The sequence below is a fragment of the Plodia interpunctella genome, chromosome 21 (genome assembly GCF_027563975.2).
Source record: "Plodia interpunctella isolate USDA-ARS_2022_Savannah chromosome 21, ilPloInte3.2, whole genome shotgun sequence".
NCBI lineage: Eukaryota > Metazoa > Arthropoda > Insecta > Lepidoptera > Pyralidae > Plodia > Plodia interpunctella.
This window is the reverse complement of record NC_071314.1, coordinates 39,467-327,824: the sequence shown is the minus strand read 5'-3', so window position 1 is coordinate 327,824 and position 288,358 is coordinate 39,467. Positions and strand designations below refer to the sequence as shown.

The window sequence follows — 288,358 nt, the reverse complement described above, 5'->3', positions numbered from 1 at the left end:
CGGCAGTAGACTTAGTTTCAGTAATTTTTTTGACGTCAATAAGTGATGTATATTATCCTAAATTGAATAAAGAATTTTGAATTTGAATTTGAATTTGAAAGGGAGTTTTACTGAAAACTGGAGCATCGTCTCTGCCACGCTCGGATAAAACCATAATAAAATGTGCACTTAAACTTTCCACTGAAATCACACTACCTATTGGTGAAAACCGTATAAAAATCCGTCTGGTAGTTTTTCAGTTTATTGCGCTTGTATAGGCAGACGCGACAGGGATACGACTATTTAGTACAGTCAACGGCACATTTAGTTACCCTGCATGAACCTCTATGGTGCAGTAATAGCGGCGCGAGATTTTAGTAGGTTGATGTGCTGTTCACTGTAAATGCTATTAAAAATAATTTATATATTACCTCGCTTCATATTAACTCCTGAACAAAATCTCAAGGACAGCGGTGTCTGAAAATCAACGCAGATAACAGAAGTTGAGATATGCCTTTCTCATATTATTGTTCCAAATAGTTATATTTTGCACTAAAATATTTTGGCGAAAATATTTAATCAGTTAAGATTAAAACGTGATCAAAACAGTTGCTAATCTGTCTAGACATCACTTTTCAAGGTTAGTCTAGTTTTATTAATTTTTTACCAACCTGTTATGTAGTGAACAATCTTGAATACTTGCGCCGTCAAAGCTATTCATATGTGATAGATCATATCGGGTTGTTGGTGTCTACAGGATGTCAACCGAGCCGAGCTCGCTTGACCACTCCGCCCTAAAATACGACCACATCATATCCTCCCGTAAGGCACTAGACGAATAGGGACACCTAGCCTTATTAGCATTCCCAAGGAGGGTTGACGTCAGTCAGGCGACCGCTTATAAATTCATAGACAAACTTCAAAATTTTAAGTTTTTTTTTTATGTTGACTCCGGGCTTCCTGACGTCACAGGCCCGAAAGCAGCCGGAACACACACAAAGATGAGAAACAACTATAAAACAAATACTACCTAGGTACCTGTTTAGAAAAGTATTTCTAAATGTCTTTCTCTGTATTTTCTGCCAAGAAATAGCTACAAGAAACATCAAGGAACAAGTTGTTAATCCTGTAATTCGTGAAGTAACTTGTAATAGGAGTAATTTGGGAAGTTGCTCTGTAGAAACGTCCCGAAACTCTGTTTCGTTCTTAGACTTAATTGTTCCTAGATGCCGCGTGCTGTGCGAAAGAAGCGGCAGTACGGGCTCAACTCTTTTAAGAATTGTTGGACACGTAATTTGATTAAGTCTTGTTAGATTTCGCAATACATATACATGTATTTTATGTCATACAAGTGTTTAGTGTAAATTGAATGAGTTTACGTGTACCAATATCCATGTGAGAATTTAATAAATTAATTTATTATTATTATGCAAGTATGTATTTATTTCTTAGGATGGAGTCAAAAATCGCGAGAACAGAAGGCCATGTTTGGCATTAACAATATTATAATGACTATCCCTATTTTGGTGTACATAAAGAGCATCAGATATTTTTTTATTAAAACTTTATTGAATGAAATACGATTTGTAAAAATAACTCGACTTAATGCTAATAGCATTATCGAACAGTAAATTATTGCTGTATGTAACGGCTCTTCCACTCATATCGTCAAACTCAGACAAATGCCGACACTATTGACACTACGTACATTGCGTAGATTGATTGCATTGTGAGCTTTTTACCACAGTAAATAACTAACAATGTACATCGGAATCGACAGAGTTTGGCAAACCGTTTGCCGATATTTTTGTGCTGGTTAAAAAAATTACAAAAGTTCTGTCTTCTCCTTAGTGTATCGACCTGCAAAGCATATTGTTATATTATTATTATCAATAAAACTTCTGTGTTCTGCACAAAGGGATTGAAAGCGATACGGACATTTCTGTAACACCTGCATTGTCGTTACATGTAGGTGTTGTAGAAATTGTAGAACTGGCCGTATCGCTTTCTACCCAATTACAAATCTTTACGTGGTATCTAGTTAATTTATAAGTCTATAGCTTTGTATACCGATAGAATGTCAGAGTTGGCTGGAATTGTGTTGTCGAAATTATGCGTAGTAGCTCGGTAATAAGTAATGAATAATACAAACTTTTAACAAATATTGCGGCTTTCTGGCTTAATTGTACTGTATTCTATGTTCTGAGTTTGGTACTTTTGCGCGTATGTCTTTCGCGCAAGTGTCCTGATACGCTATGTTCTATAGCTAAAAATGCTTTTACGATGCCACGGACAGATATACAGATAAATTAAAGGTGGTGAAAGGTGCCTGTGAAGGTCTAATTTCTACATAAATGGGATACTAACAGAACGATGCTATATTTTATAACGAATACATATACATATAGCTATAGGTAAACAAACATCCAAGACTCGGGCCAATCAGAAAAAGATCATTTTCCATCATGACCCGACCGGGGATCGAATCCGGGATCTCTCTGTTCAGAGGCAAGCACTTTACTACTGCGTCACCGAGGTCGACAAATAGATGTAGTTGTGGGCGAGGATGACGGTGAAGTATCCTACCACTATAATTCTCTCTTGTCGATGCGGAGTGAATGAAATATATTTCGAATGAAATATAAATCTAATTTATATGAAATATATTTATAGTTATATATAACTCACGTTGCGATGCAAATTTTATTCCAACAAGCAGAAGAATACAGCACAAGCAGAATAGTTAACAGCGTAGCACAAGGATAGTAGTTCGTAAGAAGGTAAAGGAAGTTCAAGCAGAATGATAGTATATAGCCAGTAATGGCGTCGCGTCAGTTCGCGTAAGCGGGCAAGCGGTCCGCGTCTCAGGTGAATCTGTACTGGTCAGGTGAGGTGCGCGAGCGCAGGCTGTCCCCCCGTACATATCCCGAGATGACTAGTGCGTCGGAATTATCGATGCAAACTATCGATAAATGGTAAGTGTGGTTTACACTATACAATATTAAGTTAGTTACTTCCTTAAACTGTGTTTATAATTAAGTTATATAATATTATTTGTTTATATATTTATATTGTATGCACTTTAGTACGTAAGTACTTTATACAATGCTATTATTTATTTTTATATTAAATGTAAGTAAGTATATTTATATAACAAAATGTTTATTAATTACTAGGTATTTATGTTTCAGATTTAGCGGAGCACGCCACACAGTATAGATGACCACAACCCCAAACCCCAAATCGTCTGTACTGTGCCTTGTCTTGCTTTTAATAATCCTGTATTCAAATTTCTTTATTTGCAGTCAAATTAAAAAAAAAAATGTATTTTATGTACATACGAGTATCATACCATACAGACACGACACTTCCATATCCATACAGACAACGAGGGTACTACCTACTAATATTGTATTGTAAATGCGAACATTTGTTAGAATGTATGTGTGTGTCTATGTTTGTTACTCTTTCATGCGATATCTACTGAACGGAAAACTAATGAAATTAGGTAACGGAATAACACAGGATACTTTTCATCCCGAAATTCCCAAGTTAGCGAAGTCCCGGGGCGTAGCTTGTTTTAAATGAGTACTAGTACAATACAACGTTTGCATTTATTCAGACGTGAAAAGGTAACAGATAGACAGACGGGTAGTGAGGTGTGAAGTGATAAGGGCGCCGACTTCACGAGAATACAAGTTGTTTTGTATTGTCACGCTTGTTTAAACACACTAATCTCTGGCACGATCACCGTCTAATAGCAGCTACATCTCCTCCCACCTGAGTGATTTTTCGGTTTCACTCAGATTTTCCGGTTACTTACTCAGCTGCAAAACGTCGGAGCCCAAGGTCCGCTTTTTCTTCTCCACTCGTATCTTCGTTAACGTCAAAGTTACTGGTGCAACGCAACTCATCCTAACTGAACATCGGACTTCAACATTCCTGATAGAACCCCTTTTGACATGTAACGTCTTTGCGTATACAATTATTATTAGATTCCAGAAGCTGACTCACTCTCCCACTCGACCTCACTTGCCCTCGTCTCGTGTAACTTCTCTTTTTGCGACATGTTTCATGTGTTTTTATGACTTGTGGCAAATTCTCATATTTTGTTAGCCAGGGCTGGCGAAAACTAGTAATAATGAAGTAACTTATTTCATTCTCTATCTAGCGATGGGACTGGCTTCGTAAGGTCTTATAGGCTGTTTTGTTATGAACAAACGTTTAACTAAATAACAGTAAAAACTGCATTTTACGAACAGACGGACACGGTGGCAGGCGAAAAAGTTTGTGAAAAAGTGTTAGTTAGTTTTTGTGTACTCCGTAAACCAATTTATAGAACTAGCTGCGTCCCAGGGGTGCGCTCCTGTGGGATCACCGTAATAAAAATAGAGTATAATTTACGTGCCTTCCGTAGCACGGAGGAGCTCAAGACAATTTTGGTCACCCATCCAATGACCGACCAGAGAGTGTCTTATCCCCACTATCACAGGCCGAGCACGCTAACCACTGCGCATTTAAGCTCCTCACATTTGGTTATTTTTTCAAAATTCCTAACCGACAACCCTATATCCACTTCCAGAATAATACATAATTGAACACTCGTCTCGCCAAATGCATGCCGGAATGGGGTCGCTATTTATGATACTCTGGAGTACCAAGCACGCTGTTGTGTAGACCTTATAATAATCATTTTATTTTCTTACTAGCGCCCGTCCCGGCTTCGCTTGGTAAGCCATAATGTATTAAACCTAAACCTTCCTCAGAAATCCCATAATGTATTGGTGAAAACCACACAAAAATCCTTAGTTTTTGAGTTTATCGCGTTCGTACAGACAGACGCGACAAGAGGACTTCTTTTTATAATATACTAGATGTTGCCCGGAGCTTCGCTCCGTGGGAATTTTGAGATAAAATATAGCCTATATCGATCTTGGATAGTGTACCTTTCTAATTATGAAAGAATTTTTAAAATCGTTTCGGTAGTTTCGGAGATTACCCACCTTCAAACATACAAACTCACAAACGCTTACCTCTTTATAATAATGGTATAAATATCTTGAGCCATTTGTCGCCAACCATGCTGATACTTATTTAATCATCCCGCCATAATGTTCGTGGTCTACGTCGACATATTTTTACCAAAAACATATTTTTTTGTAAATATTTGCTTTTCTTTCAGGTGGGAGTCCTACCGATCGGAGGCGCGGTGCGGAGGACGAGGGCGCCACGCCTCGCGGACATACCCAGGTGAGTAAACTATATCTATAAAGCGTGTGGTTCCCGCCCTTGTATAGGACCACTCCATATCCATTTGTGGTTGTCCTCCTAAGGGGATACGTTAAGCAGTTCGGTCATAAAATTAAAGCGTAAAGTAATTGGGCGCGGGAACGACAGTTTGTATTATTTACTAGATGTTGCCCGGGGCTTCGCTCCCGTGGGAATTTTGAGATAAAATATAGCCTATAGCAATCTTGGATAATGTACACACAAACTCACAAAGTCACAAACTCACAAACGCTTACCTCTTTATAATAATAGTATAGATTTTATGTTATTTAATTTACAAAACCGCCACAGTGTGGATCGGATCAGTGTTGATAATGTAAATGTAACGAAAGATTGTTTGTATCCAATAATCAATATCCATGTAAAAAACAAGATTAAGGTGCGTTGCACCAGTCAATTTTGACGTTAACATTAACCTGCGAAGACATTTTTTGAAGGTTTTAAATTTACAATGGGAAAAGACGATCGATTGATACGGTGATTTGTTCATAAATCCAGAAAGTAAATCCAGAAACTGTGTTAAACATTTAATAAATAATTGAAGAAAATTGACGAAATGAATTTCGATTGCACGAAAATCGAGCCCCAGGTTAAAGTAAACAAAGTTGACTGGTGCACAAGGCATGTGAAATTTATTCAATTGTAACATACGAGTATATAGACTTTTTTCATTCCAAAAATGTTATTACAGTAATAAGAAGATCCATTAAGGAATAAAGACATTGGTATTGGGAATCACGCGATCAAACGGCACGATCAAAGAGAATATTGTCGATGGTTCATTCTCTGTCATGTCGGGAATCATTAGGCGGGAAAATTTACATTTTATTTTAAAATGGAGCTCTTCACAAAAAAATTCTTTGATGTAAAAATGTAAATTTTACGTTTTTGTATTTTATTCGTGTCCTCCGGCTCTATCAGATAAAGACGTGGTAATTGTATGGAATTAAAATAATACAATTTTAAATTGACAATACTCAAAAGCCCACACAAAGCTTGTATGTCCGATGGACACACACAGAAATGGCCACAACGCACACAGAACCGCAGACGAATATTTGTGACCGCATCTACAAATATTTGCCCGATCTGGGAATCGAACTCAGAACCTGCAAACCGGAACAATGGTGTTAACCATTGCGCTATCGAGAGTTCAATAATAGTAATTCATCTGTTAAGTTGTTTCAATTCAATCGTTCTGTTAGAATCTGTATTTTAAATGTTTTATGTTTGAGTGGGATGCAACTCATTGAAATGTAGCTACCAATTTTATGACATCGAAAACACGTGTGTACACGTGTATGCCTTTGGTGCTTCACTCACAATACGTTTCACCGTTCACTAAGTAAGTTCGAAGTAATTTTTTTTGAGTGAAATCATCCTTAGGGAAATTTAAGCGAAATACTCTGCCATACTTCGTCGGGTAAAGTTGACCCTATTTTTAGGAATCCGTCAAAAAAACGGAACCTTATAGCATAACTAGTCCGTCCATCTGGCACTGCCAATTTGCTATGAATCTACTGGACCGAATACGATGAAATTTGTTAAGATGGTGTACTCCTATTTCCCAGGAAATCCTTTGAACACGCAATTTCAAATAAGGGCAATTTTCGTCTGGCTGTCTGTTCGGGATGAGCTCAAAAACTACTGGCGCGACGGGGCGCTAATAGTAAAGAAGTATTTCTTATGAACTTAGTAATCTTAGTTCCATAATAATTCAGATTAAAATACCCTTAATACTTTTATTCTTATATAGTTGGTTTTAAGTGTTATCAATTTTTAATAAACTAGGTATTAAATTAAATACCCTTTGTAGTTTTCGAGGCGAGCATCTATACTATTATCATAGAGAGGTATGCATAATCTATACTATTATCATAGAGAGGTAAGCGTTTGTGAGTTTGTATGTTTGAGGTGGGTAATCTCCGAAACTACCGAACCGATTTCAAAAAGTCTTTTACCATTAGAAAGGTACACTATACAAGATTGCTATAGGATATATTTTATCTCAAAATTTCCACGGGAGCGAAGCCCCGGGCAACATCTAGTAAATTATATATGTGGAAATTGTATACACAATTTGTGTTTTCAGATATATCAATTTGATCAGATGCCTTCGTTCAAATATAACACAAAGAGCGGGTTAGAGACAAAGGTCAGCATTAGAGGTCGAGGTCAACTACTGTGACCTTCTGCTATTGATGTACATGTCCTTGATGCGGTGGACTACATTAATTATTAATTTCAAGCGTGTTGGGGTGCCGTACCTTGATAGGTTAAACGGAATTTACTTAAAATTTATCCGTTGTCAGTCTGTCAAGCAACCAATAGTATAATTACCTCTATAATCTAGTAAGAATAAAAAAGTTAAAAGTCGAAGCATTTTTTTTTTCAGAAATGAGACGTAGTTCAGACTTATTCGCGTCATATATTTACTAAAGCTAAAAAATTACTAGCATTTCGGAGCTACCACTGCTCTCAGACGAGAAGAAATACCGAAAGAAACTCATTTAAACAGTGTTGGTCTAGAAAGATGCCAGAAAGGCTTAGTATTATTATTGTATTTCAAAATAGGTATATATTAATGTTATGTCGGGGATAACGGACAAGTTAAATACACGGATGCTGAGAGTACACTAAACTTTATTGGCTTAAGTAAGGATCCAATATTGTGGACGCAGCCACACGCACACATACATACATTGATATACACAACAATTAATTTACCTTTAATCTTGGAGATAATAAAAACAATTGAACAACAATGGGATCGCGTCAGATCGACCCGCGCGAGAATTGATAGGTTAAGATTACGATTTTGATCGAGTGTTGATAAAAAAATATATTAAAATTAAAATTGAAACTTATGAGATCGAGCTGACCTTGGATTCCCTTGGAACAATATTCCTTTAGAATAAGACACCCAATGTAAACATAAAGTTGTGTGCTTAGTTCCAAAGTGGGCGATATCCATCATAATGTCGGCGCGTCTTGGAACTCATCCATCGGACTTGTACCAAGATGCTCTTCAATCTAGACTGTGACCTACTTCGACAGTAAACTTATAAAACAAATGCACTGTCTCAAAGTAGGAGAACTCAATTGCACAAATTGAATAGCAACCGAAGTTGCATTGAAATATATTTTAATAAAAGTTTCATAGGTATTTATATTATGTATATCTGTATTGTCTTGTATAAGTCGTAGGTTTGTTTTATCACTTTATTTATCACTTTTTGTATATTCTTTTAGTTGTATTATCCTTCATTCTAATAGGTATATTTTGTTGCTGTCGTCGTGTGTATATCTTGCTGTATTACACGTTTAGGGTAACAAACTTGTCCTTCTAGCTATATATTATTGTGTATTTATATGTGTTTGTTATCTGTTGTGTTTTCCTAAATAAAAAAAGAAGCTCCTGAGCTCCTAAGATGTATGGCGTTGGAAGTAATTGGAAAACGCGAGATGGATAATCATAGGAGATAATTTAACGGTCACTAGAATACAATAGTAGATTAGTAGCCAAGGGCTGTAAGGCATCAATTGCAGCCCGGGATATTTAGGCAGCGAGGCGCAGCGTGGGCGCCTTTAGTTCGAGGGTGCAATTGATGCTTACACCCGAGCTAACTTTACATCTCGATTGTGAGGTAAGTAGAAAAAACGTAATTATAAAAAAAAATCCAAAAACAAACAATATTTAAAGTAAAGGCTTTATATTCCCGCCTTTTTTAATTAAAAAGAACCAAATAAAGAACTTTAAATATTTTTTTAAAGAACGAAATTGAGCTTCGCCGTTCGATACCTATTTGAAATTGTTAACTATTATATTTATACGAAGACAAGGCTGAATAGCGAAGCCACCTCGTTGGTCATTGGCTGAATGCACGATGTCTATTGCCAGTATGATGGTTAGATGTACGCGAACTTTTTGAAAGAGTGAAGTCTTTTTTTTTTAAATTACTTACCGCCCTAGGGTTTTTCTAGCTACATTATTACCCTAGAGCGCTTATATTGGTCACCTACAAGCCCCATTTGGTGGTAATAAGGACCCACTTACAGAATATGGGAGATATAAATAGATTTTTAATACGAATGACTGTATGTTGTTCTAACAAAATAAAATGAGGTAAAATTACTCTCTCGTCTCGGTTCCTTCTTCGCCGAGAATTAGCCTTGAGAATTATTTAACGCTATTTTTTAAGAATTCAATTTTGTGGTCTCTAGGGAAAAGCATGGCACGTATGAATACACATATCAAATAGTGTGCACTTCTGCGATTACTACCACTAGGCGCGATAGGTAGTGGTAGAAGTCGTGTCAGATGCCTTAGGCGACTGGCTTTGAATAAAATATGACATCATTATTAGAAATTAACACACTCGAGAATAAAATAAAAGAATACACTTATCAGAAGTAAATTACAGTAGACATTAACAATTAGCGCCCTAGACTAGAAAATTACGCTACGGAGTTTTAAATTTCGTTTACTTACGTAAATTAAATTGGGCGTAAATCACCAAAAAAATATCGTCTTCAAAATATCCCTAGGAAAATTTTTGTCATTTAGATAAATCGAAAAAGATTAAAAATACTTTATGTTGTGGTAAAAATTATTACGATATCCTTATAAATACTCTGCTGCGTCTGTCTGTCTATCTGTTGGTGAAGTAGTTACTACACGAATTTTCATGCGGTTTTCACCAATATATAGTGGTTTAAAGTAGGTAGATTTAATGTTTTTTTTTTTACTTGAGTGAAGTCGGGACGTGTCGCGACATTATAAACACAAGTATATTTAGAGAAATTAAATTTCAATATGTATTATATCTGTCAAGGCGATTTTGAATATATGTGAAAGATAACAGCGAATCTTGTAAATAAATACATTCGTAATTCCTGAAAACATTACTTTAGTGGTGTGAAAACATGAAACGACAGTATGATTATATAGATCGTAGGCGGTTTCGGTTATCGATACGGTCCGTTTGTAAACGGGTTCATTAATCTGTGGCTAATGTTGGATGGTTCAAATTGAATTTATCGATAAATGTAAATTTAAAACAACTAAGCTCCCATGGGAATTTCGGCATAAAAAGTACCCTATGTGTTATTCCAGGTAGCCGTGTACCAAATTTCATAACAATCAATCCAGTAGATTTTGCGTGAAAGAGTAACAAATATACATACACACATACAACCTCACAAACTTTCGCATTTATAACATTAGTAGGATTTTTTTTTCATTTAATTCTGTCTATAGAAAATAATACTATTAAAACTTATGATCAGAATTCAAATTAACTGTAACTTCTAATAATAATAAAAACAATAATTAAAGTTAGTTCGAAAGAAAATTTCAAATTAGGATAATAAAAAAAAAATTGAATTAATTTAGAACAAAATAAAAGAATTGTCCCGACCATAGGTCCCGACTGACAAAGTAAATCAAGATTCTACAATGAATCAGTTTTATGAAAATCTTATAAAATGAAATACAAAATAACGATCAATTTTATTTAAATAAATCATTATCATTTTGCCGATTACATGGAAGAAAACTAAAAGTTTATCGATAAAAACTATCGACACTCCCCCAGCACAGCGTCTCACATCTGTGCATTCACATTAAGTCGCACATTGCAAAGGCATGTGTGATTTTATCAGGAGGTAGCATAAAACATATCGTAATTACTTCTTCTTCTTCAGTCGTAGTCTTCATTTGTGAAGGTCGTGCCCGTTCTGGAAAGCCTTGGTTGAGGAATTGACGAGCCGTCTCCACGCCTTCCTGTCGTCAGCTCGTCGGAGATCTTCGGTGACTAAGATCCCCATCACCTCTCGCACTTCCAAACCACCAAATTTTATATATTTACATGTGTTAAAAATGGTAATATTGTTTCTCATCACTACTTCCCACCTTCTGCTTCTTCGTTCAGGACCAGGCGGTAGCAAAAAAAAATATATTACTAGCGGCACACCCCGGCTTCGCACGGGCGTGCGAATTATTACCATATAAATATTTCTTTAGAATCACTCTATCTATTTAAAAAACCCGCATCAAAATCCGTTGCGCAGTTATAAAGATCTAGGGGTACATAGGGACAGACAGCGGGAAGCGACTTTGTTTTATACTATGTAGTGATGTAATATCAATCGATGAATGTTAATAGGATAGTTATATATATAAAGTAATGGTCCAGAAAAATACCTAATTTATATGAGAACGTTCCCATTTAGTTATTTATAGATAACCTTTTATTTGCACACTTTTGCGGACATTCGCCTGGGGAGGCTTACATTGTATTTCATTTAGGGAAATATTTTAATTATTTATTTTGTTATTTCCACAGAAGGAAAATTATGTGTGGTTCTAGTCTGAAGGTAGCGCCAATTACAGGAGAATTGGAAAGTAATAGCATTCGATGATATGGGCGTGTTATGAGTTGTGGATTTTAAATTAAATGGAAAAATATGTAGCGAAGGCCGAAGACGAGACTGATGGATGCGTTAGGTAGGACATTTTTATGTTATAGTGAATTTTATATTATAGTTGCCTGATGGTAAGCAAACACCGCGGCCCGTGGACACCAACCACCTGAGGGCTCAGTGCGGTTTCGCATTTCACTTCTAACTATCCAGTCGATTCGAAGTGAAAAGCGGCGAACCAATCACATATTGCGATGTGGTTGTCGTTGCGTCACAATGACACAATATGATTGGTTCCCTGCGTCTCACTACGAATCGACTCGATGGTGACATGTAAATAACAAAGGTACGGATCGCTGGTGTGTACCGACTTTTTGAGAAAGCGATAGATCTTTTCTTGGAATCCCCGATGTTGAAACTATTAGGGAACATTGCTGAGGTAAGTTTAGTTCTTATTTTAGTTCCATAGCTGTAATAACAAATCGATTACCATCAGACAGGGAGAAGTGGAGGATCCCACACACGAGTAAGTGGGATAAGGTAAGGGATGGTGACATTGATGCTTGTTTCAGTAACGGGTTTAATACTAACCAAACTCCCACATAAACCATTTAAAAGCATTTTTAAATGGTTTATGTGGGAGTAAACTGATTTTGCTTTATATATGTTGGAGCTGAAATAAGTTTCTTTTTTGTTTGCAATCCATACTCGGATATTCTGTGGAAAATATTGTTTTTGCCATATTAATTATGATATGCTTCAGCTTCCTCTTCTATTCATTCAACAAGTGCCGGCTTGATGTCCCAATCATCGTGGAGGATATTGTGTGCCATTGGCCGAAAACGTGCAAAGAGAATTCAAAGTATGAAAGGAGGGCTCTAGACTCCGACTCCGATGCATAACGGCTAAGGAAGTAAACGGAAAAGTGCTCAAATAAGGAAGAGAGTAAATATATGTATATAACTCAGGTTAATGTGTACATACATTAATATTCCCGTGGGCGTAATTAAAAAAAGTTTTAACGACAATTAAATATATCGCGAGATTACGTAATGATATAATCCTAGGATTATCTGTCAAAATAAATCTGTCTTATAGACATAATGCGGGATATATTATGCAAGCGTTGTGTTGTGTGTAGGTGGAAACCCACGCTTGTATAGAAAGACAACAAAACATTAATTGGGATTAGTAGAGACAATTATATAATGCAAGAATGAAAAGTATATTCTGCGGTTGGATTACTATTATAAGTACTGTATTTAACGGCCCCTGGGCTCCCACGCTCTATGGCTAAGGAAGGAATTTGATAGTAAAATAAGACAGAGGAATATAGAGCGATTCTTTTGTGATTTTCATGTCAATATTTATCGTAGGCTTGCCAATAAATTAGTGTTCCCTTTCATAAGGACCAAATACTCGCAAAATAATTGCTACTGTAGCTGCATAAAGTTTTTTAACAAGCTACCCGAAGATATAAAAAAACTAGATCTAAAATCGTTTAAGACTAGACTTTATACATTATTAAAGGAAAAATGCTTTTACAGTGTTCAGGAATTTTTAAATTGTAGATTGACATGAATGACAATGAATTTAAATGTAACAATAGATATTAATGTAATTTAATGAATTTTTGTATGCCTATATAGGCTGAATGCATGGAACTCATGACAACCACAACCCAACACAATTTGTACCCATTCAATGCAAATAAATACTTTCTTTCTTTCTTTCTTTCTTTCTTTCTTTCTTTCTTTCTTTCTTTCTTTCTTTCTTTCTTTGTAGAAAAAATAAATAACGTTAATTATAAAAATTCGAGAGGAAGACCAAAATAATCAGTAATAATACTAAGTATGATTGGACGTAGAATATAAAGAAGGATAATCGTTCAAATTCTATTATCCACATAATGCGTGAAAATACACAAAATTATGTGGAAACGATACAAAATATTGCAGAGTTTTTGTTGTCTTCTAGAAATAATTAGTATCAACATTGTAATTTCAGAAAGAAATGTTTCAGCTTAGTACCGTAAAAAGTTTACGTTTGACGTCTATTTCAAACAGGCTATCAGTTTTCTATTCTACAGACGAACCCGTCCTTTTGTGTCAGACTGTAAAGGGCAGCGCTGGCCCCGGGCTGAGGAGGCACAATTGTTTCTGTTGTGGCCTTCAGGCCCTTTCAGTCAGTATTGAGGCTATAAGTTAGGTAGTTCACAGGTAAATAAAGCTCACTTCTTCTTAGCGTGTCGAGTCGGCTAAATTTGCGAAGAGCAATACAACGTATGTGGCCCAGCTAGTGATTCTATCATACCGTATAATTACTTACTACTTAGTATAATAAAACCGCTTCCCACTGACTGTACTTACGTATGCTTAGAACTTTAAGACTACGCAAAAGATTTGATGTGAGTTATTTTAATAGTGTGATGTAGAAGGATTATGTGTAAAATTTATTATAACTTAGACACGAGCGAAGCCGGGATAAGGCGCTAGTAATAGATAAAAATATGGCTCACTACTTTTTATCTCAAAGATTGACCTGGTATAGATTGTCCATCTTTTTGTTATTTGGTAAATAAAGTTTGAAATAAATAAATAACCACTGTAATCCTTATTGTAAAAAGATGTCCTGCAGCGTCTGTTTGTCTGTATGAACGCGATAAACTCAAAAACTACCGGACAATGTCATTGATTCCTGAAGAACTTTTTTAGGTGTATATTTATAATTAGATTAGAGAGTTTTATTATATGGTTGTATTGTATAATATAATGACACATTATATTAATTAATGACTAAGATCTGCTCTGTAATAAATAAGTAAATAGAAACTATCAACTACAATGTCCTTCTGTGATGACATCATCGAATCAGACACAATTTAAGTTAATTCGCTGACAAGATGGCGCCTCGGCCAGATTATTTAATAGTTACTCTGCCGCCTAAATTGTTAGTGTGATGGCCAACTAGCAGCGTAGACTTGGATATAATTAATCTCTCTTTCTGTCTTTGCTTAGTTCTATCCTTTTTCATTTACACTTTGATCCACTTCTTAATATTTACTTTGATTTTTTACAACAGCTTGAGCTTTAGTCTTTCACCATCAACACCCCAGCTACAAGAAATCCACTGCTGGACATAGGCTTCCACAATAACAATTTGAAAGCGGGTTTCGTCCAGCGCCTTCCTTTATATTATGTCCTAGTTCTGGGCACAGGCCTCTCTCTCTTCCACGACACTTGGGTGCTCGGTCCAGAGCTATGTCGCGACGTAATCTACTGAACTCATTCAGTTCGTGGTCAATAAGCCTGTGCTGTGAGTTCGTCCCTCCAGCGCCTTTTGCTTTTTGCTGTCTATTTTCATCATTCTCTGTGTAACTATCTTAAAATGGCTCGTAAATTGTTTGATGGTGATTAATGTTGGATGTCTGTGGACACTTATTAAATAATTTTCGGTTATTGTGCTTCGTAATGAAGGGTCACTTACATACAGCAAAGGGTCTCTTATATAAGCATACTTTTGGTTACATCTCTTTTATAAGGCTTCAGATGTTTTTTTTTTAGAATTCAAAGTTAAATTAGTCTTCACTATAAACAATATTTCAAATCAAAATTTTATTTTAGAACATCATCCAATAGTAGACCGGAAAAAGTTTAGAGCATCTCATATTTATAGAATTAGCAGTTAAATAATCACTTTAGTATCGAAAGTTATTGACAAGAAATAATTTACATTTTTTGGGCGATTTTTGGACTTACCAAAACACCCTTGTGACGTCTTCGGCAAGAAAATCGACATTCCCATAAAATTTGATCGCTAATAAATGAACTCAGGGCTATAAATCCAAGGTCTGTGATATTCTTCAATACTAGCGGTCCGTCCCGGCTTCGCTCGGGTAAAACCATAATAAATTATATAAATCGTGTAGAAATCCGTCCGGTAGTTTTTGAGTTTATCGCAGATATACAGACGCGACAGAGCGTCTTCTTTTTGTAATATGTAAGGATTTTTTATAATTCTCATACTTGAGACCGGAGTCTCCATTGAAGGGGGAGTTGTACCATCTTGACGTTGACTTTAACCGGCGTGCCACTGGCGTATAGATGAAGTGGCGTATTTTCCATTATTCTGCGCACGTTAAAGTTGAACGGTGAAACCCACCAAGTGTTACGATGATTACATATTTCCAAAACTCCCAGAGAACATATCCCACAACATGTGTACAATGTTGCCGTTGAACTACCTACATTAACATCCCATACTGCACGTTGCACATGCTCCATCTGCATCCACTATATCCCAGATCCGAGCTGAGTCGAGCAAGTCGTGTATGATGCGATTAGGTACTATGCGGCAAATGCAATCATGAATATTCACTTGATGCCGGTAATACACTATCGGTGAACTAAGACAGAGAGTGACGAGATCAGTGGTTCTCAAACTTTGTTAAAGACGGAACCCTTTTAAAAAAATTGTTATGTATTCTGACGTAATAACTGTTATTATACTTTCAATAAAGTTCTGACATCATATTTTCAAAATTTTCAATATTTATTAGATCGTATAAACATCATTTAGAGATGTAATGATAGTAGACGGGCAGACTAACCAAGCCACCCAGAAAATAAATTACTTTTGTGGATTTTCCTTTGAACAAATTTATGTTAATGTACAAAGTAGATCGCCCTTTATGAGGTTGTGGTATTATTTTAGCATTCTTTTGTTTAAGGATAACCAAACTAACATGGTACGTAATAACATTAAGCTTTGCCGTGTCTCCGAAATGACGGGAAAGACACAGGAAAAACTGAGAGTAATTTTATTTACAAACCACAGATATCAAATCATTTCATGTATTGTTCTTATGTCTGTGTTACAAACATATTAAGTAGAATACAATATATTTTCGTAATGTTCTTATATAGATATAAGAACATTACGAAAATGTTGTATGTTAAAAACTAGAATACAATATATTTTATTGTGTTCGTAATAAAATAAATAAAAAATATAGTGAACACTGCCGCATTTCATCCTTTTAACATTAAAAAAAAACATTGTTTTAAGAAAAACAAGGTCAAATGCGACTTTGACTCACGCACTGAAGGTTCCGTACAAAAGGTAAACCCTACTCCGCTCTCCGTCCATGTGTCTGTCCGCCTATCACAATATACTATCTGTATCTCATCACCCGTGATAGTTAGACCATTGAAATTTTCACAAATGATGCATTTCTGTTGCCGCTATAACAACAAACACTAAAAACTGAATACAATATATATTTAAGGGGGTCCCATACAACAAACGTAATTTTTGTCGTTTTTATAGATAATGCTACGATAGATAAAGCTCGACTCGCATATTTTTTTATATATTTATATTATTTACAGATTTTTTTATTATATCGTACGTAATCTTTTACTTCATTCACTGGAAAGTATATATATTAATCGTATTTTTCTAGCTAAATGACACTGACATAAACAAACAGATGTAAATAGAAGATTGTACTTGAGCGTTTTTACCTTTTCAAGTACGGATCCCTAAAAATCTAATTAAATGTTTAACTGCAATCTCTTCTGACATGACTATTACAACGGGCGATGTAAACGTGGCAAGTAGTTGCTCGCATACAGACCAGTGAACTTAAACTGTCAACCAGTGCAGGTTTCCTCACGATGTTTTACTTCGGAAGCCAGTGGTGGTCTATGACACTACTATACGTGAGTGAGATTAAGTACTGCTTTGTATGCACTTTGTCTATGCAGAAATATGATTATATAACTTTTTTTTATATTTTTCCTAGCAAAACGGATATTCGCATTGTAATATTAGATATTCAGAAACTAGATTAATTTTAACCTCTACATTTTCTAGGCTATTAATTTAAACACGCGCATGAAAACTCCGTGGGATTAAAAAGAATAATTGGAGAAAAATCAATTTACGCGTCGTTTCGCGTGGGGTGAAAATTTTACACCAGTTTATACTGGAGTAAAATTTTCACCCTAATTTTCAAGATTTAGAAAAAATATATAAATTGTTTTATAACAATTTATATATTTTTTCTAAATCTTTCCGTAAACATTCAAAATCTTTATACGTAAATAGCAAGACCTCTTAATGTTTATCCCCGTGGATAACAAGTTATGTACACTCGAGTAAGCGAACCCGTGGCGTGTCACTAGCACGTATAAATAAGCGCCAACGCTTTGCGCGCGCACTTGCCTTGCTCAGAGCAACTGGTTTCTGGCATAGACTAACAAATCGGGCGTAGGTAGAGAATGCTAGGTGCAGACTCTATGAGGACATTGTGTCAATACAAGGATTCTCATTTGTTATGTCTATCCGCTGTCTAGGAGTACAGGCAATAGATTTGACTAAATATTTTGAATGTTTGAATGCTAAATTTTCGTTGTTTTAAGTTCGTATATGTTACGAAAAAATATTGTAATTTTGTCAAACAGAATTGATAAGTGGTAAAGTAATACGCCGAACGCATGTTTTTTTATTTTTTCATTTTATATTTTTAAGATGTTCCCGAGACTATAGTAATTCTACTGCTCATGGAAAACAATACCCAAAAAGTCACAGTTTTATCGAAGTAAGTAAATTTTGTTTTAATATGCCTATATTTTATTTATTTAACATTTATACATAAAATGAACGCTATAAGCACTAATAAGACACCATACACACAAGAAGACTTAAATCTATGAGCACCTTATGTTACCTTTGGGTTATATTTGTCAATGTTTTAAGAGTTGTGTCCAGTCTACAGCGGCCTTGATCTATGCCCGTCCTCGGCCTCCGTCCACGCGTCAAAACGAGCCAACACAAACGCATGGCGTCTTGAACGAAGCGGACGTTTTATTTTCTTTCAATTTCATTTCTTCCGAACTTTAGATTAGATCGTGAACACATCCAAACTTTCTCCCGAAAACATTTATTTTGTGCCAGTTCTATTTTTAAAAAGTTATGAGGTGCTCTCTTTGCCTTCTCGGTGTCAAATTGTGTGTTCTTTTTTTAAAGTGCTAGTGTAGTTAAACTTTTTCGAAATATGAATGGCGTGGAAACGGAACGAAGACAGGAAAAGGCGGGAATATGTGACAAGTGAGTTTTTTTTTTTAATGGCTACATTTTCTCGGCAAACTATGAATATTTCGACATCACGTTATAATGTTTGTAAACAATGTAATAAAATGCGTGATATATAGTTGTTCAAAGTCATTTAGTATAAAGCCTTCATATGATATTTTTAAAACTTTTAAGTTATGCTTAATTTAACATCAATAAATTGCATTTTTTAAATTAGCTATAACATGCATTTAAGTGTAAAAATTTAAAAATCGCAGTACCTACTTAATTGTCTTATTATTACATATATACGAATTTATGTTTCTTTAATTTAACTTATATTTATATAGCGAGAAGGATAAACCTGTGGGATTTATTTTTGTTTTCAACCATTAAGTTTTGAATATTTTGCTGTACTTTTACAACCGGCCGCCAGTCTCATTTCAACCCACTTTGGGAATGATATTGTTGCCGATCAGCTGTTAAGGCTAGTGTGTCTAGTCGTACGACATTCACGGGAGGATTTGGAGTGGTCCTATTCTAGGGCGGGAGCACACACCACTATTAACTATAATATATTTTTTACGACCTCGGTGGCGCAGTGGTAAAGTGCTTGCCTCTGAGCCGAGAGGTCCCGGGTTCGATACCCGGTCGGGTCATGATAGAAAATGATCTTTTTCTGATTGGCCCGGGTCTTGGATGTTTATCTATATATGTACTTGTTATAAAATATAGTATCGTTGAGTTAGTATCCCATAACACAAGACTTGAACTTACTTTGCGGCTAGCTCAATCTGTGTGATTTATCCTAATATATCTATATATTTATTTATATATATTTATTTCTTTCTCATCTGAGCGCTATCCCGCTATTGCTTTCGCCGCCGTAGAGCGACCAAGCCCAGGGTCCGCTCAATCTTAATCCAATTAATTTATTCCTTTATTAATAAGTTAAGATACTCATCTAGAAAGATTACACAAACTTGAATCTATTAATTTATTTCTTACATAAATATTCTGATACTAAATAACATAAAAAACCTATGGCTCTTTGCTAGACCAACTGCATGTCAAGTTATACATGTGATAGACCCTATACCGTGGTAATAACGGCTAATTTGCAATGATTCCGGGTATATTAACGTTATTAGAAGCCTGTAATTAGAGACTAATAGTTAAAAGCATATTGTGTAATTTTCTGTTATTACTGCATACGGAGCGACCTAATAACCTTTGTAATTAAATTTTTGACACAATCTTTTGTTGTTGTCATGTAGATTTTTATAACATTCAAATTAACATGAAATTTTGTACACGCGTTCAATTTGGAGGACAATACATTATTATGGTAAGCATGACCTAATGGTGCACTCGGGATCGACTTCCAACGAGGGAACATCTCCACGGTCAGTACGGACAAGGGTTTTTTGTCAGTCATTGAATGCCACAAGATCGCTCTGACGACTAAAAGCTTGTGGCAGAAATTGCATTTCTGTAAAATACTTGTTACTATAACAATGCAAAAGAGTTAAATATGTAAAAACATAAAAACTGACATAAGTTAACTCGTAGTATACAATTCGTTAGTTTTATTATTTAATTTAATTTAATAAAATTGTAATGAATGAGAGAGGCACAGGACAGATGAGGTTGGCATACGCGAAGAGAGAGTCCTATGCTCAAAGTGGGCTGAAATGAATGAACGAATGAAAAATACTTAATTAAAACAAAAAAGTTCTTGAAAATAGTTAAAATATTACTTCTACTTAAATACAGATTCTTTTGTCTGTTATTTAAAAAACCAACCTGTATTTGCGGACCCGAATTCTGTAAATTCCACAAGAGCGAAGTCGTGGGCACACAGCTATCCTATGTCAATATACTGGACTAGCGACCTGTCATGTTATTTACTTGTAAATCTTAATTGTTGAGTACTTTTAACGTCTTGAATCACTCTGCATTAAAATACCCGCATCAACATCCTTCGCATAGTTTTAAAGATCTGAGCATACAGATAGCCAACGGGAAGCGACTTTGATTTATACGTACTATGTAATGATGTTGTAATAGTAGAAAGCATGTTTATCGTTTTTCACATTTCCACCCTTTATCTACTCAATAAATCTTCTTGAAATTTTGTTCAGAATAATAAAATAAATAAATAAAATAAATATAAATATATTAGGACAAATCACACAGATTGAGCTAGCCCCAAAGTAAGTTCGAAACTTGTGTTATAGGATATTAACTCAGCGATACTATATTTTATAACAAATACATATATAAATAAACATCCAAGACCCGGGCCAATCAGAAAAAGATAATTTTCCATCATGACCCGACCGGGGATCGAACCCGGGACCTCTCGGTTCAGTGGCAAGAACCTTACCACTGCGCCACCGAGGTCGTCAAGAAAGACATAATATATATTTATTTATTTATTATAACACATAACAGATCACAACCATTTCAAAACAAAAAGTACAAAACAGGGATTTGTAATAGATTACAAATGCAACCTAGAGGTTGCATTTCACAAAAATGTGTGTACATTACGAGTATAACTAATAAGAATAGTTAATATTATGTCTAAAACAATGTGTAAAAACTAGAGTAACAAAAACAGAACATCATACCATAATATACCATTCATCATCGGAGAAATAAAATGTTCCCGTGGGAAATAGAAGCGCGTGAAGACGCGGGCAAGAGCTAGTGATTTAATAACGGAAAACTACACGTCCACTTGTCCATTAACGAAATGGAAAAATAATTGGAAGTTACAATCAATATAACTTGTTTTTGTACAAAATAAACATGTCGTAATCGATGTAGCAACAGCTATTAACAAGTGACACCAGTTTAAATTGGCTGACCTTCATTTAAACGGTATGTAGGATCTGTCAATAGAATATTTAAGTTATCAAAATCGGCTAAGTCATTTTCGAAATATTCACAATTTTGTAAAATCTCATCAAAATGTATTGTATTCGCGAGGTCTACGTTCGCGGCGAACAACTTGTTTTACTTGCTTCTTAATGGATTTCATATCACAAAATTTGACAAAATGTATTATAATAAACACAAGTATATACTAACTTTTATTGTATACAAAATACTTCTAACCCTTAAGCCAGGAGATTATAAAGACAATTAATAACAAGAAAAGCATCGCATTCCGGTCGGGCCGCGCGACGCGAGGCTGGTTTGAACACGGCGTGTAGTTTTAGTCATTTGTGTCGCACATTTTTTTTAAATAAAGAATCTTTTTTTTTATTAAACATTTATACAATTAACATTGTACCAATACTTTTTTACTTATTTATAAAATAGGATAATTAAATTGATTACTGTGTATGGTAAAATTTAATAAACACTAATGAGAGTCCGCGGCGGCGTTTAAAACGCTCGTGAAATTCACCCAAATAAGTTTTGGTACCAGGTTTTTATTGAAACTGGAGTGTATGTTGGATTCAGTTTATAAAATCTAAACAAAAGGTATGAACAGAAGTAATTTAGTAGAAAAGAAAACATTATGATATCTATAATGCTTAATTAAATATAAATGACGCATTTTCTTATTTTAATATTTGCGGTTAGGCTGTCGTCTGTTTAATATGACGAGCTCGGTGGCGCAGTGGTAAAGTGCTTGCCTCTGAACCGAGAGGTCCCGGGTTCGATCCCAGGTCGGGTTATGATGGAAAATGATCTTTTTCTGATTGGCCCGGGTCTTGGATGTTTATCTATATATGTATTTGTTATAAAATATAGTATCGTTGAGTTAGTATCCCATAACACAAGTCTCGAACTTACTTTGGAGCTAGCTCAATCCGTGTGATTAGTCCTAATATATTTATTTATTTATTTAGTATAGGCTGGGCCTGTATTCAAATTGTTCAGTTTGTTTCATAATTAATATATTTCTTTTAGAAACAAATAAGATCATTGCTCAGACGGTCAACGCCAAATTTGTATGGAAGAGGTTAATGAAAGTTAATAAAACTTTATTTGTATTGTTATGTATAAATATATATAAAATATGTATAAAAAATATAGGTTTTTTTCAAATTATAACTTTTTGACATCGTTGTAAAAAAATTAAGGTCATACAAATTCAAATAGATGCAAATAGTTTTAAATATATTTTTGCATTCAAAGTCCAAAAAATTACATAAACAATTTTATACAGTTTTGCATAAATAACAGCTAAGTTTTTTTGCTGGCTTTTTCATCTATTTTAGTGTCTGTCTGAAATTATTATTATGTTCCGTGTGCTCCGTAGTTTACCCGGTATGACACTGACATATCGTTGACTGACGTACGTCTAAACTTCATACAATTTCTGCTTTCTTCTACGTCGATCCATCAACGTGACGGAAGACGCCGCAGCGTAATGGGAACCCGCTCTAATATTTCTTCTAACCACAAACTCTCTCTCTATCATCCTCGCGTGCATCCACGGCTACGAGTTCTTTAAGTTTTTTACCCATTTCCGCCCCCTTATTTCACCCCCTCTGATGTGAAATTTACAAAGTTTCTTTCTTATCAGACATCTTTTTCTACATTTCATCTCCCATGTTCAAGTCGTTTTCGAGATTTCTTGATGTAAGTAAATATTAGTCGAATTTTTGAAGTGAAAATTTCTTTAGCGGCGTTGTGCACTTTTTGTGATGGGAAAAAAATTTTAAGTGGTCAGGATGTCATGATACGTATCGAAAATTCGTAAGATGTCAAAAATGCACAAAATCAACATTAATGTTCAAGTTTTCACTTCTGCCGGAATTCCCGGAGTGCAACCCGTTTTTTTTTTGCTTTTATAATGGAAAGTACATAGATTACACTAGAAGATAGATTCCTTAAAAATAAATAAACGTGGCTGCTCTTGCTTGTGGAATTGAAATATCAAAAATACTTTTAAACCAATAAACGTTATTAAAATTACACAAATTCCAAAGCCGAAACGCCTTGATGTTAAAATTCAAATTATTTATCTCTATCAGCGAGCTTTATATGAAGGGGACTTTTGGTACAATTGTAACCCCCAGAGAAGGGTTAACCTTTGTTCCATATGTCTTGTAGGGACAGTGCTTTGTGTTAACGCAAAACAATTAGGTTTTCAACGCTTTAATTATAGGATTAACTGTTTACTTGGCGGTGTTTTGCACGTGCTGAATTATTATTTTAAACAAAAATCTTTTATAAAAATACTAGCCGCCCGTCCCGACTTCGTTTGGGTTAGTGTATAATATACACTAAAACATCAAGAATTACATGTGAAAACCACATGAACATCAGCGCAGTCGTTTTTGAGTTTATTGCGAATAGACAGACAGAAGCGTTAGAGGACTTTGTTTTATAACAAGCGACGATAAGAATATTCTTTAATCGATTTTTTTTTATCAATTCGAATACCTACGCTGTTATTCCCGAATATAATCGAGAATGATGTTTTTTTCTGTTTAATTTTTTTCATCGTATTGCTTTCTTCTTAAGTTAAAGTCGAAAATAAGTTATTATTTTCGACTTTAACATAGTACAAAAATACTTCAAAATTAATTACATTAATGGAAATTCCTCAGCGAACATTATCGCATCCATCATCTTTTTCACCTGCGCTTTGGGAGTAGGCATTAGACTTTCTTTAAAGTAAATTTTTGACGTCAAAGATGTATATCATACTTACTGTGTTGAATAAAGAATTTTGTTTGTAATCTGTGACGTCTATTATTGGGTAAAAAAACTGTGTGTGAAGGTCTAATTTTAGGAATGCTTGGACTTTGAATCCTTCTAATTCACGTGTAAACAGAGCAATTTTTGTGTGAATATTGTTTCGGACGAGTAACCTACTATTTGCAACAGCTAGTCTGAATATACACGTGCAAATCTTTATCAGAACTCGGGAACCCAAAGCAAAAACAAACTCTCTAATTAAACTCCATCGCACCTGAAGTTCGCTAATAAAGTGTGGGGTTGTAGATGGCGCATGGCGCAGACAATGCTGCTGCGGGCTAGCTCGCGCGCTCCGCAGGTTTTAATTCAGATACTAAACTCTTGAATTTGCCAACCGAAATTGCGTGAGGGAAAATTTTAACAAAGGAAATTAATTTAAACTATAAAGTTTAGTATATTTGTAATTTTACACATGTTGAGTGACTTTTTATTACACCAGTCGATTATTCGCCGCAAGTTTCGATGAGAAAATGGAGCATTAAATTTTTGAATAAATTGTTTACTCTTCCATAAAAATTGTCCGACAAGTCGAACTCGAATATACATGGTGTTTTTTTTCTCATTAAATTATGTGGAATAAAAAAAATATATATTCTAATACTTTAATAATGAGAATGCATTTAAACTCTAATGGAACTAGGCTCATTGCTGTATGACCTATCCTCATCGAGCGATGGAGTTAGGATGCTGACAGACTGTAGCCTAGCCAGCAGACGGTCCAGAGAAGGCTAGTAACGCCAATAGAGACACTCGCAGAGGCAACCATTCAAATCGCTCGTTAATTAAAATATGTTCTGCTGTTCTGTTTATTTCTGTGTTTATTTTCATTCTACAAGTCGAATTTGGGGCAAAAATACATTTTTTGTATGTATGTTTGTAACGCCGATAACTTTCGAACCGTTAGTCTTATTTTGATGAAATTTAAAAGCTATGTAGGATCTGTCAATAGAATTTTTAAATTCGTAAGGCATCAAAATCGGTTAAGTCGTTTTTGAAATATTCACAATTTCATTAAATTCGTGTCTGTGAGGTCAAGTTCGCGGCGAACAAACTAGTTATTAATTGTAGGGGGTCTTAAACTTGTTCGAAAAAGGCTTCCTATGAGGTGAACGGTAAGAATTGAGGTAGTCTAGACGACCAATGTGTGGGTGGATCCGTGGGCGAAAACTAGTCACCGTTGTAATAAACACCGTATGGTTCCAACTTCGCACACAACCCATTTTCGTATAAATAATGGATGACCTTTAGATAAACCCGCAAAAACATGGTGCAGAGATGCGTTATAAAAGATTTCCATAGTATAAATATAAGTGGGTGTTAAAGACGGCGCCACTGTGCACGAAAAAGTTATTGTTCCAACCTTAGATATTTAGTTCGTTTCTCTGCCGCGGGACATCTTATGCTTGGCTCGGTTTCTACAGCTGCCTTCTCGTATCTGTGCAGTGATAGCCTCTGAACCGACATGACAATGTTATCTCAACTTGCGTTTATAAATACATAAGCAATTCGAATATGTAACGGTAAACATGAATAGAGATCATCAAACGGTTATGAAACATGGTGAAAGAATTTCTGCCAAATATCAATAAACAAAATAATTCAATTTAAAAAAAGAAAATGGTTTGGAATTGTTATTCTATTCTAAACAGCCAGTGTCACAAAAAAACGGGGTGAAATGACCTGTGCCATTTTACCTGTTTCTTTATCGACATACAAATTTTGGTTAAAAAAAAAATTGTCAACAAATAATTTACAAAAGCTACCATAAATTATTTAATTTACAAAAGCTACTATCGAATTGAAAAGTGGAATGTTTCGTCAATTTATCATAAATAAACCTCGTATGTGTGATATTTTTCTAACCTCGTCTAACAATCTACACTATTCTCTTTAATCTTTAATACACTTAAAAAAGTGTTGAAATCTTTAGAAAAGTCATGGAGAAAAACATTTTCTTTCACATGCCATGCCATAATTTTCATGACTTTGTCTTAACAAGGACACTGGTCCTTGGACAAACTGTCAGAACATCACTTGTACATCAACCCTGTAACTCTATACCAGCAAATAAATTTGCCCTTCGCCTATGCTCCGTGGCAACAAAGGCGAGTTTGAATTCGCGTCGTGCTGTTGGCTGTACAGGTGGAGTAACCGAGACAATAGTTAACAAACAATAGATCTCATCTAGGATCATGTCTCTGGGGATTACGAGGTAGTAACAATAATCTTGTTGTTGACTATAATGATGGTTTGGAAACGAATAAACAACAGACGTACCTATATTAAACTTCTTGTATGTGTACTTCAATTAAGTCCTGTGATCAGTCACATCAAGCTACCCTGCATGAACCTCTATATAGTGTGGTAATAGCGACGAGTTTGCAATAAATTTAGGTATATTTAAGTGCTGTTGACTGTACATATTGTTAAAAAACAAATTAAGTGTGACATCTGCTTCACGTGCGCAAATTTTAAAAACCAATCAAGAGTGCTGGAGACTCTTCTCATTCAGGCGATTGGCTAGCAGCTTAATGCATATCTGTTTTATTGTCGCACTGCTGGGCAAAGTTCTCCCCCATTGCCGTCCAAACCTCTCTATGAGAGCAACTCCCAATTATTTTCCGCGTAACGATTTAGACAAATTTTAGTGTGGCTGGCAACAATCGGCTCAAGGCCTTTACCCAGCAGTGGGACACAGGCTATAAAAGAAAACTTCACATATGAGTATTTTGTTACACTGCATAATTTTTACAAGTAGTTTAGTATGAGATATATGAAAGCACACAAAGAAACATACAGGTATGTCAAATGATGACTAGTGTCTTGTTCTTCGACAAATTATCACAGATTATAAAGATCAAATAACAAATAAACTTTATAGTCCTAGGGAGCCCTAGTGAAACCTTTTCTATCGAACATCAACCTGGAATCAATTTTTTTAGACGTAAACTTGTTAATAGAAGAGGGCCAGACGTGACTGACGGCGCCCTCTATAAATCCCTCCCGGGTATGTCAATCACTTCAAATTCCAATAAATCTAGCTCTGGATTTAGACCTTAGTACAAAGGTCATCTGCATAGGTAGGTACCTCACTCTCATATATTTTCGGTGGAAGTTTACATAGTAATTGAAGGGTTATGGATGAAAATAAAAAGTAGCCACAGGATGAACCGAGATTTATTTAGATTTTAATAGCGCACACAATAAATAGCGTAATGGCCGAAGCTAGAAGAGCGAGATATATCTATGACATAGACAACTGTCAAATTGTAGGTGCGTTTAATTACTTCAACAGTAATCATATATTTGTACATGTACATCATATATTTTTTTGTGTTTTATCATTCTCTCATTTTAAAAGTTACAGGGGTCTCACATTTTACCAGTTTAAAAGTGTCTCTCGGGCAAACCTGAATGGTTTGCCCGAGAGTTTAGAAAAAACCTCAATGTCATTTTTGAAGACCTCTCCATAGATAATTTTTTGAGTTTAAGATTTAAGTATGGGGACCAAAATTTTATTGCTTTTTTATTTTTGTGCATAATCTTAATGCGGTACACAGAATCAAATCAAATCAAATCATCTACTTACAAAGTTTCAACAGTACAGTTCTTATAGTTTCGGACAAAAGTGGCTGTGACACTGTCTGTTTTTGGCTACGGAACCCTAAAAACCATATTGCAGACGTTGACGGCTGTGATGACCACTTTTATCAAGTGGGCCACATTCCTGTTTGCTAGCATAAAAATTCAAGTTAAAAAAAATATTTTTGTCTTTTATCTCCGATATTTAAAGCTTAATACGTCATGAAATTAGCAGCAAGGTTACGCTCGTGACATGACAGGGCCGGACGAGGGATCAGAGCTACAGGAACGGAATTAGGGAATGCCACAAAAACAGCGGACAGACGGACACCCTGACGTGTTAGCAGGCAGTTACAGATAACACAGAATTAGATGGGGTGACATTCGCAGTTTTTGGTGGACAATATATAAGAGAGAAAGTTAAAAGGTAAAATATGGACCGCTTCTTATATATATATATATATATATATATATATATATATATATATTTTAAATCGGCTCCCAAAGAGTTAACTCCTCAACGGTTTACTGAACGGACAAGATTTTTATGCCATTAATTGTATTGTATCATTGTCTATTGATTGTAGCATTGATTGTAAGAAGATCATCTAAACGATGTTAAAAGTTTGTGTATAACGTAAAGTATTTTATTTATTACTAGCGGTCCGTACCGGCTGCTTCGCTCGGGTAAAATCATAATAAATTATACAATTAAACCTTACTCAGAAATCACACCATCTATTGGTGAAAACTGCATGAAAATCCGTGCATTGGTTTTTGAGTTTATCGTGAACAGACAGACGCGGCAGAGTAGTTTGTTTTATAATATGTAAAGAAAAGGATAAGGATTCACGAATGCAGCAAAGTCAAACTGGCATAAACTGCGTAATTACTTGAGCAAATACATAATATGAAGTAAATTACAAAGAGCAATAAAACGTAAAACATGTGTCATAAATATTTCCTTTGGCAAATTTAGCAATCGCTATTACTCAGTTCACAAAACTTGATAACGGAGGTCAAGCTTGTATGGACATTTTGTTATTGAACTATCGTGAACTGTATATCACAGCTATTTTATGTGTTTACCTACTTATTTACATATTTTTTCTAAGTACAGTCAACAGCACATCAAGTTACCCTACATGAAACTCTATGGCGCGATAATAGCGGCGAGTTTGCAATGAATTTGGGTAGGTTGATGTGCTGTTCACTGTACTTGTTTTTCGCCTGTGTTTGAATGCTCCAAAATATGTATTTAAATAAAAGTATATTGCAGTCTTGTGCATTTTAACGGAGCTTGTACGAGATGAAAAAAACACTTCTGTAAAAATAATATTAAATTGAAGGTGTCGTGGATATGACTACCTCTCCGGATGGTGCCTGGTTCAAAGGCTATCAATTGCTATCCAACGAGGAAACAGCAGCTAGCGTTATGGGTACTTTTGAACCGAGCACAATTCGGGGTGGCATTTTTGATTGACATTGCAATTATTTATGTTTTATTTTATTTTATTATTTGTATTTTTAATAATATAAATGATAAACCCAATTTAAATGATAACTGGTAAAAAAATATTAAAAACATATATAATAAGAATAATAATAAAACAAGCAATACAATGAGAAAGTTTGCATAGCAATACTACCTTTTTAGTTTGATGTTACGCTTTGAAAAAACGTGCTAATGTAGACCAGACTAGACCTGGCATCACGTATTTATCAGTTTATTTTATTTTTTAGCAAAATATAAAAAAAGATCTTGACAAATTATGGCACACTAGATAAAGGATTTAATTAAAAAGTACTATAATTTTCCATTACACAATATACCTAGTCACAGTAGAATAAATCGATAACAGTAAACACCAAAATCCCTTTTTCATAAATTTCTCTATGTTATAGAAAAAGTGCCTGTGAAGACCTAATCGATACACTATCCATAATAATATCATAAAGAGAAAAGATTTGTATTTTTGTTTTTTTTTTTTATTATTAGTATATGTAACTAGCTTTTGCCCGCTTCGACCGCGAATTTCTCTGCGAAAGCGGAACAGACACTATTTTCATACAAACTTTAACCCGCCATTATAGTAATTTAGCCAAATAGCTTTTGCGAGGTATTCTTTAACTTAAACGTGTGAACGCTTAAACGCATGTGAAAGCTTTTCCTTCTTATATCCCTCTGACGCCCCTTGTAGATCTCAACGGCGACTCCTATTGAAATTCCCTCTTCATAATTCTACCTCATTCTCTCATTACTTTTCTGTTGAAGCAGTCAGGTTATGGAATCTACTTCCAATTAGTATATATATATTAGGATGATATGTATATATTATTTGTATTTACTGTTATAGTTTATTTACTTATTTATTATATATTTTTTATATTTGTACTGTTGTGTACATAAATAAATAAATAAATACATGCATACCAGCTGGTTTTGATGAAATTCGCCACAGAGACAGACAAAACCTTCAGGTTACTTACTATTTTTTTTATTAAAGTTCTACCCGAGCAAAGCCGGGAGCCTGGTTTGTAATAAATGCTTGAACGTAGACATATCCATAAAGAGATACTAAAAGGAATAATATATTTTTGCAATTGAATGTAATGAACATTACATTTAAAGTACCAGTACCACGTGCGTACTTCCAGCTATGCAAACTTCGTTATAAATATGTTCCGATATAATTAATCAACATTATGCCTCAATAACATGTTCCAATAATATTGAAACAGTATTCACGTACATTGCAATAACGGTTTCTACATCGACATTTAATTATAAATTAAATTCTGGGATCTTATATAATATTTAAGAGAAACATTAACTCGCTAATAAAATACAGAGAATGGTTTTCAATCGACTAGAAAGTTTTTTTTTTTATACTCGGAGTACAGACACAGATAATAAATGTTATACAACCATTACCTTGCATATTCAAATTAAAAATTCTTTATTCAATTTAGGATGATATACATCATTTATTGACGTCAAAAAAATTACTTAAACTAAGTCTACTGCCGGCTTCCAAAGCGCAGGTGAAGAAGAAGCGGCGCAACAAACTTCACCGCAGCCTTTTCTCCAAGGACGTCAATTAACAAATATAGGTCTTATACATATATTAAAAATTAGGAGGACGAATTTACATCATTATTATTATTATTATACATACAGTATAGATGGCGCTAGTGGTTATACTAAGTACTAAGGCTACATATTATTTTGTTATTGTACATTTAACACTCGCCGATACAAAAAGAAAAATACGATTTTCTAGTCATAAATATTATATTACCTTAATGATTATTTCATTATGTTATTGATACCATAAAATGGGTAAAAAAGTAAATAGGTTATTCTTTTTTCTAGATATCTAACATATTCAAATTTATTGGCAGCTGAAAATCATTAATTGAAACTTCGTCGGAGTTAACCGTTTGTATCATCCGGTTATGTTTAAAAATATTTTTTTGTTATAACATAGATTTGTCGTGATTTAATTAGTGAGAAACGTTTTCTCATGAAACCGAAATTTTATCAAAACAATAACCCATCAATCAACTCATCGATGCTTGAACTCTCACGCTCTCCATCGCTCAATATTTCATAAAAATCGAACCGCTAGACTTTAGTCTTAACACAAAATTTGTACAGTAAGCATGCATCAAGATACCCTGAAATGGTCCATATGTGGCGGTAATAGAGGCGTGCGGATTTATTCGCAATTAATTTGATTGTGATTATGTTTATTTGCTTTTGACTGTACGTCACGTGTTCGTTATCAATGATTCTTTTACCAAGTGAATTTTTACACAGAAATATTAATTGTTAATTAGAAGGGACAATACAAATGAATGGACATGTTTGATGGGACTATGAAATTTGAATGGGACACATCTGTAGTATATAAAGAACTAGCTTAAGCCCGCGGCTTCGCCCGCGTCAATGTCTCATGGTGACATTTTATTTTTTCCGGGATATAAAGTATGTATGTCCTTCTCCGTATATATTCATAACTAAAGTATGCGAATTTTCAAGACGATTGATTGAGCAGATAAAGCGTGAAGAGGAAACAAACAAATTTACTTCAACTTTTATAATATTAGTTTGGATAAGAATATGCCTTTCAAGAAGATTGGATGATAAGTTAAAGCGTGGAAAAGTAACAAACAAATTCCCAAATATGGGTGTACGAAGAACATTGGTATTTCAAGGTATAAATAATAATATATAAATAAATAATAAATATGCATACGTACGTGTACACGTGCGTTACAATTCCAAACAATCGTGCTGCGTACGCATGTAGGCCTTTAAGATTTAGTCCTATCGTCTCAGCTTCAGCGTTCAATGTACACAACAAACAAAATCAACTGAAATGTCGCCCTAATGGATATTCAGATTAATTAGACTTCACATCGCAAGCCGAGAGTAAAGATTATAGCTAGTTATGTCGTAAGTCTATCAGACTTGAAGCTAGCTTACTTCATATTATTATTAAGCCTCATTTTCGACAGTCAACTTTGCATTAACTTATATAAATAACTAATAAATAAAATCTCATTTCTTCAGACAATTGTTCAGTTACTCATTAAATTTAAAGTAGTTGTTCGCCGCGAACTTAGACCTCACGAACACAAGAAATTTTTACAAAATTGTGAATATTTCTGATGAATAATGACTGAACCGATTTTTATGCCCCACGAACTTAAAAATTCTAATGTCATATCCTATATACCTTTTATATTTCATCAATATCGGACCAACGGTTCGAAAGTTAATGCGTTACATACTATATTAACTATGTATTTTTGCCCCAAGTAGAATTTTGACCAAAAAAATGGTAGACCAGTAGATTTTTTTATATCCATAGTTAAATGTAAAGTAAATAGTTGTCAAACAGATAGTTTTCAACTAAACACATTTACCACCGTTTCGCTAACAATGACCACATACATACACAGAGTAAACACACGCCAGAGGCCAAGGTCTATTGACAGAAGTGTAATAGACACAACAGTCGTGTGTGCTGTAGGTAGGTACTGTGTACCCAGGAAATAATTGACACCCTGTGATCGGGACTAGGGAAAAATACTTAATAATAATATTGTCTTTATCTGCGTCTCTTTATTTGCGTCTGTCTTTCTAAGCTTTCTTCCTTTAAACCACGCAGTGAATTTTGATGCTGTTTTAACTGTTATTTAGACAATTTATTCCCGAAGGTTTATAGAACGAACTCTTGTGCAAAACACTAATCAGACCATCTTGTATCGCGGGTCCGACGGACACACCCAGAACAGTAGACGAATATCTGTGAGCACAATTACAAATATGTGTCACTTCAGCTTAGTGTTTGAAACTAAATAATCGTATCCACTCCACACGCATTGAAAGGAGATGTTTTGACAACAACCGAGCAGGTCACTTGAACAAATGCGATTGTGTTCGTACAGTTTTTCAACATCCATAGTATTGACACGACATGTGGAAAGGGGTTTTAAAGTTATTGAAAACAGAATAGACTCAAGACGTTTTAAAAATATTGTTCTTCTTTACGAGTGCGTCATTTTACAGTATTATGGTCGGGTCTTGGATGTTATCTATATATGTATTATATGTTATAAAATATAGTGTCGTTGATCCCATATCCCATAACATAAGTCTAGAACTTACTTTGGGGCTAGCTCAATCTGTGTAATTTGTCCTAATATATTTATTTATTCATTCATTCATTCATTCATTCGCCGTCATCGTTTGGTTTTGGTTAGTTGGTCTCCGATGTTGCTGGCAGCATCTCATCTTCCCTTCCCAAACGTAACTGAGAACACTCGATTAAATTCTCTTTCCAATAAAAAAACTAGATTTTAATCGGTTCAGACGTTTAGCGGCTTCGATGTCACAGACATGCGGATACATAGACACGTTAAACTTATAAATATCCTTCTGTCGTCGTCTTTTGTCGAAGTGGAGACGAAAAACAATGAATAGGAACCCTGAACTCCTACGGTTAATGGCTGGGGAAGGAACCGAGCAATCGTTCAGATGAGAGAGAGAGAGGGGTGTTAATGCGATATGACATTTACTACAGTTAACCTTAAAACCAAACAGAAAGTCTCATTTTTTGTACGAAATGGGGTGTCCACAGTTCATTGAATCACTTTTCATCGAAAGCACGTTTCGCCGAAAAAATTTTTTGGTTTCTCAAAATCTAGTTAAGCTTGAATTAAAGTAATCGGTAAATTCATTTCTGCTCGACATAATTAGGTTAGGTAAGAACATGCTAATAAACTTTAAGTAATTTGAGATATAAAAAAAAATTCGGCGAAACGTGCTTTCGATGAAGAGTGATTCTATGGCACCCGTATGAAATTAATTGCTTGTAAAATAGTACTATTTTCGACTACAAAAATCGTCCAAATTTATCGCTGGGCTAATTCAGATTAATTAAATGATAACATTTAAAGAGAGCTCGCTCGCCCTGATGTTTTGTGGTCGGAGGTTTGCAATCTCTTTGTTGCCCTTTGGGACAAATAAAGGAATTATTTTGTTTGTTATACGAGTACAAATGGTCTAGTTAGAAGTTAAAGCATTTGTCCAGAAATTATACTTTCACGGGCACTTTTTCACGTGAAATCATTAATTATGTAGTATTTCTAAAAGCTACAAACTACTGGCACTTATTTACCTTTACTGACTCATACTTCCTGCGTGTTTATAACCCTTTAAAGGTCTTGCGCCTTCTGGCGCCAAGTTCCTTGCCTAGCTTCTTCAGGTCTTGTTGAAGACAACCTTTCCATCGGTCTTCATCGGTGTTTCGTTGCTATATTTTTTCCTCTTGCCGTGTCGACTTGAAGAATCAAATGACCAATAAGACGCCATCGATACAGCATTATCTGTGGCGCTATGATGCCTTCGAGGTCCTTCAGCGTGCGGATGGTAGGTGCTGTATTAAATCATGGAATCCGTATGAGTAGAGAAAAACACTAATATGAACTTAGAAAAAGTATGGAAGCACTCCGGTCGAACAGTAATATGATTGACAGTAGCCGAATTTTCATCAAAGTGATAAAGCCTTGCAACGCTGACCCAATTAAAAAATTCATGGGAGATGACAACTAAGTCAATAAGTTAAAATTTTGAAGATAGCGTGTTGCAATACAATAGTATTGCAACTCGGTAAGTTTTACATTCTGAATCAATGTGAAACATATCGAGTTGCAATAAAATAAACACGCTCAACATTCACAAAAATTAAAAGCACGCGTAGCTTCAGTCGCGCAAATTGATACAAACGCGCTGTACGCAGATAAATTCATTAGTATGCGACTGGCAGTGCACAATGCAACATGCACGGTTAGCTTTATTTCCGACCCAACGATACGGCACTGAACACCGCACGTACATACAATGTTTGTTTGTTTTTTGTTTATGTACTTTATTGCACGAAAATAATTATATCAATTAAAATTACAAGTTACATGTACAGAGTCGGACTTATACCATGTAGGGATCTATTGAAGAAATGTTTATTGTAAAAAAATTTGCCTTCCGAACCAAAGGTTTCTTTCACTAAAGTATGAATACACTCTTACTACAAAATGATGGCTAAAGTTCATATTCATAATTTTAATCGCCAACTAAGATTGTCACATGTCATTTTCTAGTTTAATTTGAATATAATTACATGATATACAAATTGATTACAATCACAATACGGCTTGAGTATAAATTACAGTGCTTGAATAGAAATCTCGCATGACTGCGCGTGTTCTTTCCTGAAAAAACTCAAAATTAGATTTTTTTATAATAAGTACTTTTTCCATCAATTAATACTGCCGCTGCAAAGGTGGCAGCTGAACTTAAAATGGCCAAGTATTCGGTTTTATCCAACCAGTACGAGTTTGTTCCAGTTGCCGTGGAAACGGCTGGCCCATGGTGTTCGGAGGCGAAGCGCTTTGTTGGTGAGATAGGACGGCGTTTAAGGTGTCGTGGATATGACTACCGCTCCGGATGGTACTTGGTTCAAAGGCTATCAATTGCTATCCAACGAGGAAACGCAGCTAGCGTTATGGGTACTTTTGAACCGGGTACAATTCGGGGTGGCATTTTTGATTGACTTTGTAATTGTTTATGTTTTATTTTGTTTTATTATTTGTATTTTTTTAATAAATTAGTCAACTTATATAAGTAATCAATACAAATTAAGGTAATAAAAATTAATACTTTTTCTATACCCGAGTTAGGTGCCTATATAGGTTGCATATTAGAAATTTGAAAAAAAAATGTTTAATCTGAAAGGGATAGGGCGTAATTCTAGTGTCTAAACACTAGATTTAACCCTAAAACTGTGTCATCGTGTGTCGTATGTCATAATACCAAAGTATTTCACATAACTTAGTAAACAAGTGGGTAATCATGTAAGCAATTACGATTAATAACAGAGTGTGTCGTAATATGGTTAATGCAGGTTCGAATGCTGTTGTTAGCGATGGAATATATTGCATTTGATACATCGTGGAAACTTACATAAATACTCATGTATTCTTATACAATCGTAAGGTATTTCGATATGTCATTCTCCGGCTTAAAAGACATTAATTAGTTCTAAACTTTGTGATATTTTTCTTGTTGTTTTTTGTGCGTAATCCTTGTTCTTTCCTCAGCCTAAAGGGCCTAAAGGGCTTGCTTTCCTATTTTTCGTCTCCACTTCGCACGGTGATCGGTATAGTTAGTTATTAGACCACGGCCACGCATATCATCCTTCACGACATCATGCCAACATTTCTGAGGAATTTTCTTGTTTTTAATATTTCTTCATTTTCCGGAAGTTATTTCTGTTCATCATTCTGTCGAAGGTTGTTTGGTGGATATTAAATTTTTTGGAATATATTATCTTTGAAACATAGCTAAGGTAGGTCAAGTAAACTATAAACTATAATTTTAATACATTTATCAGCTAGAAATGAGATGAAGCCTCGGACTAAAGCTAGTCCTTACATACTATAAAACAAAGTCAGTCTGCCGCGTCTGTCTGTCTATCTGTTCGCGGTAAGTTCAAAAACTACTACACGGCTTTTCATGCGGTTTTTACCAATGGTGTGATTCTGTGATGTTTCGGTGTACAATTTGTTATGTTTTTACCCGAGCGACGCAAGGGCGGTCCGCTAGTACAATACCATTATTCTGATTGGCCCGGGTCTTGGATGTTTATCTATATATGTATTTGTTATAAAATATAGTACCGTTGAGTTAGTATCCCATAACACAAGTCTGTAACTTACTTTGGGGCTAGCTCAATCTGTGTGATTTGTACTGATATATTTATTATTATATTTATTATACAAAATATCGTTATTGGTAGATTCCAAGAAAAATAAAGTGACATGTTTGTGAAATGAAATACGTTTGATCATTTATTCATTACGTGAATTCATTGGAAATATAAATACGTAATGGTATTTATGACAACATTATAACACAATTTTATCATCTGTGTTTTTGGTCTGCTTTTTCTTTTCGTTTCTTACGTATACATACATATACATACATATATCGACAAAAAAGGAAAATGGCGTGCTAGTAATAAAAAATAGAAATAAAATGTCTTTTTGTGTGTAATGGACACACACAAAAACTACTCGTCCGATTTTGATAAAATTTGGCAAAGATACAGATGAAACCGTTACGAGTAACATACTACTACTTTTTTATTATGGTTTTACCCGAGCGATGCCGGGACGGGACTCTAGTGGGGTACACAACTACTTGCTTAAAATTTTTTCGTACATTTTTATTATTATTAATTTAGTATGGCCTATTTTTTGATTGCCCTAACATTTTACCGCCATTCATTTACTTCCAATATTCGTAACTCTTCTAATATTCGTAATAGTTTAATTATGTTTCTCACTAAACAATTAAGTACAAAAGTATAACGCCTAATCTTTATTGTGCAATAATCTTTATTTACCTGCCATCATGCAGTAAGTATAGGCTCTTCCCAACCTAACCTAACTTTTGGGACACATATCCAAACCTAACCATCTTAACTTTTGTTGGCATAGTTTGAAGTTACGCTCGCTTCGCTCGCTCCGCTTGATGTGTTCACAATACTAACCTAACCTAACCGACGCAGCTACGTTTGTGATCTAAATGTTTTTTGACATGCACACGCACTCACACTATGTAGTGACTGACTGTACTGTGCTGTTTGTTATCTTCGCATGGTTCCCGGTTCGGAGTTGTGACAGTGTGTGTAAAAATACCCTTAAAATTTTAACGATTCGACTGATTTTATAATCGGCTAAAATTAAACGTAAACCTTCCTTAAGAACGCTATTGTTGCCTATCACATCCTGTCACATGCCTGGGCTATGTACAAAGAAATGAAAATAATTTGTTCTCAAACGATGTTTGTAGTTAGGTACTCATAAAATGTGTCCCTTTATCGCTCCGTACGTCCATGAGAGGATATAGAGTGCTCCTATTCTAGGGCGGAACCACACGCCATTACAATAAATATAAATAATGCTGAATAGTAGTAACAAAAACTTTCCACAACAATTAGTCATCGCTCGAATCGAAATAATCTGTGAATTGCAAGTTTTAACGCGGTGAAAAACCAATATTTACTTCGGCTGTTCATGACCGCACGATCAGTGATGATGACTGCTGACGTGCGGTTTACATAACGTTGGGTTAACACCTACTGATATAATAATACTCAATAAATATGCACAAATCGCACAGATTGAGTTATCTTCAAAGTGCTAAATCAACATCCGTGACCGGGCGTGGTGATTTAACCACGCCCGTCTTCGTGTTATATTAAAATTTCATGGTAGACTTTCTGGTTCAAATATTAATTCAAGGCAAAATTTTGGTTTGATACGTCTCTGCAGAATTACACAATTATCGAATTGTCAATGAAAGTACCACATCAATAGAGTTATTCAAAGTATTATTCAGCCGGATAGCTGCATCATACAGCTTAGCCTGTTCGTGACAGTTATTTATTCAGGTGCCAAAGTTTCAAAATTAAATTCTTTCGCTGTATTCCCACGTCAATCTCCTTCAAACGTTATTCATACATACATTCCTTTTGATATGCTAAAGAAACGGATTTGCACAATACAGCGGAAATGAAACCAGATTTGAACCCGGGACCTTTCGGAGTCTTCATTACATTTCGTCACGTGCCAGTGTTGAGGGTACGAAAATGAGGGTACACCTTTGAATACAAGGACGAAGGGCTTTTAAGAACCACATACATGCATGTCGTGTCCGCACCATTGTTGTACATTTCCCCTGGGTAAAAGAAAATATTACCATATTTTTTGTCACCTAATTCGCTAAATGCATTTTATGTATCAAATTCGTAATAAAATTACTAAAGATTAAGATCTCATTTTTATTAGCAAAACGAACTGGAATGAATTTATCATTTAATTAAAGAAAGCTCACGTCAACCAAGAGCACCCAAAATCGAGAAGGTATAGCGAAGAATAGTACTAGCATGGTCTTAGTGGTCAAGACGACCTCGGTGGCGCAGTGGTAAGGTTCTTGCCACTGAACCGAGAGGTCCCGGGTTCGATCCCCGGTCGGGTCATGATGGAAAATGATCTTTTTCTGATTGGCCCGGGTCTTGGATGTTTATTTATATATGTATCTATTTATAAAATATAGTATAGTTGAGTTAGTATCCCATAACACAAGTCTCGAACTTACTTTGGGGCTAGCTCGATCTGTGTGATTTGTCCTAATATATTTATATAAAAAAAATAAAAAAAAGAGCACGGTCCCGGATGCACAGGGGCGCGGGTTCAATACCCGCTCCATTCCAGAATTTTTTCAACTCATAATTATTTTCAAAATGAACCGATCCCATATGAAATGGGACAAAACTAGGCAGATTATAGTCTATAACTTTCATAAAGGGTCTAGATATTAATTTTGGCTTCTATTAGTCCTATAAATACTCCTCATAATTATTTTTCTGTGCTATGTATCAATGTTTTATTATATGTATAGACAGACATAGATAAATTACCGATAAAGCGCTGTCCATCAAAAGCATAAATCACATTGACGGAAAAAGTAATTTAGAGAAGACTTCGTGCTTTGTGTAAATAAATTTATTTCATTTCATTTCATTTCATTTCATTTCTCATTTTATTTCCCCCATCAGGTTTAACAGACCATCGTATTTCCATTCAATATTTCCAACTGACGACCATCGCTGGGTTATCTTCGCGCCGCAGTTTCTGCGATTTACCGTCGAAGATGCCTGAAAGAGGACTGTTTGAAAATCGTCTAGTTTCGGCCCTGACAGAAATCCTTCTTTTTAATACACATATTACTTAGTACATCAAACTAACAGACATGCGGCCCACCTGATGGAAAGTGGTCACCGCAGCGTATGGCAATACCAAGGGTGTAACACGCGCGTTGCCAGCCCTGAATTAATATTTTCACGAAAAACAAACACAATTTTCCTTGCCATTATAGATTTTAATTTCACACACTAGCTGATAAATCGGTATTTCCTTAAGATAATTTTCAAGAAGTCTCTCAATAGGTCGTAGGGTACTTTTTACCCTGAAATTCCCACGAGAGCGAAGCCAATCAACAACATTAGTGTAAAAAATTGTGATGATGAAATTCACAAGTGTTGGACAGGGCTAACTGGCAAATAATTTAAAGCAGAGTTATCTAGCAGTTTATCTGTCGGATAAGGCTGTGATATTATAAATCATGTGGACAAAAACTGGGCATTTTCACATTAGGTCGGCCCGGCGCCCGCGGCTGTCGTCATAGTATCGGCATTTCGTCACAGTTCGTCATTGAATGTTATCGAATCTCATAAACGAAATTGTATGCCAACATGCCATATTATGTATGCCAACTACTACTGTAAATCAACTTCACAATATAGTGTTTGAAATGAAGATTTAGATCTTATATGTCGTGTCGTCAATAATATTTCGTAAAATGTGTTGCTCTCAAAAATTAATCATGAAAGAAAGAATTGTTATTACCCCCATTTTTACCTTTATGGTTCAAATTGTCTTATGAAGCATATCTGACATTGTCTTGTCTTATAAGACATTATAAAAGCGAAAATAAGTTTGTTACCTCTCCACGCTCTATCTACTTAATAAATCCTCTTGAAATTTCGCACACATGTAGTTTGATGTATGGGGAATGATATAGGGTAGGTGATACCTTTAGTCCCGGAAAAGTGACTGTTCCCGTGGTAAACTTACGCGGACAAAGTCGCGGGCAAAAGCTAGTTAGTAATATAATGCAAATAAACAGGAAAACATACAAGTAGATTATAAAGGAAAAAGTGTTAACCTATACATAATGTTATACCAACTATGGCTACTCAACCCGTAAAATATGTTTTGTTGGAAAATATACCATTCGATTTACTTCATAATCTGTGTAAATGTCATACCAAAAAATAAAGAACAGTTCAAATTATAAAAGCTGCAAACTACTATCGTGAAAACTGCTGCGGCAAATTATTAATGCTTACTATACTTTGATTCTAAAATAAACAAAGATATATTAAAATATATAAATATATATTAGGTCAATGACACAGATTGAGCTGGCCCCAAAATAAGTTCGAGACTTGTGTTATGGGATACTAACTCAACGATACTATATCTTATAACAAATACATATATGGATAAACATCCAAGACTCAGGTCAATCAATAAAAGATTTCCATCATGACCCGACCGGGGATCAAACCCGGGACCTCTCAAGAACTTTACCTCTGCGCCACCGAGGCCGTCAACGAAGTAGACGAAAACATGTTTAATCGCCCTGTTTTGTACAAAGGCCTGCTTATATCCTAATAAATCAGAATAGCAAACTATGTACGAGATTGTATTTTAAATATTCAGTTACCAACGAGTTTAATTTTTCAGAGCGGTTAATCCGACAGAAGCCGAAATCTTGGCGAGCGAGTGTGCGCATATTATATCAACTTAAATGTTGTAGGCAAGGCCGTGGGTACAGTCTGCAGCACATTAACATTTTTTTATAGCCTGTAGTGTCCCACTGCTGGGCAAACGCCTCTACTTCGCCATCTATACATTAACACACGCTAATTTATTTTGAATTCAACCCTATTACCGCGATATACAGATCCATAAGTTGACTTACTCGAAATTCCTGACGCCCGATTCCCGCGCAATCGAAGTTCACTTTTCAATTTGCATTTACAAAAAATTCACCGTCAATAAATTTAAGCGAGCGCATCGATCGTTGAACGTTTTCGATTTTCGTTTGTAAATTTTCTTAAAACCATCGAAAAAAATTGTAGAAAATGGTTGACGTGAACTTCGATCGCATGAAAATGGGGCCCTTGATTAAGAAATAAACTAATTCTTCATTAATGTCAGGCAGTTTTTACAGCGGCCCTCAAATTTCTTGTAGAAGTCTTTCGCAACCTCGCGTGTTCCCGGGTGCATTCTTGGCTGCCTCACCCGAAATCCGGAGCCCGCGAAAATATTGACTTTGTATAAACTTTGTATAATTGTTAAGTATTAGTGTGGGTACCAGACAACTTTGACGTTAACTTTAACCTATGCAGAAAAACACAAATGTCGGTGGTGGCGGTGCGCAGGTTAAAGTCAACGTTAAAGCTGACTGGTGCGACTCAGTCTTCAAATGTCACTGCGTAAAGATTTCCTTAGATATTCTTAAGTAGGTATTATTAATTCAATCTTCTCGTCAACAATTACTACGATTAGAAAATGAAGGAGTATCATACAAAATGTATCATGACTATTGTGTACCAGTTCCGCCTCGGCAATATACTTAATGGATCCGCAGTATTCTTGATCGTGTTAAAACTTCGCTTGTGGCAGCTGGCGATTGTGTTATAACTCGGTTTAACTTTATATATTTTGTTCTAATATTCTGTACTGGTTGCATTTTCTCCATTCAATTCAAACCGTTTGTCATCCATATATACATCAGTTATTTGGGCAACTAGGTACACTATTTATAATTGGGTACAATATGAACCTTGTCTGGTATTTTCACATTGAACATAGAACGGTGGTCCTCACAAATGTAGCCCGTATGTGACACGAGAAGAAGATCAAAGGAAAATCCCTAAATCTCTGTGCACAATGTTTTCTCGTATCTAGTGATTCTGTGATTGATACACGACAAACAAACAGAATTCTCTGTAAAGTGGGGGCAATCTCTCAGCTGACTCCGTGCGAATCGGATCAAAGCTTATGCTCCGTCTTGACACAATTTTATAGGCCGCATTAGATTAGTTGATAAACAAATCTATCCCTTGTCATGTTCTCATTAAGCTTCATTAAAATTCTCATCCTCGTGTGTACCGGGTTACGTTGTATGTGTAGGATCCATTTAGTATTTATAGGGTCTTTATTATATGCATTGGTTTGAGTCACAGCATACCCATTGCGACGCAGTTTGTGTTCAGGCAATAAACTTTATTTCTTTCTCAAGCTGTGACGACCCAAAGCCCATGGTTCGCGTAAAAAATAATTACATTTTTAAGCTATGCTTGTTGCTTATACAACCCTCCTGTCACCCCTATTCGGAGATATTGTTGTCTAGGTATGTATCCTTACGTCGCCTCGTACATCTACAAGAGGAACCTTATTACCAATATGAAACAAAAATACAAATCTTTTCTTTTCTAAATATTTTATGTATCGATATGTACAGCTGGCAGTACAGTAATCTATACAAAATTTACCTACCTCTATGGGTGATCTACTGCAGACTGATAGAGGTCGGCCGACGTTGTTCTGTTTGCTCGAACCGCCTAAACCTGCCCAAGCCAATGAGTTATTGCCGGCGTGACATGGCGGAATGGGAGCTACATCAATTAACCAAACACTACACACCTGACATTGTTTGGCAGGTATGCCTGCGTGTACACTGGACCAAAATTGTAGACCTTTTGTACAAGATAGGAATACGTTCTCTGCATGTCGATTTTCTCCAACGATTTTAAATTCGGACGAAATTACTGCATAGAAACTCTAATTGCAATTTCTATTCAAATCTATAATAACAAAATACTAATTGGATTATCTATAGCGGCCCGTTCTAGCTTTGCTCGAGTATAGTAATACTATAATAAAACTATAATAAATACAATCACACTATCTACTTCATGAAAATGGTACAAAATTCCGTAATATACATGTCACTCGCTTATATAATTATGTATTAAGTTCAGGATATGAAGAAAATTTTACTTGTAATAGGTATGGAAAAGAATACCTTTTCTGATAATCAGATATTTTCCAAATAATAAATAATGTATCTCCTAAACTTCATAATCAAGATCACCTCTTTGACAAAAACTCAGTATCTCTGCAAAAAAATAAAACATTGAAATAAAAGTTGAGCAAACCGCCGACGGTGTAAACATAGCCTTGTACTCGTCTACTTTGTCCGAACACGTGTTAGTGTATGTCTTTCTGTCCAAACAAGCAATAATTCTCTTGTTAACATTGTCATTTTGTGTTAACAAAATTGCGGTTTAAATTATTTGTTATGGTTACGTTTGATTCGTAATGCTACAGTTTGGTGCTTAAGTGTGGATAATTCATTTAAGTTAGTTAGTACTGAGTATGAGAAAATTTGAAAAATATTGGTTGAGTAGACAGAGCGTAGAAGAGGTAACAAACTTACTTGCGCATTTATATTATTAGTTAGGAAGTTAATATAAGCATTAGATAGCCATAATACTTGTCTTGTTGTAAAACTTTTTTATTCTTATATTTTTCTTATTTTTTTTTATATCGAGATAAAAACCTTATGTCACTAAGGAATTATGTAGCTTCGTACTGATGAAATAATTTTGGAAATCGGTTGGCTAATTCCTAGATTATCTTTTAGGTGACTTGAATAAGTCAATGTGATTGTTGACACCAAGGTTTCTACTGTCTACTGTCTATTGTCTACTGTCTACAAAGTGTCTACTGTGACTGTGCAACATAATGTTCCGTCAAATTCTTTACCGATTTTTATGCACAAAATGTCTTGGTCGGGTGAGCTAGCAATAACAACCCATTCCACCAAGCTCAAGACAGACCGTTTGGTTACCAGACAGGCTCCGGGTCGTTGACCTCTTGAGTAGTGATCCCCGATACATATTTATTAGATGCGTAATGACTCATCGCCAATCTATTTGTGTATCATTGATCAGCAATAAACACATCGCCTATGATCGCGTACATTGTGGTGTGTGGTATAAATAATTTGCCTTTTACCACCATATTTTAAAATAAATAAAATGTTTAATTGTATATGTAAGTCTTCTAGTGGCCCGTTCCGACCTCACTAGCCAACCACTCTATCTTTTTTGAAAACCACATGAAAAACCGTGCAATAGTTTTTAAGTTTATCGCAAACAGACAGACGTGGCAGAGGATTTTGTTTTATAATATTGTAAGGATTACAAACAGCGATGTGGTCTCATTGTGAAGGGAAAATATATTTCAATTAACCATTTGGCTACACGCGTGATCTCTTCAGTGTGGTCATATATATATGAATAACTAAATTCTTTCAGCGCGCTGACTCTTTAAATATTCTGGGCCAAACTCGAAAACTTTAATACGTATTTTCGGCGAAACAGAATAAAAACGACACGATCCTTCTGAAATATGATCTGATCAGTATTCAGCCGGCTTCCAGTACGTTTGACACGTTCTGTTTCATGTCACATACAGGCAATGGCGTATCTGGTAACCATGGGATCTGGGACAAAAAAGTTTTGCTAGGGCACCCAGTTAATTAGCATGGGTCCCAATTAAGCTATAGAGTCGTATGAAAACTTCCAATTTTGAGTGTCACGTCTTTTTTATGCCATAAGGGGTAGCAGATCCAAAAGTTTCAAACTTGATGAGGTCACGGTTAGATGGCTGATTGTATGGCGGATTTGTGTGAGATTTGGATATCCATTAGGAGAAACAGCGAAATCTATGCGAAGCAATAAACTAACACACTGTAATATAGTTGCATTATCCATACTCCGTACTTATATTACAAATGCGAAACTCTGTCTGTCCCGCTTCCGACCGAATTTGTTGAAAATTTGGTAATGCACATAGTTAAAGACCTCCGTTCAAATATATAAGTCACTTTTTTCAGTAATCAACCCCTTGCCTTTAATAGGGGGTGAAAGTTTGTATCAAAATCAAGTCTGTTCCAATATCACACGAGCAAAGCCGCGAGCAAAATCTAGTACCTACTAGATTTAGATGTAGTATAATATTATTACATTTTAAAATATTATTAATTTATCAACATAATTAAGTAAATTATATATATATATATATATATATATATATATATATATATATATATATATATATATATATATATATATATGTTTCCTTGTTACAGGTAAGTTGCGGAGCCACAACCGCATCAGTCTTCAGTTACCATGTGTTATTACATCCCATGGAACTACCTACCACATCACTTCAATACAGCCGAATTCTCTGCTTTTACCGCTGGAAGGTGTAAGCGTTATCTGTAGTTGACTGTACATATAAATTATACGAGATGAGGTTGCAAATTGATGTCATAGTTGTTTATGGGTAATGATTGTATCACATTAACCCATGTGTTATTGCGTGATACAAGGCATATTTAGGAGCGAGACAGCCTTATTCAAGTTGTATGGAAAAATATAGGTATATAAATCATAACCACAAAAGTATAAATCGAAGTCGCTTCCCACTGTCTATATCTCTTTCTCTCTCTCTCTTTCTATCTTATGTGAGTTTCTTTCTCAACCGTTGTGCGTTGGGTTGCCCAGGATCCGCCTTTCTACTATTTCGTCTCCACTGCGCACGGTCTGTCCCTATGTATGCTTGGATATTCAAAACTACGCAACGGGTTTTGATGAGGTTTTTTGTAATAGATATAGTGATTCAAGAGGATGGTTTAAATTTATAGTTATTATACTTTTACCCGAGCAACGCCGAGACGGGCCGCTAGTTACGGATAAATGATCGTATACTAGGTAGTTTTATCTAAGCTTCCCAGTTTTATACGTAACGTACCTACTTCCATCACACAATAATATTATAATCTTTCTTTCGTATCGAGTGTGTTATTGCTAACACTGGTGTCACATTTTATTCAAGTCGCCTAGACTTTTACAACTATCTACCATCATCTAGGGTCACATACACACTAGGTGAACTAAAACTGTTAACCAGTAATCAAATATTTAAAATTCGAAAGTCTGTGACAAACAAATAGCACTCAACGAAATATTGAAGTTTCCAAAATACTTATGCTATAAGCTAACTTATATAAATGTGAACATGTCTAAATCTCTTACTTTACATAAATTTCCTAACTTTCATAATAAGTAAACCTCATTTAGTTTTAGTATTCTCTTGTATATGACTGAAACAGATGAAGAACAATCAACTGCATTTTCCCGCGTGGGCCCGTAGATGCTAATAAAGTCGATTTGGGTAGATTTTCTATTAACTGTAGTCTTGTAATCTCAACCGCTTCTCAAAGACTTCTATGTGGCGAAAACAGCGTTGAATTTCCAATGGTATTGTGTAGGTTGATGTGGGGTCGACTGTAAATTAGCTGAAGTGTAAGCACTCGCTCGAATGGCGCCCAGCCATCCGAGTGGCATCGCTTCACTGAGCCATTCGTTAAGAAATGGATGAAAATCGAATGATACTTCAATCAATTTTCGTGATTATGAAATTTAAATATTTTTATTATAAATGTGTTAAGTGTGTATCATTAATTATATGATTAGTAAGGCGCGACCTTCTTCGATATGCGTGAAACCTTGTGTACCCTCTGAAGGTATCTGAAAACCAGTGCCCTGCTCTCTTTGTCGAGCAGAATATGCTTATTCTATTCTGCTCTTATATGGTTGTATAGTCATGTAGAATGTTTCTTGTGTATTTGTCCCTTTATTTTCATGGCTTACTGTATCATAAATGTATATTGTGTGTCCTCGATATAAATAAACAGTTTATCTATCTATCTGAATTCGTGGGTGACCTCGGTGGCGCAGTGGTAAAGTTCTTGCCACTGAACCGACAGGTCCCAGGAAAATGATCTCTTTCTGATTGGCCCGGGTCTTGGATGTTTATCTATATATGTATTTGTTATAAAATATAGTATCGTTGAGTTCGTATCCCATAACACAAGTCTCGAACTTACTTTGGGGCTAGCTCAATCTGTGTAATTTGTCCTAATATATTTATTTATTTATTTAATTTTAAATCTCACCTTACTCTTGTCCTAGTGTTCGGTTGCCTATTTTATTAGCGCAGAAGATTTATTTTTGATATCCTTAAATAACTGCCAGTGTTCTTGGCACCCAAAAACGATCGTCAAAACAGTTATTTTGGTTTTAAATATGTGGTTTAAGTCTATGTGGTCAGTAATTTAATATTTTTTCACTGATACAAGATAAATAATTGTATTTATGTTTAATTATTATTTGAAACAATGATATAGAATAATGTGAAAATCAACTTATGAGAAAAGTATAATAAAAATAGTTTACATCATTGTTACATAGAACACCAATCAACTTTGACGTCAAATTAAACAGAGGAAAAACGCAAAATACACCATTTTGTCTAAACGTCAGCAGCACGTAGGTCTCAGTCAACGTCAAAGTTGACTGGCGCAACTCACCCCTAGTGGGGCATAAGACAGCGCTTGCAACGAATAACCTCGTTATAACTTTTATAAAGTCAAATAGATTTCATAATATACTTCCTACCGTCAGAATTACGGCGTTTTGTGAACTTTTGTGAAGCACAAAGATGTCTCACTTCTCCAAATTATCACAACTTGAAAATTGTTCGTCTTCATGTTCCACTTGGCTGTTTTAAAAGGATTTGATAATTAACGTTTTTGGCGTGTACTTTATTAGACCTAGAACACTTTATAACCTATGTATATCTGTCTGTCTGTTGCATCTAAGCCAAATCCGCGTAAATAATATATTTTTTATATTGTGCTCTGTCTTCGTCTATATGATGTCATTGTCATCCCTTTCAGGGAATATTTTTTGCCTATATTCTAGGTTCATTGCTCTCGACTGCGGACCCTAGGCACCGACGCTCAACGGCTGAAAAGAAGTCGGAAAACACTGAGATGAGAGCGAGGCTTGCTCTCGACTGTCGAGTATAACACAATCGAATAACGCAATCGGAACAACAATTTTAGGTCAAAACAAAGATAATAAAGTCTTTATTTGTCCATTTGTTTGTACAGGGTGCGTTTTGATTGAGTATACAGAACTCAGTCTTTGCTTTGCCAATTTATTGGGAAGGAAAACTAGACTAGTGAGTTGCATCGTTAAATCTGATGTTAACTTTAACATGCGAAGAAAAACTATGGATATATTTGTTGTTACATTCTCAGACACAAAGTTTATAGTACAGTCGACCGCAAAATTAAGTTACCCTGCATCCAACATATTACAAATTTATACCATGGTAAAGCGGCGAATTTACAATTAATTTAGGTAGCTTCGTTTGCAGTTGACTGTGTACATGACAATTTTAATATTACGAGATATCATACCATTTTTATAGGTCGTTTAAAAATAATTTTCTTTATAAATAAACGGCTCTGAAACGAATCCTATTAATAGCACAAAGGGCTCAATGGAAAGGAGTTCGCGTAATTATCTGAGATTTTGAGATTTTACGATATTACGCGATGCGGCAAAGGAATTTCCGAATTCCCGGAGAAAGATCACTTTTCGGGAAACAGGGCTTTACGAAAAATTTCTATTATTAAGGTGGTTTAAAGGATCAATTTGTGTTATTTCTTATTATTGTGTATATTAAATACACAACGCCTTCACTCAGGTTAAACCCATAATTTAAAAAGTATTTCTTGAATTGCGTTGTGAAGTATTTCTTGTGCCATATTTCTTGAAAATCGGTTTAGTGGTGTTTAAGTTTATTCATTACAATTGAAGAAACAAAAACACACAAATCTTTTCTCTTTATAATATAGATGGATTATGCCTGGCAGTCTGAAAATAAATAGACTCCGGGCTTGTGTGAGCAACATACATAGCCATCAAAATTATCAATCACAGTTTATAGATATTCTTTATTAATATAGCGCGAGTCTGTTCGTTTCTCTTCATACATTTCACCCCAGTCAAACCTCGCACAAGCTCGTAAATGAGACATTTGTTCTCGCGACTGTTTACATTGAGCCGCTTACAAAAGAAACTCCCAATTAATTGGTATTCATTCCAACCTTTGAGTTACCCTTGTGGAGTTAAAGTATATACTTCTGTCTCCAAATTGATTTTTGTTTGTATTACAAGATGAATCTTCTGATTCTCGCATGTTGCATTTACGGCTGTGATGCCCGATGCTCTACCCCTTCAAATTTAGAAGAATTCGAAATGATTATGACCCGCGCCTGCCTAAAAATCATTAAAGTAAGTCTAAGTAATTTTGTTCCACTTATCTGCATGATTTAAATTATTCACACAATCAATTTCAATTTGAAAAAAATAAATTTACCAAGAAAACATAGGAATTTCCCGCCGCCATTTTAAATATTTTTTTATTGTTAACGCTAAATGCGTAAGGTGATATTTAAAATTGATACAGATTGTGCCAAATCTATAATTACATGCTTTGATTTTTAATTTAATTCAATTACTTTTATTACATTTCGGACATTTTCATTGGGCCTCGTTACTGCTGGTTTTTTGACACAATTTCGTCCACGTGTTTTTTTTTTAATAAGATTAATTAGGTAACACATACTTTGTTACTAGTAGGGCTTCTACCATAAATGTTAGTAAGTTAAGTATCTCTCTTAAATCTGCAATGTTAGCAATTAATGAATTCTTTTTTATAAAGTCTCTAAAGTTTCAAATATGCAGCACCCAAATGATATTTTTACAGTGATTGGTTATCAATTGACGGAAATGCTTTTTATCGAAGCATAATTTAATCAATCTTACTCGCCACTAATACAATTAATAATTCAGCTTTTATTACATTCGAGTGTTTTCCGGGTGGAACCGGATCATATCCGGTGTAATCCGGTTATCCGGCTCCAGACTTTAACCTGTTTACCGGTTCATAATGTATATAATGTATAGTATATATGTATAGAGTTATAAACAACGTAATGAATATGATTGAAGAAATCTTTTAGGTCGCTTCTCCGCACACTAACGCCACCACATGTTTAATGTTTTAGCGGATATAAAAAATATCTTGACAAATTATGCCACATTATAGATTAAAAAAAAATAAAATGGTGGGTTGCTCCGTCAACTTTGACTTTAACTTTAACGTGCGTAGAAAAATGCAAAATACGTGAAGAAAAAAAGAAAAATGAAAAACATTTTGTCCTGAGCGTCAGCAGAGCGCGGCCAAAGGTCAAAATCATGGTCCAACTTGTCGGTGCAACTCACCCTAAGAAAGTATTAGAAACAGCCTGTGTGATTCTTCTTTTCGAATGTGTTATTGCTAACAAGATCAAATCAAATAGATTTTATTTATGTCACCTAAAGCCTGTGTGATTAATAAATGTATATCTTAATAAAAGTTTATCTTCCAGGTCAATCGCTATAATAACTGTATATAGAATATGCTTTGTGTTGTCTGATTTGCGCGATAAATTTAGCATAATATGAGGGGTGGAGTGTAAATATAGTTAGAATTAAAGGATGACGTGGGTGTGGGTGGCTACACTTTACCAGAATGTTATTTTCGCAAACTTGGCCGTCACGACGATTAGATGACCTCATTGCAATAGATACAAATTGAAGGATTTAGAGCCATGTTTTTAGAGCATTGCTCAGCGTCACTGTACGCCAGCGTTAAAACCTGCGAGAAACAACGGAACCACAAGGGAGCGCGAGCGAGCAATATAGGATGGCTCTTACGGGTACATATGGCGCAGTAGTCGCAAATGATTAAATAGATTATCTCGAAAAAACATTTTACAAAGCTTTTATTTAGTTTCGCGTGCATCCCGGTGTTCGTTTATTTATTTCTTTGTTTGAAATAGTCTTGTAAGTTAGATTTTGTTTACCCACTTCCGCTTGTCCTAGTTGAAATTTTCCACTTCGCTTCATTTTCCACGAGACCTAGGAACATCTAGGATCTACCAATGAGGAACTCCTCAATTCACTGCAGGAACATATGTTTTTTGTCACACAGTTAGTACAACAAGATCGCTCGGACGACAATAAAAGTTTGTGTGTAAAATTATATGGTTGCAAAATCGTGTTTTTCGCGCGCTGACAGCTCTGTGTGGGCACATACAGAATCCGGCATTTAAAACTTTGCATAAGGGATCTACCCAAGGGACAGTAACTTGCCACTTCATATGTAATGTTTTTATACCTGAGGTATATCGATATATTGTTACACCCTATACCTTGGAATGTACAATGTATGTAATGTCTTTTGTAGACTATGTCTTCCTTCCCAGACACAGTCGGATCTTATTTTCATCCAAGACAGTTCCGATGTAGGTATTGTAGTCTCACAAGTCGTAAATCTCAATGAGAGTACTTTCACATTACTACTGATATAGTGCAGGAATCGACGTCTTTTTCTAAGCAAAATGTACCTTGATGTAACGGCTTTTGAGTTCATTTTGCAATGGTTATTGTATTATTACTGATTCAGTGCAGAAGTAAAATGTACTTTAAATTGAAACTGTTTGAGTTAATTTTGCAATGGATTTGTAATATAGTGAAGAACTTGTGCGAATGAATTTCCACTGGGGATATACTTTGTAGTTTAATTTATTGGCCATTAGCTATTTCATGTGGTTCTATTTGCGTGAATTATACTCGCTAACCTTCCTCGTGAACATTGCACTTAATCTGTAATCTAAAGGTTCGTTTTATATGATTTATCACTATCACCTTTACATACGGAATCCAAATCACAGTATAGTTTTGTATCCTCACGTGTTCAGTTTAATTCCTTGTTGTACCATCCCAAAATTTAGTGATCGCGAAAAAATATATCATAAATAGTTCTGATTTTTACACGTATGCGAAATCAGGAGCCAAAGCTAGTTGCCTAAATGGTGAAATCCAAAGGAACGTTTGTAATAATAAGCGTGCACGCGATTCGGCATTAGAACAATTTCCGGTACGAACCGGAGAGCTGGGACTAGGGAAGGGAGCCGACGAAATATTCAATTTCTATTTATATTATGTATATACTATATATTGTTATTACACTATTACTTGTGAAAATTTATACACCAAAATAATTTTACCACTTAGCGTGCAATATATCAGTTGATGTGCGGTGGTATATATAAAACTGTGGTATATATATTTAAATGATAAAAAACCTTGGACCCTTCCTAAAACTTCCACCTCTCACACTTGATTTTAATTTTTTTTTTTTTTATTATTATTTATATATTTTCTTGACATGTTTATTACATATATTTTGACATTTATTGTAAAACATATACGTGATTTGTGATCTCCAAGTGTCTGAAAGTAACATAGGTATCTATTATGTTAGATTATGGAGATCGAATATGTCATGCACATTCAAATGGTCAAACCGGTAGCGGCATCGTGGATCGGGTCGGGAGGTTCCCTCTATTGTGGTTGAGCTTCGCGATGTCACTCTGTCACAATGTCACTCACGCGTCAACTCGTGAACGGGTGCTGCCGGGGGAACTGGTCAGCTCGATCTTTTATTAAAAGTTTTTTTTTTGTTTGGTTAATTATACATATATATATAAGTATATATATATTTTCCTTTCATCAGCACTTGATCACAATCATAATATGTTTCAGTATACCTTTTGACCATGTACTTTATTATGTACTTAATGTTATATTACTGATAAAAAATTATAACAAAAAAATTATACATAAATTTATATATAAAAAATGGTAAGCCCTTCTGGCATAATAGGGACCAACACTGTTTGAATGAGTTTCTTTCGGCATTTCTTTTCAGCAGTGGTCGTTCCGAAATGCTAGTAGTTTGTAGCTTAGTATCATTTAATTTAGATTATGACGTGAAAAAGTGCCTGTGAAGGCCTAATTTCTGAATAAATGATTTGATTTTGATTTTGATTTTATATATATATATATCCTCACGTGTACCTCCTTTATTATTATATTCTTTTGCACCCACACAACATGGTTGTGTGTTAGATAAATATTTTTGCATTAAGTCCATCTTTTGTAAAAAACTGACTTAAATATTTATTAGGCACACTCAAAAATGTTTGTGAATTTACGATGAGGTCCAAGACGTTTCGCGTTCCACCATTAGGAGCCAAACCACACGCCAGCTAATTACACAAATAGCTATTGCAACAGGTATTAGTGATAACCTGACTAGCCGGCAAGACATTAAAGAAAAATTCGATAAATGTGCGTTCTCTGTCAATTTGAATGATATCAAACATTTCGGCCAAAGACGCGGTCTTCATTTCATTTGGCAAAGTGGGAAACCGTCGCGGCCAAGTAATATTTCGAAAGAAGTACTTACGAGAAGCGGCGCAACGAGCATCGCCGCAGCCTGTTCTAATAATAACAATAATCGGAACACTGAACAACCCTAGTGGCCACAGCTGCGCTAATGTTTCAAACTCCTCCGTGTGAAAGGGTAATGGCAACCGTTTGACCCGAGTGCGCCCACATTCAAAAACTTTATGGAGATTTGCCAACGATAAAATGCAATTTTTCCAAAAGTACTGAGAGATCTGCTCTCCGGAAAAGAAAAACATGAAGACAACAACTCTCCCTCTTCTTCTCTTTGTCTAAACCCTCTTCCCAGTTCATCTGCAACTCTCTCTCCAGTTGCATTAAGGCAATTCTGACATAAGAGTGCATACACAATAGTGAACTAAATAGACAACCAGTGTGCAGGTCACACGATGTTTACTTAACGAAGCAAGTGACGGTAAAGCTGAAAGCTCTAGTATTTAAGTCGCAAAGCCGAGTTACGAATACAAGAAAACTGTTTGCCGACCTGAGACCGGGAAAGCTATTAATAATCTGTCGTCAGAAATCACTTTTCCCTTTTTCCTGATCTTTGAGAGAAATAGAAAATGTGACATTTTTTCTGTGGTTTTATTTTGTTTCTGTAATGAATTAAATATTTTTAAAGACTATGAAATTATAATATGCAGATTTTACGTTATTTTAGCGGAGTGTAAGTAACGTTTACGTATGTCTTTTTACAATATCTTAAAATAAATAAGTATATAATGAGTAATAATAAATTATCAAAATTATTTATTTAACTTAGTATATTTTAGGTACATCACTTATTGACCTAAAAAATTTACTTCAAACCTTAAAACTATTACTTCCAGAGCGCAGGTGAATAAGAAGCGCAACAAACTTCACCACAGCCTTTTCTATTAAGTTTAAATGCAATAAAATAAAGTTCGTTAAAATTTTAATTCTTATCTGTACCTACTAAGCAATGATATACAGTGAATTTAATATCCTCAATATCTTTCATGAACTTACATTCTTATTTGACGACCTCGGTGACGCAGTGGTAAAGTGCTTGCCTCTGAACCGAGAGGTCCAGGTTCGATCCCCGGTCGGGTCATGATGCAAAATGATCTTTTTCTGATTGGCCCGGGTCTTGGATGTTTATCTATATATGTATATGTTATAAAATATAGTATCGTTGAGTTAGCATCTCATAACACAAGTTTCGAACTTACTTTGGGGCTAGCTCAATCTGTGTGATTTGTCCTAATATATTTATTTATGTTGCTGTTTTTAACCAACCTTGGTTTTCATACACACATTTTATTTACGCCATAAAATTCCACCGCAAAACCTTTATCCCACAGATAAAATCTGCGTTTTATCCACTACTTCACGATATACTTTGCTTTTATCTGAGTGTGCTAAATATTATCATAATTTTTATGGCACATGTGCAATACTACATGTTACTTTCAGTATAAAACTTCTGTGTATATAAATAAATAATTTTATATTGTGGATTCTTATGTATTAATATATTATTATGTTAGGTATAATTTATTCATAATTTCATACTATAAACTTCATAAAACTTGGTCAATGTAAATTTGCTCATTAGTTTGCTATTAGAACATTATAGCCATGCTTATTTATTATATTTATTACATATACTTAAGTATATTAAGATTTAAAAAAATTGGAACTCTGAATATATATATCTGATACCTATTTTTCAAGGTCATGGTGTAAAACAATAGACAATTTTCTGGTTTATGGTTTACGCTAAAAATTTATTAATTATTTAATGGTTTACGCTAAAAAAGCTGGCAAGAGTTTCAATCATAAATAACTTAAGTAAATAGAGTGAGGTATATATATATTAAATTATATATTTTTTTAATATTTTTTTAATATAATTAATAATTATATTAAAAAGGGGAAGTTTCAAACACCACCTGATGTCTGAACGGAATGCAGAAATCTAGAAAGACAAACACTTAAACTGTTTAACAATAGAGCAGGAACGGAACGTAACAACCCAGTTTTACGATTCCCTCGTAAAACGGAACGTTTAAACTGTACAGCCGGCATCAACAAATTAAAGTTCATTGCAAATTTGCTTGTATTACTGATTACATTGAGATGTTAACAGTGTAACTGGTTTTATAGCTGACTGTACGAAGCAGTCGTAAAGACCTGCTATAAATTCATTCATACATATCAGATCTGGGTTTGCTATTCTTTCTTTCTCAGTCAGCTAAGCGCTTTCTTGGCAGCATCCTCAGCCAATAATGGTCGTAGTCCAGGGTCCACTTTTCTACTGTTTACACGATTTTACACGATCCAGTATCTAAAGTTTGTCGAGCATTGTGTATGTTGTAACATTCTGTCTTACAGGTTTCAAAACTCAGAAACGATGGCAATCCTAACGAAAGCTGATAATTATACGATGAATTTGGTCTGTTATTCAAGATTTCTGAATTGGGAACTTTCCCTTGTACATTGAGCTCCGTAACGCCGAATTGATTAATGTGTCCATTTGTCAAGTCACTTTTAAAGACAAATTTAATATTTGTTTCGACCTCGAGTCTCTCTTGATAACCGGTTAGAGGAGCTATCTGAATTTTCTAAGACCCAATGATGTCTCCCCTGGCTAGACGACACATCATAGAATTTTATAATAATGTCGAGCACTGGCGAATCCCAAGCCAAGTACCGTAAACATTACTATATCGTGTATGTGTGAGAAAATAGGATCTGAGATCAAAAAAAAATCTGGGCTCGTCTCTTGGACATTTTGAGATAACAGTATCAGATTATTCTACAGGTTTTGTTCTATCCGTATACCAAATTCTATCAAATATTTTGACATGACATTGTAAACACTGATGCATCGCGGAAAGGGATCATTTCTGAAAAGAACAATACTATATCTAACTATATCAGAAACTTGAAACGTTTCTCGTATAGTTTGAGTGCTGCAGCAACTAGTCTATGTTTTTTTCGCACTTAGTTCTTAAGTTCTTACTTTATTGTGTTATAATTTATTTGCACTTAAGTTTTCTTTAACGTATCCTATTTAATATGGTAGGAACTAAGTGCAAACAAATTATAGAGTAAGCAGCATCCTTTGTGTATTCAGAGCATTTAAGAGTACGCTCACGTAGCTTGGGCTTTAAGTAGGGATGTTGTCTTTAAGTTAGCTGACAAGTTACAACTTCGTTTTAGTTGAGAACTTGAGGTAAACAGATTGCTTAATTATAATGCTATATTGGAAAGTGGCGATTTGAAGACATACCTATATATTACTAAAAATACATTGAAGTGGATAGATAAGTTTTAAATATGCTTGCGGTCTTCGATTCCTCTAGAAAAAGACCAACCCATAACCTCCTTAAATTCTTACACAGTATAAAATGAATTCAACCTGTCGCGTCTAAAACTACCATACGGGATTTTTTCACCAATGGAGAAGGAAGGTACCTGAGCGAAGCCCGGACGGGCCGCTTATATAATATAATTTGTTATTTACATAATTTCTTACTTGCGAATCGTCACTTAGATATAATGAGAAAGATAGCGTAGATTTTTGTTATAGAAAAAACATAATATCAAATTCAAAATTCAAATCATTCAGAAATTAGGCCTTCACAGGTACGTTTTCACGGATCTTGTAATGAGTATTTTTATTTTACTTGCTTCTATGTGCCAATGTTTGGGTAACACTTGCATTCGCTACACCCACAATAAAAGCAATTTACTAGTAACCACGTTCAGACAGACATTCTGTAATGTCATGAATATACATGAACCTCCCTGTTTGTGCTGTGTGTTGATTCTGCGCAGAAAACCTCAAAATTTAAGTTATTTCACAGGAATAATTTCGAAATAATATTTCGCAAACGTATTCCGGTTATGGTTTTATAAAATTATATTAACTGAAAATTTCAAAATGAATTAAACAAATTGTCCTGAAGTTAAGTCTAAACGAATGTATTGTAAGTACATATAGGTTTCGCTGTGTATCCCAATATGTTTGTAATACAAACACATTACAAATTACAAAATTGAATAATAAATTATTGTATTCTTTTAGTTTTCTCAAATGCGGAAAGAAGGTTGTATAGAATTTTTCTGCATTCCATTAAACGAACCCTTTTCATAAGTTCAATTATAGGTACATCAAAATCATCATTTTCCAATATTTTTTTAAAGGGTCAAGCAGTCAACAATAAATTCAGCGTCACTGCCAGGGAATATAAAATAATTAAAATGTATATGAGATAGGCATAAATTCACCTATCATCCACATAACAAAAGAAGATATTCATAAGATACGAAGGGACTTCGTTACAATACAGAATAGGACAATATGCACTGTCCAGCTTGCTAATATCATGAATATGCATTCTGTTGTCCGTCTGTTGCTTGTGTCCGTTTCCTAGTTGCAAGTGAACACAATAAATAAATATATAGCGACCTCTCTGAGCGTATTGCGTCCACAAATGTTATTGGAAATAGGACAGCACTCACAAATGACACATATTAAGTTAGCCCCAAAGGAAGTTCGAGACTTGTGTGATATTTTATAACATATACATTATTGATAAACATCAAAGACCCATCAATCCCAAACATCCCAAACATCAAGAACCCAAGACCAAAGACGCTGGTAAATAGTGAATCCCTGGCGTAATTGTATTGGTTATGTATAAGTGTTTTTCTAAGCCTCAACGTGTTATGTTATTTTATAAATTAAAATTAAAATGTGCTTATGCAATCTCATGTGAGGATATCAGTCACGTCAAGCAAAATAAACACCATTTTCACATCAACACTAAACAAAGACGGTTTCGGCTAAACTGCTAAAGTTATTTTAGTGAAATTTTCATTTATAGCCACATTTTCGTTACGATCTCAAAATACGTAGTAACAGGTTACGTGTCGAAAAATGCTTGCGTTTTTCACGGCCCAAATAAAGTTTACAGCCCCAGATAAGGTTCTTGAAGCTTGTAAAGTTAGACGTTTGTACCTTTATGTCCGAGATAGCAGGCTGATAAAGGTCGATCTATACAGCCTCTAAGCACGTAATGTCACACTTTGTTTGGATTATGTTTAAAGTTCTCTTCAGGGGTCCGTACCGTAGTGCGAATTTTATTTCGGCCCATTACACCGGGGCAGACCGAATTTGTGCGCATACTGTATGAAATGTACAATTAGAATTCTGCAGCATAAAATGCTGCATACGTATTTCGTGTGCTCGGGACTTTACGGCCAAGCCTCTCGTGTAAATTGAGATAAATCTTATTTTGTGTTTAACTAACCTGATAAAGTGTTAAACACAAAACTTTTTGCCCAAAGTAAATATCTAACGATCGACGATTTTCAGTTTTCCAGCTGAACGGACTGATATTTGGCGTGAGACCGAATAGTAAAGGAAAAAAAATATTTTCTTAACTTGTTTTGACCCAACTTAGGAGCGTCACGAACTATCATCGCGTTTTTGCCTTTTCGTGATTTTTTACCGTTACATTTCAAGTCTAGACCGATATGACTATTTTAGTCGGGATTTTTTTCAGAACTAAAACTTTTTTCGTCTAGACAAGCAGCTATATATTTGCTTTGCTTTCATTCATTTTCTGTCTCCTCTTGCCATTACACCTCCCAACCATCGCACATCCATATAAGACAATACTCCAAATATAACTTTTTATAAGCCTTCTAATATACTCATCACTACACAGTATAAAAGCAAAGTCGCTTCCGGCTGTCTGTCTATCCCTATCTAAGATATTTAAAACTACGCAACATATTTTGATGAGGGTTTTTTTAAATAGATAAGTTGATCCAAGAGGAAGGTTTAAATGTATAATTATTTACCAGTTTCACCTGAATACTTTAATTGCACACTAGATTTGTTATCTCATTAGAACCAGCCCGACCGTATCGGACAACCTGTTTTGTTTTAATTGATTCGTATCGACATTCACATGTCTAATCCTATTAGCTTGCTTACTTTGACGTCATTACTATCAATAAATCAAACATAGCTTTGAAGAAAAAAAAATATTTTTCTTTATCAATGCCAAACAGCTACTGTTTTGCATTGATAAAGAAAAATAAAATTATATTTTTTATACTACCAATCAAGTAAACAGGCATGCGGCCACCTGATGAGAAGCGGTCACCGCAAAATATGGACGCCTGCAGAACCAACCTTCCTTTGGTTATGCAGGACCTGCTTTCCTACTTCTCTTTTCCCATCACACGGTTTTTGACCCCTATAAATAACATATCGAACAGAAATTTTTATTTCACTTGTGTCGGATAGGTTAACCGGCCATTCACATCAGGCAGATTTATATAACGGATAGTTTATCTGTTAGATTATAATATGATATTTTACCAGAATGAGGTGAAACGGGCCCTTAGCGTTAATAATATTTGTAGAATGATTTGCAAAACCCTTGATCGAAAACACCCAGTTAATATGTAAATAATAACGATTAGATTGAACCGTTTATCCAAGAGTTTAATATGAAAATTCAAGTATATATTTAGATTACATGCTATAAAGTATACAATCTATGGTACATAATTACAGGTATATAGCCATTTGCTATGCTAATATCCCATTATCGCACCACGGACCGGTGCGCTACAAATTGCTATATAATGACCTCGCGAGTCCAATGTAAACAATGCTCTAAAGATTCAGATTTTATTGCAAGTTAGATAGGTTTACATAGTAGCCTATCTTACACGTAAATTAAACAAATAATTTGTTTTATTATGTTAAGATAGAAACATTCTTCATAAATAACATTGTTGAATTTTTAACCAAGATTCGTTTCGAACTTTTGCATTCAAAATTAAAACATGTATTAACCACGAAAGTAATTCCAAAGACGTCTATTTTTAACCCCCGACGCAAAAAGAGGGGTGTTATAAGTTTGACCGCTAATTAAGCGTGTCTGTTTGTCTATCTGTCTCTCAGTGTACGTGTCACCGTAGCTCATCAACGGTTGAACCAATTTGGATGCGGTTTCCTTCATTTGATAGCTAATTTTTATGCGGTGGTTCTTAGATATGATTGATTAAAATCGGTTCAGCCGTTCAAATGTTGTAGCGAAATATTGAAAGTCGAGAGTGTTTTATTTATTTATTTTACTTATTTATTTATTTATGTACACAACATAACAGTGTAAATACAAAATTTACAAATAGGAAACTAAGTACAAAGGTACTACTTATTTCTATAGAAATTTCTTCCAGTAGACCCGCGAAAGAAGAATGGGAAAAAAGAGGCATTGGCGTGTACAAAACAGACAATTACAATAAACTTAAATATAATATAATTTTAAATTGTCTAACAAATAAACTTTTAATTTGTATTGTAAAATCATATAATGTCACGGTAAAATTATTTACGTAAGAAATTTACTATGTTGAAAATCATGCGATTGTAATAAATAAGCTATTATTTTTACAAGAAAGCTTATTTATGATTCTTATCAAAGTAAACTTTTTATGTATTATATACTTATAAAGAAAGAAAAAATATGTATTCGTCAAGACGCTTGTTATGTAAATTCTTGAAATGAATCTTACGAATACAGTACAAAAAATAAGCTGTCAGTCAAAAGGCGTCCTCAGCCTCAGCCTGGTGCTACGGCATCGAGCCAAAACGCTGCTTTTCATGTTGATTTGCACCCGTGAATTTGTAGCTAAAAAGTGGCAAAACTATTTATACAGATCCCTTGAGCCAACATCATTGAGAACAATTAACCGATTAAAAACATTTTACCTAATTTAAGTTAAAAAACATTTAAAATTGTTTATGAAAAACCCAACATATATAGTTAAAATATTACTATCAAACGACTAAACTGATTTTTATGAAACATCTAAAACGACCAAGACAAATCTAGCTATAATACCGCATCAAAATGTGTCCACTAATTTGAGGTAAGTGCTACATCAATGATACATCAAACTTGGCATCTTTTTGCAACGAGGGTCAAACATAACCTATAAATTGTTTACGCAGAAATAAAAATACGTGCACAAAATCCGCTAGGAAAAAACCCTTTATTATTTATCATCATCAGTTAAGTTCTGGTCCAAATTTAATCTAGAACTTGGCACGAAACTCTATACGAGCCGCGCAGTTAACATGCCGGTTAAAAATGAAAGTTTTTAGAGCCCATAAAACATTTTTGCCATTTATATTTTTTGGAATTAAAAGCGGTGATGCCTCGAGAAATAATTTTCTGAAACTCTGTAATGAGACAGCGGCACTTATCGAAAATGTGATACTTGAAATTATTGCAAAGGAGATTAACAATTTTGAAAGCTTTGTGAATACATTATTTTTGTCTGTCTCGAAGTCTATGGTGGAAATTGTTCAAAATTCTATTAACATAATTAAAAATATTCAAGCAAATATGTTAAAGTGGACAACACTCAACACTAATCTTGTAACACAAAAAACGTGCACGCCACACCCAGAATCGCAGACACATATTTAATGGCAATTTTTTTTACGCGCACTCTGGGCTTTGGGGCCTCACAGCTCCGAATACATCTGGGAACACCCGAAGATAAGAGAAAGGCTGCTAAGTATCGAACCCAGGAACTCCAGACAGCGGGCAGGCGTGACAATTACTGCGCCACGGAGATCGTCTATAATTTAGTACTACAATATTAATACCTCTCAGAGAAAGGGACATTTTATGTGTGTCATTAAACCCAACGTTAAGTCCTGTGTGTGTGTATGTTAACCCTGAAACCCTGAATATACAGATAATGTAATGTGCAAGTTCACGTGCGCTATCTCTGCTCGTCAAGAAGTTCAGCCGTGACAATATGGCGCCCGAAGCTTGCTTTAGGACCTTGAAGTTTTTATTATTATAGTGTCATTTATGGTGCGTTAGGGCTAGTCCAAAAATGTGAGATTTTATTTCTGTGATATCTTAGAAAGCATTGTCATTATCACAGTATTTTTCACTGGGTGTTACTAATAATATAAGGGCATTCGAATAGTCATCAAAATAAAAATAAAGTCATCTATCGTATTCCTAAGTATCATGAGATTGCTACAAACAAACAAACAACACCTCTGTATTCAATTTAGTAATCAGGGAATTAATAGTCCACTGCTGTGCATATAATATTAACCATAACCTTAAGGTCAAAAGTGCAGCTCATTGCTACGATAACGATGCAGCGTTATCGCTGCGGTTCTCAAGCCCGCTTGCTACACGGTTTTCATTATGCTTGACCTAGTTACAACGGTGGTTGGGCGTGTGGTTCCGCCCTGGAATAGGACCAGTCGTCATCTGTTCGAGGATACATCCTCGAACGAGGCAACTAAGGGACACATACCCTAGGCAGCTGATAATATTTGCATTCCAATCTTTAAAATTTCAAGGTTATTTATTACGCTGGGCCCGCGACGTCACAGCTTCGAATGAAACTGGGAACATTTGGAGATAAGACTGGAATTTTATACTTTTATTTAATTCTGATTGTTTGTTCCAGACACTCCGCCTTGGACGTGTCCTCATCAGCCAGGGACCACGACAACTGGCCAAATGCTGACAGTAATAGGTATGCTTTAAGATTAAGCTTATTACTTCTTTAAATTATAATGTCCTTACATCCTTACATCTTATAAAATAAAGTTCTCTGCCGCGTCTGTCTGTCTGTTCGCGATAAACTCAAAAGTGCAGTAGGCACGGATTTTCATGCGATTTTTACCAATAGGTCGTGATTCCTGAGGAAGGTTTAGGTGTATATTCAAGAAGAGGCTTCAAAAACGCCTCTTTATTGCACAAATAAAACTTATACAACGAAAGCAATAAAAAAGAGCGTGCAAAGGCGGACTTATCTCAAAGGTATATTCCAGTTAACGAAGTATTTGAAAGGAAACAATTTAAAGTAAAAAGTATATTAGCAGAAGGTAAACGAGCAATGTGAAGGAAAAATAAAAGTAGTTTTTGCCCGAAGTGTCGACAAAGCGAAAGTAATAACTAGTAAAGAGAAGTCAATACGTCAGCAGGTCGATGCCACACAACTCGCTCCGACGGCGTTTGAGGACCAAGGTTCTTTAAAATTGAAGACTTACTTGGGACAAATACTTGGATAACGCGTTCAGTGTTATTTTTACTTTGTCATTATGATGTTAGGGGTAAACAATGTGCGTAGGGAGCGTGCGTTTCTACCCTTCTATACTAATATATGCTTCTGCACTATCTTCATCTACATTCTACAATAATCTTCACTAATAACAGAAAGTTTATGAGTATAGGGAGTAATTTTCGGAACTAGTCAACCAATTCTCCCAAAATTATTTTACCAGTAGAAAGCTAAATAATTTTTGAGTAACTTATGGTACTTTGTTACCACAAGAGCTAAACCGTAGCAAGACATAAGACCTCGGAATGTAGTCTCGTAGTAATGTCAGCATTCCATCAAATAAGAATATTTACCCCCGTCGCGAAGAATGTAAATACGAACGCTCGTAAATGTGGTAATCGTTGGAATCACAGTCTATTTGTCGTGCGTGCGCTGGGATGAGATATTGCTGGAATGTGAACAAAATCAGGTTAATCTTGGCGGCAAGCCTGCAGAAAATGGAAAAGGCTGCCTTGAAGATTGTTGCGCAGCTTTTTCTTCCCCTGCGCTTTGTAAATCGGCTGTAGATTTCATTTTAAATGTTGACGTCAAGTAATGTATTATAATTCAGTTGAATAAATTATTTTGAATTTTGAATAGTGTATTTTATCCTCAATTCTATTAGAAGCTAAATTCTTCCATCTATTAAGTCATGCAAAATATCGCATGATGTTAAAGTTTGTCCAGTTATATAACTGCATCGGGCGAGGGTGGTCTGTGATAAGGTCACAGCCTGTCACTTATTGCTGCACCCCACAGCTGAAGGTCCAACCCTTATCTATAAATATCAGTAAAGTTTGAATACTGACATTTTTAAACGTTGTTCGTTTAAATTCAATGCAGTTCTTTGGTAACAACCAATCGAATTTTAACTTCTTTATTAGCAAATGTGTTACTGCTAACACTGGTGTCAGATTTGACTCCAAGCGTCTAAAGGCATTTGACATGATTTTTATGTATACCACTTTTTTGCTCTCTTCTCTAATAAACACAAGTAAACTTAACAACTTCATTATAAGTTCATTTGTCAATTGACGTCCTTGAAGAAAAGGCTGCGGTTAAGTATACGCCGCTTCTTCTTCACCTGCGCTTAAGTAAATTTTTGACTTCAATATGTGACGTTTATCATCCTAAGTTGAATGGGCTATAAATAGGAGTTTCTTCTCATAGGCTGTGTGTGTGTGCATATAATAAACCCACCGTACAGCTAAACGTGGCCTTTGAGTTTCAACTTTCGGCTCTGTCTACTCCGTAAGAAATAAAGACGTAGATACTGTACCTGTATTACCAATCAAATATACTCAGATACAAAAGAACAACGTGCTACGAAACGAAACGTCGTACAAACTATAAGTAGAACTGGAAGAATTATTGGCTTTTCCTCAAAATATCGAAATGTCAGCAGGTCAGGCGTCACATTTTATATCGTTAATAAATTTCCCCAAAAACGTGTAAAACAAAACGAAACTCGAGCTGCGAATCCCAGCGGACATCGCCCAATTATGATTGGAGTTAATAATATCCGAGTTAATTAACGCCACTGTCGCGACACGCCACTTGCCCATTAGTTTGCAAAAGTTGAAAGTTGCTCATTTCAATTTTTGTTTTTTACTGCTACAGACTGTTTTTGATACATCATATTATCTAGATTTTAGAATAGAATGGAATCAATTTTTCTGGTCATATATTGTGGAAGTTTCTTCCAAAAATCTCTAACTAATTAATACCTACTAAACGACGACCGAACATGATAATTTAAGGAAGTTGTTTTAACCTTGGTCGACTGGAAGAAATCCCTTTCTGGGATAAGTCCACCTGTACGCTTCTCTTATTTATTTTACTGCTTTCTCTGCATAAAGAGGTTGTTTGCACGAAGAAAATACGTAAAAATAAGCAAACATAATAAGCAAATAGTCTTCTATCTCATTTAAGTATTCGCTCGTGGTCTTTAGATTTGTCTTATTCGATACTAACAAATCTCCATTGTAGATTATCAACATACCAAGCCACTGGCGACCGGTCGACCCTCCTCCGGGCGCACGCGGCCAAGTCGGCGGAGTGCGGGCAGGGCTCCCCGCGGCCGCGGAGACTGCCGCGGGAGTCCCGGAGGGTGTCGCTTGCGCAGGCGTCAGGATATGTGCAGCTCAACCAGTATAGACTGCTGGAGCCTATTGGACAGGTAAGATATTGAACATGCTGATTGAGCTCGGACGGTTTACGGCTAGAGACGCAACAGAACAAAATGAAAAGTCTGATAAACAAATCTGCTGAAGTCTGTTGAACACATCTGATTAATGAAATTTAATCAGGAGATGGGACGTCCTGGAGCCATGCCGCATTAATTTGTTGCGTTCCGTCACATTTCCGTCGTCGGATCAACGCAGAACAACGTAGAAATTGTATGAAGTTTTGACGTAAGCACGAGCACGACTGAGCAATGGGGCGAGCCGGGAATATAATGATTAGGCTGATAAATAGATTCAGAACACGAACGAAGCATTTGTTCAGAAATTAGACCATCACAGGCACTTTTGCATTACAAGATAATTTCCACCCTGATATCTATCCATCCAGTATCAGAGTTTTCACACCTAGCTCACAAAATTCACCTTCACCTTTACAATTTTTGTATGCAAAAACCACTAATACTAAACTTGTTGCAGGGTTCTTATGGAATTGTTAAGCTAGCCTATAATGAAGAAGATGATACCCACTATGTAAGTATTCATTTTGTTATCTTGAATCTTGCATTATTTTACGACGACAAAGTAAGTAATATATAAGTAATTTTATTTTGTCTTCGCTGCGAGCTTTCTTCATTTTACCGTACCGGTGTAAATTCCATCATAATATTAGCAAAATTTGATTGGGTTCTTACGGAGTCAGAGAAAATGTTGGGGATTTTAATATTTCATAACATTTTCTTGTAAGCTTTTACGTTTTGAAAACATTCACAAATTATAAAGAACTGAAATAAGAAGATACAATAGTATTATATCACGAGCTACAGCACCGGTAACTTGTTGACTAAACTTGCGATTAACTTTTAACGAGTGCCTTCCCTTAGTTAATTCTCTAAGTTTTGATGACCCTCATTTCGTAGCCACGTATATTATTAAGTCACCCAATTTAAGTTTGACCCATATTTTGTGGACCCATCATCAGACTTAATTATGTCTACCTTATGATCAGGACGTAGTAGATTCGAAGAAAAACATTATTCCTAGAATGGTTAGGCTAGTTTTGCCTTTTCTGCAGATTTCCTCACGATGTTTTATCTATTTATTCGAAACTATATTGCACAAGATTACAAACAGTTATGTACAAATGGTGGACTTCGCCATATGGCATTCTCTGCCAGTCAACCATAAGATCAGAGCGAGATAGCATTGTGGTGCGATAAAGTGCATCTAATAAATAGAAAACTTACTCGCCTAATTTAAACTATGTTTTTTGATATTTTCTTTCACCGGAAGCAAATATTGGCATATGGAAAACTTATATATATCTGGCCGATTGGTATGCAGACTGTTGAGTATGAGTCTCTGTTGTAAAATGAAACATGTAAACATATTATAACCTAAACCTTTAAAGATAAGTACCTCAAAATTTTACATTCCAAAATCTGCTATACTTATACAGATTTCAGTGTGTTACTTACTAAAATCTATTTCTTTTATTCCATAATTATACATTTGAGGTTATTCCAAACACAGGAATAGCAGGCTCTAAGCCTGGGATCTTTTGATCACAGGCAGGCCTTAACCACTATACCACTACCGCATTAATTACAAATTACTCATTGCCGAAAGATGTTGTGTGTTTCATTTGACACAATGACCATAACCTAAAGAGGTCTATCCAACATAACTGTACCTAATCCTGAACACAAACACTTCTCGCGTGGTTATCAAGGTTAAATTTCACAAATTCGCCTCTATTCCAATTGTATTAAGGGCCGTACAGGGTGATGTGACCTGCAGCTGCTGACTGTACTTTAACGTGAGCAATAAAGTCTCAAGTATATGGTTTTATTCATGGACTCAAACATTAACTGGCTCATCCCCTGACTCCGGTTGTTTATGGCAACGTTACTTTTATGTACTCGGACATTAATAAAGTGTTTTACAATCTAGGGGAGAAAACTGAGGAAATTGATGGATTAATTCCAGTTTATTTACATTTAGAAATGCGAAAAAATCTTTTTAACAATAGACAAGGGACAATAAAGCTAGAGTTAAGGTTTATTGAACTAACAATCTTATAAAAGTTACATGTACAGTCTCAGGTCGGGAAACATATATCTCGGTCGTAGGTATGTATAGGCTGTGGAGAAACTCGTCGCGGAGCGCAACTTGTAATAAACCCTCCGATTACAGACGATCTACCAACGCATCAACTAATGTCAGCTTCATATAACCATTATTGTTCTCCGCAGGCAATGAAGATCCTGTCAAAACGCAAGCTGATGAGACGACTGGGTCTGTTCGGCCGCACCCCCCCGCGTAGGCCAGGCCCCGGCCCGCCCCCCGACCCCCTGCAAAGGGTCTATAGAGAGATCGCTGTGCTCAAGAAGTTAGACCATCCCAACGTGGTCAAACTGGTTGAGGTAAACTCTTCCCTAGTATTTTACGTGGCTCTCAGTTTGTCAGAGAAGGCAAGCTTAGTGATAATTTTTTTTATGCCACAGAATACATAATGCTTTTTAAGTCATTGAGATACAAGATTTTTTAATGTAAAACTTTAGCATTAATGACCAGACCTTAGACCGACAGACGTGGTCGATATGGTCGAGGTAAGTTCGATCAATACGAAAATTAATATCTATAATATAGCAAGGTTAGATCGTACTAATGTACGTACATCATCCGTCAACATGTCAACATCTTTTTGGTCCCAAAAACTTCCAAGACTACATTGTATCCAATATTTAAAACAGTAAAATTTAAATACGTTTATATATCTACAGTGTCGTTGAAAACTATTCCTACAAAACTTACCGTTATTAAAGACTTGAAACTTTCCAACCGTTCCACAGTTACGTGACGTATTTTATGTTCACCTAAAACTTCTCAACGAAATATCTCATAAACTTTCTTCGAATACGCTCTTTGATACTTTCATATCCGTGGTTCACGAATAGAACTTAAACTTTTTCCAAACTGTAAAGTTTTTCTCCTATAACACATTACATGACCTAAATGTGACGCTAGTAGTCATCGGATACTTTGTTAGTTATTTGTAAAGAGTTTGTTTAATGGTCTTTATGTCCTCTCCCTAATAATTCACTATCATGAGCTAGAAGTAGTCCAACTTTCAGAGATATTTTTCAAAGAATATATTTGCATCTCGATATTGTTTCAGCACTGCTACTTTCTTCTTTTTGTCTGCCATTCTTTTTAAACTAGCATTATGCACATATATATATTTACAAGTTGTTTGACGAGGCTTCGCCTTTACGAACTCTGAGTTAAAGAACACCCTAAATATTATTCCACATTATATTCTCCCCATGTATAAAATTAGCTAGATCAAGTACAGTGTGATCTTCAGGTCCTCCTTCACATCTATCGCATTTATTGTATTCATCTTCTTCAAAGTCAGGACGCTAAATGTGACATCATACAGGTCTTATAGCGATAAGGTCGCCTTTAGCACAATACATTTTGTACTTATGTATACTATGTAATTAATTTGTGCAATAAAGTATTGTATTATCTTTCAGTGTGCAGGTGATACGGAGGACAGTAAGTGTGTGCCATGCTTTGAGGAGAGGCACTATATTGGCAGTGTCAAAAGCTATCTAAGCTACCCTATCTGGACAAGTTTTCTTCGTTTCATCCAACTAGTTTTAGTTGCTAACGTTTATTATCAGTAGACTTGTTTTAAATTAAATCAAAGCCAGTCCCAGCCCCCTAGTTCAATTATAAATAAAGTTATCGTATTGTCGTCCAAGTCACAGCTCCCGCAATAACAAGCGATTCACTATTCACTCGATATTACTTGGGGAAGTTCGCGCCGACTTCGCAGACCAATGTCGCGCGCGCAGCGAACACTGATCAGCTGCTGGGGTCTGATTGCATGTCTCTATTCTGTTCTCACAACAATTGTTTACGATTTTGGCCTGAATTCATATATAACTTTTTTAACATGTTTGAAATAATATAGTGTCAAAATAGATGTCAAATTTCATATATAAATTACGCGAAGAAAGTAGCGATATTTAACACCATGAAAGCTTTTAGTTAACGATATGAAAATATATCAAAACGAAACTAGAACATCCACTAACAATATTGAGCTACAAAAATATATATTAACTACGTACAACATTGCAGAAATAGCATAGATATTGATAAAGTACTGTCGTCTGGTAGCAAAACTTTCCGCTTACTAAGCGCTGTTATGTTGCCCTGAGATTTCCTTTCGTTGTGTGCACTCCGGGCGATGACAATGTTTTCTCGAATCGAATTAATGAATGAATGTTTTGTCGAATATAAAATAAAGCAATTAGACCTTAATTGCGTTTTTATGTGAGTCGGATCATTCCGTTGATAATATATTTTTAAAACCAAACATATCAAAGTTTTTTGGTTGGCATATGTTTAACAAAAATTGTTATGTGAGTGTTATTTATTTTTTTAACCTTTTCCATTATATATCTGGTTGGTTGGTCAACGGAATATTGGACATGCGGAAGCTAGAAAGGTCTACGATGTGAAGTTAATTGCTGGCAACAACTGGATGACAGAGATAGTTTGCGTAGATCGAAGGAATATATGTATATAATAACACTCATACATACTTTCTACTTGCTTACAGCGACAAAGACCGCCATTTGCGCAATTTATTTAAGTAGTTACCATTATGTTATGCTTAGATAAATTTGAAATATGTAACTAATTTGTACAATAAAGTGCTATTGTACTGTATTATTCTCAGTGTAACTACCCAAACAAGTAGTAATTACTGAGAAGTTATCTTCTAAAGGATACTTAATAAAGAGCCGCTGACTTGTTAACTTTAAGGTCAGGAGTTCTGCATCAACTTCGATATAGTCTTTGAGAAGTGAAGTCGTTGGCAAATCAATTAAATAAGTTCACGAGTGGCACAAAGTTGGCTAATTTGCATAGTGAAATGTCAAGAATGGTTAGTCTCTCATCGTTAAATGCCACAAGATCTCTCGGACGACAATACAAGCTTGTGGCAAAAAAAATACATTTTTTGTAAAATAAACTTGTTAAAAACAAAATAAAGAACTATGAATTAGATTTAATGTAGTACCTATATGGATTCGTTCCAGGTGCTGGACGACCCAGCAGAAGACCAGCTGTACCTGGTGTTCCAGCTGCTGGAAGGCGGGCCTGTCATCGACATCCCCACAGACCGCCCTCACAGCGAAGCCCTCGCCAGAAGATACTTCAGAGACGCGTTGCTCGGAGTCCAGTACTGTAAGTTTCATAATAAATAGGATAGGTTAAGGACACATTTTAAAAGGGGAAGTCACGATGAATAATCATGTGTCTGGAGTCTTTGTTTTTAATGACGCGCGCATATTCCTCCACACAAATAAGTACTTTATACACGCTATTACTAAGACTGCTGTCCGTCCGTTGGTCTGTCCGTCTGTCCGTACGTCGCCAGACTGTATCTTATGAGCCATAGACAGTTGACATTTTCACAGACAATGTATTTCTGTTGCCGTTTTAACAACAAATGCTAAAAAGCAGTATTTAACACATTTATACACAACAGACTCGATTTCGATAATGATACGGAAGCCATGAAGAGTCAGTTTTCTTCAATTTTGCAATGGTTTAATCTCAGAAGGGTTTAATTAAAAACTTTCTATAAAAATTCTAGCGCTGAAAAGATAGAAAGATGTAAGTTGACAAAGCTTTCTACAAGATGTCCGAGCTTCCTCTAGCCTTCCTGAGTTAGAGCGCTTGTCAAGCTAGCTTTCGGCTTTAATACTTTGAAGCAAAGCAAATTGCTTCTTTACATTTTAGAAAAGCTTGTTCGCAGCTCGCGGCGTTGATTAATTTGTTTAATTTTACACGCTTTTTTTCTAATTAAAACTAAGTTTTTTTCTAGTAAAAAGTTAGGTAAATCAATTTATTATTGACTCGTGTACTATCAATACAACCAAACACATATATGTAAACTAAATATATAATTTGTCTTGTATTTCGACTCGAAAAGACGAAGAATTGAATAAATAAAGACTTTTTCTGTTATAAAATATAGTATCGTTGAGTTAGTATCCCATACACAGTCTCGGAACTTATTATCTCAATCTGTGTGATTTATGCATACATATTTATATATTTATTTGTTACCTCTACAAAAAACTTACAAACACGTCTTCTTTATAATATAACTATATAAATTAATGTAGATATTATTTGTTAGACAAATTAAAAACCCTCGACTATATTCAAATTTTGAACGGCTGAACCGATTTTCATAAAACGTGGCTAAAGAACACTCGGAACAAAATTATACTACGACACAAACTAAACTAAACGAAAATCGGTTCATCCGTTTGGGAGCTACGATGACACAGAAAGATAGACAGATACACAGAATAGACACACACATATACAGACTGACACGTAAACTTATAACACCCCTCTTTTTGCGTCGGGGGTCAAAAATGACTCTCATTGATCTGGTGAAAGAAATTTCATTATAAACAAGCAGCACCTTTGTACCTACTTATTTATTACTCAAATTTACTGTCTCTTTCTTGTGTTTCTATTTACATAAACTGTTAAATAGACATATGAATATTGTTCCGCAGTGCACTATCAACGAATAGCTCATCGCGACATCAAACCAGCCAACCTATTGCTGGGCGAGGGCCGAGTGCAAGTGGCAGACCTCGGAGCGTGCGGGGAGCTGGCAGAGGGGAGGGGGAGGCTGTCTGGGGCTGTCGGTACTCCTGCCTTTAGGGCTCCCGAGGCGGCTGCTGGGACGGACAAGTATGATGGCGAGGTGAGTGACCGATATAATGTTTTATGGGTTGACTATGGAAGGTTATCTGTGCAGAATAGACTGATTGTGAATGGTGATATGGATGTGCAAAGTTTCCCAGATGATAGGCTATCCATAGCGCAAGAAGTCAGACTAGTTAGAGAATACTGAGTTCACGACATCTCATCGAAAATCCTGTATTCACAGTACAATTTTTTTTTTTCTTTATAAAAATTTTCCAGCGGAGAATTTATGCTGCATCGGAATCAAATTGGTGGTCTATGAAAACTATTATACTATACTAGAGGTATAATGAGCTAGATTGATATTATAAACTCATGAAGCCCAACAAGGATTCAAATCTGGAACTTTTCAATCACTGGGTTCCTCTTGCTTCCACTACCACTGATCCATCACAATTTTCTGTGAGTAGAATAACTGAATGATCTTAATTGCGTTAAACATGGTCCATTACACGAGTTGGTTCTGCAAACACCCCAGGCAGCAGACATGTGGTCGCTGGGAGTGACGCTGTACGCCATGGTGACGGGCCGCGTGCCGTGGCTCGGCGCCACGGCCGCGGAGCTCCAGAAGCGCGTGCTCGCGGAGCCCCTGACGTTCCCCGCCAGGCCGCAGCTGTCGCGTCCGCTGCAGCACTTGCTGGCCAGGATGCTGGACAAGGAGCCCAGCACCAGAGCTACTATGCAGGAGATCAAGGTGCTCTATTACTTCCCTTCCTTAATTAATGGAAACTAACCCGCGTGAATTTCCCACGGAAGCAGTTAGTTTTCTGGAATTAAAGGTATCCCATATCCTTTTCTGTACTCTGTACATGTATGCAAAATTATAGTTCGCTCGTCCAAATGGCTGCTATGATTGGCGCAGATGCAAAAAATTTATTTCTGCGCAGGTACATCGGTGTAACTTATAAAAGTGGTAGTACTGTAATTGAGTAGAAAAAGCGTGAAGGGTTAACAAACATACTTACATATTTGTAATATTACATATTTATATTTATATATATATTTGTAATATTAGTATAGCACATAAAGTTAGGATAAGTTCAATGACTAGTCACATCCTCAGGATTGATTAACGCTTTTGATTGACAAGACTATAAAAAAGTAAATGGACAAGACTAAACGGCACATACTATAAGCACTAGGCATGTATCGTTGGACCGATGGACATAAAAACAGAAACGAGCACAACACACCCAAAGCCGTAGGCAAATATCTGTGATCACAAGTACAAATATTGAATAAGAATCGAACTCAGAACCTCCAGCTTCATAGTTGTGATGTTTTTTCTTCCTCTGACCTTTTGGCCGAATGAACAACCAATGCAGTTTGACGACCTCGGTGGCGAAGTTGTAAAGTGCTTGCCTCTGAACCGAGAGGTCCCGGGTTCGATCCCCGGTCGGGTCATGATGGAAAATGATCTTTTTCTGATTGGCCCGGGTCTTGGATGTTTATCTATATATGTATTTGTTATAAAATATAGTATCGTTGAGTTAGTATCCCATAACACAAGTCTCGAACTTGCTTTGGGGCTAGCTCAATCTGTGTGATTTGTCCTAATATTTAAAAAAAAATATTACCCAGGAACACGAGTGGGTGACGGACGGCGGGAAGGAGCCACTGCCGTCAGAACAGGAGAACTGTCGGCTGGTGGAGGTGACGGACGAGGATATGGCGAGAGTCGTCACCTCCATACCCAACCTCTCAACGCTCATACTCATCAAGACCATGCTCAAGAAACACAGCTTCCAGGTAACTTCATGCATAATAATGCATTTTCCTTCAAATGTATCGCGTCTACTAAATTACAGCGCAATCGGTTTTAGATATGATGTCAGCGCTTGCAGCCGCGCAATGTTTCTTCTCATGTAATCTAATACGTACATTTATTTCATGTATGAGCGAAACGGAAGATATAACGGGATCTACGAGGTCCCGGGTTCGATACCCGGTCTGGTCAACATGGAAAATGAACTTTTTCAGATTGACTTGGGTCTTGGATGTTTATCTATATATGTATATGTTATAAAATATAATAACGCTGAGTTAGTATCCCACAAGTCTCGAACTTACTTTGGGGCTAGCTCAATCTGTGTGATTAAAAAAATAATAAGTTAAAACTCTGTTAGGAAAAACAGAGTTATTACTTTCAACTGCCTTGCTCATGTATACATGTCTTCTCGACCTATCGCCGGTTGACTGTAAGAGATCCGTACATGGGATAAGTCTGTCATTGTATATACATATTTCTAATAATATTTATAATATGTTTACATATTTTCGTGCCATAAAGTAATTACAAACAAACCTCTTCTAGGGGTCACTTAAATCGGCACGCACATGTGCAGTCTTTGACACGGGTTTCGTTAAGTCTAGCTCCGTCTAACTGAATTTAGACCTTGCTCCCTTCCATTCCTCACGTAACACAAGGAAACATGTAACTGTTTAGCTGAATTTGGCCATTCGTGACGTAGACCAACGGCCGACGATCGTATAATGTTATTTGTTTGTAAGATGTGATGGGAAATTCTTCTGTTATCGAATGTCTGAAATAAGGAACGGTGAAACAAAAATAATATGTATTACTAGCTACAGCCCGGGGCTTCGCTCCCGTGGGGATGTCGGAATAAATGTTATGTGTTTATTCCAGGTTAAGTATATTCTTCCTGTGTACCAAATTTCATAACAATCGGTCCAGTAGATATTGCGTGAAAGAGTAACAAACAAACATACACACATCCTCACAAACTTTTGCTACGTGATTTAGGTTCAGACAATTTAAGTATTTTTAAAAAATATGTAAAGGAATTTGGCTTTTCGGGTGTTTACGACACAGAGGATCCAAATTTGGCTACTAAATATTTTCTAGAAAATTTCCAAATGTTGTATAATCTTTGTTTTCCGGTAAAAATAGTAACTGTAAGAAACATTAATAAAAATAAATGGGTCTCAAAAGGAATAAAAAAATGCTGTAAAAGCAAAAGAGCTCTTCTTTGGAAATATAGAAAAAATGCATCATATGAAAATAAAATTAACTTTAAAAATTACAGTAAAAAATTAAAGAAAATCGTAAACTTAACTCAAAAGGCGCAAAACTCACATTATATTCATCAAGCCGAAAATAAGTCCAAAGCAACATGGCAAATAATAAATAAAAGAGAATATACTAGAAACTATATTACAAGAGTTGAAAAAGATGGTAGTATTATTACGGACCCTAAAAAAATTGCAGATGCTTTTAACTCACACTTCATCAATAAAATTGAATATTTATCAAAAAATTTGAATAACAAAGTTGATATACAAACACAGTCACAATCCATGTTCCTACAACCCATATCACCTGAAGACGTCATACGTATTATTACGACTTTGAAAAATAAAAATAGTACTGGACTCGACGGTATATGTACTAAAGTAGTCAAGTTTGTAAAAGAAGAGATAGCTCAGCATCTGAGTCATATAATAAATATGTGCATTGATGCTGGTATCTTTCCTGAAACACTAAAAACAATAGTTATCAAGCCAGTGCATAAAAAAGAAAGCAAACTCAATATGTCCAATTTCAGACCCGTAGCATTGGGATCTATATTCACAAAAATATTTGAAAAATATCTTTATGATGCTCTTTATAAATATCTGACAAAATACAATTTACTATGTGACGAACAAATGGGATTTAGGAAAAGTAGAACTATCAACATGGCAATATATAAATTACTTGACATTGTAATGCATAATGTAGATAATAGAACCGCGGTATGTGCACTGTATACAGACATGACTCAGGCGTTTGATTTTGTTAACCATAAGCGATTAATAAATAAGCTGCACGCATATGGAATAAGAGGGAATGTACTGAATCTTATATCATCTTATTTAGATAGCCGTGGTCAGCACGTTGAGATAAACCGTATCTGCACTGTAACTAATCAAGAACAAACTTATTTATCGGACCATCGTATCAATAAATTTGGAGTTCCGCAGGGCAGTGTGTTAGGGCCACTGTTATTTTTAATATACATTAACGATCTGCCCAAACATGTTAGACAACACATGGTATTGTTCGCTGATGACAGTACAGCTGTAATAAAATGTAATGACCCAAAGGAATATGAAACCGATATAACTAATGTATTACGTGATATAGTAGAATGGCTTGAGATAAATAATTTGAAAATTAATATGAAAAAATCTAAATTGATGCAATTCGCTCAAAGAAAGACAGTACAAAACTTAACTATTCATTATAATGGAGAACAGGTTGATGAAGTCATGACAACCAAATTTCTAGGGCTAACAATTGACAACAAACTAACATGGAATGGTCATACCGATAATGTTTGCAACAAATTAAATAAATGTGCGTACGCTCTTTTTCAGCTTCAGAAAAAAATAAAATTAGAGGCGTGTGTTGTAGCTTATCACGGCTTAGTCATGCCGATATTGCGATATGGGATAATATTTTGGGGTAATTCAAGGGATAAAGACATCATTTTTAAAGCACAAAAAAGATGTGTGCGATCAATGTGCGCTTTAAAAACTCAAGATAGCTGTGTGCCATATTTCAAATCCCTTAAATTACTAACATTTCCTTGTATTTATATATTTGAAATATGTATATTTGTAAAATTAAATCCGCACTTATTTAAGAAAATAAGGGACACGAGAAAAAGAAAGGACCGTGTTAGGCCACAATATGTACACAAACTGGTAGTTGGTGGTCACAATACGGCGTTATTAAGAAACAGTGTATTTGGCATGGCCCCTGTTATATATAATAAATTGCCAGAGAGTTTTAAAGATCTTAATTTTTTGAAGTTTAAGAAAACATTGAAACTTTTTTTATTAGATAAATGCTATTATACAATAAATGAATTTTTAAATGACAATTTATGATATATACCTACCTAATATGACAAGTATAAATAATTATTTTAATTTTAATTACTTTCTTGTTATTTTGTTTTTATTTTGCATGGCGATTGACAAACTTACAGTACTTATAGTTTAATTTTATTTACAATTAAAAGGTTTTTTGACTCTAATAATTTAATAATGATGACTCGTGAAATATAATTAAACATATAATCTTGATGCATGCCACACAAGGAAATAATATTTTTATAATTAATTAATTATTGTACATCCGCTCTCGGATAAAACATAGTGATACTAAAAACATGTGACTTATATCTGTAACACCTACCTATGTTTTACAATAAAGTTTTTGAATTTGAATTTGAATTTGAATTTGCATTTAAAATACTAGCTGCGCACCGGGGCTTCGCTCCCGTGGGAACTTCAGGATAATAAATAATTATAAAAGACCGTCTTCATGGGACTAATAGAAGACGAAGCATATTTTAAAAGACATTTTGTCTGTCTGTATGTTCGCGTATTACCCAAAAACTACTGTATGGAATTTCACATTGTTTTCATCGTGATAAGTTGCTTAGAACCCAAGACATTGACATTAATAAATTATGAACAGACGCACGAAACAAATGCAGGCCAAGCCGCGAGCAAAGACTAGTATGTATTTCATAATTATGCAACGTAACATATTTAGACAGTTTCAGAAGAAATAAAAACTATGTCGTTCCATATGACTGCCTCATCATCGCGTGTGTGAAATATGGTGACCGGGTTAAATAGAACCTGAGGTAGCAAATTCATACATTTTTATCCCGAAATTTCCACGGGAACAAAGCTCTGGGCTCTGAGGCGCGCCTAGTGTTGTACACAAAAGTAAACAAAAAAAAACCATGAATCTTCTCAATCTCGAAACGTCCATAATCTCGTATCAGAATTGAAGTAAAAGTAGTTAAGTATTTAATATTTACTGTAATAAATTCAATAACAGTCACTTGTTATATATTTACGGCGCCGTTAAAATCAGTCGCCTGAAAGACTCAATTCTTTATTGTCATTGCAATAAAACAGACATTTTTATTTCTAGCAAATAGAGTACCTATTAAAACTAGTTTGTTAAAAGATATTATTTTACTAGAGCAAATGGAAAGATTCTGAGAGAGGGAATCATAAAATAGGATAAATTAAACAGAACATTTTTAGAAGAAAAATAAATTCCGTTTAGCAAACTCAAATTTTTAACGTGTTCAAGTAGACATAGCCAAGAAATACATTACTTGGGTACTTTTATTGATTTATTTTACTCATAAGTACAAATTATAAATCCTTACGAATTTTGCTTATTGAGAATGTAGCTCACTCAAAAATCTTTACATGCACTTATGTCTATATGTTTGGAGATATTACAGACAAATAATTATCAAGAAATAATATATTCAAATTGTAAAATTTAGTTTTTAAACTATCCCCGGGTTTCGCAGCTTCACAGCCCCGAATATGTAACCGGGAACTCGTGAGAATGAAAGAGTGAGATTCTTCTACGAGTAAGTATAAAGTTTTTATACAAAAAAAAGTTAGCGCATCTAAACTCAACGCAGAGAAAAAATGTCGAAAAATAATATTGTTATCGTTACATTTTAATTTATTATGTCAAAGTTTCTGAACACAATGTCAACAAACCCTGTTTCCTTCCACACAGACCCGTAAATTATGGCGGCAAAGGTCAAAAGGTGTTGTAACCTTAGGAAGTACATGAGACGAGGCTCAATGACTCAATAGTATCAGTTATTGGATTGGAATATCTACAATGCCACTGATTGATTATATCCAGAAATAATGACTATATCGATTAGATCAAGATAAGTTTTTTATAGTACAGTGGGCAAACGAGCTGATGGTAAGCCGTAACCTATACACATTGGCAACCCGATACGGGTCACCGGTGCGTTGCCGACATTTTGAGAAAGCGATAACTATTTTCTTGAAAGCCCCAATGTCGAAACTATTAGGAAACACCTCTGAGGGAGTTTTATTCCATAGTTTAGTACAGCGCAGAAGTTACATGACAATGAAGTTAAGAAGTTACGTGAAAAATGGACTGTACTTGAGCGCCAACCGTCAATATTATGGGGGTGAATTCACAATTGGAAACTATTTATTTTTACACAATGTTTTTGAGCGATGACACGTAGACGTGTAACATTTACCTATTCTACTTTAAAGCGATGAAATTATGGCGATTTGGAAGTGAAAATTAAAGTGATCATATTTTTGACTTCAACTTATTTTTGACAAGATATATATCTGTCACCTCACCACCACTTCACCGCTGCTTCAACCGCTTGTAGTGATTATAAGTGTGTTGTCCCCCAGAACCCGTTCCTCCGCAGCCGCGAAGGCAGCGCGGCGCGGCGGCAGTCGACCGCGCGGCCCGAGCCGGCGCCGACGGCGGCCGCGCGCCGCGCCGGCCTCGCCCGCGCCGGCCGCTCGCTGTCCGCGCCCGGGAGCTATCTTACTGATCGGTGAGACTACTGAGGCTTTATCTTTAATATAGAATAATATACATCACTTATTGACGTCGAAAAATTACTTAAACTAAGCCTACCGCAGACCAAAGCGCGGGTGAAGAAGCGGCGCAACAAACTTCACCGCAGCCCAAGGACGTCAATTAACAAATAGTCTTAGGTTGTCTGTAACGTCTGGTGATGCTCCATGCATAAGCGGTGACCACTTCCCATCAGACGGACCGCATGCCTGTTTTCATGCTCAGTAGTATAAACATGCATAGCGACGAATACACTACGAAACATGATGCATATCATATAATTCTTTCCTTTTAATACATCAGTAAGAGGAGAGTGGCGTGTAGTCCCGCCCTAGAATAAAACCACTCCAAATCCTCTCGTGGATGTCGTACGAAGCGACTAGGACACATGCCTTAACAGCTTATAAACAGTAATAGCATTCCTAAAGAGGGTTGACAACAGGCAGGCAGCCAGTTACAAAAGCTTAGCCAAATCTTCACAATTAAATTGTTGATTTTTTACGTGAACCTTGGGCTTCGGGGCGTCACAGCTCCGAATAAAACCGGGAATACGCGAGGACGAGCTAGAGAGCGCCAAAACCGTCTGTTCTGTTTTGGACTATGGTTCACTAGTTGGCAGCTCTCAATTCACCACAGCAGAACTTCACATCACAAAAATATCAAATATACATAAGGTATGTGCATTGTCTTCATATACCTATGACCTCATCAACAATTCTCCAACAGGCAACAGTCTTTCGACATCGGCCTGGAATCAGTCCAAGAATCCAACCCGAACGACGCCACATCACCTTCATCACAGGACTTGGTCCCTGCAACCTCACAACCTCAAGAAAACCGACCTTCAACACATAAAGCACCTTCAGCACCTCATGAAGCACAAAGCGTCTCTTCGACACGACAATTACCTGAATCAAAGGACCAAGTGTCCACGATGCAATCTCAAGAGACCGGCGATGTAAAAGCTACACGAACGCAAGGGACGGCTCAGGTTCAAAACGCACGGTGATACGGCAGGTCAGGCGGCCACAAGCCGTCTTGTCCAGGATTATGTCTAGCGTTCTTCTTCTGTAGACTTTGATTATCCCTTTCTATTAACAGATAATGACATAGTTCAGTTTTGATGATAAACGCCAGTGTTATAAGCGAGAAAAGCCCATGGAATTAGTAACGCAGCTTTAGGCTTTACGATGGAATTACTAATTACTAATTCCATGTTAAAGCCTAAAGCCAGGTTTGTTCCAAACGTGAGACAATTGTAATGTTACTGACCGAACTTACATTACAGATGTCACTTAAAGTCATATACATAGGGATACATATGGGGAAAATATCTAATTTTATGTTTGAAGCTGTCACCACTTTTCGTGGTAAAACACCAAAGAGAAACCAATTGAAGTAAAAGTACGCGTAGCCATAATTCATCTAAGAACTAAACAAACATGGCAGATTTATTAGGTGATTTTAATATAAAATATAAAACAATTCACAAATTTTCAACACATATCAAGCCATGAACGGTAGCTCCGTTATAAGAAACATTCTGGTCCAGCTGCACACGACAGGAATGTCTACTCGAAGCGAATCTTGAAAATTGTTTCGAATAATGCTTGAATTGCCTTTAAGAGATACTTCGGTCGATAGTGAATATTTTCTTGTTCACTATCTGTAAAAATGTAATTTCAAGTGTAAACGCATTGAAAAATATTTCGAAACTTGTATAAGTATCACAAAATTTTAAATACACGGATATTCATTGAAAAATATTAAGTGAAGACATAAATAACTTCTACAAATTTACTGATGGTGTAAGTTGGAAAAAACAATAAACTTCTTTTGAAGTTTCATTTCAGTTATTTCAAAGAAAATTTGTGTTACACTTGATTTTTTCTTATATTTCTTGTTGTTGGCAAACAAAAAGTTTAACAACTTCGGGGAAAATGATGAACGAAAACAAAAAGGCACTCTGTTTTCCCTTCACAGACGTAGAAGTGTTTCTCTAAATCATTTCTTGCGACATCGCTCTAACATTTTTCGTAACCATTCAAGATTTTTTTATGAATGTCTCGCATTTCGGATATAAATTTACTTATTAAGGATATCAACGTGTAATTGAACATACATTTATTAACTTTAAAGCATTACTAAAATGCTATAGGAACAACCAGTTTTTTTGAAAAGAAAAATTAAAAACTTAAATCGGTGTTTTAAAAAAAGTAAAACTAGACTTGCCAGAAGAAAAGTATAGTAGTATTTTGGTCGGCTAAGCCTACTAGTTGGTTGATATTTTAGTTTTTTTTTTTTCAAAAATGACGTAAAGTGAGGTCGATAGCAATTATAGAGTGGATAGAACTAGTCGGGGTTTTTCAAATGATATTTTTGTATCTAGCATTAATAATTGTACTATGTATGAAATGAAATTATAATTTCATATTCGATTTCATTCCTCGCCTCGTCGTTGAAACCTTAAACGAATTTTAAATGCCAGCTCATGTTTTATTTACTCATTGAATTCTTTGACAACGTACTCACGTTCTTTCCTGAAATTTACCTTCATCTTTTCAAGTACGTGCTAGCACTGGCGTCAGATTTTATTCGAGTCGCCTAAAGGCATCTGACATGACTTTTATGACCACCTACCGATGTAAAGGGTCAGTAGTCTCATACACACACTGGTGAACTTCAATTGTCAAGCAGTGTGCAAGCAGTGTGTGATATTTTCCTTCAACGAAAAACATCGTAAAAATTCACCTGAAAGTTATGAATTTACTTTTTTGAACGTTAACATGTTTGTCTAAAAGAATGTCATAGGCTTCGATGGGTTATTGTTTTAATATGACCTTGATGTTTCAGTAAAACTACGTTATTACTTGTGAATTACTCGCTTGATTTAAAATATAAAGAGTAAAAATTCAAAATTCGTTTAAGAGATATGTGTGTAAAGATAATTATATTCGCTTTAAAAACTTTTTAACGTCCTTTCGACTTAATAGATAATATATGCACTTAAATATTTTTTGAATAACTTTATTTTGTGGGGGTAATAGTCTAAACATGATTTTAAGTTCCTTTTTTGTTTAATATAATTAAAAGTAGAACTTGTAGATTATTATAATAGCATTGTCTACCTTTGTCCTTTACTGTATATACACAATTTAGAATTTAATTCGTATAAAATTGCTCAATTCTCGTCAAGTGTCCCACATGTAAATAGCTTTAGATTTTTAAAATACGAATGTTTTAATAAATTCTAGTCCTAATTAACGACTTCGGACCTATTTACTTGAGGACAATGTATTTCCAAATTTGTACTGCGATGCTTAAGGAAGAAATTACAACTAAATGCTGATCTTGTGTGAAGTCTGTTTATGTCTAAAGTTGAGTTAGAATCTCGCTCGACTTCTTTAAATATATAGAGAATATATTTTTCATAGTTATCTTTTATGCACAAAGTCAATAATGAATTTCTGTATCTAATTGCCCATACCTCATTGATGCATAAAAGTAGAATATAGATGAACTCTTGCATTTGCGAAAGATTCTTAAGTTAAAACAATATTTCTTTACGAGACTACAATTTGAATGGAGATGAAGTTACTGAATATTTTTGTTATAAATGAAGAAGTCAAACACTTTATTTTGCTATTCCATAGTGTTTTCAATAAATAATGTCTTAGTTTAGGGACGCATTCTCAGGAGCACTTTATCAATACAACAAAGACGGGTACAAAATACGTAAATCTATTTTCGAATCATCTCCATTCATTGCCAATGTTTTGTAAAGTTGTAATCCTCCCTAATGTTATTACAGGGACCGTCAATTTTCTTTATAATAAAATAGCTTTATGTACAAGCTAATTTATGTAAATTAAATAGCTATACTATACTGTACTCTGATTTTTCAACAAACATAGCATGTATGTATGTGTCAGGATTACAAGGGTAATGGTAAAATATATTTTGCACACACTTTCTTCTAATAAAAATGGTCACGTTTAAAATGCGTTGACGTTTCATGCATAACAGATTTTTTGTATAACGTGAGTTTAGTATGCACAGCTGACTAAGGCCGCCACGAAAAGAAAACTTTTCTCCTTAAAACGAAATATCTTAGTGGCTAAGTCATTTAAAAAAAAGTTGTTACCCATAAAATCATAAATTTAAGTTTAATTTCTTCTTTGTACATACATCTTGTAATTTTTCAATATGCATTTCATATTAAGCGTTATGACCAAAATTGGTCCAAGATTTGAGCATACCAACGAATGTAATTTAATTTAGCGTACAGGGTCCCCCATTTCGTGCCGTTATTGTCAAGCTTAGTGTAGGATGAGTCCTGATGGGTTCTTTGAGGACACGCATGCTCAGCGGCCATTCCATTCTATTATTATATACCTCCACTTCTTCGTGTTTGTGACTACTTCATCCTGGCTAAGGCGGGAAAACGAGTGACAATGACTACCTATGTATTCCGGTAGTTTACAGGCAAATTATATAGCCAAATAACAATTTCGTTCGAAAAAGACGAGAGTACATTTACCCATACCAGTGATACAGAGAAGGTTTTTTCATATTTTTGTTTTGCTCGAATCTGATTTAAAATCTATAGGTGACTGTAATCGGTTGCTTTATTGAAATCAATAATTTGGCTGATTTCGTGACACTCGTACGTGAGTTGATAAGATCCATTAATAAAAAACAGTTCAGTGGAGTACAGTAATCATAGAATTATGTGTGCGTGTACCAAAAACACACATATAATATTAATTTACGTCAAATTACAACGTCAATTCCGAATCGGGTTTTGTATATTTACCGTGGAGTATCTCATGTAAACTCTTTTTTTTTGACGTGACAACGTCTTAAATTAGGTTGCGGCTGGGAGTCACTTATGAAAAAGTGTAACGCCCGGTAACGTTACGATGAGTCACCGAACGAGAGAGAGGCCCGCCGAATGCCTTGCGTCTCTCTCCCACTCAACTATGATCGGTCTGCCGCGCGCGTAAAAAGACGTTGTCACGTAAAATCTTCGCCCGTAAAACCGACTTTACAGGCAACCATTTTTTTTACTTACAATGATTTGAAGTTGAAAAATACGCATCAAATCTGATTCGCACATAATCAATTTTAAGCCTAAGCATGCGTGTGACTTATCAAAAACCAGCTCCCTGCAAGCGGATGGTCCAAATATTAATTGCCTTTGAATGTTGTGATAGACGATTAGGGATCGAAGCTTTTATTATTATAATTATTAACTATTATGTATTAGTTATCTAAGGTTTTAAATCTCTATTCATAGTTTGAAATATGAATTTAAATTTTAAGGTCGTGTCACGTAAATAACATTGTTTCAAGAAGGTTGGTCGATTCAATTTGAGGAGCATTTATTTTTTGTGAATAGTGTCGATTAACTACTAACTTAATACTTTTTCAACATCCTTCAAACTTAAATCTACGTAATATGGTCTATGTCCACCGAAGCTATGACAACAGTGTTCTTTACGTGTATCCACTGTTAATTCTAAGTTAATTCGTAGGAAGCTAGTGAGATAGAATATATAAGCATCTCTTACTACAGAAATTGTCAAAACAATGATGCGAGAGTACTTTTACTAAGTAAATGTTTTATCGGATCTGATTTTCTAATACTTCAAACACTTTAATAGTACTTAGTTCAATATTATTAAACTCAAATCTATGAAATAGTCTGATATTTAGTAGAAATCAGAATAGTTTGCCGATAAGATCATCCTAACTAAGACATTTATAAAAACAAACAATCTTTAAAAATATAAACCTTTTTATATTCTTATCCTGTAATAGATAGCACAAAATGTTTTCAACTAAAAATAAATAATATATTACGATATTGTCAGTAATTTTCATTTCTTAAAAACACTCTTTATAATGAAGGGTTGAATATAAATACCAATTTAATTGAAAAATATTGTGAGTTTCAATATTAACTTTAATTAACCTCGGCCTTACCGACCAGTTTTATTATAAATATATTTTAAAAATTATTGTATAACATTATTCAAATGTTACAATATCTTTATCATCTGATTGTATCGTGTCTTCGATTTTTGAAAAAAGTTCTAAAGGTTTCTAGGTAAATCCACTAATTTAACTAAATTCAAAAGCAAACAAATTTAGACCTAATAAGAATGCCGAAACGAATATTCCGCAATGAGTTTTTGGAATATTTCGTAAACCAAAATAAATTGTTGTAACGAAGTTGGAGCTGACTACGCTGCAGACATTCCCAAAGGGAAATTCACAAATTCCACTAGCATAATTTTAACAAATTATTTCGTTGTTTACATACACTTTCTAATTCTTTATTGCAAATAAAAAACAATTTAGAAAAAAGAGACGCAACAAGATTGATCTTATCCTGGACTCCATCCAGGATAATAATAATAATAGTAAAAGATTGAAAACAAAATAATTTTGTTTGTTATTATAAAAACATCTAACATTTCAAACTGACATAAATCTGTCATATGACTACGTTCCAAAATACGTTTGATTTACAGAAAGACGTAAAATAAATAATATGTATCAAGAATATAAAGATTATAGTTAAATGAAAAAAAAATCCTGCTATTTTTCTTTTGAAAAATCTTTTTTCAAACAACAAGTACCTAATGAAATGTATATTTTTTATATAATTGAATGTTATTTGTAACTTAGCTTCTATCAAACAAAAGATCATTTTATTGAATAAATCACTGCAAGTGACACTATAAGTTACCAATATAATTGTTTTAATGGTTTATATAGTTGATTTTCTAAAGGTTCCATTGACTTAATAAAATTTTACCTTTTGAATCTTGTGTCGTTTCTTTTCCCATTCTGATTTATCGAATTACAGAGCAACCCTTCCAAGAATGGTCACATCCTTCGGAAAGTGATAGGAAATTCGCCGAAACTCCAACAAATGTAAATGAAAAAAGTATCGTATTTATAGGACAATAATAGGGTTCCTTATTATACGTAACAGATGCTTGTCATCGGCTCAAATCCCTGTGATTCATAAAAAAGGTTATGGAATACTGTAAGCTAAAGTATGTTATGTCATTGTCGCTCTTTACAAAATTAGGTATTGACAGATAGAGCTACATAGATTGCTTTAGCTAGTACGTTTTATCTTTGTCATTGAAAAACAGGGTTTATTGTTAATAATTTGTCGTGTTTGTAACATGCCAATCACCTTACTTATAAATGAATTAGTAAAATTATGTTTTATTTTTATTAAATAGATACTGCTTTAGTGATATTTTATATGTTCTTTTAGCTTTTAACACTATTGATGGTCCAAATTTAATTTAAAAAATTATAATTCAAAAGACGAGGCCTTTGTTCAATATTGGGACGCAAAGTAGGCCTATAAAAAAATCTAATTTAAAGAACAAAGTAAATTTAAATGAGACTATTGATCGGGTCCAAAGGGAAAGGTCTAGTATTGTTCGCTCAATATTAAGCTTCGGTATTGGTTCAATTCTCATTGTCCCGAAACTTTGGAGATCCTATTAGTTGTGAATAGTTGGCAACACTTTCCAACTTGAATATCGGCTCCGCCTTGTTGCGGACAATAAACTTGATATTGAGTTGGTACAGGCTAATATGTAATTAGATATCCAGGTCGAAATCTGCATAAATAAATTATTTTTTTAAATCATGATACAGTTTCAAGAATATTTGACGTTGTTAAGCGAAGAATATCATTCTACTTAAGTTGAATATAGACTTTTGAAGTTTTGAGTGCGTAAATCAACCGTGGGACATCACTAATACATCTGTTCTGTCTACTAATACATCCAAACTGTGGGGTTTCTTTGAAATCCGATTCGATGTGTGTAGGGCGCGTTCTATTGATCAACGCAACTTAGGTACATTACTACACTAGTGTCATTAATTTTATATTTTAACCCATACATTCATACTACACGGCTATCTCACAAATTGGGCGTCCAGTTACAAGTTCTCAGTGCATCAGATATTTCATCGACCACCGTGGAGACACACACACTATCTGGTGTCAGAGCGGCCGCCTGGGAAATCAAACACGGCCAAGAGCTTCCTATCTGTGGGCATGGTTACATAGCAAACCGCATTAATAATTAGACTATTACTTACTAGTACTTTCGTCCATGCCTTCGCTTCCCTTGGCGGAATATTAGTTTATCTGTAATGTGTTTTTTGCAAAAACACATGCTAAAATTCATTACACAACGAGAAATATACAATGGCGGAATTATCCGATAAGAGGATCTCTTCTAGTTAGTTGTCAGACCATTGGTACGCACAATTATGACATCAAGACATCAAATAAATATGCTGGGAACATTTAAACTAACTAAATTTATCGCTGTAAATGTAAAATTTTACTTAGTTACTTCTTCACTTTGATTCAGGTTTGAAACAAACGATTTCGTCAACAAAACACAGTACTTATACCTAATTTTGAAAGTATTTTCTCGATAGTAGATTAATAATATCTTACCCATAAAAACTGACCTAGAGGGCTGATTATTGTTAGCATATCGACAGCCCCCGGGGAGGTCGAGCAGTGAAGGGGTGTCAACAGCGACGAACTTAGAACATAAAGTGAAGAACTGCATTTATTTATTTTCAACAAAAAGTAACACAGTTGGCGTACCAGGTACCAGGAAATCATGAGGAAAGAGATACGAGGCGAGAGAAGTTTTCTCTGTTTACGCTTATCTTTTTACTGTCATTACGTAGTCAAAGAAATCAAATTAAGTTAGATTAAGTTTCAAATTCTTTTATTTTTAATTTACAATATTAGATATCATATAACTGCGTTTTTTTAATTAACAAACTTATACATATATATTCAGTTAACACAGGTTCAGTTAGTATAACTTTGTCATAAAGATTTATTGATACCTGTTGAACGATCGTCTTTATCATTCAAAGAAATCAAATTCACGATAGAGTAAGGATTTTCACTATTACCAACATTAGAAACGGGAACTAACTTGAAAACATTTTGGCCAACATTCACAAGATAATTTTGACCATTCACATCTTGAAACACTACATTATTAGGGATTCCATTAATTAAAATTGTATTAGGTTGATTAGCAGTAATAGAATTTGCAGCATTTGGCATTGGTTGGATAATATTATCGGTAATTATTTGTGTTTGTCCATTTATTCCATTATTAACTAACGCGTTATTTGTCCCTTGGTATGGCACTAACACTAGTTGTCCATTTTGCAAGGAAATACCATTTGTTTGACCATTTTGTACATTTTGCTGATCCACGTTAACTAACATGTGTTTTTGAGTGTTATCTCCCAACACATTATTGTTAGGTGTCATCATATTTCCTTGTGGATTTAAAACTACAGATTGACCCGCACTATTTTCATAATTATTCAATCGATTGCCGTTAGATATAACATAATATTGTTGGCCATTATTTTTCTGCATATTATTTGGCACAAATGTTTGTCCAACAACAAATTGTTGGCCAATATTATTTGGGGCTGGATTATAATTTCCTTGTGTTGCTATATTTCCTTGATTATGTGAAAATGGCGTTACTTCTGAAAGTACAGTTGGCCTTTGTTGGATTAAATTATTGTTTTGCGCAATATTTGCTGGTTGTAGAATTTGTTGCTGTCTATTGTAAACCGGTTGGTTATTTCCAATAGAATTTGGTGAAATTAACAACGCAGGTACACCTAAAGTATTTTGCTGATTTTGAACAGTTCCTAGATTTACAACTGAATTTCCAACGTTACTGGGCGGTATACTATTGACTATTCCAACATTTTGATTTCCATTCCATGAATTTACTGGCGAAATAGGAGTAGGACTTTGATAATAATTATTATTGTTATTGTTGCTATTCAAAGCTGGTTTAAAAGATTGGCCATTCTGAGGGAATGTATTTATAATATTCGTGTACAAAGATCCTTGTCCTGTGTTAGCTGTTGTATAAACAGCTGGTCTATTAGGAAATACATCATTTGTAACAGGTAATGTTTGATATACATAATTTTGAGGAGATTGACTACCTGAACTTGTAAATGGGTTTCCATTAGCATTTTGTATAGGATTTACAATCGGTGTAATAGTAGTTTGAGTGGGTACATTATGTCCAGGAAATACTATAATATCAGAATCATCTGAATTCTTAGTATAATTTCCTTCATTATTTTCGTTATTACTACTTGTCTTATTCAAATTTTCTTTTATTCCTTTATGTGCTGATTTAATCTCATCTATATTATCAGGAAATACTATTGAATCTCCTGTTTGAATACTGCCATCTGCTTTTAACTTTTCATGTAAAGTAGTACTATCATTGGATCTTACAATTTCTTTATCAATGGGGTTGGATGCTACAGTCTTATTTTCATTAGTCCTTAACATAGGTTCGCTAACGTCAAACAATTTTGGTAGTAAAGTATTATTTCTTCCTTTGGGTATTTCATTTTCTTTCTTCTCTCTCTGATCGTTCATATCTTTTTTTTGAACTGTGTTATTACTCTCGTCTGCTTTTGGTAGAAGTGTCACTTTTAATGGTGAAGATTCTGTCGTTAGTTTCTTATTGTCTATTGGTAATGGTCCATTTAGAGGATTTAAAGGACCGACCACACCTGGATTCCTGAAGTCGTGATGTCTGTAATGAAACGGGCCTAGATGCTCAAATATTCCAAGATGGTCTTTTGGCGGTAGTAGGTGTAGTGGATCGGACATACCTAAAAGACCTGGGTGCTCTGGTCCATGGTCATGAGTCTCGAGTTCAAGAGAAAGCAGCCGACCATTTGCCAGTGCCATAGACAAAAGAAACACCATCTGAAATGCGCAAACATGAAATCTACAAAAAATTTTATTCGTTTGGAAGAAAATATATTTAGTTATTTAGGTAATTTTTACTTTAATAATAAGTAGTAAACTTGAAACTAAATTGACAAGCAATTAATAATAATTACGTGCCTAAAAATCTACATTCCAGTCCTATATTTTCAAAATTAGACACAATAATAAATTTGATGTGAATGACAAAATTATTACACATATGAATGGTTAAGAATTCGTTGTTAACACGGATTTGAACTTCAATAACCCTTGACATTTCTTCAAATTACCATTTCGTCATTCTTAACTTTAGAAAAATATTCAATTTTTATTTTTAATTCCGACTTACCTGTGTTGTGTGATCCATATCTTATCGAAAAATGAGCACAGGTGGTCATAGTCACGTTGATTACTGTATATTGAGTAAAAGCGGGAAAACCCTCGCACTAACCACACAGAAACTAGTTCTGAATAGGTACCTTAATATTTTTTTTATGAATGTAGTCTTTTGTTGTTTTATAAAGCTTGTGGTAAGCAGCAATTGTGTTAAAAATCCTAATTTTTAGTTCTTCACAAGTTAGGTGACGCCTATTATTTATTTGCATGACTAAAAATCCATTCTCCGAATGTAATCCGGGCGGAATCCGGTCTATTCCTTTAAAATCCGTCTAGACCGGATTTATCCAGTTAAGTGGCAATCCCACTTTCGACCGTTATCGTATTTATAACATCATCAATATACATCTTGTCGATGGAGTATTTTCTATTCTACTCCTGTTCCCTGCCATAGATACGTATTTTATACAACTTACGTATTTGATTGCATTTTTATAATCACTTGCCACATTTTTGGGGCTATAAGTGAGCTGTGAGTACCTTACTAAATTAAATGACTGCATACTTCTATGCAACTACATAGAAACTGAGGCAAACATTGTTATACCTACTCCCTATCTAAAATCAAATGGAAGCTGATTTAACATTTAGGTAGTAAATTTTTTTGTTAGGTAATACAAGGGATACATTAAATTATGGTACAAAATAAAAGCACTATTTTGTGAAAGGCTTATTATTCAGTCTTATGAAACAGTATTACAACTAAATAATTACAATTATTTATAGAGGTATACAGCTACTTAAACTAATGACCCATTTGTTATTAATAATCTTAATCGTAATTTATGTAAATTATATTAAAATCGAAGTCCATATATCAGCGCCATTACAATTTGTTACTCAATATTTATAGACTAAAATCAAGTAAAAAAGTTTTTATTACAATAATAATAAACCCTTATGTCATAATTCTTTCGGCATTTCTTCTCAGCAGTGGTCGTTCCGAAATGTCAGTAGTTTGTAGCTTTATGAGAAATTACTATAATATAAAATAAACTAAAAAGGTTCAGTTTGCAAGCCGATATTCGAAAATATTTCATTTCCTTTATACTACTAGTTTCTGATAATTTTACCTGATCTGAGATCCATTTTCTTTAACTCGGCTCGATTCTTCAGCCTTTCATGGTCTACTAATAATTCCCTTGAGTCTGTGGTATCTACCTTCGTTGATGTTGACATTTTAACTTGAGTCTTCCATCCCAGTCTACCAGTCTACTGTTGCTGCTGCTGCACAGCATCGGTGAACCTGATCCTGCACTCTCGCACCGCCATGTTGGGGCGGAGGAAGTCGCTCAGGTTGTTAGCGGAGGCCCTCCTGAAATCGCGAGAGAATAAGAACAATAAGTCGTCTCCCTCTGTGTGTTATTTATGGTTCGATCTTTAAAACTACAGAACAGATTTTGATGCGGAAATTTTTAATTGATAGTGTGATTCCTGAGGAAGGTTAACGTGTATTACCCGCACGAAGCCGAGATGGGCGGCTAGTATTCAATATTAACGAAGCTTGTAGCTGATATTTGCCTTTTTATTTAGGAAGTTTGTTGCGTATTTTTTGGTAATAAACTATTCAATGATAAAAGAGGTTCTCACTAAATTCCATTATATAAACGAGTAGTTATGAGCTCAAAATGCGAAAGTTTAAAAAACAATTTTAGAAAGACCAGATGGAATAAAAGAAAATCTTGTAAAAGTATTAGACAAACCTGTCGAAGGGGAAGCCCATGGCGCGGCGGTCGGGGTACTTGCGGTCGCGAAGACCGCAGTACGAGGCTGCGTCGTTACAGGACCCCACTAGGTCTTGTTCGATCTAAGGAAACCGAGAATCAAAGAATAAGCTGACCAATCTATTAGACTCATGTATGTAATTTTAATATTTAGATAAAAACATCCAGAGAAAACCCTGCACTCAAACCTAAAACATGTCTAAGACACATATATTTTCTATTGACTTCTTCCGCATGTCGTGCGGAACCTTTAGACATTTCCTAGCAAAGTAAAATGTTCGCTCACCCTATCATCCTCCCAGTTGGACACCATCACATACAACACGACCGGGTACCCTTGCTGAGTGCCCTTGGGTATCAGCATGTGGTGCGGCCAGCCGCAGCCGCAGAAGTCGAACTCGGCCGCGTCGGCGGAGCCCGGGTCGCCGGGGCGCGCCGACTGCGCGCGGAACGTGCGCTCGAACGGGATTGTCACGGACGAGTCCGTGCTGCGTCGCCGGATCGTGTTGTTGCCCGGACGCACTGGAATTTTCATAGGAATTACAGGATTCTTATTATTTTTCCCCCAGTACGTAGCTACGCTTATGGCTGTATCGTTGGCCTCCAATATAGTGTGGCAAAAGACCCTAAGCCACAAAGTCGGAATAGTGCGTTTCAGGCGTCAATAGGCCGCGGTAACAACTACCCATCAGTTGAGCCTAATGTCTATTTGATTTATGACTCTCTCTCTCATTTTCTTCATCTTTTTCTCTCATAGGATTTCCCAATTCCATTAGAGGCCTGGAAGCCCGGTGTCAGCGTAAAAAATAAACCTAACAATTTTAAAAACTCTGCATGCTGCGACTATTTGCAATGAAATCTTGCAAGTTAAAGAAAACAAACGGATTGCCTGATGGCAAACCAAAACTGCAGTCTATGGACATAAAAGGAGATTGAAATAAAAATAATGGAAGATGGTTATAGTAAAATTTATATAGTACTTTTCCTGTATGTACCGCTCATGACGCAAATGTCGCTTTTAAAAAGAACTAAAGTAATGAGGTCGGAGTCCGGGCGCGCGCGACCTATCCTTCTTGGATAGGCGCCTCAACGCCAACATCCCAACAATTTTTTTAAGGCCAATTAAATCTATCTGGAAACACCGCTCTGTCATCACGCATGCTGTGAAATGAAACGGAAACTGTAAATATAGCTGTAAATTTTAAGATTTCTCTACTCACATCCTTCAGAGAACTTGTCCAGTTCGATCATGAGCCTCCTCTGGTCGTTGAAGCCGAGCGGAGAGCCACGCTCGTCCTGGGTGGGCGCCAGGAAGATGCGGAAAGTGCCCATGCGGGCCTGGCCGCTTGTGTTGTTCACCTCGATGCTGGGGAGGAAACATAAAACATCTTCACTTGCGCTTTAGTCTTTGAAGTCTGCTAAAGTCGGCAGTATATGTACTTAAGTAAATTGTTGACATGTTACCTATCAATCAAGTCAATCGGTCAATATGGTATCGTCATACATTGCTGGATTTTCATTGTTGCAAATAAAAGCTCTCATACAAACTACCCAATGTGTCGCATTCGCGTCGGTATCTCTCTGAGTTTGGCGACAGTATAGTCAGCATAAGACATCCACAGGGGGATGTGAGTCGTTTTATTCTACGCCACAGATAGCATTATAATAATCATCACATCTGTTGATTACACTTATCACATAAAGAGCAGATGTTCACGATGCTATAGAATAAAATTGTACCTACAATAACAGTAGCACTAACACTTACACGTAGTTGAAGTCGTCATGATGGAGATGCGTGAAGCGAGCCAGCACGCTGCCTCTGGGCGTGAAGTCGAGCCCGCGCGACAGCTCGGCCAGGCTCTGCTGCCAGTGCGAGCCGAGCGTGTTGGCGCCCGCGCCGCCCTCCACGCTGATGGAGGACACGCGGATGCCGGGGAAATCCAGCTAGACACATAGCCATCTATTCAGACAGGTTCGGATTTTGATTAATGTTGTGCGAGTGTTAAATGTAGGTGTTAAGTAGAAATGCTTGAATTCACACTAATCAGTGCCTGTCCAAATTGTGTATTTACATGCAAAGCTGGTTTTATGCAGCCATTCGGTCTATAACCATAACCGGTGAGCGTGTATGATTGGCGATGGAAATAGAGGAAGCAAGTGCGATTTGTCAGGATCGAGGCAAATGAAAATCTCTAGTCTCGATCTACCTCATGAGAAACGGGCGTAGAATTCTGTATTTCAGGTTAGAGTTTTGCAACTCTTGGTTCCATCTATCCTTGTAAGGGATAAAGACATGATACTGATCAGTAGGGATCAGTGAACTTACAACATTGTCCTGATAAGGCTGCAACTTGTCTTTGTGTAGTACAAAGATGTCGTCAATGTACGCGTGCCAGCGATAGAATACCGGGTCTCTCATCGCCGTCGCTGAATCTCCCATCACTCCGTATTGTTCCTGTGAATAAAAAACAACTTCATTTATTCATTATTCTAAACAAACAAATAGTACACAAAACATATACGCAACACGCTTCGCGAAAAATATTAAATGTGGGAAACGTAGTGTTTTATTTAAATATGTTAATCCGGCATCACCTCCTTTGAATTTTGTTGAAATTCACGCTTCCAACTGATAGGTTATTGAACTAGAAGTATTTGTTCCAATTCCAATGTATCAACGATTCCATTTTTTATAACAAGTTGTGTTATTAGGATCCCTCATTGACTTACCAAATGGCGATGGTCAGGGTCGTGGGCGTAGGAGATGAAGACGTGGCCCATGTTGTGCAGATCGCCGTAGTAGGCGCGGTTGCGGCTTATCACCGACGACTCCATCAGGTTGCCCAGCTCGTCGATGCCCGTGTTCTCGTCCAGGGGGATCTGTCTGCCATTCGGCTGAAGGAGAAATGTTGCTTTTAGTTGAGAAGAACATTCAGGTTATAAACAACGATAACAAGGCAAAATCAAAGATGCTGGTCTTTAGTTCCAAATAAGATCATTGTGGTAAATGTTGATAGTCATTTTAATTGAAAATAATCTGTCTCGTCTGAGCATATTTCCAGTTGCTTATTCTTGACGTAAACTGTTACGTCAGACCTGGCTGTACCAGTTCTGAACTGGTTCAGACGGTACTCCTGGAGTTAATCTGCCATGTCACGGACATAAAGTCCGCTGCTAATGCGAGGATTTCTCACGCGGTCGATATACGTGAGTCAAGCACTAACCACGCTTCACTATAAATTACTCGGTCAAAATTGATACAGCTACTTGCCAGTACAATGAAGCCGTTTTCGATGGCCTGGATGAACCTCTCCCTCCAGGTGTCCAGCTCCGACACGTCGATCCTAATCTGGTCCACTGGACGGTCCAAATCTCGGAGAGTGGTGTTAGCGAATCTGGAGTCAATTAGCTGGCTTGTAATAAACGGTAGTTTGAATTTGAACGGACGGTGTATTCTACTCGTGTGTCATTAATTTCTCGTGAATCTAACTCATATAGTTTTCACAGACCACCATTTCCTGATGAGTGAAGGAAAAATATCGTGAAAAACCGCGCCGAAAAGCCCGGTAAAAATACCACAAAAAATATAAGTAAATACCATAAAATATGTACAAAGTAAACAATAGCCTTAACATTTTGAAGATTCAGCGGTGATTTTACGACCTGCCGCCGCCTGCCTTACAATAGTAACATAGTTGCTTAGAAGAACAACGATAATATCTAGTCACCTGGGCGGCCAAGATCTGCTGGCGACCTGCGAGTCCAGCTTTGGGAAGTACCCCTCGGCTATGGGCTGCCTGAAGTCGTTGAAGCGGGTCACGCGACCGAGGTTGTTGCACATGCGCTCCACGTTGTATCTGAAATAAAATGATACCAATTTTACATAAAAGACGGGGAAATTCTGTACTCTGTCTGAAGTTACTGGTGAGCTCATATAAAAACCTAGTTTTGATATTGAAAGTGTTATAGTACATGGTAGATAACGGTAAAAGGATACATAAATAGGACTCTGAAACATGTTCGTAAAACAAGCAACTTATAAGATCACCAACTACGAGGGCAGAAATTGAAGTTTCGGAGAAAGGGATCTTTCGCTGACACTGCTCAAAGAAAAATGTACTTATTTAAAAGAAGATGTAGTTACTCACCTAGTGATGATCTGCTAATTATTTTAGTAAAACACCTCTTCTCTTCTTTGCTTGGCCAGTGGAAGGGATAGACAAAACTCTAATGCCAGTAATGAAGGTTGCTGGCGTCTATGCCGAAACACTCGAACTATAAAAGAGTGTTGAGATAGTATAGTAACAAGAGGAGGAGGAATACCTGGCGATGATCTGCTGATGCATGTAGTAAAACAACTCTCCTCTCCTATCCTTGGCGACGATGGATCGCTCAGCTTCGAAGGGGTAGACGAGATGCCAGTGCCAGTGATGGAGGTTGATGCCGATGTCTTCTCTGAAGTACGCCACGCGCTGCTCCGGCTCCGAGTCCGCTGCCGTGTAGTTTGTTGGGATTGTTATTGGCATCTGTAAGAACGAAATTACGCTTTTTTGTACATATAACCATTATATCCAAGTGCTGATTATTTTTAATTTATTTATTTAGTGAAAAACCGAGGTCCGCTTTCTTATTTATTCTTCGCCACTTCGCATGGACCTCGGTACAGCTGCAGACCATCGACCCGCATATCGTTCTTGACCATAGATAACAATATCACTGTCCTTGACGGCAAGATTGTTTTACCTAATGAGTAAAGACTCTTACTAGAGAGTAACAAGCAGCAAGCAGCGTAGCAAGAGTGCTACGTACATATGTTTAGCTAGACAGAGCCATCGAAAGTTGAGGACATCTTTACTATTGAAACCACTTTAAAAAATACTATTGGGACGCTAATAATTTGCGGAAGAGCCAATTCTATACATCAATGACAAGTTTATAGTACTTAAGTGTCTCTGTCTTATCAGAGCACATACTCGTTTTAACCCTTTTTCGGGCCACTATCGTTATAACTAGACTAGACGTGATAACAATAAAACTTATTTTTGTATTTCGTTCGTTTTTCGTTTGATGGTAAGTATAATTAACATCACTGCCATTAAAATGGGTAGATGGTAAAATATGAAGATAAAATAAGTGAAGCAAAATGTTACGTAACATTTAATTTATTCCTATCAACCATGCCACATCGCGTTGTGAACTAACACAATCGAAACACCGATTTTCTACAAATGCAGTTTGAAACATGGACTTTATATAAATGTGTTACACCCTGGCTCTGACTGGCACCGTCTGAATGACCTCTCTATTTGACTGACATCTTGGGGGGCACAAGTTGGGTAAAACTTTTGGTATAAATTGGATCCCTTAATAGTGATAAAGATTCCATATAATGTGTTGTTTTATTTCCTACGGCCCTCTGACCTTGGTTTTAAAAACTTATAATAGTTTCTGCTTTTTTGATTTAAACTTTATTGCTTAAAATACAATAGTTATGTAAAAATTACAAGGGTTGGACTTCATGATAAGATCATTATCTAACAGTCACCCTTTCGGTCATAAAGAGGAAACTGTGAAAGTGTTTGTCTTATGAGTAATTTGCGTGGTTTGCCCCTTCTGGCAGGGCTAAAACACATAACATTTTATGTATGAAACTGTTTTGTGTGCCAATACAATAAAATAAATAAAATGTCTATCGAGAGCTGAATAAAACCATCACTACGTACCCTGGCGCCCGCAGGAACCACGGAGGTGACTTCTCTCGCGCGTCTGAACACCTTGGGGTCCACAAACTTGTCCGGGAACGTCTCCACCACGGGGGGCACTTGGATACCCTTAGTGTCTGGCCTGGAGATTGACCAAGGTTATGTTTGTTAGTTAAGTATTGCAGTTGACATATAATGAAAAATTATTATATGTATCTACTCTCTCTCTCTCTCTCTCTTTGTCACGTTGTCCCGGTTCATTAATGGATGTGGCGCATTGAAACCGCGTAAAAAAACTAATATATTTTGAACAGTTAGCTGTGATTTTATGTCCGCCTGTCGAAGTTAAACCGCTTTGATAATGCTGTTATTGTCAACCAACTGTCAACAACCCTCAGTCAGTAGGTGATCCTTTAGAAACAGTATATTCCCAATTTCATCATTCATCATCATTTCATCAACTAAATCATCGGCCCATCCAGCTAAAACCTTTTTAACTAAACCCCGTAGACCACCGGACATTTTGGCAACAGACTGAGAAAATGCTGGGTGTAAATTTAAACCCATGGGTCTAATTGTAGAGCGGGATCCGCAAGTTCGAAGCATGGATGATGAGGTGTAGATGATGATATACCTGTGCAGTATGGCGACGGAGAGGCAGTAGTTGAACATGTACGGGTTGATGCGCAGCTGGCAGTACGAGCAGAGGGACAGTAGGTCGTCCACGTCGCGCATACCTGAGTAGAAACACATCTCGTTTAATAGGTATCCGATGAAGGAAACATCGTGATCTGATCTACTTCTTCCTCTAATGGCCTCATTAATATCCTCCATGGTATAGGAAGCAAGGCAGAAAGTGATAGATAGTTACGGTCGACACTTTGTGGGCAAAAATATGAAACACGTATTACAGCAGCTATTTTATACCTACCTACTTACATTGTACTAATTAAGAGACATCACAAAATAACTCACTCATAAAAACGTCAATGAGTTTCCCTGCCATCTTCCTGTGCTTGGCCACGAAGAGTGAGAACTGCTCGTTGTAGGGCAGCTGCATGGGCAGGTCGAGGTTGGGCAGCGCGATGTTCCTGACGGGGATGGTGACGGACGCGTCGGTGCCAAAACGGTTGGCCAGCGCTGAGCTGACGGTTTTGTATTTATCTGGCTGGAAATATAGGAAAATAAAGTAAGTTACGTTTGCTTCTCGAAAAGCTGATGGTTTGATACGGTTTAATGTCATCTGTTCACGAGGTACCTATAGAAAAAGACCATCAATGCGGATTTTGTCGTTCCGACTGTGTTTCGAACCTTGTCTAACACTCTACTGTTTTGTTATAAAATTATGCTCAGTACATTCCTGAGACTTATTCTTTTAACTCTACAGAACTACTTAATTTCCGTTTTTTAAATTTGCCATAGCAGTTTCAGCCTGAAGTAAACACAACGCCCCCTATTGGAATTTTTGTTCATCCTATTGTAGTTTAATGTACAACAGACGAAAATTATGTACCAAAACAATGGAGTATGTACGTACGTGCAGTAATTTTGAGAAAAAATACTACTATACTATTTTATAGGGCGCTGCTAGAGAGTGTACTCTGCAGCAGCGCCACTCAGAATCCCTATTTGCATTCACACTAGAAAGCTGATTCTTGGGTTGGATGATGTACGTCTTAAAATAATAATGAAAATATAATCAATTATAGTTTTATCTCACTTAAAAAGAAATTCCTTACTAAGAGCGAACACTTCTACTTTCCTGAAATTTTGCTAATGAATTATTGTAAGGCATTTTAATAAAGTAATAATTAATAACACAGATCTGTAATAGTAACAATTACAGGAAAACTATATTGCCTGCCTTTTATTTTTTCATAATGAGTCGAAAGTTAAGTAACAGCCTTATATACATTCTTAGGTTATATTTTTACGCCGACCCCGGTCACGCGGTCACAGCCCAGAAAGGTGCCGGGAACACGCGAAGATGAGAAAGACTCACGTAATAATGGTCAGGTAGCTCGAAGGCAGCGTTGTCCTCGCCCTTGTTCATGAAACAGGGCTCCGTGGGACGGTTGAAGAACCGCAGCAGATTGCGTTTGGCGTCCGTCATTTTGGCTGGATAAATTATTATATTATTAACTAGGTACCTAAATACCTATAATGTAAGAAACTCGAGACATAAAATCCTGTTCTCGACACACAAAACCACTAAAAACCTAATAAGACTTCACACTATAGAGGTAGAGAGTGTTTAGACCGTTGTTATTTAAACCTTAAAATATATTGATGCAAGGCAGAAATCCTCTAATTTCAAGGAAAACAACACAAACGCCCTGTAAGTACATTGTAAAGAACTACTTACTAAACACTGTTGTTTTTAGGGATTAATAAAGTAATTCAAAAAACTTTAAGAATATTAAGATCATTTTCAATAAAATTGAAAATCTAAATATATAAAAGAACCAACTGGATGACTGACTGACTGACATATCAACGTACAGCCTAAACCGCTGGGTCTAGAAACTTCAAATTTGGCACGTAGGTTCCTTATGTGGCCTAGGGGTGCACTAATAAAGGATTTTTCAAAATTCACCCTCTAAGGGGGTGAAAGGGGGGTTCAAAGTTCGTATGGGGAAACCAGATTAGTTAATTTGTTTTGTTTGAAACTTTACAGGATTACTTCTATCAATAAATGAGTAAATACGGGTCTCCGGATTTTTCAAAAATTTACCCCTAAATGGGAGAAAAGGGGCTAACAAAGTCAAATATCAACATGGAGCAGCAAGCAGCGACTCGAAAAACCGTACAAATAATACTTGTACGGTTTTTCGAGTCGCTGCTTACGAATAACACAACGTATTTGAAATCTAACGTGGTGGAAGTGAAATACCATCATCCCTATTAGGGTGGATGGGGTTGTTATGATTATATCAAAGCCTGGATGTCGTCAGTGAAAACGTTGCGCGCATTACGTCGTCCATTTTACAGCAGACGAGGTGGCCCTTCGAGGTCAATTCTCCAAGGCCAATAAGATCGTGTGATTTGACCCTGCTAGACTTTTTCTATATAGAAACCTATTTTACACGACTTTATCTCTTACGGTGTAGATAGAGCAAAGACACATCACGCGGGCGAAGTCACGGGCAACGTCTGTATGTCTGTCTGTCTGTCACTAGGCTATATCTCATGAACCGCGATAGCTAAATAGTTGAAATTACTTATTACTTTTTATAGTAATTAACAGTAATAGTAAATACAAAAAATGTTTAATTTATGTTTATGGTTAATAAAAAACCGGGACGTAAAACGTAATGGAAAATGGGACGGCACGTGTTGCAGAAAGCGGGAGTGGGAGTCGGAGCGGGAAATGGGAAGGAGACACGTAGTGGGTAACGGTACGGGACACATTGCGAAAAACATGATGGCACATAATATGTAGGATAATAAATGATTTGATTTTGATTTAGGAAACGGTACGGGATATCTACAATTCTACATTACATAGCAGGAAGCGAACAAGTTGGACAAGTTTGCGGGACGAGACACACAGCGGGAAACGGGAAATTGAACTAAAGATGAGAAAAAATGCGAATTTGAATCATATATGTTTACCAGTCTTACAGAGTACGCGATAAAATTACTGACTATGAAATACACGCGGGCGAAACCGCGGGCAAAAGCTAGTAGGAAATATATTTAAAAAAATCACTCACCTTAAATTCCTGGTAACCACCACGAAATTAAAATAACCAAATTAAAAATTGTATTAATATTTAGGAGTCTTCAAGCCGTATTCATATATATATGATGCCACGGCTCGAGTGTGCCAAACTGAACCATTCCCAACTATTTATTGGGAGCCCTAGGGAGTAGTGTGCAAGTATTCGCCGCAGTAACGAGTGCAAGACGGACTTTAATAGACCTTTTCCATTCGTCTTCACTTCACTATTATGAGCGCTGAAGTCCTTTTGAAAAAGCCCGACTGTTGTCAGAACATGATATGAACATAGTTATCAGTAGTTGGTTGGTTGCGGTTTCGTATCAAAGGATATATTTTTGGGTGTTCTCACGATTTTGTTCATGATATATGCTTTGTGATATTTACCTAAGTACACCATAAAAAAAAAAGAAATTTTAATTAAGTGACAGATTCCCACACAGTCACATTAAGAATTTTTTATCGCAACATTTAGGAAATCTGTTTGGTTGAACTACATTTCTTAACACAATGTTATAGATTATAATGACGACCTCCGTGGCCTAATGGACATCATGCCGGACTGATACACTGGAGGTCCCGGGTACGATCCCCGGTCAAGTCAAGAAAACAACTCGTATGTAACGATTTGGTTAAAAATTGAACGAGTCCGCTCGGTCGCCCATGTACCTACATACCTGCTAACTAAATCTAATAACGTAAATACCTACTTAAGTAAACCTAAGTGGGTACGTTTCTAAAATTTGAAAATGACTCCTCTCGACCCGTGTCTAAAATCTACTATCATTGTCGTAAGTAAGAGTTGTATCCCCCTCCAAGATCCCCATGGCTTAGATGAGACAACTCAATGGCTTTAGTGGGATAGACGGGAGGGTCGTGTACCCTATATTGACTTAAGGCCTTCCTGACTTTCCTGCGTGTAGAAGTCCTTATCATATCCGTTCATCAAGATGGTTCTTTTCCTTGACCGCGACGTCCAAGAACACGAGCCAGCAAGAATATCAATTTACTAACATCAAAAGATAAACGACCTTCCATACATTTTCTTCTCCATTTAATTTTCTTCAGCATTAAGTAGGTACCTATTGTCAGATACCCCATGTCGTCCTTGACCAAAGTGCGCAGTAGGTATATAGACGACATATACCCCATCAGTTCACGGCGTGTGTTGTGACTCGTAAGTAGGTCTATCGTGCTCTAGCTAATTCAATTACGAATACCTATGACGTGGTAAGAAATGAACGCACTAGCACGCGCAGAACTTTGTAGGTATGTGGCGTGTTCGTGCTGGCGCGCAATAAGAATTTATTGAAGTGGCGGCAGATCTGACCTTACTAAACAGATTTCCATGGATTTTGTTCCTTAGATAAAACATCCGTATTGGTGTAATTTGCTTATGGCAGGTCAACATTGTATGTTTAAAAGTCCGACTGGGAACTGTAGCTACGAAATAAAAGCCAAGTAATTGGTTCGTAAGAAAGTTTAATAATAATATGTAATAGAAGTATTGAAAATATCTGTGAATGTATTAACAAAGAAAATTAAACAAACGATTTAGATAAGTACAATATAGCTCATGCTATGCTAGGTAAATCTAGGAATAAAACTCTACGCATTACAACTAAAATTTGTTTAATATAAATACACTAGATGTGAATGTTGTACAGAGTTTTGACTTAATGGAATCTTAGCTAACATAGTACGAACAGTGCGGAGTGTCAGCGCACAGAATGACCAGCATTTGATAATAAGGGCTTCACTTCACTGCCTCGGAGCGGGAGAGTCCGGAATGTACCGCTCGGGAACTGTCCGTAACAACTAAAAATTTAGAGAGCGAGGGGCGGAGCTAGCCGCTCTTGAACAGCAGGATTGCCACTTGGCCGAGGTAGAAGTAGATGAAGTGGCGCGTCTCGTGCGTCACGTACGACCCGAAGTTGCGGCCCACGATGCAGTGCCACGTCGGGTTGTACTTCTTGTCGAACTCCTTCTTGATGAAGGCAGCAATGTCCTGCAATTAAATATTGTTTTATTTAGGTACCCAAATAACCAATAATTATACAAAGTAAAGCTTAATAGGCACAAAGTAGTTTTGGAGTGAAGGATGTCAATTTCAAACAGAATTGATAGCTAATAGAACAGAACAGCTGACAAAAATGACAGCTAGCACATTACTCGCTAATTTGTTTCCAATATAATCAGATCACTTTTTATAACCTGTGAATATTATTAAGTTAATAAGAATAGTTTACCTTTTCTATGTTGAACTTCTCGAGGGCTTGCGTTGCGCAGTCCACAGCATCCTGCTGCATCTCCTCGCTCATGTCAGCATTCTTGATCACCGCCTTGCGGTCACACATCTTGTCTGCTTTATTTCTGAAAACATCAACCAATCATATTACAATCAAGAGCCACTTACAAAGTTATCATTTCAATATGGGTATTTTACTAGGATTAGATGATAAGGGATGTTTGCACTACGATAACCGAGGCGTGAAAGGTTGCATGCGTAAAAACATTCGAGTCTTCCCATACATCATTGATTGTTTATATTCAATATGCGACGCTAAAAATAACCTCCAGTAAAGGTCAGCGTAGATTTCTCCAGCGCGCCCTTTATGAAATCCATTTAGAGCACAAATTACCAATTTCCTACATAGGACTGTAAAATACCTAGTCTCCGGAGCAGACTGAGTTATTTTTTTAGTACAAATTCGGACAGTAGCAGTCGCAGAAAGGCCCGTCATCAAAAATATAAAGAGAAACGCTAAGAACTCGCGGATAATTTCATGAAACACCCCAAAAAGATAAAACTAATCCATCATCCCGTAGGTTATCGCTATGGAAACGTGAAATGATAATCAATAGAGCCATTTACTGCACATTATGAGGAATACAATACAAATTTATGAGGCCGCCTTTGGAGATTCGTACACCATTTTGCGAATTTTGCAAAAACGAGAAAAACTTTCACAAATTCACAAAAGCAATACTTCTTTAATAAATTAAACACATTTAAAAGAAAATACTCACTTCGCTTCAAGTTAAATGAACAAAATTCACGTAAAGATTTTGATACCGGAGATTCTTGACTACTTTCTAGAGGATTCTTTCACAAGCTTCTTTCAGCAAAACTGTCTTCAATATGCGGTAGAGGGCGTTCTAAATTCAAATGTTGAAAAAAAGTAAAGATGTGTTCTGGTTTTGTCATTTTCACGGCCAGTACTTTTCAAATCACGTGGAGTTTTATAAAAATGAAATAAATTTTTGTTAGTTTCTAATTTGGCTTAAATTGACATTAATTATGTGCTTGTTGCAAGAATGTTTTTATATAGCTGTGGCTTGTTGCCTGATAATCAGAAAAGGATTTAAAATTCTGTTCTTTACTTAATTAAAAAATATCCATCAATGAACGCAATTTTTCCAAAGTCTATGATTTATTTTCATTTCGAAATCGATATAAAATAGTAAGGCATGTCTTAATCAATACTCAATCCTGTTTTTATATCAGTTGATCAATCAAAGAAACAACAATTTCGTAATTATAGAATGCTTTTTTCGATTTTTAATTGCACATCACATCATCACATCGCATATCACCAGCCACCATCACCACCACAGAAACTTTTCATCGAATGTTTTGAAACCAGACTCGAATGAATCGACTCGATTACCTTACCATGTCCATAAACTGTAGACTAATATAGAAGTTTCCTTTTCCGGCGCATAATGTCAGTCACATTCACAGTCAGTCAGTCGCCATATTTGATTAGTAGTTGGTTGTTAATAAAAAGTGCCGGAGGGAATGACCGCATAAAAGTGTGAAATAAGGATTAACTTTTCATTTCAAACACTATTTAATAATCACAATGTCGGGTGGAAGTGGCGGTAACAGAAATGAGTGCAGAATTTATGTCGGTAATTTGCCCCCGGACATCAGGACAAAGGACATCCAAGACTTGTTTTACAAATTTGGTAAAGTTACATTCGTGGACTTAAAAAATAGGAAGGGGCCTCCTTTTGCCTTCGTCGAATTCGAGGATCCCAGGTGAGTAGACTTGTGATTTGTAATATATTGCATAGATATCATGGTGGTTATCCACGCATAATGTTTTAAACTGCGTTGGTTTTCCTTCATTAAGTAGGTAGGCGTCGATTTGATAAGCAGTCTCGCATACCAACATTTATGTCCTAATAGTAGGTAATTATTAATATTTCTAATTTTTAGACACCAGCTTTTTTTTATGTTAGCTGTATAACTATTGGCTATAGAATATATACCCTGTAGGTTGCACTAGCTTCATAGCTATACAACAAAACAGTTGCATTAGAATCCATCCAGTAGTTCGGAAGATTTGTGTGTACAGACACATAAACAGTCAAGACATTAAAAAAAAATCTTATTTCATTACTCTTTCTTCACCATCCTAAATGTATTGATTTAATAATTTAGTTTGATGGAAATAAAAAAGATTAAGACTGATATTTAGTACAATGTAAAAATGCTAATTAGTATGCTGTACCAACATGTTGCAAGTTTCACTGTAGAGGTCAGAAGCAACATTTTACATTACCCAATTTGTACAAGGTTGTTTGAGCTGATTCCAATTGAACACAATTTTTTTAAAATGATGTTTGAATGTAATATATAAAGTAATACATATTTTGATAGCTTTACTTTTTAGATGCTTTTCAGAAGTAATGTAAAGTTAATAGTACAGTGAACCACATGTTCAGATCATGCGGCATTATGCAGTGAATGTTGCCCAATTTTCATGGATTCTGGATGGGTCAATGTACATTTAACTGGATCTAATATACTTAAATGAAGGCACATTGCATATTACCTACCTGTCAGCTACTCACGATAGCCAGCTGCCACATTACAATTGCTGATAACAGAGATATTTCAATTAATAATGCTATTAGCAAACATCTCTCTAGTCTGTATAAAATCATTAACTGTTAAAGATTAAGAGTAGAGAGATTATGACTTAACATTCACTGAAGTTTGATAGATCCTTATGCCGCATCTTTCTGTCTGTTTGGAATAAACTCAAAAATAGTATATGGATAGTGTAATTCAAGAGGAAGTTTTATTGAGTGATGCTAGGATGGGCCTGTAGTTAGATATAACGAGATATTACCCAACCAGTCGTACAAACATTGAAAGGTATATTAATACTGATAAACACAGTATATTGATAAGAATTGGCTGCATATGTCTGTTTATCATTGTCTATGGCTGTGTGCTATGTGTGTGGGTATTTAGCACAGAGTAATTAAAACATTTAGAATTAGCTAGGTATGTTCACAGACATGTACTATACATGTAAATTCCTCATGGAAATGTCATATTAGTATATCTATCTAGTCAGTTTACTAATGTAAAAAAATACAATGTTAGGTATTGGTAGTTTTAGTGGACATCTTTTGTGGGATGGACTCTAAATGGTATTTTATATTCCTTACTAGTTAGCTGTTGCCCGCAGCTCCGCCCACAGGTGTTTGTTTGGCCTCAGGTCATTAACTATATCTATTCCACATTTAATTTATAGTGGTGCAGCAGATTAACTGTAATAGTATGTGACAGACAAATTTTAAATTATTCAACTTAGGATGATTGATTTTAAGGCATACACCACCGCTTACTGATGTCAAAAATCTACCTAAAGCTACTGGCAAGACTAGACTCATGTATATTATTAATATGTATAATTATGAATTCAAATATTAATCTCCCCTTTGACAGAGATGCTGATGACGCCGTCCGTGCCCGAGACGGGTATGATTACGACGGATACAGACTCCGTGTGGAGTTCCCGCGGGGGGGCGGGGGCGGAGGCGCGCGGGGAGGGCGTGGCGGACCCGAGAGGTTCGGCAACCGGGCCGCGACACGAGGTCCACCCGCCAGGAGATCTGAATATAGGGTTCTAGTGACTGGACTACCGCCCTCCGGCTCCTGGCAAGACCTGAAGGACCACATGAGGGAGGCGGGAGACGTCTGCTTCGCAGATACGTTCAAAGACGGCACTGGGGTAGTGGAGTTTTTGAGGCATGAGGACATGAAATATGCTGTTAAGAAACTGGATGATTCACGGTTTAGAAGTCATGAGGTTGGTTTGGATTTGTTTAGTTTAGAAAATGTATTTTTTATTGTATTGTTGGGCAAGTACTCCCTTTTACTTCGCCGGAATTAAGTATTTTAATTGATAATATATCAAGTACTTTATGATTGATTACTAATGTCGAATATTACTATATTAATTGCATAACATTAAAAAAAATGGTAAGCCCTGGCTTAGTCATCTGAAACTAACAAGCATTGTGTGTTGTCCACAGGGTGAAGTTTCCTATATTCGCGTGAAGGAAGATTACGGTGGCGGTGGCGGCGGCGGCGGTGGCGATAGGTAACACTCATTTTTATTATTAATTAACCACGGATTTGCTTGACATGGAGTTTGAATTCCATATAAAGCGTAATATATATGTGTCAGATTAATAATAATAAGTAGTAAATTCAACAGAATTTTTGAATGTCAGTCTTTAACTACACGCATACCAAATTTCATCAAAATCGGAATCAAAGTCAAGATTCGCATTTATAATGTTAGTATGGATGTACTTTCTGCTCCAGAACATTACAGATATGGTACGTTAGCCATTATAAAGGACATCATCGACGCCTTAAGTAGAGGAGTATAGACAGTCACCATGGCCGAAATCGGTCTGGGTATGTATAAGGATGTATATTCCTTTGGAAACTGAGAAATACGTATACCATTATTATAAAGAGGTAAGCGTTTGTGTGTTTGTATGTTTGAGGCGGGTAATATCCGAAACTACCGAACCGATTTCAAAAATTCTTTCACCATTACATTATCCAAGATTGCTATAGGCTATATTTTAGCCCCGGGCAACATGTAGTATAGATGAAGGTGTCCGTGCCCGCAGCTCCCGGCGCTCGCGCTCGTACTCCCCGCGCCGCCGCGGCTCCCCGACCTACTCGCCCGTGCGCCGCTCCTACTCGCGCTCGCGCTCGCGCTCGCGCTCCGTCAACTACTGAACAAGGTCAGTCACGCTCACTACTTCTCTTGTCTTTGTCTCTACACTAGCTTGTCGTCCATTCGGAATCACTTGTCGTGCAATCTGAGGGCGAAGTGTGATTTTGCATTTCACGTGTCACTATCAAGTCGATTCGAAGTGATTGATCACATAGCGGTGTGCTTGGCATTGCGTCACAATGGCGCAATGTGATCTGTTAGACTGCCAATCGATTTGATAGTCAGACGTGAGTAACAAAATCGCACAACAATTTTCGACCAGTATCATGTGCTTATGGATCAGTCGTTAGCCTCGTTCAGGTCCGCCATAGCTCAGGAAGTGGGACAGTTGTTGACAGACCTGTTGTGTCTAACAACAGGTAGATTAGAAAAATGGTCCCCGGGGCTAAATCCAGACTGGATTAAGTCCCCCCATACTTGTTGGTCACATGATTTTAAATGTCAGCTGTAGTAAACAGGCGCCAACTACTTGCACATTGATGAGTCCAGCTTATAGAGTCAGAAATAAAAGAAGTTTAGTATCAGGCATACAGAAAGTTACACACTTCATTAGCTAGTTGAAACCTGTAGCTTTGACTCTTGTTTCCCTGTCACTTATAGAAATATGGTAACTTTTGTACACTAGTTAGCGTATGATAGCTATGTAAACGAAACAGATAAAGTAAAATAGCCATTGTCTTATTTCCGCATGCTTGAATTTTTTTTTTGTTATCTTGTACTTCATCATCATTGTCAGCCTACCCTTATCCCACTTTATATGGGATTGGTACACCAGTACACCACGTCAGTCTCCTTCACTTATCCTTGTATTATCCATATTACTTATTTACCACCAATTTTTTTTAACCTCAAACATTATGTGATGACTTCGAATAACAATGAACTAAAACAATAGCAATTTATATAATTAGTATTCGCATTTCAAGTGTTGTTAAACAATTGTCAACGTCATTTATTCAATTAGCATTTATACAACCCGCGTCATTGACGCTACAAGCTGTGCCATTAATGCTTTTCAATGTGGACACTGTTTCAAAATGGCGGCGCTAGGAGCAATATTAATAATTAAAATAGAGGAAACAAATTGTTATTGACACACATCTTGAAATTTTTTATTGCTATAACATTGAATTGACCATCTCTATGAATAATGTTGTCTATATTTTTTAATAAATTCGGGATTTTTTGACAAAATTTTGCAAGCCTTCTTTGTCGTTGTTGTGCGAGTAGGTAGGTATGTAACTAACCATTTTTGGAAGCAGGACTTGAGCGCTAGAAGCGAGATGTCTCGGTATTCAGGACTGAAGAAGGATCAGGAATTGGATTTGCTAACCATTGGCACCTGGATCCGTCGAGGTTGCTAAAATACCTGCAGGTTTATTCATAGAAAATAATCTTTCTAAAGCTATTTCATCCATACAAAAGTTTTAGAAAACAGTTATTTTTTATGAGTAAAAGTATACCGCGTCGATCCTAAGGCAGTAATTTAGATATTTTTGTGGATGGGGCAGCCACTCGGTCCTCCTTATTTGCCAAATCTTGGGCCTTTTTGGAAATCTTGATCTCTCCGATTTTAAATAATGTTTTGTTTAACATAGAAAGCACATGTATTGCATATAAATTAAATATCTTTATCACAGTTGCTAATTGTGGGATCGGCGCCTAATAATAATTTTCCATTGTCCATTACTTATTTATTATTTCATTACCTTTAAGAAAGGCCTACTGTCTACTACTTTTTTATTATATAAACAATCTTACCATGTGTTTTTATGATTTTACAAATAAATGTTTTTATTAGATTTATTTTCAACAAAATTGAACAAGTACTATATAGAGATTGTATTCATGTTAGGACTCGTAAGAAAAAACTGATCTTAGGTGGACAATAAGCCTTATGATTGAATTGAGTGATCTTCTATACTACTTCAATTTAATATACTTAATTTCCAGTGCATAAGTATAATACTACCCACGGCTTCTTTCGAATGTCTTTTATTTTAAAAATATCTTTGTATTTGAAGATAATGAAGATCATTTAAGTCAGTAAATTTTTGTTCCTTTTTTCATCGTTTTTTTTTTATCGGGGATACATGTCGGGTTTGCGGGTGGGTCGGTGTAGAGTTGATACTGAAGACAGTTATTATCGACAGCTGGCGGCGCGACGCGGCGGCGGCGGCGACTCTACGCTAAGATCATCATGTTTAGGTTAAGATGTAGCGAGGACTAGTGATGGGCCCACGATAATATTTCCATATCGATTGTGTTTTTATTGCAAACCAACGGCCAAATGTCGTTTCGATAAGTTATGGCTTGTAACGTTAATTTTATAGATAATTATGGATCTGCAATGAAATTCATTCGGAAAACTTTTCATGAATTTTGGAAGTCTTATGATGACCCATTACTAGCGAGGACGCTCCGAGGATTAATTATGTTTTTCAGACTAAAACGCGATAATGTTAGCAGATAATTACCATTATTACTAAAAATAAATTGTTAAAACGACAAAACTATTAAATCAAAAATCACGAAAAAAGCTAATGCTGCAATAAAAATCTTTCAGAATATTTAATTTGTCAGCCCTATTTGAGCAGTTTTACAGTTTCTTAAATTGTGTGCGATCTTATCCCCCTTACCCAAACACAATTTTATATGACTTCTCATTTCTGTTGTATAAGTTTGTCTCACTCAAAAAAGCGTTGGCATTTTTCGCATCATAATGATCCCCGGAGCGGCCGACGTGCCCTCTATAATTATAATTGACGACATGAATAATATACCTTATGATTAAAAACGTTTTCTTTTGTTTCATCCACTGTGGATTGGATCTCGTTGGATGTGCTTGGCTGGAGGTGTGAGCAGGAAATAGGATCGCGTGTTAGAGTCGGATCGGATCGCTGTAGGACGCGCGCACTCATGGATCATGGATCTCGGATTTTTGGAGATGGAAATCGGATTTCGGATCGTACCTATGGATTCTATCTAGCATGGACGGAGGACCGCCTCTCGCGTTTAAGGAATTAATCTTTTTTACTGGATTTTCGGAGGACTTCCCGCAGGATCACGGATCTTTGGGTATGATTTTGAAATTTTTGCAAATAACTTATGTTGAGTGCACGCTCGGTACAGAGTAATGTTTGGATCCTTAACTCACACTTGTTTTGCTTCTCGATGTCTGTAGGACACGCGGTGGTCTGCGGGCGGGTCGTGGCTGGGGTTCGAGCGATGTGTTCAGAGCATGTTGATGGTCTCGATAAGGTGATGTCACTGTGTACCCCAAACCTCGTATGAATTCGTTCATTTGAAACCACAATAAATCATTGACATGTTACCTATTTTTGTAAAAAATCAAATTCAAAGACGAGTTTCTAAAATTACAAAACCTACACGGAAAGCATCATTCATGCCAGAAGTAATCTCGGAATTGCGGACCTATTTATACGTCACACAATCATAGCCCTAAATGAGAATTGGGGTATACAGTCACCCCAAGCGTGTTCGATCAAAAAAATCCAGATGTGATGTTATATAAAATTTGCAAATTATTCCTTACCAGACTGCTGAACTGCATCTATCCATTTATTTGCTTTTAACCTCAATTATTTAGTTTACGATAAATGAATTTAGATAAAATTTCAAATGCCCTGAACATGTCCGCAAACAACTTCGATTTCCTCCGCCCCTGGTCTCCGCGAAGAAGTTAGCTTCTGCTCATCATTAGATACCTAACATAAAAAAATAATGTCATAATATAGCATGCTTTTATGAGCTTTTGATACGCGACACGAAGAAGTAAGAGTGAGTGAATGGAAGTTTATTTGCCGTGTCCATGAATTTGATGTGAACGAGTAATTCGAAGTAGACTCAAATTGATTCACAAATGTTGTATGCCAAATGTATGTCATAGTTTTAATGGAAATGTAATTAGGTAGGCACTGGATTTGCATTCCAAAGACCAACACAGTTTGATGGACTAATAAATTCACTGAAATAAAAACATTTTTATTTATTACATACATACGTATCCTAATATTAATGCAGACGTCCACTCCCGCTTTGCATTGATCCACAAACTACATTGACTAGAAAGTCATTTTACTTGCAGGCTAATCGCCAAACCTAATACTATGCCCGGTACCGAGTCTGCGTCACGAAAGAAGTCAGAGGCTGATCCGGGGCAATACGTTTTCATGGCGCAGACTCTAGGCGTCGATATCGTTACGAAAATTGTCAATATAAAATATAAAAAAATATTATCGTACTTATCAAGGAAAGGACGTCTGCCTATCACAAGATCCCAATACTTATCCTAGAAATCCCCTTAAACGAGCCCCTGTGAAGGAATTGTCCAACTATCCCCTTCGAATATATATTAGAATGGTTTGTTCCAGAAATCCCCTTTACTATTAATTTTTTAATTAGTCTAAAATAAATACCCAATGTTTCAATTTTTAAATTTGAATATCAAACGTATTTCCTTCTTCGTAATTTATGCGAACGTGATCTATGAACAAACGTTAAAAAAATCCAAAAGGGGTTTCCTGGGACAGTCCTTTTTAATTGAACGCAAATGCGATAAATCGCTTCGCACGGGATCGTCTGAGGGGGGACCTCCGGAGTAAGCAGTTTCCAACAACAAGATCACACAACTATATCTTGAACCCGGAGTGAATCGCGCACGTGCCGAACGTGAGGTTCTCATACGTCACCTGTCTGAAGCCCGCGTCCTCGATCATCGACTTGAACTTCTCCTGGAATGGTAAAGTTGGTAAGTCAAACAGTTTTTACATACCTACTACTACTACATTATATTACACAAAACAAATATACTTTTATTTTGTAATCATTTGCAATTACAAACAAGAAAATTAAATGGCAGTTAGTAATCATTAAAACTTTGTCCAAGTCCCCACCACCATGATAACTAATATTATAAAAGTGAAAGTACTAAAATTACTTTTTATCCCAGAAGTACGAGATTCCCGCAGGATTTGGTCCAAGTCTGATAGTAAGTAGACGGCGCTACAGTGATGAAAACCAACGAATGTGAAACCACATAACACGGCTAGAGATACGCAAATGTCAACAAATAGCGAACTTTCCTCACCTGGTTGGGGAACTGCCTGATGCTCTCCACCAAATATTGGTAAGGTTTCCACTGCCCCGCGATCAGTTGACCCAGAACTGGGATCATTTGGAACGAGTATTGATCGTAAATCCTGGAAAATATAGGTTTTTGGTTTTCAAGATTTGTGAAAATAATAAGACATACAGGCGAGTAAAATTTTCGCTACGATAATAGTCGAAAGATGTGATAAAAGACAAATTTACACAAAATAACCCCAGATTATTTTTTTTATACTACGCGATGACCACAAGTCAATTACAGGTTCCCGCCGATAGTAACATGGTATACGTTTCAATGTCTCAGGCACTGTGCAACGCATTTAAACCTAGCGACAAACACTATAAAACACTGTATTTAATTATTAAAGAATTGCCTTGCCTTCGAGCTTGATAGTCTCACTATCAATACGATACTTAAAAATAAACTGGCGTAGAAACCATCAAGGCGCAATATTATCGATATATTCAGCTAGGATATCGAAACTATGTGAATTTCAAGATCATCTATCGATAGTTCGTCATGCCTATTTACCACTGCAAGGTGTCGTTGGGCAAATGGCTGAACTCCAGGCACAGGAAGCGGCCGCCCGGCGACAGCACGCGGTACGCTTCTTCTAGAACCTGTACGATAATTAATCTCATCACAAAATTATTTAATTGAACTGTTACTGAATAATATTTAATGGACTATTTAATAACTCATTTGGCAATCGACCTTAGTTCACGAATTATGTCTATTCCAAATTATATCAAAATCGCCTCAGCGGTTAAACAGCGAATTCTTATATCTATATGATGGATTGTTTATGAATTTGAGATTTCATCGTCACTGTCGTGAGCCTACTGACCTTATCTACATGTGTACAGTTCCTAATGCCGAATGCTATGGTGTAGGCAGTGAAGCTGTCACTGGGCAGAGACAACTGCTCGGCGTCCCCGCAGACCCACTCGATGTCCACCCCGCCATCTGCTGTGTAGCCCTGCCTGAAAAATTAAGTTCCTTGCATATTATGCGTAGTAGGTTGCACAATGAACATTTCGCCCCTCGACCATAGTTGGCGCTACATAACGTGGCTAAGAATCATGCCCCATTGTTCAGTGGCACGCACATCAGCGACAAAACCTATAGTATACAACGTGCTGCGTCATCGCAACATGAGTGGAATTAGAACTATGCCCCATTTCTGAGTCGTAAGAAAACAAACATAGCCTAGGCAGCTGATTGGCAACAACAGCATTCCCAAAGAGTATTACGTCAGGCTGGCGGCCGCTTGGAAAATCTTATATGAATCTTGAAAAATTTAAGATTAGTTTTTACACTGACCCCGAGCTTCACGGCGTCACAGCTCCGGAACGCAACAAGTGGAGATGAAAAAGAGAGAGACAAATAGTCAAGTGTGATTTGTCCATACTGACTTGATAGCCCGCTGCTTGCCGACGTCCAGCATGGCCTGATTGATGTCGCACACCGTGACGGCGCTGCGCCGCGCGGATGGACCCAGGTTGCGCAGGTAGTTGAGATAGCGGAATGTTATGTCACCTGCCACAAAATATCATAACTTTTAACAGGCTCTTACTATACTTAATACTAGATGTTGCCCGGGGCTTTGCTCCCGTGGGAATTTTGAAATAAAATATAGCCTGTAGCAATCTTGAATAATGTACAAATGGTGAAATAATTTTTGAAATCGGTTCAGTAGTTTCGATGATTAACCTCCTCAAAGATACAAAGTCACTAGATAATATTGTAAAAAAGGAGTAGGTACTAACCTCGTGAGCCTCCACTATAGTATATTATAATGTTAGGTATCATTCACAATTAGCCTGTTGGTCCGATGACTTTGTTTGGGTCACGGGAAAGTGCACAGTGTGCACAGGACCGTAGGAAGAGCGAACAAAGGGAGGCCCATACCTAGCAGTGGGTCGATATAGGCTGAAAATTATGATGAAATAAATTAAACTAGCTGGATGTAAAAAGTACCTGTGCCGCCAGCCATGTCCAGCAGTTTGGTGCCGTGTGTGGGCGCGAGCCGCTGCATGAAGATGTCCTTCCAGAGGCGGTGGATCCCAAATGACATCGCGTCGTTCATTATGTCATATTTCGCAGCCACAGTCTCGAACACTTCATGTACTGCGGAAGAGAGTTAGAAGGTAGGTAGTTATAGGAATTACTAAAGCCACAAAATTATTTACAGGACAAATCCGTTGATCCTGGCAGAAGCGGACGGGAAAACTAGATATCAAGGATTAGGATAAAAATAATCTCACCTTTTTTAGATTTTTCTTGTTCATCAACAGTTTCGAATCCAAAGTGGGTTTGTTTTCTAGTTCCAGCATTTTGTTCCTTTTGCGAAGTCTCAGTACTGAGCGCACGGGCTCTGCTCGCCTGGTGTATAGGTTTTTTTGTACTATTCAATAAATTTAGAAAACTTCGCCTTAACGACATCATTGAAATTAAATCTTTTTGGACAATTTGAAATTCGTTCGTAGTCTTTGTTTTATAGGTTAGGACAGTGTTGCCAACTGCTAGCTGTATCAAGTTGCTAGATAATAGAGAGTATTACTGCACATACATCCCGCCAGAGTACAACACTGTATGTTAGGTACACAAACGGCGCCTTTTGCTATGTCGACTAAAACGTTTATTTTAGAGAACTTTATTAATCCCTTCATTATGTAAGCATTCGTTTGTGAAAATATACAACAATTTAGCATATTCGGGCGCCGATATATTAGGAAAATTCGTTTTCCATAAGATAATCAAACTTCGAAAACTATGGGATACGCCTCACGCTGTAAAATTGACCATATTTTAATAAGTCTTCACACGTGAAGACTTATTAAAATATGGACTTCATACAGGTAAGATCTTCAGTCAAAATCAAGTTTATATCAGTTTATGACCACAGTTGACCAAATAATGCAGGACATAACCTAAAATAGTGTTATTATTTTCAGGATAATCCACTAAATCTTCCTTTTTCTTTATTTTACCAAAAATATCTTCTACGCAATCTACGTATTTTTGGTCGTAAATCTGCAACAATATTGAAAATTTGCGCTTTTTGGTCTCTCCTTTGGCAGTATTTGTGTACCTTAGTTGTACCAGTAGCGCTATCTGCGCTGAGTTTTGCGTAATATTTGAAAAAGTTTCTATATCAAATATTATATTACGTAGATAGTTGCGATAAATGTATGTAAATTATCAATAAATACAAAAATGAATATAATCGTTGTTCGTTGTTAATCGTTAAGATTAATATTTTTGAAAAAGTTATTTTTATTATACAAGGTGTTTGGTCAATGCCGTGACAAGCCCATACCCCGAAGGTCATATAAGTTGTATGGTGATGAAAAAAAAATTATATCTTGTAATATTTTTTTTCATACAAAAATAAAATAAAAAAAATAATTATTTTTCTGTAGTTACATCCCTAATTCTAGAAAAGGACAGCAATACATGGTGTATTGCCGTCCTACTTGAACAATTCAAACTTGTGCCTCAAAATGTTTCGAAAACATACCTTATTTTCATACCTTAATTTGAATACGCCGCCTTTGATGAAACCGCGCACGCGAGCGCGCGCCGCCCCGATATCGGCGGACGACGCGACCTTGACACTACATACTTTTTACTGAACACTTTCAGTAAGTACTAATCTTCAACACATTCGTCCTAGATTTAATAATAAATCACAACATTTAAATATGCCGCCTTTAATGAAGCCGCGCACGAGAGCACGCGGGGGCGCACGCTCCCCCGATATCGACGGACGACGCGACCTTGACACTACACACTTTTTATTGGAAACTTTCAATACTAATCTTCAACACATTCGTCCTAGATTTAATAATAAATCATAACATTTAAATATGCCGCCTTTAATGAAGCCGCGCACGAGAGCACGCGGGGGCGCACGCTCCCCCGATATCGACGGACGACGCGACCTTGACACTACACACTTTTTATTGGAAACTTTCAATACTAATCTTCAACACATTCGTCCTAGATTTAATAATAAATCACAACATTTAAATATGCCGCCTTTAATGAAGCCGCGCACGAGAGCACGCGGGGGCGCACGCTCCCCCGATATCGACGGACGACGCGACCTTGACACTACACACTTTTTATTGGAAACTTTCAATACTAATCTTCAACACATTCGTCCTAGATTTAATAATAAATCATAACATTTAAATATGCCGCCTTTAATGAAGCCGCGCACGAGAGCACGCGGGGGCGCACGCTCCCCCGATATCGACGGACGACGCGACCTTGACACTACACACTTTTTATTGGAAACTTTCAATACTAATCTTCAACACATTCGTCCTAGATTTAATAATAAATCACAACACTTAAATATGTCGCCTTTGAAGAAACCGCGCGCACTACACAATTTTTAATAAACACTTTCAATACTATCTTCAACACATTCGTCCTAGTAAAATTACAACACAACCAAGACATTTTGCGTAGACCGGCAAATTTCAAATATCCGACTATGCCGTTCACCACGACGAGCGGCTGATAGGTCACCGTCATATGTTCCAACAAACATACAAACATTATCATAATCTACTACACTACGTACACTACTAATTAGTGTAAAAAAACAAAACAAAGTCTGTTTCGACACGACGACAATTTAAATCACGTCATAACACGTCGGCGTTTCTCAATCGACTAATGAAGGGTAACTACTTCCGGCAGTCCAGGATTCCAAAATGTCTGTCCGCCTAGTACCCGTTTAGAGTTCCTCGTGCTAAATGTGAAAGAACCATAGATTTGTGTTTCTTCCTCAGCCGCGTCAGAGTCCACTTGCCTACTTTTTCTTCTACTCTTCGCACTGTATGTTGTTAGACCATCATTGCTAAAACCACTTTTCGAGATTACTCTAAAATGCAGCACCGTGTGAACAATAATAAATAAATATATTAGTAGCGATACTTAAGATTTTCTTTTAAATTATTAACATCAATAATGATTTATTTCATTAATTGAAAAACGTAAACAACAAACTACAAAGATTTCACATCAAACTTTTTTATGAGTAGGTAATAATAAATCATACTGAACCATGGAATCGACACTAAAAATAATAGGCAATATTTCATTCCATCCATCTCTTTCTATCCTATTTCTTTCACATTCACACAGGCGCCCATTTTAAAGATCAGATTCGCAGAAGAGATATTCCCTAAATTTTATAAGTAATTGTTTACTTTGTAATAATTTTAAAAGTTGAATTGCTTCAATTGTCAATAAGATAAAATTTCTTATTGTTGCTTTTACTTACGTTTCCAATAGACAGTTCCGTAAAAGCGATTTTGCATGATATTTCATAATTAAAAAGTTAATATTGTCCTCTCAGAGACAAAGATCTTAGGCATAAAAGCCATGTTTTGAATTTTCATCATCATAATTTGCACCAATCCGGGTACTGAGGTCAATGAACAATAAGTTGTACAAATGAATGAAATCAGCTGTTCCAGGGTTGGCACTGCACTAATTTTACCATAATCTAAAATCTTAATTAACTCCCTATTGTGACGTTTTTTCCACATGGAAATATTTTTCTGAGAATATGGATACGATACCCTATCTACCACTTTATATACTATTGATCAAACACCTTGTATATCAGGAAACCTGCAAAATGTAAAATCAGGAGATCTGGTAACACTGTTTCGAATCGATCAGCTGTTTTGTACATACTAGTCTAGAGGTATAGCTATAGTTAACAAACAGAATGGTGCATTACGTTTTGTTTTATCTTGTTCGTCAGTGGTGGTTCTCGTTGGTTGGAGCCACGTTGGAGCAAATATTATTATTTTTTTTAAATACACTTGTGTTTTTAGGATGTGTTACTTTAAAGTGTTTGATAAATTTGTACAAGATAATTCAATTTATTATCAGTCAGTAGATCCTACATTTTCATTACAAACAAAACGCACCGTCAAAAATGAAGTAGGTAAACAAAAGTTTCAAGTTGCCTTTTGTAAATGTTTACAATAGCGGCCTTATCATTAATCATGTATGACACAGATCAAATTCGTAGAATATTTATGAAATGAGATTACTTCTAAATTCAAGTAATCACAAACAATGAAACAGAGAAACCATGGCGAAAGACGGTAAGTTCGTTCATTAATTGATCACAAGTTCCATACACATCTCCCCAATTTATTCGAGTTCTGATTTTCTGGTCTTTCTTTCTTGATCTGAGATCAACTTCTGAAATAGACCTCCATGCACAAAGATTCAGTTTCACTGTTGTAAATGAGACAATTTTCGCCAAGTTCTCTCTTAATTTTTGGGTTAATATTTGGGCTTACTACCGAAAAATATAATCCTTCAATCATTTCACACAGTGGTAAGTATTGATTTTTTTGCATCATCTGTATTCCCCGAAAAACTTGCAAATATAAAAGCGTTTTGCCCATTGACTAGTGTAGAATCCAGTTTGTCAAAATTCCTTAATATAACGACATGTGGATTACATTTTTTGAAATAAATTGTTTTATTTATAATTGTTATATACTTCTTTTTAAATTAGATATAAAATTCCAGGTAGCATATCAATGATCGCCCACAGCATCCCGCACATCCAGCAGCGGTTCCACTGGGACTGCGGAGTCACATGCGTGCTGATGCTGCTGGACCAGCACCAACGACAGCAGTTCCTGGACAACTTCACCGAGATCTGCCAGGAGGAGGGCTTCAAACAGTCCACGTGGACCATAGACTTATGCTATTTATTAATGAGGTAAAGAAACTAAATTCTAAATAAAAATGGGTCATTGTTATTTAAAAGTTTAGTGAATTGACTATAGAACTGTCAATTCACCAGGCAGCGTAGACATATCAGGTGCAAAAAGATGCCTGTCTATTAATCCTCACTACATAGTATAAAACAAAGTCACTTACCGCTATCTGTCTGTCCCCATGTATGCTTGGATCCCTAAAAATATGTAACACATTTTGATTAATTTTGATTTTTTTATAGATTGAGTGATTCAAGAGGTAGGTTTATAATTATTTATCATGCATAATAATGCACCTGTGCAAAGCCAAAGTCAAAACAGTTGCATATCAGACTCCCTTGTCATTTCTAGATACAAGTATCAAAGTTTGTACGATTTATAGAATCAGGTAGTGGGTACATGCTAAAGATGGCCAAAAATGTTTAATTATAATTGTAATGTTACTACTTAGATAAAGAGGAATTAAGTATTGTTTATCAACATAAAAGGGCAAATGTGATGCTTATCCTGGTTTACAGATTTGGAATACCACATACCATGTACACAACAATGGTGGGGGTCAACGAAAATCACAAAAAACAGAATTATTACAGCAAAATCATTGATTTGGTAAGCATTCCTATATGTTACCTTCCATGGCAAAATGTCACGATATCGAATAAAATATGACGGAAAGTAAACCTCTGTTTTATTGTAGAACTAGCTTTTGTCCGCGGCTTCGCCCGCGTGAATTTCATAGTAAAATCTCAGTAATTTTTTTATCGCATTTTTTCTCATCTTTAGTTCATATTCCTGTTTCCCGCTGTATCGGGCGGGATGAGACCCGCAAACTTGTCCAATCCCGCTTCCTGCTATGTAACGTAAAGTAGATATCCCGTACCGTTTCCTACATATTGTGCCATCATATTTTTTGCAATGTGTCCCGTCCCGTTTCCCACTACGTGTCTCCTTCCCATTTCCCGCTTACTGCAACGCGTGCCGACCCATTTTCCATGACGTTTTACGTCCCGGTTTTTTATTAACCACAAACGTTAATTAAACATATTATGTATTTACTATTACTGTTATTTACTACAAAAAGTAAGTGTGCCAATTTTTAGATTTTTATCTTGAAAATTGTATTAAGTCCCATACAATCTTTCACCCCCTTTTGAAGAGGTTGAGGGTTAATTTTCAGAAAAATCTGAAACACGTATGTATACATTACTTTGTTGTAAACAACCAAAATCCAAATTTTTAAGTCACTAACTTCATCGGTGTAGAACTTTCATATCTACAGTTTCGGCAAGCAGAATGCGCCCAAAATGCGTTTTTCAATTATCCTACGTCATCATCCCGGTATCAATTATCCTAAGTCATCATATTCATCCCGGTAAATGAAAGAAAAACCATTTACCGGGATGAAACGTATCTAAGATGTTAACCCGGTATATAAGGTACTTACCAAATATCAAGCAAATCGGTCCAGTAGATTTCGAGTGATGCGACAGACACAGATTCAGGCAGACAGACAGACAAGAATTTCCAAAACTATATTTTCGTCATCTATATCAGTAACTAAGTATATTCCACGAAGAATTAAAAAAAAATCCAATGTACAAATTTGACCTTTCTTCAATTTTATTATATGTATTGATTGATTGCAACATAATTCGAAATTATTTAAAAAGGAACTTCAGAAGAAATTATGCATGCCTATATCACTCTCTTAACTATAACAAATCCACTCTAATTCAATGCTCCATTTTGTTGTACACCGGATGCGTCGTGTTGCATACGCATTCGGTGGAATCAGTCGATCCTTTAGCCCAATTTGTGCTAAGCTGTGAAATCCACATACAGGATCGCGAACGTGTCCAAAGAAGGTTTGCGCAAGCGTCGGCGAACGGCATCAAAGTGGTGCCGCGCGGAGTGACGCAGCAGGAGCTGCTGCAGCACCTGCAGGCCGCGCCCGCCGTGCTGCTGGTGGACGCCGCGCTGCTCAGCTGCGACATCTGCAAGCACAACAAGATGCGCTTCGAATTTAGGTTCGTTTTATTTTTTTAAACCTTTAAAGCTCGATCGCGAAGATACAAGACACAAAACATTGGATTATTTTATCTGCTACTTACTATACTTATCTAATGGAGTGTTTGTAGATTTCCCATCGAAACAACAAAGAAGAAGACACGATGCATAAATTGTATTTGTTTGAATGGGGTCTTTCACTACATGCATACCAAATTTCATCAAAATCAGTGCAGCGGTTTAGCTGTGAAAGGTAACATACAGATAGACAAATTTAGCATTTATAATATTATTATGAAAATATGTATATGTATAATGTGACGTTTCGGTAACTTATTCATTTACGTTTCTACGTGCCACTTTCCGCTTTTCTTGCCGTTTCTCATTACGTGTTTCTCGCAATGTAACCCGGCCCCTTTTGTTCGAAAGTGTTCGTTTCGTCAAGTTTCACACAATTTGAACTTGTCGACTTCAATTGTGTTGTGAAACATCGTACGCTACACCAGTAACACAGTCCCATCGGCCGGCAGACGTTGGTTTGGCGGCGGTTACCGCGGCCACTATATCCTGTGCGCGGGCGCGCGCGGCGCGCTCGTGCTGTACCGCGACCCGTCGCGCGCCGCGCGCGCCGCGTGCGCCGCGCGCGCCCCGCGCGTGCTCGCCGCGCACCGCGCGCGCGGCACCGACTGCGACGCCATCCTCATTCACAGGAGCTATAGATAGGTGCTGCATTATCATCGCGACAATTTTACAAACTTTGGTTTTTTTATTTGATATTTATTTATTTTATATTACCTCGTGTTTCTCGCTCGTGGGAATTGTACTGAGCGAGAAATGTTCTCTAGTCATTATACAAGACTTCCTTATTGATAATCGAGATGTTAATATTGTCGCAATGATTTTTACGTAAATATTATTGACGTAATATAGTTCATTAGTACAAAATGAATTGTTTGCTGCGGTTAAACAATGCAATATAGTTCAGACACTTAGAGAAAATGTCAATTATTCCATCCATAGCTAAGCTTCGTCTATGCTATAAGTATTATACGTACAAATGCCATATAAATATTACTCAAAATATATATGTACTTGTGGTATAATGCACTTCTCCCTATAAGTACATACATATTTTAAAACAAAAAAGTTATTTACAATTTTTTATTAAATTATGCCTAATAAAAGAAGTAGGTGAATGTGATCACTGCCAGAAATGTTATAAATAAATAAGTAGGTTTTTATTAACGTGCTCAATAGATAAGGCCTAACAATAAACAATAGAACTATGTACATATTAAAATTCGAACATGTTTTGATTATTTCACATTATCACATCCAGATCAAAATTAAAATGACTATAACTAGATGGGTTAATTAATTGACCCCATGTACATCATGTGGACGTCAACATTTTATTTATCATTTTTGTTTTAATGTTTATACACCACCCGTTTGTTGGATCCTAAGATTTGACTTACAGAGAGTGTCTTGTGGCAATTAGGTCCACTTGTTGAATAATAAGTTGTGCAATATGGTTATAAATTTCTATTGTGAATATACCTACCTACTGCTATATGGAAATGTGTACACACATGGTGCATACAGTATTTATCTACAGTGAAAAACGACGTACAAATTTTTGTTTCTAAATATTGAAAAGAATATTAATATACTTAATTCAGAAAAACATTACGTTTATTAGCCACTTTTAGAATAAGTAACACTGTTTTTATTCCTTTTTGAACTAAAAATTTATCAAAATAGTGATATTTTATATTATATTATATATACGGAAATCTTCAAAACAATGTTGCCAAAACGAAAAAATAAATAAATTTTACGCACTTAATATGCTATGCCCTAGACACCAAATATTACATCCATTACAGCACCCTCTATTGTACTCTGTCCATGGCGTGCCTTACGATCATTTACATGTAGAAGAAAATGTAATTTAGCCGTGTATGTAGAATACATATAATCTCTCGTTAAATTCTACTGATGTTTCGAAATCAGCTTGCCTAAAACAGTTGTGACATCTATCTCTTAGCTATTACATAATATTGTTCTCTTGTTAATGTACCTACTTCAAACCAATAAAAATAACTTTAAGAGTGTCCACGTATTTTTATTTAAGATCATTTTTACATTCGATTTCTGCCCTAACATTATTTCCGGGTTAGTCAATGCAAGGGGAATTCCCCAGAGTTTATTACGACGTTAATTTGAGCTCTATGTGGTTGTAACAAAGTTCAATTTCAGTTTTTTTTAATTATGCACAATCGCAAATAGATTCGAATATTTGATTTTATTATTAGTTTTTTATGCATATATACAGGGTGATTCTTTTAGCTTCATAACCAATTTTTGGTCACTTTTAGTGACTAGGCTAGTTTTTAGTTATTAGATTTTTTTTCTAGGTTAGTTGTAAAATCTTAATAAAAATGTTGGTATTATGAAAAGTTTAAAATTATTTTTTTTAGCTATACGATTCTTTTGATAGACAAAAGCAGCATTCCGCCGGCTTGATCACAGGAAGGCGGGCGGTCTTAAAACCAAATTTTCATAATTGTTAGGTTTATTATTTACGTGGAATAAGAGATGCAAGGATAAAAGAGTGTCGAATTTAGTTTGATGTCGCGAGATTATTCTATGCCCTGCCTTCGTCAATTCTCAATTAGTAAGTAGGTGCTAAAGTTATTTCCAAATCTGTAAATACCATCACAGACTTCATAATATTTCTAGTAATAAGTAATACTTTTTGAGTCAGTCTATTATTCAGTCGCACGTGTTGCATAAGCATTCGATGTGCACGGGCCTATGAAGTGTAAGTGCAAGTAAAGTTCTTTAGGATGATTTTTAAGGAAGGTTTGAGTGTATAATGACGGATTTAACTGCAAATCGCATCTTTCCCTGTAATTGAGCTCGGTAACAGGCAGTTTTGGGCCAAGAACCAATCTGTACTTTACTACAGGTAGTTAGAACCAGTCCTGTTACAACATTTACAAATAGAATTGATATAAAACGAAAATTCCCCTATTCCTAATCCATCCAATTTAAGGTGTGCAGATAACGTCACGAGTGGAGCCTATAAATATTTCATGGTTTCATAGCCACGGTCATAGTTCCATGGTGCACCATCGTAATGACGAATTACGTGTGTTTGTTGGTCACACTAGTGATTTCGGTATCAAATATGGCCGCCGCGCCGGTTGGGTAAGTACCATAACTAAACTTTAATTAACTATGTGAAAGTGCCTGAGCTCCGCTTCCATTAAAGTTTGGGATAATAGTAGGTACCCATTTATACTCTATGCACCACAATACATACACACCGTCATGTAATAACGACATGCATAGCTGTATGGTACTTATATCCGTGCATGTTAAACGTTTATTTCACTTTATACTTTAACTTTGATGAAAATTTGAATGTGGAATACCTAAATCTTCGTAAAAACTTTCGTACCTAATCATACAATTTTTTAAATACTAAAATAATATGATTCCTACTTAGGTATGATTTACTAACTCTGTTCATAAAGTTATGTAAATTTTTAGTTCTCTGAGGTTGACACACAGACGCATCATAGTTTATTTTGGGTAGTTTAAATCTTTCTTGACACGGACGCGTTTTGAAATAATAAAATAAATATTTATTACATCATATAATGTATCATGATAGTTTAGCGATCTCTTTATAATTCATAGAGAGACGTGGCAAAAGTACCTACCGTCCTATAGTTACGTCACCGAATGGGCTTATCTATGATCGAGGACTATACCTATGGCCGAGTGTTGCCATTATCTAACATTCGAGAGGGTGGTTTTTAGCGTGGATTTTCTTATTTAAAAGCTGAAAATTCTATTTAGATCTCATTTGCATTTGGATATTGTGAAGAGATCTTGCCTGGGGAAGTTTCTTTGTTTAAAATATTAGCAGTGAATAAAATGAACATGAAGACAGATTGTGTTGAACAACATTGCTCGGAACCTGTTGATGCGGTAAGCTGCGCGAGTTCGAAAAGAAATTTATTCTCATGAAATTAGTAAGTAGGTACTATGCCTACACTACTACTAATATTATATTACGCTGACTCATTGCTTATTTAGACGGTACAGATATATTTTTTTATAAATTTAATAATTATGAATGTGTTATTTCATAACCTTAATCTTCGCTAAACGCGATGAGTTATTTTTTATAACAAAAACGCTTTTTAAAGGAAGTCTTAAGTAGAAAAGCGTCAAACAAAGCGAATCGTCTAAGAGCAATCGGCAATCGTCTATTGAGCAATCGGCCTAGAAGTATCGTGGTATATGGTCCGTGGAATTTTTCTAACCTAGCATCGATCGTGTCGTGTGGGGTGAGTGGTTTTATATGGAATTGTTTGTTCACAGAGGTGAAAAGAAATCTAAAACTAAGTTGTCGAGTTTCGTGATTTTATCTCCGTGCTGTAGCTTCTGCACTCTCAGACAATTATTTATCGACCTCCTGAGAATCAAAAGTGCTGCTAGGTCTCATTAGAGCGCTCCCAATTTATCCTTATATAACTAGCTTGTGTCCGCGTCTTCGCCCGCATTTATTTCGTGTTATTATTGTCTATATTTCAGGTTTCAAGCAACGTACCGCGACGAAACCTATACTAGATTGTAAATTACACCATCCGCTATATAGGTATAACTTGGGAAACTGCTTCAAATTCCTTCCAGTAGTTTTTGCGCGATGCGCGAATAACATACAGATAGACAGGCAAAAAAAATATTTATTTACTTCTGTTAGTTCAGTTCCCTATAATCAGACCCAGACAAGTCCCAGATAAAAAGTACTTTATTCCCATATTTCCACGCGTGCGGAGACCAAGGACGCAGACGCTAGTCTTCTATAGTTGCATTTATTAAAACTGCAACTAGGCTATGCACCTAGAAGATATTAAAGAAAAATTATTATGGCGGTCTGAATTCCTTAGTAGAATAATGTAGCGACCTGCTGTTGAAATGAAAAATATGAAACATATGTACATCGTGGTAATATAGTGGCTGAAGTTTCCCTTTCATTTCAGTATACAATACTGTGTTAGGTGAATGAATGAACGAATGATTTATTTGAACAACTCAACGCACACAGGCCTATTAACACATAAGTAACAACAATAAAGAAAAAAAAACTTAAAACGAATACTAAGCAGGTGTTGTATATTTATTTAATTAATTTTAAAAAAGTGTAGTATTTTCAATAAAATTATAGAAAATTGCCAAAAAAAGCCGGTCCATTTCCATAATTTTAACTTACATGTATATGTATGCAAAATTTCAAGAAGATTGTTTGAACAGATAGAGCGTGAAGAGGTAACAAACAAATTTACTTTCTCATTTATATATAATATTTGTTAGTATCATAAAAGCGAATAGGTACAGTTCCCAACAAAAACTTTGTCCCCCACCTTCATGACGACGTCGCTGCACTTTTCATCCACGGAGATATGTGCGTTATCAGTTACAGATAACAGACTGAACGGACGCACACCCGAAGCGGCTCCTAAATTCCTTCAAATCTCTTATCATAAGGTTGGCAATTTGAGGTTATAAATTTTTAATTTAAAAAAGAATATTCCCAAAGTGTCTGTAGGTAAATTGTATCTGTAAAATGCATGTACAAATTAATGGTAAAAGTAACTTTATATTTTAACATTATATACTTAAGAGTTACATCCATATTCAACATAAAATTCATGGATATCCTTAAATATTATAAAACAAAGTCCTCTGCCGCATCTGTCTGTCTGTTCGCGATAAACTCATAAACTACTGCACGGATTTTCATGCGGTTTTCATCAATAGATAGTTTGGTTCCTGAGGAAGGTTTAGGTGTATAATTTATTATGATTCAACCCGAGCGAAGCCGGGACGGCCCGCTAGTGTACCTACCTATTGTATATTAAGTACCTATACATAATACAAAATTTATCTGTTACTAGTTAGACCCTCGCACCTCACCTCACATACAAACTCCTATCTATTACATATTTCCTTAGGTATTTACTATTTACTGATTCTGGTTTCAGAAGACCGGATTCGGATCCAAAGGTTATACCTACCGACAATAATAGATGCGTTTTTAATAACAAGTTAATAATTAGGAGGTCTTGTAAACAATCCTAGAGAAAGTCCAAGAATCATAGAGGAAGTCCATCATTCATATATTATATTTTGTGCAATAAAATAAAAACATTTATCTGTCTCTGTATCGTGTTTTAAATGATTAAAATAAAATAACTGCCATAGAACTTCAATAAGTATATAATGGATATATTCCCACGACTCTAGCTACCTTATTTTAATATGAAAGGACTAAATCTTATACATATTATTATAATGCAAGAGTCCTCGTAAGCGACAACCTTCATTATAAATTTATTTTATCGCAAGCAGAACGAACGCAAAGAACAGTTCAAAATCGACTTTAGTGCTATAGGAATAGACATTATATTGCAATAATATGATTATACGTTTTCAGTAAGTACTTACCTATACAGTTTCTAAAATGATTTTAGTACCTATTTGGTGTCATGATGCATATGAACCTTTAATGTATTTCTTAATTCAGTACCTGCTTAATTAAATGTATTTCTAAAATTGCTCAGTTAAAGTTCTGCCAACATGTGAAGTAGTACCAACCTAAAAATAAAAGTTTTTTATCTCGCATGTGATTGTGTTTTGTTTATCGATAAAGCCGGCGACACTGGCTGATTATAGTGTTTTGAGATAGTATTTGGAAAAAAGGTGAGTTTTGTTTTACATTTTTTTTACTAACAGCTAACATAAAATAATGTTTTTTTTTTCGTTATTATTATTAGGTATAAGTCCCTGTTTAAAACGATTCTATAGGTACATTGTCATCATTCCCTGCCTTTTTTCCTTTACAAGAATATCAAGTTCAATAGGTTTCATTTCAGAAATGTCACATATTATGAGTGCAGATGGTTACACCGAATTTATATATGAGTTAGTAATGCAGTATTATATTATATATTATTAATACCTATACTTATCTACCATTACAATTGCACAGCTGGGCAAAAGGCATTCAATATTTATTTCTGTCCTGAACTAAAAACAATATTATACCTACTTAATAATAGAAATTAATTTTGTTTTTCTGCTCATTGGTACGCAAACATTCATTTATATTTTACTAGCGGCCCGTCCTGGTTTCGCTCGCTCGGGTTAACACTTAATAAATTATATGCCTAAACCATCCTCTGGAGTCACACTATCTTTTGGTGAAAGCCGCATGAAAATCCGTGTAGTTTTTGAGTTTATTGCGAATATACAGACAGGCAGACGCGGCAGAGGACTTTCTTTTACTATATGTAAGAATAAGAATGCGTAATGTGTTGTGTGTTTATAATTTCATTTCGATAGATCGACCTGCACGCACCGGTTGGATATGGCGCGAATTGTTTGACACAAGTTACTTTTAAGTCCAATTTACCAAGAGAATGGAGATTATGGGGCGAAATTGATTTCTTTTAACATAACATTCTACATCGAGCAAGCACATACTAGTTAGGAATTATTATAAAAAATTGATAGTGCATCGACGAGCGCCAATAAATGGTCGTTGGGACTTTTCTGATATGTTCTACAATCTACATAATTTATTCTGTTTTATGTGTCTTTAACTGGCTTCTATGTATGCAGAATGAACTTCGACAGTTGTAGTTTTTTTTTAAGAGCATTTATTTAATGTTACTTACATTAAATTAACTTATACCGAAACCGCCACACTTTGGCGAAAAGTTTCGCGATAAATAGGTGGCATTAAATACCGCACTTGGTAATAAAATAACAAGTTATATATATAATCTCCAGCAGGAATCCAAAACGATGTCGCGCACGGTCTACAACGAGCAGAACAAAGGTCTCGTAGAGTCCTTCTCTATCCCGGCCGAGGTGCACGAGCGAGACGGAAAGAAGTTCGCCAGCTTCGGCTCCGTCCTGCCCATACACTGCTGCACGCCTGAACAGGTGACACCATTTTGTTTTATACCGAATGTGGAGACGGAGCAGCCCACCTCGGGCATCAGGAAGTGAGGCCCAGGTAGTGTTGGACTCATACTCTCAAAAATCCGGTCCATCGGGCCGGATCTCTGGCCATTTCCAGAATAAATTATGATCTTAGTAATTAACCCATATACCACCCTAGTTTGGAGCAGGACAGAGCCCTTACCAACGCATATCTAAATGAAAGCCCGCTATGCATTTGAGACAAACAGAGAGACAGTGCTAAAACCCCATAGCATGTCCACGACAGCTCTGGCAAGAGCATATGAAGAAGAATGCTAAAACATCTCTGTTCCAGGTGGCGGAGCGCGCGAAGACCACTCACCATTACTGCGATGTGTTCACTGATGAGAAGTTGGCGCCGCTGGGCGAGCTGGCCTACGTCAGGATAGACGACAATACCGCTGAGAAGGTACTAACATTAGGAGAACATACATACATTTAGAAAATTACACTCCCACCACACTAAACGGATTGCCAGCCAACATATGCGCCGATTTGAAAATCTACAAAACTTATAACTCCAGACCCTAAGAATTTTGATGATCGTCAGTGAGTCACGAAATTTGAAATTAAATACCAATAAATCATTCTATTCATAGAATTTTGTTAGTTATGAGGGTACTCGTATAAATGGGGTTTCTCAATTCAATAATTTAATTTTCCAGGTGTTCATAAACCGCAGCAAGAAGCTGCTGATAGTGTCGAGCGACGGTCGCATGGCGCAATGGCGCGCGGCGCCGAGCTTCGAGTCCGCCAACCAGTACCTCGCCGGCGCCCCGCTCGTCAACCAGGACGGGGAGCTGGTCACCGTCGTCACCGCTAAGAGGGGGAACCACTACGCTGTGTCTACCTTCGAGGTTAGTTATGTACTGTAGTCAGAGCTTTGAGTCCGCCAACCATGTCAGTAGGGAGAGCTGGTTACGAGAAACTAAGAAAGAAGTTTTCGTGGTATAATTTTTTCAATCGCCGGACTATAAACATGTCATGGCAAAGTAGTCTGGATTTCTGGACTCGCTCGCCTGAACATTGACAATACACGCTCATTGCCAACAGGGCGAAGGCGGATACTTCGAGACGTCAGAATCGTGGAAGACAATCGACATTCCAGAAGGCAACGTGGCGTACGGGCTGCGCACGTTCGCGTCGCGCGAGGAGCTGCGCGAGCACGTGGCGGGGCTGACGCGGGCGGGGGAGGGGGCGGGGGCGGGGGAGGGGCGCCCGCTCGTGCCCGTGCTGTTCCGGGGCCGGAGCCCCAGGATAGCGCTCGTGGCGGCCGGGGGGAAACAACTCGCGCATATGTATCTCCAGGTAATCCTGTCATTTTAATGGAATTGAAGCGGTGGTGGTCGAGCGGTTAGCACCGTCCGCCTGTGATCGAAAGGTCGCAGGTTCGGATCGGGCCGTATACAAACTCAAATTCACACATACCAATCTGGCCAATGTATATTTCATAGACAACTACTTGCTTGTACAATATTTTGTATTTTTTTACTAACTAATGCAGTAAGATGCATGTGATTTCAAGCCTAAAATAGGACTACTCCATATTCTGAATAAACAGCCTTGACAGCCAAAGTGGGTTGACGACATGAGGCAAGTTGCCTGTCGAAAAATCGCAGCCGAATCAAACCCTGACTTCGGTACGTCGTCCCAGAAAGCAACCAGGACTACGCGAGGATTCTAGAAACAGACATATTTTATAATGTGTTTAGATATTATAAAATAATTTATAATCGATAGTGATGATAATATGTCTTACAGCATGGAATCGTCGCCGACGTCGAATATTTGTAAGATGTGACGAGTGGATGATCGCGGACTGCTGTCGGCGTCTGCCCAGTACAGATAACTAAGCCGAAAAGTCATTTCTTTTGCATTAAATAAATCAACCAAATAATCGATTATTTTTATATTATAATGTTTTTATTGAGAAAAATCATATTGACTTGACAAGTTGACTTTATAAAATATTTACATTTTACAAACTCTGATCAATTTTATATTGTTTAATAATTCCTATAAAATAAATGTAGATAAATAAATATGATAGGTACATAAAGTATTTTAAGTTCATGTTTTTTAAACCATTGTAAAATTTCCGTATAATGAATTAGCTACTACAAGAATGGCACATACAGTAACGTATTTTTGATATTATTTATATAAATATACAAAAAAATATTTTTTTTAAATGTAATGTAACTTTTTTCTTGCAGGTAATTTTTGTATTGTTTTGTATTTTTATCAATAAAACGAATTATTTCCGTAAAACAAAATATTTTATTTGAAGATCTTAAAATAAATAAATAAAATTAATCAGTTCACCGTATGACCGCTACATTATAATAAATACGTAGCTACTACTTAAATAAGTACACCCATTAACCATTCCCGCAGACCTAAATTCGTTACAATTGCACAATACTTTAAGTATTAAATATATTAACAAAAATCAACACTTATAAATATAATATAATATGGCGAGTTTGGCAGACACTATCCCACAAACCAACCTATCCTTTAGTTATAATATCATTAGTATTAATTGTCTATGTGAAGCATAGAATTTAGAATAATATAGGAAGTAGAAAACCCGTCTACGGTTCACGATCACTAAAACAATGTACTATGATAATGTACCTATAGGTAGCTACAATATTGTACAATGTACATTTAAATTGAGCGGGAATTCAGATTCATTTGCAATAATAATGCGCATTTGTGACACTTCTGTGTGGCCTATATAATTGTAAATTTAATGATCACTGTCACTGGTTCAACAACTCCGTGCAATGTGTATCTGGGTGGTTCGCATCGCAGAGCGTCGCGACCGCTGCGGACGCGCTGTCATTACAATTTTTCAAATTTTAACAAAGACAAGATTGAGTTTTACTATATTTTAATTTTATGAATGATCGATTTTGGAAATGATTCCTTCCTCAAGAAAATTGACGGATTGTAATGACCGCGCAGCCGCAGCGGTCGCAACGAACTCTGCGAACCACTCGTCTAGGTCTTATCACACGTCCCACCATCACCAATATACAATAACTTCATATCACATCAATATTACATCGTAGATTAACTACATATAAGTATTATAATTGACATTAAATTATGAATATCTATCAAAATAATATAGTTTCACAGTTATAGGTCCTAATCACTTATTATTTACGTTACGGCTAAATCAGTTCTGATTATTTTGCCAATTTTAATTATATATCACGTGTTCGTCTCTTTATTTTGCGAGATCGTGTTATATACATACAAATAGCAATGGGAGTAGTCTCAGTCTCAAAGACTACGAGTATTTGCTATTTAACTTACTAAAATCTATTTGACCCGTAAATTTATAATTTATTATAATTAGCATTATGATTGTAATGCTTATCCTAATAGTGTTTTATCATTGGTAAATTCTACTAACAAATGCATATAGTATACGGAGAGTATCACGCTCGCTAGCTGGCGCCACTGATCGAGTGAGGTCATTTCACTATAGCTGATCATGTGGATGTCGTACGAGGCGACTAAACACTTAGCAGGTATAATAGGCAACAATGGTACAGGTATGTAATCAATAAGGATTAACGTCAGGGGGCCGGTTCTACAAAATTTTGTGGTTAATTTTTTTACCACAAGTAGTTTGATGTCAGCGTAATCCCGGGAATACGGGAAGATGAATAAAATAGTTATTAAAAAAGACCACATTCGTGAGCTCAACACAAACGTTCTTTGCCTTGGAGTTGGACCTTTTATAAATTATATATTTTTAATATAATTACGGTATGATTATTTAAGATACTTTTATATTTGTATGCCAAATAGGCTGAATGTATGAAACACATTTTAAAACACAAAACAACAATTTTGTACCCATTCAATGCAAATAAATACTTTCTTTCTTTTCTTTCTAAAAAAGTTGGCTGGAGCAAATTTTCAACCAAATTTGGGCTCATTTTTAGTTTATTACCTGGTAGTTGTATATATTTATAGTAGTATGTATAAAATGAGTGTTAATAAGTAATGATAAGCCCTCCTCTCGACAACGCTATAATCTAGATCTGGTTGTGACGTACAGTTACGTGCGGAGGACCATCATGTACCTTCTGTGAATGGTGCAATAGAGTTCACCTATCTACCTATCTCCCGGCGCCCCAGTGCCCCAGTGCCCCAGCGCCCCAGGTCGTTCAGTCGATGTAGAGCCTCACGAGCTCGTGGTCAGCGACGGGACAGCGCGTGACGGGACACGCGTGGTGTGTCCGCACGTGCCGCGATATACACACGTAGCAGAAGATGTACCTATTGAAGCGTTCATTTGTTAGGTTTTCCCACGTTTCGTCACTATTATAACTTAAATCTAAGTGACAATACAATTGGAATTCTAATTCTATCTAATCTACACGTGTAGATACTGCAAGCCATTTCTCGTTTTGACCGATCACGAACAGTACACACACATAATTTTTGAGAGATTCGTCGACAGAATGTTTTACTTCTGCTGGACATGTGTTTGTTAATCACCAGTGAATTCATTCGGATCTTGCCATGATGGAACCCAAATATCCAATTTTACAACACAAAGTAAAAGAGCTCGAATGCTGTCTACTATTCGATCGCTGTGTGTGTTGCGTGTGCCTGTTTATGTCGCGATACAAGCTCGTGTGGGCCGTTGAGTGTTGTGTGTTGTGTGTTGTGTGCACTCACCCCGAGACAGGCAGCGCGGTGGGCACGCGCCAGGCGCGGCGACACAGCGGGCAGCGGTTGGCGACGCGTGCGCAGCCTTCCTCGCGCTATTATAACAATTATTGATCGGTCAAATTCAAAACATCTAATCATAACTTAAACTTTCGCACTAATCTCTAGTCTCTGTCTACCTGCGTGTAACAGGCTTCAGGCGTGATAATATTTAAGACCACATAAGACCACATAATTTTCAGGTCTGCTTCACAGGTTTATCACGTCTTATTCTAAAAAGTTAAGAAGTGTTAAATGGAAGGAATTGACAATGTACCGACGCGACCCCACGTAAGTGGAAAAAGTCAAGAAAAAGGGTTGGCCGAGGCAGCGCTGGCTCCAGCACTGGACTCCCCCCAGCAGACAGTACAGTACCTGTGGGGCCGGCGGGGGGGGCAGGCTGGCCGCGCTGGCTCCAGCACTGGACTCCCACCAGCGCAGGAACTGCACCGCGAAGGCGCCATACTCAACGGCCCGCAGCGCCGCGCCCCCGACCATTGGGAACGTTATCACCGCGCTCCTGTGGACAAATAACAGATTCAGGATAAAATCAAAAGAACGATTATAAGAACGACCGAAAGCAAAAAATCTGATTTTAAATTTTCGTGGAAAAAACAGTGAACCCTCCGGGTCATGACATGGTCTCGTCCACAGCCGCAGCACATGCGGGTACAGTCTAGACGCCACTCACCCTATTCGTCCAGTCAGCAAACTCCTAAAGAAGTCGGTCCAGGTGTTCTCGTCAGGCTGTGGCGGCCGCGGCGGCGCGTGCTTCAACGACAGACCTGATGGGGACATCCGTACATTGGTTAACATTCGAGTAGGGCGGTGTCAATCATTGAGACAAAAGGTCACGATACGAAAATATCTAATGTATGAAGGAATATGTTTGTGTGTCTCTCTCTCTCTTTCTCTTACCACGGACCTGGGCATCTCTAGTTATCTATATGTTTGCATCCTGTATAGTCGCTATAACCACCAACAACTTAATAAGGTAGTATGGAAAATGAAAGTTTGACTGCTGGTGGAGCCGATCTTGAGCGCATCATCAGGTTATGCTTATCATAATAATGCATTAACATGGAAACTGAAGGAACGTGGAAAACTTCAACTCTGCGGGACAAGCGGAAGTAGGTGTAATTTTGTTTTTTTTTTAACAAACATTGGGACTGGTGAAACCAAATAAAAGCTTGTATTAAAAAATAAAATAGCATTACATTGCTTGCCTTTATGAGCTGAAAAGGACAAATAAATGATAACAATATTTGAAAAAATTAAAATATTATAATTATATTTGAGTTAAAGCTACTAGCATTATGGGAAGACCACTGCAGAAGACTCTAGCACTCATATATAAACACTGTTGGGTATTTAATAGGATAGTAATCCAGAGGTGGGTTGACGTCAGATGTATGTAGTATAGTAGGACGGTAGTGTTGTACTTGCCTAAGAGAGCGAGTTGGGGCACGGGACTCTTGGCCGCGTGGGTGAGGTACGCGGCCCACTGCGCCAGTCTGACCAGTGACACCGCCATGTGCATGATGCCGTACACGCGGATGGCTGCTTTGCGGAGGCGGTCCGCCTTGTTCTGGAATATAAATACCGTTTTTATGTCCATAAATTCCTCCATTTTTAAGTGGTTGATTAACGTACGCGGTTTTTAAGCCTTACTCGGCTCGCCGTCGCTTAAGCCTTGACAGCTGATAGGCCACAATAGGTCGGATGTAACATAACAGCTGAATCTTACATTTTTTGCACTGCAAACTTCTCATGCAGAAAGGGCTCAGACAATAGTGTTAATTTTGGAAATCATTTTTCATTTAACATTGTGTCAGCACATCACATCCAAGAGAAACATGTAACTACAGGGTCGATGCAACAACATCATAGTTATTAATAGTGTATAAGCTAAGTTACAGTAAAATAAAGATGTCATTTATTCACTGGTCTCACTGGTATCATTTGCCAAGTCAACTGAGATTGTGGACCCAATAAGTCTAAGAATACCTTTCCCAACTTGCCGTCCTCGTCCCGCTCCCTCCACCTGTCCACGAGAGCCTCAGCCTTGTCCCTCAGGTACGGCAGCAGCACCAGCAAGGCCAGCGACCCCTGCTCCAGCGCCGGCGCCAGCCTCTGGCCGGAGGAGAACTCGCTGCCGCTGGCCGACGTCGGCACGCGGAGCAGCCCATAGAAACTCTCGGAGAAGGAGGCCGCTGGAGGGTTACCAATATATTTGTAATTTTGTATCGGTTTCACAGGCACCAAAATTAGTGCTATATGAGAATTAACAAAAAATAGTGCTTTATTTTGTACATCAAACATCAAATTTTATTTTTTGAGTAATAGTTTTGATTCTTTTTTCAAATTTCAATAGGTAGTTTTGAATAATCAAAATCAAACATTAGCATAAACCAAAACATTGTGATTAATTTTTTTTACTATTTAAGGGGTAGTTGATACCCACCATAATGTTTAAGGTAGTGGTACTGCAGACAGCAGTCAAACAGCAGGTACAGCTCGTCGTACCAGCGCTCGCACCAGCCACACTTGTTAGGATATGCTGCGGCTAGGTACTGCAAGTGATAACACAAAAGTTGTTAAAAATTGCAAATATCAGCTAAAAATACCATATTAATTGAGCAATGGCTGTTGTATTGAGAGCTGGCCAGTTGACAGCAACTGGCCAGCCATAACACAGAACAGAAGACTGTGACACTCTCTCTTTTCAGAGGCTAACATCTGCTTTTCCCTGTGCCATAGAAGAATGTAAGGTAATAGAGCAATATTATTCAAATTGTATTGCTTTATTGTGCTTACTAATTATAAAACTTTGTAATTCTTTGACTTCTCCACACAAGCATACACCCCTTAGATGTGTATGTCTTGTATGGAGAAGGTAAACCAATGTACTATGTAGTAATCAAAGATTAGCGTTGAAGATATTTACATTCCCAATATTGAGTAGGTTAGGATCTGATAATTAAATTGATAACTATTTTAACTTTAATTCCATTATTCATATCATTTTAACAAAGATACAGCTTCAATATCTGCATTGTCAGATCTAAAATGACTACATGCCTCAATGTAAACAAAATGGATATTTACTTAAATATGGATGACATCAGTGTAAACATCATCTTGTAACTTAACCTTCCAGGTAAATATCTGATGTGAGGATCAGATCACACGTATTTTGCTACTTAAAAATCTGAACTTATTATCCAAAATACCGAAAGAGGTTGAACTTTGCTCATTAAGATTATTCTATCATGGACATAACCATAACCGCTTAATGTTCAACATCAACGTTTCTCTTCAAGCTAAACCTATGCATGCATACGTACTTCAACTAGTTTCCTGAGGGCAGGCTTTACAGTGGACCCTAGGGCTTCTTGTGCAGTGACCTGGAAGATCGAAGGTGTACCCTGGAGAGTCCTTGTCAAATGAGCCGCATAAACGGCCATTTCTAGAAATTAAAATCACTAGTATATAATAAACAGAGTATATTACACCAATTAAAACTTCTATAGTATCATATAATCAAGAAATTATTTTAATTTTGCGAGAAAATAATAAAACTTCATGATCGTAAGTAGTAAACACAGTTTTGACAATGACAAAAAATGTGTTGTCAATGTCATCGCCACTAGGGTTTTTTTTGTAAGTAAAAAAAGCAATGGGATCTTACTTTACAGACTTACATTTAGAGAAATGCATTAGAAATGTACAATTGAGAAGGGTATAGATCGAGAGCTAAGCTTATATATATGTTGTTTTGCATCATGAGCCCAGGAACAGGATTTTAAAACGCCCAATCTACTTCTAATCACATTCAATTGGCTGTTATTTTAACGGAATCATGAATCTTGTACTTTTGTGCACTGCACAAAAACAATAAATAAAAAGCAAAATCATGAAAATATTCATATTTATTTACCTTACATCAATCCTTACATACAGTATATTACATAAGCAGTTCTTATAATTATTTAGCACCTATGATCTACAAGCGTGGCCGCTCGCACACAAAGTGGATGATTTTCGAAAAGCGTCCGTGAACTTCATAAAAATCCGGTTTACTTATAAAAAGCAAATGTTTAGCTAAAGTATATTGTCACATCATACTTTATATTTGAAATTGACAGAAAGAGACAAAACGAACTAAGCTTTAAGTACGCTTTAACATTGTTTATGAATGTACTTTGTAGAAATACAAAGCCTATTAAGTACTACATCCTATGCTGGACACTTTCATTTGTTGACGGTTCAACCCTGAATCTTGACAATATAAAAGGCATATTCACGCACCTTATTATAATAAAACATTACCTTTCCTCAATTTCATAATTGAAGTACTAAGTGCAATTTAAGGCTAAGCCATATTTGTTTTGAATAGAGAAATGTCTTTCAAGTTGGGATCATAACTAGTTTTAACATAATGACTCGATATTATGGCTTCAAAGTCTAAACTGAACACAAAATTACATTTTAATTCACTAATATAAATTCAGGTATTACACAATAAACAAAAAATATTAACAATTTCAGTAAGTACATTAAGTACGCAATTTCACATTTTATCAAATAAACAATATTATACATTTGCAATTTTTACCTTTATCTCACTCAGAATGGTACCAGAAAATCAAAAATAACAGTTTTCGTGTAAATGCTAAAAAGGATTAAAATTTCCTTATACAAAATGTGTGTTATATTTTCACTATTTTTCTTAGTCTACTGTAATGTAGTATTTCTAGTGTAGTATAGTATAATGAAATCGGAGTCAATCTATCATATATCTCACTCGCTTTCAACCTTCCATGGCGACCCTGCCAGTCAGCGCAGCGACGCGAATTCCTCCATGTCAGTAGTGTACGTAACTATCACTTATAAATGTACATTTGTCCTACAACATCATATAATTCATTAAAATATTGAGTAGCACGAGACTTAGACGTTTCTTTGGCAGCACACCTGACATCTTTTGATGAGAAAAGTCAGTAACTTTGCCTTTTCATTATACCATAAATAACTGAGATTGCCAGAGCCTGTTCCTTGAAGAATACAGCCATACACGGGCACCTTACATATTACTTTACAAAATGTCAACATTTTATTTTGTCCTTCATAATATTATGATCACATCAACATGGTCCATTCATTTCACTTCGGGTATCACAGGCAAACAACACTAAATATTTGGGCAATTTCCGTTGTTGTTAAGAGACCATTCACATTTTGAACTGACGCTCAGCATTAGCGTCAGTTGAGTGTTAGCTGAAAAAAAATACTAAAAGGCTATACAACAGCTGAGAGTTCCACAGGTGGATTTTTTCATTTTTTTTATAAATTTTTGGGCAAATAATTAAAATAGTACGCAAACAACAAAGAAAACTGTCCAATTCTATCAAAAACCATTCGAGATATATAACCCTTCAACCCAGCCTGTTGAATTAGTTTCCGTCTAGCCCTATGACATCACAAAGCTACGTAAGCTTCGTCACTAATTCGCCACCAGAGTGCCAAACCGAGGCTTCCAAATGTCACGGCACATTTCACATGACGTTACGAACTTAGCACTGTCACTTCACAATGTAAATGGCGTCAGGTCAGCACAGAGCGACGTCACTAGCTGGCCGAGTTGTTGTACTGCGGGCGGCCCGCCATCTCCAGCAGGTAGCGGTCCGGGTGGTCCAGCCAGTCCGCCGCCGACAGCTTCACCTGCACACCAACAATATTGTTCAATCATCTATATATTTATTTCTATGGTTTTTTTTTTATAAAAATGTCATTGACACAAGCTTTTTATGGTTGTCAGAGATCTTATTTCATTCAACGGGTGACAAAACAAATCATCGTTGCGGAGTTTCCACGTTTGGAGCTGTTTCCGAGTGCACTATCAGGTCATGCTTTTCATAATAATGTATTGTCATCCAAACTAAACATGTGTAAAAATTTCAACTTTTTTTTTAAATTAATTTTTTTGTTTGTTATGTGTGTGTCTGTAGTTTTTTGAATAAACTTATTTCTATTCTATTCTAACTCAATCTGTTGAAGATATTGGCTTCAAAATTGACTTGTAAGATTCCGCCCGCGACTTAGTTACATTGCTGGTTAAATTAATAGTATGTAAAAAATAAAATAGAATATAATATAAACAGTGAGAGAACATACCGCTCGCTGGCGCTCGGCCTCCTTGACCTGCCACTTCTTGATCTCCAGCTGCGTCTCGCGCGACGAATGGTCACCGCAGCCCCACACCTGTGGACGGGGTACAATATTTCATTCCTACATATTTTTGTTTAGTCCACGAATCACAAGTTACTGACGAATTTCACTATACATTTGCTTCGACTACATTCAACTACAAGAACAGTTAAAATCGTGTTTTCCCAAAAATGGGCTGCATCTTCGTTAAAACAAGTTGTGTCTACGCCAGTACACCGCAACGCTAGGCACCCCTCGTGCAACAGCCAATTGCTATTGAACACGATAATTTAAATTTGATTCCTGCGCGCGCACTAATAATAATTTAGTTTTTTCATAACGCATTCCTGACATTGTATTCTAATGTACCAATTTGTGTTAACAAGGAAAAATATAATGTATTTTATGTTATCTATTAGTTTCGTAATGAACAGGTCGAACTATAAGAAAGTTTAGACTTAATTTTTTGACGACCTCGGTGGCGCAGTTGTAAAGTGCTTGAACCGAGAGGTCCTGGATTCGATCCCCTGTCATGATGGAAATTGATCTTTTTCTGATTGGCCCGGGTCTTGTGTATGTTTGTGTATTGATATATTGATGTTTATGTATATATGTATTTGTTATAAAATATAGTATCGTTGAGTTAGTATCCCATAACACAAGTCTCGAACTTACTTTGGGGCTAGCTCAATTTGTGTGATTTGTCCTAATATATTAATTAATTTTTTTCTATCGAAGTATTGATGTCGGTGCGGTGTACCTCGACGGCCTTCAGTTCGTAGGGCACCCCCTGGAAGGCGAGGCTGTCGAAGCCCGCGTCCACACTGAGCCGCGGCGCGCGCGCGTCGGCGCCGGCGCGCAGCCCGCGCGGGTAGCCGCGGATGCTGGTGTTCAGGTACAGCATCTTCGGCGCGCGCTCTATTACGGCGAACCTGGGAAATTCACACATCACTATATACTTACCTTCAACGAAAATAAGTGGTAATGCCCCGGAAGTGGTTATAAGAGAGAACTTATTCGATCGAACCTATTTTTTTTTGACGTTAAATTGATAATAGAATAGGGCTAAATTATATCATTATTGGTTGTTTCGTTTCATATCACACAAAATGGTACGTTCAAAATATCGAAGTATAAAGTATGGTTAACAAAAGCTAGTTACGTAGGTCGTGGTGCGAGGAGCGAAGCGAAGAGCCTTAAATATTAACTAACGCTAGACTAGCTACTTTAAATATAAAATAAAATTTTAAGAACTAAATTGTTGAAGGTTGAGTTTGGACAAATAAACAAAATTCGACCTGAAAAAGTGGTAGTAAATAAGGTATAATTTTTGAATAAACGCCTTGCCTTAGATTTGTAAGCGCTACAAATACAACATGTGTACTCACGTGGGCGCCAGCTGCACGAGCGCGCAGTCGCCGGAGCCCCAGTACTGGTGCGACTCGCGCCACTCCTGCGGCGCGCACAGCGCCAGCACCAGCGGCCCGCCCGCCAGCATCACCACCGTCGGACCTCTGCACAATTATATCGATATTATGGTCTGAAATAAACGTTTACTATTATTATACCCTCCACGACAATGAGGCCGCATTTCTAGGTTTGTCCTTTCTGCCAGGGCCAGCCAGATTCACATATTAGTCATCCCTTAATAAAAATTACGATAATCTTACTTCGTCAGGGGTTAAACATTAATCCCACACTCTCACACCTCACGTGTTCCTGGTAACATGGACCACTGCCGCACACAAGCTTGTCAGGTATTGTTTGTCAGATTGACGAATGCGAGTCAAAGTGTATTGTGTCAATTTTTTTTTTACTAAATACTTTAAAAGGATACATATTGTGTACCGTTGTATTAAGCTAAATAAATAAATAAAAGAAACGTCACTGCAGGTGTGTGCACATCACCTGTACGCCAGCGTGTGGTGCAGGAAGCGGTTGGCGCCGATGCCGTGGTCCCTGGAGGAGTAGAGCGGCGTCCAGTGCGAGGGCACCGCGCACACCAGCCGCGCCAGCCACGCCGCGCTCGCCAGCCCGCCGCCCGGGGCCACTGCCGGGGGGGGGACCGATATCATATGTCCGTGTCCTGCTTAAACTATACTTGTAGAAAACAACGCTACGCTGCGCTAGGCGCGCTAGTGAATGGTGTGGCATACGACAAGGTTAATGCTCCATCCTCGCACGTAACTGTACATCACAACCACGCATCACTGTTTCTCCATCGTTGTAGCTAACTAGTAACCGCACGTGCGCATCTGAGCCCCACCTCAGCGCCACAACTTATGTTACGGTAGTGGGGAATTATATAGAAATATAATAATTACCGTAGAAAGTTTGAACGATTATTGAAATTGGTACAAGTGAAATCTTGTGAAACCTGAAGCAGCCTGGCAGCACAACTTACCAGTGGGGGCGGTGGGCCTGCTGTAGAGGGGCGGGGCGGCGCCGGCCAGCAGCCAGGCGGCGGACAGCGGCAGCAGCGCGGACGCGGCCTGCCACGGCGAGCGCGACAGCACCGGCGTTGCCAGCTCCAGCCCCGCGCCGTCGCCGCTCGACTCCACGTGCGCCTCGATGTCGCGGTGACGGGTCGCCAGCATGTGCACGCAGTATCTATCGATAAACGCCCTTCTTGTAACCGCTTCTCAACTTATATAAATGAAACTGGACAATCTTACCTATAAACTTGAATATTTATTTATTTATTATCATTTTCCACGTGTTATTTCAGGCTTAATCTAATACGACTACGCTATGCACTATACGCTACGCACTACGCTATACAGTATGAGGAATATCCAGTAATGCCATAACTGTAAATTTCCCCAAGTTCATCAACATCTGACTTCTGACATATGGAATTCAGAGCTCTGGCCACAGGAGCAAAATATTTTTTTTCACGAACCTACGTTAACAGCTAGCCATTCGGCGACATAAAATTATCTAGTGTTGCCGCTCGACAGAGAACTAGTGATATTGTTTTTAAAGATTATCAATAATTTGAGAAAAAAAAACAATAGTATCGATAGCTATTTTTAGTTTTTCATACTGTGAGTTTTGGTAAGTCAGTAGTTTGTAGCTTTTGAGAAATTACTATAAGTCTTAATTTTTCAATAAATGATTTAATTTTGATTTAGTGCAATACTGATAAACACAGTCATCACGGTTCTATACCATCGATAGTTCTGCAAGGCTAGACCTGACGCGTATGTAGTAAGTGAACTGGTATTTGCCCCGACTGTACACGAGCTGAATAAACGGTAATTTACGGTCAAATATTAACACCAATAATATAATTTTCGGTGACGATTTATCCTTTTTTTTTACCCACAAATTACGTCGTATAATCGACTTGTTTACATATCAATACAATCAAAACATGTAAAATCAATAAATGTTATCTACGTTAAGAAATGCGATTACAATTGATTGATTGATTGGCGCAACACTCGTCTACAAATAATCTGCAGCGACAGGTAGATAAACGTCATAATTAATACTTCGATAAAGTGTATTATCACAATCGGTCACGGGCAGGATGTTTCCATTAATTTAATTATCGCCACAAATTACTTTTTCTAATTATCAAAAATAGGGAAATTTAGGAATTTTTACGTTATAAACGGTAATGCACTTTCTGAAAAAAAAAAAAACTATTGTTTTTGATATATACCAACCATATCTAGCAAACTTTTGTTTTCTTTATTTACCCGCAGTGTTGCATCTGATCTTGAGTTGTGCTAAGTCTTGAATGTTTACTTGGGATTTTATAAAATCACATTTTATTTCAGGTTTCGTTTTGTCGACACACCAAGTTTCATATAAAATAATAATAAGTTTACAACAAAAGATTACGGTCATTGAAAAATGAACCTTAAAGCGTCTTGTGTACACATACTTTACATTGACAAGACGAGAGTTGACAGCGAGCAGTCCGATTTCGTTGTCAACTAACGGGCCGGCCCGGCTTCGCTCGGGTTCAAACGATAGTAAATTATAGCGCTAAACCTTTTGAAACACTATTTATTAAAAAATATCGCATCAAAATCTGTTGCGTAGTTATAAAGATCGAGAGACGATACATAGGGACAAACAGATATAGTTATAAGTAGTGGATGCTTTAAAGTTCACTTTTCAGTGGACGTGACGTTGCCGGGTGGGAGCGGTGCGGTAGAAGTGACGACAATAACAACCACTTACCTATGTACAGGGAATATAAGCCTAGGACAGTGTTCCTCCAGCCAGCGAACCACGAAGCCTACGCTGTGGCTGTCCTTGTTGTTGAAGCAGCCGTTCACAACTGCTGATAACGTCTTGTGGATCTGTGGGCAATATGGTTATATATTTTTATACAATTTTATGTCATAATTTAACATGGCATACTTTTACTTATATTTACCATAAGCATAACAATTTTTAAGTATAATATTCTAAAGCATATTGGCGGCTTATGTGTGGCCCGAGGGCCGCCCCGCCGAACTCCAACCTACTGCTACACTATAGCTTTATGCAAATCAAAATTATGGTAAAATACATTAGCCTAAACTATAATTATGCTCATTGAAAAGGTATGGTAAAAAACAAGTGTCAAAATATTATTATGTCAAAAAAAATGCCTAACTCGTTATGATAAATTAAATTAGGATAAAAAAAATATGCGAAAAAAGGTATCCCGGGCAAAAATGCTACCGGTAGTATACACTTTATGCTGTTATGACTTTGCTTTTGTGGCGTGTGCTTCCGCCATAGAATAGAACCACAGCATATCCTCCTGTGTATGTCGTTCGAGGCGCTTAAGGAACGCATATACTATCTGAAAGGCAACGCGATATTGTATTTGTATAAATGCGTGAGCCGTGTGGTTCCGAACTAGAATAGGAACGAACTAAATATTATCCCGCGGAGTCTTACCATGAGACAGGTCTGCGGGCCCTCCGGGTAGTGGTCCATGGACAGCTTGTAGCTGGTGTACAGCAGGCTGCGCAGCCCCTCGGGGGTCACCGTGTTGTCGTCCGTGTCCGAGCTGAACATCCTGCAAATAATACCTCTGCTGGGTGACTGCGAAACTGGAAATAAGCCTCTTATTCATAAAACATTTAAAAGCATATTTTAACCTAAAATATATATTTATCACTATTGCTTTAAAGTATTTGACATTGACAGAACGAGACAAAACATACTTTAGCTTACAACATGTCTTTGATCAAGATTTTATAAAAGTTATGATCTGTGATGAATAAGCATATAAACAAGTAAATATGTTCAATATAATGGCAGATTTTACATCAGGCATTTGAATTTTATGTAGCATACTACAACACGAGCTTTACTTGACATAAGTGTCTAAGATGATGGAGTCGTCGAGCATGGCCAGGATCTTCTCGCAGTGCAGCTTGAAGGTGGAGAGCGGAATGTGCTGGTTCTTGCACTTGCCGGTCCGGTGGATGTACTTGTAGAACTGCTTCGCCAGCTCCGGGTACATCGGGAACAGGTACTTCTGCGGGGGCAAACCATTTATTCTGAGAGTATATCGTCACAGGCGATTTCAAGGCAAATTTCTAAATTATACAACAGTAGATATTGCACGCTGCTCTGCCAGCGGTAGCTTATGTTTGACCGCGGCTCATTAACTATATCTTTATCAAATTTCATCAAAATCAGATCTGCGGTTTAGCCATGAAAGCGTGATAGACAGGACTTTCACAATTTTGTCATTAAGAATGTAAATAAGTGGATGTCTCAAAGCGTATCAAAGTACTAGCATTACAGAATAGAATACAAGCATTAAAAAAGAAAAGAACTATTTTAGGGGTCAAACTTGACCTGTTTCGCCATTTGCGGGTCAGCAGCAGATCATGACATTAAATGAGGATAAGGAGCAGTGTTATTTATTTTCGACTATCACTTGTGTTATTCAGGTTTAAAACCTAGCAATATGGTAAATATTAGTTGTTTAAGGGCACTTACTGTGAAAGACTTCTCTGTGACGCCATTGATGCCGTCTTCCTTTTGAGATCTCTGTACGAGCAACTGTGGACAATGGACAGCGGACATCAGTATAACATAGTTACACTACTAACTAACACGACAGGAAAGTGTGGATCTTATTAATTGAGGTTATCTATTCTACTAAATCTCCTGAAACAGGTTTGTGTTGTGTTAAATTGCGTTATTCCGAATAACATAGATATGATCGGAAGGAAGATACAAGATAGCATAAAATGAAAAATCACCATGCATGAATATATAAGACGCGGTAATAGCGGCTTATTTATAATCAAATTGGAGTGGTTTGATGTGCTGTTGACTGTATTAGAGACATACTAATAGTATTTTATCTACGTTTGTTGAAATTCGCACAACAGATATAAACAGTATCTAACCATATTAGATAATGTGCGAGTCATGTTCTTAGAAATTTTGTTGTTTTTTTTACTAGGTATTTCACGAATCAATGCGGCTATACCTATATACTGCGCCTACGCAGTCACACCAATTTATTGTTTATTTAACTGTCAAGGCCGCGAAAAAGGAAAACATAGCAGTGATTACGACGTAAATGAAAACAAACGGTCTTACTACACAATAACCAAAGCTAACACTTTATAACATTATCTACCCAGAATAGTGACTTCTTAAATTGTTTCTTCAGACTCTTAGGAGTTTTCCTACTTTTATTTCCTCTTGTTTAACGCAAGACAAAAAAAAAATAGGAAAACTCCGATTTACGCACGCATTCGCAAAAAAGTGTGTATCTGCACAGCGCAGAGTTCAGTTGAGGAAGGGATGTGGGGGGCTACCACAGATATAAAACACGTAGCAAGTTCTCTTTTTTTTACACGATATGGGAAAATGCGTATACATATGTTTGTGGATTACGATGTGTACGATTCGTGGTAGGCCTTATTGGTAGTAGAAGCGAAAAGACATTAGGAATTTCAGAAGCAGTGGACACAACATTATACTGAGACATGAACAGTCAAATAAATCATAACATTGTCATAAATATGGCCAAGTAAAGAGCCCATTCTTCTTTGTGGAATTCAACGTTCGTGGAATCAACATTACTGGAATACAACATAATGGTCCGGATGATTCTGAATGGGATGTGTCTATGAACGGGCATTGATAATCTAAATCTGTGAGCTGTGTAAATGTCAGATAAGAACAGCTATCAGATTATGTGGCATTACGTCGATATCACACTCCACAGTGTCAACGGTGGAGGTTTACCTTACAGCGCCTTTTATGGCTGGATGGAGCGACTCGCAGCTCAAACGTTGTGATCTTATGAGATGTGTTTATGAGGAAGTATAGTTTTATAACGTTGGTCTACGATTCTAGAGAGAAACATAAGTAACTCGAATCTAGAATCCAGAAACTACATTTAACACATAAGCAATGTCTCTTCTACATAAAAATAATTAAGAGTTTTCATTCATTTTAAATGTAAATACTAGTTATACTTATATCCGAGGAAATTTCTACCGGAAATTGGCAACATACTTTATAGAAACTTTAAAAATAAATCTTTTATTATTTCTTTGCAAATTTCGATACAAACAGCGAAGTTTTGTAGTATTCAACTTACATTTTTGGAGCAAAAATTCCAAAAAGACATCCGTAATCAATAAAGAAACACACCGAACATTTTACAACACACTATTATAATATTGTCGATGTAAACATAAATTTTCGTAACAGTATCTCCGACAATTTGTCTAAATCTTCTCGCATTTCACACAGTGTCAGGTCGTCTAAAGTTCTTGTCAAACTGAGTTAATTAATGCTGAAGACGTAAGGCAATGTTAAGGACGATCAATCATAAGGAGACAGTCAGAATACGGCGAGGAACTTGTGACCGGTACTGACAAATATTAGTTATTTTCCTAAGATCACGTGGAGATAAAATGTGACGAAGTTTATTATATTAATAGAGTTACCCATAAGACGGGACCCATGAGTTTGTTTGTAAAGGAGTGATCTCAAATAGTTACGTATGGTATGACTGAAGATTTCATTCTTGTATGAAAGAGAGCGATCAACGTTTGACTAATTTTGTTTGTTAAAGAGTGTTCTGTTTGTTAATCGATCAATAGAAGAATTAAATACTTACAGATCTGTATATTAGGATGGAATCATGTTCCAATTACATTGATATACTGTGATATAAAATAAATTTCTAGATCTCAGTCTCTACCTTGTGAATAAAAAGTTCATATTTACATATTTCTATTAAAATATCTAACAAATAGTACACTATCATTATTTGAGATATAGTAAAAAATACTGCCACTAAAATATCTAAGTTAAAAACCGATTTCTGATAGACTGCAAGAATACAATATAGTATAGTATTCACAATAATAAAACACGCATATAGGTGTAAGATAGAGCTATGGTATAAGGTAATTTTCAACTAGGATTAAGTTCCTTTTTTCAAATGACAATAACAATAATTTGGCACTCACCAAAACAAAAACTGTTCTAAATATTAAACAATAAATAAAATATGATTACTCAGACAAGCATTCTATGAACGAACAGACCTTGCAAGTAGGTTTAGCCGTGGTCTTCTTCTTGAGCCTGCTGACCTGGATACCCACGATGGTAAGGTGGAGTGAAGCTCGTGCTGGCTCCCGCCGGTCCATTGTGCTCATGGTATAGAGGAAAATGGTGCAGTTTTATAACCGTGTTGAAAGCTGAACAGCTTGTCCTAATTTTTTAGTTGTCACAACATAAATTATGATAGATATAGCCTTTTAGTCATAATGTCACTTCAATACACGAGAAAATTGGCGCAGTCGGCAGGCACTTACAAGTAGTCTCTGGCTGACATTCAACTTTTTTATTTTGGTACATATTAATTCAATTCCAATTACTAATAAACTTGTTCATATAACATCACTAAAATGTTTTTGTTTAATTTTGAAGACATAAAATCACATAAGGTGATTTCTGGCTTTAAAAAAATATTCTTGCATCAGGAACCACACGTCTTTTGATGTAATTAGTCTTCTTTCTTCTTAGAAGGCAAATTACACAAAATGGCTTCTTTATGATACTTTTATAACGACGATTATTGCTTCTCAGATGACCTTCTCTGCAATCCTTAATCCTTTGCAAGCCTATAGTTATCATAAAATTAATGTTCGTTATTAATATCCCCCGAGCTCACTGTGACTGCAGCTACAGCTGTAGATCAAGTCTTCGTTTTCTGACACGAAACACGTCAAAAAAATTAAGATATTTAGTCTATCATCACTTTAAAGTTATCGTTAACACAAGCACTCATATTTCTTGCAAAATATCTTCAATATTGACGAAACTGTCTCATGTACCGAGATGACTTAACTTGGAGTGCGACAATCGCAGAATGAGCGATAGATTGGAACTGTTTAGATTAGTATGGATTGGATTGTGTATCAGTACTGATTCCTGATAACTAAGCTGACTATAAAGAAGTTTATACAAGGGTGTATACAATAAACAATATTATACAAGGTGTTATAAAATACCTATATACTAGGTACATACGACGAACTCTGTGGCATAATCATCAAGCCGTACTGTTACACTGGAGGTTCTGGGAAAATTGGAAAATTATCTTTTGAGATTGACTTGCGTCTTAGATGTACAAGGGTCAATCAACTTTTTTTTGGACGAAACAACCAAAACGCATCAAATATTATTTTTCTTTTAAATCCATTTTCTTTGTTGAAATCAATTAAAAAATATACCTAACTTTTCAATGCTATACCTTGCAGCGAAGTAAATACTAAATAAATATTGTTTTCTAGGTATAAATAAACGATCTCCTCGAATTATGTCCATTGGCTAACCACTTTTAAAATAAAAATATTGTTCTGTATTAATGTTCGTATGTTAAACATTTTGCATGTGATATATTAACTGTACCTTAAAACAACTTGTAACGAAACAATATAGTGAAAAAACTTATTATATTTTTTAGAAATTGTTATTGTAGTGTCTCTTGGGTAACTCAGAACATAAAACGAGTTATTTTTTAAAATTATTTTCTTGTCTATTGTTGTACTTCGAAAAAAATATTTATACCTTATTCGTCGCTTTATAAATAATTGCTATTTATTAAAAGAAAAATATATTTTAGTTATAATATGAACTAAATTCCAAATTTTCTACTAAAAAAATTAGGGACACTTGGTGGCCCAAGAGACTAATTGAGTAACTCAAGAGACAAAACAGCAACGTTTTTTTGGCAATTGTTCAGTGACTAATTCTATATCTTCTACGGAAATCATAAAAAGTTTAATTTTACTTTGGCCATTTAATGAAAACAACAACTTTTCAGCGTTGGGAACATCTTTACCGGCAGCCACCATGTTATCGGCGGTTCTTTTTAAAAATCCTCTTATGGAAAGGGCCGTCTGTGAAGAAATGAATGGTGTTAATTTTTGGGTATTTGTACCGAATCTCAATTAATACTGGCTTTAAGTGTGCCCAGATAGCCGCTGGGTGATAATTCGTGCATGATGATATAGTGCAAAAAGATTCTGCTTGAACCTTGCCGTTACTGTCGAGAACATAACCTACAACCGTATGAAGTGAGACTTGTTCCCTTGATCCATCAAAATGATGGCCTTGCACTTCTTCATGATGTTTCCCGTTATAATTTTCGCTAAAATCAACCACAAGAACCACTTCGGTTTTTTTGATATTATCGACAGCTTGTCTGAAACAACGGTATTGCATTTTCATATTGAAAACATGCTTTTTCAATACTTTTATTTCTTTGTTAAATACTTCCATCAATTGTTCTACAGTCTCTTTCTTAGTTTCCTTGACATTCTTCACGGCTTTCATAGATTTTCCTTCTTTTTCATAAACCTCTTCTCGTCTTCCCCATTCAGCCTAGGAAATTTCTTCTCTATTTCTTTTCATGTCCTGAATTATTTTCTTTTCATAGGAATCTTCGCAAATTCCATATATACATGCCATTCTTTCTGGATCTCAAACTCTAGAGACTGGTAGTTTGTAACTGTTTCTTTTCTTCCTGCTGTATAGCTCTTGAGATATCGTCTCTTTTGTAAAAGTCCTGGATTTTTTCCCGGCGTTTTTTTTAACGCCGTTCCACTTGGTCTCAAATTGGTCATTGTTCACATCATTTTATTGATGAGCCTAAAGCATCTATCTCTTTTGAGCAGTTTTTGATTTTTCAATTTTGTCAAAAACACTTTTAATTATAATTTTTTCTTTTCTTTGTTTTAGTAACTTATATCTTTCTTTTATTGCATTGCCCAATGTTTTTTGCGTATCTGTGCTGTTTCTTTTTATACTTCTCATATTTTTTCCTCAGATTTTCGTTTTCTAATTTAAGCTTCTGATTTTCTTTGTATAATTTTAATCGATCTCTTCTTATTTTCTTTCATCCTCTCAATGATGCAGGAGAATCACATGGAAGTGGTCGCTGAGGCTCTGGATTGTTGTTGTCTGCTATTGGGCCATTTTCGTCTGCGACTTGCGCTATTAATCTCCAAATCTCTCTCGCGATTTGTTTTTCCTTAGGTGTCAGATTTTTAACAGGACCTTGTTTTAACTTTTCCTTAAAAATTCTTTGTTTTCAAAGAAAAATAATCATTAATAATTTTGTTTTACGAATCAGTAAAGACTGATTTCTAAAACAAAATTATTAATGAGTACATGCACAACTCATTTATGTATGCACACGACATTTTCTTAAACAAACATTGCTTAACTTAATACTTACAATAATAAAAATTTAGTCATTATTTGTTAGTAAAAAATCACATGAGAAATGCGTTAAAAGAAACAAAAGTAATCAAAAGTATCTTGGGTAACCAAAAAAGTCTCTTGGGTCACCGCTCGAGTGACTCAGTGGACGGGTTACCCAGTAGACATTTGGCGCTAAATTAGACAAAATATACAGAAATTTGGAGACATGTACAAAAATAAACAACTCGCTATAATTTCAGACCTTGTAGCCTTGAACTTAAGGATAAATTACCAAAAAATATACAAAACTTACGTGTTTTTGAGCGGTCTCCCAGCAGACACACAATAAATACAACTGCACCTCAACTCGGCCGCGGACGAAATGGCCGAGTGAAATGAATGTCACGGCAACCTTGGAGTTGATCGTATGATACTTAGAACGTTTCCTGATTGCTCGAGCTTACTTCTATCGCAGTCTCATTTACACTCACCTACATTTTAGGTGGTTAGCCAACGGACTCTCAATTGTTAAAATTTCTGGGGACACAGTTGGTCGTGCAAATATTTTGCAAAATTGTCAATTTCTCTGCAAATTTTTAATAAACTAAATTACATAGTAGTTACTCAGTGATATTCTCCTTTATTTACTTATATTTATTTAGAGCTCTACATTGCTATTTTTGTGGCGAAGTGTGACAACAATTAAGCGTCGTACGTTAGGGACATTGCCGATTTGTATGGGAAGTAAGTTTTTGTCCCCTGCGTAACCGCTTTTTTTCTAAATTATATTAATAATATGCCTTTACTGATATGTCAGTGTTATTAGCAATTAATCTAAATGAGTTATTAATTAATTAAAATTATAAAATGATTACGATTCTCGAGTTGGCACTCACATATCTGTTGGGGACAGCCTTTGACCAAAAAAAAGTTGATTGACCCACAAACATCTTATCTATACATGTGTGTATTTGTTATAAAATATAGGTAGTATATTTGAGTTAGTATCCCATAATACAAGTCTCGAAGTTACCTTTGGTTACCTCAATCTGTGTGTGATACCTTGGGTAAATCCTTTCTTTGAAGTTTAAAAGTTTAAAGTTAAAAGTAATCGACAGTCGCGTCCACTGTAATCCTCCTTACGAGCACTCTTTTTAGAAGTTATAACTTCTAACATAGCATAAACTATATATACCCAAGGTATTTGAGTATTTCGTACTCTTCGTAGGTATGTATAGGTATTTGTAACACTCTGTATAACCAACGTAAGTTACGCTGGGAACCGTAACACTTTGCCTCTTTTGTCCGACACAGATTGTACTGTTGTAAAACCAATCTAGATTTTACTAACATCCGGTGCAGAAAATTCTCGTGAGGAAACCTGCTCACTGGTGCAGCTCAACATTGTATTACACTGACGCGTTACCTGACGATCGTTTGCTAAATGTCTATGAGAGGCCTGCGGTGAAGTTAATTGCGCTTCTAGTTTACCTGCGCTTTGAAGTCGGCGGTAGACTGTGTAAATCAATAAGTGTCTTAAGAAGTCCTATATCACCTTAAGAATTTTAATTTGCATTAGTAGACGTGACAATACCCGACACCAGTGCGTCTAGCGCCGCTTCTTGACCTGCGCTTTGGAAATCGGCAGTAGACTTAGCTTATCTAAATTGTTGACGTCAATAACACTATCTATAAATAATGAATTGGAATTATGTACAAATGTCCGAATTTTTAATAGCTGCAGAGGTAAATTTCGGGATGAAAATTAATCAGCGTCCTTGGTTTCGGTCTACCCGCTGCCGCCGCGTCTGGGCCTTGGACAGAACTCGAAATAAGCGCCAAAGAATAAGAATCACCGAGAGTCCGCTGTTGAAAAAATATAACGACACCTAAAGAGCGTTGATATCAATATTATTAATATCTCGACATGGATTCCTTTTCGGTATTTTGAGATATACCTATTTTTTTTTATTATAAGTAGTAGAATCACCTACTGGAAATTTTCGTGTGACATCAACTTAATGATATCAACATAATAATGCATGTAATTGCATGTGAAACTTATAACTTGATAAATAACTTTGATTACGATCTTTCTAACAATTTATACATAACGCTAAATTCAAACTAATGCGGTTTTTTATAACTTCCATCTTTTTTTAGGTTTGTAAGTCGAAATGCAGAAGAAAACGTGGTAAATGTCCGAAAAACGCTCGTATGCAAAATATAAAGAGAAAAGCATGGCACGAAGTCAGGTGTATGAGGGAACTACGTGAAGACGAAACTTTCTTTGTGGACCAATATTTCATACCAACACTAAATTAATTTACACAATACAAAGATGAGAATTAATATATTCCGCTGAGAAAGTTTGGACACCTTTTTAGAGTATTATTTAAACAGTCGAAACGTGTTAATAATCTAGCCATTATAAAACATTTTAATATTAGGGCGAAATCGATGTTTTGCTCTATAGAGATTTTTCATTTAAAAATCTTATTGATGTGGACTATCATTAACATTACGTGAACTGTATACTGTCTGTGTGTATACTGACACAACAGTAAATGTAATCCCACTACTGATTCAGGTGTATTTGTTTGTGTCATCAGCTGACTCCGTGATTTGACTAGTTTTTGCTAACAGCTGATTATCTAAATTATTTCTTAAGCCGGCTATTTACAATCAGTCTCAGACAGATACGAAGGTACATTGCGTAGTTTTTTATTGCAAGAAAAATCCAGCAGTGTATACCTACCGCCAACGCTCGGCTTCGGCGAACTGTCTGCCGATAGTGTTGTTAAATATCCCCATGGAAACTTCTGTAACGCACACCACTAACACCAATTACTTAATTTTTTTTCAGGACAAGGAGATGAAATGTCTTAATTTGGTTTAAGTTCTACACACACCTAGTCAAGGTGTGTGTAGAACATCATAAATTTGGGGAGTACATAAAACTTTAATGAGGCCATAAACAAATAAACAATACACAATGAAGCCATCGAAGTGGCTCGGTTCTGGCAGGAATATATTCAGGTAGCACCCAATAGAGCGTTAATTTGCCATCGACACGCAGAGAAGAAGATACCAAAACACAATTTGAATTTTATAGGTACTATGTGTTACAAAAGAAAGTTTCTTCCATGAGGGCAGTGACACTAAGGCGTGTGCACAAGAAAGACAACAAAAAAACTTCATTTGTTAGCATTCTGCACCAAATTGTACTAATATCGTGTTATATCTGTCTGAATCACGGGACACGCCACGCGAAGCGCTAATTGACGCCACGAGCGCTGACGCCAAGTTGGTGGTTGCACGCTGAAATGTGTCTTGAGATAATAGACTGTTTATCTGGATGTCCATTGATAAATTTCATCCTGTCTTTCTGGTTGTTATTGTTAACACTGGTGTTAAATTTTATCCAACTGTGTTTGTCCCTTTTCCACATCTAAACCGAGTATTGATTGAAGTGACTTGTGGAGACAGTTGGGAGAGCTGGAGAGTGACATATAGGCATCCGCGTAACAGCTACTCAATAAATAACATTTTTTTTTGTTAATTAATAATAATTAAAGTCATTTAAATCAAAGACGTAAAAGAAATAAGTAGTTAATATCTTTTTGCTTAGTTTTCTATTTGTAAGGTTTATATTAATACTGTTGTATTGTGTACTTACGTAAATAAATAAAATTAATGAAGTTGTACTAGCTCCGCCGGGTGAATTTCAGAATGAAAATTACTTGAGGTTTAATAACTAGAGTCCATCATAGAAAAAATATAATGACAACAGTGCTGATGCCAATATTAATCTAGTCATGATATAAAGAATGTGTTTAACACTATAACTTTTTCTGAAAGCTTGAATCTCAGTATATCATAATCCCTCTTAAAAACAATCTCTCTTAGTGTGAAAAATAGTATTTATTTTGTTCCATTCTAACAATGTTTTTTTTATAATGTAACAATGATTTAGCCTTGACTAAAGACAAAATCTTTTTAATCATTGCCAAGGTTAAATAAATTGAAATGACTTTAATAGTTCAGAATATCAACCAATTCTATAATCTATGCTTTCACATATATTCTAATAGAGATGAAATGAGAATTTTCACAACATTAATTGGCTGAATTTGAACTTGAAAACAGAAGGAAATTTTAGTTCATTTACAGGTTTATTTTATACTAACCATAATGGTGAGAATGTAGACAATGTTATCTCAAGTTCGGTGAAGCAAATAAATGGTATGCTGTTTCAAGTTTAATGGTGCCATTGATGGACACATGAATCACTGATAAGAGAAGAAATGAAAAACAAAATATTCAGTCCATGTTTAGCCTGAATTGAAAAGTTCTTTTTGAAATAAGTTTGTTGTTTGTATCATTCAATCATTCAATGATTCCCAATAAAACTAAGTTTCTAAAAATGTTAACAACACTTATATGTAGTTTTATGAAATGAATAAATAGGTGCATACTTAATAGAAGTCTGGTATATGAGAGCAGATAATAATAATCTTAGAGCTAATAAAGACATTCACATGTTATCTTTGAGAAATATGACTCCTTACTTATCCTTATGTAAAGTGGAGTGATCTCATATCAAGTTTCCTTCAAAGAAAACGTAACATGTAGTTTTATTACACATGACAAAATGCAAAATTTGAGAAAACAAATATGTAGGTACTATTAAATGTAAATGATTTCCTTTATGTCTTCGGCGCTTGTTGGCAGTATACAGTTCAACAAATCGATTTAAGACCTCGTTAAAAAGGCTATCGCGGCCAAAACAAACCGTCGACCAGGAAACATGACAGGTAACCCTGACGACGACCTTGCTCATTAGCGCGCCAACTTACCTTGGCTAGCTTTTCCACGGGAACCATTGACGGGGGAGGCTTGTCTGACTTCTCCAGCCCTTGCAGGTCGCCACCGGAGCCCGAGCGAGACCCGGAGCCCCGATGAGAGCCCCCTCGTGGAGTACTTGCACCGCTACCACTATTTGTTTTCACGACACTCTCTTTCTCGTGGCTATGATGGTTCCCCATGATTTACTCTCGTACCACGAAATTAACTAAATAATTACGTCAGTCTCATGCAAAAATACACTTAACAAACCGTATGGTAAAAAATAGTAGAACGTAGAAGTAGAAATCTAGATGTCAATTCAATCGTCATGTCAAAAAAGCAAAAAACTCGCACGCATAGTTTTGACTTTTGACGTCACTCACGGACAGTGTTACCATGGAAAGATTGTTATTCCGCTCAAGTTACTATTGTAAAATATAACATATATTTTACTCCACTCCTACCCATAAAAGCAGGATTATTGATTGAAATATGTTGTTGATAAAATTTCATAAAATACGATTTCTATAAATTACTTGTATAGTAGTTTGATTCGATATTCGCTATTTAACCTGTGTAGGTAGTACAAGTACAAGGCGTAAGTTTATGTAACAATGGGTTTTCGTTCTAAAATAGTAATAATTTTTTCATTTATATTAAATTAAAATGTAAAAAAAAAACTTTTAAATGTGTAAATATGTTAATATGTAAATTAAATGTTATTTAAAAAATTCATGAGTACCTCACTATATAGAATGCCATATTGAGTTATAATGATTATCCCATTTTTTTGTAATTTTGTATAACAAAGCTTTAAAAAAAGCATGTCTCAACAAAATATTCTCCCTGCTCTTATGGTAACTGGTGAATATTGGCAAGTCGTATAATCAACTGTCACTTTACATTTGACACTGACAGTGACAGTCAAATCATCAAAGCCTTTTCCATTGCGATTGATATTTTTCAAAGTTCGAAACGAAGGACTACGGTTAGGTATACATAATCAGCACCATGGAATTAGTAGATACTCCGTAGTACCTACTAATTCCATGATTAGTATTTGTGGTGTGGTACATTGTGGTGTTGAAAACCTTGAACCACCCATTTTATTAATAATATGCAAACCAATCCTTACAGAGCAGTATGGACTTTGAAACAATCTTGAAGTGCCTAGACAACTGTAAGAGCAAAGTTAAAGTTCTGTTCATAGTATTGATTGCTCAATATAAGTATGTAGGTACTTAATTAAAACTTTATACAACTTCTAAATGTGATCCTCAGATAATACCAAAATATCATCAGAGGGTCACATGCCTGCTGGCCCACATCGTAGGTTCTTTTTTTATATCTATCATCTATAACTATTTAAATACCTAAACATATTTCTATATGTATCTGTAAGTACCTATAGGTATATAGGATGCACCCGATACAACCATTCGCGAGTCTACCTATTTCTTCTATCAGTATGTTACTTTAGTTGGTAAAAACTCCGCATACCTAACATTGAAATCAAATTATGCATCTCTTCGAATTTTCGCTGTTACTTTACAAAGAGGCAAGTATGTAAAACATTCTCAACATGCTTAATGAATTAAGATTCATTTGATCTTTTTGACTTTTGGGTTCTGTAAACGTAACCTACCTACTTAGTCTACCTTTTTTACCCCCAACGCAAACATAGGGGTACCTACTTATAACAATTTACGTAGTGTGCATAATTGTCTGTGAGATTGGAATAAAATGGCTTGTGATGGGTAATGACCTTAACTACCCTTTTTTTACATCTAGGCACTTAGAAGCTTACATTACATTAGTCTAGAATAATGATCTGTGTTAATCATTAGGTATTAAGGTGTAGTAAAAAACCGGTTATTATGCAGGTATTCTGCTTAAGTATATAAATTACTAAATGTTGCCCGGGGCTTCGCTCCCGTGGGAATTTTGAGATAAAATATAGCCGATAGCAATCTTGGGTAATATATCTTTCTAATGGTGAAATAATTTTTCAAATCGGTTCGGCAGTTTCGGACATTACCTCAACATACAAACTCACAAACGCTTACCTATACTCTCTGTATAGACAGGTAGTAACATTCAGCCATGAAAAATGTTCAGTAGGGTACAAGAGCTGATACAGAATAAGCCTATTTAGAATACCTACACCATGCAAATGTACTATTCTATTCTACCCTGAAGGGGGTGAAAGGGATGAAAAACTTTTATATGAAAGTTCTACACCGTTGAAGTCAGTGACATGAAAATTTGGATTTTGGTTGTTTACAACAAATTAATAAATGTTTCATAATTTTCTGAAAATGAACCCTCAACCCCTTCAAAAGAGGGGTGAAAGATTGTATGGAACTTAATACAAATTTCAAAATAACAAGCTGCAAAATTGGTAAACATATACTTTTCATATTTTTTCTTAAAGAATGACCGAGATTTTTATGAAATTCACGCGGGCGAAGCCGCAGGTAAAAGCTAGTTATTAACATTAGTAACATTATTAAATACTTATTTAAAATCTTGGGCAAAATAATAGTTATGTTTCGTCACTTACAAAATGCAGTATTTAAAAAATTAACATTCAGTTTAGTAAAACACCACTGAGCAGTTAAATATGACAAAACACTATTGTGTGAACATTTTACAAGACCGTGTAACGCCTTTTGGACATTTCATTATTTTCAATTTGGTTAAAGACTGAAGTTTAGTTTAATAATACAATATAGATTAGGTAGTGTTCAGAATGTGTGTGAAGTGGGTGTGTTCTGTGATACTGGTGCTGGGAGCTGTGGCCGCGGAGTCCAGTACGTAATATAAAAATAATACCTAACTTATAAATTAATTTTAAAAAATTTAGGACATACCTATACAAATATTTGTTAGACACGATAATCTACACATATTGCATTTCCTAATATAAGAGCTAGGTCGAGCTCGCTTGTCCCAGATACTTTTCCTGTCTAACGATATTATATAAAGTACGTATATAAAAATCATCTACCACACCGTCACACTATACGTATAAAGAGTACCTACTACGTAACACTGACCAGTGTTCTAGGCGTTCGATTTTATTGACCGGTGTCGTTGGATCGAATCCTACGGAAACCAAGTTTTTATTCGATTACGAAAATGCAAATTGAATCCTTTGACGATCATGCTGGACTACTACACTGGCGGTTCGAACCCCGGTCAGGTCATGGAAAATTGTCTTTGTCAGTTTGACCTGGGTCTTGGATGTTTATCTATTTATGTATATGTTATAGAATATAGAATATAGACGACCTAGGTGGCGTAGTGGTAAGGTTCTTGCCACTGAACCGAGAGGGTCCGGGTTCGATCCCCGGTCGGGTCATGATGGAAATTGATCTTTTTCTGATTGGCCCGGGTCTTGGATGTTTATCTATATATGTATTTGTTATAAAAATAGTATAGTTGAGTTAGTATCCCATAACACAAGTCTCGAACTTATTTTGGGGCTAGCTCAATCTGTGTGGTTTGTCTTATTTATTATGAATAAATATTCATTATTTCTTATAGTATTTCTATGATTTGGAGATGGTTTGGTTGATGAGGTATACCTAGTTATTAAACATTCAGTGATGCGCCGTTTAAACACTTGCTAAGCTGTATAAGGTCACATTTTATCTTCCAAAATTCACATTTTCCGAATAAGCTAAACATGGGATGATACCTATGTAAGGTATGACATTGTGACATATGAAAATGTTACGAGTATTTGTGTGGCAGTACCCGATGAGTTGTACTACCGGGCCCCGAGGATGTTCCAGCTGGACGACTACAACAAGTGCCACTTCCAGGACGGCACCTTCTGCATGGGCGAGTTCGAGATCACGCCTGCGGAGGGGGGCGAACAACTGTACAGGCAGATGCTGGTAAGTCGGCAATTATTTGGAATCTTAAGCTTTGTTATTTTCTACTTTGATTCCCACGTTACAAATAAGTTTTTTCAGCCGCAAATCAAACCGAGACCTTGGTCTCCGACGTATAATAACTGAGGGAGAAACCGGGAAGATGCGGGCTCAAATGAGAAAGAGAGATAAGTTAGTTTTACTGCCCGCTGATTTCCAACTGACCTATCCCACAAATGATTATTACCTATATCAATATAATCCTTATTATATCAAAATAACATACATAAAGTACCTACGTTATCCAACTTTCTGAGGTTCCTAAGTACCTATATGAATATCATCACATCAATAGCTTTTTTATTTGATATTTCAAATCATTTTAAGTTTATTCTTGCTGAACAGAAAGTGTCCGAAAGCGGGTTTCGCTTCAATCGCTCCAAAATCTTCCGAGGTGTATGCTTGAGCTGGTGCGACAAAGACGAACAAGACCCAGCGACCAAGTTCGTGCGCTGCGTAGACCAAAACTTGCTGGATAACTACCGACTACGCGCTCATCTGTTACGTTTAAACTACTGCAAGACTAAAGAGACTGGAACAAGGCCTAAGGACTTCAGCGACTGGCTCCTGGCTGTTATTGTGGTTCTTATCCTGGTGTTAAATGTCGTTGGAACTCTTTATGATTATAAAAAGGACCCTACTATCATACGTAAGTCCACCTTTCCGTCTTTCATCTCAAAATATTTCAATTAAGTATAACAGTCATTTCAGGGAAGTTTCAAGGAGATTCACTCATAATTTTCAAAGAAGAAGTTGGTTCTTTTGGCGATAAATTTTATTTTTGCTCGAACCATTGATCTAATACAGTCGGGGGTAAAAAAACGTAACCACACTGTGGTACTAACTTATTCAGGCAGGCGGTTAGGTTTATCTGCCTGCAAGTGTACCAGCTCGACACATTTGAAAGGTTTGATTCTAATTATTTATGTGCTTATTGCTGATCAGTAGGCATATAAGTGTATTATATTATGCGAATCGTGTATCTTCCTTCTTGCAGCCAATAAGTTTCTGATGGCGTGGTCACTCCGAGAGAACTGGAAACGTCTGACGGCAGTTTACAGTGGAGACCAGAAACTGGACGCGCTGGCTCCCATCCACGGCATCAAGTGAGTTAGATCATAATTTCAAGTGTCATTGATGTGGTGGCATCGAATAGTTCTTGTGAATATGCATCTCCCTGGGGACTTACCATCATCTCTTAACGCGATCCACTTTACGACCTAAACTGAACTGCATCGAAAATTCGTACCATCGACTTAATTTTTTGTATGAATGCGATTCATTTTAGGTTCCAAAATTGAACTGAGTTGCATTGGAATCGTTCTGTAAAAGTTGATGGTAGGCTGCTGTTCTTTTTCTTGAACTTGGCTCTGCAAACCGTTATGTACATTACTTCTTGAAATTCATAGCTACGCCCTCAAAACCGAGTCTTTCTTTGTATAATCAACTGGTTGTTCCGTTTACAGGGCACACATGATAATGCTGGTTGTCTTCTCTCATACGACGTTTGGCTTGACCATGGTGTACCCCAGTGACGAGAGGGTACTTGATGACGTAAGAATTTTCTTACTACTTATCCATTAATTAATATTCATTTTGAATTCAAATTAGCCGTTAGGTTAAGGAGTAATTATGACTCCTTCGGCTAACTTTTCGTTCATTTTTTCGACATTGTCGTGTCTGTATAGTGTTGTAGTCACCACGTCCAGGTGCGATTGTCATATGGAGGTCTCGATTATTAGGTTGTTAGGGTATTCCCCAAGGCGAGCAAATATTGGTACTACAGATATTTTTCTGCAGTTGCTTGTTTTTATGTTAATGTATATAGAACCCATAAAACAAGGACTTTTGAATATTGTTCCATTTCTTTAATTAGTAATTACTTAAGTAACTTCGAAACCTGATGACTTTGAATTAGAATAAATGTTTTGAATTAAAATGTTGCGCTAGTTTGGTAACCGGACAACAAACCGAACTATTGCTACCATAGATAAAAGAAATATTGAAAAGAAATTGCTACCTACAAAAAGTTGTTCGAAACTTAGCTTCAGTTAGCACAACATAGCAGAGCACTAGTCGAGTTAGGGCCATATATTTGCTCGTACTCATTAACGTATGGTGATTTAAACAATATTACTGTACTAATTAATTAACCAAACTACTGCCTACTAGAGGGTTTTGTCTCTGTCTGAGCCTAATGCTTCATCTGTCTCTAGAACGGTGATTCCTTGAATGGGTCGCTGAGCACGAACGGCACGATGACCGTGCAGACCTTCACCATGATCTCCAGCTTCCTGCTAGGCTACATGATCCTCACCAACTTCGACAAGGCCAAGAAGACGCCCAGCATCAAGTACTGGCCGGCGATCGTCTTCAGTCGGTACATGAGGTGTGACTTTATTTTTTGGTCTATTGTCGTAGGTGTTTCTCATAACTATGTGAATATACTTTTTTTTTTTATTCAAGCGTCTGGGTCAGACTACTTGTGCTTAATACAATAGGTACAGAATATATACCAGTCACCGCTTGCGACGCGATGTAAATACATTTTGTATATAGGTAGGTAGGTATGCATGACCCTACAACTACAAAAAATATATTTTTTTGAGGATCTTCCAATACGTACCCCAAAGATATACCTTTAGCAAAATGTTAATATGTAGTTTCATGCAATTTCATTCATAAACTTGGGGTTCGTAGTGGAATGGTCAGTTAACGGCGTACTAGGTAGATAATCAGTCGTGTGAATTCTCCCAATCAGCTGCTATTGAGAGGTCATAAGCATTAGTAAAAAGAAACAAAAGCAAAATGACGAAAATATCACTGGCTGAGTAGAACGCAGTTAATTATCCTGAAACATGATGCTATCAAAACAGTTTGAACGATTCCTCACAGGATGGCGCCTCTGACGATGCTGGTGGTAGGTCTGACAGCGACGTGGGCGGCGCGCTTGTCGCAGGGCCCCATGTGGTACCTGGTGGAGGAGCTGGAGGCCGCGTGCCGCAAGAAGTGGTGGGCGCAACTGCTGTTCATCAACAACTTCGTCTTTCCGGACGACAGGTGTCTCGTGCAGTCATGGTGAGGAGATTTCTTACTAACGGCAGGTCAGTGCGTAGTAACTAGAATAGATCTGGGTGGTTCGCATGGCTCTGACAACAAGATACCACTTCTTGTGGTAAGTGCTGTTTATAAACAACTTTGTTTATCTTGACGATAATATGTCGCGCTGTTGTGGCTACTGTTTAATTAACCCTTTTCACGTCTTTGTGATCTCAGTTTTTTGGGAAAATTATGAACCATTAAACAGATGTATTTTCAATAAAATCGTTAATATTGCTCTTACAGAGTTTACATAATCATGACACCGTGAATGTAGAGGCCTCATTTATCTTAGCGTGCCTGTCTCTTAAATTAGCTCAATCCTTTTTAGAAGTAAAACTATAAACCTAATAATATACTTATATAATTTTACTTGGTAAAAGTGATGGCCCATTTCGAAATGAATTTTAGTAGCGTCATCCTTCAAGCATAGTTAAAAGCCGAGCATTCCAGGTTCTTCGCAGTGGAGATGCAGCTGTTCCTGGGCGCGGTGGCGCTGGCGCTGCTGCTGGCGCCGCGGCCGCGCCGCGCGCTGCGCGTGCTGGGCGCGCTGTACGCGGCCGCGCTGGCCGTCAACTTCTCGCTCAACCTGGCCTGGGGCATGGTGCCCGTCGTCAAGTTCGGATCCATTGAGTATGTTTGCATATTGTCTATTACGTATCACAGTATGTATTTACTTAGTTAACTTTTTTACCTGTTCTGTTATCCCTTGTATGATCGATATAGTTAGTTATGATTGTTATAATTAAATTACCTAACTATGTAGTTGAGTTATTCACATAATAAACTCGCTAGGTTATCGCTAACCTAGCTTACATCCAACAGACTATATAAGTTCAAAATAAAATTAAAAGCCCGTATTTCCAGATATCATTTTCATCTAAAATCAAGAAGCTATAGAAATCGAGTTATATTTAATTAAGCTTCTTCACGTTAGTAACGTGCGCACGATGGCCGTCGGTATCGACTCCTACGTGTGGATGTTCTCTGCGACGTGGACGAGCATCCCGTCCACGCTGCACGGCCTCTTCCTCGCCTTCCTCAAGTACAATCTCGAGAAGTCGGGCTTCAAAGCCGAGAAGCATAAGGTGAGATTATTAGGCTTTCATTTTGGCAAACATTTGTACTAAATTCATCCAGAAAATTAAAAAATACCTTGTCCCTATTAATTGTTAAATAGCTTATTATCATATAAATAGTTAATTTTATTAGTTAGGTACTTCTTTAAGAATATGAGTCACGTGCCGTACGTTTTCCTCAGTACATATAGGTATATCTGTATGTTGCGCAGTGGATCGGCAAGCTGCTATGGCTGATGGGCCTCCTGATGACGGTCTGGATGCTGAGCGGTCACTTCGTGAAGGATATAGACGACCCCTTCTGGCTGGCGGTGTTTGCTACTATCGACAGAAACATTTGGAACATCATGGTCACTTACCTCGTCTTCGCGTACATCCACGGCTACGGCGGTGAGTCATCATTTGCCCGACTTCTTCTTCTATCCATTAGTACAAAATAAATTAATTTATGAAAAAAGACTGGAGAAATTCTGATTTGTGGCTCAATTTTTTATTCCTGGCTCTGTCATAATTTGTATAATAAACTTCTTGATACTTGCTAGGTAGGTACGCTACCAGGACACTTTTACTCGATATTCCAGAAAACTTTTAAGAAAACCTCAGCAGATTTCTTTTATATGGCATAGTAGTCGTAGTCATAGGGACCAACACTGTTCAAATGAGTTTCTTTCGGCATTTCTTCTCAGTAGTGGTCGTTCCGAAATGCCAGTAGTTTGTAGCTTGTGAGAAATAACTATAAATATAAAGATTGACGAGAAAAAGTGCCTGTGAAGGTCTAATTTCTGAATAAATGATTTGATATAGAATTTGAATTTGAATTTAGACATAGACACACGAGCCACTAGACACGAGCATAAATGATACTAAAAAAACATTAGCAACCTGATAAAATAATCCTGTCGATGACCGAGTATTTAACAAATTGTACAGGTCTAGTGATACAGTACCTGCGCTGGGGCGGCTTCCAGATCATGGGCCGCGTGGTGTTCCCCATCATGCTGATCCACTGGCACATCAACCTCATGAGCCCTGCCTCCTCGCCGATACCCGTCTTCTATAATATTTATCACATTGTAAGTTACGTCATCGGCTTTAGTTAATCTTTCACTATCCTATATTTCCACTCAGGGTCATATCCTGGGCCATATAGGGGATTTACATACGGCGGTGGCAGAAATAGCATCTGTCGCAATGGCCTTAGTCCTGAAAATCTTTGGACGTGATAAAATGTTTTCCGTGTGATTTTAGGGATAAGGCATTTATAAATGAGTGTAATTTATGTTCAAGCTCCAAGTACCTAAATGCTTTATTTTCTGTTTTAATTTGAGTGAATTTAATAGTTATCATCATCTCTTTCGTCCTAAGATCTTTCAATGTACTACTTGTGCATTGATCAAATATTGGAGATTTCTGGTTTTCCTTCCAGGTTTTGCATTTCTTTTCTGGGCTGGTGATGTCCACGCTCCTGGCCGTGCCGCTGCATCTGCTGGCCGAGCTGCCCATGCAGAAGATGCTGAGCTGAATGCCGTGGTCGCCTACCACGGCATTCTTAGAAAGATTAACGACGTACACGCGGAGCTTATTTCTTATTTTAATTATTGAGCTTATTTTGTGGTTAGTTATGTTTGGTATTTTAGTTACAATGTTAGTATTTTAATAAGTAGGTCTATTGGTATTCATTATGTAAAAATATGTAAATAACAGACTGAACATAGAAAACAAATTTAAAAAATAAAACTAAACACGATAACGACATCGTCTATTGATTCTGTTAGATTTTTTTGTATTATTCTGTCCTCATATGATGTTCTAGTCACAGGTTTAGGTACCTATGATAAGTATTTGCCTTGTTGGCTCGGATGTTACGGATTAAAATGTTTGTTTAGACCATGAGAATAACACATGGAAATATGTTCAAGCGATAAATTAAAGTTGGTTGCACAAACAACATTTATTGCTGTCATTTAGCTGAACATATCGTCTATCGTCATATTCTTAATATAAAGTATCATATCTTAAATATAAGAACACAATAATAATCACGTCAACCGGTAACTCCGTTGCATCGTAAAACAGGGACAATCACACAACTCATATCACATTTATAATAATAATATCTAAGGATAAAGTAAACCTGATGCTGTCTATAGTTTGGAACACTTCCTTTTTTGTCACTTCATCTTCAGAAAAATCTCCAGAGGTTATTGAAGTTGTTTTGGAAGTAAAACTTGAGGTTCAAGAGAGCAGCGTGTTGGCGGATCTCTGCACGGGCAGTTCTACTAGGAGGGACACTGGTATCGCCAGCAGGTAGGTCAGCACCCACGTCGATACGAAGTCACTGACCTGGAAGACAAGATGTGAAGTTTGTCAGTATTACCTTTTTATACATAACTAGATGTTGCCCGGGGCATCGCTCCCGGGGGAATTTTGAAATAAAATATAGCCTAGGTATAGCAATCTTGAATAATGTACCATTCAAACGGTGAAATATTTTTTGAAATTGGTTCGGTAGTTTTGGAGATTACCCGGCGCCTCAAACATACAAAGTCACAAACTCACAAACCCTTACCTGTTTATAATATCAGTAAGACTAGCATTCTAATTTCCCAAGGACGGTTGATGTGAGGCATGCAGTTTTCACAGCCCTATTTTAAAGTTGTTTTTTAAGCTTCTGGCCGCTTTTGCGAATAAACATAGCGACGTAGTCTTTCATTACGTCACATTTGTTATTCTACTAATACAGTAGGTACATCAGAAACGTGACAATTTGTAAGTTATAGGGATGTTCTGTGGAATTTTTGTAGCTCTTTCGAATGTAAAAATGACCGGACTTAATGTTGGTGAAATATGTCTATTACCACGGGTAGATATGAAAACTAGTCAGCATTCTCATTACACATAATCTCGAAATCGTGATGCGGAACTGCTTAGTACAGCTGGCAAGAAGTTGATGTACTACAAATTGCTGGAGTTTCCGATTCCAATGGATTGTTGTGATTTTATTGCAAACTGCTAGGCTAGGATGTGGGTTGATTTGCGGATGAATTATGGATTGATTGCGTGACATATTGATATATTTTAGAAGTATTTCAAAATTAGTGTAGACCCGTCAAAGGTTGCCGAGAGAGAGAAAGCGATTTAGGCAGTAACCCGGACCACAACTTTCACAAAAAAACAACAACTTCTAAATATTCAGTCTTGTATGTCTAAACTCAGTTCAGTATAGTTCTCAACAGCTGAAGTAGCTGACAGTAAATCCACATAAGGATCTCACCAGATCAAAAGGCGAAGTGGGCAGCGGCTGGGGACGCGCAGCCGCCAGCAGCATGTTGACGCACCAGTGCAGCATCAGCGCGGGCAGCGACAGCCGGCCCAGCGTGCGCCAGCCCCACCAGCAGAAGAGGTCGCGGTCGACACCTGAGGAGGACATTAAACTCGTTATGTGGAAAACTTCATATCAGGTCAGATTGAGGTCGAACGCATCAAATAAAAAAATACAAGTGGCTGACCACTCCGTTCCTGCCCGGGCCTGGTAGAAAAGGCACATCCGAGCTGGCTTTGTGTAGTCACGGGTGATTACGGGGTAAATAGTCTAACTACTAGGATACTGATGATCGTACGAAGTGGAGGCTCTGGTGCTTAGCGGCAGAAGGAAATGGGGTTTTGATTAATTTATACCGGGGAGGGTATTATTATCTACTTTAGACCTACGAACGACTGAAATAATCATTACAACACCTTCAAAACCATTGCACAATCCGAATATGGCGACGGTCGCCAGCGCAGTGAACACGGGGCGCTCGAACGCGGCGTGCACGGCGGTGATCAAGCGCGAGTCGTACGCCTGCAGCCACACGCCCGAGAACACCCACGCCAGCCCCAGCGGGAAGTACACGCGGAACAGCCAGCGGAGCAACTGCGAAAATATTCAGTTGCATTATATTACATGCTTGATACATAACATCACCAAACAATAAACATTAGGCAAATAATAAAAGAAACATCAATTGACATTGTATCAAGAATTGAAATAATTAGCTAAGGAGAGGGTGCAACGGAAGGAACTACATCGATCGACAATAGCCTCGATGATTTTTGATACAAGTATATAATGCAGGAAAACGGTCTAGGGTCGATAAAAATCGATTAGGATAGAGGTGCGTGCGAATATAACTAGTATTATACTTGACTACAATTCAGTTTCGTCACAAGACGATGCTGGATACTTAATGCAGATCTAGAGCGTCTTCTATTACACTTTACATCTAGTAATTCCTTAGGCTGCAATACTTGCGCCTGCATTGTTGTAAGTCAGGCTGCCCCACGGATATATGAGACCAGAGCGAAGGTCTGTCTATACTTGCTTTGGAATCCTTAGGCTGGACGTTCTGTTCCTGCAGGTTGTAGTGGAAGTGAGCCAGCAGTAACCCAAGCAGGCAGGAAGGCAGGCTGCCCCACGGAGACGTGTAGAACCACCAGAACGAAGGCTCGTCCAGAAACATGGTGCGAAGGTTCCTGTAATGATAAAATTTGTTCTTCCATGAGATACATAAAATGTCTAACTTAATTATAACAACCAACAATATTTTTAACCTTGGCACTAATTGAGTTATAACTTTTTATTTACTTAATATTTATTTGGAAAAAAGGTTGTTAGCCAATTTAGACTATATAATATCTGAAAATTTCACATTCCTAGCGGAAGTCTAGCACATCGACATAAGGAGTCACTCACTCTATATAATATTCGTATTTAAAGATGATGTACTAACTCAGGCGTCATGATGTACAGCATGGTCTTCCAGTGGTAGACATACGCCAGGACACCATTCAGCAAAGAGGAGACCACGAACAGCGTACTCAGTATGAGCACGGCGCGGTGTCGCCAGCGATGGAGGCCCAGCGTCAGCAGTACTGCTACCACATATAGTTGCATGTCTACCGCCAAAGACCTGGTTACAGAGGACAAATATAAAGCACCCATGTTGACATACAAATATTATCATTTTACTAAAATGCAGTAGAACTCAAATAACCTCGCCAAATACTGTATAGAAGAGGAACATCAAATCGTCTGGTTCATCGTCATCAGACTGTCTGGTTCTCTTTAAAATGATCCGAGTCTTACCAAGTCTGCACAAGACACTGATCTTCAGGCCGCACCACGTTGTTGACATACAGCGCCTGCGTCCAGAACTTGCGGCGACATGAGGCCGCCTCGGCCGTCACAGCCGGCCACATCGGGCCGTCTCGCAGCTGGCCCCACCACGTCGCTGCGAATCCAACCACTAGTAAGTGGACTGGGGCCAATCTGATGGAGGTAAAGAGATAAGCTTAGTGCTAGCGATGCGACTTCATTATTTATTTTAACTATAAATTCCTCTTGTGTTTCTGTCTTACCTGATATATCTAAGCAGCAGCAGCTTCGGCAGCACTTTGAGCTCACACTTCGCGAAGAGCAGCAGGTTGTAGCCGAGCAGGAAGCTGCTGATGGTGATGAAGACCTGCACCAGCGCCGTGCCGTTCTTGACGATCATCATCAGCCAGCTCGACATCATCTGAGAATCGGGTCATGTTTGAATGAACGTATTCCTTTATACAACGTTCACCGGCTCACACCAAGCACTACTGTATCAGCTGCGTGTTTCCGGTTCTATGCGAGGCTGTGACGCTGCGAATTTTTGTCGTCTGTCGTCGGCAAAAACCACATCTAGAAAATTATTGTGTGTTTTATTCTACCTAAGAACCCGTCAATCCATATGAGGAATGTGACTGTAAAAGTCGGTAATTACAAAAACTTTTTATTTAACACTAGCTTTTGCCCGACACAAACATACATACAGACAGACGGAAATTCTAAAAGAAATATTTTGGCTTTTAGGGTAAGTGTACTAGTGAATTAACAAAACGCTGTTTTTTCTCCGAAATAAGAAAACAAAGCATTTTTTTTTCATTGGGAACATACTTGCGATCAAAGCACTGCCATGGAATTAGTAGGTACTCGAAGTACTTATTAAATCCATGGGCACTACTTATTCCTATGACAAATCAGTCTCAAAATGGCGTCACGCGTCACGGTAAAGTTGAGGTGTGCTGCTAAAAATGTTTAGTATGAATGAGCAAGAATTTAGGCGCCAGGTATCGTGCCTAGTTTGGGCATCATATTTCAAGAGTTTACATCGATTTTTGTTTTGCCAAAATACTAGTAAATGAACATACGGTTCATTCACTGGAACGTAAATTCACTGATAAGTCAACTTAGGCTGATGGTGGGTATTAGTCCCATAACGAGCCCATATTTATTTTTCTTAAATATCTCCTATGTATAGACATACTCACATTGCTGTCCACGGCAATCGATATTTTATAGATGGTTGTAGTTTATATGCTGATTAGGCAATGTGTTGCGAGTGGATCACACAATAAGTACCTAGATACATTACTTTTAAAGTGCCTTTCTCTTAAAGGCAAGCTAATGCATGCTTCACATAGGCATTTAGTTACGATTATTGTTAGTAATTTATTCTTAAAGACAAACATCTCTTGGTATAAGCAACTGGTTTTTTAGCACTTTGATTCCTTATAGAGTGGGTTGAATGCTTGAAAGGTTCATCCTCTATAACCTCCTGTCATAGATTGAATCGAGCATGATAAACTAATTAACAAGAACATAAATAACAAGCAGTTTTTTTAGGGTTCCTAAGTCCACAAAGAAACCAACAAATTTATTCCGTAATAAAATAAAATAAATAAAATAACATAGAATTACGAGTACCTATTTACCTGTTTACGTAGTATTCGAACAAAATGAACCTTATTTGCTGTAGAATTTGATCTCGTAAATTCCTTATGCCATATGTTTATTCGAACGTCATGCTTCCTATTTCCTATGTAGGTGATTGTTTCAATGAATCACGTGCCTACTCTCATAATAATATCATGCATTTTGGTATGATTACACATTATCCCTTTCTCTCTCGGCGTATTTGTGATACATTTGAATAGGTTGATGTTCTGTCGACTGTAAATAAAACTTCTAGTTAACAAAGGAATACTTACAGAAGTGAGCTTATTAATTGAACGATTAATTTGTGTATTGATCGAGAAGCATTAGTACTCACATGCTCCAGCGCCCTCGGGCTGTGCGCGTACAGGATGTGCTGGACGAAGCCCGCGTGGGTCCATATCACAGTCCCCAGCACTACCACCCTGTATGAATATGAAAGCTAGAAATAGACAGTCGTGGAGGACTGTGTTTTATACTATAAAATCATGAACTAATTTTGTAATGCATGATTTTTTGGTATATTTATTAGAATATAGGAATCTTATTTATTGAAGATATTAAAATATCTACCATCATCGCTACACCACCTCTATCAGCTGTCTATCATTTGGCCACCATAGACTATCGGCAATTAGTTCGCTGTTGGTTTCAACCATAGATAAAAGAAATATGTTTCAACATACATTGCTGGTTTTTCCTAGCGGTAACAAACAACCTCACCTACAAAATTACGGACGTTGACACTAAAACAGGTAGGTTATTAATATATCGCGGTAGGTATTCTATACTGAGAAATAAAGAACTTGAATTTCAACAACAAAAATCAACAAATGCCTGTACATTCAACTAGCACCTTGACTTTTTACCTTTTAGTTTACGATTCCGGAAATGTTACAATATATTCATATTCGGTGGTAATATAACGAATAATTAAGATTCGCTATTTTATTTGTCATTTGTAAATCATTCGTCATTTCCTTATCCATATTCCAGTAGGGACGGTGCGGCTGAGAGTGAGGGAGTCTACAATTTCGTTGCCGCTAACAGAGCTTATGTTACCTTGTTGGCATAAACGCATGTCGTCCTTAGCGATCAAAGCCAAGAGCCATGACCACAGATTCAGTCATTTAATTAGTACGTATTGACTACATCAGTACAAAAATTGTAGTGAATAGGATTACGTATTTCACATTTGCCAATGCATAGATAGAAGAAACTACTCTCTTTCTTTTTTTCCTGGGTTGTTGTCGTCGTTGAGCGTCGGAGCCCAGGTTCTACTAAACTATTATTTTGTTTCTACTTCGTACAGTCGTCGGCATTCAAACGAGCTAGAATATAGGCGATTGCCGCGTGTGGCGATCAGACTCATATAAATTTACTGACAACTCCCGTGCCCCAGACGAGGCCCAAACTGACACCGACCTGACTCCTTGCAGCGGGCGCATGGCCGCCAGGCGCGGGTCGGCGTGCTCGCGCTGTGACGTCAGGCGACGCCAGTTGACGCGCAACGACCATGATGTCAGCAGCTGGTTCTCTGGGAAACATTTTGAATACATAAGTATACATATATCTAAATAATTAATCGAGGGTGCGAGCGAGCAGTAACATCATCTCTTACAGAATCGTAGTCGCTGTTACTGACAGCCCTGACCGCATTTACGTCGACCAATCTTGCGACGTTTTAGGGGGGTGAATTTGGGGCAAGAATTGCAAATTTAATTTTAACATTTTTCAGTAGGTCTTGCTAAAATAGAAGTAATAAAACTGATTCTTGCTAATTAATCATTGCAATTGCTTTAGATATAACGCCTTTCCTAAACTACTGAACGAATTTTCTTGTTCAAATTTAAGATATGTAGGTACGAATTTTCTTGTTCAAATTATATATGATAAATTTATGTATGTGAAAGATAGGTGAAGGCTTGTCAGACAAATACTAATATTATAAAGAGGAAATATTATTTTTTTGTTTTTTTTTTTGTTATGAATAAACTCAAAAAGTACTGGGCCAATTTCGATGAACTTTGGCAAGGAGATAGGTGAAACCTTCAGGATTGACATAGACTATTTTATTTTGGTTTTAACCGAGCGAAGCCGGGGCGAGACGCTATTCAGACAATAATTAGGTACCTTGCGTATCTAAATTACGTAACTAACAAAACGAACCTAACTATACATTAAGTTATTTTGCAAAATATTAACTCATTAGTTATTTATAGCTATGTTTTACAAAAAAATAGTTCATCCGTGACAATATTAAAATAAATTACTGTTTACAAGTCGTGTTGGAATATTTTCCACTAAAACACGGAGCTATCAAAGGTCGCTCCGAAAATAATAAACCGGATTAAAGATTAAATAGTTGAATAATTGTGGAAAAAGCGAGCGCCTAGTTCCTTGGTAGTTTTGTTGTTTTACAGGTAAGGTAAGTATGTCCGGTTTACAAGATTACTGGAAAATTCACACGGACAAACACAACTAGCCATGGACAAGTAGACATAAGGAAAAATATTCTATGAGATTACAAAGACGTGTAAAACTAGAATGAAAAATGTATTTTGCTTGGGCAGCCAGCCAGCCAGCCAGACAAACACTTTAGGTACCTATTCCTAAAAAGCACAAAAGATATGAAACACTATGCCGGCTACACACTATCGCCGAATGATGAACTTTATTTATTTGTGGTAATTTTTACGGGTTTCATATTTTAATCGGTCTAAAAATATCCCGGTAAATGAATTCGAATGAAGTCAGACGGGTTTTTTTTCGGCCCAAACGGGGGACCGCTCCGCAACTGGAAATACTTGAAATCGTATTGGTCTGTTTACATATAGGTAGGTAGTGCTAATCATATTTTTGTTTTTAGTTAAAATTTACTTTTAACGGTTACTTTAAATATCATTGATTGTTTTTTAACAGAGCTCTGTGTGTGTCGAAAGAAGGTGGTGAGAAGCTGAGATTCCTGCGATAGAGATTCTATTTCTACATCATCGGGTGGTAATGATCATTACCTATCTAGATTCTATTCTCTGTTAACATTGAATTAAGTCTTAAAACGGTTAAAAAATTGGTATTGGCCAAACATAACCAAAAATCCTCTAAATTAAGTTCCTTTTAAGAGTAAAAAAAATGCATTAAAATCGATTCAGCCATTTGTCAGCTACGATGTCACAATCAAACCTATGAAGAAGTTGTTCGCGTCCTCCCTTCTGCTAGAAGAGCTGACCGTTTCCAAACGGCAGAAAACACATTGTTCAAATATAGCTAAGAACATAATAATGAGATGAAAAAAATCTGGAATCGAGCGGGAATTGAACCCGCGCCCCTGTCTAGTCAATGCCCTGCTCAAGAAGCTCCCAGATAGCTGTCTATCTGGGAGCTTCTTGGGAATTGAACCCGTGCCCACAGGGGCACGGGTTCAATTCCCGCTCGGTTCCAGATTTTTTTCATCTCATTGTTATTTTCAAAAATAAGTTAAAAAGCATGTGTGACATGTATAACAAATCCATTGAAATAGCTAAGAACACTCTCGATAAAAAAAAAACTACATCAAAACTGGTTTAGTCGTTTAGCTGCTACGATGCCATGGAAGGAGGCATGGACGCAAGAGATACGGATACACCGACACGTTAAACTTATAACTCCCCTCCGTCTGTCGTCGGGGGTTAAAAAGTGCTCCAGTATTTTATTTCAGTCCGAGTCTATATAATGGCATGGCGTGGCAAATTTCTGAATAAATGATTTGATTATGATTTAAATTTTGGCATTTACAGAATTTTCTTAGGTGCTATCTGAGAATATTTTAGTAGATATGTTATTATAATAAGTATGTGTACAGTACATGGCGTCAATAGGTACCAAATTTCACGAAAATTGTGTATAAAATTTTCGGGATTGAGTAACAAATAGATATCAAATCTTTCACCATTACGATCAAAAATTCACTCACTTTTGACATCATCGCTGATCAGCAAGTCGTACGCCGTCCCGGCCACATTCAGCACCAGGAGTACTCCTACAACCACCAGGAACACCATCTGCGGGATGTCCACATTGAAGCTGCGCTTGACATTCACATCATCGTGCGTCTTGCAGTAGTGTACTTTTTGCAGGTGCAATTTCAAGCCACGCGATTGGGCGAACTGCTGTGCGCAGGCGTCGAAGCGTCGTCGTAGGGTGACGTTGTGTTCAGAGGTTTGTGGACAACGGGAACTGACGCAGTAGCCGCGATGAAGGTAGGTGTAGTTGAAATGGAGAGGCTCTTGGGAGTACTCCTGAAGCAAGAAAGTGGTGGTTAAGAACCTTATTGAATTGGACTTCAAATGCGCTTTGGAAATCGGCGAATTGACGGTAATATATGTGATGTAAGATTTCATCATAAGTCAAATAAAGAACTTTGGATTTGATTGAAATCTAATAAGTAGATAGTTCTAGCAATTAGAGCCAAATATTTTCACAGAAATATAAATCTACCCAGATTAATACACGATATCCAGCATAATTACCTTCACGAGTCTGTAGACAGAGCTATCCTGCTCCGCAATGAGGAACGAGCCGAGGCAGTACAGCCCGGACCGAGGCGCGAGGCACGACTCGTAGTCATCCAGGTCGTACAGGCGTGGTAGGCTGTTGAACTCCTCCTCTACACGGAAAATAAATACGAATTAAAATTATGTATTCTTTTATTTACACAGATAAATGCGGAGTTATAATTTCACAAATCATGGTCACGGCTCTGTCTACCCTGCAAGGGATACTGTATAAATCGGTTAATACACACAGTTTATATTACACTCTTTAAACTTAAACTCATGTCACGTATTATAGCGTCGAGGAAAATAAATAATTATGAGGGAAAGTCGAGCTGAAACTGACTTTGTTCAGGTTCATTGTGAAGGCTGGTTTACGGAAGATAAACTAGAAAATCCAAACTAGGAAACAGAAACAAATAAAAATTTGTCACGTTTTTGGTTTTTCAAACTCGATTGTTTTGGCTGACATAACGCAGTTGTTTGGGAAGGCAAACTCGTTCCTTACTCTAGATTCATCTGCCGACGGAGAATGACTCACACGATCTGCCTTGCCTTGGTCGTCGTGAATGGAGCTTGGATGGATGAGCTTTGGGTGTAGAGCAGATTCGTTATTAGACGTACACTAGACACTTCCGGTCTCACAGGAAAGCGAGTTTAGAAACTCTGTTTTATCTCAGCGTGTTCCAGGTTGCATTCACGAATGTGAAGCCCTGAAGCCCGGCGTCCGTGTTAAAAATCTCTTTGGGAGTGCTATTGTTGTTGCTTATGAGCTGCGTAAGCTTTTAATCCCTTAACTACCTCGTACGACATCCACAAGACCAGAACCCCTGAACCAGACCATAAACTGAAGTGGTCCTTTTCCAGGATAGAAACCACACGCACTCATATCGTGGCGCATCGACGCATATTGCATAGTTATAACGCGAGCTTTATCAATGCAATGAAAAAATTTCCAAATAAAGAAATGTTGATAGTTATAAGAAATAAGTACCAGAGATGCCGCGGGCAGCCGCCAACACACACAGACCAAATACCACTGGAAACATAATGAACAGATCACATAGTCATAACACAATAGTCCACCCGCTCCTTCTCTATATATATCTCTATAACGTTAACTGCAACTCAAATAACACTTGGAAACGTCAACGACGCTTGGCAGTTGTAACACTATTACCATCGTAACTACAAGACACAACCGCTTTTAACGTCGACTTCGAATGGAAGGACGTATGGTCAAGATATTGACGTCACGCCCGTGTCCTTATCTGACGAATCTTGAACTTGCTCTAAGACGAGCGGCAGCGATCGTCGCTCCGACTGCTGCGCGTCTCGTATGGCCTGTATTTATAAACTTTGAGCTAGGGATTTCCTTTCATATCTTATTTATTAGGGTTCCTTTGAAAACAGAGCAGAAATGGACCCCCTATTTCAATTTGTCCTCCACTCCGACGAGCTAAAACGTTCGAATACTTTTTTCTAACAACATGAAAACCTACGATATCTTATGATCATTCAACTTTTTTTTTAATTCAACAATTCAAACATTCAACAATTCATTAATTAAAAAATAGAGGGAATGCCTACTTTACTTAACTCAATAGAGAAAATAAATATCGTCTCAAAATATAGATCAACAAAAAATTATTGTCTCAAACTATCGCGCTGGTTGACTGGAAGAGGACAATCCGTTTATTTTCCTTTTAATTAGTTTTTATTTAGTTCTTTATTTCACCTGTCCCGTTTATCTATCTCAGTCTGTCTGTCGTTCTGTCTGTCTGTAATCTAATCTGGCAAGTTAAATTGAATTTCTTTGCGTCTCTTTTACTATCCGCGTGTTCTTCAATTCTCAATGCCCGCGATACATTATAACTAAGTAATTATTGTATTCATAGCTTGCATTTTTTGCAATGATACGGAACTCTGCAGGCAGTGTTCTAGGTCAATTAGTAACGAGTTCATTATTTTCTTTGTGTCGACGTGATTCATTTCCAGTTCAACTATCTCATAATCTCACATGTGATTTGCAAGGAAAGACATGTTTAAACGTTAAATTTGTTTTTATATTAAATCATATTCTTAATTTACTAAGTATATTTTTGTGTCTTTTCTCATCAGTTTTGAATAAAATGTCAATAACTAAGTAGTTATTTGTTTTAAGATTCCGCAAGGGATTATTTTATTGACCACTAATTTCCGACTTCGCATTATTTATTCGCGTATATTGATATTATTGATTGTATTTACTCAAGTAAATTACTGCCACATTTGCAATCGAAGGATTCACTATCAAAAATGTTATACAATAAGTACAAGTTATTTATGTTATAACACCTCATCGCCTGTCCTCATCGCTTGTCTTGATCAGGATTATTTTATTCTCCATTTATATGTAAATGAACAGTTTCCATCTGTGCATCTGTAAGTACTAATACCATTACGTGCACTTTATGTAATTCATAGATAATGAGTAGCTATGTAGTTATAGTGTTTACCATCATTGAGGGATCCAGGCGTGAAACACGCGGTCCGTCATTTACTACCCTAGATATTTTCGACCAGAATATTGTGAAATTCGTGGACCAGATAATTCAATCAAAATACTTAGATACTCAAGTTTTACCCGTCTCATAGTTTGCTCGGAGGCGTGCGTTCGTATACCAAGGGAAGAGAATTAGTTCTACAGCTCATTTGGTTTTACAAATATGGTCTGTGACAAATACCAATCGTTTATTTATTTATTAAGAAAACCAACAGCGTTACAATTCTATAGGTACTTATGTTATATATAACTAAAAGTAAGGCCAATAATAGGTTTCCCTGTACATATCAGAAGTACAGTGCGACAAAATACAATAAAGTATACCTAAATAATCTCAAAGGATAAGAGTGAGTAGATGAGCCAAGATCAACACATATACATTTTTACATTTACAACAAGATATATAGATATAAAGAAAAATATATTTTTTAAAGGAAAACAAACTGAGAGACAATGATTTGCAATGAGTTGCTTAGAGATAATACATTGGGTGATATGTATTGTACGTAAGGCAAGTATGAATCTAAGTTTACCAAGCCCCATCAACAATAACATAACAAAGGCACAATAAAAATAAAAAATAAATTAATAAAAGAAGAAAAAGCAACACGCACCATATTGAATCAAATAATTCAAAAAGTTATCAGACGAGTAATGGTTTTATCCATGAGACTATTTACTAAGATGAGTAAGGTAGGTATTTATCAGATGTTAAGTCCAGTGTTAATTTTATGCTCAGCTGCCTCAGAAAAAGAAAATACGGTGGTGTTAAGTTTAATATAAAGAATACCATGTAAGTGGAATAGAAAGTAAGAATATTTCACTAATTGATTGATCCATTATTGACGACCCGTGGAGCGGCTAATATAACGTTTGCGAACAAATGAGTCAGTAGACCCAGCCCAACCCTATATAACCCTAAATCGTTACAGAAATAAAAGTAAACGGATTGGGAATAAAATGTACACTACAGTATGGTAAAGTAGACCAAACATTCAAAATAGACCAAACGGAATAGTAGAATCGTTCTCGAGTCTAATTTTCACAATATTCTTGATACATTAAATAAAAAACTTCTAAAAGAATTGTGAAAGAAGTATTTTACACTTACCATAGCACCATATTTCGAGAGATACGTTTCATTGGAATTAGTAGGTACTTGAAGTACCTACTTACTAAATCCATGGTACGTTCACATGACAGTCTCCATCTAGCGGTCTTTACTTAAAACCAAACTTAACTTCCTAAGAAAAACTGTGTGGGATGAAAATACACATGACTAAACGTTTGCTTTTTATATTAAGCAGGCGATAATCTATGCCAGATATAAACGATCGGCTGTGATCGTGACGAATCGAAGACCATTGCTTAGTTTTAATGTGTTTTTAGTGGGTATCGAACACTTTATGTATATTTGAGATGTCTAAGCAATCAAATACATAAGTAATTTGTTTTTTACAGATTTAACTGGGATGGCGGAATTGCAAAACTCGGAGTCCACATTTAGTTGCTGTCGAGTTTATTGGTGACTTACAAAGTGATAGGTTGCTGGTCTATAGTCTGAGTAAAAAAATATAATATCAACATTACCTACCTATCTCAGTAAGCCTTTTATATTTAAATAGTAGCTTATTTATGAAACCATAATTAAACCATTTAAAGTGAAAATGAACGTCTATTTTTCGAATAACTGCTTCGACTTTCCACTTCATGAAATTAAATCATTTTTTAATTATATAATTTTTTAAATTAAATATTTTTTTTAATTATATATATTTTTTAATTAAATCATTTATTAAAAAAGTAGACTTCCTCGTCAACACGTGCAAGCACATTTTCACGTCAAATTGTATTTCTCTTGAAGGACCTTAACGATATGCGCAACTGACACATTCTATGTTTTTCTTTCGCTCCCTCTTTATTCTCATCGAGTGTGTTATTGTTCAATGGTGTCTGATTTTATTCAAGTCTCCTAAAGGTATCTGATATGGGACACTGGTAAACCCAGCCTTAACCCACCGACAAATCAGGCGATGATCAGCCTACCGTGTCTCCTGGACATGTGATTGATATGATTGCTAGGTCGGCGATTGGGGCGGCGTCGCACGTGCCACATCGTGTGGCGGACATGGGCCGTCTAGGAGTGCTGGGTCATTGTCGGTTAGCAACTTTTATAGACCATCACTTGCTTCCGGTGAAGGAAATGTCGTCGTGAGGAAACCGGCACAGAAAAGGCTGCCGTAAAGTTCTTTATGCCACTCCTTCCTTCACTTGCGCTTTAGACGTTTTTTTTTTACATTGACTGAAGATGTTATACATAAGTGATATGCGTACATCATCCCAATAAAGATTTTTGAATTGATTTTGATCTCGGTTGATTTAAATCAACCGGTCACTAGTGTGTATTCGACTACTTGCCACTAGATGGCGACTACTAGCCACTAGTTGAAAAATACGTGGATAGCTGCTTTGTGTTCCGTTGTTTTCCATAGACACTGACACTGATGTGCGTTGACATACGTCAAATCACCATACAATATATGCACTATCTGAACAATGAAGCATAGCACCTATAATTAGATGGCTTGAATAAAATCTGACATCAGTGCTAGCAATTTTTAACACTCGATAGAAAGTGGCACTCTTTCATTGAATATCAACAACAGCATTCCTACCTGCGTAGGCGCGGAAGGGTGAGGCAGTCCGCAAGCTTAGGAGGTGATGATTTCTTGTTACAATGTGTGACGATGAAGCTCGCGTGGGACCGTCAGAACCCTGCAGCGCCGGAGCTGGGACAGCTGCTCTGCTTTGTCTGTGCTATTAGTACCTACTTCTTTATTACTATAAAATGGAAACGTGTTTCCGTATCAATACAAACCCGATAACTAAATAAACGTAAATAATTTTTATTATAACAAATTTTATAAATTACTTACCCAACACGTAATAATTTACAATTACTCACCCATAAAATATATAATCGTAACATGCATAATTTAATCAAATCCTTTGAATGGATAGAATTCTGCTTTTCCAGAAATTAAAAGAAAATTGTGAATTATTTATACTACGAGTATGTACTTACCTATTATCACTTTATTAGCATCGCAATAAATTATATGAATCGCAATAAATAAATGATCGCCTCTACAGATTTGACCCCAAGTGGCGTTTTTACGACAAGAAATATTTACGATTATTTCTATAAGATCAGGAAATCACGTGTTTAAACAATTAATCACGTCGACGGCCATTGCGGAGTGGACAGAGCCTAATAAATATTAGTATGTTTTGATATCTGATTACAAGTCCTCTCACAATTCTCTTCTTCTCTTCCTACTCGCCCATTGCTGAGGTTGTGGTCGTGTGGAATGAAACACCAATACTTAGGGGATAAATTCACTGTTGTACTGTTATTGTGCCTGTTCTTTCATGAATTAATTTAAATGTATGTACGAAAAGTTCAATAAAGTTATTACAAAAAAACCTCCTTGGATTTATTTGAGCGATCATTGTTACCGCCAGAATACCAGCCTTTGTCTTCCTGCTTCTCCTCCCGCAGATTGTAAATGTCAATCACGGGAAAAGTACAAAGATATATACACTCCCTACAGCCCAGCCCGCAATCTAGCTAAACGTGGCCTTGAAATTTTGCGTTAGCTCTGTCTTCCCCGTAAGGTATAAAGACGTAATACTGTATCTGGTATAAAGTGACCATCTTAACAACTTCTTATTTAGTGTAAATAATATCTCTATGGCCGGCTACATCTGTGTGTGTTCTTTTGTGTCATTTCAGCAACTGCCACACAAACTAACCAATGTCAGACATTGGTTAGTTTGTGTGATATGACAGCTTTTATTTACCGCATTGAAAAACCAGAAATGTATGCCGAATCTGCCAGATTGGTATACCAACTCTAGTGGCACGAGTAGAAATAGACCTTTGGACCGAACCTAAGGCCTTTCGATAAAAGGCGTCTTAACCAACCAACCGGACCTACATCGCTAACTGGATGGATCTCCGAGCGTTTCGATTGCTGCGGTCGCGCCGTCATTCATTCGTTAATTTTCTTGAGGAAGCAATCATTTCCAAAATCAATCATTCATAGAATTGACGTTGATCACAGTACAGATTAACGATTAGTAAGATAGGAAAATTGATTCTAGTCTTTGTTGAAATTTGAAAATCAATGACGCGCCGACCGCAGCAGCGTCGAGACGCTCGGAGATCCACCAACTATAATATACGATCTTCTTTTATTACTGCGTTGGCAGTCTACATTAAACTAATGTGTTAACCTCATGGCATGAGATGTGATTGGCGGGCGGGGCCGGGGCTAAGCACTGGCTATTTGTGAAATTGGCCAGTATTTATGAATACATTGTTTACAGGAGGAGGGCTCGTGATAAACGAATTAAGACGGAGTTAGGATGGGAAAGGATTGCTCTAAATACAAATCTTACACTTCGTTTTCTTATATTAATCGGAATCTTCTATTTTTCTACGTATTTTATTTGTTTTCTTTTGCCATTTCACTCGAGACTACATTCTTTTTTTATAACTTTTATTCAGTTTCCCGATGTTTGGTTGTCGGTAATCAAATCTTGCAAATTAAATTTCACTTGTTTCGTTTCTTCCTACGGAGTTGAAATTTTTCCACGTCGTTTCAATTTCCGTTGCAATGCATTATTATGATAAGTATGCCCTTATGGTACACAGGATCGGCGCCCAATGAAGGAGGGAGGGGGGGGGGCTCTTAATAAGAAGAGTTCATAAAATAATACTTCAGTGTCTTCATCTTTGAAAGGAAAAGATGGGAGAATTCATGCGTAGTACCCGTGCGTAATACATATAGCTGCCTACCTACCTACTATACCTACAAGTAACGATTACCTACAAACCATAAAATACTGCCCCCTATCACAGATTATACAATACTTCCTGCATTAACAATAGGCTGAGAGCTAGTGCAATGCTGGCACAACTCTCAGCTTAACAAATGTAAAAGAAAACGGCGGACGTTCACGAATATTTCAATAAAAAACTTTTTCAAAAATATTGGTACATATTTAGCATCAGCTAGCCTAAAGCCAATCTATAAAAAGAAAAAGCAGGAAAGCGGACCCTGGGCTCTAGAACTTTGCGGCTGAGGATGAAACGGGGAAACGCTCAAGAAATGTATCTTTTTCTTCGTCGAGTGGTCAGCTCTAATTACAACATTTATTTACTTTGGGAATAGAAGTTTGCCACGGCCAAGTGAGGCATAGTCGTCTCCACACGAGCAAAGAGTGCAGCGGTCCGCGAAATCCCACAGCACCATATTTCTTTTATAATTCTTTTATATTTCTGTTATAACTTATATATTCTATAATAAGCCCACTGTGTCATGAGCCTGATTAAATCTATGAAAACAAGTGATGGGAAATTCACGCATATTTATAGATATTATGAAATACAGTACCACATTTCCAACCCAGCACTCAGGCTAGCAAATGTTAGAAAGGAGAGGGTGGGCAGCACAGCGCGGACTCGCGCGCAGTGAGCACCATGCCGCCGTGCCGGACGCTCGCGCTCGCCGCGCTCGTGCTCGTCGCGCGCGCCGAGCCCAACACGCAGCTCACTGGTACGATGTGTCTACAAAAATAATTGTTCTTTCGACATCTGTGTTGTTTGAAGAGGAATTCAATTTTTTTAAAAGATTTACCGAAGAATAATTCGCAGTTTAGTTGTAACGGAGACGTGTGTTAAATCTAATTATGATTTCCTCTGCTTCGGTGTTAAGTTAAAGTGATATTGAATTTCCCAGCGGGCACGAAGTGGAATTTCAAATGTAACATGTTTGTCACTCTTATTTCGTGTAGGAGTTGGTAATTGTGAAAGATCAGTAAGAGTCTGTTCGGGTACTGGAAGTGTTGTCTATCTGTGGTACGGGAGAGAACAATTGAGTGATAGGATTATATCTACTTACTTATATGTACAATTTTATTTCAAAATAAAACTTTCTATAATTTACATCCAATTTGTTTGTAGCGGGTATCTTTTTTCAATTTCATGTGCTATACTTACACGATGACTTCTTGTGTTCTTTTATATTTTCAAATTTTAGAAATTCTAAAATTGAATCAAACGAAATGATTGTCCTCTGCGCACTCTCTCTCTCTCTCTCTCTCTCTCTCTGTGTCTATCTGTCATCAGAGCATTGTCCCGGTTACTTCCTCGGTCGTTAAGCTCTGCACTACTCTTGTGTTAATCTGAAATTATTTACTGTCCTCTCTGCTTTTGTCAAGCTAATAAATTATGTCATGTGTTTCTATTAGCAGCGGGCATGGCTAAACATTATGAAATTACGTAAGTTCAAACTTAACTGAAGTCGTGTTGTGACTGTAATGTTCTCGTTCACTTTGAGGTCAATAAAGTTTATTTCTATGTTCTATATATGTCTTTACGTTTGGAAAAAGCGACGGTGGTCGAGTGGATGATAGTGACATAATAGGACGGAGGTCTGAATTCAATTCCAACTTCAAATTTCCAGGACACACTCTCTGTCACACTCACACTATATTGTCACACCAGAGTTAGGAGATTATTTTTATAGACTGCATTACTTAGCGTGAGTGTATAATACATAATCGAGTGTAATATATAAAGCAAAATTTTTATACGGAGAAGTTTTTGAAGAATAGAACTAACATACGTAAAAATGGTTAAAATATTATAGTCGTTTAACTATGAGGGTACTAAACCACTATTACCAGCGGGAACCTACACTGTAATCGGCTTCTTGTGACCCATTGACATATAGGTATCTAGTTTTAAGAATGCAAGCTGTTGGTTCCACTTGAACATGTTGAAATAAAATAAATATATAAATACATAAATGGTATCACGATGTTCAGATCACGGTAAATTATGTTAAAAAATGTTATAATTCAATACTTTTATAAAAGTACATTTTGTATTAAGTAAATTTTCTCTACGCTATTACCTCGTGGTAATAGCGTAAGGAAAATTTACTAGTGGTGCCTGCCTTTACTAGTAGTCTTCACCCGCGTTACTTTCCCAGGCAGCATATATTTCGGCAAATTGAAGTAAAAACTAAATATCAAAATGAACTGCCAACGTGAAGTCACTAAAAAATAAAACATATAAATAAAGAACGGACAAAAAACGAATTATAAATAAACAAGGAATAAACAAAAACGAGACAACAGACTGGAAACAAATGGTACCGAAGTAAAAATACCAATAAACCAACAGGAACAAGGACATGCCAAAAGTATTGAAACAAAAATACAATGTAACAAAGACAAACATGATACCTATAGCACAGAAAAGCTGCATGCAAGGCTCTCCACGTTGGAGGGTCTCCGGCAGGGGTCCGGCACTACCCGGGCCTCCCAACCAGGTGCCCGTGATGGGCTTCCCCTGCTCCGCACATGGCATTGAAGAAAAAAAAAACGTAAATTAACTAGGTAACATAACGACCTCCTTTGCGTGGTTTAGACATACAAATGGTAAAGACAGACGCAAACGCAGGTCGCTCGACCTTGCAACTCATTTTTTGATGATTTGATATTTCTCATTTATTGAAAAATATAATAACAATTAGACAATCTTTTGTAAAGCTTACACCACTATCGTACATAACATGAATGTATTTACACGAAGCAGAATATATAATATTCTATTAAAGTTATTACATAATTCAAGATTTACTTTAATTATAATTTTTACGACTCTGAGCTAGTCTGAAACTATTGGACTAATGATTCCAGCGCAGCGCTTACATTAGAGGCGTTTGTAGTTTGTCTGGAAATAGTTGATTCAACAATGCATTAATATAAGTACATTTAACATCGTCATATTTTCTCCCGGACACTCGAGGCGCGAGTACTCGGTGACTCCTCCAACTATTTTTTAAACTTTAGCAATGAATCATAGTATAAAATTGTGACTACATAAGAATATTGTGGCGGGCGGTTTCCGCCCTAAATTGGGATCACTCTATATCCTCCTGTGACGTAGGTACGAAGCGACGAAAAGCTTGATAGTTAAAAGTTACTTGTTGGCTTCGAGGCGTCACAGCCGTGAGCGCGCGAAGTTCAGAGAGAGATACAAGAGTCACCATCACTACACAATATATAACAAAGTCGCTTCTCGCTGTCTGTCCATATGTATGCTTAGATATTCAAAACTAGGCAACGGATTTTGATGGAATTATTCCACTTAAATCGTCTGGCTAATTCACCCAGGTGATTTAAATCCACTGAGCCGGTGTACTTAAATCACCTCCGCTCAGGTGATTTAGGTCGACCGGAAATTTCACAAAAATTTGTCCACCTGGTGCACCCGCAAGGCAACAAGGTGATTTAATTACACAAAACATTGGACGCGTAATTCTCCTAAGGATAATGAAATGAAAAGTTTATAAAAATGAAACTCATAGTATTTTTTTCTTTTTTAATCAAGCAGGTGTTTTTAATAGATAGTGTGATTCCTGAAAAAGGCTTAGGTATATAATTTATTATAGTTTTAGTAAAACGAAGTCGGGACGGTCGTTAGTATAGAAAAAAATAAGATCCAACACGAGAAGAATCGTGCGCGCGTGATTGCTGTTGGACGCGTTGATGTCTTTTGTACGAGGGACGCGACTTCAGCAAAATAATTTTAGGAAACATACTCTACTCGTGTATAAAATAATTTTTTTCTAGCATGCAGTGGGGCTAGCACGTTATTTTGTGAGAATTTCGTGGGAAAATAAAAAACACTCGTTGGAAACGGCTCTATACTGATGAAATTTGTTTTTCTTTGTTTTCATTAGCAAACTTGAACGTAAAGTAAATATGTTTGTTCAAGTCTGAGAATAGGTTGTTATCTACTACAGCCTACGGTTTCGCTCGAGTGGTATAAAAATTTATACCACTCCGAAAGAGCGAAACCGTAGGCCGTTAGTGGATATAAGAGTTTTATGCTCTTATAATGGAAACTAGGTACTCAGTGAATAACTAAATTTACAGAATCAGTCCCGGGGCGAAGCTAGTCAAACGGGCGGTCAGTCGGGAAGTGCAGACGCATTAGGTCGCGCCGCGTCGGCTCTAGAACAGTTCCGCGGTTGCGTCACGCGGGCTGCGCGGGCGCAGCTCCTGCGGCCCTTCCATTTATTGACCACTCCAACGTTCGTTCATAACAACTCTGAGACTTCTCTCATGTTATCCTTATGTAATGCGAAATTCTATTTGTCTGTCTGTCGGTCAGTTCCGCGTTTACCGCTAAACTGCTGGACCGACTTTAGGACTGAAAACATAGACAACAACAAAAAAAAATATCAATCCCCATATGACTATAATGGGGGGTGAAAATTTGTATGAAAATCGTGTCTGTTCCGCATTCACAGAGAAATTGACGCGGGCGAAACCTCGGGCAAAAGCTAGTACAGCGTATATTAAATTAGTTTTATTACTTAACTGGATTTGTCCTGCATTTCGCTCGTGTGATTTCCCACGGTGACATCGCAGTCAAGAGTTTTCAGGGATTAAAGTTTTACTTGAAACTAAAGTGCCAGCAAAACTAATTCAATAGAAGTGGAACGATTTAGTAAATAGCCTTAACATGAGTTAACACGAGTTGTCCGCGATCCCGTCCAGAGAAAGTGCTCGGAGCAGGAAGCATTAGCTGAGAGCTGCAGCTCGGTGTCTTGTACGACACGACGATTACGCACACTGCATATTTAGCAATACGAACAACATCCACATATTGGTTTACGCTCAGTAATTGAGTTCCAGTTTATTGTCGTTAATCGTCAAAAATGTCTCTTGTTTATAGATTCAGAATCCGGCAAAAATAAAACTTTTTAGGAAAATACTGAACGTTAGCCCACCTTACGGCGCGCGGCGGCCGTCAGCGCGATCCGAAACCATTGCAGCGCATCCCTGTTTCCTAATTTCTGATTCTTACCTCCACTACATGTCGCCTATTGGGTCCACCACAAACAGGTCGTTTCAGAGAAGGCAGCCACTTGGTTCGCAGCAACATAACCGCAAAGCTCACGCAACGCAAGGTTAACCCAAGTTTCGCCCACAACTTAATACACAAAATATAATTTTGGCATTATTTTAGACAAACACAATAGTCACGTTCAGCAAAGGTTGAACTTTATATTATATACAGTAAATATTAGCTCTGGCGGGACTTTTCGAATATCGCTCGCGATGACATCGCCAGCACGCGTTGGCTTTTCCTTAATCTATTGGTGTGTGTCTGTTAAAATAAACAACGGATGCTGGGGACTTTTTGAACGAGTATTTAATTGAGATCAAATATTATTAATTACTTAGTCATTATTGGTTATGATATTTGGACTCGTCGCGACATCATTTTGTAATATTTATGTCTTACTTAATAAGTTACTTAGTTGTCAGATACTTCACGCAACTAGACGAGCGTTAGATTTTCGCAAATTACGGTAGTATTTGTTATGTATTAAGTAATGTCAATATTAAATCATTTCTAAAATAAGTAAGGAATAGAATAGAATTACGTTTGGTTTTAGTTCAGCATAATTATGTATCTTGGTCTGTCGGCTCTTTCTCTTAACCACCTTCCAAATTGTAATCCAATGTACGGCAGAATCTAGAATTTATGTTTTCCTAAAAAGAGAATAATCGGGGTTTAGGGTAAATCTAATAATGACTCATCGAATAACTTTATCAAAAGATTTCACGCTAGATCATTTAAGATTAACTACAATACGAAACAATGTAACGAACGAACGAGCTGCGTATTTCTGGTAACTAGGACGCATAAATATTCACGTATTGCAATCGTCCGTAAAGTCCTATTTATAAAAGACATAGAAAACTCAAAGCAGACAAGTTTATTAACCACGTGTCGTTTGTGTTTCAGATGAGGAGTACTATAAGATGCCTGAGCTGTTCCACCTGGACTCGTACGAGGCGTGCCTCGGCTCGAGGCAGGTGTACTGCCTCGGCAGCTTCGAGCTCGCGCCGCTCAACCAGAGCAGCCGCCTGTACGCGGACATGAAGGTAGGTACCACGGATAGATAAAAGGAGCGCCCACGCTAAGTTAGGACGCGTTGGGATTGCTTCGTCATTCTCCGTTGTTTTGACGTCCGTCGACGGATCAATGCAAAACTTTATATAGTAGCAACATAAGTCGAAGCACGCTAAAGCAAATGGAGGAGAATAAAATGCTACTTAGCGAGCCTGGCTCTTAACCCTTAATTAGGGGCATTTAAGAATGAATATGCTTTAACCCATGCACCTGATTAAGGGATAAGAGCCCGGCTCTATTGCTCCATTGCGTCTAATCTAAGTACTTCGTTGTTTTCCATAGGTTCTGACATTAACGCGAATCAATATCATTGGTAAAAAAATTACCCGTCACCATGGAATTAGTAGGTGCCCTGTTGCGCCCACGCTAAATGCTGGTGATGGGCGTGATCTGACACGCAGTACATAATATTCATACAGAGTTGTTCATCGGCTGGACAGCAGCTAGTGTGAGGCTTCGTCTAGCTACACTACGTGCTAGCTACCGACTGGTTTAAAACTCATTTTCAAATAAGACCACCGCCATTCCCTTGCGTATAACGCAGCCGATCCAACTAGTTGGATGAAAAACTGAATCGGCTGTATTCATAATAGTCGCGCCTGAACTTTTCCATCTGGACACGTACGATACGAGGCATGCCTCGAGGATTTATTAAAATATTAAAAAAATAAAGAAACTCTGTAATTATAAGTCAGCAGCCGCACGGTATAATGATGACGCGCGCGATGCGGTCACTGCACGCAACAGGCGCAACGTTACAATTATTACAATTAAAACATTACGCGGCTTTGCCCAATCCGCGGATTGTCGACATCCACGCTTTTCGGGGCTACCGATTGTTTGATACCACAGAGACTGGCACTTCGCAAGACTGGCAACAAAAGGGAGAGTACAGTCTATATATTTTTTTAATTTCTGCACCCGCTCACTCTACAAATATTTTATTCCCGTGAGAAAATTGGCTAAATAACCAATTATTTTTTCTTTTCTTTTCGAGTGGCACCTAAAGGCATCTTACATGACTTTTACGACCTATTCGCGTTTAGTGGCAAGTAGATTTTTATTTATTTAAAAGCTTTTATATATAAGTAATTAAGTTAAATTATATCATGTTTTTATTAAGTCCAACGATTTCTCCGTCAATTATTGATCGATTTACAAATTTTTTGTTTGAAAGCGTATTCGTCATGTGGTCCCATTTTTGGGGCTTTATTAAGTAATAGCGTTATTAGCGTTTAGTTATTATTTGTCTCGGCTTTGTTGAAATTTGTAGTATACCCACATGATGAAGTCGATAGTTCTTGCGAAGGTACGGTTGCGCCCCTTGAAACGCCCTAGGCTGCAGCCTGTGCACTGCTTTCAAATACACATGACTACGGATAGGTTATCAGATTGAGGAAGTATCGGGAACTGGCCCGCCTTGTTGTGGCGCGACCCGTGCTCGCGACACGGTCACTGGGAAATTAAACGTCAATTAGGGTTATTGCAACCACAGAGGACATTCACACGGAGTCCCAGCGCGATTTATAACGCAATAGATTGAAAGAATCGTAATTTGGTAAGATATTATTCTCAAACTCAACTGTCTCAGAATCCCATATATAAATTTAGTACGCTTCGACTTAAAAATATGTAATTGGGTCCCTCCATCAAGCTTGGGCTCTGTGATCTGTGATGGGCATACTCTGTATTCACGTTTTGATTATTCACTATATGTAATTATTCTGCATATTATAACAATGAGGTGAGAATGTAAATACTTTCCTTTTGAAACCGTTCCTCACTCATTATAATGAAATTATACATTCTCCACTTCTTGAAAATTTGAAGGATCGCCTTATAAAGATTTTATTTCCTATTTTTATTATCTTTTATTTTTGTGTACCAGAAAATGGTGGATGGGTTGTATGTTGTTCAGTCAGATAGTGAGTCAAATATATAGAAAATAATAGTAAAAGACACGAAAAAAATACTATTTATCCCGAAATTGCAGTAAAATTTCTATAATGAGGCAGTGCCACCTGGCACCGGTTATCGCCGTAGTGTAGACATTGTGTTACCACAGACTGGTAACGTCCAGTTATGTGGGCATCTGACCGCAACTGGCGGCATTGAGATTTCATTAACGATGACGAAACGCGATCAAAACAACGCTTGGACTTTGGATATTTCTTTCCTCTGTGTTTGCCGCAAGCGAAAATGCAATTTTTGTGAAGCAGTGAATATTGGGTTTCGTGCGTAAATGATATGCGTATCATATTTTTACTAGTTTCTAAATCAGGCGCGAATGCGAAAATTAAAAGCTCTTGACGATGATTTTGCGGCAGTGGTCTGGCACTTCACAGCAAACGGCGCCAAATCGTAATTTGTTGACAATACAGAATACTTCAGACATTTTCTCTGTTATTGTTTATAAAAGCTTATTTTACATAGTTAATAAAAAAGCGGGTCGCTTTCGTGCTTGTTTGGTCTGATTGATTAAACGGCCGCCCCGCTCGTCTTGAATAACACTGAAACTATTATACTTAGTACACTTTTCCGTCGATAATCGATCTTAACAATGTCTATTTTCATTTTAATTTTGATGTAATTATATTTAGCGTGCCTCTCTGTAATGTAAGCGCGTTCTCCCGGTTCCCGCCGCCGGAGTCCGGAGTCCGCTTTCCTACTTGATGTATCCACTATCATATGAATGTATAAGTACTATCGTGCCTGGGCTACACAATTGCTTGTCAAAGTATAACCAGCCGATCCCCGTCTCCCTCGGCAGAGGTACTCCACGAACGAGGTGGACAACTTCAACCACACGCGCCTGCACCGCGGTCTCTGCCTCAGCCGGCGCTGTCCTCAGCCGGACTACACGCTGCAGCCCATGGACGCTTGGTCAGTGTACAGTTTTATTTGACAATTCTTTCTTTTCGAGTGTGTTACTGCTACATCTGTTGTCAAGTAATTTAAAGGCATCTGACATGATCTAGATCGTGTCTCTTCGCTTTTTATCAAACAAAGACAAACTAACATAGAAATACTTGGCCAGGTTCTCGTCGTGCGTCAACGCAAGCACGGTGTCGTCGCACCAGCTGTCCGCGCGGCTGTACAAGCTGGAGTACTGCCGGCGAGGCGCGCCCCCCGCGCCCCCGCTCACCGCGAGCGAGCGCGCGCTCGCGTGCACGCTCGCCGCGCTGCTCGCGCTCGCCGCGCTCTCCACCGCGCTCGACTTGTCCCTGCCTGCTCATACTAAGAGAGGTTAGTTGTCTTATATTTATTCAGGGTCGATTGCATCAGTCAACTTTGACGTTAATTTTAACCTGCGCTATAATATACACCATTTTATCTAAAAGACGGCGACGCGCAGGTTCAAGTTAACGTCAAAGTTGTCTGGAGAAAATCACTCCTACATTTTATATTGCATTGTACAATGAGGAGACGCCTTATCCTTGTTTTAATAAACTTTGTGTGACGATACGCAGGGCTGAGGCAGGCTGAATTGGGGAATCGGTTCCGCCATAGCTTCAACTCTTTCCGAACGGAAAACGAAGCCCCTGCGATTTACGTGACGTCTGTGCACCTTTCATTGTAGCTGTGCACAAGTTTATACACCGTGTCCTTCTCTACATTTGCTCCGTGGTTATATTATATCAACTTTATTAGATAGAGATGATATAGTATATAGAATAGTGCTCCACCGACAAGAACAAAGTTCTTAAATTAATTGATGATGATAAGATAGAGAACTGCCTACTGTCAGCCATCAACGTGCGATCAATGTGCAATTTTCTATTGAAAAATCAATTAAGTATACGATCTCACTTTATTAATTTTAATTTCAAAATAATTTACGTCGTTTTGTTTGCGACACGAAGCTTTCCACAGACTGAGTATCTAACCATAAAACGTTATGGTTTTTTTGATCAACCGCTGCCTTTCGCTCATTCGTCTGACAATAGTTTTACGACGACACATAAAACGCGCAATACTTCTACGACTAAATGTCACATAGGAAAAGCAACTACCTGTTAGATAAGAGTACCTACTACTCTCTAATGAAAATACTGTACGTCGGCGTGAGACGAAAGTGATGAATTAATTCGGCCGAATTGGCACGGTCTCGATAGCTCAGTAGTCAAGAGCACTGTCCTGGGTAGACAGGGGCGCGGGTTCAATTCACGCTCGATACCATAATTTTTTCATCTCATTATTATTTTCAAAAATAAGTTAAAAAGCACGTTTGACATGTATAACAAATCCAATTAAATTAAGGCAACTACTAGCCGTTATAAAATTATTCGGTATCAGTATATTATAGATAGCTTCACTTTATTAACATCATAAGATTAAATATAGAGTAAGTAGATATGCTCTAACAAAATAGCTGAGGTATGTAGCTATTGAACTTCCTAACCGCCGTTGCTTCAATAGATTAGCGGATGTATGAGTGAAGCGATATTATATTATCTTGCTCGGAACCGGGGTCCGAACTTCGTAAGGCATTATTCAGAAGTTTGAATTTTAATAACAAGTGTAGTATAGTAACATTAACACCAGATGTTAGAAATTTGATCATCATAGACAAATATATATTTTCTTTTGAAAAAAGAAAAATATTCTTATTTAATGTGATTCTTGTTCAAATAATGTGTTGCTCGCAATCCCATATCATCCTTGCATATTCTTAGTGTCATGTTCGGCTGTGACGCCCAAAGCCCGGAGTTTCGAAAATTTTGTTCTGGTTTTATGACTGACAGCCCACCTGACGAGAAGCCTGTTTGGGAAAGCTGTTGTTGCCTCTCAGCTGTTATATTAAAATATTTGGCTTAGTGACCTCGTGCGACTTGCACGGCACGATAAATTCAAACGGCACTCAAAGATGGCATGGCACTGCGTTCAGAGATGTATATTATCGATAATATTATTTTGACAACGTCAGTCAATCCAATGGCTGGATTTTGGAGCAAATAAACCTGTTAAAAGCGAGTGGTTCACCCCAATTATCTGAATATTATCATCATAAGGCTGCATACAGTTTGCATAACTGTTATGTCAGAGATAGGCGACGAAACGAGCTGACCTCGAAGCGAAAGCGGCCGCTACATATCAAGTGTTTAGGGTTCCGTCTCCGGACCGACCTCCTGCTAATCAGAAAACAATAATAATCCCTATCATATTACTTATTAATAAAGTGTAGGCAATGCAGTTTCCGTCTGTTTTTAGATAACATATTGCGTTCATGATTGAGAAGGAAAATAAATCTACGTTATTAATGAGGGCAAATTGCACGATATAATATTAAGAACAACCTTGAGTCACAGAAAATATCTTGCCGTAATTACTTATTTACTCTAATTCAAGATTGTTACAGCCGAAGAAGTAAAGTTTACCAATTAAATTTTACTCTTATCACATTATATTTCACGTTCTCCTCGTGGAGCAACTTTTATGCACCATTTGTTGTGCATATCTTACTTTAAGGCCGGGCGCTGCGCCGTGGTGACACCCTTGGTGATGCAGGGGTCCATAGGCCGCGGTGACCACTTATGTACGATGGCCATGTACGGAACCTTATATTAATGCATCTCGTTAGTTTTTGTTAATTATATCATCGTCGCAGTCACGTGTCAGTCACACGGTCCGATGGTAATGACCCACTTCTAGGCCGCGAGTGTACTACTACCATAGTTATGGAAAAAAGTTAAAGGGCCTGTTCACCGCTTGATGATAAAATTCCTGATAGTTTATATGTAACATAACATATAAATATCATAAAAAAATGTATTTTACAACTGTTTCATACGACTAACTGGCTAATCACATGAGGTTAGTTTATCCGTCAGATTACAATATGATATTTTATGAGAAAGTGGTGAAACAAGCCCAAATGTTTAAACAACTTACACTGTAATCTTGACTGACTTTTTAAATGGATGAGCAGGTTAATTATTATGGCATAAGAATTCATATCCTTTCGTTATACCCTACCAAACGCCAGAGTGCGTTACCGTTTACACAATTATAGGATTTCTTTCAATAAAGCGAGCTGCGGCTCGCAGCGCGCGCTGACCACACTCACCACACCATTGGGCAACCAATCGATGTATTTCGATAGCTGCACGTGTAACTGCGATATTTATAAACAACCGGACGGGTTATCTAACTCATTGCACCCACGACCAACTAAAAAGTGTTACTCTTCGCGAAATTTGGAGGTTAACGTCTTAAAAGTTTTCGACATACTCATATTACCACTTAGGTACTTAGAAGGCAATATGGCGATAAGTTAATTTATACGCGAAAATTTGCTATTTTTACTTTTACTAGGTATTAAGAAAGTAGAGTGGTGTTCGAGGGATAGAAAGGCAAATAGAGGACAGATTACACGATAGGAAGATGGTGTCACAGTTCCAACTGAAGATAGAGAAGGTACTTATATACACAAATGAGATATATTCTTTAACTATATACCTCGACCATCTAAAGTGGGTTATATAGGGTTTTCTTTGTTTTCATGTATTTGTAATGACAAATGGAACAACGCGCATGTCGATGCGGTTGCGTTAAACATTGCAGAGATCTTAGAGATCTTAGAGAGAAGTGGCTACTTTCGGCTCCATCACGATCAGTATGTCATTACATTGCAGTATCCTGTGGTGTTAACATGGGTATTATCATTCAATTGACATTTGCATAAGTTTTTAGTTTAATCGAACACAGAATTATGTCTTTTATTTCCTGCAATCCATCTTTCCACTTAGATTTACCGTCGCGATCCACAGATCCACATGATTCAAGGTTACCTTTTCCTCGAACTAAACCCCTCCATTTTGTATTTAAGTTGAATATCCATTTCTAACTAAACAAAAATGTATGTAACAGGTGAAACTGAATAAAAATTTGTAACTCGTGTGTTTGACAGTGTAACATAATACACGAAATATAAACCGCTGTTTACTAGATGTTAATCTGTCTGTTGCAACACACGTCACGTTTGGAAAGGTGCGGGCTCCGAAACGTGACACAAGGGCAATCGTGGACACGTGCCGTCGCAGCCCTAGGCCCTGTCGATGATATGATGAAGGCAAAGAAAGAACAAAAGTTAACATAAAATTTAATAATTCACAAACATTGGTTGTTTTAAACTTTAACCGAAGATGACTCTTCGGAAGGAAAGGGTATTATTGGTATAAGATAATTTAATGTAAATTAATAGTAGTAGAGGGGAGGCTTTTGCCCAGCAGTGGGACATGTTATAGCTAAAAAAAATTAGTAAAAGTTAACTTAAATTAACGAGATATAAATATTGTTACAAATATCAATCAGTCATCATATTATGTCCATCGGATGCACGATACAGCTAGTGTGGGCCGTTGAGTGTATTAATAAAATTGTAAGTTTCGCAGTTTGTAGTTTGTAGAATCGGACCGCAGAAAACCTGTCACACCTATTTTCGAGTTTCAAACTCTGTATACTTTACCAAATATATGAATGATATGAGACTTTCTCTCTACTAAGACTGGTAGGTGTGATCCAATGTCGGTCCTGCCTGTGCTATGTCGGTTCGATTTACGAGTAAGATCGAGTTGGACGAGTTATGAAATGTTCGCGCAATCGCAAATAACTTGCCGATGACGACTCTCTTTCTCATCTGAGCGTGTTCCGAATGCTTCCGAGTCCAGGGCCCTCTACCAATACTGGCTACTCGGGGAATTCCGAGGGGAGAGCGGTGTTCCCCAAGGCACAGATTAGACAATACTTCCAGTACCCAAAGCGAGCCTTCATAATTTCCTATGTGTGATTTGTGGAGGTGAAGCAAGATTTAATTTTCGTTTATAGAAAACAAACTCTCATGGACCTATGAAATTAATTAGGTTAAGGTTATTATAATAATTATTATAATAATAAGATTTTAATTAAAACCAGAAGAATGAAGTAATTAAAATAAATACATTTTATCTATCTATTTATCAACTAGAATATTAGAATAAACGTAAAATGAAATCTATGTGCCATTAACCATTATTAGACGATGTCATTATAGCTATCTGATTTGCGATACAACTTTCCTGAAACGTGTCGTCGTTCGTCCACATCCTTCCCTTACATATGATACAACAAAATCCTCTGCCGCATCTGTCTGTTCGCGAAAAACAAAAATCGACTGCACGAATTTTCATACGGTTTTCACTAATAGGTAGTGTTCCTGTATCCTGAGGAAGGTTTAGGTATAAAATTTATTATGTTTTCCTCGTGTAAAGCCGGGACGCGTCGCTAGGCTATGTATAAATTGTCATGCACCTAAGTGCTTATCCATTTACTTTTCATAATTTTCAGAAGTGATTGGTCTCGTACGGTCCTTGACCGCTTGCGTAGGTCCAACAAACCGTAGGTACTACAGTAGTTGGTATCCGAATGTATGAGGAATATTCCAGACTTGGTACTCGCTCGCTCGCTGTTTCGCAAACCTTGCTTGACGACGTTTGTATCGAGTGATGGTAAATTTCTATAATCGATATCGACGATTTAAATATGATGAAAATAAATGCAGAATTTTGTTGGTACGTAACGTCATTGTTTTTCACCTCTTCAACAACTAGTTGTAAGTACATTAACATTATTTTAGATAAAAAAGAAATATTATTATCCCGGAAAATATTTTATCCCTTAATCTGGGAAGAAGCTACATTACGGAGATCTTTGTGATATTTGTTATATTTTTGCAATACCTAACACTTAATTGCACTTGCATGCTACATGCCTACCTATTTACGCGTCAAACGTAATAAGACAAAGTACATATCTATATTAGTATCTATCGATTAACATCACTACTGCTGCATTTTAGTGTACTATATGTACTATGAAGGGATACTTACTGTGACTGCGAATCACAGCTGTGAACACGCGCGGAACGAAAGATATGTATTGGTATTATGTATTAGGTATGCGAGGGTCTGTACTTCACTGCTCCTTACTACGATCACTGATATCTACGTAATAGCAGTGATTTAGAATCGGTCATTGGTCAATATTTTTTTTGCGATACTTTATGACTTTGAGGTTGTAAAATTACTTCATTGTTACTTGTTTAACGTTTGTATGTCTTTCTTGATTGTATGTAGGCAACTTACCAGTTACTTAGACATGTTTCTAAACCGCCCGTTATGAATAACGACAGCTTCTATACTGCCTGTATTTTATTGACTTTTCTCCCTGATCCGAATCCTGGAACAATCACGTATCATTTATTAGCTGTCGTTAAATCAATAGATCAAGCAATTTTTTACGTAAAAATAATAGCCTTTCGATATTGTTTGCGTCAAGGATTCGAGACTAACTCAAAGTTCATGCGAAATGAATAAGAAAAGTGGGAAAGCGGGACCTGGGCTAACAAGCTTTACCCATGCCTCAGAAGAAACCGGGAACACCTTCAGATTGAAGGTTGGATACGAGTAAAGATACACCTTAGCTTTCTCTACTCTCAAATCGAATTATCTATGTCTAAACAACTAAATCTCGATCATTTAGTTTTTATAACAGTTTTCTCTGAACTTGACTTTTTTAGTTCCTCAATATTATGTTTGAAAAAGGTCTTAATTTCAAAATTGTTGGCAGGTCTAAGCTGGGCTCTGTCATGGTCGCTGCCGGGGTGCTGGCGCGCCCTCCGCGCCCCGCCTCCCTCCTCCGCGGACACCGACCTGGCCGGCTTCGACGGGCTCCGCGTGCTGGGCATGATGTGCATCATCATCGAACACGTGTGCTGGCTCAACACGCTCTCGTACCAGGTCGAAGCCAGGACCGTCGAGAAGGTGCGCCATACCTTTTATTACATTGACTTGACATACAGTTGAACTTAGTCTCTTTATACAAATAAATGCAACTTGTTCTTGGTTGTCAACACTGTGTATCAATCAATCTGGACCATTCTTATTGGTATTGCAATAATATAAATAAAATATTTCGGTTTTCTATTCTTTATTGACAGAGCGTAAATCTGTATCTTGGTTTCATTTGGAACTGTCACGCCAGCCACGTGGAGTCAGCGTAAGAAGTTCGATTGTGATTTTACATCTGGCGCTTTCCTGCTTTTCTCAGCTGCCAGGATAAAGTGTTCCTTAGTCGTCTTACGACATCCTGGGGGGGTTAGGAGTGGTCCTGTTTATAATATCCTATTGGCTCATTCTAGCGCAAGACCACACGCCTCAAATGGCTAATTATGACTTTATGTAGAGGAACAATGGACGACAAGTGATGGTATTACTATCTCAATATTAAATCACATATTTAAATGGATTGAAACTCTAACACATTAATTATTGGTATTGGTATGTAGACTACCTAACCGCGCGCGGGGCGCTTCGTAAATCTATGGAATATACAATAAAGATTTTCAACACAGCCTGTGAACAATCCGACTGCCGAAATGATGTAAGAAATTTCAATTCTGTGTTTCTTTCATTCATTCAATATTCAGCTCCGGCGCGCGAGCGACGTGATGATGATGACCAACAGCACGCTGGTGGTGCAGCTGTTCTTCATCATGTCGTCCTTCTTACTCGCGCACAAGCTGCTGCAGCAGCGGCGGCGCGGGGAGCCGGTCAAGTTCTTCTCCACGGTGTTCGAGACCATGTTCAACAGGTTCATCAGGTTGGTGAAACTACATTTTCAGTCAATTGATCGGTAGTCCACGTTGTTGTGACACTACAAGGGGTCAATAGTATCTTTGGATTCTAAGCGTATCGTAACAGATAAATTGGTGGGCATATGATTGAAGAAACATGAGATTGGGTTGGCATTACCAGAAATAAGTACCTATATTTTTCAACTTATTTTTCCAGGATGAGTCCCTCCTACTTCATGGTGCTGTGGTTCGCGTCGAGCTGGTGGGAGAGGCTGGGCGACGGCCCGCTGTGGACCTCGCTGGTCGGCGCAGAGAGCGCCATCTGCCGGAACAAGTGGTGGACTCATCTGCTGTACTTAAACAACGTGGTGTATGCTGACGACAAGTGCCTTATACAGACCTGGTAATTATATATGTTATCACGATGGCTTTCCAGGGTAGGCAGTAGGAATTCCCACTTACCACAATGATTTGTGAGCTTTTATATTGAATTGGATGTGAGGGTCGGTACACGTTACTGTCAGAGATTGTAAACCACGTAATCTTGAACTCCAGGTACCTAGCAGCGGACATGCAGCTGTACCTGTTCTCCCTCCTCCTGACCCTCCTGTTACTGAGGTTTCAGCGCGGCGCGCTCTACATTCTCGGAGGGTTGTTCGTCGTCACAGTCGGTGTGCTGTTCGGGTCGGCGTACTGGTGGCATCTCGTGCCCAACATCGTACTTCACCGCCCTGAGTAAGTATTCCATTGAGGTAAAACCTGCTCAGAAAGTATAAGTTAACGTTTCTACTGATGCGGTCTGCTAGTGCACGAAATGGATATTTCATGGGATACCTTCAAACATATCCCGGGGTACATAGAGCAAAGAGGGTTTTTGACACAAGTAGATTAAAAAAAAATACTATTTAATTATTTCTTTTAGATTATATTTAGAAGGCTAAAGTAAGAAATCTTAAATAAGCTTACTTAACTACTACTACTAACCTTCAATTTCCTATACCAGTCCCTGCTCGGTTATCTAAATTTAACATATTGATGGATGCTCTGTATCAACAAGAGAAGATCCATCCACGTACCATGAGCGAAGCCTGCCGTACACCATCGGTGCTCCGCTTGCTGAATGAGCTGGGAGTAATTGAGACTTATATCAGTGCAGACGCGTCACGCAGAAAGAGCCTAGTCAAGAGTCCTAGCTGCGGAAAATAGTCCACCAGAGAAGAAAAGTAAAGAATTGTCTGTATCTATTGTAGATTGATCCGGGAGACGTACCGCGGCGACCTGTCGTTCAACCTGCTGTACCAGTCGCCGCTGGGCAACCTGCCCGGCGCGCTGGCCGGCCTGCTGCTGGCGCACGCGCACCACGCGCTGCTGGACGCACAGCGCTGTCTCAACGACTACAAGGTCGGTACGAACAAGAGTTGTCTATTGTTTGCCTGCGCAGTAAACGGTTGTATAGACTTAGAGGTTGCCCTCAGCTCCGCCAACAGTAACTTAGATCAGTACTATATTTTTATAAATGTCATCAAAATTGGCCCATCGCTTTAGTCATGAAAGCGTGACAGACAAACTTTTGCATTTATAATTCATATTAGTATGTATTTTGCTACTGCATAAGCGAACCGTAGTTACGTAGTATAGCTACTCTTTATTATACTGTGCCGTTCACTGCTTCCGCGGTGCGGATGTGTTGAGTCACTTGAATATCCGGCAATTTTCATGAGAACTAAAACTCAAATCTAGCAAGAACCTAAGGACTAAGTAAGTAGCTTTACCGATAGTTCACGAGAATTTCAGGATAATAGCTTAATGATCCAGGCCACAGCCATCCGTTGTACCCACCATTGAGTAACACACTTTCGCATTTAATATGATACCACATTAATAAGTGGGCGAGCATAAATCAAAACCTAACAATTTGTTGTGTAAAGTAAATCCTCGGCCAGCGCAAGTTTCGTCACGACTTTCGACAAACAGACACACGCAACAGTTGCCAGTCACATTACGCAAGACCTTGACCGTGATCTTTGAGAATGATGCGGTCAAAATAACGGTTGTCCACAACGTCAATTGTGAACTAATTTTGATCAAACATCTCTGGGAGGTAAATAATTACCAAATTCTCATAAAGTTTTTAGTAAATTTTTATTCCCTTCAATCCTGGTAGTCGCCATAGCCCTGCATCCTTTCCAGCTTTTTGACGTGACAACGTCTTAAATTAGGTTGCGGCTGGGAGTCACTTATGAAAAAGTGTAACGCCCGGTAACGTTACGATGAGTCACCGAACGAGAGAGAGGCCCGCCGAATGCCTTGCGTCTCTCTCCCACTCAACTATGATCGGTCTGCCGCGCGCGTAAAAAGACGTTGTCACGTAAAATCTTCGCCCGTAAAACCGACTTTACAGGCAACCATTTTTTTTGCTACCCATTCCAGCCCACATCTCAATCTTGAAAACATTTCAATCGACCAAACAAGATATTTCTTGAATCGGTTTATATTATAAATAATTATCGTACCTGTTGACGACCCACGGTTCATACCTGAACCGTATAGTTTTTATGAATAGAAGTATTCTGTAATTGTTTATGGCTTGCCTTCGTTTGGCTAGGAGATCACTCATTCCTGAAACCAACCACAAGTTCCAGTTTACTAAACTAAGACTGCGGCTCTAAGATCTTGTAAATATTGTTATCTATTGTCATAAACGTAATAACGCCCATACTATTATTAATACGCAATATAAATTCGCCTCCTATCTCGATAACCCACATCGCAGCTAGACAGGCTTTGTTTCACAAGGTAGTTTCATCATTTCCATACGCACTGCAGGTGATAAATGTGTTTGTACTCTTGAGCAAATTGCTGAATCTGCTGAATGAATGAGAAATCTTTGTACGATATTGCGATTCTTGCACGTCGAACGCTCCTGGAACGCAATTGAATTGAAAGTCGATCAGTCCGCTATTTTTTAAATCGTTTCGATATTGAGAAAAGTTGATTAGATTCTTGGATCAAAATTTAACTGTAAACCGACGTTGCCGTAGTCAAAACAATAAATATCGAAGAAAAACTTGTACCTATGCGGGAACAGTTGCGGTTTTATTAAGATCCAGTTGATCTGGGTTCTGCGATAGTATGTAGCCGGCATAAAGTAATGCATTTTTATATTGCCCTTGGCAGCTTTTCCGCTGGGTGTCGGTGGCGTCGACGCCGATCGCGGTGTGGTGGGTGGCCGCGTCCCCGCAGCTGGCGGCCGAGCAGCGCCTGTCGGCCGCCGCGCTCGCCGCGCTCGAGCGCCCCGTATTCGTGCTCTTCGTGTTCCTGGCGCTGCTCGGCGCTATGCAGGGAGTGGAATGTGAGTGTATCGATGGTAGCTTCGAGTCGGTGGTCTGATGGTAGCGACATCGATAGGCCCGACCCGTGCCCAGCTTCACAACAGTTCAGTTAGTAAATAGTTGGCAAAACTGTAGGCTTTCCGTAAAATAAATAAATACATTTTGGCGGTGTCGACGTGCGAAGGTTTGGTAAAAAAAGCACATTTTCGCTGATAGTGTGGAGAATGGAAATAGAACGTCGATCAAAAATAACCACAATTTTAATCTAACAAGGGATTGTGTGATCGAAGTTTACAAGGGATGTTGTCAGCGGAGGACGTAGATACCTATTCTGCTCACTGTTATCAGCGCCGCCTATCAGCAATGTTTGCGTTTCAGCGTCGATGCGCCGCGTGCTGTCGTGGCGCGGCTGGGTGGCGGTGGCGCGGCTAACGTTCGGCTCGCTGATGTTGCACATGATCATCAACAAGTCTCTGGTGGCCGCTCGTCTTGCACCCACGCAGCTCGACAGGCAGACCGCGGTAAGGGCCCTCAACTTGCTTCTTTACAACGCGGTTTGTGGTGTATATTACCGCAGGAAAATCTTTGCTCTGAAAATCTCTTTTGCTTTTCAGCTATTTATATTCTACTCTCGATACGCTATATATTTGCAAAAGATTTTGTGGCGGGTACCTATGCATACACTACACGCAGCAGTTTTACATGATTAACAACTTGAAAGAGCGCCCTCTATTGGTGAGCAGGACAATCAAATAGTAATGGCTACCCACCGCTAGAGGGCGCTATGAGCATGCAAGGTTTAAATGCCGGCTCCACACTATAGGCGAACAGTTCGCCAAACGTGGCAGCTGTGAAGTACATTGCTGGTTTATCCTTGCTGCAAAGTCCTCATACAAATACGCATCGTCGTCATCTGACGATAGTGTGTACCCGGCCGGTGCAATAAGAGGTGAAGTTCCATGGCGGACTTTTCTTGTCGACTATGCTATCAAGACTTTTTATCACTAACACTTCAGGCAGATTTATCTAGCAGTAGTTTGTCAGATCACAATATGATATTTAATCAGAAAGTGGTGTGAAGCAGGCCGTTATTCTCTCACCAACGTTTCCCAGATCCTGGAGTGGTTCGGCGTAGCGTTCGTGTCGTACCTGGCGGCGACCCCGCTGGCGCTGCTGGTGGAGCTCCCGCTGCAGCGCCTGCACCGCGCGCTGACGTCGCGGCGCCGCGCGCGCCCGCCGCCCGTCGCCGGACAGGCCAAGAGCGACGCACGCTGAGAGGGCGACTACGTTGTGCGCAGTGCGACTTTGTTATTTACATATCACCATCGATAGTGCGAGGGGCGATGTAAATAGCAAAGTGGCACTTGGCGCACTGATCACTGCTGTGTTAGGCCCCGGCTCCATTGCGGCGACGTTCAACGACGGATCAACACAGAACCTCAATACCAAAACCTGTGAAAAACGACGTAGCAGCAAGCTACGAGAAGCAACAACGGAGCAATGGGCCGGTGCCTTAGGGAAATACATGTATAAGTGGAGGACCTGTTCCAACTGAAATAGTGTTAACTGCGACACTAGGCGCCCCATTGAAGCTTAATTTTATTGATTGAATAAAATAGCGGTAATACCTAAATGCCATTACATAGATAAAGATTTTATAGTTCTCCTGTAAAACACGTTACACAAAAATAATACACCACTCGAACGCGAGCGGCGGCGCCCCCCACGTCTGACCAACACCCCCTCACCCCCTGGTGCCGCCCATAAATAATGTATTAACTATGCCATAAATGTTATCATTTTCCCAAATGGTCTGATTGATAAAATTAAAGTAGTTAGGTAGGTATCTATAGTAGCGGATTTACCCGAGGCATTTGGCGAAATGATCGCAACTAATAATATAAATATGAAAGTAAGTTTGTTTCCTCTTCATGCATTATCTACTGGACCGATTGTTATGAAATTTGGTACACGGGTAAAAAATAACTTGGAATATAGGGGCACTTTTTATACCGATATTCTCACGGGAGCGAAGCCCGGGGCGCAGCTAGTTTTTGATAAAACTACGAGCAACAACCAGGAAATTACAGATATAACCTACGAATATCTTAAAAGATTATTCTTACATATTATAAAACAAATCCTCTGCCGCGTCTGTCTGTTCGCTATAAACTCAAAAACTACTGCTCGGATTTTCATGCGGTAGTGATAATAGATAGATAGTGTGATTCCTGAGGAAGGTTTAGGTGTATAATTTAATATGTTTTACCCAAGCGAAGTCGGGACGGGCGGCTAGTGTATAATAAGCTAGCTAGCTAAATAGTTGAACTTGCCATGAAAATGAACAAAATGACCTTGAAAAACTTAACAAATTACATTATTTTCACAGTAAACTAATATATTCCCGCATCGGTAGGTGCTCCATACAGCCAAAACATTTGTTGTCTCTTTTCTTAACGCTGTGTGGGAGCACCTGTAGTATTGAGTTTGAATATGTCCAATTTCATATTTCTTTTCATATTGTCAAACATAATTTGAACATATTTTTTGCCACTTAATGAAAAGGAGATATAGATACACCACTTAACATTGTAATCTTGTAAATAGATTGTGACTCTCTTTTTAATCCGTGTCCGCAGTAGAATATAATATAACAAGGAATAACAGATAAGCATCATATCTTGTTGTATTGTTCTTGGTTGGAAATTCCAATTTAGCATAGGATATAATTCTGATTGTGATAGTATAGTTAGGGTAGGGTAAGTGGTGTAAGACTTATATTAAGTGGTGCAGAGGCTGAGAAATAAAATTTAAATAGTTCTGAGGCTTTCAATTATTCACCAAAACCTTACTTAGCATATTTCTTTTATCTATGCTTAGCATGCTTTAGTCACGTCCATTAATGGTATACCCGTGAATATGAAGTTACCGTAGATACAGAAATCTAATTTTCTCTTTGGAACAAGCCAATGTCAAGTTAATTTCCCTGTTGGACATTTAGAGGGGTCAACTAAAGGTTGAAAATACACTAATAATTAACCCTTTCGTCACTGGTCATATCCTTTATTCCACCATCAAATCATTATCACAATGCTTAAAATTCCATTTCCACTCTGCACATACGTATACACATTTTAGTGTCTTAATTTATGTATGATTTATTTATATGTATTACAAGTATATTGACATATTGGTTGGCTTGGGAGTTCTTATACACAACATACAATACCAACTACACTTGTAACCTCAAAAACAAACACTTAACTTATAAAATTAGCTCACAGAATAAACAGATACCTGTCAAAAATAAAATGGATAGTAGGCAAGCCTACTAGATTTTCCTAATGCAATATAGTTCTAAATAAAAATAACTGGTTGGGCCTGGGACAGTACCACCTTTATTTATTTAATATTGATCTGCAAATGTTACAGTCAGGCACACTTCATTGATCTAATTGAGATTAAAATCTTAGCTCTTCTTAGACCTCTAGCTTTCAGCTATGTGTGTATTAGTGACAGCTATATTTTTTTTAAGACTGTGCTCAAATATGTTTGTAGTACAGAAGGATTCACTTTGCAATGGTGCAATGCCCAGTAAAGAATATACCAGTTGTGCTGTAATGCTCTGCTACACAAAAAGTGTTACTTCATTTTCAGGACTGAAAAACTACAAAATACAAGTGAAATTCCCCACTGTACCAACACACAGCACTCAGAATTATATACACAATCTTAGAAACTATCAAATATAAAGAAGCTTAGACTAAAGTGTTTGGTCTGTGTGGAGACTAGCGTCGTGAGGGCCCGGAGCCTCCTTGCCAACCACCGCGATGCCCGCCGCCGCCGCGCCCACCCGGCCGCCCGCGACCCGCCGCTGAGATCAACAAAATACCCATTTACTACAGAATGACTTTAAATATCATGCAAGAAATAGGTAGGCATGTGTGTGTCTGTATGGCCTTAAATGAGAAAGAAGATGCAAGAGTATAAGAAATAAAACCTACATCTGTATTAATATACAATAATATGGATTAATATACAATAAATTAATATGGATTAATATCCATACTAATATTATAAAAGATTTGTTATTTTTGTTCAACAAATAAACTTCCAATTTTATGATATTTGACACAGAGACAGAGGAATCCTTCAGGAATAGGTTACTTTTTTATTATGGTTCCACCCAAGCAAACCAGATTGGACTGTTACTAAGTAGTTTGAATTGTTTCTATGTGAAAGTCAACACTGTAAACAAAATCAAGAACATTGTTTTGAAAATGTAGACTGAGCAGTGAGAGAGCAGTGAGATCATATTGACATGATTTTTTCATAAAGGGCCATCCTGTTTATTTATAAATTTATCTTATTCCTACATTGTCTGATATTTAAAATCTTTTAACATTTCAATTAGCAAGGTGGGGTTCATTCAGTGTTGCTAGACAGTCTGTATTTTGGTGTGACATCCCAATTTTAGATTCCAGAAATTACTGTTTAGAATTTGCACAAAAAAAAATCTGCCAACACTGGGTTCATCCTAATAATAGATAGGTTGTAATACTTTGAGCTTTTGAAAATTTGACCTTACAGTCTAAATTATTGGGAACTGTTGAAGTCATGAAGATAGGTACCTATTTAGAATAACTCCCTGACTTACCCTGAGCTCTTAAAATAGCGCTTTTACCGCGACCTGCGGTCGGTTTATTGCCTTGTCGTTTGAACATAGGAGCATTCTTCAACATGTCAGGTAATATGAGGAAACGGATTTTAGAGCCTCTAATGTAAACATTCTCCAGCTGAGCGACTCTACCATCACGGTAGGTCACAGTCACCAGAGTCATCTGGCAATTCATGTTATCCTCGGCTTCAATAAGCTTCCCGCGATAAACTTCGCCGGTGTTCGTTTCACAGGTCACTACATGACCCTCTGCTTCATGAAGTACTTTAATAGGCACGCCAATCGACATGATAACAGCTTGTTATTATAAATTATCGCCAAAAACACGAATTAGATGCAACTTTCAATGGATGAATTCGGATGAAAACCACAAAATTTTCGAGACAAACAAAATTGACAACAAGGAAAGATTCTGGCGTCGGCTTTCTTTTTTTTTTAATTTTTATCTGTCACTGTCATTCTGTCATTATTTTGACATTGTTATTATAGGCACGGATATCATCTCTCTGATACCAATGAGAATAAGAAAAGTTGAAACTATATTGATTGTAATAAATTTAATTTGATACTAACATAGTTATCATGAACTCTAGATTGAAATAAATAAATAAATTCATTTACTCACATAATCATATTTTTCGTTTAGCTCAGACAAGATTGGGAGTGTAAGTTGAGTTGATTTTGACATTGACGGTCGACATCCATTCGTTCGATAATGAAGATGAAGTAGGTACCTAGCAGTAGTTAGTAAGTACTTCGTACGAGTACGTACTAATTCCATGGTAAGTAGGTATTGACTAAATCCATACGACTTGACAAGATATACCCTTGGTTACTTATACCATTCTATTCTCTAAGGTTATACCATATACGACAAGCGAGCGACTTTGACTTCGACGACAAGATTTGACATTGACACTGACAACAAAAATAAAGGGCAGAAGCCGCAGCACTTTACATTTTACGTTTGGTTGGAATTTCATATCTTTGATTTCGTTTTTTAATTTATCGATAAGATCATCAGAATACGCGTACAATGACAACAGCAGTGATGAAAATCGAAGTTCAAATGGAGAGCTGTTGTGTTTGCGGCTTGGACGGCGCCGGCGAATTGATGACGCCCGAGGAGTACGACGCCAGCGCCGGGCCTCCTCAAGTGCCCTTGCGTGCTATGCTACTGCATCTCAATAATAACAAGGTAAATAACAGCTGGATTCTTATGATGTTGAGGTTATAACCTCTCCAAAACACAACTTTCGTCACGGACCTACAGGTTTATTTTGTTTTTTGCAGGTGTTGCCTGATGGGCGTTTGTGTCTGAATTGCATACGTCGCACAACTGATGCGTACGAGTTCAGTACCACTCTCTCAACAAGGACTGTGCCACCATTAAGCGAGAAAATCCGTGCTCTTCGTCGTCGCTTGCATGAGTTGACACAAAAAATCGACGTCTTTATTGTAGTGGGTGGACCCGGTGTGAATGCAGGAGGCACCTACAGTGAGGAAGATATTATAATGGTGGACAAGGATGCTTTGGCTGCCGCCACTGCTGCTGATGATGAGGATATGGAGAAATCTAAAAATGCGCGTGGAGAGACAGTTTATCAGTGTTCTGTGTGTCCATTATCTTTCCAGGTAGGCAATATTTTTTCATGTAATAGAAAAAGTTTCGTATAAATTGAATGATTTCTTTTCAAAATTTTGTTGTTGTTAAATGTTACTTCAGCCAATCAACCTATTTGAGGTTGTTATCAAACTCTCAAATCTCTGGGAGGTGTGACATATGAGTGTACTAATCCATTTTGAAAGCAGTATGTAACATTGGGAGCTCATCCAACAGGGCAGTTTCCTATATTCAAACAGTATCAATTGATCAAACTGTGTATGATTGTCATGCGCAGCGGTTGTCGGAGTTCCGGGCGCACGAGGCGACGCACGCAGCGGACGCGCCGCACTCGTGCTGGACGTGCGGCGCGCAGTTCAGCAGCCGCCAGCGCGCGCGCGACCACCAGCGTCTGCACCACGACCACACGCTGCTCTGCTACCTCTGCAACACCACATTCCAGGTCCGTACAGGCCTCCTAACTTGTTTGTCACCGAGATTTACTTTATATAGTATATTGTAGATATGATTAATGCAGTTCCAGCTACCTTCCCCAGAAATCACACTATCTATTGGGGAAAACCACATGAAAATTCGTGTAGTAGTTTTAGAGTTTATCGCAAACAGACAATGAATCCGTTCTCCCCAGTCGGCGGCGGAGCTGCGGCGGCACAGCAGCTGGTGCGTGGGGTCGGGCTGCCCGCTGTGCGGCGCGGCGGCGGCGTCGCGCGCGGCGCTGGCGGCGCACGCGGCGGCCGCGCACGGGCGCCGCGCGCCGCCGCCGCTGCTGTGCCCGGCGTGCTTCAAGGCGTTCGTGTCGGAGGACGACCTCAGCGCGCACGCGCTCGCGCATCGCCAGGCCGACCAGTACGTCTGCGGGTACGACGGCTGCATACTGAGGTTCGGAACCAGGTGAGGCAGAAATCATTGTTTTGTTTAATTCTCCTTACTTTGAAGTATGTTTAATTATATTAGAGCAATTGCTCCGTTGTATCGAAATAGCACAAAGAGCTCCGTTATTTTCCATAGATTTTGATATGCGGCGACTTACGTCAAAACTTCATATAATTTCTATGCGTTACTCAGTCAACTCATGACGACGTGACGGAGGTTAACGGAGCGCAGTGCATGACTTCAATCTTGCGAAAATCGACACCGCCATTGATTGTGTAGTAATGTAGCAATGAATTTCAGAGGCAACCTGCTGTCCCACATCCGAGCGGCGCACGCGGCGGCGCCGCCGGCCGCCAGCGCCGCGCCCACCACGTGCGCGCACTGCGGACGGACGTGAGCTTTTATAGTTATTCCCTTCCACCATCAGCCATTCCTCTCTCTCATCTGAATGCTATCATGTCTTCTTCAGTCACAAAGTTGGAACTCATAGTCTACTTATCATCGACCACTGGCATTGACTGTGTTGGCTTTGTCTATTTGTATATAAATAAATAATGGGGCAAATTTCAATGAATCTTATTTCCTTTAGGTTCGGTTCTGTGGCGGCCATGAAGAGGCACGCGCGCGTGCACCTGCGGGCCGATGAGACTCACCCTGAGGCGGTGGAGGGGTCGGGGGAGGGGGAGGGCGTGGGGGAAGGGGAGGGGGAGGACCACGTCGAGTACCTCGAGATGGACGCGTTGGAGGAGTGACGGTCAGCATGTTGGCCTCGAGTCCGTGGGAATTCGGGGATAATTAGTAGTGATTAAGACTAAGAATAATAGCCAGAGCTTTGAAAAGAGTGTGCTAAAAGAAAGGTAAATGTCATCTTTTTTATTAAAAGGCTGATAGGTCAAAACAAGATAGACCTCAATATACAATTGAGGTCCATTTTGTTTTGACCAATAACTTTCTGATCTGTCGTGTAAATATGGCGTCATTTATTATTTTAAAACAAATGTAGGCATAGCTTTGTAAACCAAAGCATATATTACTTTTGTTGATGAACTGATGTTACATATATTGTTATGTACGATGACGATTTCCATATTGTTTAGATTAATTAGATAGAAATAAAATATATTTGACATAAAACATTTTTTATTTCTAGACTAGAATATAATAATACTCTAATAATATTTAAAAAAAGTTAAATACCTAAGTTAATATAAGTTTTGTATTTATGATGCTTTTTGTAAATATGAATAATAATAATAATAAATAAACCTTCCTCTTAATATATTTACCTATTTAGTTAATATTAAAAACAACAGCAGGTTACCTAGGTTCCAAGTTTAACAATTAACACATAAATTGTCAATATTTATCTATAATATCACAAGGCACTCTCTTCGCAACTTTATATAATATGTAGTTTGTTACGAACATAAAATGTAAAATACAACATAGGTTTAGCTTTCTAAGTAATAAATTTAAAATTTCGGCAACTTATACTTTGTTGGTAAATCGTTTCACACTCTGACAAGCCAATTTCTTCTCAAGACTCTACTAAATTTATTAGTATTTTTAGTTAGTCTGGGGCCAAACAGGAGTGAGACAAACAAGGGTTCGCTTTTTACTTTTTCAGATACTGAACTCTCGAGAATGATATAAATTCGTTAAACATTTCAATAAGTAATATCTATTTAGTGTCCTCAGATAGAGGGCAGCTCCTGGTGATGACGGCGAGGCGCCGCCGCCGCGGCAGCCGCGCGCCGCGCCACGCGCTGCGCTCGCCGCCCAGCACTGCGTGCGTGAACACGTAGCGGGCGCTGCCTCTAAAATTCATATTTTTTTTATTAGCCTGTTGGCCATTCTTTCCAAATTTCACAGACAGAACAGACACCCTAATAAAACAAAATATTGTACCTCATGATGTACATGGCTCGTCGCTCCAACAGGGCATCTACCTGCAGATGCGGCAGTTTCTCATGCTGGAGTCTCATCACAGCTGAGGATAGCAGACAAATCCCCGCTATCACTTCACCACAGAACTAAAAATGGAATAAAATTGTATAAAAATATGGTATATTAATCATGTCATCAGGTAACTTCAACATGATTAATGAACTCACTCTAACAGCGTCAATATGTGGCTTAATGAATCCAGCACTCGCTAGGTCCAACACGTGAGCGTGCGGCAGCGCCTCGCCCGCGGCCGGCGTCTGGAACGCGGTGGCCAGCACGCGCGACATCACGCGGGCATTCGTGGGGTTCCAGTTGCTGTACTCTGTCTCACGGTAGCCTTGGATCGCCTACGAAAATACCTAGTTTATTTTAATACTTCTCAATATTGATAGTTACTTTTACACACTCAGAAAGACTTTAATGAATATAAATATATATAACCTCGGTGGCGCAGTGGTAAGGAAGGTTCTAGCCACTGAACCGAGAGTGGATGTTTATCTATATATGTATTTGTTATAAAATATAGTATCGTTGAGTTAGTATCCCATAACACAAGTCTCGAACTTACTTTGGGGCTAGCTCAATCTGTGTGATTTGTCCTAATAAATACAAATACATTTATTTATTTAATATTATTTGTAAACTCTTTAATGCACAAAGAAAGCAATAAAAGAAATATACAAAGGCAGACTTATCCCAGAGGGGACTTCTTCCAGTCACCCAAGTATTGGTAAGGAAATAATTTAAAGCAAAAAATAAGGTAGCCTTAGGTGTTTACCTTAGGTGTTTTCATGTTTCACAGACATGCATGTGATAAAAAATACAGTACACAAAACATCAAGTAAGAAATATAAAGTTACTAGCTGCACTGGTTTCACTCACATGGGAATTTCAGGATAAAAAGTACCCTATGTGTTTTTCCAGGTTATATTCAACCCGTGTAACAAATCATAAATTGATCCAGTCGATTTTGCGTGAAAGAGTAACATACATAAACACATCCTCACAAACTTTCACATAGTAGGATTCACACTGTAAATAAATAAATGCTAGTTTATTACTTTAGCTTGCTTAGTTTATTTTACTTAAAGAGAAGGGAAGAACATTAATAATACTCACATTATCCCAATGATCAAATTCATATCTCATCCTCTTAAGCCTTGGCTCGAGTTCTTGGACCATGGAAGATTCTTCCTCCTCCGACACAAAATTAGGCAGGACCTGCATGTCTCTAAGGACAGCGGCACGCAGTTCCGGCTCTTCTGTTTCTGGCCATGACGGCAAGATCTCTACCAAGGATGGATCGGCAGCTAGAATAGATATCTTCACAAATTATGATGTCTACGGGCACTTATTTACCTATTGCTTGGCATTGTACATTGATTATCATATTAGATGAAGAAATTTACCAGGAATTCTGTCGACAGTCTCCTGTGGCGGCACCACTTCTGTTACGATCTTCCGAGAACTGTTGTACCAGTTTGACTTGAATTTGCAACTTTTTAGAAAACTAATACCTAACAAACGCATTCTAAAGATTTTTAAAATTTCAAAATGAGAAGGGACACGATACGATACCGTACCTAGGTAGTAATATAATTTTGAATATAATAATGGTTCTTATTTTTTTGTTTGGAAAGTTTCGGTCGGATTTACACTGACATTTTTTTTTTGTTTATTCCCTCGTTTTATTGAGGAGGCAAAGGGTACTAGCCCATACAGCCAAGTCTTTTGTATTGTTTACACTGACAATCACCTGTTTAGTTTTTTTTTTCAGCAAACATTAAGCTCTTACGGCCTGACTGGCTGCAGCAAGACTTTTATGCTGGACCCACACATAACACTAAGGTTGTCGCAAGTCGTTAAATTTTATTGATTATGTCTTCGGCCCAAGTCGCAACAGGCGTTTACGAACTGTCGCATATCAATTTTAGCATAGAAAGCGATAAAAAGTCGTAGCACCTGAAGACCTGCGTTTCGATAATCGATAACTCGTAGGTGATGAAGGCAGGCAGGCACAGCACAACTGCACAATCGCATTGCATTGCATTGCACAGCATTGTGTCATGTCAGTGGATTTTTCATTTTTGTCATTTTGACATTTCTGACTCAGCTGTTGTTTATCTTCCTGGCTTGTTTGTAGTAAATATTTAAATTATACTTTTGCAGATCTCGATTCTGAAGAAAATGTGAGAAATAAGCTCGATTTTGAAGAAAATGTGAGAAATAAGGTTCAATACAGTAAACTAAAACAAAGGCGACTGGATGATGGGCTGGCGAAATGCATCGGCTACCGAACGAGGTGCTTCTGATGATATTCGAGTTCCTGCCCTCGCGAGATCTTCTGGAAGGTCCCGGGCGTGTCTGCCGAAGATGGGAGGAACTCGTAGAACGCCGCGCGTTAGGCATAAGACAACAAGATGACCTACAAAAGTTGCATCAAGGCGTCATTACTGTCGAAATGACGGCACGTCTTGATTCGTTGCGTTTCTTTGTGAATACGACCTTCGCAACGTGTTCACATCTCCGCAACCTGACCGTTCATGCTGCTAATTCTTTCACAAGTGACAATTTGGAGGCTCTTAATCGCCTCCCCTGTTTGGAACACCTCGACATTTTCGTTCTAACGCGCGCTATAGACGTAAAACTTTTGCCTGTTTTGATGCGACTGTCGTCTTTGGTTATTAACGAGACAGTATGCCCCTACGTGCTTCGCATGATGTCTAAAAGCAAGCGTCTTCGTGCGTTGTACATGTATGGGCGCGCACTGTACTACCCACCGCGAGAGCTGCTGCAACTAGTCACCGCGCGGCGTCACTACCTTCGGGAACTCACATTACGCTGTAATGAACTTCTAGATCACGCTTATGCTACCATTGCTCAGTGTGAGTTCCTCACCTCTCTGCAACTATACTCTTGTTGGTTGCTGACTCTCAAAGGAGCAATGTACATTATTCAACCAAAGTTATTAAAGCGTCTGCATGTCACAGGTGCTCGAATGCTGCGGTCCAAATCTTTAGTTATTATTGTTGAACACCTTCCATTACTACTTGAAGAGTTGGTCCTCAGTGCTACATGTTTCACAGACATGCATGTACCATCCCTAATCACTAGATTGCCATATTTAAAAATATTAGAGCTCTGGAGATGCTCCTTGACAGTGGAAAGCATATTAATGTTAATAAGTGGGTTACGTGAACTGAAAACCCTTGATATAGACATAGGCTTGCTAGATCATAATCTCCGTAAAGTACTTAAGCACCGATCACTAACTAGTTTACGTTGCGCCCTGAAAGGTCGAGATTCTCATATAAGAGTAAAAGATAATGGTGACTATCTCAGGGTTTTGTCAGTGTTCGCTAAATATGAGAAGAAATATATTCGCACAGGAGGGGAGGGACACCGTGGAGCCCTGTATTATTTCTGGACACGAGACAGGGATCTAGAACCAAGAACTATTCATCCTATTTTTGACGATGATGATGATGAAGAGTTCTAACTTCATTGGGATCTGAATCAAGAATTGATTATAGAAACCTAACAAAACGTATGAAACACTCCTTTACACAGATGCTGAGAAAGAAGGATAAATAAAAGAGACTGACTATTGCATCTACAAGAGATGAGTTCCTGAAGAGCTCGGAGCGCAGGAGTGAGGCCCAATGAACATATCAGTAGTAACTGAGCTAAGCTGCAGTCTGCTGCATGAAGAAGGCCCACGTTAGGGCGATTTCTACCTCGAGTTAGACTAGATGTATTCTTTATATTATTAAAGTAATTAGCTACAATTTTGATTGTTTTGTTTGACACACAACTTTATTGCATAATAAAACACAAACACAGCAACGGCTTCGATAGCGTTGCCTTGTCGCACGATAGTTTTGTTCTGAAAAGTAGTAAGTACAAACGAGTTACAGTAATACAATATTGGGCATAAAAAATGTGATAATATCAAAATGGTCCTGCTTGTTACCCTTATTATTATAGTCACCACTCGCGCCACGAAAGAAGTCCACGGCAATACGTGAAACCATCAATAACAGCTCGGCCACTTTGTTGTTGTCGACAAGTATAGCCCCGCCGCTGTCTTTGGTTCTCTGTTCGCGGTTCGCGAAGTTCGCGCCGCGAACTGTAGATATCGAATTTCATGCTTTAAACATTTACCTGCAATATTTGTTATACTCGACAATGCTATCAATAGTACGGCAGGGGCGGCGGTTGCATTCTATTATATACTAACTACGACTTCTGAATGTAATAGATATTCTCTATTATGGTCTTATTCATGGGCTGCAAAGGTCGACTCGTAAATCTCAATTTCTAAACTACGTAACGTTCAACGCCGTTTTAATGCGACCTGTGGGGAGGAGCCACAGCCAAAATTGCCTTTCAAGGAATCATTTCTTTGTCATTTACATTTTAAAAGGTATGTAGGATAAGTTCGTGGGGCAACAAAATCGGTCACAATTTTATAAAAACTCATCAAAATTTATCTAGTGCAGTTTCAATATAAGATGAACAAATGTATAGTAAATCAACAATTTATGACCCGTGGGATTCGAACCCACGACTTCCTTTTCAACTAGACGAACTGGGCCACTACACTGGGCACTGAAGCAGACGTGTCGAGACTAAAGAGGTCGCGTGAAGGTCGTTACCAAATACTGCCAATGATGAAGACGAAGTATGCATACAGATGACGGCTGAGCAGCGCCCATTGTGACAGTAATGATGCGGATCATTGAGAGGAGACGAGATGGGAATCTATTTGAATAATAATGGATGTATTGATGGTGTTATAATAATATGTAGACTAACAACATCCGTGGTCCAGTAGTTCAGATATTCGAGTTATTGAACAAGGGACGTGACTTCGGCTCATCTCAAGGGAGGCATTTTTACATGCGTTGAATCACTGGTATTTACATCGGAAGATACATAATATGCTGTGGATTTCTCAGCACGACATGTGAGTCGAAATCTGTCGGGCTAACGCGTGTATCGAACTGCCGTGATTAGAGTTAAAGTAGTGGACTCCGACAGAAGGCGTTGTGATTAGGATTTATAGAAAATCTATCACGACTTTGTAGCTTTTACTTCAAATGAAATAATGGTGCAATTTACCTCTTTGATTCAATGTAATCTAATTCATCCAGTCATTCCATGGCTACTCGTAAACAAGCTATGATGGGATAGTAGCGGCCATGTGTATCGCTTGCCCAACTGCCTTTGTTCGTCGTAAAGTATTATTACAGCTGGTAGCGGCAGGTTACCTGCCCAACCCACTCGAGTCCACCATTTGGTTGGTAATTAACTAGGTACATGAATATTAAGACCGGACTATGATTTTACAAACCGTCGCCTGTTTGACGTCAACCCTCTGAGAATCATCAGGGGTTCGATTGCGATTTTACGAGTGCTAAAGTTTTTATTACTTAGTCGTCTTGGTACTACATCCGCTGGAGTGGTATGGAGTGGTAGTAATCTGTCTCGAACCATACGCCACAACATCGTGACGCCATAAAGACCTAAAATAATAAGATAAAAGATGGGTTTACGTAAAATTCCCAGTATAAAATGGAAATTTACTCTTGTCCTATTATCCTACTAATTTAGGTCTTTATTCCGAGGAATGCCTCGGCAGTGGTGAAAGGGTTATTGCCTCTACACAACAAATGAATGGTCTTTAAATTTTTGGAAGAGACCATAACTGGCATGGCATATCTACTTACCATTGCATAACCTGACCTTATCAACTCAAAGCGAAACATTTGATATGCGGGATTAACATCCATAACTATCTCCACCGACATCTTCAAAAGAGATTAACCTTAAGTATTGTACTATGGTTTCGAAATTCAATTGTTTCGCCTTTAATACGGTTTGATGATGATATCTCCTCAATTTCCGGTTACAAGCTTGCATTTTCACCCCTGAGTGAGCGTGTGGGAGTGTCTTTACAAAATGCATGTTAGTAGGATATCTGTTTGATTTTTCAAATTAAATTTTTGCTTCCTTTTAAAAACTAAAATTTTGAAATGTTTTTATTATACCGATTCATTATTGACTTTAGTTGACATTTTAGTCTGGAATCCGACAAAATATCCGCAATCTCCGATCAATAACAATGATTATATAATCAGCAATAGAATGTATTCTCAACATTCGGCATTCATTTGCACTCATGTCATGTCATGAAACAATGGAAAGCTATGAAATCATTACTGAAATCCGTCCAGTCACTTCCTTGTTAACTAGGATTTGTTTGTCATGATCTCGTCACGCTCGTTGCGCTCATTGCCGAGATTGACCACTGGAACTATCTGATGTCTCGCCAGGCTGATTGGATCAGTGTTTTCCTTCCAGACGTTTGCGTCCTGCATCAATGTCGAACACGACGTTTTCTCGGCAATCATTTTCATGGTGATACACAACAGACGCATATGTATTTCTATAGATTTATTAAAATTAATCAACTTTTATACAAACTTCGAAATAAAAAGTGTAGTTAATTTAAGGTGGCTGATGTTTATGGAGAATCTTACTGATGCCTACTTTGTTTTGACTTCGCATCTTTATCAACAATTATTTCAAAGAAAAAATCCAGATTGCTTACATTCCTGCAGATTATCGTAAATTAAATTCACAGGAACATTGCCAACGCGTGGCGTCGGCCCGTCACCACCTGGCAATATTCCCGGCACTGACCTACATTAACATCACACGAACACTTCACAAGCATACTCGACAGTTTACGATCTCCACAAGATGTGGTTATCAGTTCGGCTCGCTTGTCAAATGGAGTAGGTCGCACAATTATGGGTGCGGTAGACCGCGCTGATTGATGATACGTTTCTGTAAGAAGCTGCGATACAAATTAAATATGACGGTCAGCGTACTTTGATGTTTTAATTGCTTTTAGTCGCAGATTAAAATTATGATTCTAGGCTACGCGGCGTCGCAGCCCTGAATGTGACTTCGTCACCGTGATGGACTTCAGAAATCTATCTATTTGTTGTAGTTGATTTATGATAATAAAGATTATGATATATGTTCCATTACTAGGTAGAATTTGCTTAGGAATGCAAAAAATGACAGTTTTTATTAGTTGTGATTATGAGTAATGGTAGGCGTTCGTCACTGAGGACAAACGTCGCGGGGTCACGACCTCTAGTAGTGCAATTAAAAATAATAAACTGCGTTCATGAAAATAATTAAGGTTAGCTGGTAGGTACATTGCGAATGCGCTGGACTATTGCCATTACAAACTACCTAAGTGAAATTCGTACTTTCTCACTACTTCCTGATATAATAATTAAAACATAACAAGATAGCAATAGACTGACACAGATCATGTAATACTTACCGACCATTTGACTGTAATCACGAAATAGCTAATCCGTGATTTTATTTACTTCATTGTCATACAAAATATCTAATCAACTATTTATTTACAAGGAGATGAGGGGGCTTTAGGTATCTTGAAGCTATAAGTAAATACGATTGATTTATAAATCTCCTAGCTGAGATCGGACGTAAAAGTAGCTCGAAGCAAAAGAACTTACAGAAAAGAAGAGTAACAAAAAACAAACCCATAGACGTAGTTTCTACCAGGATATAATCAGTATTGAGCATCCGCTACATGATGATTATGACACCGATTAAAGAATCTAAGTCATACAAAACAAAGTAATAAGTGCCTTATTTTCTCAATAGCAAGACATATTGGGGCTCCATTGTGTTGTATTGTAATTGTAACTGTATTGTCTTCATCCTCTCGGCGAAGCTCGCCAGAGCGGAACATTCATCACAATGGCGGACTATATCGCCGGATAATTTTAGCCACTGCCATTACCGGCTAAATATAATGAATGTTCGTTTGTCCGCCGTAATGTTTAATTTCTGATTAAGCATATTATTAGGTTTTACAGACGTTATTTCAAGTCTGTTGTATGTAGGCTCTAGCCTATGTGCGTGCATTCGGACTGGCAAGTTGTCACCTATCATTATCACCACGTCCGTCTTTTTGGAAATCCTAGGTACCTACGATTCCCAGGAGTGGGGAATGGAACTGCTCTAATGTTAAATCTTAATTAAGTCTGTCTAACTAATACAGTGAGACAGACTTAATTAAAATTTACAACCACTATAATATCCCGAATTATTTACTATCACAGCAAGAGCGATGGCAACCTACTGGTTGCTATTTATATATTATAATATTTTAAAAATAAGTTATTTGGTACTCCAAATAACTTGTTTTTTAAAATATTATGTATTCCCAACGAGCTATAATTGTGGAACTCGGCCCCCTTAGGCGTGACTTCCGAGTGATGCGCAAAGCATCCGTGTTAACTCTTAAAGGTCACGTGATCACGTCTGTGCGCAAATAATGTGTATTATGCAACGTGGGAAAAGGCGCGGCACAGACGGACGGACAGATATGGGTGCTTCAATAATTTCAAATTAGGTATGTCTGAAGAGAAAATGTTTGCTTCATCCAAACGCCATAAAAACTAACCTTCATACTCTATAGGATTCATACCCTATCCATTATTCCACCATAATAGTTAAAATTTATTGTAGTTCATATAACTTTGCTAGTTTATGCACCTAATTGATGTTTTTCAATTACATTTTCCTTGTTGTTATTAGGGATCATCCTACTGATCAGATCAGGCAGTTCAGTCGCTCTCACATCAGGGATCTATGAAAATAAATCGCAAGACTTTCGCCAGTCCTCCAATACATTATGTCACTAATAGTTTTTCTATAAGCAACATTGTGATATGTTTCCGTAGTTTCAGCATTTTGTGCCTCGTGGACAGATGTTCCGATAGTCAAGTTCAGCGTCCTGATGGCATCGCTCGGAAGTTCCCACAGCTTCCTGCTCGGCGGCGGTTCTGATTGCCGAGCCATTGTCTTTGGAACCAGCCAGACATGACTGCCGCCCGCACGCGAACCCAACCTAAAGTATAGCGGCATGAAGTATTTGGCATCCAGTGAGTTTTAGATCACTTAATCTTTGTTTTCTAATAAGTAAGGATTACTTTAAACAAAATCCTCTGTCTGTTAGCGAAGCCGGGTCGCTAGTTGTGTATATAAGAAAAACAATAACATTAGGTACAAAACAGATCTTTGTTATCTGATAAAAATAATATTGAATGACCACAGTGTACAAGATCGTAAAAGTCGTAGAAAAAATAAGTGAAGACCGAAGTGAAAATTACCCAAATGACATTTATGTACTTAGATAATAGATAGGAGTCGGCACCCAAATAGATATCGATAAAGAAGGAGAATTTTTAGCTATTTTTGTTGTTGCGGTGGCCAATTGATCGCCACCAGTAGTTTCCATGAACATTGGTGAAATTTGCACAGGAACGAAGCTCTGAGATCAGACGCACAGATTTTCAATACATCAGGGAACCCTCTTTTAGACATCGTAGTTTGCGAAACTCATATAATAAGCATGTATGCTAATTAGGCACCTAGTATTTTTTATTTGTCCAATCATCAGCAGATTGCCACAGACAAAGCTTCACTTCACTGCTTGATCATGGTCACTGGATTGACAAATACAACTTTTTGTTTGATTACGCAGATTAATGATTGCAGAAGTGCGTCATTCATCGTTAAAAATAAAAACTTTAGTTACACGCTTTTTGTGTTAAATGATTCTCTTACGGCATTTACTTTCAACAGCGGTCGTTCAGAATTGTTAGTAGTTTCTTAGCTTTGAGAATCCATACTAATATTATAAACTATTTGCGCCCCGGGGCTTCGCTCCCGTGGGAATTTCGGGATAAAAAGATACCCTATGTGTTAGTCCAGGTTATTTTCTACCCGTGTACCAAATTTCATAACAATCGGTCCAGTAGATAATGCGTGAAGAGGAACAAACAAACACACTTTTGCATTTATAATATTAGTTAGAATGTGAAATTGTGTTTGTCCTTCTTTCACGGCAACACAGAGCTGCCATGAGTAACACAAAAATACAATCAACGTACTCGTATGACTTCATTAGGTATCTCGGCAATGACATGATGATCCTAGCTTCAGAGATAATCTTATTATCCACAGACAAAGTCGTCAGGTGGCTTTGAGGGTAGATATTTGCGGATTAGCACAAACCGCGACACCTTGCCATGAGGATTTTCATAAGCTATTTTGTAATTGGAATGAATATTAGTATTTTTAAGTTTAGACTACTCGACACATAAACTAATTTAGACTTTTTTCTGACTGAAGCCTCTTCCAGATCAAATAGTCCTTCCAGTGAACGTTATTTTCTCTGCTGCTGTTGCTGACTGAGAACTTATTCCAGTGGTCGTTGAAGCATTTCGATAGCTATATGACGTATATGACAAAAGTAATGAAAACTCAGGCCCCGACCTCGCCGCAGCCTCGCCTCGCGCCCTCCGCCACGCCTCGCCGCACCGCCACGTCCGCCACGCTCCGCCACTGGTTATGGAGGTGCCTAGTTAGCGTCTAATCTAATACAATAAGTACACAACAAAGTGATATGATTTTGACTTGTTGCTATCAGGACCTCTGCTTATGTGGGATTTTCACGAAACCTAGACCTTTTATAATAACTTCTTCTTATTGTAGTGCCTTTTCATTACTGCAAGTTGGCCGTCAGTTCCGCAAACTTCTCCCTGTCCATCACCAGGTGAAACAGGTGTTGTTCCAGTTCCTTGATCCAGGTTGAACTTGATCTACACAAACTAAGCCGCCTTGGAAAAAATCATTTCTAAAAACCTAAAGAGATTGAGCTGCTGCACACTCAGCTCCAGTCATAAACAATTATGTAAATAACGAAATGTTCACACATCCAAACCAAATCACCGTTGAGAGCTTGAATGAGTAACAACATACCTAGTCATAGCTATGTGTGGTTGATGACGGACTAGTGCAGTGAATTAGGATCCTCCGTGCGGACTGTCTGAAAATATAAAAATAATGTTGTATAAAAAGCTTCCGTTTCTGTGAACTTGTAATGATTTAACTTCCTAGGTACCTAGTAGTAACCGTAACCAGCGGCCAAAAATCCAAAATTCAATATCATCTTAACCAAGCAATACGTAGTAGAATGCCCCTTCCAGCAGTGGAACTATTCAGCTTTCAGAATAGTATCGCTTGTGTCTATTTCGGACAACACCAGTGAAAAATTACAGTAATAATGACAATATTTACTTTTAAAAATATGAAAAAAAAAAACGCATTTTTGGACTCGTCCAAACGTTCCATACTAAATGATAAGATGATCGAGACGGTATGTTGGTTGAGACCGAGCTGTACTCATGCGGTCACGTTGCTCCGCTATCGAAAGCTCCCTACAAGCTTTTGTTACAAGTCTCGTGTTTTGTAACAAGTGAACGTCTGAACTCACAACGAAAGGATCCATTGTGTTCGCGATACGTTGGAGCAGATAACCTAAGTAATTGTGAGGTATATAATTCTGGCGGGTCTTTATATGTTTTTAAGTGAGCGAGCCGGGACGGGCCGCTGGTCATACATTTAATTCGATAATATTTTTAGCAAATGATAGTTTTAATGATATTAATCATCGAACTAAATATCCGTCATTATCATAATGACATTCGCTTCCGCTTTGGTTCCATAATCAGAATCTCACTCACTTGTGTGTTATTCGTTGTTCATAAGAATGTAAATAAGAAGTACTTATTATTGAGACGAAATTTACTTAACGTTATACAGAATCGATACACTGATCTTCTGCATATCATCACATCTGCACGCAAGAGTACTGGTGTGATGATATGATGATATAACTACTTAATACCCTATTTTTACAAGGAGCAAGTAAACCCTAGGACGAGCACCGGTCGTGACCAGCGCCGACCCCGCGGCCACGACCTCCGCCTCCGATAGCGGCGCATCATCAGCAACATTGAAACACAAAAACCACGGAAACCGCGTCTAATGGCCTTTTGTGCAGTCATCGAGTCAAAATTATATAAACACGTATAAGATCTTCTATGTATAATAAAGTAATATATTATCTGTAGCATGAAGTAGGCGATTGAAATCTTTCGAGACTGGGAAGGAGATTATTATAACGGGTGGCCAAAATCTTTGGTCAGCAAAAAAATAAAACGAAGATGTAGCAGTCATTCAATGAAATTATATTGCCTTTTTGGTTTTTACAACAAAAATAACAAATTTGTCAATTTTCATATTAAAAATCATTCGGCGGGAATCCTTCATATGTCATTGTGAAAAAATATTTTAAATTAAGGAATGCAAAAAAAAACTTTTTTTTTGTTGGTTGCCAGTGCAACATCAATCCTGAACATACCGCCCACCAAGGACATCCTGAAGGAATGTCCTTAATTACCGCCCACCATGCAAGGACATACACAAATATGCATAATGTGAAAATATATAAAAACAGTTTTAGTAGACAGTTATTTTACGTTAAACTGGATATTAAAATAAAATATTAGAATCTATAGCTGCAATACTCTTATTATATATAAGAGTCTTCTTATAAGTTTAATTTAGACTATTATTATAACAATGTCTTCTATTTTTTATCAACTTTTGTTTTCTGAATTCAAACTAAATATACTGCTGAGAAATGCAATTTGATTAAGTAAATGATATCTTATTTTATCAAGTAAATAATTAAATCAAATTAATGTTACTTTTTATATCTTACTGTTTTTATGTTTACAACTTTTTGATAAATTTATTGAAATGCATTATATTTACACATTTTGAAAACTCTGAACTGTTCTCAACTCAAACACTAAAAACTATATAATGCTTATATCAATATTGCTTAACTAGCATTCTAGCAATTCTAGTATCATAAAATAACATATATTCTAAACAAAAATTAAGAAGTTATAGGTAACACACATATTTTAGAAGTAGGTCTTTTTATAAGGTTGCTTTGAGTACGTATAGTAATCACACGTGTAATACCATCAGGACCAGGATGTTTGTGTTCTACCTTCCCAAGAAGCCATCTTCCTGGAGGCATGTCATCCTCCTTTATTAGTACCACATCACCTACCGTTGGTTCGGGATTATGATTGCGCCACTTGTAGCGCTGCAAAAACTGATTTAAATAATCTTTTGACCATTGTTGCCAGTAATTTTGTAACATTTTTTGTGTCAATTGCCATCTCCTTAATGTTTGTACATTTGATTTTGCATAATCATAATCCGGTGCCAAAACCAGTGGTTCCCCGACCAAAAAATGCCCTGGGGTTAGTACAAACGGCTTGTTTGGATCCTCAACGTATGACATTGGCCTTGAATTAAGGCAAGCCTCAATTTGAGTCAGTACCGTACTCATTTCCTCAAAGGTTAATGTAGAATTTCCGATAACCCGCTTCATGTGATACTTAGTTGCCTTTATTCCAGCCTCCCATAACCCGCCAAAATTAGGCGCTCTAGGTGGTATAAAGTGCCATATAGTTCCGTTGTTTGCGAGAGACTCAGATATTTCAGGTATTAAGCGTGAAATCTCGTCTTCGACCATGCTACGAAGCTCACGAGACGCACCAACAAAATTTGTGCCGTTATCACTATACAATTCAGTACACCGACCACGTCGAGCAACAAATCTCTTAAAGGCAGCTAAAAATCCCTTCGATGTCAAATCACTAACCGCTTCCAAGTGCACAGCACGCGTAGCCATGCAAATAAATAATGCTATATAGCCCTTGTAGGATTTGTTGCCTCGACCCTTTGAAACTCTTATGTGTATTGGCCCAGCATAATCGAGGCCACTTTTAAGGAAAGGTTTCAGATTTGGAGTTACTCGAGAAGATGGTAACTGCCCCATCAGCTGGGTTCTAGCCTTAGCAGAATATCGAATACACTTTACACAATTTCTTACACAAGCCTTGACTAAATGTTTAACACCCAAAATCCAATATTTAGTTCTCAAATAGGCCAGCATTAATTGAGGACCACCGTGTAATGTTTTTTGATGTGCATCTTGAATCAAAAGTTTAGTCAAAAATGAATCCTTTGACATAAGAATTGGATGTTTTTTATTGTATTGTAGTTGCGACATTTCTAACCTACCGCCAATTCGTATAATGTCCTTGGAATCCATAAATAGGTTCAGTGATTTAATATTCCTCTTATTTGGTTTAAATTCTTTATTCATTTTTAAATATCCCTTTTCTTCAGGAAAACCTTCTTCTTGACTTCTTTTAATACATATCTCTAGCGCTTCTTCTAATTCACCGGTTGAAAGATGTTGACTATCTGGATGTTTATTCGCCTTGCGAAGATATAAAAATCTTCTGCAGTAAGCTATTACTCGAAGCAATCTAGTCAATGACGAATATTTGTTCCACAAATCAGAATCAAATGTCGTTGTGTGCGTTTTGATCTCCTCTAAGTTAGTAGAAGTATCAGGTTTTCTATATTTTATTGTAAGTTCTTTAAGAAATCTAGGTCCATAAAACCACATCTCATTTTTTCCTAGTTCAACAGGAGATACTCCTCTTGATGCGCAATCTGCTGGATTTTCCTTCGACGAAACGTGTGACCAATGATGCGTATCCAATGTAACTAATATCTCCGATACCCTATTGGCCACGAATGTTTTCCATCGGCATGGGTGACTATTTAGCCATGCAAGCACAACTTCTGAATCAGTCCAAGCATGTATATTAGCATGTGGTATATTCATAACTTCTGCAACTTCTGTTAACAATTTGGCCAAGAGTGTCGCTCCACACAATTCTAACCTAGGTATTGACACTTGTTTTATAGGCGCTACCTTCGTCTTTGAAGCAACTAAATGAACATTAATTTCGCCAGCTGAATTTGTCACTCTTGTATACACTACTGCAGCATATGCGATTTTGGAAGCGTCCGAAAAACCATGCAATTCTACATTGTCATTGCTCGAAATTGTTGCAATCCAACGAGGAATCTTAATATCGCTTAATGAATTCAAATTGTTACGATAATTTATCCATTCTGATAATAAATCTTTTGGGACCGCCTGATCCCAATCAATACCCGCTAACCACAGCTTTTGTATCAATACTTTTGCTAATATAATACTGGGTGCTAACCATCCCAAAGGATCGAATAGACGAGAAATATCCGATATAACCTTTCTTTTTGTGAGTGGTTCGGTTAATGGAGGAAGATCAACTGAATACTGAAATATATCTTCACGTGGAACCCAGGTAAGTCCTAAAATTTTAACTATATTGTCTGCCTTAATTTTTAATTCTTCATCTGTATTCTGTTTTCCTTTTCTCATTCTATTTAACAATTCTTCACTATTACTAATCCATTTTTGCAATTGAAATCCGGCCTTTCCTAAAACATCTTTCATTTGTTCATAAATCTCGTAACAATCATTTACATTTTCGGCACCAGTCATTAAATCATCCATATAAAAATCATTTTTTATTTTTAAGGCTATAGCATTATTCATGGCTTCATCGTCAGCTACCTGATGCAACACACGTACTGCTAAAAATGGTGCTGAAGCAGTTCCAAAGGTAACTGTAATCAGCTCATATTCTTCTAGGTCATTGTTAGGCTTATCCCTCCAGAGTATACGTTGAAAGACTGTATCTCTTCTGTCTACTAAAACTTGCCGATACATCTTAATTATATCTGCAACTATGCTTATCTTATGCATTCTCCAACGCATTATCAAATGGCGAAGCTCGGCTTGTAACTGTGGACCAACCATCAATTCATCATTTAGCGATACTCCATTTCTTCCTTTGCAGGACGCGTCATACACAACCCTTACCTTTGTAGTGTCCTTATCCTCCCTGACTACTGCATGATGAGGCAAGTAAACTGCATTCTTATTATTTTCATCTTCTTTAGGCACTTTCTGCATATGTCCCAGTTCTAAATATTCATGGATAACTTTAGTATACTCGTCCTTCAATTTCTTATTCTTTGAAAGTTTACATTCTAAATTGTTCAACCGCTTCAGTGCTATCAACTTAGATTCCCCATACTTGCAAACTGGATCAGAATTTCGAAAAGGTAAACGAACTATATAACGACCATTACTGTCGCGCCGTGTAGTGTTTGTAAATAATTCTTCACATTTTACTTCTTCCTCTGAAAATATCTTCTTTTTTGCAGGTTCTGCTTCCAGTTCCCAAAATTTCTTTAGAATATCTTCAGTTTCAACATTTGAATGCATAACAGCAATATGTGAAATAATATTTGAACTGGTATCAGTATTTATTAAACCTGATAAAATCCACCCGAAGGAAGTGTCCTGAGCTACTAGTGATCCATCAGGACTTCGCTTCACACCATTCTTAAGAACTTGACTATATATCTCAGCTCCTAATAATAAGTCAATTTTGTTTGGTTTATAATAATCGGGATCTGCCAATTCTACCTTAATACAATTAATCCATTCAAGCTTTGTTACTGTTGTAACTGGAAGTAATGATGTAATAGACTGGAGTACATGAGCATTAATCTTCACTTCAAAATTAGGATCAGTCCTCGAATGAATCACAAGTGTAACAGTACACTTAGATTTAATATTTTTATCACCACCTACCCCTGTAATGAGGTGCTCTGAAGGAACTTTCTTCAGACCTAAATATTGAACCATCGCCTCGGTGATAAAGGAACCCTGTGAGCCTTGATCCATTAAAGATCTAATTAATCTATAAGATCCATCTCTTGATTGAGCCTTAACCACTGCTGTGGCTAATAAAACTGTCTTTTTACTACCTGTTGAAACACAAGAAACCAGTGGCTGAGCAGTATCCGTTGTTTGGGTAGTACTAATATTACTACCAATTATACCTTCATTGCAATGGACTGTACTTACTGTGGATGACTTCTCTTTACTAGTATCAATATTGGCAGTATTTATAGAAGAACCGGAACCAACGCTAGGGTGTAGTAACGAATTATGTCGACTTTTACAAATGTGACATTTATGCATAGATTTACAAAACTTGGCAGCGTGGTTTCCTCCTAAACAACGGAAACAAAAACCTTTTTCCTGTACAAAATTACGACGAGAATCAACAGGTATTTTACTAAACTTTTTACATACACTTAGCTTATGGTTTTCAGTACAATACGGACAATTAAATTCTTTGATTTCTCTGACATGAAGAGATGTACTTTTATGGACATGTTGCGGTTTAGACCTAAGCTCCAAAGACTCTAAACCTCGGAAACGCCCGGTCAAAAACTCAACAAACTGTTCATAAGTAGGTAGGGCATCAGAGGGATCTGACGACACTTTCAATTCCCAGGCCTTCCGAGTGTCTTTATCGAGTTTCTGACTAATTATATGTATAACTAATATGTCCCAACTTGCTACATCTACACCTAAATTTTTCATGGATGCCAAGCAATCGGATGTAGTACTGACCAAGTTTTTAATATCACAAGATGATTCATTAATTAATGCTTTCTGATTTAATAAACGGTTTAATATGCCACTAGCTAAATATTTTTTATTATTATACATGCGTTCCAATTTTTCCCAACTACAGGAATAACTGTCGGCTGTAACTTGTACATTGCGTAGCAGCTGCTCCGCATCCCCTTTCAAATGCCCTTTTAAATAATAAAATTTCTGTGCATCGTCTAAGGAATTATTATTATGAACCAGTCCTAGAAACAGGTCGCGGAACGTCTGCCACTCAGTGTATTTTCCCGTAAAAATGGGTATTTTTATTTCGGGTAACTTCAGCTTTACCTTAGTATTTGAGTTACCGCTATTGCCACATTCTAGTTGGGTAATTGTCCCTGTACATCGGGTTATTTGAAATAATGCCTGTTTTAACTCAGTTTTGTATTCTATGTACTGATCCTCAACCTCGTCATAAATACTATTTTTATAATAATCGGAATTTTGCAATTCAGATTCCTTAACTGTAGATATTAAATTAGTGTGTGTGCTGTGGAACTGTGCCCACTGCTGCTCTAATTGTTCCAACCTGATTTCTAAGTAGGGTATTGTGATACGGTCCTTAGGGCTTTTTTTATAATTAATTTTGCCTCTGCAGATTTTGTTTTTGATATCATTTTGAAGCGCCAATAAGGACTCCATTTTTACTTAGAAATTGTAAAATTAAATAAAAAAAACAAATTAAAGTTCGCAAAGGCAATGCACACACACAAATGCACTCAAAAAACTTTATATATATACAATTTAAATAGTAGTTATGACAGCTTTATAGCTAGCTACCTCTATCTTACAAAACACAAAGTAAAATATTATATATTGGTAGGCAGACACTAAATTATAAGTATTATACAACGTCCAAGCACCTTTTTTGTCCAAATGTTTATTTTTCCGACACGCTATACGTTAGCAATTATTAACACTTCTTGTCTACAAATTTTAGTACTTCTTGGACTTCCGTTGAAAAATAAATACTTAAATCAATTGTACTTACAACATTTCACCTGCACTCACTAATGCTTAGCTCGTTGCAACCTCAGCTCACAACCAAACTTGAATCCAAACAGTTTGGCTTCCTTGCGCCGCACGTAAGTACATCCAATTACTTCCTCCGGGAATCGAACTCCCGGCCGCCGAATACCTCACTCTGTAACGCTCCTCTTCTTGACCGTTCTTTCCTTAACCATCTCTGACTAGCGGTCTGAAGCCCGACAACGTTATTTGTTGCCACAATTATATTTACGCGTACAATAGTGTTCCACTACATATTTTTGCCGATAACATTTATCCGACTCAAAGGACCAAATGGCCAAAATCTTTGGTCAGCAAAAAAATAAAACGAAGATGTAGCAGTCATTCAATGAAATTATATTGCCTTTTTGGTTTTTACAACAAAAATAACAAATTTGTCAATTTTCATATTAAAAATCATTCGGCGGGAATCCTTCATATGTCATTGTGAAAAAATATTTTAAATTAAGGAATGCAAAAAAAAACTTTTTTTTTGTTGGTTGCCAGTGCAACATCAATCCTGAACAACGGGCGAGGTGTAGACCTCGGAGTGTAAACGCTGTTTCAAATTCCGCTTGTGTGTTAAATGTTTCTGTCAATGGCAAATGTTATAAAGTCCGATACGAACAAAAAATAGCTTAAAGTTTTAATTTTAACTTTTTATGAATTTCGGAGTTACTGTGCAATAGATATAAGAAAAGAGTAGAGGTTAAAATTATAAACTAAGTGAATTATACCACTAGCTTATCTGATATAATAAGTTACAGGTATCGTCTACAGTAAAAAACATTTAGAAATACATTTTATATGAACCTTTGATCGCCAAATATAACAAAAATGTAAAACAAGGAAGGCAAACAATTCATCAAACACACAATTGAATAAGACGGCGCAGTAGTTCGTGATAACATTATTGACATTGAAGATAAACTTGAGTTTATAGGAAAACGCAATCACTTCTGAATGATGAGTAAACATAAGTAATGGCTGCATCACTGCGAGCCGGATGTGCTTGCTTACGTCACATGGATCTCTGTCTGTGCAGTTCACAGACATAGACGCTAGGCATTTGGCCCGCACTCTAGTATAGGCTATATTTATATCTGTAAACATGGAATATTATATTTAATTTTATTGCACTAATTATACACAATTATTTACTCAAAAGTTACCAAACTAGGATATTTAGACGAATACATTAAAATCGCTTTCTTTCGCAAGAACTGCAAAATAAAATCGTTGTAATTAGCTACACAAAATCTCCATTTCGTCTACCTAATTTCATCTTACTCATACATAGCACAAATATATCTAATCAAAATCACAACTTATTGAATATAGAAAACTTTTAATACATATAAGACTACTGTATTTTACATCTACCTCGCATTGCGATGCAGCTTACAATGTCACCTCTACGATATTAATTGAGATTAACTCTCTGTTATCCCCACCTATTAGTAATTATAATTAAAAAACTTTAAAGACGTTCACATACTGACAGACATCTAACACCATTCAGACATAGAACCTACGCCTTATTATGAAAGCGGCTATGCTCTGATGTATTTGTCTTTCGTCTGATTATGATAAAGTGTTGCTGACTAAACTCTTGGAATTAAAACGTGACGTGCTGTAATGACGATTACGATACCATGACGTCACTTAATGACACTCAGAGGTCATTGCGTGACCAGCTAACTACGACCAAATAAATACTGCGATGTTGACTGCTAGATGATTGTGAACACAATTAACATCAATGAACTAAGTGTATTTGAAATAGAAATGACAAATTGACTGTTCGGAATGTTCGGTAAAAATGTGTTTATTGTTAAAATAAACACAATATAGAAAAAAAACCCTCTTTTGCGCTAAGTTCCTTAGAAGTAGAAAGTTAATAGAATATCAACGTATTTTTTTTAAGTGGTTAAAAACTTTATTTACAAAAAGTATCATAAATACAAAACAAAAATGCCGTTTTACAAATAAAAATAATCTTCCAACGTGCCACAGGGAGGCAACGTGCCCAGTATACTGGCAGCGTTGCCCCGTTGTATAGCGAGGCTTACACGCTGAGCAAAAAAGCTGCCAACCCTCGAGTCTCCCGTTGCCTCCACGAGGCGCGTCGTTATTTCTCTTAAAAATAGCCTTGCTTCAGAACCCCAAGGACCCATCGTTTCAACAGCAAAAGGTAAAAACGTATGTCAACGTCAACAATGTCAACGTATTTGACATTGCAAATTTGCTCCTATGCGTATCGCATTGAAGTTCATACAGACTAACATAGCACTGCGTGCTACATGTCAACGTGTCAACTGTACAAAAGTCCCTTATGTTACGCATCAGTGGGTTTTTTATTTGTTTAGTGGTCAGACATCGAGCTCATGTTTACCCTTGTTACGTGCAATAATAAATCCTTCTTGTACACTATGCTTTTTCAATCCATTAAAAAATAAATCAATCCCTATGGACCCTTGTCTGTAATTTCTGGACGAGTTTTGATGATTATAACACGGGTGCACTGCACTTAGTAACCATTTTATCCGAAGCCACGGCTTAAAGCATAGAGTGGACTTGACAAAGCTTTACTTCAAAACGGTCGATGAACGCATTTCGCGCTCCACGTCGCATATTTGTATATGCGTTATCTCTCTATAAACTATTACTCTATAACTATTAAATTTATCGGAATCACCTATATATATATGTTATATATATGCCACTTCTTTCTCTCTCTCTCTGAAAAAAAAAACATAGAAAGTATGAAAAAACTACGTATTCTGAAATTATTTTGAAAGCATCATAACATGTAGCAATGAGTTTTGCTCAATCGTCCCACACTCGGTGACATAATGCGTCGTAACTACGGACAATGATGGAAAGTAACCGCGCAGTTCACACGCGGCGGTTGGGCGTGCAAAAAACGCTGAGCCGATATTGTCAATATCATTGTTAATGGGTGATGGGGCGCGGGAACTCTGTTCGAGGTCATGGGTTCCATTGAAGATCTTTCGTGTTTTTATCAATTATAATACTAACACTCTGTTGTCACATTGTATTCATGTTGTCTGATTTGGACAGAACTGTACCATCTCGTGGCAGTAATCATAGGCATAGTGATACTATTTAGTACCCATTTAATATTTATTCATGTCAAGCACAAGGTACACAAACTCATGTGGCACGAGTATCTCTCGACCACCACCGTATATTCACCTACTTACTGGCACTTAGCTGCGCACGATAGAAATTGCACCTTCAATGTCAGCAACTACTCTTTATTATAGTGTGCTCCACAGGAGCTATCAGTCCTCTGTCATTAAACGAGGCAATTTTGCGGATCTAAATACCGGGCGACACTGCGATTATCTTGATGTGGAAAATTCTTTAACTGCTGATATGTTGATCATTTACGCAGTATGTAATCATGCAGTTGAACTATTGACATTTGGAGATATTGTAAGTTAGGTCGCGCTTGGACCTCTCCAGGCAGGTCACAACTCAGTGCGGCAATGCAAAGATGTGCATTGTTTGACGACGGCCGTGGAATTATGATACCACTGTAGGTAGATAGAATACAAAGCCCAGGTCAGGTCAAGTGGGAAAATGATTTTCAGAATCCTTTTGCATAAAATAATACCGCCCAATTTCATCTTTATACAACACCAATGAAGAAAACGATTTTTAAAACTGTGGTGTATGATGCAACCGATTTCCTATTAGACAGACATCGAACTAGGCCGAAGGAGCCGATATGTACCTCATAAAATGTAAGACAACCGTTGAGCCTTTACCTGAATACTCAGAACTCTTTATATAGATGATGTCATCGTCCCAGTCAATACAACTAAGTAAAACCAAGAGTAGGTTGTATTCTATGACCTGCAGTAGTTGGCAGAGAAAATATTTCCTCTATCTAGTCATTTGCCTAGAATCTTGAGCTCAGACCGGCAGATATTTACATTTGTTGCACAAATGAGTTGACACCGAGATTCTGCAAGTTTCCCTCATTTGCATATGGCACGCAGTTTCTGCACTTTGTCCTTAAATCCTGACTGTCGCAATGCGAGGGTCTACTAGGAACTTGCTAAAGCGAGCTTAAATAGGTATTTAAAAAAATTTCAGAGAAAATATTTGTTCAGACACGCATAATCTCGCATTATGCCCATAATGTGAGATTTGATCTCGTACTCGTATCAACACTTTGGAGAACACTCTATATAATTCGTTATTTTTTAATATTCCATTTATTCTATCCATTGAACTTCTTATCTAATGAATTTATTTCTTATAATGTCCCGGTCAGTGATTGAGGCAACATTTGCCCTGTATTATGTAGGCTGAACTCTTATTCTTATTCCGTCTCACTGCTGGGTAAAGGTCTCCCGGACTACTTCCACGTCGTTCTAAAAATAAGTTGTTTATGTAACACATGTTATTGATAACACAGTTATTTTAAACACTAAAACAAAACAAAAAATAATACTCCTTATTCATCCTTAAAGAAGGCCTGTGCCAGCAGTGGGGACGTCCAAATGGTTATTGATTATATATTATTAAATGTATATATAGGAGCGAATCCATAGGACAATCGAGCACGTTTGAGGTGAGTGCCTCGGCTATTAATAATATAATTAGCGGTGCTGCGCATGCTGAAAGCAGGAACCTGACGTGGCCGGCTGCCTGCGCGCCTGTCATCATCATTACCGCGGCGATGCCCGTACATTTGCAATGATGTGCGGTACTTTGCAGCTAATGACGAAGGCTGACTGGTCTGTTTGCTTCATTACATTTACTTATTTAGTTACAAACTTTTATTTATTTTCTCCTATCCTGGCTACTATTTTCATATAATGACGACCTCGGTGGCGCAGTGGTAAAGTGCTTGCCTCTGAACAGATGAGGTCCCGGGTTCGATCCCCGTTCGGGTCACGATGGAAAATGGTCTTTTTCTGATTGGCCCGGGTCTTGGATGTTTATTTATATATGTATTTGTTATAAAATATAGTATCGTTGAGTTAGTTCCATAACACAAGTCTCGAACTTAATTTGGGGCTAGCTCAATCTGTGTGATTTGTCCTGATATATTTATTTTAATACATTTTTGAAAGTTGATTCAGATTAACATTTTGGATTCATAATATAATTCTCGTGATTCGGAGCTATGGGTGAGATGAGCATCCAGTATTTAAGAAGGCACGAGGCCGAGAATATATTAGAAGTCGTACTTCAATGAACTCTGACCGCGTCTAAGGATCGGTTAAATCTTGCAGAACTCAACGTCACAACTAAAAAGAGAGAGTCCATATAACTTCAATGGAAATACTAGAAAACCTAGAATGAATTCATATAGTGAGCAGCGCACTCATTACAAAACAGATACAATCTTATCGCCATCATTAAATAGAATAATGTAATATTATACACGTATTTACCCACCATTGTGTCTGCTAATACTTTTATTCGTATATTTAAAAAGATTTAGTTTTATTTACGAACAATGTTTGTATGCCTACATCACAGTGGTATTTCCAATTGAAAGAGGGTATGGAAATTTATTTTACCTGTAATTAAAAACAAATTTGTCAACCATTTATATGAATAACAAAGAACTAAAACTGTAAAAAAAACCTTTTCCAAATATTTCAAGAAGTTCACATCGGTAACGCAACAGATTCCGATTTGACTTTCATCGAAAAATATTTCTATAGGTAGTTTCTTCCTGATGCTGATTTCAGTTGGCGGTGTCTAAGTCGGAGCAGGGGATGAACTCCGTTTATATCTTTGTTGTATTTGTACGCCGTATGTGTAGTTTCTACTGGCAGGTATAGGTATCCGCAAAACATGACATATTTGTATGGCTTTTAACGTAGTACCGTTTGAGGCGTCATATTTACACAATGCGCTAATAAAGTGTCAAGTGTGCTGACCACGGGCACGAGGCCGAGATGATCGTAAATGTGTTGCAGTACTTTACAGTTTCTAGTTTTGTATGTTTGTTAAAAGAATTTGCATGTTTCAGATACATCGCACTCCTTTTTCAGGGCAGTACCTAGTGTACCTATACTGTAATATAAACTTACAGTCACATCCCTGTATTTAATGAAGTGTGATACTTAATGTTAAATATTATGTAGTATAAGAACGTTTTTATTTATACCATCAAACTATTTTCTAATAACTCATAAATTATTTGAAGACTTAATAACATTTTACCAAGAAATTCACTGCAGTAAAGTCGATATTATAGTCTAGCACAGAATACAAAATACTTAAATAATAGACACACAATACCCAGACGTACCTAAATTATCTGAGGCAGACTCATTATTCTATGCTACTTAGTGCTGATGCTATAATATGTTGCACTCAATAATATCATATCACGATAAGAAATATTCATTCATATGGTGACCGCTAATTCAAATTCAAATCAAATCATTTATTCAGAAATTAGACCTTCACAGGCACTTTTTCACGTCAATTTAATAAAGATAATACCTATTGAAAGCCTATCTCTGTTATTCATAACAAATAAAGATAGCTTATATTTTTTTATGAATATTTTACGCTAAAGTGTGTTTTATCACTATCGCACTTTACAAAATTTGGCATTGACAGAACGAGACAAAACTTAATTTACCTTAGAGTATGATTTTTATTGTTATGAATATATATGGTATATCTTTAAATATATAATTAACTTTTGGAGAGAGTAAATATAAATCGTACTAAATCCCTATTTCATGTAAAAAGTAACGTGACCATGTTCACAAGTGCACTTTCCTAGCAGTTATCGTGTAACATCGGCGATCTAGATCTGATGGACCACTCACTTTGATAGCCGGCGTTACACCACCGACAACCACAATCTTCCTTCATTGAGACATCCAGAAGCGAATCAACCGTTCGTTGTAACACATTAATGAGATTCTTTCCTTGTAACAAGGATGTGTCGTAAAATCGGCCACCAACTGATTAAATAAACAGTCAAAATCGACGCCGGGGAGCTTGGTGTTATTAAATGTTAATGTTCGTCATAAAAAAAGGATTTTTAATGTCATTAAAAGTTTCAAGATTTTTGGCCATCATAATGCATCAATCTCTAATAGGCTTATTGCACTATCATCAGATATATAGACATAGAAAGTAAGGTTTTAGATTGGTAACAGGCAATGACTAAGACAGGCAAATTGTCAGACTTGATTATAGACAGACGGGACAGGTGAAACGAAATTAAAGTAACAATACGTACATTATATTTGGCAATTTTTGAGCAAATAATAAAAGATCCTGCAATTATTGTCACGAAATGACAACCGCCAAGCATGCCCTGGTTCGGTAGCACCCCGGTGGCACGCATCGCCCAAACTAATGTTACACTCGTTAATCAAGGGTTACGTCACGGAACTGAAGACCAAAAGAATGGTGAGAGAGGAAGCTATCTGATTAGTTACGATCATATTCTCACCTCGCTTGTTTTGCTAACTGAATAACAGATGTGTGGTGATGATGATTGACACGATTGCCTATAGTAATATCGCTCGCGTACAAACTTGTCGTGCTTTCGAATTTTAACAGATTCGCAATTTTTACAGATCTAGATACAATAAACCTTTCACCATAAACGGTTCTGTCTTAGGAAATAAATATATTTAGAAGATATGTACAATCCAGATTTCCAGATAGACGGATATAAAATGTACATAATTGAATGATACCTAATCCAGTAGACCTCGTAGCTTTATGGGAAAGGAAGACTTCGTAAGTACACTTTTTTGGTGTTAAGACCTTGCAAACTGGTTCCGAGAAGTATCGAGCACTTATCCATATGTAGAACGTGCACACCAGCCAACTTGTGTATATGCGTAGTTAATCTATTTTTATCTCAGCCCGACTCGGCTACCGTTCTTCCAGTTATTAAAATGTACATTGTACGTACACATTACTTACTATAATAATGATAAAGAAATTGTAACAAATATTTAACCTACAAAGTTGAAACTTATAGTAATGTTGCACCTTTCAATGCTTCCATTGTGATATATTATTTAAGTGACATCAGCCTTACTATTATGTATACTGTAGTTCAACGTATTTTTTCTGAACATTAATGTTCAGAAAATACGTAAACGTAAGTTTTGGTAGTCCAGTTAGAGCGTACAAACAAATGACCAGTTTCAGGTCAGGTTTTCCTGACCCCTGAGGTATAATATAGGCGCGTAAGTCGGAAGTCGCTTTTTAATAGATAGTGGGCTTGGGAATTGAGATTCTAGTCCATTTAGCTAGCCCAATGCCTATGAGAAGAAAGGTTCCTTTTATTGTCTTTTACCAATCCGCGTGCGAAGAGAGGCTAGCACATTCTGTTTTCGCTCCCAGTTCAGCATAGAAGCTTGATTTTATTTATAATTGATTGTTTACGAGTTTTTAGCAGAATTTAAAGACAAATCGAAGGTAAACTATTGTCATTCCGGTCGAGGAAGCGCAGAGGCCACCGGAGAGGCGCTGGAAGTTTAGCCACGGTCGTGCACTGCATCACAATGTGGTTTTGGTAGGATTACATCTGTATTAGAGGCAGATACTCATGTGATGATGACATTATTGGTTCATCGCAGTTTAATGTTTAAGGTAGAGCGGAGAATATCTGGGTGAAAAACCTATTTCTACCATCGGTCAACTCTCTGTGACCATCTTAAAAAGATATATTAAAAAAGGATGTATTAATTGTTTTGGTGTTACCTCAGGCAGTGATACAAAGAATAGTAAACAACTAGTTAATATAAGTATAATTATGTATAGAAATGTACTTATATTGATTAGGTACTTAGTACTAATTGAACACCAGAAATTATTAATAGAGATGGCACCGGTCTACGAAAATATTAAAGACCATATAACCATGGTCAGACCATTCCATTTATTATACGCTACTGATAGCAATAGTCCAGGCTAACGGCTGAAAAGCTATTCAAGTAAAACAGATTTTCGATACGAGTACATTTAATTATTAGCTTAAGAATGACGCACGCGCAATCGTAACTATGCATTGAAACATTCAAAGCGCTGTGCATTCACCCAGTTGACATTCAATAGCTGCATTGTCGTCTTTAAATTACCATGCAAGATTATTCTAAATGTCAGCGCTTATGAGGCGCTTTGTCAGGCTACGCAATTGCGAAACTTTATTAGTTAAATAGTTTAATGCATATCTGCCGTTTTGGTGCTACGCTACAGCACGAACCGCCTTTGATGTGAGCGACTGAATGCTAAGTTCATTCTTGAGCAAAGGTCGAGTTGTTAAAACGCCTGCTATGGTCGGTCTCTTATTATAAATGAGAAAGTTTGTGAGGATGTATGTGTATACGTATGTATGTTTGTTAGTCTTTCACGCAAAATCTACTAATTAAGAAATTTGGTACAATATAATATAGGCTTTGAAACTTGGCTTTGAAACATTTACTTTGTAAGCTATTTTTATACATTTGCTGTTGGTCATCCGAATGTTAAAAATAAATAAAATAGAATAGAAGGTAGGTAGAATATAACCTGGAATAACACAAAGAGTACTTTAAATCCCGAAAATCCCGCAGGAGCGAAGACCAGGGGCGCAGCTAGTTATTTGATAATATATAGTGCTTCCCATGGCATCAATCATGCATTTTTTTAAAATTTTAATGTAACCCATACATTTTTGTTGAAATCGTAACAAAAACTAATTAACTTTGCTTATAGTTGTAGAAATATAATTTTGTGTATTTGTAAGTCGTGTTATCGGTTCTAAATAAATATATATATTTATATATCTCATCTGAATGTCTGTCTAACTTAAGCTATATAAACTTCATTGGACATACAATCTGAACATCCAAAACGTTATGATCACAATCGAAGCAATTTAAACCTAAACAGGTTTGCGATCTACAAGAATAGGACGCGAGATTGGTTGCCAGTGTCGCTGTAAATAGCACAATAGCTGCAGCCGCCATAGCTGCGATAGAAATAGCTGCAATTGCGGCCGTACTTGACCGTGGCTCGCCGCGGGCTGCACACCACGCGATTCGAACACGGCTAGATGCCACTGGGAACCGGAATTACCTTTTAATTAATTAATTAGTATCCAATCTACAGTTTTATTATCATTAACCAGGGAAAGTACTTTTAGAAAGACGCAGTTTTGCATAAACTCTACTCCGAATTTCTCGGTCGTCTGCAATTTGCATTTGTTTTCCGCCGTTGCATCTGCCTGAATACGAGTTAGTAAAAACTAACAGACATGCTCTGGTGAGCCGAGAATTGGCGCAGCTTGGAGATGAGTGATCAAATGTGCGTAGAGCGAAAGTGGCCGAATTCTGGCGATTATATGGTGGATGTTCGGTTTTAACTACCGTGCAATACACAGTCAGAACATAGAAGGCAATTAAATTAGCAAGATATTTATTCTTTGTAAAAAAATGAAAATTATCAGAAGATAAGATTGGACCACACTATGACCCGCTCTTAGCCTTATTTTAGACGAATCTCTGTATGACATACAGATATTTTGTATACTGCATCGCACGTGAATGCGAAAGAGACGTTAATCTACAAAATCTAGTGAAGCTACAGTTGTAGTCAAATAAAATCCTGAAAATAGAATCTGTCACGGATATTTAGACTCCTTTGGATATTGATATTTATGGTTAGTATTACACTAAGAAGAAATATTGCATACCTACTGAACTGAGTTAATGCCAATTATTGATATTCACAAGGAGACATACGGCTGCGATTCGTTTTGGCTCTCGTACACAGTTTTTGTTACAAAACAGACATTGCGGATCGCGTTTCTCTTCACGCAACATATGAGCGGGGTGCGTGCGTTATTTTCCACCGATTTCTGCGTAAAATACTACATTTGTTATAGAAGTTTTTTTTTTAGTACATTTAGTTCGATTAGAAACTGTCGGTTAGTGTTATAAATTACAACGACTAGGCAGACTTCCACTTCTTTGACAAATTTATTTTCCTTATAGTTATTAAACAGATTTTCTCACTTTACGTTATCAACGTACTTACACGTAACGTACAACGTAACAACGTACTTACAACTGACACCCAAAAGAAAGAAAAATAAAAATATTTGACCATCAGAGCACCCATGCCATCAGCCATATTTAATATAGGTAGGTGGTGTAGGTATACATTTAATATTTTCGAATGATTTTCTTCCTTCTACCGTATTAAAATATATATTTATTGTAAACACGCCTATTTCATACCAATTTCTCTGAGACTATACTTGGTGTTCATTCTGTTAACAAATTATAGTTAATACATAATTGTGAATTATTGTTACATTTATCGCTATTTTCGCATCGTTAAGTATTTCTTCTTGATTGTACTTGAAAAGTGTTAATTACAATGCATTAAGTCATCATCAATTACAATTTATTGACACAGCTCGTCGTTATGAGTTCCGAGGCCTACTTCCTTCGCGTTTCTCGAGTTCGTGCCTCGGCCAACATTCAGAATGACTAGTTTCATAGGAAGTCCGGTCAATGTACACGACGCAGCAGTCTTTGTATCTAGGCTATGTCAATTGTACCTGACCTAGACCTAGGGCCTTCTTTACAATCAGGAATACCACTGAAATGGGACTTTTTACTATTATACCTATTTAGAGTTATATTTGGAGTTTTACTTATCTAACGGGATGCTAACTCGACGATATTTCTATACCTGGGGACTTTGAATTCAAATTCAAATTCAATTCAAATTCAAAATTCTTTATTCAATTTAGGATGATATACATCACTTATTGACGTCAAAAATTACTTAAACTAAGTCTACTGCCGGCTTCCAAAGCGCAGGTGAAGAAAAAGCGGCGCAATAAACTTCACCGCAGCCCTTTCTCCAAGGACGTCAAAATGCGTCAGATAAAAGTGGGATCATTTGCAAAATTGCATCTTTCAAGAACATTTTAAAGTCGGGCAGATACTGCCGGCCGTATGGTAGTAAAAACATAAGTATTCATTATAAAAGAACATAGTGTGTTGGCTATGATTAGGGAGATATCGCCGCAGCCTACATACTCACACGTATGTAGCACAGTAGATAGACGTAGGCTACACCACAAACCGGTCGCTCCTGTCCAGCCAGTCTCGGCCGCCTCAGTCACTGCCCGCGAGGTATGGGAGACAGTCATTGCTCGCTGCACCCGCTGACAAAGCTGAACCAGTCACGCAGTCATGGCTAAAGGTTGAACGATAAGAAGGCTGCCTTTTGATATTATTCTTGGCAATCAGGTGACCGCTGAGATAGACAGCTGATTCAGCAGATATGTAAATCAATTTCTAAATTGACTAAAATATAGGTTTTAAACTTAATAATAGGTTAGTGTGTTTTATTCCTTAATTGCTGTTATCTTATATCACTTTCCAGCCTCCCCATCTATCGCCACATCAAAATCTCCAATGAACGACTAACAAAAATTGGTCGAAAACAGATTTTATAGGTGTGTTTATTTTAATTTTAATAAAAAGTCATTTGCATCTAATGTGTGTGATCATGATCATGTCCTCTTTCATAAGCGGAAGCATGTCTGTCTCTATAGTACATGAGATATTTCGTTTTTGTAATAGTTTAACTTCTCCTATGACCTGTTACGAGAGAATTGCTTTGCAATGAGGTATTATTGTTTACAAATAATAATGTGTTACTCTATAAAGGTTTAGTAACGAGAGATGAGGATTTTCACCAATCGTCCAACAGGTTAAGCTGAACATAACTTGAAACCGTTGAAGAATTCCCTCGTTTAGAGACAAACTTGTCCAACGTTATTTTTATACTACTACCACGGTAGGCCAAGAGGCTGCGTTTCGCCTGGTAGGAGGACACACAGCAGTCTACAGCCGCTGCAACACCAGGGTGTCACTCGCGCTACGACGACTTTCAATGCTTTTTTCACGCTCTTTTAATTTCATATTGTAGTCTCCAGGGAAAACATAGCACATTCACAACCAACACGGTGGGTTCGATCCCCGGTCGGGTCATGATTGAAAATGATCTTTTTCTGATTGGCCCGGGTCTTGGATGTTTATCTATATATGTATGTATTTGTTATAAAATATGGTATCGTTGAGTTAGTATCCCATAACACAAGTCTCAAACTTACTTTGGGTACTGGGGTATTATTTAATCTGTACTTTGGGGCTAGCTCAATCAATAGCTAGGACAATCAAGTGATTTGTCCTAATATTTATTTATTTATTCCACAAACAACGACAAGTGATAGAGCATTGCAAATTAACATCTAAATTTCACACCATCCACCGACACAAGAGCGTGGCGCGCACTCATTGTCTGTCGCCGGCATTCGTTATCTTTCACTTGTGTGTTATTGTTGCATTGTTCATACTCATAAGGTCGAGTGCCTAATCAAAATATTCGGAATTCCCCACGATTTAGAACCTTCGGTCTCAAGGCGATCGGGCGACTCGTACCTATCAGTAAATTGACTCCCGGAAGTGAGCATTGTGTGAGAGCGTTCATATCTTTATATGATATACGGTATAAGACGTATAACCTCTCCAAGTCTGGTGCTTATTAAAATCATTTAATTTCCTTCAATTACCTTCTGAATAACCTCTTTCAATTTACCTAAGTATGTTCTTCGGCTAGCTTTCGTAAATATTTTGCACACATAAAGTGTGTAGTGTATGTATTATCTATTCATTCAATATCTACGAGGACGGAAATGTTTATGGTGGATATAAATACACCTACTAAAGGTACTAAAGCATCTGTTTGCGATTACTGTAAATTTTCGAAGTGAAAGGAATATCTCTGTTAGTAAAGGCGGTGGAGGATGAATGTGCTGGTTTCCTCGTGATATTGTTCTTCACCTTTTTGTCCAGTTCAAATTATTTTCTTCACCATTGCCTAACACGGATTGTCTGTCGCAAGTGATAATAGGCTGAGGCGTGCCGTGATGTCATACAATCGCTTTAAAGGTCGCTCCATCGCACGATCCAACTTATTAAAATTAAATAAATATTATTTTAATTGCGAGCTTGTTAATTGGCATTCCATGTTCGTCAATAAGCTCGTCATGTTTACTGCTGGTCATCCTTGTAATGAATGCCTAGCGCTGGAACTCGTTACGCAACTGGGGCGTGACATATCATTGGGATCGGTCGTCGCTGGCACGGTAGAGCTGGTGCAATGCACACGTAATCTTCAGCCCTGCCGCGTTTCTGAGAGACATCACTTTAACCTTAAATGTGTAGTTGCTAGTCTAATGCAACTATACATTTAAGATAATTTAAGAAGAACACATTACACATAAGAATACATTATTACGAAAAGGTATGTGGGTATATTGAGAAGCTTGTGTGCTATTTTGAGAAGTAGAGAAGTGCATAACACCGCTAGTAGGATGGAAGATCCACACAAACGGGAATATAAGATTAATTGATTGTCTAAACAATGGCAATAAACCTTTCTAGACGAAATTACCTGTTAGAATAATACATGATAAGCAATAATGTAATAATTTGTCTTAAATGAATGTATGAAGTATATCCAAATGGCAATAGTTGGATTTAACTTGTATTCTTACAAAACATGTTAACAACCATATATAAGTTATTGATAAATATCTTTTTTTTAACTAGCCTGTAGATGTTGCGTTCCAAAGGTCTTTTCCCCTTTTTGTTTTATGAATATTATGTATTTTATTAGATAGTCAAGTAAATAAAGCATTTATTTATGATGGATTTAAATAACAAAATACATATATATTGATTACGTTTGTAACTTAGTAAAACACAAATGTTGAGTGTGAACTTTGTCTTTTGCAAACGTGTGCTATACTCATGATAATTAGGCAGTGAGCACAAGAAGCCTTGGCGAATGCAAACAAGTTATCACAGGATAATCAAATAGCCAGAGACGGATTGTTCACAGCAGTACGGGCCCAGGGCCCGCGCGGACTGCAACAAAGCTCTGGACTGTACCGACAAGTATGAAGATTATGTGATTGAAGGAAATATTTGTTTTGGTTAAGGGGAAAAATGTTTGCTTTGTCCCTTATCAATATATTAACGCTAATAATGGTTAGCTTGGTAGATACGTTGATCAACGCTGGCCAAAGGTTTCATCTTCCCTTTTTTATAGAATTATGTATTAGTTATTACTATACCAAATACCAAACCTCCTCCGAATCGTATGCGAACTCGTCTGGTTTCATTGGAAAACTAAGCTAACTACTCGCAAAAATATAATAACATTTTGTTTATTCTAGGAAAGTGATATAAAAAAGTTTTTTTTAATAAAGCCACAAAATAGGAACTTGTGATTGGCAAATCCGGCCCAGCCCGCACGCGGCAGCGAGCGGATGACCGCCCTGACTATTACTTGCTAGATATTAAATTTATATACTGCAATGCCTGAAATAATCATTTTGGGTAATAAGCAAAATGAGATAAAGGTTAATAGCTGTTTATAATTAAATACACAATATATTACAATATTACGTTATGATCACATTAATGATTTTGCAGTATATGATCCTTGGTCACGATTCACGAGCTTCGCTAATCCACAAGTTAATAGATAAAGCAGAAAAGGTTGTTTTATATTTGCACAGAACCAAGATTCGTGAAATAACAAAAGGTACGATTAACTGGAATATTTATTAAAAGTGATGAAGTTATTCTACTCGGTAATTAAATTAAAAGATCCTGAATATTTTTTAATAAGAAAGACAATACAACAAAGTAAATTAACAAATAGAATTTTATTTTCCAATAGCAAAGCTATGAACAAGTGAGGAAAATCTTCAATAATAACCAAAGAATGCAAAGAAAGTGCATATAAAAGTCGTAAATCTTTTCTGGCAATAAATACTTCATTGGAAGGAGTCAATGCTGAGAAGTTCATCAAGAGATTGATGGCTACGTGACGTGTACATCACTATACACGATACAAGTGCTGCTTACGATGCTCCACAACAAGCCATCAAGGTTGACGGTTTTATTACCTGCGCATACGACGGTGCATCGGTTGAATGTGTGTGCTGTAGAGTATGTGAGTGAGGTTGTGTGAGACCATCCGATGCAACTGGAGAACAAGGAGTGAATACAAAACGTTGCGATGAGTCTTCATATTTCATCTTTATCGCGCTTAACTTTATCCTCGGGTCCCAGTTGAAGTTTGTATTACTTCATTTATTATCCTCTAAGATAGCGTCATTATCATATTTTTTAATCACTGAATAATATCTAACTATAACTTTATATCTCATTGCTGGATAGTTAAAATCGTCAAAATCTTTGCATAAATGAATCAATGTGTTTTTTCTCAAGGACAGATATTGCAAATTCCGGCAGCTCTGAAATTCGATACCAATTATTTCAATAGTACTTACTCCTGTGGTGATTGTCAGGTCCCGGTTGTAGCGAGGCTGGCTGCAATCCGGCCCGGCAAGTGTCTCTTGGCCTTGGCTACAGGAGCAGGGTCCGACTTGCTGTTTGTGTTGGAATCTGTGGGATGTTAACGAACTCGATTGCCACTACTTGTCTGTGAGAAGCAATATTTTTTTCAAACACACAAATAACTAAGAATTATATACTCTTTGGGTGGAAGAAGAATAGGAACCATGAATGGAAGTACAGCCGACAGTAGATTTATGTAGTACTTATTTATATTATTTGTGTCAATAAATACTTACTTACCTATATACTCTTGTAGTTTGGGGTCATGATCATTATATTCAGGCCCTTTGGACACGAAATTAAATTCTATTATATTGAGCATACTTCCTTCCCTTCTCTATTACAGCCAATAGGTACTCTGGGCGCGGGCCGGGCGACAAACCGTCACCAAATCGAGCGCACAATGGACATGGTCATGAAAGAGCCCTTTGATCCAAAGTACTTCCTTCGCCGGCCGGCATTCGCAAGCTGGTCGCGGTCACTGACCCCACTTCCTTCGCACGTTGTATGCAAATGCGCTGATTCGCGGAACTGATCATCGGACCCCTCCCCTTCTGTCGGTCTGCACTTTCTGCTTACGTTTACTTTTTACACTAACATCTAGTAAAGAGTGTAATGTTTTCATTATTTTTGTATCAGAGACAACAACACACTCGTAAATGATATATCATATATGTAACGTGTATGTGTTATCATTAGAATTCTTTATATAATACCGAGTAGGTAACAGTACTATTTGGATTTCTGCCATTTAACCGCCTGCTTAAGCTAGATCCTTACGAAACGCAAACAGCGTTAAATATGACAACCCAAAATGTGGTTTTATATTACAACATTTTTAGATAACCCACCGGCAGCTGGCGAATGTTCTGGAAAACATCTCAGCTGACCTACATGTCAGCGATAAACAGGTTGATCGATAACCAGCAACACTGTGCCAACAGCATAGTTGTTATATTCGCAGGTAGCTGTACTGATACAGCTAGCATTATAGAATACATAGTATGAAATGAACAGGAGAAATCGGGTAAAGAAATAGTATAAGAAAATGATACGTATATATTATAAAGCAATAAATAAATCCCTATTAAATGATTATTTTTATTTATCATGTTGGACCGTGTATGATCGTGTCAGCTACTGCCGTTTTCAGCCTCTCCAAACTGCAACGGCAACAACTGTCGCGCACGCAACGTTATACCCGCCAGGTTGACTAATGATGCACGCACTGGAGAGCGTGCGGCTTAGGGAAGTGAGCAGCTACATACTTGTTACTTCTCATTATCATTAGTTCAGCTAAGATCGGCAAAGCACTAGAAAGTAATTGAGTTCTCGTCAATAAATTGCTGGCGTTATGGACGTAAGTAAGCCAACTGGGTATTGCAATAAGTCGTCTACATTAATTGGGTAACAAATGCATCAAATAAAACTCAAAAGTGGGAAAGAGTTCGGGCGGATAGCATCTTCTAAATAATTATAATTTAGATAATGTACCTACTTGGATAACGTACAATAGTAGTAGAAAGTTGAGGATTAGCAATAGGGCTAAATGATGTGTTCAGCACAGAACGTGGCGCGTACACCGTGACCCTTCTCCCTTCAGCGCGTCTACCGGACCTTTCACTCGTTAGCACCTCGCGATTGTTCTGTCACGACTTGATTTGTAAGATAGCGCTCTTGGCACGGCCGGTAAGGCACACATTCTTCTAGATTCGAATTAGGATTATATGCCTAGCCAGTCTATACTAGCTCCAATAGATAAATCATTTTAAACATCGTCACATAATCACATCCATACTACGCATACACTACCTACCTACACACATAATTGAGTCACAAAAATACTTCTTAATCATGTTTTCATCAAGTCGGGGTGAAATTAAGAGATATAAATAAAGAGAGTTTCATAAATATCTGTCTTTGCTAGCGACTTGGTGATATGATTTCATAATTGGCGGTCCCTGCTCGTTTTACACAATGTTGTTATGATGTTTGGAGTATTACAATGAATGTAATCAAAAGCACATCAATAATCACTCGTAACGTCGCGAGCTATAATTTATTCAAGATATTACAGCCGAGGTTAATCCGACAACCTCATCTCAAAGTACACAAACACCTGTGCCGAATCAAATTGATGCGATGACAGGAAACGACTGAATCAAATTACTAATTCGATTGCGCAGACTATTGTGAGTATAAATAAATTGGTTTAGGATGACGCATGAGTTAGAGCAATCAGAGGAAGCTCATTGTAAGTCTCTTGCGACATGCAGCAGGTCGAGATGGGCAATGGTCGGTACTAAATCAGGACATTCAAAAAAACATGCATTTTCAGTCATACTAAAAATCCATATTCAAAATGAAAAGTAATGGTAATTACAGCCCTCACTGGATACGTCGTGTATGCTTGTGAATAATTTCCAGGTTCGGTGTTGCTCTAAATACATAAGTTTGAACACCATTATTTCTTCATCGCACGTCATCGACATTCTCTCTCTTTTTATGTCTAATCTCCGCCTGGTAGACCAGCTAAGGCGTAGAAATCAGCATATAAATAACTTATATTTTATTCTGTTTTTGTCATTTATGTGAATTGGCAAAGAGATTAGCAATATATTTTTCTTTTATATAGCAACCCATGTTGAGTTAGCCAATTTGCGTTTCAGTCCACGTAATATATCAGCCACCAACTATTGGAGGTTGTGATAAAGTCCGGTCAGTATCTCTGGCGGGAGGACCGCGAGGACCCTACAGCTGTACTGGCCCCCGATTGGTCCGACCTCGCGCTAATGGAGCGAGGTGTCGTTACTATTGCCGCCGTCTCTCTAATCAACTCTAATGCATTCAATGAGGCGTCACTCGTGCAAGGCTGATTGATTGATCGGGATTGCGATGTTACTGAATGTATAGTCATTTGAAGAAAACAATGATAGTATAATTCTATTAGCGGGTACTAGCACCCGTGGTATAAAGTATCTTTTATATTTTCTCGTCTTACACACTGCAGAGGAGACACCGGTACTTGTCCTGGTGATGAGCAGTGGAGCCACAATAATTTGGACAAGTTCGTGTCCGTATCTATTTTTCCTCTGATTTGATTTCAGTTTCTTTTTTTTTTCAATATGTTAATTCATTATGTAACGTAAATTCTGTCTATGTCATAACTGAAACACCTATCGAAGTTTTAATTATTGCGCGACGAGAAATTTCATTAAATAGGTTTGCAGATTTCGCTGGAAAATCATAACCGATAGTCTTTTGTATTTGTAGTAGTAAAACAATTAAATGCTAACTTCGTGATTGTCCGAGAGAGTATTACCACAGTGTCATTTGTTTGTCCTAATAAATTAGGAATATCCTCATGTTATGAGCAATATCTTGAGAGAAGAAGCAATAACTTGAGAAATTGAGTGTACTACAGAGTTGGAAAGCAGTTGCTATTGAAAGATGGATATATAAGAATAAAAGATCTAACAAAAACGATCTGATTAAAGTGTTTCTACATCAGGATTGAAAAATTGTGTAACTTAAATTAGTTAAACAGATAGTTAAACAGAAAAAATCTACAAAAATTCCATTAATGTATTTCAACTGTCTCTGTTTTCCCTGTTAATAACAAGATAAACAGAATATCTCCAATATTAATCCGTGCCATTAACCCGAATTCATGTGTACAATTTCCAAAAAATGTATTTAAAGTGGCACGTGGCGTGAATTTGCAATCTGGTCATGCGTTGCTCCACTTGCACTAAATTCAGCTGTTTCATTGAAAAGAGAATTAGTTACAAGAGACTCCGTTACTGTTACAAAGCAATTACGGTCAAGTGGCGTTCTGAAGGCGGTCGCGATGTGCTGGCTCGTAGGCTCTCAAGACATAAGAGTTCAAAAAGATAAAAATAATAGTTATTTCATCACCAACAATGAACTGAAATATATCTTTGTGTTTTACTTGTGGTTAAACCAACATTCCAACGATTAGTGATTTAATTAACTAGATTTACATTTACAACAGAGATTTGAATGTAAATAAATCGCTCTTGTGGAAATTTCGGGATTAAAAGTACCCTACGTGTTATTTCAGGTTATATTCTACCTGAGTATCAAACAATGTTTGTTACTTTTTCACGACTTTTATATATATATATATATATATATATATATATATATATATATATATATATATATATATATATATATATATATATATATATATATATATATATATATATATATATATATATTGTACATAGGATTTGAAATCGACATGTCAGACTTACACCCTGGTGGAAGCAAATGGAGAAAACTTTGTCAATATACAATGCAAAGAATAATTATAATTTTAGATCGAATGTCGCCACACAATCACCTTAACTCTTGATATAGTCTGACACGTCGATTTCGAATCCTGTTTACAAACACTGGTAAAGAACCGCAAACTGCAACGCGTGGCCTATTTATGTCAATGAGGATGATTGGTTTAAACTACAATTGTACTGCCAAGAAATAGGATCACATTGATGCTCAACGATACACATTTCATTTTTGTACATGATAGTTGTTACAAGATAAGCAGTTAGTCGCTTTTCTCGACTAGAAGTGAAATCTTACGCCGTGTTTCCAACAAGTGAGAAAGCGTAAAAATCTTTAAGAACATTAAACTACTCATCATCATATCTGCATGGATGTCATCCCGGTTTCATTGGGGGTTTTGAAGCCGCGAAGCCTTTTACTTTTCAATGTAAAAAAACTTGTCGTAAAAATTTGAAGGTTCGGCTGGCCGCTTGCCTGAGGTCAACCCTCCTTGGGAATGCCTCCTTAATGCTTAGTCCCTTAATCTCCTCATACGACGTCCAGAGTCACAATTAAGTATCTTGACGCAGTAAAATCCAAGTTACTCTGAACAAGGAAAATTCTCCACAGAGTTGTACTTACTGGTGTTCTATAAATTGCTGTGGTCGGTGATACGGTATCCGCGCTTACAGTTAAGGAAGTCATGCGAGTGGACTGTTGCGCAAAACCAGCGTAACAACACATCTTGGGTATACTTACCTAACTCAATGATGGTCCAATTGTAGGGACACTGTAATAACAGCCATTTATACCCTATGAAATGAAATTCGAGTTTCATTTCTCTTCAAAGGACTTTGGTTTTCTGACAAAAAAACCATTATCGAAGATAATACATAGTTATGTCTATATATTTATTAAAACTTGGATCTCCGGCATTACTTCTACATAATAGTACTTACACAAGTTTATTTTAAACGTGTTGGACGAGAAACACAAAAGAAACAACACGCAGAGTGAGATGTGACAATCTGTCACCTGTTCTATTACCGCGATGCGCTGCCGCGCGTCGGTGATGTCTCGTCTCCGACATAAAATAAACAAGAGCACTTCAGGAAGGACTAACTCGGCTGCATTTCACCGTTACACGACGAATGAAGCACAGACAAACATAGATAGACACAAGTATAATGTATATTCCAGTTTTTAAGCTAGCTTAAAAACTGAACCTACTGGTTTGATTAATCGACCTAGGTCCAGAGAGCCGGATGCAACTCATTGAACCCGGTTATTAACACTACAGCTACGTTTTTGTCTAAAACTTTAGTATCTCGGTGAGTGTGACGGAAAATGTTTTTTGTTCTATAAATATAGTTTATTCACATCCTACAAATGATCAACTCGTATTGTCAATACCTATACTTCTATCTACCAACATTTCTTTCTCTAGCCAACCTTTCTCATTTCCGAGACTCATTGTCTAGTTCTTGTATATCTGTTGACTGCAATGAACGTCCGAAGACTGGCGAGTCTGATTTAGTGATCGTAGGGATCGCGGAAGTACCCAGTTGAGATTTTACTCTCCTATAGACCGACGCATACTTCACTACTAACACTATAACTGTACGCTCAATCTTATGTTAAGCAACCTAACTGCGTCTGTATGCTGTGGTAATACAAGCTAATATCAACTGAATAAGGCAAGGTTGATATGATATTGGCTGTAATGAAGTAATTGCGTTCATGAACTGGGCTCCAAATTAATTTATGTAGATTCTATAGATATTCAGAAGTCCATTGGCATTAAATATGATTAAACAACAAACTTAAATGTATCTGACGAAAATGTTCCTGTTTCCTGTTATGAGTTATTGTGAATATTTATTTGTGGAAGCAATTAATATCATTCTAGATAGAATATCTAGCCTTTATGAATTATTAGGTGCGTGAATGAAGAAAAGGACAGTCATGTCGCGATTAAGAAATATACCTATTTAAAATTAAATTGCATTTGAAAAACAATGCTATTTGCATAAATTTTGAAAAATGAGAGCTACTTCTTGCTAGGGTTTTCCATCACGACTGCACAATCAACGTAAACTACGAGTACATCTAATTTATCTAACAATACTTGACTCGAGCCTGCCTGCATTTAAATGAAATCAAAAGCGTAATATTCTTCCTGCCTTTGTTTTGTTGTATAGGAAACTACGTCATTTATGATTACCAGTTGTTATGTATAAGAGCAAAATAAAGTTTATCTTTGTTTAAATCTTCTAAACCTAGTGCAAAGTGTTTTATCTTATCATGCAGACAGATCGACACAATCTGTTACTGCGTTTATTCTATGTGTTCGCGGCAGTGGCCGGAAGGTGGCAATGTTGGCCGGAAGTCCCCAAACTGGGGGTCTTATCTGTTTACTAACTTGATCATCTGCAGCGTTGGTTGAATTGTTTATTTTGTTGAATATAAAAACTTGGACGATTATTTTGACGACCTCCGCGTCGGCGTAGTGGTTACCAAGGACGTCCGTTATTACGAGGTCCTGGGTTCGATTCCTGACTACATGCACTGCGTCAGGAATAATAGGATAATTGTCCGTGGTTCTGAGTGTGTTGTGCGGTTGTGCCCGCATTTCTGTATTGTATGCGGTCGAGCTACCAGGAAAATGTTCCAACGAGACAGAGGTTTACGGTGTAAAAAATTAAATCTCTAAAATAAAAACTTTCGTTAGTAAAAAAATAATTTACACTGATAAATTATACAACTTAATTCGTGTCCATTGCGACTCGAACATTGCAATGATAGTTGATGTAGTCACGGGCCACATGCAATTGGCGTTGAAATTATGTGGTTTTAGTGTCCCCCATACCTGTCCGGCCTCCCGCAATTGGGTGGATAACAAGAGCGTCTTTTCACGCGTAAAAAAGATATGAATCAATCCCATTTAGCGTGCTTTCTAGTTGTATGCTTATGCTATGTCTAATGCTGTCACCAGAATAATGACTTATGGAGCTGAATGTGAAACTACTAGGAATACATAACCGGTTAGGTAAGTGACATCAAGAGATCCTGGTGTGCCGGGGAGAGGTTGCAGGTCACAGAGCATCTACAACACATTTGCATGTCGCGAGAGCGGCGCAACTCATTGTGCAACAAAATATATAAGACACGAACGATGTTGAGAGGAACTAGGAAGTGCAAGATGAAGTAAAATATTAAAAATAATATGTGTCTATCTTTAGCATTTTAATTAGAACTTATTCTTATTATAATATGCAGTGGCGTACATAGCAAACATGAAATTACCTAGTCTCTAAACATAATCAGATTAATTTAACAATCAGAGCTAGGTACCGATTTTAAACATTTCTCACTTATCAGCACTTTGTGAGCAGACGTCAATTTTTGATGAGTTTCCAGATTTTGGTGTTTATTATGTAGTAAAGTTAGCTTGCTCACCCATCACCCATGTGTTGACATTCAGAAGTGGCTATACGATCACAATACATCCACTATGTACCTGCCACCAGTCATATTGCGGACAATTCTTTGTTGATTTCAGCCAGACGCAGGCGAAGCCGATTTATCAACAACATGACGTGTATATGAGCGAACTGTCATTGGGGTTGAGTACTGTTATTACTTTGTTGCTTAACCTATACTCAAATGTGTAAGTATTTATACGAAACGAATTTTGCGATGCGATAAATGCTGCATCTAATTGAAATAAGCAATCTCTTGTGTCGTTTCGTTGCACTTGATAATATTCTGTGAAATCAAGTGCCAAAGGTCGGCATGTCCAATCGAAATTGACTTCGACAATAATTGTATTTTGTCACCGTCACAGAAGGAAGTCCAATTCAGTTGCTTCTTGTATGAAATAATAAATTTCATGTTCGCTGCGTACATGGACATGTACACAGTTAATGTCGGAACAGAAGTAGTTAAGAAGTAGACAAAATATTGAAATTCTAGATCATTACTGTACACTGCCCGTATAAAGGATCTCGAATCCTTTAAAACCCAACAAAATCACACAGACAGACAGAAATTCGAAAAAATATTGTTTAGCTTCTATAATTATTTTTTTCAAAAAGAACCCCATAATTATTTGTCTTTAAATCCTATGTACAGTTTTATAATAGATTAGACAAGATTAACACTAGATACGTGTTAATCTTGTCTAATCTATACATGTACTAAAACTGTACATAGGATTTAAAGACAAAATATTTGCGATAGTACAGAGTACTTTTCTTGTTTACATGTATTCCAGATGACGATTTCTATGTAAATATGCGTATCAGAAACAAAACCTCGCATACAACATACATATACTTGCATGATGCTTGTTACTTACCAGTATGGCGTATTTGATTGTTTGTTCGTCGCTTGCGTGACACATTAACGTCTGCTCACAAAGTGACGATAATGAGGACACACGTAGTACAAAATTGCATACTTCAGCTGAAGAGATCCACCTGATAAAGTTAGTAATTTTGACGAATTGGCACCACTGCAATGTAAACATGTATATAGTAAATGAACACCAACGGAAATCGCCATGAAAATGGTAAAACATTCGAAAAACAATTTCAAAGCAACGCGCGTGCTAGTTTCTAAAACAAACAGTTTTCATATCTCTGAATAGACATGATTACACATAAATCAATTTGCGACGACCCGAAAGCGAGCCACAGACGAACACACGCTAGAAAGGGGAGCAGTTAATGAACTTTACGAAGCTAATATTGAGCATGTTATATTTGTTGTCGCGGAGGATATTTATGTCGGCGAATCATGGAGCGATGATAGTCTACTCAGTACAATATTTCGATGCAATTTTCTCGATCAGTTTCTTCAAGACGGGCTCTCTACATCAGTTCATTTTAGTAACATACAATAATTGTGAAAGCGGTAAATTTGTAAGTGTTGAGATTCTTCTATTTATAGAAAAATACACATTTTTCTATAAATAAATTTATATCAGATTTTTAAATGCACATTGCTCATTTGTCCAGTGACAGGCTATTTTAAAATCACTTTGTATGCAATGTGAATATAGTAAAAGGAAATAATACATCATTGAATCGATGTGAAGGGAGAAGAGCCACGCAAGCCTTGTTAGCAAGAACGTGTCATATTTACTTTTTGAGATCGCATTGTGGTAAGTGGACGTGACCCTTTCTGAAGTCGTTTTCCGCAATTTCTGTTGAATAAGCAACTTGAATATATTTATTGATTATTATTTTCGAGTTTTTTCACTTTCAGAGGTTGATCTTTACAAGAAAACAATCCTATTAATAACTAAAGTTTGTAAGGTAAAATTTACTGGACGGATTGTTATGAAATTTGGTACACGGGTAGAATAATCTAAAACAAGTAACACTTATAGGGTACTTGTTATCCTGAAATTCCGACGGGAGCGGAGCCCCGGAGCGCAGTTAGTCCATCTACCTATATCTGATGTACGAGAAGATACGACATTAAATAAACTAATTGTTCGTCGCGAACTTAGACTTCGTGAACACAATATTTTTTTTACGAAATTGTGAATATTTCAAAAACGATTTTACCGATTTTGTTGCCCCACGAACTTAAAAATTCTAGTGACAGATCCTATACTTTTTAAATTTACATACATGCATACATACATAGATACAAAAAATGTATTTTTGCCCCAACTAACACAACAGTATTAGTAAATAACTACTAGAATACTCGATACTCATAAAACTCTAAAAATACACGATGAAAAGGAAAGAAATGGGAGAAGGGGTGGATGAAGAAGAAGAAACTACTAACAATGGTACAGATTAATAAATTGTGAGTGTGACTGGTAATAATCCCGAAATTAAGGATTGTAGCGGTATTGGGGTATAAGTCGACATAACGTCTACATTGCAATTTTAATATATATAAATAAATAGTCAAATTTCTTCGTTCGATTCTTCCTTCCAATGTTATTTCTATTCCTTTCGTAATATGTTTCAATAGAGCATGTATACCTATCTATACCTGCTCTATTGAAACATAGTCAAGTGAGTCTGCCCCTCCACCCCTCCCCCGCACTAGCCGCACACATCATCAGCTGACCCCGATGTTCCGCTCCATCTGACTGGTCGCGCTCGCGCTGCTACGGAACTCCGCGTGCACTGAAGTGTAACATGCACATGAGAGAGACCGCTGGCGATACACATTTGAAGGACTTTTCAATTTGTGCTTTGATTGAGATGATAAATGGCCAGGGATATTCTTCCGTGCCGATTTCATTAATCGTTAATCTTATATTAGTATGGAAAAAGTCAAATCAATTATGCTAAAGCGTCGCACGTGGATAGAATCGGTGGTTTAGGGATACTATCTGAAGATATCAAAATGTCCATACCTCAATAAGTTACCAACACAGCAATTGGCTAAATCACTCCATCATGACTCATATTATGACTCATATTACTGTGAGTATGACAGGAACATGTGTGTGAACTGTGAGTATGACAGATACAGTTGATTCAAACTAGCTGAGCAAAGTTTTGGTTCTCCGAAAGTTTTGGCAAGGTCGACCGACACCACGACGAAGTCGCCTGGAGGTCGGTGAACGGCCGAATATTCGGCAAGCGGTCGTCGCATATGCACAACATAACACCTATTAATGTGAGCAATCGCGATTTGTGTGTTACATGATTGGATTGTCTTCACGAAAGCCGAGCGTTAATTACTTCTTTCATCATTCCTGAACAAATACTCACAATAATTAGGTATGTTGTGTTGTATGTGCAGTGCTTTGGCGAAATTTGCATTCTTCAACAGATATAACAATCTCTCGGTCGGTCTTGGTTGTCAATGTTGGCCTAGGTTCGAATTTTACTCATGTCACATGAGTTTCTATACCAATCTGACCACCACTTGTTCCGGTGAAGGAAAACATCGTGAGCAAACCTGCACACTGGTTGACAGTTTAAGTTCACTAGTGTATATGCGCCACACTGCGCTTGCCACATTTACGTCGGTAGGTTGTCGTAAAACCCATGTCAGATGTCTTTACGCGAGTGGAGTAAAATTGAACACCAGTGTCAGCAATAACACACTCGAAGAGATGAAGATGTAACTGTCCCTTTACTAGCTGTTCGCCGTGAACTTAGACCTCCCGAACACAATAAATGTTTTACAAAATTGTGAATATTTCAGAAACGACTTAACCCATTTTGTTGCCCCACGAACTATAAAATTCTATTGGTAGATCCTACATAACTTTAAAATTTCATCAAATTCAGACCAACGATTCGAAAGTTACAAACAAACATACATACATAAGTACATACAAAAACAATATTTTTGCTCCAAGTTGATTAGTAGACTTCGCTCGCTTCGCTCGCTCGGTCAATTACTTTTGATAATACGAAATCGTCTATTGCAACACTGTTGTAACTTTAGGCATCTCTCTCAAATCAAAGATCACTATCATCTTATTGATATTTTTTGAAACTATCGAAAATCAATCCCTTGCTTTCAAACTGCAGTTAGTATATCGTCTCGAAAAGATTGAGAGCGCGTAGGGCCGCGCAAGAATGCGGTTCTCAACGCGCTCGAGCCGAGAGTTCACTGCGGACGGAGCTTCACCTCAATTTCGAACGTATTACAAAACCATTGTCTTCTTCACTTCATGCCGAACAATCGGACGCGAGGAGTTCTGCAATACAACAAAATAATTAGCTACTGTTGTAACGTCAGAATATTTTTTCGTTCGCATGAAAAAGCAAACCAATTACTTTAATGTTCATAATAAGATTTTCAATTAGTTTTTACTAACCTGCTTGAAAACATCAGGAAATCCGTCGGAATTGAAATGTTCAAAATTCATATTATGTATACATACCTATATGTTTCAAATAATTTACATCAAATCAACGTATTACATAAACATGGACTTAGGTATAGTAAGCCCTAGTAAGTATAGTAAGGGCTTAATCTTGAAATAGGTACCTACTCGAAGTAGGTAATATAAATCATATTTAAGTTTAATTAACAATATTCATCGTAAAACGTATCTATTACCTACTCGTCTCTACCCATTTCAAGACAATTATAATACAAGAATAGATCGAAGCTTTTGAAAATGTTTGAATTTTGAATTTTTGAAAATATTTTCATGAGCAAATTTGTCGGCGGTGGTTAACCCGCTCACTAATTTACAGTACTACTTCTGTAGGCATCAAAATAACTACACACAACTATTCTTGCAACCAAATAAACTCAAACAGAATAATGAGGAGAATTATAACTGCGCGTTGCCGTACTCGCCTGCATTTTGTGCATATTTGAAGCGATACCAAGGGCTTGACGTTTCTACGAGCTACGATTTTTACAACAAAGCTAGCACTTACATAAAGTGCTAGCTTTGTTGTAAAAATCGTAACCAATTTTGTAACAAAGATTAACTTAAAACATTGTAGGTATCTTATTCATATATTAATGTTTCAGGAAGTAGTACACTTCCTGCGGGTTACCTTCCTTCCATATCACACCAACTGCATATTGAACCAGAAAGTTTTAGTAAAAATAACAACATAATATGGTAAGTATAAAATACTTAAATAATATAGTTACTGCCAACCCAACAAAGTAAAGGTTATTGTCACTTTCATAAGCCACGTCAGATTTCTCTAGAGCCTGCGATATTGAATATGTATGTTTGTCTGTTGGGAATGAAATTAACAAACACGGAAATGTCCACAATCCGCGTGCCCACATGTACTTAGTTACATAAATACCAGATGCTGTGACGTGAGGAGAGCGAGCCAAAGTTGTCGCGTTAGTCACGATTAATCATGATAAAATTGTTGGTATTCAAGCCCGAGCTGGGATTTCCCCAAACTTATAAAGAAACATGAAAAACTCCAACACAAATTTGGTTGGAATATGTTGTTCCCAAATATATCCTAAACTGACATTTCTCCCAATTCTTTAAATCCAAGTTCAAGACAGATGTTAGCATTACACCATTGTAGCATTATTACAAATTTAAATAAATTTGAATATTTTGATGCAGCTCTTATGACAACGAAACGAGAATTGACATAAGTATAACCAAACCAGGAAAAAGTTATAACTAAAATTATACACAAATCTTTGAAACCTCATTGAAAATGCCCTCTATCAAATAGGTATACTGCACAACACAACAAACGATTAACACAATACAAACATCATCAAGCAACATCCAAACTGGTAGTTGGGTTACGCCGGCAAAAAGTGTGAACGTAATAATGATCTAACGGTATTGACTTTCGCCTGCAACATGCGTCGTCAGCAGCCTACCTGAGGAGACGAGACCCTCGGCGGATGCGCTGGCGTCGGTCGGAGGTCCGGGGGGTGGAGGGGGCGGTCAAGGCCGCGGGCGCACGCGGCGGGCGGCAGCGGAGCCCCGCGTCAGTCGCGTCGCAGACCGAGTGCCGGCCGGACGTCGGCAGCCAGTGAGTGAAGTGAGTGCAGTGCACGCCGCTCCCGCGGGTCGTCGACCGCGAGTATGAGCGCTCGCCAACGTCGCCTCCCGACTCCGATTTCACCGGGATCTGCTTCCAGTCGCCACCTCTAAGGTGAGACTCAGGAACACCCCCGCAGCGAAAGCTCGCCGATTTCGAATTCCTTGACGCCAAGCACAAGCTCTCGACTGAACTTGAAGAAAAGCTCTCTAAAGATTCCAACGAGCCTCGTTGATGTAGTAAATCATTTAAATGGTATTCGTTAACCTAAAATGCTTTCCTTGAATCAATGTAAGAACGTTAATCTTTTGTGTAAAGTTATCTGTTCTTCAATCATTATCAGTTGATTTGTCTTCTATAACAGGTATTCCTATAATGTTTATGGCAGCTGTAGTGATTACTAATGTTCTTCTTCGAAACAATAACACCATCAGTATGTCCCTTCCTCAGTTAAAAGAGTGGGTACTAAGTATACAATAATTAAATACTAACTAAGCTAACAGAATACTAAAGAAACGCATCAAAACTAAGTTAACTTTACTGTAAACTGTGCACAGCACTAGTTGCAGCTAGTACACTAGGTACATGAAAACGATCCCGAGATATTACTGCTCCAAGGTTTAGCTAATTAGATGTCATGATACTCTTTCACACCTAAATAATTAAATATTCATAATAAAAATAATCTTCGACCAGGGACGCAGCACATGGTGTTATTGACCAGAACGTAAACCTGTTTTATGAAAATATTGTAAACAAAAGGTTGAAATTCCACCTAATTTGATTGTAATTCTAATGACTGTGATTATTTAAACAGAATTCGCGCAAAAGCTATTCGCCACTAAATAAACTAAATGGCGTGATATGAAAATTTGCTTGCTTGCTGTTTGTAGAATAATATGACTCATATCACGAACGTCAATAAGTAATCCTTGTCAAAATATAATATGAACTATGGTGAGGCTGACACATGTTACAAATAGGAAAGACCTAGAAGATAAAATTACATCAAAATATTACGGAGAAACTAAGAGGTGGGAACAGGTTTACATGGGATCGGCACTGGATGCCCTTTCTAGCTGAACAAATAAAGGTGAGACGAGTCTTACGTGTGTGTGTTTGCTATCCACTGCCTTTCACATCACGCCCGCTAGCGTTACAGACATTGCAGCACTTTGATCGACTCGAATATATTTATACTGAAAGCAATTGCATTTGACAGAGGTTAAGTGAACGGAGTTGAATTGAAGTTTTAAAGTTTACTATCACACTCATAAAGCTACAAGTGCTGATTGATAATTCAAATTCTATTCAAAATTCTTTATTCAATTTAGGATAATATATATCACTTATTGACGTCAAAAAAAAATACTTAAACTAAGTCTTCTGCCGGCTTCCAAAGCGCAGGTGCAGAAGAACGCCCTACACTACAATTATACCTGCGGTTTTTATCTGTGAATTCTTAGCAAACTTGTTTATTTGTTGTATAGGATACTGTGACGTGGATCGTATGTTATAGATACCTATTCGATTTAGTTAAATTCTACGGATAAAAAAAATAAAATGTCTGTTGATGTAAAGCCAGAGTAATACAGAGATAGTAAAGATGAAAAATAAAGTATAATCTTTACTTCTTATGTAAATGAAATTAATGTTTAGTAAATATTTTAGTCGCAGTAAACGTACAAATAATTGATCAAACAACAAATGTGAAGGGTTTAGTGAGACACGAACGCGGCGCCCATAAGCAGCAGGAACCCATTGCCATGGGATATCAACACAACACCATGCACTGAGTCACAACGATCATCCAATCGTGTCTGGTTCCTACGCCAGAAGACTAATTTTTTAAACAACCTCATGTTTATTTATCTTGAAGTTGTAATCTGTACTAATTTCTTACATTCTATTAAATGATACACTAACACCAACTTCATATATACATATGAATCCTCCCCTAACAGACTAGTGGTCAGATCAGATCTCATTACTGCATTTTGAGACTGACCATGATGGAGATTTGGTTTTCTAATATGTAACATGGTTAAAAAAACTTATCAACATTTCTTTCTCATAGATTTGTAGATTAACCGGTTAGAAGTTGATATTCTTGCTTTTTATGTATTCGTCGTTACCTTTATTTATTTATTGCAAGTTTCACATTTCTTGTGAATAGAACAAAATTCCTATTGTAATCTAAACTTGATATTTTGCGTAATGCGCAACTGTTTATCGGCGCTATTCACATCGCATTATATGTACGTACCTGGTCGTAAACATTAACGACTTCATTTCTTCAGTAAATCTCTACAAAGCGTTGTCAAACTTACCTGTTTGGAATTGATTTAGTTAATAAAAGTTGTCCAGTTTTTTGTTACGTTTCATTCATTGTTATAATTTTTGTTGCTTTTGAAGCAACGATACCATACGATCGTGGATACTGCATTGTTTCTAAGGGCATTGCTCGTCAGTTGTCATTCATTATTCTTCTTCTGTCTTCCGAATATGTAGTACAGAGTTTTGTACAACTTTAACGATTTCAGGAACTATTTTTCGAATTGGACTGTCTTACAGTCCGTAACTCAAATTATCCAGGTCACAGGAACCGGTCACCGACTACTGTCATTATATTCTGTACTTTATATGAACCTAATTGCTTTTCAAACAGAAGGTCAGCTGGGCCACGTCATACAGATACTTTACGACTATGACGGCTGCACTTTATATGAGCATTGTCGGAGGTTTAATAACAAACCTTAGTGTTTTTAACCCCCGACTATAGAAGGTGAGCAGTTATAATATTAAAGTGTCTGTGTATATGTATGTCTATCCGAGGCATCGTAGCAGCCAAACGGCTGAACCGATTTAGATCTAGTTTGTTTATTTGAAAAAGAATTTAATCGAGAGTGTTCTTAGCAATGTTTGGAAACTTTTTTCTAACAAATGAGAGGATGACAGCGACTCCGGAGGATTCTTAAATTTTTAATTTAGTTATTATCTTACTAATTTTGTGGTGTGATAATGAATTAACGCCAAATTTTACTGAAATAAACAGTATCGAAGTCTAAAGAAATTACATTTTTGAGGATATCAAAAGTAATAAAAAAAAGCAATATAACATTTTCTATTAACCTAATTCAACAGTATTTAACATTAATTAAATTTATGTAGATAGCTGATTATAGAAAGCACATATTAAGAATAACGGGCGATGCGATACGGCCCGGGGCTATTCTGCCGTCCGGTCTGGTCTAACTGTACTTACCGTTGGCGCGCAGTAGGTCGCAGACATCTCCACGAGAGATCACTATATGTACCTCAAGACATTAATATTACTATGAACATCATGATTATAACAAGCGTTTGAATTTATTTTTCAGAATGACGAAAGAACATATACAGGATGGATAGTACCCCGATATCCTGGATCTGTTGCCAAAAAAGTATATATAAATCTTAAAATAACTCAAAATTATTTTATTTGTTAACAAAATTCATACACGCCATCCTTATAATTTTTTAGGGCTATCTGACCTCTCTCATTACAATATTACTTTATATTTAGCGACAGAGCCACATTCAGCGACTCGAACCATCTAAGAAACATTTTTCCATTTTATCTGGATTTAAGATGAATTTCTAAATCTAAACTATAATTTATTAACAACTTACAATACAATATACAATAATTATTAACTTTTTTTGCATACTACATACAGGTATAGTAAATAAGTTAAATCCGCTGCAGTTTACAATATTAGATCAAAATAAATAAATTTGATCCTTATGATTCTGATCGCATTGAATAGACTGGAGATACATTAAGATAACCAACAACTCGTTTCTAGAGATTGTAGTTAGTATTGGATGAATGACAACGACAAGGTTATATCTAGTAGTTCAACTAGCGATATTAGGTTTATTGATTAACACAAAAATACCCGAAATATGTCCATTATCCATTATTTTACAATTCACAATTTGTAAAAGTATAAGAGGCGAACTTATTGCCAAGTTTTCTTTCGTATACAAAACTATGGCTTGGTTTAAAAAAGTTCTGTGATTAAAAATAAGGTAATTTAAGTTTTACTGTATAAAATGATTTGAATGAGACCTAAAAATGTATCTAGTTCGAGGGCCTCTAAGCTTGTTGGCCAGCGGCGCCACTGTCGACGGCAGCACACTGCACAGCGCTGGAGCGCGCGCGCTTGCTACCGGCCGGCGCAGTTTCTTGCTCGTGGTCAGGCTCAGGAACGATGAATCGTTCACGTTCATTTGTGATATTATAGTGAACACATACATGCAACACTAAATGAGTGTTGCAAAATACAGTCAATTTCTAAATAGGTACACTTCTTTTCCATCTATCTTAGCTTATCTAGACTTCGCGCGCGCCCGCCCGACTGCGAGCTTACTTTGAAGCTGCTCCCGTGTTAATATTTTTTTAATGTGAGATAATCATTTTACTTCAACATAAAAATTAGAAATTATTGTGCATAAAATATTTACGAACAAGATTTTCTAATAATTGGTGTTAAAAGTGTTAGCAATTGTGGATAAACTTCAATAATATTGTGTTAAAATAGCCGTAGTGAACAAAGGACACAGTGACTAAGCAAAGTGATGACTAATGCATCATCCTCGATCAACAGCTATTGCCATATTTGGTAGCAAACATTCAAGAACTCAAAACGGGCATCACAAATACTTTGCGAATTTTACCAGTGCTTAACTAAGTTCGTTGGCTCAGCGGTATACAGTGCGCCTCACACCTTGCAGGCCTGTGTTCAAATCTCGCCATCGCAAGCAACTACTATCAAGTTCCAGTTTACATCAATTATTATTATTATTATTATATATAATTTTTTTTTTATCAATTATCAAAAATGTCTGAAAATATAACCATGAGAAAAAAGAAAACAATTTCGACAAACTCTTTTGATTATACAGAAAATTTTCAAAATCATAGTTTGTCTACAACACATTCCGAGTTAGCAAGAAGCTTACCAGATTTATCAACGCTAAACTCCAGTGAATTGCGAGAACATAAAATCACGATTAGAACTTTGGAGTCTAAGCTAGAAAGTGCAAATAATGAAATTGATGAGCTAAATTTAGCCAATATAGAATTACAAAAACGACTTCATGAACGCGACTTAAGGATAAAAGAACTGATGCATATCTGTTCATCCAGCGCTTACAGGGAAAGCTCATCGTTAAGGAAGACAGCTCTTAGTTCAATTAAGAGGAAACTGAACTTTTGTAGCAATCCTGACACTCCAGTTAATAATAAAAGCTTAAATGTCATAAGCACGCCGATTTTCCAGCCAGGAGTTCCTAAGACAATAAACCAGGAAACACAAACAAACTACATTTCACAAAAGCCTGGGTTATCAAAAATGACTAATGTTTCCACTTCTTCTGCTCATGTTTCTCCTTCTTCTGCTCAAAAACTACAACAAAAGAATAAAATTTGGATTTTTGGAAGCCAACAGATCACCGGGATTGGAGTCATGTTGTCTTCTATGCGGGATTATTCAAAATACGAGCAATATACTGTTTCATGCTTTTCGAAACCATATGCTGCTTCATCTGAAATACTAAGAGGATGCACCAATACCACTACAATAAAAAAAGGTGACAAAATAATCATTTCAATGGGAGAAAACGACTCAAATCCGTTAAAAACAATATGCGAATTATATAATACTCTTAAATTAATAACTGATTATGATGTCATAATTTTAAGTGTAATTCACAATAGGTTTCTAAATGTAAAAATGTTAAATAAAGAAATCAACTTGATATGTGAGCAATTCTCAAACTGTAAGTTCTTAGATTTAAGAGGTAATAGTGACAATTGTACAATGCATGTATTACGGGACATTATTTGCAGAAAAATTAATTTTACTATAGATTGCATAGACTACAATAACAAATTTCTAAACTTCAATAAAAAATATGTCGGATCTGATATCTATATTGCTAAACAGAAACCTACTAGTAATGTCAAAAAATCCTGCTAACGGAAAGGAACAATACCATATTATTTTAAACCAGTAGATAAATGTAATAGTTTTGTTAGTCCGTTTGTAGATATATCTGAAAACAAATGCGAAATAATGTTAAAAAAAGGTACTATACCGTATTATTTTGCAAAATCTAGCATTAGGGATAAAAATAATTTGCAAACTACAAACTGTCAAAAGTTAAATTCTGATGATTTGGTCACAAAAGCGAAACAGTTTTTTCTTTAGATTATTACACCAAAATATTGCTGGAATTATATCAAAAAAAGAAATATTTGCTTTGGCACTTGACGATCTTAATAATAAAGGTTTATTACCGGACATAATTTGTCTGACCGAATCATTTGTCCAATTGGGCTGTGAGGACAATGTTATTGTGGATGGTTATATACTAGGATCATCTTTTTCGAGAACCGATAAGCAAAGAGGAGGAGTATGTTTACTGATTACCAATGAATTAGATTTCAGAAAAATTAGGGAGTTCGATTACTTAGCACAAAAAAATACATTTGAGTGTTGTGCTATTGAGGTGCTAAATTTTAACATCATTGTTATCGGTTTGTATCGAATACCTAATACCAAAAACCTCAAAACCTTTTTCGATAAACTGGACTTAATGCTTCACACATTATCAAAAAAATTTTGCAAAAAGAAAGTAATTATATCAGGTGACATAAATATAAATACTCTAAAAGATACTACACACTCACTGAGACTTAAAGATATGATGAAAAATAATAACCTAATTTTACATATTAATGAACCAACGCGACAAGCATCATGTATTGACCATATTATAAGTAACATTAAAAAGGCCAGCGGCTCTACAATTCCCTTATGTTTGTCGGATCATAACACTGCTCAACTATTAACAGTTCCAATGAAAAATAAAAATGTGGAATCTAAATGCCACTTTAGAATAAGAAGAGACTATAGTCCAGAAAATATAATTAAATTTAAAGGTTATCTTAAGAGTATCTCCTGGAATAGTGTTTTTGCTGAATCTGATTTGAATAAAGCCTTTTGTGAGTTTTATGATCTGTTTTGCTTATTATACAAGTTATGCTTTCCAGATATTAAGATAAAAGTAAATAATAACAAAGGGATTAATTGGATATCTAAAGGTTTACGGAAAAGCTGTATGACGAATAGGAAACTAAGATATAATTACTATAAAAATAAATCGGACTTTAATAAAATAATATATAAAAGATACTCCAAATTGTTGAAACAGTGTCTTGTATTTGCCAGAAAGAATGTGAACAATAAACTGTTGTCTAAAAGTAAGAATATATGTAGGACATCGTGGAATATTATAAAAAACGAATCATCACAGTCCAACAAACAACAAAATATTAAAATGATATCCCACTTAAATAACACTTACTGCGATCCTACTGACATAGCAAATATTTTTAACAATTATTTTATTGACATTACAAATAAATCAAATATTGACATCAAAAGAACAAATGACATAATAGGAGTTCAAAATTCAATTTATCTAAAACCTTTAGACGAAAATGAAATGAAAATAATAATACTTTCGCTTAAGAACACTAAGGCAGTCGGTTATGACTGTATATCAACAATGATTCTCAAATACTGCAGTGAGGAAATATGTTCAATTTTAACATATTTAGTCAATATGTCATTCGAAAAGGGTTGTTTTCCAGAAGTCCTTAAAATCTCACTAGTGAGGCCATTATTTAAAAAGGATGATAAAAATATTTTAAGTAATTATCGACCAATTGCTCTCCCATCGATTTTTTCTAAGATCTTTGAAAAGTGTATGCATAGGCGTCTTCTTAGTTTCTTTGAGAAATATGATCTCATCAAATCTGAACAGCATGGCTTTCGAAAAGACAAGTCAACCATAGGTGCTGTTTTTGACTTAGTTAGCGATACTATATATAATATTGACAAACAGTTGATGACCACTGTATTATTTTTCGATATGACAAAAGCCTTCGATATGGTACCACATGATTTATTATTACATAAATTAGAAAAATACGGTATTAGGGGAACGAGTCTAACTTGGCTACAATCTTATTTGTCCAACAGGAGACAATGTGTTGAAATTGAGTTCAATAATGATGAAAAAATAAAGCAGCAATGTAGATCATCTTTCCGAATTAATGCCTATGGAGTACCCCAAGGAAGTGTCTTGGGTCCTCTTCTCTTTCTCATTTTCATTAATGACCTTCCAAATACAACGAGTCACAAAATTATTCTATTTGCTGATGACATTTCGTTGATTATTAAAAGTAATGAGAATTCGTCGAAAGAAGAACATGCGAATGAAGTAAATAATGTCGTAAAAGTTATAGTAAGATGGCTCAATGAGAATAATTTATCCGTAAACCTGAGTAAAACAAATTTTATGCATTTTAATAAAGGTATATATACAAATAATGAATTAAATGTAATGCATAATGGAATTATTTTAAACCAAGCTAATAAAGTAAGTTTTTTGGGTATTGCTATTGACGACACATTTAGTTGGAAGACACATATTGACAACATCTGCTGCAAATTAAATAGATATGTATATGTTTTGTTTAAATTGAGGAAAATCGCAACTCTAGAATCTGTTCTATTTGCATATTATGGTTACATTGAGTCCAATATTAGATATGGCATCATTATTTGGGGAAATAGCGTCGAGATTAATAAAGCATTTATTGCGCAAAAAAAATGCGTGAGGGCCATCGCAGGAGTAGCCAATTATATATCGTGTAAACCATTATTTGAAAAATTTAAAATATTACCACTACCATGTTTATATATTCTAGAAGTAGCGAAATTTATAAAACTTAATCTGTTATTATTTAAGAAAGCGAGTGACATAAATCCCCGCAACACTAGACGTGGAGATAGACTAGTGCATGGTCATATACCGCGGACGAAGATGTACTCCAATAACTGTTACGGAATGTGTATAAAAATTTATAATAAGATTCCTGAGGCCATAAAAGGTTTACCATTCCGAAGGTTCAAGAAAGCTATGCATGATTTATTATTGACTGAACGTTTTTATAGTGTTAATGATTATCTTCAGGCCAAAATGTAATGGGATTGAATTTATTTTATAATTATTGACATTGTTTTTATTCATACTTATATTTTATTTTTTATTTTGACATCGTAATAATTAGATGAAATTGTATTGAATTATTATTATTGTGAACTATTTAATAAGATACATATATTTTCCTACGCCTCAGGTGGCAGAATATGTTTGACTCTAATTTATATAAGACCATCTGTATACCTACACATGTTTTAAAGGAATAAATTATTATGATTATTATTATTATCCGTTAATTATCTTCAATGAAGCTGTTTATTTAAACACTCTCTGTGAATTCATGGGCTTTTGATCCGAAAACCACATCAACCCAGTATTTTATAGCTAACTAGCTTTTGCCCGCAGTGACACCCGCGTGAATTTCATAGCAAAATCTCAGCAATTTTTTATCACATGTTCTGTATGACTGACTAAACATGAATTTAAATTTGTATATTTTCTTATCTTTAGTTCAATTTCCTGTTTCCCACTACGTGTCTCGTCCCGCAACTTGTCCAATCTCGCTTCCTGCTATGTAGGTATCCCGCCGTACCGTTTCCTATTATATTGTGCCATTACGTTTTTCGCAATGTCTCCCGCCCCGTTTCCCACTACTTGCCTCGCTCATTTTCCATTACGTGTTTCTCCATCCCATTTCCCGCTACGACTCCCACTCCCACCTTCTGCAACGTGGGCCACCCCTTTTTCCATGACGTCCATGTTACGTCCCGGTTTTATTAACCACAAACGTAAATTAAACTATATATGGGTCTCTCTTCAAAAATAATGAAGTTTTATATAAATTTCCCTACACCATTCCCCTGGAGATACAAGTTTCAAAATATAAATAATGCATTATTATAATTTCTTCCTCTTACGTAACATTTCAAGTTATTTATTAGTGTGAGGTGTGATTTACTACAAAGATTATGTTTACCAATTTTCAGGTTTTTATCTTGAAAATTGGATGAAGTACCATACAATTTTCACCCCCCTTTTGAAGAGGTGGAGGGTTAATTTTCAGAAAAATCTGAAACACGTATTCATTTATTTGCTGTAAACAACTAAAATCCTAAATTTCAAGTTACTAACTTCAACGGTGTAGAACTTTAATATAAAAGTTTTTCACCCCTTTGGTTTTGTGTCCAGGGAACTGTTACGATAGCATTTACCCCTAATTGTAATAAAATGATAACGCTGACGCACATTCACTGCATCAGCGACCTAGTTACTACTTCACATTTTTTTAACATTATTATTATTGAGTCAGTCCGCTCGCGACATTCTTTCTACATACCATTTCATATTATAATTTCCATTTCTTTGTAATTTATTCTTAAAATAAACAGTTTCATTATAATTTTCGTTTTTTAAAATAGACTTTCTACGGACTCCGTAACAGAACCTACATGCCAAACTTCTGCTTCCTACGTCCAGTAGTTTCGGCTGTACGTTGTCTGTTAGTCAGCCAGCCACTCAGTAACGCAAGAGTTTTATATATATGGATTAACATGGATTGGGTACTAGTTTCCAACTAGTAGGTACCCAATCAATGTTAATCCATATATATAAAACTTCTACGATCACTGTAACTCATTAGGAAATTATCAAATTTGGTTGTTGTCATTAACCGAACTCGAGCCTCCTTGACAACCACACGGGTGCAGTTTCCCCCGCTGCCCTTGAACCGAGCGCGGCTGATGGCGGCTGACCATGTCATTGCGCTGCGCCCTTCCTGACGACAGTAGACGTAGTAGTTGATGTACATTTACAAATTAATGACACTCCATTAACAATAAACAATGATATTTCTTATTATGTCATGTATTTAGCAATGAATATGCTGATATTAACAAAACGGTTGGTTTTAATTTCATATGCTTGATAAAAATCAAAATACACAAAATTCCACTAAACTAATTTCTCAAAAAGAAAATGATGGGTTTGACCCCCACCGCATACAAACAACTTGTGTTTGCCAACTTGTTCTGCTTCGTCGTGTCTCACGTCTATGTTTCTCGATAATACCTAATACAGTGAACAAAATTGAAGGCACTTACGTACTGTGCCGACCCCACATGAGTGGAATAAAGAAGAAGAAGAAGAAGAAGTGTCAATACAGTGACCAAACTTGTTTACGACACATTCCCTAGCCGCCAAGCACAATCTTGCTTGACTGTAAGTCTGTGGCTGACCAATAATTTCTGATAGATTAAACTTTTTCAGTTGGCTTGTTAATTCAACTTCACGTAACGAAAGAGGGATGTACATAGACTTAGTACAAGTGATACACGTGATAAAGTAAATAGCATTCTGAATATGCAAATGAGGATATTAATTTTTTAAAAACTATCAATCAAAACCAACTCATTTAGCAGCTCGTATTATGTAGTGCATTAAGAAACATAAGCCAGATGACAAATCTGCCAATCGCAAGTAGCTGCAGGCGCTAATCCGACATGCACCGACATTATACAACTTGGAGATTTATTGTAGGCGTTTTGAAACTAGAACGATGTCTGGCCCTGGTTCGTGAATGCACGATGCAAATAAAGCACAATGTATCACTTACAGTTACATATTCCCTGATGGGAACATCGGCGTCTTCCTTAGACAACCTTAATCGTAACTACTCTTATTAAAAACTTTCAGCCTCAATTAAAAGGAGGCAGGTTCTATAAACTATTTTCAAGTGTAAAACAGTGAGCATCAGCATCTTTTCCGTGGTATAATACTATCAGTCTGTTGATAAATCCTATGATTGACCTCTTACTTGGTCGTATAAACCTGAGTACATAATGTTTAATCTAACACGAACCTTCATCTAATTCAGTCATCACATCTTCATATAAAAATGTTTTCCTCTGTTACCAAAAATTACTACACATTACTCAAAGGAAGCTCAAAATCTAATGTTAACAAGTATCACACGAGGACCTTACCTCGTGATACTTTTAGCACTATTAATAGTTTCTTTACATTTCAGTAGTTTTTTCAGGTTTAGAAAGCTATTCAGAAATTTTATCGAATCGAGTAAAAGATATGATATTCAGAGCGCGGCTCACTGCGCACGCCGTGTTGAGAGCAAGCTGAACAATTAACGAGACAATGATTACCGTCTGGCGAGATAAATAAACGGAGGCTGGCTATTTTTGTGGCAGTTTGCTGCGCGAGCTGCTAATCTTGCAAGTGCAAGCGAAGCGTCATGCTTTTGTTTACCTCAGCGATAACGATAATAATGATCTAAAGGCCCAAGGGCTCAACTAGGACGTGCCATTTCTATCAAGTGGTTCACTTCGAGGATCCCTAGGACCAGTAGAATTTCCACTTTAAACACAAAAATGATTTTAAATGTTGAGTACCGAATTTTTTGTAAATATAAGAAGACCACATTAGATGTTAAAGATACTCAAATATTAATTACGATATTGACAATAGCTCAAAAGATAAATCAATGACATTTACTAGTCGTTCCAAAACCATAGCCAAAGTTATTGAAAATGGGAAGCTGACAAAGCGTATTAAACTTGTAACCAGTAGTTTGTAGCTTGTGAGAAATTACTATTTAATATAAAAATTGACGTGAAAAAGTGCCTGTGAAGGTCTAATTTCTGAATAAATGATTTGAATTTGTAATATTTTATTGTCTTAAAGAGTAAGTAAGTACACGATATTTACATAATTGTGCAAAATAGATATTGGCTCTGTAGTTATTGGTTAGACGTCGTAATATTGACCTGTGTGCCCATTTACTATTGTATGAACTCGAGGTCATCAACTTTTATTGATACCTGACTATTACTTACCATAACTGCATAAGTAAACACTGAATTTGCATCAACTTGAGATTACTTACTCAATGCATCATGTAGACACAGCAAAGTGTAGTACGTCGCTTAGACGTAATTAAAAATCTTTTGCACATAGCGGCGTTGTGGGTGCTCGGCGGAAAATTAAATGATAACAAAATAGACTAAATAGATGTCACATTTAGATTAAAAGGGAATTGTAGAAATGTTGAAGGTCACAGCGCATACATACATACTTATTATTCTGCGTGATAACATAGAAATGTGAACGACTAAAATTTATATTTCACGAAAGTTGAATTGAAATTGAAAGTCGATTCCAAACGGACCGTCTAGCAATTGTTTTGGGAGCTGCCTGCATGCGATTGAAATAATGATAGACGATTCAACATTGACACGAGTACGACTTAAGAGAGTGTGTACAGTGACACCTCAATTGCAATGTATCGGGAGAGTCACACTTCCAAGAGTTGGAGAGCGCCCCCGCGACCTCGAGGCGGCCCTGCGTCACGCCGGGTCACGGGTCGAAGGTCACACTTTTGGTAGACAAAGACACATGTCACTGTAGTCTTGGTATCTTTAGCTATGTGACCTCCCGCGTTGAGCAATCAATTATGTTTGAAAATAGCACTGTGTATGAGTGCTCGTCGCTTATTAATGATTACATCACACACATGTAAAAAACTGTGTTTTTAATCGTCAGTAAAAATAAATGTTTAGCATCACTTTAAGTATTACTAAACTTTTATTTTTTGTAATATATGTTATTTTACCATGTATCCAATGAAGACAGACAAAGGGAAAAGCTTAACATTGGAACCTTTTAATACATAGACATTTTTCCTATTTATCAGTCCCCGTTGTCATTGCAGTTAGGTACAGTAATAGTTACTGTAACTTCCACGTGACGTCAATGCTTACAAAGAAATGTACGCAAATCATGTTTTACCCCAATAGTTGTCCACTCTGTAACAGTCCAGCGGCCGTAGCTCGGCTATATTCAAAATAACAAAACGTCAAAGACGATTTTGCTACGGTACTGTCGGCAACGCCGCGTGGTGGGGCGCTTTGTGGCGGTAGGATAATAACCACGCGATTCGTCTGACGTCTGATGATACTCGCAAAAAACGCATCCTGTTTGAGACGCGACTTGGACGATTCTGGTGTCGTAGTATACTATTGGCGACCATACGTTTAACGAGATTACATTGGCTTTCTACAGCTATATATCAACAGCTTCATTTCTCGAGAAGCTGTAGATTATGTATGTTCAAAGCAATTTATATGGAAAGAACTAGACTCATTTTTATATTAATTTTATTATGCATCATATTTCAAGTCTCATCAGACGGGTAATCATAATATCGTATGTAGTAATAAAAATAATATTGTAAATGCGAAAGTTTGTGAGGATGTGTGTATGTATGTTTGTTATCTTTTACGCAAAATCTACTCGACCGATTGTTACGGCGCAGCTATTCTGTGTTTCATATAGTATACGTATATTATATCCTTTAATTCCCATTCCCTAAATGTAATGCAGTTGTGCAATAACGGAAGTTGTTACAATATATTTGCTGTTCTGTTTGGGCAATGATGCAATGAGCAAGTATTTGCGTTATGTCATCCAGTTCATTGATCAGAAACTGCAGCGAAATCGTGCAGTTCCTCGAGTTCAGCAACGGAGATGGGCGGTCACAGATAATATGTTGTATCATCGGCTCCAATATGATATCTATCGGTACTTGCGTGATGTCCTATGATGATTTATATTCTTTTTAACAAAATTCTCCTCCTTTTAATTTTAATTAGTTTATCATTCTTATTTCTCAACCCTTTATTTGTGTTTCTGTAATGATATCTTCTGTCTGGTATCACATAGTTTTATTATTATCAATAATATTTATAGGTTCAATGTGCATATTATATGCTTATAAACCTTCCTCTTGAATCACTTTGTCTATTTAAAAACCCACATCGAAGTCCGTGGCGTAGTAAACATCTAAGCATATACAAACGGACAGAGTGGGAAGCGACTTTGTTTTATAGTATGTAGTGATAGCGATACATAATGCAAGAGATTAATATTGGATACCACTAGCTCTCTCTCTCCATGAAGCTGTGTTACTGTAACATGCAATATGAAGCTGAGTAACTGTAACAAGCAATGTTTAGCAATTACTACTCTTAGCTATAAAAGTTTATATTTCTATGACTGAAAATGGACTAATACGTAACATAGATAATAAATAAATAAATATAAATATATTAGGACAAATCACACAAATTGAGCTAGCCCCAAAGTAAGTTCGAGACTTGTGTTATGGGATACTAACTCAACGAAACTATATTTTATAACAAATACATATATAGATAAACCAATCCAAGACCCGGGCCAGTCAGAAAAAGATCATTTTCCATCATTACCCGACCGGGGATCGAACCCGGGACCTCTCGGTTCAGTAGCAAGCGCCTTACCACTTACCACTGCGCCACCGAGGTCGTCAAATAATAATACGAACCAATACGAACGAGATAAGATTTAAATTCGTCAGCTTGCTGCATGCAATTTGGACTATCCTCCATTTCGAGATTGTTATCAGATTCCTGATCTTTGTGTTGAAACTTTCTGCATTTGCAAACCACAATAAAGCTGCGCAGTGCAAGGCGGAGTTGCAACACGCTGCGCCCGATCTGCGTCAGCCGACTGACACACTTGGCTGCAGCACGACGGACGCGAATAGAACTTTATGTAACGCGTGTCATCACGACTGACACGACACATCCCCGAATATTCGGTCAATTTGCGTATATTTTTATATCTTTGGAATGATGTACAAAACATCCAGACTTATTTCTTATTTGTACTAACCGACTGTTTGCTTAATTACTGGATATTTTTGGCATGGTTGACTGGAGTCCTAAAGTAGAGTATAATGCCAAAAGTTTTCTAATTCTACTGACTAATTGCTGACTCCTGGTTTGAAGGCGAAAATCCCTGTGCAACTGTATATTGCATAGATACCAAATTATTATGATCATCCAGATCACTATTTAAAGGCTGATAGAATCCGTCGTACTTTAAACCTCAGATCAATTTTTAGGTAATTGTTCTGAGCTTTCAACAATGTTCACTCGTTGTTAGCAGTCCTTCTAATAATTTAAGTTTACTTTAAGGTTCAAGTTCTAACCGAATCCCAATTTTCAAGCGTAGGTTGAGTCTGAAATGACGTACCTACGCGCATTTGTTTAACCTACGAATTTCAAGACGCGTGCCGATTATACAATCTAGTAAATAATTAGTCTACAACAGTCGTTAGCCGCAGGCGAGGCACCTTTCTGTCAGTTGTTACTGTCAATTTAAAACGAACTTTGTGTTAGAGTGCTCAACGTGGCTTGGCATCAGCGACAGCGTCCACAACCCCAACTTCAGAACTAGGTTCACATCACAAGCATTGTCCCGACGTGACATGACCTCGTTGGAGCGACCATCTGGCGAAGCGAGCGAGATTGGCTGGTGTCGAAATGTGAACGTTCACGGCACACTAGATGAATTAGTATGTATACCTCTTGATGGTATTGTCCACGATAAAACTACAAATAGGTTCGAAATTATATTTTTTATGGATTTTAATACTGGTCACTAGTTGCGGCGTCGCTCGTCAGTTGTTCCTCACCTTCGAACACCCACGCAAAGTAACCATTGATATTTGACATAGATCGCGATCTGGTTTAGGAAGATATATTTATTTAAAAATAATATTGATTGATACGCTGCATTGGACTGCTTGGAAGCACTCAAGTCTTATCTAATCTGAACCTTCGAACACCCACGCAAAGTAACCATTGATATTTGACATAGATCGCGATCTGGTTTAGGAAGATATATTTATTTAAAAATAATATTGATTGATACGCTGCATTGGACTGCTTGGAAGCACTCAAGTCTTATCTAATCTGCTGTGGATGTTGATCCCAGAGCATTCGTAGCGAGGGCGTGCGAGGGGAGTCAAGACGGGTTGCAGCTGCAGCTGCTAGACCGGTCGCGAACTGCAGCTTCCCCCGCCTCCCGTCACCCGCAAAAGGTCAACGACCTCTCTCCAACTGCTGCAACACTCGGATCGAATACTGTAAGATTCCCTCCGCACGAAGGTTACAGTCAATCTGTTATAAGTTCACTAGCTAGTGAATACTTATTTTGATTACGATTTTATTCCTTAACCCGTACATACAATTCTGGTTTGTCAGTGTCCACAAGCAAAGGAATAACATTACTTGTGTCTTGTACAGAGACACAGCCAAGGTCCACTAAAAAGGTGAAGAATCTCCTCTGCACCATTGACGGCGCAGGCCATTCTGTATTCTATCTGCACCATTGCATACAGTACAGCGGGGAAAATCTGCCTTTATATTAGATTTCACCATTTCATCCAATAAGTACATGTTGTAAAGTACTTTTCATTTCAGCAACCTATGACTATTTATTTATTAAATATATTTTATCGTCTTACTGTCTTAATCTGTGTACCTGGTCAATACAGTCAATACAGTTCCTTGCTCTCGAACTTTAACGTCAGATAAATAGCAAACTACATAAAACAAAACCGTATCGCAAAATATGTTGGTTTATAGCAAATAAACTCAACAGTTACATTTCACACTCGCAGCAAAACATGCAATGAAAAGTTGTGTACAATTCCGAGATAGACTCGACAATTGGCTGGAGAACGTCGTTGAGTTTCTGTCCGCGAACGCAGCCGCGGACCGTCGCTAGTCACGACTCACGGAGCTGCGTTTGAGACTAGAACGCGAACGAGAACATGTTTGTTTGATACGCACATTGATTTGATTTATACCTTTATAAGTGTATGAACACTTAAATATTCATTATCAACATTCTCTCTAAATTTTCTTTGTAGAGATATTGTAGGCTTGCATGATAATCGTCTGCTGAGCGTGTAGCTGCTGGCGCGAGCATCGTGCAGCGCAATGAGGTGATTCGCAGAGCGTTTCGACCGCAGCGGTCACGCTGTCATTACAATGTTTCAAATTTTTACAAAGACAAGAATGATTTTTACTATAATATGACTTTACATTAATTTCTCTATACTGTAGTAATGACAATTTTATGAATGATTGATTTTGGAAATGATTCCTTCCTCAAGAAAATCGATGTAATAAGAAAATTGTAATCACCGCGCAGCCGCAGCGTCGAAACCGAACCACCCAAAGCACCATAGGGCGCTACCTTGAGCGGAGCGTAGATAACTCTACTTACTTTTATATGTTAAATTAAGGAAATTAAAGGTAATGCTAAATTAATACAAGCTAATTTGTCATTACCAATTGCAACTTGAGATAGAATTTGGAGGTACACGTTATTCACAAAGTAATCAAAACAAATCCATCGTCATGCACATGCATGATAACGATCTCCAATAACACTAGCTAGCATATTCCTCTCCCTTGTTCTAGATCACTGAAATTTCCTTTCTATCTACAAAATTAATTTCGTCTGTTTATCACTATTTCCATTATCCTCCAAAACGCTTATGAAATTTGTCGAATCTAAATGTGATGGCAAGTTGCTGTCTGAACTAGTTTCCATAAGTGTGCCGATTGAGTTGAGATGTGCACGTTGATGTCACGATGTTCTGTTTGTTACTCCTTGGTCCTGAGCTCTGTCGGAGGCTCTGCGCGTGACGTTACTGCGAGGCTACTGACCTTCCGTGCGGAAACTAATACGGTGACGCTGCTGCCGATAACATGGCTTTGGATATAACGATGTGTGTTCCATCCAACTGCTCTGCTTGAAATACCTACTTGCCTATAGTCATTGTAAATAAAATAAAATACCTACGTAAAATGCGTTTATTCCATAACCCATACTGTAAACGTAATACAAAAACTTAAATTTTATGCTAATAATAAACACGATAATTAATATTTATATCTTTGTCGAGCTGGATGCAAGTCCAGTGCAACATAATGCCACTGTCCACATCCAATTATAACATTACCTACTAGAAATTAAAAAATATCTTCAGCTTAGTCCTGAAGCTTCAGATTCAGATTAAATTCTTATTAGTTATGCAATTTCTTGACTCTGCAACCTATATAAGTCTCTTTGGAGCGAGTAATAAAACGTAATTTCCTTCCATCCGGTCGCAGGTTTCCAACCCTGACCTGGCTCGTCGCAGCCACAAGCGCTTATCATTTGATCGCGTTGCTACCGATTGTGCCACGTCGATTTGCGTCACAAGTCGTGCCTCGCGATCTCCGTGGAGGAACACTCGAGTGAGAGCACATCCTTTCTTGTCACTGCAATCAGAGCGGATTCGTACGAAATCCGCGTTGTAAATAATAAAAGACAACGTAAGGCGACCAAATAAGTAGATCAATATTTTCGAACGTTTCTGTATAGTACTTGTCTGTAGGTATTCTAAGGATCTTTTTTACGAAGTCCAGTTACAATCAACAGCGCATATAGGTATCTACCTAGGCTTCTGCTGCCGGAAATAATACTCTTAGTTTAGTACTTTGTTACAGGACGATAGGATGACAGAACTATGATAGAACTTCATAGGATCACGGGCATAATTATGTATTTCATAAAAGATTTTATATGCCTTATCGAAAAAATCAAACTACTTATCTACTGAAATGCTGTTACTGAAATGTCATTGTATTTGACACGTTATAGCAAGTTTTTTTAGTTTTTTTGATAGGTATTTTGCTGTGCAAAATTTTTTGTGATGAGCTTTGTAGAAATAAACAGAACCAAGTTATGTTAACCTGGAATCGCAGGGTCTGGGCGTGATGGTCGCTCCGTGGCGCTCTCCGTACTCGGGCGGCAGCGGTCGGCGCAGCCTCATGAGGTTTCATCTCCACATCTCAGTCATAGCGTAGCTGTAGGTAGTTACACCAAGAGATACAGCGATAACACCACTCTGTAGCTATATCAAAAATATGTAGTTCGATGTAATGTATTCATGTACAATTGTGTACCAGCTATAAACATTATTCCCATTTCTATTACATTTTATAATTATTGTTTTTTATTTCGGAATTCGTTACCGAATTGTATTTTTCAGTCTATTGTCTATTTTAATATAGTAACCATAATTTTGCTCGCTATTTATGAAAAAGTATATTAAAATATTATTGTTTGTATTTCCAGGCGATGCGAGGGTGGTGCATGCGGTGGTGGGGCGGCGGGTCTCGCCGCACGCTGCGCTGGCTAGCGGCGCTGCTGTGCTGGGGCGCGCTGGCGGCGCTGGCTCTGCCGCGCTTGCAGCCGCTGCCCCCGCACCGCCCCGCGCCCCCCGCGCGGCTGTTGCTGCAGTCCGAGCCGCAGCCCGCCGTCTCCACGCCAGCGCCGACCCCCGCCCCGCAGCTGCCCGACACCGACCACCGCATTATTTCTGAAAATGAAATCCGCGCTGATCTCGAGCGTCGTCTGCCCTCGCTACCTTATGCCTACTGGCATAAACACAAGGATGACAAAAATAAATTCTTCAAGAAAAAAGACTGCGCTCCATTCCCTTCCATATATGAACTTCAATTCCACAACACTTACTGGCAGAGCCTGTACTCGAGCCAGGGCGTCTTCCATTTCTACGGCGCGTACATGGACGCACGGAACGCATCGCGCATCGGGCGCGCCGTGAGGGTGCTCGGCGTGCACGACCGCATCAAGCCGACCATCGTCACGCACTGCCAGCTCTGGTTCGAGGAGCGCGCCGAGCCGGTACTGGTCCGGAATCTCGAGTACAAGTACATATGGAATAGCAAATGGGGCAACTACCGCGACCATGTACTGCAGCCCTATTTGATGGCGTGTGTGTTGCCGAAGGACGTTCAACATCTGGTGCCAGCCTCTGTCTCCATCGTGGAGAATGCGTGCGACCGCGCCACCAACAATCTGCGAGTGCACAACGACCGCCCAAATCCCGTCCTCGGTCGGAAGGAATTCGCGGTCTGCGTTAAAGGACTCGATTTCTTACACGAAGATCTTTCAGTCCGCCTAGTCGAGTGGATAGAACTCATTAAAATCATGGGAGCGGACAAAGTGTTCTTTTACGAACTGCAAGTGCATCAAAATATTACTAAAGTATTGGACTATTATAAAAAACAAGGTACGGTGACCGTGACGCCGATTACGCTGCCGGGCGGCCAGCCGAACCTGCCCGGGCTACAGCACATGTACCTCAAATCGAAGACGACGCATAAGCGTCAGATGGAGCTGATCCCATACAATGACTGCCTGTACCGACACATGTACGAGTACCGCTGGTTGGCACTCCTCGATATCGACGAGGTGATCGTGCCTTTGGAAGACGCGGATTGGAGTTCGCTGATGAAGCGTATACTGCCGTTGTCGAAGCAGCCGTCTAGCAAACCGCCGCGGTCGTCCTACCACGCTTCAAACATATATTACTTAGACTCGCTGCGCCACGAGCACGGCTGGGAGGAGGGCTTGCCGCGCTACATGCACATGTTGCAGCACGTGTACCGCACACGCAACTTCACGAAACCTGGTCAGTACGTGAAGGCATTTCATGAGACGGACCGAGTTCTGGCCCTCCACAACCACTTCCCGCTGGCGTGCCTCGGTGGTCCATGCTCGTCTTACGCCCTGGAGACGAAGCACGCGCGTCTGCAGCACTACCGGGCCGACTGCGTGTCGGCGCTCAGCAAGACGTGCAAGGAGCTGCGCTCGGAGCCCGTGCGGGACACGACGCTGTGGCGCTGGCGGGACCCGCTCGTGTCCCGCACCGAGGCCGTGCTGCGCACGCTCGGCTTCCTCCCCCCGCACCGGTGACACACGCGCTCGCGCGCTTGCGACCCGCGCGATTCCTACGCTTAGTCCTAAATGTATTAAATGCTAGTATTAAACGTATTTTTATAGTATAATGCCTATTTTGATTTTTTCCTTGACTGTTTAATAGTTAAGTCCCTCACGACACTATATCACACCATCTCCAGTATATAACATAATGTTATCCGGGGCTATAACTATTTCGCCATCTTGGATGGTCCGCCATATTGAATTTCGAATGACGTCACTTTATTTTTTGAGTTACTCATTAATCCCTTTCATTTGATATCCATATTGTAGAATGCATTATAAATAACTATCCATATTGGATTTAGAATGACGTCACACAGCTTATCGTGTATTGTCATCCATACTAAACGTGTATACGAAATTTCAGCTCAATCGGTTGAAGATATCTGCTTCAAAATTGAGTAGCAAAATTCCACCCGAACAAACATACATACATACATTGCAAGTTAAATAAAAGCTTTTAAGAAGTGTAAAGATATAACTTTCATGTTTATTTTTAATTCTTTCGGGGTGAAAAAAAAATGAAAATTTATTAGTAAATAACTGTTACATGACATAATATTGTGCGCTGACACCCGCTGCAGACCCCCCTGTGCTGTGGGCGGCAGGCTCCTCAGTAGATATTTACAGAGTTATTTACTGTGGTATAATGACACATTATATGATTCGCATTTAACTTAAATTAAATGGAAAGTAAACATTAAAGTTTAGATAATTATTTATAGACATGAAATGGAACGTAAACATTATTAGGATACATTTATATAAATATGAAGTACTAAAGAATGTTAAATTTGCTAAAAGATAAATTATATTTAATTACAGTTAAATATTCGCTATAGTATAGTCTAAATATTATATGTATTTTGTATACTATAGGGCTTTTCAATTGTATTGTGTTAGCACTAACCAAAGTTTAAGTGATGACATAAAATAAGTCCTCAGTCTCAGTGTAGGTCAAATTACTTAACCAATCAAAGATAAACCTCCTAAGTTCTTGTTTTTAGTATTTCTATCCTTCAACTGTTGTTTATTATATAGTTTTGGAGCTAGGTAGTTAAAGAATCTTCGGGCAAATTTGGTTTTTGCGCTAGGAACAGGGCAGCGCTGTATGTGTCTTATCATTTGGGGAGGCGTCGGGGTCGTCAGTCTATGGAAACTTGCTAAAGTTGCGTAGACAAACGGGGTGATGAACGAGAATGAAAATACTTACTAGCTGCGCCCGCGCCGCGGAAATTCCCACGGGAGCGACCCGTGGGAATTTCGGGATAAAAAGTACCCTATGTGTAATTCCAGGCTATATTTTACCCGTTTCATAACAAACAAATCGGTAGATTTTGTGTAAACATACAGACACCCATACATCCTCACAAACTTCCGCATACATAATACTTAATTATGAGGATATCAAAAAGCTCCTGACAAAAAGAGTTATTATTTTACGCCAAGAACATTTTGTTGCTCTTACAATTCGCTAAGGCGGTTAATGTTTGGACTAACAATCTTGTTGTATAAGGTAATGTACATGTAAGTATGCCAAATTTCATAAAACTGATAGGATCCAATCTATCGATTAATTTCATTTATAAAATGTGTAAAACATTAAACCAGTCAGTGGTGTATCTTTGAGTATAACATGGGGATTCCCCGTTTGT

At 37.2% G+C, this 288,358-nt stretch overlaps 19 protein-coding genes and 1 long non-coding RNA gene across 35 annotated transcripts in view; 8 read left to right on the top strand and 12 right to left on the bottom strand.

Annotated features, from left to right (window-relative positions):
• The window catches only part of Jhbp12 (Juvenile hormone binding protein 12), an 82,862-nt gene extending 80,082 nt beyond the window's left edge, over nucleotides 1–2,780 (bottom strand). The window contains exon 1 of the mRNA XM_064436664.1: nucleotides 2,668–2,780. The gene's annotated coding sequence lies outside the window, so the exon portion shown is untranslated. The remainder of the gene's footprint in view (nucleotides 1–2,667) is intronic.
• Nucleotides 1–87,739, top strand: part of LOC128678981 (calcium/calmodulin-dependent protein kinase kinase 1) — a 118,179-nt gene extending 30,440 nt beyond the window's left edge. Inside the window, exons 2-12 of one of the 2 annotated variants that reach the window (XM_053760905.1) lie at nucleotides 5,162–5,229; nucleotides 64,143–64,211; nucleotides 66,768–66,957; nucleotides 67,442–67,495; nucleotides 69,217–69,387; nucleotides 72,082–72,229; nucleotides 73,582–73,775; nucleotides 74,256–74,471; nucleotides 75,359–75,526; nucleotides 81,023–81,171; nucleotides 81,921–87,739. In XM_053760905.1, coding sequence (XP_053616880.1) covers nucleotides 5,162–5,229; nucleotides 64,143–64,211; nucleotides 66,768–66,957; nucleotides 67,442–67,495; nucleotides 69,217–69,387; nucleotides 72,082–72,229; nucleotides 73,582–73,775; nucleotides 74,256–74,471; nucleotides 75,359–75,526; nucleotides 81,023–81,171; nucleotides 81,921–82,203 — 1,710 coding nt within the window. In that variant the 3' untranslated portion in view covers nucleotides 82,204–87,739. Of the gene's footprint in view, nucleotides 1–5,161; nucleotides 5,230–18,532; nucleotides 18,805–64,142; nucleotides 64,212–66,767; nucleotides 66,958–67,441; nucleotides 67,496–69,216; nucleotides 69,388–72,081; nucleotides 72,230–73,581; nucleotides 73,776–74,255; nucleotides 74,472–75,358; nucleotides 75,527–81,022; nucleotides 81,172–81,920 lie in introns of those variants that run through there. The other variant, XM_053760906.1, reaches the window with a different exon arrangement.
• Nucleotides 87,740–89,969: 2,230 nt separating this feature from the next.
• Nucleotides 89,970–92,532, bottom strand: LOC128678980 (putative uncharacterized protein DDB_G0282133). Of its 2 annotated transcripts, none has more exons than XM_053760903.2 (2): nucleotides 92,387–92,532; nucleotides 89,970–92,034 (listed from the first exon to the last, which is right to left on the bottom strand). In XM_053760903.2, exons 1-2 carry the CDS (start codon nucleotides 92,402–92,404, stop codon nucleotides 90,091–90,093), a joined length of 1,962 nt encoding a protein of 653 aa, XP_053616878.1. In that variant the 5' UTR covers nucleotides 92,405–92,532; the 3' UTR covers nucleotides 89,970–90,090. The 2 variants fall into 2 exon arrangements, with proteins under 2 accessions (XP_053616878.1, XP_053616879.1); XM_053760904.2 differs by lacking the exon at nucleotides 92,387–92,532 and having other exon boundaries at nucleotides 89,970–91,858; nucleotides 91,938–92,037.
• Nucleotides 92,533–93,090: 558 nt separating this feature from the next.
• PPO2 (Prophenoloxidase 2) lies at nucleotides 93,091–103,660 on the bottom strand. Its single transcript, XM_053760901.1, has 15 exons — nucleotides 103,579–103,660; nucleotides 101,865–101,980; nucleotides 100,838–101,030; nucleotides 100,497–100,599; nucleotides 99,884–100,004; nucleotides 98,484–98,686; nucleotides 97,889–98,017; nucleotides 97,432–97,555; nucleotides 96,891–97,055; nucleotides 96,487–96,615; nucleotides 95,926–96,104; nucleotides 95,378–95,523; nucleotides 94,444–94,679; nucleotides 94,137–94,240; nucleotides 93,091–93,748 (listed from the first exon to the last, which is right to left on the bottom strand). The coding sequence occupies exons 2-15, from the start codon at nucleotides 101,973–101,975 to the stop codon at nucleotides 93,646–93,648; spliced, it is 2,046 nt and encodes a 681-aa protein (XP_053616876.1). The 5' UTR covers nucleotides 101,976–101,980; nucleotides 103,579–103,660; the 3' UTR covers nucleotides 93,091–93,645.
• Nucleotides 103,661–105,198: 1,538 nt separating this feature from the next.
• On the bottom strand, nucleotides 105,199–106,748 carry LOC128679036 (dynein light chain 2, cytoplasmic). Its single transcript, XM_053760982.2, has 3 exons — nucleotides 106,614–106,748; nucleotides 105,833–105,956; nucleotides 105,199–105,591 (listed from the first exon to the last, which is right to left on the bottom strand). The coding sequence occupies exons 2-3, from the start codon at nucleotides 105,938–105,940 to the stop codon at nucleotides 105,430–105,432; spliced, it is 270 nt and encodes an 89-aa protein (XP_053616957.1). The 5' UTR covers nucleotides 105,941–105,956; nucleotides 106,614–106,748; the 3' UTR covers nucleotides 105,199–105,429.
• Nucleotides 106,749–107,319: 571 nt separating this feature from the next.
• SF2 (Splicing factor 2) lies at nucleotides 107,320–114,644 on the top strand. Its single transcript, XM_053760981.2, has 5 exons — nucleotides 107,320–107,628; nucleotides 109,333–109,696; nucleotides 109,923–109,990; nucleotides 110,535–110,651; nucleotides 112,798–114,644. Exons 1-4 carry the CDS (start codon nucleotides 107,450–107,452, stop codon nucleotides 110,644–110,646), a joined length of 723 nt encoding a protein of 240 aa, XP_053616956.1. The 5' UTR covers nucleotides 107,320–107,449; the 3' UTR covers nucleotides 110,647–110,651; nucleotides 112,798–114,644.
• Nucleotides 114,634–118,304, bottom strand: Coq5 (Coenzyme Q5). The gene is made up of 7 exons (XM_053760980.2): nucleotides 118,043–118,304; nucleotides 117,756–117,905; nucleotides 117,191–117,314; nucleotides 116,623–116,758; nucleotides 116,307–116,395; nucleotides 115,755–115,866; nucleotides 114,634–115,398 (listed from the first exon to the last, which is right to left on the bottom strand). Exons 1-7 carry the CDS (start codon nucleotides 118,221–118,223, stop codon nucleotides 115,297–115,299), a joined length of 894 nt encoding a protein of 297 aa, XP_053616955.1. The 5' UTR covers nucleotides 118,224–118,304; the 3' UTR covers nucleotides 114,634–115,296.
• Nucleotides 118,305–121,543: 3,239 nt separating this feature from the next.
• LOC128679525 (uncharacterized protein) lies at nucleotides 121,544–126,669 on the top strand. Of its 2 annotated transcripts, none has more exons than XM_053761833.2 (5): nucleotides 121,544–121,919; nucleotides 122,352–122,547; nucleotides 123,064–123,154; nucleotides 124,388–124,572; nucleotides 125,083–126,669. In XM_053761833.2, exons 2-5 carry the CDS (start codon nucleotides 122,363–122,365, stop codon nucleotides 125,273–125,275), a joined length of 654 nt encoding a protein of 217 aa, XP_053617808.1. In that variant the 5' UTR covers nucleotides 121,544–121,919; nucleotides 122,352–122,362; the 3' UTR covers nucleotides 125,276–126,669. The 2 variants fall into 2 exon arrangements, with proteins under 2 accessions (XP_053617808.1, XP_053617807.1); XM_053761832.2 differs by having other exon boundaries at nucleotides 121,708–121,915.
• A 1,732-nt stretch (nucleotides 126,670–128,401) lies between these two features.
• LOC128679524 (poxin-like) lies at nucleotides 128,402–134,542 on the top strand. Of its 7 annotated transcripts, none has more exons than XM_053761828.1 (6): nucleotides 128,402–128,557; nucleotides 132,428–132,583; nucleotides 132,918–133,031; nucleotides 133,288–133,479; nucleotides 133,676–133,930; nucleotides 134,384–134,542. In XM_053761828.1, the coding sequence occupies exons 1-6, from the start codon at nucleotides 128,504–128,506 to the stop codon at nucleotides 134,414–134,416; spliced, it is 804 nt and encodes a 267-aa protein (XP_053617803.1). In that variant the 5' UTR covers nucleotides 128,402–128,503; the 3' UTR covers nucleotides 134,417–134,542. The 7 variants fall into 7 exon arrangements, with proteins under 7 accessions (XP_053617803.1, XP_053617804.1, XP_053617805.1 ...); XM_053761829.1 differs by having other exon boundaries at nucleotides 128,418–128,557; nucleotides 132,431–132,583; XM_053761830.1 differs by lacking the exon at nucleotides 128,402–128,557 and adding an exon at nucleotides 128,578–128,601.
• Nucleotides 134,543–134,879: 337 nt separating this feature from the next.
• On the bottom strand, nucleotides 134,880–140,982 carry Pex12 (Peroxin 12). Its single transcript, XM_053761824.2, has 8 exons — nucleotides 140,710–140,982; nucleotides 139,827–139,935; nucleotides 139,370–139,575; nucleotides 138,809–138,950; nucleotides 138,054–138,147; nucleotides 137,738–137,882; nucleotides 137,333–137,418; nucleotides 134,880–136,927 (listed from the first exon to the last, which is right to left on the bottom strand). Exons 1-8 carry the CDS (start codon nucleotides 140,827–140,829, stop codon nucleotides 136,816–136,818), a joined length of 1,014 nt encoding a protein of 337 aa, XP_053617799.1. The 5' UTR covers nucleotides 140,830–140,982; the 3' UTR covers nucleotides 134,880–136,815.
• A 294-nt stretch (nucleotides 140,983–141,276) lies between these two features.
• Nucleotides 141,277–160,483, bottom strand: LOC128679521 (uncharacterized protein). Of its 3 annotated transcripts, none has more exons than XM_053761821.2 (11): nucleotides 160,144–160,483; nucleotides 149,537–149,599; nucleotides 148,900–149,066; nucleotides 148,481–148,601; nucleotides 147,770–147,891; nucleotides 145,977–146,182; nucleotides 145,481–145,658; nucleotides 144,961–145,086; nucleotides 144,333–144,504; nucleotides 143,540–143,626; nucleotides 141,277–143,086 (listed from the first exon to the last, which is right to left on the bottom strand). In XM_053761821.2, exons 1-11 carry the CDS (start codon nucleotides 160,330–160,332, stop codon nucleotides 142,994–142,996), a joined length of 1,524 nt encoding a protein of 507 aa, XP_053617796.1. In that variant the 5' UTR covers nucleotides 160,333–160,483; the 3' UTR covers nucleotides 141,277–142,993. The 3 variants fall into 3 exon arrangements, with proteins under 3 accessions (XP_053617796.1, XP_053617797.1, XP_053617798.1); XM_053761822.2 differs by having other exon boundaries at nucleotides 145,481–145,622; nucleotides 160,144–160,480; XM_053761823.2 differs by lacking the exon at nucleotides 160,144–160,483 and adding an exon at nucleotides 152,119–152,962.
• A 2,234-nt stretch (nucleotides 160,484–162,717) lies between these two features.
• LOC128679044 (nose resistant to fluoxetine protein 6-like) lies at nucleotides 162,718–170,025 on the top strand. The gene is made up of 12 exons (XM_053760996.2): nucleotides 162,718–162,945; nucleotides 163,892–164,037; nucleotides 164,419–164,722; nucleotides 165,071–165,179; nucleotides 165,540–165,627; nucleotides 166,290–166,462; nucleotides 166,969–167,151; nucleotides 167,626–167,805; nucleotides 168,110–168,260; nucleotides 168,464–168,641; nucleotides 169,182–169,324; nucleotides 169,678–170,025. Exons 1-12 carry the CDS (start codon nucleotides 162,885–162,887, stop codon nucleotides 169,771–169,773), a joined length of 1,812 nt encoding a protein of 603 aa, XP_053616971.1. The 5' UTR covers nucleotides 162,718–162,884; the 3' UTR covers nucleotides 169,774–170,025.
• Nucleotides 170,026–170,183: 158 nt separating this feature from the next.
• LOC128679043 (O-acyltransferase like protein-like) lies at nucleotides 170,184–180,908 on the bottom strand. Its single transcript, XM_053760995.2, has 12 exons — nucleotides 180,562–180,908; nucleotides 179,544–179,680; nucleotides 178,988–179,312; nucleotides 176,461–176,572; nucleotides 175,373–175,460; nucleotides 173,652–173,809; nucleotides 173,380–173,562; nucleotides 173,024–173,203; nucleotides 172,616–172,766; nucleotides 171,990–172,167; nucleotides 171,526–171,668; nucleotides 170,184–170,594 (listed from the first exon to the last, which is right to left on the bottom strand). The coding sequence occupies exons 1-12, from the start codon at nucleotides 180,614–180,616 to the stop codon at nucleotides 170,487–170,489; spliced, it is 1,818 nt and encodes a 605-aa protein (XP_053616970.1). The 5' UTR covers nucleotides 180,617–180,908; the 3' UTR covers nucleotides 170,184–170,486.
• Nucleotides 180,909–187,600: 6,692 nt separating this feature from the next.
• LOC128679042 (nose resistant to fluoxetine protein 6-like) lies at nucleotides 187,601–209,947 on the top strand. Of its 2 annotated transcripts, none has more exons than XM_053760993.1 (12): nucleotides 187,601–187,736; nucleotides 193,016–193,155; nucleotides 195,954–196,066; nucleotides 196,221–196,429; nucleotides 202,790–202,983; nucleotides 203,649–203,821; nucleotides 204,013–204,198; nucleotides 204,351–204,530; nucleotides 205,046–205,196; nucleotides 206,973–207,147; nucleotides 207,506–207,648; nucleotides 208,241–209,947. In XM_053760993.1, exons 1-12 carry the CDS (start codon nucleotides 187,661–187,663, stop codon nucleotides 208,400–208,402), a joined length of 1,902 nt encoding a protein of 633 aa, XP_053616968.1. In that variant the 5' UTR covers nucleotides 187,601–187,660; the 3' UTR covers nucleotides 208,403–209,947. The 2 variants fall into 2 exon arrangements, with proteins under 2 accessions (XP_053616968.1, XP_053616969.1); XM_053760994.1 differs by lacking the exon at nucleotides 187,601–187,736 and adding an exon at nucleotides 187,872–188,038.
• Nucleotides 209,948–210,169: 222 nt separating this feature from the next.
• On the bottom strand, nucleotides 210,170–212,243 carry SmD3 (Small ribonucleoprotein particle protein SmD3). Its single transcript, XM_053760997.2, has 2 exons — nucleotides 211,785–212,243; nucleotides 210,170–211,001 (listed from the first exon to the last, which is right to left on the bottom strand). Exons 1-2 carry the CDS (start codon nucleotides 212,092–212,094, stop codon nucleotides 210,916–210,918), a joined length of 396 nt encoding a protein of 131 aa, XP_053616972.1. The 5' UTR covers nucleotides 212,095–212,243; the 3' UTR covers nucleotides 210,170–210,915.
• A 467-nt stretch (nucleotides 212,244–212,710) lies between these two features.
• On the top strand, nucleotides 212,711–215,436 carry LOC128679387 (zinc finger protein 668-like). Of its 2 annotated transcripts, XM_053761583.1 has the most exons (7): nucleotides 212,712–213,003; nucleotides 213,099–213,440; nucleotides 213,707–213,871; nucleotides 214,058–214,114; nucleotides 214,196–214,320; nucleotides 214,603–214,695; nucleotides 214,892–215,436. In XM_053761583.1, the coding sequence occupies exons 1-7, from the start codon at nucleotides 212,842–212,844 to the stop codon at nucleotides 215,052–215,054; spliced, it is 1,107 nt and encodes a 368-aa protein (XP_053617558.1). In that variant the 5' UTR covers nucleotides 212,712–212,841; the 3' UTR covers nucleotides 215,055–215,436. The 2 variants fall into 2 exon arrangements, with proteins under 2 accessions (XP_053617557.1, XP_053617558.1); XM_053761582.2 differs by having other exon boundaries at nucleotides 212,711–213,003; nucleotides 214,058–214,320.
• A 164-nt stretch (nucleotides 215,437–215,600) lies between these two features.
• LOC128679330 (uncharacterized protein) lies at nucleotides 215,601–217,927 on the bottom strand. The gene is made up of 5 exons (XM_053761475.2): nucleotides 217,659–217,927; nucleotides 217,369–217,559; nucleotides 216,417–216,596; nucleotides 216,211–216,335; nucleotides 215,601–216,119 (listed from the first exon to the last, which is right to left on the bottom strand). The coding sequence occupies exons 1-5, from the start codon at nucleotides 217,777–217,779 to the stop codon at nucleotides 215,984–215,986; spliced, it is 753 nt and encodes a 250-aa protein (XP_053617450.1). The 5' UTR covers nucleotides 217,780–217,927; the 3' UTR covers nucleotides 215,601–215,983.
• Nucleotides 217,928–225,521: 7,594 nt separating this feature from the next.
• On the bottom strand, nucleotides 225,522–251,905 carry LOC128679379 (uncharacterized). Of its 2 annotated transcripts, XR_008405751.2 has the most exons (4): nucleotides 251,407–251,905; nucleotides 251,100–251,214; nucleotides 227,134–227,200; nucleotides 225,522–225,640 (listed from the first exon to the last, which is right to left on the bottom strand). It is a non-coding gene; the product is annotated as an uncharacterized LOC128679379 (long non-coding RNA). The 2 variants fall into 2 exon arrangements; XR_008405752.1 differs by lacking the exons at nucleotides 225,522–225,640; nucleotides 227,134–227,200 and adding an exon at nucleotides 250,364–250,792.
• On the bottom strand, nucleotides 228,338–234,562 carry LOC128679378 (uncharacterized). The gene has a single exon (XM_053761561.2). It carries the CDS (start codon nucleotides 234,320–234,322, stop codon nucleotides 229,121–229,123), a length of 5,202 nt encoding a protein of 1,733 aa, XP_053617536.1. The 5' UTR covers nucleotides 234,323–234,562; the 3' UTR covers nucleotides 228,338–229,120.
• A 12,973-nt stretch (nucleotides 251,906–264,878) lies between the features above and the next one.
• On the top strand, nucleotides 264,879–286,768 carry LOC128679220 (beta-1,4-galactosyltransferase galt-1-like). Of its 2 annotated transcripts, none has more exons than XM_053761302.2 (2): nucleotides 264,879–265,055; nucleotides 285,033–286,768. In XM_053761302.2, the coding sequence occupies exon 2, from the start codon at nucleotides 285,036–285,038 to the stop codon at nucleotides 286,674–286,676; it is 1,641 nt and encodes a 546-aa protein (XP_053617277.1). In that variant the 5' UTR covers nucleotides 264,879–265,055; nucleotides 285,033–285,035; the 3' UTR covers nucleotides 286,677–286,768. The 2 variants fall into 2 exon arrangements, with proteins under 2 accessions (XP_053617277.1, XP_053617279.1); XM_053761304.2 differs by lacking the exon at nucleotides 264,879–265,055 and adding an exon at nucleotides 284,581–284,730.
• Nucleotides 286,769–288,358: the final 1,590 nt, after the last annotated feature.

What these genes read in the sequence shown, in the direction of transcription:
- PPO2 (XM_053760901.1), bottom strand. Translation starts at nt 101,975, where the DNA reads ATGACGGACGCCAAACGCAATCTGCTGCGGTTCTTCAACCGTCCCACG. An exon ending in CATGACGACTTCAACTACGT is followed by an intron (nt 95,524 to 95,925) that starts GTAAGTGTTAGT and finishes TTTCCTCCCCAG; the next exon opens with CATCGAGGTGAACAACACAA. An exon ending in CCAACTGGGAGGATGATAGG is followed by an intron (nt 94,241 to 94,443) that starts GTGAGCGAACAT and finishes CGGTTTCCTTAG; the next exon opens with ATCGAACAAGACCTAGTGGG.
- LOC128679036 (XM_053760982.2), bottom strand. Translation starts at nt 105,940, where the DNA reads ATGTGTGACCGCAAGGCGGTGATCAAGAATGCTGACATGAGCGAGGAG. An exon ending in AGAAGTTCAACATAGAAAAG is followed by an intron (nt 105,592 to 105,832) that starts GTAAACTATTCT and finishes ATTTAATTGCAG; the next exon opens with GACATTGCTGCCTTCATCAA.
- SF2 (XM_053760981.2), top strand. Translation starts at nt 107,450, where the DNA reads ATGTCGGGTGGAAGTGGCGGTAACAGAAATGAGTGCAGAATTTATGTC. An exon ending in GTCGAATTCGAGGATCCCAG is followed by an intron (nt 107,629 to 109,332) that starts GTGAGTAGACTT and finishes CCCCTTTGACAG; the next exon opens with AGATGCTGATGACGCCGTCC. An exon ending in CACGGTTTAGAAGTCATGAG is followed by an intron (nt 109,697 to 109,922) that starts GTTGGTTTGGAT and finishes TGTTGTCCACAG; the next exon opens with GGTGAAGTTTCCTATATTCG.
- Coq5 (XM_053760980.2), bottom strand. Translation starts at nt 118,223, where the DNA reads ATGATGTCGTTAAGGCGAAGTTTTCTAAATTTATTGAATAGTACAAAA. An exon ending in GGCAAGCAGCGGGCTATCAA is followed by an intron (nt 116,759 to 117,190) that starts GTCAGTATGGAC and finishes TTAATTTTTCAG; the next exon opens with GCAGGGCTACACAGCAGATG. An exon ending in CCCAACGACACCTTGCAGTG is followed by an intron (nt 115,867 to 116,306) that starts GTAAATAGGCAT and finishes TATATTTTCCAG; the next exon opens with GATTTACGATCAATACTCGT.
- LOC128679525 (XM_053761832.2), top strand. An exon ending in TTATGCTATTTATTAATGAG is followed by an intron (nt 122,548 to 123,063) that starts GTAAAGAAACTA and finishes CCTGGTTTACAG; the next exon opens with ATTTGGAATACCACATACCA. An exon ending in ACAGCAAAATCATTGATTTG is followed by an intron (nt 123,155 to 124,387) that starts GTAAGCATTCCT and finishes ATCCACATACAG; the next exon opens with GATCGCGAACGTGTCCAAAG.
- LOC128679524 (XM_053761825.1), top strand. Translation starts at nt 130,001, where the DNA reads ATGACGACGTCGCTGCACTTTTCATCCACGGAGATATGTGCGTTATCA. An exon ending in TTCAAATCTCTTATCATAAG is followed by an intron (nt 130,121 to 132,427) that starts GTTGGCAATTTG and finishes TATAATCTCCAG; the next exon opens with CAGGAATCCAAAACGATGTC. An exon ending in ACGACAATACCGCTGAGAAG is followed by an intron (nt 133,032 to 133,287) that starts GTACTAACATTA and finishes TTAATTTTCCAG; the next exon opens with GTGTTCATAAACCGCAGCAA.
- Pex12 (XM_053761824.2), bottom strand. Translation starts at nt 140,829, where the DNA reads ATGGCCGTTTATGCGGCTCATTTGACAAGGACTCTCCAGGGTACACCT. An exon ending in GCCCCAACTCGCTCTCTTAG is followed by an intron (nt 138,148 to 138,808) that starts GCAAGTACAACA and finishes TGTCCCCATCAG; the next exon opens with GTCTGTCGTTGAAGCACGCG. An exon ending in ACCGCGCTGCCTGTCTCGGG is followed by an intron (nt 136,928 to 137,332) that starts GTGAGTGCACAC and finishes ACGCTTCAATAG; the next exon opens with GTACATCTTCTGCTACGTGT.
- LOC128679521 (XM_053761821.2), bottom strand. Translation starts at nt 160,332, where the DNA reads ATGGGGAACCATCATAGCCACGAGAAAGAGAGTGTCGTGAAAACAAAT. An exon ending in TCACAGAGAAGTCTTTCACA is followed by an intron (nt 149,067 to 149,536) that starts GTAAGTGCCCTT and finishes TTGCCCCCGCAG; the next exon opens with AAGTACCTGTTCCCGATGTA. An exon ending in ATCTTAGACACTTATGTCAA is followed by an intron (nt 148,602 to 148,899) that starts GTAAAGCTCGTG and finishes TATTATTTGCAG; the next exon opens with GATGTTCAGCTCGGACACGG.
- LOC128679044 (XM_053760996.2), top strand. Translation starts at nt 162,885, where the DNA reads ATGTGTGTGAAGTGGGTGTGTTCTGTGATACTGGTGCTGGGAGCTGTG. An exon ending in ACGAGAGGGTACTTGATGAC is followed by an intron (nt 165,628 to 166,289) that starts GTAAGAATTTTC and finishes ATCTGTCTCTAG; the next exon opens with AACGGTGATTCCTTGAATGG. An exon ending in GTCAAGTTCGGATCCATTGA is followed by an intron (nt 167,806 to 168,109) that starts GTATGTTTGCAT and finishes TCTTCACGTTAG; the next exon opens with TAACGTGCGCACGATGGCCG.
- LOC128679043 (XM_053760995.2), bottom strand. Translation starts at nt 180,616, where the DNA reads ATGTTTCCAGTGGTATTTGGTCTGTGTGTGTTGGCGGCTGCCCGCGGC. An exon ending in GATCAGCGATGATGTCAAAA is followed by an intron (nt 176,573 to 178,987) that starts GTGAGTGAATTT and finishes AATGTTTCCCAG; the next exon opens with AGAACCAGCTGCTGACATCA. An exon ending in CGCCCGCTGCAAGGAGTCAG is followed by an intron (nt 175,461 to 176,460) that starts GTCGGTGTCAGT and finishes ATATTCATACAG; the next exon opens with GGTGGTAGTGCTGGGGACTG.
- LOC128679042 (XM_053760993.1), top strand. Translation starts at nt 187,661, where the DNA reads ATGCCGCCGTGCCGGACGCTCGCGCTCGCCGCGCTCGTGCTCGTCGCG. An exon ending in CTGCAGCCCATGGACGCTTG is followed by an intron (nt 196,067 to 196,220) that starts GTCAGTGTACAG and finishes ATACTTGGCCAG; the next exon opens with GTTCTCGTCGTGCGTCAACG. An exon ending in AAGCCAGGACCGTCGAGAAG is followed by an intron (nt 202,984 to 203,648) that starts GTGCGCCATACC and finishes TTCAATATTCAG; the next exon opens with CTCCGGCGCGCGAGCGACGT.
- SmD3 (XM_053760997.2), bottom strand. Translation starts at nt 212,094, where the DNA reads ATGTCGATTGGCGTGCCTATTAAAGTACTTCATGAAGCAGAGGGTCAT. An exon ending in CGCTATTTTAAGAGCTCAGG is followed by an intron (nt 211,002 to 211,784) that starts GTAAGTCAGGGA and finishes TGTTGATCTCAG; the next exon opens with CGGCGGGTCGCGGGCGGCCG.
- LOC128679387 (XM_053761582.2), top strand. Translation starts at nt 212,842, where the DNA reads ATGACAACAGCAGTGATGAAAATCGAAGTTCAAATGGAGAGCTGTTGT. An exon ending in TGCATCTCAATAATAACAAG is followed by an intron (nt 213,004 to 213,098) that starts GTAAATAACAGC and finishes TGTTTTTTGCAG; the next exon opens with GTGTTGCCTGATGGGCGTTT. An exon ending in ATACTGAGGTTCGGAACCAG is followed by an intron (nt 214,321 to 214,602) that starts GTGAGGCAGAAA and finishes AATGAATTTCAG; the next exon opens with AGGCAACCTGCTGTCCCACA.
- LOC128679330 (XM_053761475.2), bottom strand. Translation starts at nt 217,779, where the DNA reads ATGCGTTTGTTAGGTATTAGTTTTCTAAAAAGTTGCAAATTCAAGTCA. An exon ending in AATTTGATCATTGGGATAAT is followed by an intron (nt 216,597 to 217,368) that starts GTGAGTATTATT and finishes GTATTTTCGTAG; the next exon opens with GCGATCCAAGGCTACCGTGA. An exon ending in CACATATTGACGCTGTTAGA is followed by an intron (nt 216,336 to 216,416) that starts GTGAGTTCATTA and finishes TTCCATTTTTAG; the next exon opens with TTCTGTGGTGAAGTGATAGC.
- LOC128679378 (XM_053761561.2), bottom strand. Translation starts at nt 234,322, where the DNA reads ATGGAGTCCTTATTGGCGCTTCAAAATGATATCAAAAACAAAATCTGC.
- LOC128679220 (XM_053761302.2), top strand. Translation starts at nt 285,036, where the DNA reads ATGCGAGGGTGGTGCATGCGGTGGTGGGGCGGCGGGTCTCGCCGCACG.